The sequence below is a fragment of the Pseudopodoces humilis genome, chromosome 6 (assembly GCF_049639895.1).
Source record: "Pseudopodoces humilis isolate 2021_Gansu_Grassland_sample_001 chromosome 6, ASM4963989v1, whole genome shotgun sequence".
NCBI lineage: Eukaryota > Metazoa > Chordata > Aves > Passeriformes > Paridae > Pseudopodoces > Pseudopodoces humilis.
In genome coordinates this window covers 42,931,084-43,210,464 of record NC_142205.1, presented here as the reverse complement: position 1 = coordinate 43,210,464, position 279,381 = coordinate 42,931,084, and the positions used below count along the sequence as shown (strand labels likewise).

Here is a 279,381-nt window from a genome sequence, read left to right as displayed (position 1 = left end):
GAAATGCTGTTAAAGGAGGTCCAGGCACACGTGCATTGAAGACTACATGTGGTCCACAGGCTGTGAGCTGAAGTTTAGGAGTCCCCCTGGCTGTTTTTGTGCTAATGTTTGCTGGAAGTCTAAAGATGCCTGGACAATGTAGGCTGCAGGGAAACTGTGCTAACAAGCACATTATTTAAATTAAATGGAGACACAACAAACAGACATTACTGGTAGTTCCAATGATTTCAGGGAGTCTTCCTCAAAAGAGTTGAGTTTCATGAAGACCATGTGGCCATAATGTAGCCCACAGTCTTTCCTTGCTTACCACCGATTCTCTGACTGTCACAGCACTACAGCTGACGTGACTAAATTTCAGTGGTTTCCTTTACTTTTGCTCATTTTTTTGGTGAGGAAAAGCTGTAAAGTATCTTTTTGAAGGATAAAAATCAATGAATTTATTGATTTTTATATATTACCTAATGAATGAATGTATCAGTGAAGAAATAATAAATGTATATGCAGGTAGAAGCTGTGTATACAAAAATCTTGATATATGTGTATATTTGCCTATAAATCTTTCTAAAATCTATTTATTTCAATATTAGGGTGAAGTAGGAAAATAAGTGATGGTAGAAGCAAAATGTGAATCCTCACATTTTTTAAAGAGATTGATTTCTGGGTAGTGAATAAACATTTCCACTTTAAGGTGGATTAAATTAAATTATGAATTATAATTGTCTTCAAAATTGTATTTAACATAGAAGCATCCATTGATCTTTTATGCACAGAACATGATATCATGCATCTTATATATACACAATGTAATAAGTGTATTTAATTTATCAAGTTGTAGGATATCTAATCTCTGAAAACAGTTATATTTAACATTAATGGGTACTAGGACAGTTGCCCAGACTTATTTATAATATAGAAGGCAGATAAACTGTTATATATACACATAGTCCCATATTTTAAATTAGCTTTATATTCTTGAAAGCGTGTATTGATTCTTACAATTTAATTGCCAATAACAAAAAGACAGATTTAGAATTTAACTTGCTTATTTAACACACCCATGCACACAAAAAAGGGACAACACAAAACTCTTTTGATTCTGGGTCCTTGGATTTGGAAGAGCTTTATATAGACAAAGAAGGGAGTAACTCTAACGTGTATTTATGGTCTTCTCTAAGATGCCATATATGTTGCATTGTTTCCTGATGACGATAATGCATTGGTGCATTTCTGTGGGTAGCCTACAGTATTAATCTGAGAATATATATATATATTATGTTCAAGTTGCACAAAAACAGATGGTTCTGTGAAGACCTTTAAATGAAGCTCACTGATTCTATCATTCATTCATTCACTTGCTTCCTCCTTTTGATTTCCCCTGCTTATTTAGGGGAAAAGCCCTGTAGTTTTCAATACTCTAGACTGGTGTTACTAAGCTGTTTTGACTTCTACTTTGGAAGTCAGTTAACAGAAGTTTTAGCTAGATTTCTAATTTGGCCATTATAATTTGGTTTGGGTGAAGCTCTAAGTATGGGACTACACAGGGTGGGTACAGCAACTGTTGACTAATGTGAATAATTGTAGCTGAAGTCAACAGAACTACACCTTGCACTAGCTGAAGAGCTGACCCCTGAAGTCTAAAATATTAAAAAGTGCTTTACCTGGTCTTGTACTAATATTGTATAGAAACCTATCAAAATGTGGAAAATGTTGCAGGTTTCTACTCCCATTCCTTTTTATCTGTTTGTCTCTCATAGCCTGGAGTATTAAATTGCAGAATGAATGTCACAGTAGCCCAATTTAACTTCAGAACAAGGAAATATTTTGAATTCTGGAACTGCTCTTGGTCATGTGAGACAGTTGCAACAAGCAGTATCTCTTTAACATTTCAGTCAGTATCCTCATCACAGCTGTTGCAAGGTACAAAATACATTGCATCTAGGCTCTGCCACCTGTTGTAGACAATTTGGAATAGAGTAAGTCAGTGGAGCTTCAAGAACACATTTTGCCTTCTTTCAGTGATACTAGCTGCATTTCGTTTAGCAGCCACTTAAGTTTAAGCCCTGAAGTCTTTCCTTCATGCCCCTGTTTTGCGAGGTAGACCTGTGTTTTTGTAGCAATGGGACTAGGTTAGTAAATTGAAAAGTTGTAGGTGTTTTTCCCACAGTCCTTTGTCCCTTTTTCTTTCACAGTTGCATTAGGCCCAGCCCCAGATGAGCCTCTTTGTTTCTAAAGTAAAACTGAGCTTTGGCAGCATTCAAGCACCATCCCTAGTTTCACCTCTGCAAGCACTCTCCACTGGGAAATGGAGGGAAAAGGGCACTGATGATGACTGCTTTCTATTCAGCTCGGCTCATATAGGTGCAACAAGATAGATCTGTGTCACACAGAGAGAGCATGAGAAAATTACTGACGTACAATAATACTCACCTGAAAAAAATTCTTTCCTTGATATCCTTTCCTTTCTTCTGAAGGTCTTCTAAGTTATGGACAGCATTTTCAGAGAGTCCAGAACATCACAGAATCACAGATTATTCTGAGGTGGAAAGGACCCCCAAGGATTATCAAGTCCAACTTTTAAGTGAATGGCCCATGGAGGGATTGAGCCCACGGTCCTGGCATTTTTAGTGCAGGGCTAACCAGCTGAGCTTCTGCCTTCACTTCTCTTTGCAGACTTCTACTGTTTCTGAAATGCTGTGAGTTCTGACTCTTCAGAGAGCTGCCAAGTGGTTGCTAGAGGTCAGTGACTAAAGCTGTGGCCTGTTAGAGTAAGGCCATTTCAGCTGATGGCCCAACTTTGCCTTCTCCACCATGGTTAAGTTTTCGCCCACAAAGTAGTTCTAATCCATACTGGTTTGCTGAGTATCAAAGTACAAAAGATATTCAGAACATTAAATAGAAGCTGTACATTGATGGGCAGATTAGTAGACTGTCCCAGTACCCCTAACCTTTTGTCACTGAAACTTTTGTAGCCTGCAAATTGCCTCCAGCTCTTCCTTTTTTGCTGTCTTGCCATCTAGATTGGTTCTGAATTTTAATGTGTCTCCAGACCACTACCATGAGAATCAGACTTTTTTCATGTTGTTCAGAGAACTGAAACTCTTGTTCAAGTTCTCCTCTTTACTCACCTTGATTAATGAAATACTGTCTTCTCTGACCTCCTTGACTTCTTGGTCATAGTTTATTGGTGCTAGAGAAAACACAGCTACTAAAATCATCCTTCCCTCACATTTGGATCTATGGTGATGACAGTTTAAAAAAGTTGCAGTTCTCTTACCTATCTGATAGAAATCTGTTTTGTATGTATTGTGTGTCACCTCATCCCTTAAGTATTGCAGGAGACGAGGCAGGAAGATCAAGGACACGAAGACTTTCCCCTTCTCATCCTCTCCAGCTCCCCTTTCATTCTCATTGTATGTTACTCACCTCTGAGTCTGAGGGGACAGCTGTGACACTAAGTTCCAGCCTGTAAAAGTCAGTCTGGACTTAAAAATTTCTTATAACTTGTGTCAGTAGGTTACCTTTGTGGATTACAGGTGCTTGAGCAAGAGCCTGGATTAACTGCGTGGAGGAAGCATGCTTACCAACTCCCAAAAAGGAACAATCCTTCCTTCTTACTAAGAAGGTTTGTATGTAGTGTGGACTTTTAGGATCCACGTCAGCTTTTTGTTGCCTGTACATCCTGTCATTTACTGCAAAGCATTGAGGTGAGATTTACTGAACTAATTTAGGGAGACACCAGGCATCCATGAGATGACAACAATTTTAGTATCTACCCAGGTAGTCTGGATTTGATCTTGAAACCAACAAATTAAAAACTCGCTTGGTTGTATTTTCTCTTTTAAGAGCTAATATAATTTCAGGAGTGAGAGACATTTTTTAATTTGAAAGATAAATTTACTAATTTAAGGTTTGACCTTTATGCGCTTTGTACAATCAAAATCTTTTACATGATGAGCTTAAACAAATTCTAGTTGTTTGGTTTGGTGACTTTTTTCCTCAAAGTTATCATCAGTGTCCTAGCTGATTCTTAAGGGAACAACCTGAATGAAGCAAAATGCTACAGCTCTACATGCTAAAAAGACTAAAAATCAATCGTTAATGCCAAATCTAAGTCACAGAGTAAATAGCTCAGCTTTATAAGAATGCTTCCATAATCATTCATCATTTTCACACTCTTGCGCTTCGGTTGATGTTGAGCTGCATTCAAATTTTAATCAGAAAGAAATTGGTACAGAAAAAGTGATATGGACTGAAAAACCATCTCTCTACATTGGATTGTGCACCCTTTGTTCCCTACAAAGGGGACAATCTGTCTGTGCTCATGCTTTTATATCTACGGTAGTGTTACTGTTGACATGTACGTAGCCTTATAATTTATGGGGCGTATGTGTGGGAAGTTTTCCGGTAGGATCTGATTTATAAAGGTGACTTGATACTACTTCCTGCACCTTGGGACATCTTTGGCATAACAGGGAGTTTATTTGAGTGCACTGCACTCGATGTACGTATGCGTAGGTGAGCAGGAATGCAGGATCAGCAGGCAGCATCTGGGCAACTGAACCCTTCCCGTCTTGTTCTGGCAGACAAACGTACTGTAGATACTAGTTCAGAAACATCCATAAAATTATCCTCTAACACAAGATATCAGAGAAATTCAGAATTGTAGTAAAAATTTAAAAGCCGCACCTCTACCGTCACATACAGAAAGCAGGAGTGGAGGATATTTCTAGCCTTCCAGGTCTGTGCAGTAGCAAAATATTTATAAAATTAACTTCTGTGTGATCCCAAGAAGCTGATCATGCTCTAAATTATTGTTAGGACAAATAAAACCCCCTGATCCCTGCTAATCTGACTTGGAGAACAGATGTCCTCCTGATCCTAAATCGGATGAATAGCTTAATCCTTTGTGTGTGAGCAGGACACCATTCATCTGAGAATTTTGCATCACTAGAAACACAGCTGTAGTCTGTTTACATCCTGGTTTTTCTGTCATCCAATCTCCAGAAGCAAATGATAGACTAAGGAAGGAAAAGAAAATTCCTTTCTGGTCCACACAAGGACAAGAAACCATCCCTAAGTGTGGTACACACATCCAAAAATCCTATTCACTCTCAAAACTCTGCATATGCTTGAGGACTGGATTCCATAGAGACCACATTGCAGAATAAATTTTCTGGGTTTCGGTGTTCTCTCAGTTTAATTTACAGTCCTTTCTATAACTGGGTCTTGCTTCCCACATTTCTTACTCCCATGATCACATTTACAAGGCCTTTCCAGAATTTATTCTTGAATAAATAAAACTTCCACTTTCTAGTCCAGATTTGTTTATGACCAGTTTATTGCAACAGATGAATCTGCCAGAACAAATGCTGGAGAGCTTTTGAGCTGAGATGCTAGGAGACCAAAATGGGTCTTTTTCTGTAAGTGCTTCCATCCAAGCTAAATGCTTAGTTCAAATATGTAAAATTTTACAAATATCAGGGTCACTGTGATATCAAAACCTGAAATTTTGGGTGGGAAGATTTGGACTGCAGAGCAAAAGAGAGGGCTTGCAGATCCAACATATCTGTTCTTCCAGCTGTCACCAAGTGTGAGCTTCAGTAGTCTCTCTCACCTCGCTGTATTTTCCTCATTTTCATGTCATGACTATTTTATATAATGTCCTTAGATGATATCTGCTGGCAGATGCACTTATATTCTCTTCAACTGTTTTTAACTTTTTAAAATGTATTTATTAGTATTTCTCACTGTTGAAATAGCTCCTTTTGACCCTGAAATTGTCCACTCATTTTGATTAAACCCATGAGTCTAGAGAATTTGACAATTTAATTATTTTAAACGCAGCCTTATTGCCAAACAGGGTTTCCCTGAAGCCCTCACAGCTGTTGTTTTTAGAGGAAACCATTTTGGGTCTCGTACAGTAAACTGCATTCAGGTACTTTTCTTTAATGGGCAAGGCATTTAATAGTAATTGAAATGAACTAATTTAAATGACCCGCTAGTGAAAAACAAACATGAACTAAACCAGGTCTAAATAAAAACACATTCTTTGTTGTAATTGCTCTTTCAAAAAAATCTACAAATTGATCAAAGCCAGATGTATGAAAGCATATAAACTATACAGATCTATACAATCTGTAATTGCCACACTTGAAACGAGAATCTTGTATAATTTTGAATTTTTAATTTTTTTTCACACAGGATAAATATTATAACTCATGATCCAAATCCTTTATGTTTTCTCTAGAATACTTGAAGTGAAACAATGCATCTTTTACCACTAAAAACAGAATAAATGGGTCCCTGAAGGATTTATTTTAAGTCAGATGCATTTGTCATTCTATATTGATAATCTTTGCACTTCATTATCATATTCAACTCACCATTTATATGCAGATGACACAATCATTTATGGTAATAGATTATACTAGAAGAAAGCTTAATATTATCTTCAAGCTGATTTAAATGAGCTTTAAGATCATCTGGCACAATCTGAGTTACTATTAAATATTAATGAAACAAAGATCATATTATTTGGCTCAAAACAGAAGTTGGGTAAACTGAACAACTGACAATCAATGCGACCTTGGAGACAGTTAGCAAATGTCAATGGTGAAGAATATGGATACATCATTTTTCATCGTATGACTAAACTATTGATTAGAAGCTGTGAAGGTTTGAAAGAAAGCCAAGAATTTTATTTGGGCTCGGAAAATTTGTTGACTTAGGGGAAAAGATTTGTTTTCTTGCATTTTCAGTTTGTATTATGTACTTTGGGTTTTACTGATTGCTGTATGATGTTGTTAGGAAAGACAAAGCATTTTTAACTTGATTACCTAGAAAATTTTGCTGTGAATTATACATTTCATAAAAATCACTGTCTGTCATTTTAGCAAAAATTGGCAAAAAATAGAAAACTCTCAACGTTTCATTGGTATGTTATCCTTCTACTTTCTCCTCCCTCTTGTCCTCTACCTTCAGATAAATTACAATTTTCAGTCTTCCACATTTCCTGAGATATAAAAATTAATAAGAAAACTAGTATTTCTTCTTCTTCATCTGGAACCATACAGCTGTGAATTTGATAAAGCAAGTCAGGAGGCTCAGGTAGATGTTTTATTTGTATTTGTTTATTTTCACATAGGTAAAATCCTGATCCTGTGATGACTTGAGCATGCTCTGGCAGATGCCAATTGATTCATTGGCAGTTTATGTCAATTCCCAAGATGACAGATAAGGTCTTCTTTCCAGGAGATGTTCTCATTCTTAGAGATTCATGTTGATAATCCCACAGGAAAAAGTGAAAAAAACATGTCCCCTGTATTGTTCAGTGTATTAAAAATGCAGAGGATCTCCTGCATTTTGGTGCTGGCAATCCACCTCCTTTTTTATGTAGCAAGATGTGTAGCACTAATACATCCATTGTCCCAGAAATGCCAGCTCTTTTGACATTATAATGAATCCCATGGTAAGAGATATTGTTAGTTGTTAACCTCTTTCTGTGTTAGACATAATCAAGATCAATGTGGGTATGTTTTCCATTCAGGGCATCAACTATTTCCCCTTAGTATTTTGCTGGACTGTGCTGAATCAGCCTGGGCACAGTTTCCTTTGAGCATTTGCATTTAGGTTAGGGGTCACACCTTTTTTTGACCCTCATCTGGATCTTCACTAGTCTCTTGGTAAAGAGCTTTCACATAATGTCAGGAGATGGACACCTACTCTGACATTAATAAAATACTGAGGGAAAGAGGAGAATGCAGACATTTGGTTTATATACTTGGGAAGGAGGCAGCTTTAGAGGGGCAGAGCAGCTGGTGAACTGTAGGCCAGGTCATAAAGCTGAGTTAAAAAGAACAAGTGAGGACTAGAATGGTTTGATGGGTCTGGGTAGGACATTGTGGGAAAATTTGTGTATGTAGGAGGCAGAAGAGTCTAGACGAGTGGAAGGGTAGGTACCCTCTGGAAGCACAGAAATAATGGGTAAAGAGGAAAAACAGGAAGGGAAAACAGTGATGTAGAAGATTAGTGTTGGAAAAAATGAGGCATGCATAAGACAAGGTTTCTTGACAAGTATTACCAGAAATTCAAGTCTAAAGAAAGAACTTATTCAGTGATGAGTTGGGACAGTGAATGCCAAATAGGAGAGTCTAATGTCCATTTCATTATCTTACCTGGCCTGGGCAGGAGCTGCTGAAATTACAGATGAAAGAAAGAAGGGGAGACTGAAGAATTCGTATTTTCCCTGCCCCAGACATTTGAGAAAAGTTGCTGGGATCTCTGTCAGAGCAATTGCAGGGAGGAGATTTGTGATTTATTTATATATTTAAAGATATTTTTTAATTCAAAGTTAGTATGTCACATGATTCAAATACAGGTATCTTCCCTAGAATGTAATCAGGCAGACTTCTCTCAGAATAATCAGTAAATTGTTTTTAGAATTAGCTTTACAATGACTTTTAAAAACTAATTAATCAAGTTAATTATTTGGGTTTTGATTCGGCAACATGATTTTCCTTTTCCATCTAGGTGTCTCCTGGCAAGACACTTGAATCAATTTTCTTGTCCCTTTGTACTGCCAACTCTCTTTGAAGGAATGGGAGAATCTCAAGGAGTTATGCTCTGAAAGTCTCTAAAAATCTTGATCCACACTGTAGTCACATCAGGAGAAGACTCTTTTACACTTGTGCATGTTACCTAGTGATAATATAAGGTTCCTGGTGAATATAGATATTCTTCAGTGTGATTAATGTTTCCATTATCCCCTTGCTCTGTAGGTGAGAACCAGGCCTGTGCTGCAGTCATAGGTGCTTGGGTTTGCTGCCATGGGTTTGGTAACAAATGAGCTCTGACATTTATTGCTTGGGCTTCTCTTCACCATTGCTGCCAGATGGGTATGGTTCTTTCCACTGGAGAGTCATGGCACTGCTTTACAATCCTGGGCTTGTTCTGCATTCCCAGAGATGTCTTTTCCTTCAGCATGTGAAGCAGAGTCCCTTCTGTGGGCAGGTTTCCTGTCTTTCCCCTGTCTGAGAACAGAAGAACATCTATTTTTTTCGCTGAGGGGACTCTTCCCTTCCTGAGTCTCTGTTCTTAAAGAGATGTTCCCTCCACCTCCCAGTGAAATTGAGGTCACTTTCAACTTACTTTTTTCTTTTTTTTTTTTTTTTTTTGTCTGTCTGAGGAACCTTCCTCCATTATAGTTCAGTTAGAAATCCATTGAAATCCATTGGTCTATTAGCCAGTCAGCTGTGCTGTCCTATGCCATCTTTACTCCAGTTTCACTCTGTACTTCCCTACATCCATGTATTTGTTACCTGTATTCCAAACTTTCCTCTTTCCTACTTTTAATTATATATATATATTATATATTTTATATATTTTATATATTTTATATATATATATATATATATAATTTTTTTTTTGACTTCCCACTTCTTACACTTCTTAATTCTTCCCCAAATGTTGCACTTGATTTCCTCACAGGAAGTACTATGTCCAAAGCTTATTAAAGCATCTACTTGCTATTTACCTTCAGGGCTATTGCCTTAACTAGTCCTTGGAGCAGAAAAGAGCACCCTTCCCTGCATAGTCCAGCTCCTCACAGGGCAATTGTATGTCCTCCTTGCTTGTGTAAGTGGGAAGCCTCAGCTTCATCAGAAGAGGCAGCCCATGTCTGAGCAGAGAGAAAACAAAACCAGCAGTCTGCACCTCGGAACTCAGCCTGGCTCACCACTGAGAGAGAAGGTCATGAGATGGTATGAGATGGTATGAGAAGGAGATGGTCGCTCCACTGCCAACCTTTTAACCCTTCTGTTCTGGGCTCTTAGAGTAAATGTTGAATGCTTCACATGAACCTGGAAATCAAAGGAACTTTTGAGGGAGAGGGGAAGATAGAAAGAGAGTGAGTGGGCTTCTGGATAGAGTTTTGCTGGGGCTCACTTGTTTACTCAAGCTATACATTTTGACAGTGCCCTAGTGCTGCTTTCAGTCCTTTCTTACAGAGAAAATGGGAACCTTTTCAGACTGAGATGCTTAAAATAGGCTCCTAAGTCGATGCTTAGGCATATAAATAGAAGCAGTTCAATATTCAGCAATGCTGAGTGTTCTGGTGATGCCAGTAAGGAAGAAAATGCTTTCTGTACAGAAGTGCATTATTAGAAAATGTGGTGGTTCAAGAATTGCTATTTAGATACAACAAGCTACAATCGCAGTAATCTTTTTTTGGGTCAGTTGGGCTTGACTCATCTCTGGCCTCCATCTTTCATGTTTTTTATTCATGATATGATTTAAAAGTAGTGTCCGCTGCTATTGGATATTTATGTCCACTAATTGAATCTAATTTTATCTTGGGATTGGAATGAGAAAGTGAAGGTCTTTGCAAATTTCTTAGTATCACACTCTCTGTTGTGTGCTTTGTAGAGATGGAATATCTGCTGCCATACCACATGGATCCTGTGGTTGTCTTCAGCTCTCACGGAAGCTGGGATGCACAGGGTTCCTAGTTTTTACAACAGAAGAACCTGCAATCCTTTCTAAGAGAATGCAAGAGTGCAACAGAAATATAGGTGAAGTTATTGCAACCTTGGCCTGTGCATACCAGTATCTGCATCCAGAAGGACCTTTTGTTTATTTGTTTTTGATTTTCTCAGATGGATTCTAAGCAGACTTCACAGTAGAGCAGTTATCTTCTCCGATTTTCTGCTATCAGGAGATAGAAGAAAACATCACCTCTGTGAAGACTTTCTGTAGAAATTTTATGAAATGTGCAAGCTCACAGCAAGCTGCTGTGAGGAACCCTGTATTTTTACAGGTTCACTCCATGCAATAACATGGAAGGTGAATGGACCAGGATGCCAGATCTAAGCACTGATGAATGCAGTTAATGCACTCTCAGGTAGATCTAGTGTTATTGACATATATACTTGAGCACAGGTTTTGGCCCCAAAGTGTAGTCACTTGAGGAGTTTGCATTCTGGGAATGCTATAAAATGACTACTTTTTTTTTTAAGTTAATGCCACTGGAATTGTATCTATGAAATGCAGTAGGAAAATCAAACCACTCCACAGATGACTCTTTGTCCTATCTATGTGAAAGACAACATAGTAAAATGGATATATTCCATAACAGCAATTAAAAATATAGTGGGTTTTTTTTTGTTTCCCTTGGAAAATGAAAGCAACCTGAGGTTTGTGTTGGAAAGGATAAATCCTAAATTGTTTCCTTCTGAAATTCATGTTTGGCTCTTATTAATTTCTCTTTTAGGATCATGAAGATTATTTCCACTTGGTTTTCATTACTTCTTGGAATAGATAATTTCATAGTAAAGCATTCACACTCATATGCAGTTGAATCCATGAGGTTATTTGTATTGCTATGTCCTGCAGATTAGGGTCTTAAACCAGAATAGAACTGAATTAATCATCATTTTAAAAAATATGATTTTCATACATGTACCATATTCTTTAAGAGAAGAATATTTCATACTTTTCCTATTAATACAAAACTTTAGATAGGTATCAATCAGCTGGCTCATACTCAGGACCCGAGGTTATCTCTAAACCTAAAGGTAAAGATTCATACAAAACACAGTGTCACAAGAACCTCATTTCTTGTTCACATATTGTAAGCTGTAAATAGATTCAAATCCATGTAACATTAGAAATAACAGACAACAGTTCTCTCATATTTCCTTCATGGGTGTAAAAATGTTCTTACATGGTAGAATTCTGGCAGTATTTTGTGTTTAGAAGGGTATGGGTTGTTTGTTTCTTAAGTGTTTAATGGTAGGTTGAAGATAACTTTTCAGTGTTCTGAAATTTGAAAAAGTGACAAGGAAATAACCTTGAAAGTTCACAGGAGGCTATAAAGAAGATATAAAGACTATAAAATGTTATATTAAGATTTATAGTCATTTGCTGAAAGCATTTAAATATATTGACCCATGTGTTAGCATAGGCCTTTTATTATTAAGTGAATACATTTTTAATTTTAATTGCTTCTTTCCTGTAAGGGGGATTTTATAAACTTGAGCTAATAATTATTAACTTTCAAATCTAACATATGATGGGCAGCTGTGGTTAACTTAAATTTAGGTGAAAGAAAGGTAAAGCATCTGTGGTTCAAACAGGGACATTAAACAGATGATACTGATTTTATCAGTGTGTACAGGACTAAGCTGGTTTTTGTGAGTGACACCACACAGATTGCAAGGCAGGATCATGGGGAACCCAAAGCAAATATTTACATGACCAAGCTATTCAGGAATTGGCCAGCAGACCAACGGCCTCTATAAACATATTATTTGAAAAACATAAAGAGGACCATTGCAGGAGTGGTCAGATAGAGAAGTCCAGACCCCTGAACTCTGTTCTTGGCTCCTTACGTATTATTGAATGTCTTAGTGCTTTTCATTTCCATTTATGAAATGAGACTAATATTTATTTATTTTCAAACACTTTGAGATCCAAAAATTGCTTGATATTAATAAATTGTTTGCAAGCCAAGCTCTGGCAAATCCCCTTTGTACTTCTGGCATAGGAGTCCCTCTGGCAAGGACATGAGGTTGGGGTGACCTGGTGTACTGTGGTATTACTGAGGGAGCCCAGGGCTGCTGTGCAGCTGAAATGTGACCACGAGCACAGAGCCTTCAGGGCAGAGCAGCCGTGGGAAACATTTAACACCCCAGGGGCAGAGCCATCTGTGTGCCCCCACCACGGCTGTGGGCACCCTGCCCACCTGCTCTGCTCGGGAAAACGCACCTCCCCAGGCTAAGGGCTTGGAGAAGGTGAAAGGTGAGAAATGTGGCCATTAAATGAAGGTGAAATTCCAGTGACTGCCCAGGCAGACTCTTTTGGAAAAGGCCATGCTGCGTGCAGAGTTTGTTTGGAGCAGACTGGGCTGCAGCCAGTGTGAAAGTGAATGCCTGTCCCCACCGCTAGAGCTGTCTGCTCCTTTTGAGAAGCCTTGCATATCACCGGTGGCTAGAGATGCTGAATGGCTCCCCAAAATTGGGATTTGTATTTTTAATCCCGTCGTTCCTAGGTAAAATGTTAAGCTCTTTCTTGTTTGGCGGTTTCTTCACCTTTTTTGGGCCCTGTCAAGGGCCTTCTTTGTGCATATCACCCCTTAAAACCCACTGAGACTCTCAGGGGCCTTAACATCCCTTGTACCTTGAGAAAAAGTGTGCAGAGATTGTGACAGAAGGTCGTATTTCTCTTCATGAGGTCCTCTCCCCATCCCCTACATTTTCATGCTTCTGTGCTGCTTGGACTATGGCTGCTGTTGAGTACGAGCTCTCCTTTCCATTTCAGCATTTCAGAATTGCTCAGTGGAGGCAAAGCAACTCAAGGAGCCACAATTGCAGAACCTCTGACAAAAGGCATTATAGAAATGCAAAATCTGGTGCTGTTAATGTATTTGATATTAGTACTGTTCAAAGTCCCATGCTGATAAATTAGTTTATTTGAATTTTTCTTTCTCTTTTCCACAAAAATAAGACTACTCTGTATACTAGAAATATTGATTAAATTGAAAGTTAAATTACTTCTATTACATAGTCCCGTTTTCTAATTCAAAACCTTAAACAGTGATATTAGGATCATTCTAGAGTAACAGACCATTATGATGTCAAAGGGAACATTACTTTTCCTGGCTGTTTTTTAGTTGTGAAGAAAAACAGCAAGAACTTGTTTACATGCAAATGTCATCTGTATAAAAAGCAGGGAGATGCTCTAAAGAGAAGATATTATTACAAAGGCATAATTTTCCAGAGGCAGAAAAAACAGAGGAAGCATTTCATAGTCATCAGGAGTCTCTCCATAAATCTGTACCATCAGGCATGCTGTGAGGTTGGCGTGTATACCGGTCTAAAAAAAGCCTGAGACCCTCAGCCTGGAGACTAAGAAGAAGGGGAAATGCAAGCAATGTGTCAAAGAATTTGCAGTCTGTGCTGAGCAGAAACCAGATGTTTTTGTTAGTAATTATTATTATGATAATTCATTTAAGTAGGAATAAAATAGGGCATGATTGTTTACTGCAGCATGTTTTCCCCAGACAGTCTGGAAAATGAGAAAAAAATCTCAGAGGTTTTACTCCTGGTTAAATGAATAATTTTTTCATTTAACCAGGAATAAATATGACAACAAAAATAGTTTTCATACATATTGCCCAGTAGCTGTGAATAGACATCAGACAATTTTTTATTTGATGAAGTCACTAGAGGCTGTTGAAGAACGTTAGGGAAGGTCACTTTGAATTTTTTTTTTTTTTAACAGATTTTATCTCCTGCTGAAATGGCAGCTGAACAGTGGAATAACTGAAATACTGGCAAAAGATTAGGTAAGTCTAAGTGGAAATTTTAGATGAACATCATCTATTGGGAAGGGATAGTGCAGTGTGAGCCAGGCTTCTGTAGGTTTCTGTAGGATATCCATTGGATTTTGCCCTAGAATCTCTTACAAAAGTTGATTTCATATGTGTACTAAAGTTTAAAATAATTAAATCCTCCTCAGTTCCTGGTGTTCGATTAGGAGTAAGCAGAAAGTAATTTTTTTTTCCTACTGCTCACTCCCACAGCATATGAGTAGCTATCAGTGTTTTTTTAAATATAGATTAGAGGATAGTGTCAAGAAAGTGCTCAGCAAGTATAAATTGTGTTGATCTATTTAGTCTGAGAAGAGAGAGAATGGTTTTCAGCTGCTATCCTTTCTGCAAAGCATTAAGTTGGAAGCTTTGAGTGAGTTAAATAAGTCCTATAGAAAAATTAAAATCTAAACAGAGTCTGGAGGAGTTTAATTGAGCAAGTGCATTATTGGGAGTCTCTCTGACAGTGAGGGTTAATTTATCACAGCAAATCCAATCACTTTATAAAAAACCAGCGTGGGTTTCATTTACTTTGATGAGGTTTATTGCAAGATTCCAGAAAATCAATTTTACTGTGAGCCATATTAAACCCAGGGGAATAGAAACACTATATGTACTACACATAACTTCTTGTTATTGCTTACTGGATCACTGGGGAAATTATGCTTTTACCATGAAGAAGGGCTATGGCTACATTCATTGTCTTGGGTGACTCCCAGCCTGCCCATCACAGTAAAATAAAACAAAATGGTAGAGTTCAGAATCAGCAAGACTTAACATGTCTTCATATAGCCTGAGGTATGGAAAGTCTCAGCAATGATGACATGATTTTCCAAAGGACTTCAAATAACTGTTATGTTATGTGCTGTCGTTCTCCGCTGGCGCAAATGGGCGCTAAATGCAGGCAGAGCAGGGGCTGCTGCTGCTGGACCAATCCCAACTAATTCCTGCTCCCAGAACTTCTTGAGGTACAAAGGCAGCACTGACAAGCAGTTACTTGGAAATGCTGTTTGGGAGCTATGAAGAACATGTTAAGGAATTTCTATTGTGTGTTTACTCTTTCTGTCTTCCCATCTGATTTACATATTGGTTGAATTTTACATGAATTCAAAATGGTAGCAAAGTAATTTTGCATGAAAAGATTATGTTCCCTCTGGCAATAGCTGGGCAGAAGCTCATTTGGGGTTGCACTCAATAGATGTTTCCTGTTTCACATTTTTTTACACCCCAGTGAAGTCAAAACCTGTTTCGATTATTGATATTTCTTTTTCTCCTCATCTGGCCTCATGGATTACAACATACTAGTTACTTTGAAACTGGTATAGTCAAAATGGTGTTCTTTATGTAAGGAAACTTAGACTGCAAATAAATATACAGAAGTCATTTTCCATACAAAAAGGCATCAGAATTCAGCAAAGTGCCTTTCAAAATCAAATGCATGTAGCCTGCTTCATGAGGATTTTAATCCTTTCTTTTCCCCAGTGTTTGGGTCTGTTGTGCTGTGGCAGGGAAAAGCAGCTCTCTGTGGCCTCCATGGCTAATCAGTAGCTAAAGTGAAAGAGCAGAGCAACACTTACTTCAATAAGCAAGTATTCAATCATAGTAAGTTCAAAAAGAGTTAAGTATAAGTATTCAATACTTCCTACAATATCTGCAATCTGTATTTCATCTGTCTTTTCCATGTGAGTTTCATAAGACCTAAGATGAGATAGCTGAGAAGTTCTACATGTAGTTAAATGTCCTGTTTGATCTATTGTTTTAGAGAAAAGGAGAGCCTACCTCCCTTATCAACTTTTGACACTTTTTCCTTAAGATGTAACTCATGTTGTTGTTTGTAGCTTTATTTCCACATTTTATTTTGTAGTGTCCTGATCCAAAAGCTCTTGATTAGGCCAAACTCCCAGTGAAATGTGTTTGGTTTCTATTTATAGATGATTGTAAAAATATTGTAACAAAGGAAAATCAATCTCCCAGTATATTTATCTTAAAAGTCCCTCTAAATACTTTCTATCCAGATGTATTTACTTAGGTGTTCCCAAGGGAGTGTATATGTATATGTATATTTCAACATGTATATGTTGAAATAGCAATTAACAGACTGATTCACAGCAATATTGTCAGTAATCTTTTTGACTCTGTACATGGAAAAAAGTTACAGTTTTCCATTAAGTATTTCAAATAATTAATTTTTGGAAAGTGGAGCAAACAAATTCAGTAAAAGAAAATTTAACATGGACTCTCATGACCTTGTTTCCACTCTTTCCCTTCCCTGTCTGTTCTTTGTTGTATTTTTAAGTGTGAGCTCTGGAATTGTAGACCAGTTGGTTTTATTACACAACTGAGTAAAAATGTGAAAACAAACAAGACTGGTTAAAGAGGAAGGGGCACCTGCACTTATATTGTGGTATCCTTTTGAATCTAGTCACTGGGACTATTGGTGCAGAGTCACTGTCGGCAAGAAGGTGTGGATTTGCCAAGGGCACCCCTGCATTTGTGCTTGATTTCACAAATCCAGGGTTAAGTGCATGTCTTGTGTTCTGAACTGCAGAGTTCATTTTGCATTAGATTTAGCTCAAAGGGAATTCAGGATGAAATACCAGTACCTTTGGATACCCTTTCCACAACATGACTTCATGGGTTCTTCATAGCTGTGTTTGTTCTTTGTATACAGAGCATTTGAACAAGTAGGAAGCAGCCCAGAGTTGGTGAATACAGAAGATCCTTTCTGAATCTGAAGTTTGTCTATGCTCAGCTCAGATATATTTCTGAGAGTACAGTGTGTGGCTGGGGGAAAGTCAGCGTCTTCAGTAAATGAACAAAAGCTTGAGAATCTAACACCAAACACATTAGAGAAGATTTGGTATTGATATCCATATATATTTGTTTATTTGTAGTATCTGAAGACTAGTTTGTGTGCATGTGGATGTTTTCATACATCACACAAGAGAATACTAACAAATCTTTAGTTTTGGTCAAATATTTTGTTCTTTCCTTCATTCTTTTCTTTGTATCTGTGCACCAAGGAACGAAATCATGCTTCAGTAGCTAAACAAATTATGCAAAATTATACACCATGAATATTTTATACCCCAGAACCCTGAAGCAAGGACTTTCAATGGCTTTATGTCTGCAGCAACCTGTGTCGTACCCAGATGAATTCCACAACTGATAAGTCCCCTTCTTGCTAAAACTTTACTCAGGTCTTTATTTAATTATTTTTCTCTGCATTTGTCAGTGATTATTAATAGGAATGTCTCAAGGGTTTTATAGTATGTAAGAAAAAAGAAGTTACTGCTGTCAGCCTTCTTTCTACTACTGCATGAGGCTGGGAAGTTATTCCCCTTATAGTTCTTCATTTATTTAAAATTTCACATAGAGCAAGTAAAGTGACAAAAACAAGACTAAGTATAAAAAAACTAGCTAAACCATGCTTCACCTAATGCTGGACTGCACCTACTCTGATATATATTTTTTTAAATTTTTTTGGTACATGAAAGTGTATTTCCTTAGAAAAATATTTTCCTCTTTTACTGAAAAACTTTAATTGCAATTACAATTTAATGTTTTTTTAGGGCAGACAGCAGGTATTATACACTGGAAAATGAGAGCAATACATAGAAAACATTTTAAATTTTTCATTATTTAACCAGTTTTAATTAGCGATCCCATCCTGTTTCCATCTAATACTAAAGAGCTGGCATGTTGAGATCACATGTGTCTGCCCCTGAAGTGGATGGCAAAACAGAAATCTTGTAATTATAACTTAACAAGGATTCTTTGGCATTGCTTGCTGGTTCCTGGGATGCAGAGCCTGTGAGTTAATGCTGTAATTTAGATTACAAGTGGCACTGAAACAGGCGGGGTAGGTACATTTTAGTGTGCTCATAAATCTTCAGTGTGTGCCAATAACTAAATATCACGGGCAGATGCTGAGTGGGTTTGTAATTTTGGGGGGTAAACGGTGCTATTTACTGTTCTTTTGATACCACTAACTTTTTAGGAGCTGTGACTCGAATAAAGTCTCAACTAACTCATCCAAAGAATCTCCTCTCACTCTTGGAAATAGGTTTGGGGATAGTCTGCCTGTTTTCTGTCAATTTAATCCATTCCATGCATTTTGTTTATGCCATCGTTGTTCAAGATAAAGTGAATTTTTTTCAGTTAAAATAAAAACATTCACTGCCACAGGTAGTGCCACCAACATACTAAAATGTATTTGGGTTTATGTCATGCTTACTGCTGAAATATTTTAGTATTGATCTATTTGTCCTATTTTACAGTTAAAATTGAATGTGCCAATACAGACAAGACAGTTGATGAGAAAGGTGCCTGTTTTGAGAGATATAGTTATGTACCAGAACACTTTCTTGAGCTGGAGCTGTAGAGAGCAGGTGTGTGCTGAAATGTCTGTGGCTTATGCCTGTTCAGAGGGGTGTTCACTGCAGGGATGGTGCCAGTCAATAAGGGAACACTTCATGTCTCCACTACTCCTCGTTTTGCTCTCCTAATTTTGGCAGAATTTGTAAGGGTTTTTGCTCAAGTGAAATGTCTATTATTGTTACTGTCTGCTGGCCATGATGGATGGATTGCACTATTCCAAAATTAGTTAGCCAGTGTTACTAGGTAAACAATAAACAATGTGTACAAGTGTATGTTACTGCCTGACAGGTTGTGTACCTGTATCAGTACAGATTGTGTAGAAAGGAGGAAGAACATTGTTTTCTTCTTGCAAAACTAATCTAAATTTATAACAAAGTGTGTAGCTCAAGAGTAGTCTCTAAAAATGATCTTATTTCACATCTTTTTTTGTTCATTGTGGAGATGTTTTGGCTTGACTATTCAATGCTTCAGTGAAACATAAAAATTAGAATTTATATTGTTCATTATTTTTACAGCTCGGTGAAAAGTGCAAATAACATTCATAAGACATTGATGGCCAGATAAAATTGTAAAATATTACTGATGAATTAACCTGAGATACAGATTAGATGAATACAATGTTTCCATTTTACTACAGAATGTGAGTATAGACTAAGAAAACACAGTGCTAATATTACAATTTCCTGATGATTTTAGAGTATTTTACCATTCAAAAGGGTTTTTACACTGATATATGGAATGGTCACTAATGTCATAACTGATCCCATATACAGGATACAAAATCAGAGAAATATTACCTCTAGATTTATAGAGAATAAAAATCCTAATAAAGAAAAGTACTATTGAAACAATTCCAGAGATAGGACGTTTTCAGAGACAGAAATGAAACAAAATGTTTTGAAGAGAGCATCTCTGACTTAGCCTGGATTTAAAAACGTGTAAATATAGTGCATGTTTTTTACTTAAGTGAAAAATATTGAACATTTATTTGCTTCCTTGGAAAGGAAAATTGCAGTGCTCTGTCCACACATACTTCCAAAAGGATTACTTTTTTTTTTATATTAAATAAGTCTTTCAGAGGGGGGAAAAAATGTATGCAACTTTATTCAGAAGAATTTTACAACAGAAAAGTGAGATTTAACAGCTTTCAATAAAATAGCACACATGTTTGCTTTTTTGATGGGCTTTTTTAGTAACATTTAAGTGTGACCCAGTTGGAATAGCACACACAGCTGCAGGTAAATAATGCAAATTTTGACATTTGAGGTCCAATAAACTGAAGCTTTGTTAACTTTAAACCAAAACTCTAGTATTTTGTTGTGAGCAAGCAGTGGAATTAAGACTATGCACCGAGTCCTAAAGTAAGTCAAGTCAGGAGATGTTTGGTTTTGCTGAAGCCTGAGCATTTAAGTTAACTAACAGTTATTTTAATCTTCTTCTGAGGAGAAATGCAGTGCTCCTGAATTTTTCAACTTTTTCTTTCCTTCTGCCTTTCCCACACTAAGTATTTGGTATTTTGAACCTGAGATATTCAGATATTCAGAGGCATATAAAACAAATGGAAGTCCAACTCCCATTGGAATCCAGTGGAAGTTCAGTATGTTCCTCTTTTGAAAATTCCAACCTTACATGACCACAGTATCCTTTTTTTAAAATTTTTTTTCCAGTCTTACTGATTGTAACATAAAAACTTTAAGAAATACACAATCAGGGAGCGTAACTGAGATGAGGAGGAGTTTGGATATTTGAAGGAGGATGATTAAATGATTTGAATTAGGCTGTGAGATACATTCAGGCTGTGGGAGGACAAAATTTGGTAATAACATGTTGGCAGAACAGAGTAGTCTGAAGCTTGATTCTGATTTCTGTGATTGAACTTCATACCAGTGGGGGAAAAAACTTTAAAAATGCCTGTGAGGATGAGGGAGTAATGAATACCTGCTCAAGGAAGAGGATTTCAGTTTGTCACTGTCACTTTCCTTTTTGACTTCATATGAGAACAGGTGGGAAGATAGAAAGATTATAATCTAGATGGATTTAGTCACAGCTACAATATAGAGGTTCTTAAGAGAGAAGCTTGCTAAGATATGCTTGTGCTACAATTCTTCTATGTATTTGAAGGGAATTGATCAAATAAAATCCTTTTGGGTGTAGACCATTGCAGCTTGGGTACACTGATGAGTTAGCTCAAACCAAAATCAATGTATTCACTGATATTTATGCATTAATTACGTGTTCCAGTGTGCTCAAGCAGTTATTCCAAGATTCTTTCTTACTGTTCTTGAGATAGCAGGATGGATTTATTTTTAGATTGTATTCTTCATGTCAACTGAAATTTAAATGGCTTCAAACCACCCTTTCATCAAAATAAAAATTTGTGTATATGCATCTCTGAAATGTTAGATCTTCTCGTCTGAGGTGCTAATGTGTGATTCTTGGAAATGCATTTTCCAGCTCTAGGGACAGCACTAGAGTAAGGAATTTGAGATTTACTACTGGTACCACTTAACACTGATTCTGCATTTAAAACTGGCCTCCTTCAACATCTCAAGTTTAATATTCCTTTTATATGAGGTTTTCATTTGAAGTGAGAAATGAATAAAAAAATTAGTTACAGATGTGGAATGCTGAGAAAGGTTTCCTCTTTTACCTTTTTCTTCAGAAGCGCTAATAAGAGATTGTTGAAGAGAGTGTGAGGAAGCACAGCAGAGCTGGAGGCTCCCCTTGGCCAGGCAGATCTCCTGTTAGGAAGTTGCTGACCCATATGGTACACTTGGGATAGCTGAGTTTCCAGCACATGGATGTGTGGAGTTGCAGGAAGTGTCCAATTTCCAGTCTTTAAAGATGGGGCAACTCATAGAAATCTCTAGAACTGTGACTCCCCTTAGGTCATCTATTCACTGTATCAGCTTGCTATAGGAGGAAAGGTCTGAGCTAAAATTTACCTAGCTAAGAGACCACAGGATAAGGTGATTTCAGGTCATCTTAAAAGGCTTTCTGACTCTCCATCCTCCACAGAAATTCAGCTCTGCTACCAGGTTGAATATGTACTGGTTTTCAGCGCAGGAGAGTTGGCAGAATTGGAGTGGCTAATAAAGGATGTTTCAGTGGGATGAAGAAGTGGTACTCTGGGAATTCTTTTAAATTTGGAATCCAGTAATAAATTTACTATAGTGAGACTTTGCTGTCCCTTACATGACATGTTGAAGGACAAGGTGTGTCCAGAAAGGTAGAAGCACTTAATTTCATTTCCTAATGCACACATCTATTTGTAAATGGCAAAAGAATTTTGCCTTTGAGGCACAAAGCTTGTACAGAATGTAAATTAACTTCAAATTGAAATAATTCATGGTTCTGAGCAAAAATAACATAATGGTTGGTATAACCATGTTTATGAAATGCTAAACTTTAACACACAGCAATCAGCCAAAGCGATAAGGCAGTGTAAAAGACTGCACACTTAATAATTGTAAATGTTACATGAGTGCGAGTTGCTTGATTAAATTTATTAGAAATGTGTTACAAGCATTTTAAGAAATAAAGCATTTATCACAAAATGATGATTTCTTCACTTAAGCTCATTAGAAAATCACACATCAATTCATGCATAATTACAGGGGAATTTCTGCCACTCACTACAAATCATTACCACATTAACTAAAGTTGAGTTAATTTATCTGTGATTTGGAAAAGGTGGTATCTAAATAGAAAAATCAGCTTATGCAGGGGATGAAACTATCAACATCACCACAAAGGACTTAGCCTTCTCTTACTTCTTATACAAATACGCACCTTCTAAGTCTTTTATATGTAAACCTCGTACTTTTGAATGAGCTCTAAAGCTTTTCTTTCCATGTCAGAATCCCATATTATGTATCCAGTGCCAGGTACTTAATGAATCGTTGATAGTCAAGGCACGTTTGCTTGCGCCAGACGTACTCATTGTTTTTAATGATCATTGCAGTTTGAGATTGAATTGAAAGGGTTTGGGGGAGGCTGTGAGATGGGAAAGGAACAAGTTTTGCAGTGCTGGCAGGCTGGTCCCCCAGCAGCAGAGCTGCTTTCTGCCAACACCCACAGCATTTATGTTGCACTGTGTTTACATTCCCATGGTGTTTGCAGTGGACAATGCTCTCCTGTGGCCTGTTGTACCTCCTTTCTTTCCTAGGCAGAGCGTAGGAAATTTTAGGATGGTTGCAACTGGCAGTGTCCAAGCTCATGGTGTGGCTGGGTGATCCTTTTACACCTAGCTGGTGTGCTTTCTCTTTGTTGGCTCACAAGAACCCTTGTGAAGGAGTAACTTAGGCTCAGAATAATTACACTGCGTGCTCGTCTGTCGAAGAGGCATTTAGAAACAAAATCTTGGAACTCCGGAATGTACATTTAGAGAGAAACTGCTCTCTAACTTTGCAGCCTTTCACTATGTGATGCATGACTTAGTTTCAGCATTTCCCTATTCTGTATTCAAGTGCTGTATCATTCTTACTATTGGAAAGTATTTATGTTATTGAGTCTAATTAGAAGGGGGTTTTGTCTATTTTAATCTGGGACCTTTCAGTCACATTGGCACCTTGCAGGGAACACTGGGCTGTATATGGAGACATGAAGAAGAACAGATGCAGAATGGCTCAGGGAACTCAGATACTTTTGATATTGACTTTGCTGTCAGAAATAATGTACCTGGAAATACACGCTCAGTTTCGTAGTGAAGTACTTACACTTTGTTTTCAGCGGCCCTCCTGAGGTGTTCTTGTGTGCCCTTTGTTTGTGGTTCTTTGTATAAACTCAGGATCTGCAAGTTGAATGTTATGCTCCTCCTTCCACATTAGTACCTCACATTTATAGACTGAAGCATTGTTTCCTGTTTCTCTTTGAATTTATCTCCCTGGCAACATATAAGCCACTCGTGATTCTTTAGCTACTAACTTTTTACTCCATTTGTGGGCTCAAAGAGTTCTAAGGTCTGTTATTTTCTGAGTAAAATGTAATGTTGAATCGTGAATTTTAAGTTCATTATGTTTAGTGGCTTTAGTGTATTTTCATGTAATTTTTCACAGCCTTTAGTAAGGTAGAATGTGAAGGTTGTGTGAGTTGGCTGTGCCAATGAACTGGTTTGCAATTGCCAAGAAGGGTAGTCCTGCTCCCTCCTTTCTGCTTCCCATCTGACCCAATGTTGAGCTGACTTGGCATACAAAACTGACAGAGACAGGTTCACTTTTTTCAAAAAATAAGAGAGTTTCTTACCAGTGTTGCAAGTTGAAAATTACCTTGAGAAGTCCACCTACAGTGCCTTTGAAATAATAGGTTGTTCTGGTTGTATCTTTAAAAATGTAATGTATATAGTCACAATGTCTCTTGTGAATGTTTTAATTTTTTTTTTACTATTGTTCTTTTTTCTATTATTACAAATAATATTTTCACGTGAGAATGATGATTGCCATTCAAATGGATAATTGTCAGAAAAATGAATTTGACAATCTGAGACAGCTAATGCATTTTCACTTGTAAGTACTATAAGGTATCTATTTGTATCCTAAATTTATATGGAAAGAATTATATCTCAGTATCTCGTTAATACACACATTGCCTATCCATTTAAAAACAAAAGTTAGATACCGTCTTAATTTTTGCAGTTCTTACACTTCCAGTGAATTTTCTTTCTTTTATCTTAGAATAGTGATTTGTAACCAAATTCGTAATTTGATATACTGAATGAATCGTGTTCTTAATCTTATTGCGCACAGAATTCATGTTTAAGCTTTCATTGCTTCTAAATTTCAAGTTGGTTTTGATTCATCTTGAAGTGGGCACTGCATCCTAGGTAGGAGGCAGTATATTCAGTACAGAACACCAACTTTGCCAAAGGTTGAAGACATTGCAATGATAAAAAAGGAAAGGGGGGAGAAATCCAAAACAACAATCTGAGCAGCCATTCTACTGCGGTGACAGCAGCAGTTTAGTACATCGTATCAAAATGAATGGGCTTTGCATAATTGATTTCAACATACTAGTAGCCTGAGGTCTAAGCTGCTCTAACCCAGAACCTATTAGCCATGCTAGAAAGAAGGGAGAAAACTGCAATCTGCTACAGGGGAGGTAGAGAATAGCATTGCTGTTAGAGTAAAAGTATTAAAAGTAGGACAGAGCTACCAAGAGCTACCCCTTTTGTATATTTATTGGGTTATTCTGTTCATCTCATTCAAGTATCATAAAAAAAGCTATTTTAGAGTCCTTGTGCAATACCAAATACTGAGACTTAGAATCTTACTACTTAGTAGGTTTTATTACCTAATTTGAATGTCATGCCTGCACAAAGTGTAATAGCTGTGCTGTGAGATCTCTTGTAACTGGGAAGCATTTTAAATAAACTCAGCAAAAATAAGCAAGATGCTCTTTTGGGATCCACTTTACTTGCTTCTTGTTCCACATTACACACAAATGCTTGTTTTATTTAATAATGTTCTGCTCTGATGTGAATCAACAAGTGTGTTTCCTGGAGCTTCCTAAAGGGAAGAGGATTATGTGCATTACAGAAACACATATAACTATACTACGGGATGTAAAAACACTAATAGTTGGACGTAAAATTACTGTGTTGAACAAATGAGAATATGTAATTTTAATGTCCTGTTTTCTTGATGCATTGTGTAAGTATGGTACTGGATGCTGTCTGTTTTGCTTTGCCTCCTCCAGGTACGTACTTGTGAGTGTATGAATAGTCTGGATTCATGAAACAGACTCCTGAGAGTAGAGCGATTATACATTTGATAGAGGAAAAAAATAGATTAACTTTTCTGACTAGAATCAAAGGTGGGTGGGTGAGGTGAAGGACTGGAAAACAAGATTTGAATGAACTAATGTGTTCAGTGTCAGGATTCCCAGGCTATTAGACTTCTTTAGAAAACCATGACAAAGTTCTTCATTAGTGTTTGTTACGCTTCACCCAGCAATGTGAAATATTGACAGTGACTTCTTTAAACATGAGTATTCTGCATAGATCAGCATCAAGCACCTTAGTTATGCCCTTGCTCATATAAGGAGCTAAATGATATTAAGAAGAATATTGTACATTTATCAGTAGTGTAGTATTTATTCTGAGAGGATCCAGAGCTGTGATTGACTGAATGAGGTTCAGTACTCTATAATTAGGAGACTTTATAACCTATTTTTAAAAAGTTTAACGAAGGAAAGTTTGAGTAAAGAGAATTCTGTGTTACTGGAAATGTTTTATTCATTTATTTTTTTTATTTGCACTACTTTCACAGAACCTTCATAACCTTCACAGTACTGTAGAGATTGCTAAAACATCCTATATTGTTTGAACAGAAACTGTCTCAGAAAGATAATGAGGTGAATCTTCGGTAATTTTTGTTTGGTTTTAGGCTATTTAATCTTGTGACATCCTTTACAACAGAAAGTTATGAACAGGTTCTTGTGACCCATTCTAATGGATGCATTGATCTATACAACCTGTTTTAAAGTATCTTTTCTGTTCTGGCAAAGATACCAATTTGTTTCAGAGGTTGACTCATGATTTTTGAGATTTATGCTGACATTATTGAAGGAGGAAAATACTGGCCAGGTTGTAACATCTTTAACAATCTTTCAGTGCTATTCTTGAGAATATCTGGCAGAGCACATATGCAAAAAGTTGTGTGGCAGCTCAGCTTTGCCTTGCACCAAAAGTTTTACGGATTGTCAGGGGAAATCACCCTTAATAATAATAATAACAATAATAATATGAAGGTCCTGGAGGACTGGTTGGAAGCAGCAGCATTCCTGCTAACCTTTTTTTTGCTTGTTTGCAAAGAAACCTAAAAGATGGACCTTTTCACATTAAAAAAAGTACCAATAGAAATTTTGGGTTAATGTAACATGCCTTTTCCATCAAAGAAATCTTTATGGTGGATAACTTCACAATTCTAGTAAGTCTTGATGTGAATTCTTGCTCTGTGGAGACCTGGATGACAAAGATATGCATGTGACCTACACAGATAATTTCTTAAGTTGTTTTTACATTTTTCTCTGAAGTTCATACCTCAGAAGAGGAGATGGGCAAAATAATCAGGTTCAGCTTTGAAATGGACAAGTCATTTGTGCACTGTTTTAAGGACCATCAAATCACGCTAATGATATTAGTATGTGGTGAACCAAGAATCCTCAGAATGAATTGTCACAGGAACATTGAACAAGAAGAAAACAAACTCTAGTTTAGTTCCTTACTCTTTCAAATTGTTTCCTAAATTTGACCACATACAGATATCTTTACATGCTTTATCTTCTAAATAACCCTTTTCAATATTTTGAAGAAACCTGGGAGAAGAAATATAGAGAATCATTGGTAGGAATCACAGTCTGTGCCTTCTTGAAAAGCTAGTCACTGAATCTGTTTAAATACCTAGTGGGCTGGCCCGTTCCCCCAGCAGCCCAAAAGAGTGTTGACATAAACCGATGGCTGGATTTTCAAAGGTGAGGTTTGCAGTAGATGTAATAGTGGCAAAATCAATTAAAAAGATGAGTATGTATGTTCTAATTATGAGTGAAGATAGTGTTATCTGGTGCTTTTTGTTATAGAGACATGTCATGGATTAACCCCAGCCATCAACTAAGCCCCACGCAGCCGCTTGGAGAAAATCAGGAGGGAAAAAGCTAGAAAACTCATGGGTTTAGATAAAGACAGTGTTAATAGTGAAAGTAAATTCCACTGTGCTGCTTTCCAGCTGGGGTGGTGTTAATTTTCTTCACATTGGTTAGTACAGGGCTGTGTTTTGGCTTTGTGCTGAAAACAGAGTTGATAATACAGAGATGTTTTTGTTACTGCTGAGCAGAGCTTGCACAGAGTCAAGGCATTTTCTGCTTTCTGTACGGACATGTTGGTGACGAATTTGGGAGTGCATAGGAGGCTTGGAGGGTACACAGCAAGGAAAAGTGATCCAAACTGACCAAAGGGATATTCCAGCCCATGTGACATCATGACCAGTATGTAAAGTGGGGCAAAGAAGGAGGAAGCGGGAGACACATTTGGAGTGATTGCATTTATCTGCCCAAGTCACCATTATGTGTGAAGGAGCCCTGCTCTCATGGAGGTGAGCACCTGCCTACCTGCCCATGGGAAGTAGTGAATTTATTCCTTCTTTAGATTTGCTTGTGTGCATGACCTCATTTTAAATTGTATACAAATTTTTGAATTATAAGCATTTAGGATTAATTTCTTCAAGCCAAGCATCTGCCTCAGTTAGGTGGCTTTGTGGGAGAGTTTCAAGGAAGTTTGTCCATTTCTGAGAACAAGGTTAAGGAGTAAAGATGTTTTGCCTGTCTTGAAATTAATGCATACCTCTTATGCTTTTGAAGCCCTAGCCAGTTTTCAAGCAGAGACTTGATATTTGCCAGGGCATCCATCCAAATCTACATACAGCTATGTTAAGCTCTCCATTTTTGGTCAGTTTGTGAGCCTTTGAAAATCTAAGCTTGCCTGCACAGCAAGGCAGACTTGTCCGAACCTAATGGCTGAGTACAAGATTCATGGAAGAGTTAAGTTTTCTGACTTGCCTTCGGTTTGGGGAGCAGGGAAGAACATGTTTGAGTAGGAGCTGTAAGCCTCAGTACGTGTGTGCACATTGCTCTGGGGCTGTGAAGGTTCTCTGTCCACACGGTAAACTCTATCCCTTCAGGTGTTTTTTGTGCCTGCTCAGCTGAATACACTTAGAGCTTTGGGGTCTGAGTTGTTTGCTGTTTTTAATCTCTTCCCCATTTCGGCACTGTGCAGTGCAGGACTGATTTTCCCTTTGTGTTCTCAGAGCTTTTGCCATTGCAGCCTGAAGAAAAGCTGGCATGACTGCATGCAGAGTTGGAGGGGTTGGGTGCAGGAGCCCCAGGAGAGGTCTGGGGAACTGGGGAGAGCAAGAAGGGAGGGGTAGGAACTGGAAAGTGGAGGTAAAGTAGGTGGAAGAGAAAGTAGGGGAGGGTGATGCAGGAGGAAGGGGGACCAATGACTGGTGCATGGGAGAAGAGTTAGCAGGCAGGATGGGGACAAGCAGAGCTGAGATTGAAGCAAGGGTATTAGAGAGCAGGAACAAGCAAGATGGATGGAATACAAAAAGGGGCAGGCACTGACATGGGTGGGCATGAATGGAAATAGAGGGGAACAACAGGAATTGTGTCCTGGGATACATTTTTTTCTCAACAAGTAGAAATTACAGAATGAAAGAAAACCAAAGCTAACTTCAGTGACATCTCTCAAGTGCAGGTTAAATATTTGGTTTAATGATGTATTTGTAAATACATGGTTCTATTAGAATGTAGGATCTTTGGGGCTCTGATTTTGCTTGATTGTGATTGCTATAATATTGTGTATGCTTTTTGAACACTAATGTTTTATTCCATGAGAATAAATACACTATCATTAGCAGTTCCTAGTTACACCACAATATTACTGAATTTCTCTCCTATTCATTTTCTGGTATTTAGGTGTGAGGCTCTTTGAGTAGACCTGCAACAGTGGATTTTGAGAGGTGGTTTTATTTCTGCTAACCAAGGCATACATATATATCCAGATGGAGTCTCTTCATATTCCATGGTCAGCAAAAAAACTGTTCCATTAGTAATAAAGCATGCCTCTGCCGTGGGGCAGAGCTGAACTCAGAGGCAAGTTCATCCTCCACACCAGTGCCAGCATTATTAATTAGATACCTGCCATGTAGGGTTGTTTGGGGAGGGGAGTTTGAGTGAGTAGAAGGAAAAATCTTCCTTCTTGCTGAATACAAGGGTAGATTGTATACCCCTACCAGCTGGGCCTCCAGGATTTTATATGTTTTGTTCTGGAATCAAAATTTTCCTCTTAGCCATAGCTAACTCCCAGTAAATTCACCTTATCTCCACTTAATAAAGCAAGAGAGAACAAGCCTTGTGCCCTGAGAGTGATCTGATAAGGATTTGTTTAAAAGCTGTGCAACTGACATTCCCATCTCCCCTTCTTTGTTTTCCTGTGGTCACTCAGGATTTAACAACATTTCCTTTGGCAGCAGGTTGCCTGGGACTTGGAATACTGAATTTACATCTAAAGAAGCAAAAGATGATGGTGCAAATACAGCTTATAGTCTGTATCCCCACTTGGACAACTCTCCTTGGCTTTCTAATTAGTTTCTTATTGACCAATCTCATTCAGAAGGCAGAGAACCAGTCTACTTGAGGAATACCTGTGGTCTTCCATTGTCTTTGGCATAATACAAATGGAATTATTTTCCCAGAAAATAAAATTACTTGCAACCGACATAAATTAATTTTGCTAAGGATATCGGGGCTTATATTTCCCCAGATGTTGGATTACTTTTTTCTTCAGGATTGTTATGAATTAAAGAGAAAGATTCCTCATCATGGCTGCTGCCAGCATAACAGTGAGTTTATTAGATGCCATAGACAATTTTTAAGTAGAAGTAGTTGGTCTGTTTGTGTACTTGTATATATTAATATAAAATACAAATATTATTGGTTTCAGTATGCTTCCTTTGAGCTGTGTTGCTGTGAGCCACATCTCAGCTAAAGGCATCTCAGATGTGAAGGCAAAGTTCTGATTCTCTGCTCTGAGGATGAAGGTGAGGACAGGAATGCCATTGCCATTGCTGCTGTAGGGAGAGGAGAAGCACTGATGTGAGCAACCCTTCCTTTCCTCTCCAGATAACTGCTGCCTACATACTTGAGCTCTTTTCTTGCTCAGCAGGGCAGGAGTAGTTGCCGGCTTAGCTGTCCTTGCCAGACTTGAGGTGAAGTAGGATCTGGCCCCGTATTGCTACTCATATCCCAACAATATGATAACCTATACAGCTTGCTTTCCCGTGGGTTGAAACAGCCATCCATAAGCAAACTACAGTTTTTACAGGAAAAACAAGAATCTGTTGTAAAGCAATAGAAAATCAGAATAAGTGACCTGCAATTTTTAGTGTAGTGTTTTGGCTTAGTTTTGCCTCACATCTCTGAAGAATCTATCTAATGGAGTCTTTCCTTGTAGTAATAGTTCAGAACAACTAGCAATTGGTGAGTGGCAAATTGCTTTTTCCACCCAAATCTCCTCACTAAATGTTTGCTTCTTCCTGTTGTCTGTATGCTGTTCCAACAAGTAATAAATGTGGGCTCAGTAAACAATCATAGTCTGCTAGAGAGGGTGGTTTCCTTAGAAGCTGAGAAAAACTCCACATGGCTGAACTGATAGTTAAGCTTTGCTTCCAAATCTGTGTGCAAGATCCTGATTTTTCCAGGGTTCTGAGCAGACTTTGGTTCCTAGCAGTTTTGATACCCAGACCAGCTGGATGCATTCCTGAGTAGGACCTTACTGAACTTTCCTAGTTAATGGCATTACAGTTTTCAGAGCACACCTTACCTGCATATGTTCTTAGGGGTGCCTGTGTTGAATTTGGGAACTGAAAAAGGAAGTGATTTTATAGTTGGCTGTGGATTGTTTCCTCTAGGTGTGGAGGTAGAAGAAGAGCATGCAGCCCTGCTTACTTTGCATTTGTTTTTGACAAATTAAAAGAAGAAAATCTCTGAAGAAGCTGAAGTGAGGTAGGATATATATAATATTCAGTTACTGGGTAAATTCCTCTGAGAATTTCTTGAATATATACCCACCTGTCAATCTTTAACTCCAGATACTGATTGAGAGGACTACTAATTAAACAATGACTAGCCTTCCAAACTGCCCCTCTAGAGAGATTTCAAATCCAAAGCTCCTCAAAGAAAGCACCAATTTAATTTCCTTAACAAAAATGTTGCATAAAACTACCCTAAATCTCTGGTTTCAACTTCTTTATAAAATGTGGTTTATTTGAAAACAAGTTTTGGACAGAAGATGATACTGAGGATTACATAGTAGTCTGTTACTGATGCTACAGAATAATCTGTATAACGTCATAGAGCTTGCCTTTCCCAGACAATGATTAACATATTGAAATCAAGTTTATATGATCTAGCTTCCCCATATAATGGATGTGGCTTTGGAAAGAGCACTGATAAAAACTATGCATTAATTGAAATGGAAATTCTAAACCATCTTCAACAGAAGTTTAGATATAGGATTGTAAAATCACCTGATCCCTGTGGAGCTCAGTAGAATACAACCTGCCCATTATATATTTTAGTTCACCTGTTTCCTCCACAGATTTTGACACTATTAAAATGGCCATCTTTAGGGCTTTAGGGCTAAGTGCTAAAGATATTCTTACTTCAAATCCTGTTCAATCCTGCATTTTGAACGAGGAGATTATAGGAGGGATGGAGACCCTAACAAATTCTATACAAATCCTTCTCTAAGTAGGAAAATCATAAAAGAGGTGCCATGCTTAAGTACTACATTTACAGATAGTGATGGCTACCACATTTAAAGAAATTATTTTATAAGAACAGATAATACTAAGGGGTTATAAGTGATTAGTTGCAATAAGCTTGTAATTGACTAAACAAAAATATCTTCTGCTATGGTAGTTAACTAACTCTGAGTTCTGTTGCTAAATACTCGTGTTTCAGAAGGACTTTCTCCTGACCTGGGCAGCCACATTTCTGTAGTTGATGGTCTGCATTCAACATGACCTGCTGCTTTCCAGGTGCAAGGATTCCAGAATGCAGCTAAGAATCTCTTGGGGCAGTCATGGGTAAAACTGAGAGGTTTCTGCTCAGTGTTTTAAGAGTGGTTTAAGAGTATTGTAATAACCAATTGGAGCCTATAGAACTCATTCTCCTTAGATTTTCTAAGGATGTATGGAAAAAGGTGAACCAGGTATAAGCATGGGTGAATTAATTTCCCTTGCTCAGTAGGGATCCATGTTTCTGATGACCAGTTTTCTTTCCCACCTGGATAAAAGCAGGTGTTGGGGGAACAAGCTGTATCATCTCCTTCTATAACAAGATGAACAGGCCAGCACAGAGAACCCCATGCTTTTTGCCTCATTTACTCCTTTACTTTCCCTGGAGGAGAAAGGGAGCTGCCTCATCAAGAAATGCAGCCGAGGGAGTGGCATGCTCCCTCCTTTTCTTGTTCTGCTAAGGGGTGGTGGCTGGAAAAGCATGAGCTGAGCTATGAGGAAGGATCTATTGCTGGAAAGTGAAATATCAGTGCAGCACCACCTATTCCCCTATCCGTAGCAGTAGCAGTATCTGAATGTCTTGGGTGGCAACAGCAGTCCTGCCATTTCTTAGTGTGCTGAGCCAAGAGAAAACATTTTCGTGGGCAGCACTGAACATGTCTTATCAGTCAGAAGTATTTCAGACACATTCACAGTGAGTGTACCTGTGTTGTATCCGGTTGGATGGTCCTGTGAGGACTGGGCCTTCCTGAGTTCTGTATTTGGCACCCACTTTGTCCCTTGAGAGGCAGCAGGAGTTTTGGCAATCTACAAATCCCATCATACAACAGGAATGTCAGAGAGTTCTTAAGAAAACCCTGAAGACTGTAAGTATGTGTCTGATAGTGTATACAGAATAAGTGGAGCGGTGCAGAGAGACAGTGACATTTGCACAACATGTGGATGCACCTATGAAGTAGTCAAAGAACAGAATGCACCTGGCACTGTTGAGGATACCAAAAGTGCTGTCCCAGATTTACCCCCTGGCCCCAGACACTGCCACTGGCAAGTAGTCTATAGCTAGGCAACTGTTCTGGCTGCAAGGAAGGCCCTCCAGGCTTTTCTACAAACTCTGCCTACATATCTGACTCAGCTGAATAAAAAATTATTTTTTAATTTGTGTGCTGACATTGGATGTTGCTAAAATGGTCATAAAGGTGCTGAGCAGACAGTCTTGACACCAGCAGTACGTTGGGAAAGGACTGGATACGCTTTTCCGTCAAACACCCTTTTTTGACATTTTAGCAGAGAGTTTTATAAATAAGGACCTGAAAAATATTCCAGATTAGTGGTTATGTCCTATGTACAGAGACCATTTTTCTGTCCAAAATGGGATGGTGAGGTATCTCCAGGGTTTTTTTTTTTCTGTATCAGTTTGTTCCTGCACTGACAATTATGTAAGAGATGAACTTTCATGCTAAGGGAAAATTTGCTTGTAATTGCAAGTTCGATTTTCCTAATCAATTAACAGTTTTTGTGTACATTTTTTGATTAATTCCTATGGGAGATTTCTGTTGATAAGTGTTGGTAAGGACTTACCAACTATGCATTTTAGCTATTTCAGGATTGGTTTTGATAACTTTTGCTTACTTATTGCTAGCATTGTGTCTTATTTGGAAAGCTCTATCTAGCAAGGAAGCCCACGGGTAGTCTGGTAGATATTGTGTTTAAAGTAATGTTGCTAATGCAAAAATTGAAGGTGTTTTTATGTAGTTGCTATGGACTTACTGAGTCACTATGTACAGAGCTTGAACTTTTGCTGTCTTGAATGTTTTTTATGCCCTGTAAAGATGGCATTCTAACTGCTACCAAATCAGAGTGGAAGCATTTCACACTTGAGTTTGTTCAGGTGTGAAGCAGTGCTGGAGGGAGGGGACTCTGGAGGATATAGCCATCAAATTCAATCATTATCTCTGAGAAGAACAGACGCTGTAGTCTAGAGGCAGGCAGGAGTGTGAACTGATGTGGTGCTGCAAGTTCATCACAGTATGATGCTGATAATACTCAAAATCCTGACTTACAGACACGCTACTCCTCAAAGCTCCTGAACAGTGCAGTGCTGCTCAAACTGTGTGGTGGGGAAATGGCTTCAGGTGTAGGCAAGCATGCTCATACACTCAGGTCTCACACCTGCAGGTTTTTGAGTGTAGTCTCCTACAGAGAAAAAATTAGCCTGTTCACTAATTTCAGCACAAAGTACCAAACATTTCATAGCTATTAAAATCTTTGTAAAGTGTAGCTTTCTGGCTGTGTTCCAGCCTTTACTGGCAAACACTTCCTCTAGCTGTTTTCTAATGCACTTTTGCAAGAACTGGTGATACAAAATTTCAGTTTAAAGGAATATATGTTGTTGAGTTTTACACTTCTTTGCTATATATGTCAAAAACATGTGTAACAGCCTGGTTTAACTAGAAAGAGCTGGGGGATTAATCAAACAAAATAAAATATTTATTCTGATTGCTAAGTACTTTGGGCCAAAAAGAACTGAATGCTCTTACGTATTTTGTACAAAGTTAGGTGCTGTGTTACTGTGTAGGCAACCATTATGTACCCACCACAATAGCTTCCACAAACAGCCTTGGGGATTGCCACCATCTTTATTTAGGAGAAGAGAGTTGCAATGTGTTTTGTGGTTTTGTCTATAAATCCTGCAGAGATACTCTGGAAGGGTTTGAATGTGAGCAGGGTGTCACTTGTGATAGCAATCTATAGTGATGCTTATTTGGAGAAAATAAACTGAAGATGTGGCACAGGCTGCCTATGATACAACTAACTGCATCTTGATGCTGTCTTTCTCACAGAGACCACTGAGTCATATGGCAAACTGAAACTGAATTGTTACAGCTGTACAACATCATACAACCATAGAATGTCCTGAGTTGGAATGAATGCACAAGCATCATCAAAGTCCAACTCCTGGCCCTGCACAGGACAACTCCAATTATCACACCATTTTCCTGAGTGTTGCCCAAATGTTTCTTGAAGATGTGCTGTGACCAGTTCCCTGGGGAGCCTGTTCCAGTGCCCAAACACCCTCTCTGTGAAAAACCTTTCCCTAATATCCAACCTAAGTTTCCCTTGACACAACTTCAGGCCTTTCCTTTGGGTGCTGTCACTGGTCACCACAGATGAGAGAGATCATGCTTGCCACCTTGCTTCCCCTCACGAGGAAGCTGCAGACTGCCATGAGATCTCCCGTCAAGCTTCCTCTTCTCCAGGGACTGATAAAGAATATGAGCAAAATAATCATCCTAAGAAAATGGGAGCAGGAGTTCATCTTCCTGTTTTGCTGTGTTTTTCAGGGACTTTGTTAAATACAAGCTTACACTTTCAGGTGATGTGTGTCATCCTTTCTGAAAAATCAAGGCCTTGTAAACTTACCTCAGGTTAGACACCCCAAATGAACACTTTCAGATACCAATGTTCCTCTTATTTTTCAAGGCTGGGAGAGACTGGATATGGTCTTCCTTTACTTACAAAACTATCACATCAGTTTCCTTGGGCCTTTGCATTGATCAGAGATTTCTCATATATCTGTCTGTCCTGGATAGGTCATTTGCTTTCCCTAGTCTAATAACTCCTTTTTTTCTTCCTCTCTAAAGACCCCTGCCTGCCCAGAGACTTCTTTGCAGAATATAATTCTCCGTCCTTTTAATTCTAGATAAGCATATTGGGGAAAAAATGTCCAAAAGTAATACGGAATTATACAAGTTAGACAAAAGGTTTTGATTATGCTGGTCTATTTTCCTGTTTGGCAGAAATATGTTCTTGAAGTGAAGTGTTTCTCACAACATGGAGTGGTTTGGGGATTGTTATTTGTGCTTGGTACAACTATACACATGCAAAACTGCAATGCTAGAACTGTTCTCTAGTTAGCCGAGACTAATGTTATTAAAAGAAATGGTGGATAAAATAGGAAATGAAAATCCTGTTGCCAGGTCAACCACATTCCTTATTTGTAAGTATTAGTGTGCGTATGAGACGGATAATAAGTAGTGAGGACAGACAAGAGCTGAAAGCTCTTCATAGCACTGTGGGAGGGTAAGGTTGAAGAAAATAATGCCTCTAGCAACAATGACCTAAACCCTTCATTCTTTTATCTCTCTGTGTACATGTCAGTGAGAAAGAGGGAGAATTATTAGAAGGATCAAAAGGCAAAAATCTGTTTCTTAATTAACTGTATTTCAGTTTCCTGAGGGGACACACAATGTGTTTCTGTGTGTTTTCTCAGATTTCAATGGTGATGAGGGGCAGTGGATCAAAGATGTTGCCTCACTTAAATGGCCCTCAATTTCTTTGTGTTTACAGTAGGTGATTTGTTACCTTTCCAGGTTTTCACTTTATTCCTGTAAATGTTATTTTTAGGGTTTCATTACTAATCTTCTTGTGAAATCTACTTGCTATGAGAGAAAAATAAAAAGGAGGAAGAGATAAAATAAAAGGAGCTTCAGGGTGTTTTTGCTGATTGTATCATCAAGCAAAAATATTTGTTGTTATGATGAAAAAATGTAGTGGTCAGAATCTTTCCACTTGCTAGGCTGATTGAATGGAAGTCTAAAGAACAGTGATTCACTTGAGTGAGAAATAGTGATGTTTTAAGTAGAAGGTTTAATGCAAGTATGTTGCACCACTAAACTTCAAAGTGCTTATTTGGGGAATGTGCTCTGCATCTTACCGCCACTGACTTACAGAAAATTAGTATGATTCTGACTCTGGTCTCTTGTTCCCCATGTCCACAAGGGTTAGGAATTCTATGGTGGGAAAAATGTGCTCACACCTGAAACAGGCAATGCCTGTCTCTATTCAGCAGGTGGTTTTGCAACCTCCTGAGAGTTGTACAGATGGATCCCAAACACTGCAGTGATACAAAAATATAAGTGCTTCTTTTTTTTTTTAAAATTGTCTCTCTGGTTATCCAGCAGTTCTTATTCTAGTCTGTAGAGGACTACTAGGTGCTCAGACTTTAAGAAAATCTGAACGTGAAAGTACCTACATGCAGATGTAGGCATGCAGACACCCAGTTTTGAAAGTCTTGCCTAATGGGTGCAGTGTGGGTGGCCAAGAAGTTTTAATTGGATTCCTTGGAGCTGAGAGATGGAAGCATTGATATAAACCACTTATTTTCTAGCTGGAAACAATTTTATAAGAAGTGGCTAATAATTTCCTACTCCAGTGTGTTTCATTTTCCTTCCCTTGATTCAAAAGACATTCTTCATTTGACTGTGGAGAAATCAAACCTAAAGTATTGTTGTATCATGTATTACAGCTGCTTCCATATCATTTTCTTTTCTATTTGCCTAAGTCAGAACAGAACTGAAGTACTCTTCCTTCCAGAGAAGATTTCTATTTTGGTGAGGAGGAAAAGAAAACCAACAACTTGTGTCATAGGCTTAGAAACCTGTAGTTTCATCTTTACAAAATCATGTTGCAAAACAAAGGAAAAACAGTGGCTTCTGCAGAGATGGTACAAGAGAACCTGGGGGAACCCAGGGTATTTTATGATTTCTGAAATCTAAATTGCAGAGAAGGAGGAACATTTTCCTGGGCATGGAACCTCTGTCTTTTTTCCATTCAGCCAGCTCTGAATGTAGCAATGCAGTATTTGTCTTCTGTTTAGGATAAGCATGTGATTGGCATTAAGTGTTTAAGCGTGCGTCTTTCTTTTATCTCATACAAGTACTGTTTTCCCTCTTTCTGTTCGGCTAAATCATGTTGTGTATTTTATATAACCTAGAAGAGTCTCTGTGTTCTTAAACTTGTTATCTGCTCTCTCAGCATTTATTCATTTTTTTAGTTGCCTATGGATGTGGAAAGGTTAAGATACAGTAACTGGGCTCTCTGATGACAAAATTGTTCCTTGTAAAACTCCTGCTTGCATTTTGTCCTCCATTTGCCTTTTTGTTTTGTACACTTCAGCTTTAGGATAATCACATATTGTGTTACATAGAACTCTTCTGTTCTTCCACTGGTGCACACAGCATGTTCATGGAAACAAAATACTGATGTAGGCAAACTACAGCAGATACATTAACCCATAAAATATATGACATATTGTTATTAGCTGGAAAGTATTAGGTGATGTAAGTTACTCCACACAGGTGTCCTGAAATTATCCATATCCTCTTTACTGAGTTTGTTATAGCTGTGTGTGTACACAACAGAATGTTATTGATGAATCAAATTCTTTGTTTTGATACCCAGAAGTGTTGTTTGGGCTTTGATTTCCTTCCCTGTGTTCTGTCACACCCTATTATAAAGCTTTGGGTAAAGAATGTTCCTTGTAAGGCAACTTACTTCTGCAGACTGCATGTTTTTACTAATTATTTTCTATGTTCTCTGTTAGATGGATAATTTTCAGGTTGGTCTTACTCTTATGCAAAATTGTCTTGATAGATGAGTAGCTCAGAGCAACATCTGTAATTTATGGATATAGAAAATGTATGCAGTCTCTCACTGTCTTTACAGATGTGCTTTAGGGCAAGTGAAATGTTCAGATAATGGAAAGGGGGAGTGTTAATAAATCTCAGTCAGGAAGACAATATTTACTTCTTCTCTTTAAAATAAATTCAAAGCCTAACTCCAAACTACTTCTTTAAATATCATCGGTGCTCTTTTTCTTCATGCCATTGCTATTGTTGAATTCAATACAAGATAATGTGCTTGATGTGTAATTCAAAAATACAGGTAATTAGATTGGGATATTTGTTTTCCAAAACAGAACTGCTAGATCACTCAGACTCCATAAAAATGTAGACTAGTGCTTTTGATTAGTTTTTGGAGTCATTTAAGTTTCTATCGGTGTTTGTTTCAGAGAGTCTATTACCATATATTGGAAAATGACTGTTGCAGCATTAATAACATTATTGCAATCTGTAAGGACTGCAAAGGAAATGAATGACACAGAAATTGCTGCTTTGGAACAGACCAGTGATCTGTACAGTCTTGTATCTTGTCTCTGACAGTAACCAATACGTGATGATTCAGAGGTAGAAATACACACAGCCAATTGTGTTAGAGTGTACCACAGAGGGAAATTTCTTTCTGGCCCCAGATGGTGCTCATTTTATGCCTTAAAGCATGAGGATTGATAGCCATTGTAAATTTTACCTTAGTTAGTGTAACCAAATTGGATTGTTCCTTGTTGTCCATAACCTGCCCTTCACCTGGCCTTCAGAGAATTACAGTGCTCTTCCTTACTGCTGGATTCATAGCTTTTACCTTTGCTGCTTTACGCAGATGCAGCAATGCAACTCAAAGACTTGTGCCACCATTTTGCATGTCACACACATTGTATTTTTCATCAATAACAGGCTGGTTCAATGCTTTTAGTTAAACTAAAAGTATTACTTTCAGTGGGGCAGAGCAGATACTAGACTCATCCTGTGTCAATTGTTATTCTGAACATGGGACCCTTAGTCATGGAAGCAGTTGAAGATTATGCCTAGAACTGATGCTGTAACATTTCTGTGTCATTGCAGTGGCCTTGAAAGGATCAAAATTGGGTTTGGAGCATTACCACACCCTGCAAATCTTGACCTTAGCAGTCTCTGAAGACTTTTCACAGTGTTCTTTCACTTCCTACATTCCTACACTGGAGTGCAAGGTACTGTTAGAGAAGTGAATATTGTTCTGTTACTGTATGTATGTGACATTTAGACCAAAACTTACAAAAGTGCCCTGGGTTCAGCTGTAACAGAAGCAGAGACCAAGTTCTTTGTAGTAAGCTTTGGTACATTTCATTTGTTGTGCACCCATCTAATAAAACCCTGTAGTCTGAGAGGAGCTATCTGAGAGTCTGGTAAAATAGTTGTTGCAGACAAAAGCTGACCTCATTTTAGGTTGTCATTCATAATGCAAAACAGCAGAGGCCTTTGAAACTGCTTGCACTGATGTTGCTGCCCTTCAAGACCTTGGGTACAAGCTAGTTTGATGGAGAACAGCACTGCATGTCTTTCTGGTTTGTGCATTGCTTTTTAGCAAGTCCCTCCCTGCATCCAGAGTGTGAAGAATCTGCAACAGAACTTATGCAATTACTGTCCTTCTTGTCTTTGCCTCTGTGGGTGCAGATCAGTCTCTGACATCACGGATAATATTAAAAAAGCAGCAAGCAGTTATCACAGGAAGCAGATTTTGCTCAGCAGCTTGCAAACTTGTCATTAGGTCCTGCCTTTCTGCCTTCCAAATGCATGCTCCACTGTCATTTTGTTCCTTCTTGAGAAATAATTAAACAACTCAGGTCTCCTTGCCAAATGACCAGTCAAAGCCAGGGAATCTGGGTATCCTGAATGACAGTGGAGCTTCATAACAATCTTAGGAGAAAAAAAATTTATTTCTCACTGAAGGAAGGAGGTTCAGATTTGTTTTATACTCTTTCAGTATTACTGATTATGAATCTTCTGGAGGGATCATCTAGGTTTTAAATCAGCATGAAAAAATAACTGTTTTGTTGGTTGGTAAGTGGCAGTTGTCATGTGGCCAATCTCTGAACTTCAGCTGATCGAATCCAGCAGGAATTGTCCTTGAGTTGTCAGGCTTTATGAGCTGGCACATTGCCTCCTCCTTTACAGCAGATTCTAATTCTACCAGCACTGCAGCAGTTGAATACTCACTCAAAGTGATGACATTTTGTATGTTAGTAAGGAAGTCCTTCTTTGTCCTATGAAGGAAGGGGCTTGTGGTGGTGACACTGCTGCCTGAACTTTGGAAAAGGCTTCTGTCATCCTGGACTTCCGTTGTCAGGGCTGGTCCTCATGGACTTGCATGGTCATGTCCTGTCACTCCAACTTCCCATTCTGAACTGAGAAACAGGACTGTAGCCACTCAAGTGAAATTCCTTCCTAAGAAACTTTTAGGTTTTCTTCTCTAATACTCTCCTTTCTTCCAGCCCATATTGATTGGTTGGACAATGGGGCACCTCACTTGGAGCCATCTGGCTATGCAGCTGCAAATCTGGATACAGCAGTCTCTGCACTCAACAACTGCAGAGGCAGTGTTCATGTGCAGCCATGCTGTCTGACAATGGGAAATTAGTGGGGTTTTTTCAGAAGATAAATGAAGATTTTTATGCTAGCAGATGAAATGGAAAATTCTGCTGGCTTAATCTCAAATCCCAGATTTCCTTACTCTTGATCTTCCATATAGGTCCACAAAACATTTTTAAATATTAATTAGGTGTGATTCCAAGGCGCTGCAGTCAGTGGACTGTGTACTTTGGGGTAAAAAAAAAAAACAGTTTTGTGTGGTTTAAAGATGAGATGCAGAGACAAGCTTTAAAGACAAAAAATAAGAGGAAACCAGTTCTGTGGTTATTGATGTAGTAGAGTAACATTACATACGAGCAAGAAAAACACTTTCAAGCCTTCAGTGTGCAAATTGTTCACTGAGTAAATCCAATATTTCTGCAAAGCTCTTACTCTTCCACTTGCTCTGTGATACACTTTACCTTACTCTTAATTGCCTTATATTCCTCCTCATTTTAATTACCTTTTCCATGTTTGTTTACAAGTTGCAAAATTCAGAGATTCCCCAGGCCATAGTTTTAAGAAGAAAACATGTTTTTATATTGAATAATGTAGCATGATGAGGAGGGTAATGTGACTCCAGCATCTTCTTCAAACCTCTCAGTTCAGGTTTGTAGTAAGCCTTGGTACACTCTGGCTGGGCTTCTATAAAATGGGTGAATGACAAAAAAGGGTGTGTGGGGTGGTGGAACTCTTGTGGCGGGCATGTCCTGCAGTGGTATTTAGACAGCTGGAATAAGACATGCCTGCCTCTGCACCTGGTCGTGCCCTGTTCTTTTCACTTTGGCAGAGTACCACCTTGGGCTGTGGGAACTTCCAGCAGTCTTCAAGTCCAGTTCAAGGGACTAGGAAAAGTCTTCCAAATTGAGCTCCCCTCAGTAAATCCTGGTCTACTTTCAGGCAAATCAAGATGAACAAAGATCTTTCTTGCTTGGTCCCTCAGTGTGGTTGCTTTGACTCACTAGCCCACCCTTGTCACAGGGGCAAATTCTTGTCTCTGGTGTTGGGAAGTCTCCCTGTTCCAAATGACCTCAGGGTTCAGCTCTGCTCTGGAAGTGAGATGCTGCAATTCAGCTGTGTGATTGCATCTTTCAGCTGCCCGAAACAGTGGCCTCTTGACCCACCTGTTCAGCAGAGCTGCAGGAATCCCAGGGCAACAGCGGCTCCCACTGCATTTCAGAATGATGCAAACAATACCTGACTTTGCTAGCTTTAGAATAAGTGGTACCATGGCATAATCCCACTATTCAGGCAGGGCTTAGAAAGGGGGACTAGTGCAGGGGTGCTGAATGAGTTAACAAATGCTCATGGAATAGTTTTTCAGAATGAGGTGGGGAAATTCTCTAGGTAGGGTAAGAAAGTTGTTGTTTTGTGTCCCAGCCAAATGTCCCAGCCAAAGCTGTGAGAAAGAAAAGAATAATCTTTCTCTCACTAATGCATAGTAACCTCCCTTTGCAGGGATGGGGCTTGTGCAGTGGCAATGTCTAGTTGGTGTGGATTACTCAGGAGAGCGTGTATTGCGCAAGCATCAAATTTCAGCAGTGCTGGATTTTGTTTGGGATTTTTTTTCTGTGCAGCATAACAGCCATGTTAAATTGATTTGTGTGAGCCATGGAAGCTGTTCAATGAGAAGGAGGCCGATTGTTCATCAGTCTGTTCTTCTCCTGTCCCTGTGTGCATCCAGGGAATGTCAGACCTCCCGATAATCCCAGAAACATATTCTCGTGGTGTGGTATGATGTGTTTGATGCACAAAATGGTGTGCATTGTAATCTTCCTTATATGTGTACTCAAGAGGCCAAGCCTCATTTTTGTTTGGTTTGTCCCTGAATGCTGTTGAATGGACTTATTGTGCAAAATAAGCATGAGTGTCAATCTCTGGTTTTTCACCTCAGAAAATAATGGTACTTCCTTGAGGACAACTCCCTCAACTCTCAGGGCTGTAATACTGCTGAATGGGTAGGCCTGCAGAGGGTTTGGGGAGCAAGCTGCTCTGCATAGGTGAGATCATGATGTGAGGCCCAGACAAGCTGAACTAAACACAGCTTGGAATTTGCTGTCAGTGTTAAATGTCCTTCCTGGAAAACAGCTGACTTATTTTCTTTTCCTTCAAATTTTCTTCACCTTTTTTCAGTCCTATATGGCAAACCTACATCTGTGTGAGGTGCCAGACTAGCATCTGTACTAGCTGCCAGAAATTCCCCTCTAGGACAAATAGAGCAAACCCACCCATGCCCAGCACAGTCACTATTGTGCTGTTAGAGTCAGCCTAGATTTGATGCCAGTTGATAGTAAGAGGTGTTGTATGACTCCTAAATGTTTCTTGATAACACTGAGTAGAGGAGGGTCAGACATTTTACTGCTAATATTTAGTATTGACATTTGGACAACATGAAGCTACTTTCCTAAACAAAGTTAACTCAGAAAAATGGTTAATGTTAATGGACAAATATAAGTTAAGAATGTGATAATTTAGGAATTTGTTTGCTGTAAAGTTTATAAGCCAGACATCATAGCTAGACAGCATTGTGTGTTCTATGCTTAGTTAGCTGTATTTGTAGGGGAAGGTCTGTTACATCTGTTCTCAATAGTGCCTCGGATTTTTTTAGGAATAAGAACACTGTGGAAAAAACACCAACCTACTTCAGACATTAAACACAGAGGTAATTTGCTTCATTACCCTGGAATTCTAGAGAAGATCTGCATATCTTTTGATTCACTACTCTGTCTTTATTTATCAGTGTCGTTCCCTAAGACACACTGTCAGTATTCCTGTGAAAATGTCCTCTAATGCATTGGGAAGCATTAGCACCTACTAATCTCTTCTAAATTGCTCTTTTCTGCTTTTGATTGCTGAAATGTGATAAAGTAAATAAAATTGCAGGCTTTTCTTGCTTCTCTTGTGTTTCATGGATATTGTTATTATTTACTGTGTTTATAAATAAATGCAGGCCAGCACATTCACACACATACAATTGAAAGTGTCAGCTCCAGTCCCTTGCTGTCGCAAGCTATAACATATCAAGCACCACCATCAATGTAGTGACTGTTTTCTAATGGATAAGACACTTTGAACAGTTTCTTCTTTTGCTCTCTGTCACTGTAGCAGTGATTGGCTCTTCTGCAACCAAATTGTCCTAATATCTGGGAAACTGCTGCTAATATTCAGCCCAATGGCTAGTTCATACCATTTTTCACTCTTTCGTTAGCTTTTATTTTTTTCCCTTCAGATAACATCCCAGCTGTCTATTGGTCTAAACACCTCATCTTCAATCTCTTTCTCTTTTAAGATGTGCACTTCTGAATGGTTGTGCCAGCACTTTTCTGCCCTGTTCTGGTGTGTGAATCTGTGTCTTAAATGTTGAAGACATTATCATGTACAGTTTTTGAAAGAAAGCCCTTGTAAAATGGCATAAATACTTTTCTATCTACAGAAAATACCTTGATTGATGCCTCCTAGCATTACATTTGTCTCTTTCATAGCTGAATCTTACAGACCATTCATTCTCCACCTTAGTAATTTCTTATTGATGAGCTCTTGGCTTCTCACAGCAGTTTTTGCAGTTAGCTCCCAAGGGCAGAATCACAATATTTTTTTGTTTGTGCTTGACTCATGTCAAATTTCTATTGTTCCTGTCACCAAAGAAATCCATTCCTTTTGGGGTAGGTATTGCAATCCTCTTATATTGGCAATGACACTGCACATCACTGACTCTCATTAGCCCAGTTGTTCATGCCAGGGTTATTAAAGAAAACACTAAACTAGTTTATCCTTGAAAAACTCCAGTAGCCAAGCTCCCTGCTGTCTGAGATTCTTCACCTTAGTACTTATTGCTGCTGTTTTTCCTTTGCATAGCTGCCTACCCACTAGCTTTCTAAACTGACATATCGTTTCCACTGGAAATGCTTTACTCAAATCTACCTGTATAAGACTGACTGAATTTCTCTTGTCATTGTCTAAAATACAGATTATTTTACTTTGTCAATCTAGAGAACTCTTTAAATTTTAGCCGATTTTGCATTTAGTTCCGTGTCACTCATTACCCATCCTTTCAAGATTTGTTCCAAATTCTTCCATACTCCTGAGGTAAAACTTACAGGACTGTATCAATTAATATTATTTTCCTATTCTTAATGAAGGCATTACATATGCTGTTCTCCAGTCAAATGACATGACTTCTACCTGGATAGATTATTATAAAAATACTTCCTACAGTGCTATAGCAGACAATTATTTCTATGATGTATCATTATAATGGAGCTGTGAAAATGAAAGGTGTAGTTCTGTCTAGCTTTATTTTCTGAAAGAAACTTCTAATCGTGGTAAGGTGAGGGAGCTCAGTCGTGTGCAATATATGTGAGAAATTTTCTCCTGTTTATTTTTACTTAGCCTTTAGTCTTTTATAATGTATGCATGAGTTTTCATTTCACTGGCTGTTTACAAAAAACAGATCTTCTTGGAATAAGAATGGAAACAAAATGAATAATACAGTGGTTTCAGTGAAAAGAGAAAAAAGTCAAACATTGTCATTTTATACAAGAAAGGAAAATGACTTTGGTATCTCACTTCTCACCAGCTGAGTTGGTAATAGCAATTGAGAAGCACTGAAATAATGTTCTTAAAGGGCTGCTCTCATTTTGATAGGGCTGTTTTTATCTTGCACTTTAACAGTTTTTGAGCATTCATCAACTATCTTGATTGTGACTTGACATGGCAGTACATGTTATAACCATTTTATAGTATTTTATTAACATAGGGGGTATGATGATAAATTATGCCAGCTGTGTATTCATTCACAAATTGTGGTCAGCAGAATGTAGTCCCCATATCAATCTAATTTAATGATTTTGATGGGAATTCTATTTTTTTTCTTTTATGTTCTTCTTTATTGCTTGGTGATGAACCTAACTTAGAAAAGCAGAATGCCATCTTCTGAATTGAGATTAGGCACAGCATTTAGACAAGACCTGTTCTTTTTAAGAAAAACCTGTGAATTCTCTAATAAAATTCTCTAATAAGTGTTGGGGAGCACTGCATGACATTAATTTTTTCATAGTGCTGCTGCTTTGGTTTCCCATGGTATTAGGTAGGGAATTGATGCTCAGGAACAAACAAGGAACAGAGGAAGTGTAGTTCTGAGTCACTGGGAGTCCATCCGTGAAGGTGTTTAGTAATATGCTGACATCAGGGAAGTTACTGCCAGATGGTCCAACTATGGACCAAAGAATATTCTTTGGTTTCAGTCCATCTTCCATTTTAGTTTTCATTTTGCTGCATATGGATTTCTCAGATCATGGGGTATGTTTAAGAGGCAGTCAGACTTATTTCAGCTGAACTGTGTATGTGGATTATAGTAAGCAAAATTTGGCCCATTTTGTTTCAACTTATTGTGTCTTGTAGAACTGTCCTTCAGCCAGAAAATTTCCACATTTAAAAAATGTCCAGGTCAGCCTTTGCATGTTTTTTTCCTTTTTCAGAGCTTTGAAGAAGGGTAGGAAAAGAAAATCTAAGTATGGTTATCATCAAAATTACATTGTGTGATTGACTCTGTAATAACAAACATTTCTAACAGAAACACATAAACTTTGTGTAGAAGTTCAGTGAAAAAATATGATTTGTAATAACTTCTAGGACCCCAATTTTGCATTGATAGCAAATTAAAAATAGAAGAAAAAAGTTTCTTGGCTTTGTTGCTAGCTAACAATGCAGAATTCATACACATATTTAATACATTTTTAAATAGAAGGGACAGTTTGATAAATATGTGGCCCAGTATTGCAATCACACACAGAATGGACAGCTGTACTATCATTTTCCCATCAGTAATGCAGGGTTTGCATTCATATCAGACACTAATGTAAATGTCTTTACATTTTCCCTTTGCTTACATATAAAATTATTTAGGTAATGGATTATTTATTGCACTATGGCTTGTGGCTGTGCAGCTTATTTAATTTCATACCTTGCCTACCATTTTCTGTAGTAGGTATGAAGATCATATAGTGTAGAAAGCTGTCATTTAATACAATTTTTGAAGCTTTGACAAGGTGTTTTGTCTTTCCCCATCTCAGTTTAAATATTTGCATGGCTTTGCAGCTAAGTGTTGATGTGAACATGCAGTTTCTCATCTGTTGGGTCTTGTACCTGATGAAGAAGAGAATTAAAAAACAATGTAAAACATTTTAAAAATTATTTTTAAAAGATTTTTGAAATATTTCTAATTCTCTGAATGCAGCCCCCAAATACTGATGATTTTATTGCCCCTCAGAGGTGACCAGTCAATACCTGTTTCTTGGCTGGATCTCATGCTTCATTTATGGATAATCACAATACTATTATCTAATAATAAGCAAAATGGAGATGAAATGTCTGTAGACCTTGCAGCCTTTGTGTAAACCTTTGGAAAAATTTTAATGTACAAGGAAAGGTTAGCACTGAGTACTCCAAAAATGTACTGTACTCTTGCAGACTGGCAAGTACCTAGCGGTCTAGGTAATGTCATAATGTGATGTTGAATTTTCCTTGCTTGTCTTGGGACCAAAAAGCTGACAATGGGTTGTAATTCCTTTTTGAACTATAATATATTGTTACTAAAATCTGCTAAGTATAATTGAGCTTTGTTGAATGCAGAGTTAACTTACCCTCCTATATTAATCTTTCTCTGCAGGTGTTTTTTCATATTAGTTACAGGACAGTCAGATTTTTCTAAATGACCTGACATAAGATCATAGATTTCATTCAGACTCAATTTTCAAATCTCAATTTTTCTTAAAAGCAAACAAACAAACAAAAACCTCCAACCAACCAAAAACCCTCAAAATTCCAGGTGTACTTTCAAAACACTCAGGAGAGTTGGTTTCATGTCTGCTTAGCCTTTTAAAGGCAGTGTGGCAAGTTGTCCTTTTCCCCAAATCCCAGCTTCTTTGGTTCTGCACCTGCTGGTTGGCAGCTGAAACTTATGCTTTTCTGACTTGTGACACCTCAGGAGCCTGAATTCCCAGAATCTCAGTGCTGCAGTTCCCACACTTCTCAGCTATGGAGTAGTCTAGCAGCATTGATTTACTTGAAAGGAAATCCTGAAAATCCTGTTTGGTAGGAAACACAGATAATTTAAATTTTTATTTCTTTAGGGAACAACTGTTCCCTAGGTATCTTCTAAAGGTTGGTACTGTTTGTGTAGTAGACACATGAGAATTGCTGCCCAGCTATGCTCTGAAGTCCTATAGATGACTTTTGGAAATCCCATGCTGAAATCTCAATTTTGTATAGGTGGATTTCTCCGGCTGCATTCAAAAAGGATCAAAAGCAGGAAGCAGTTATTGCCAAGTTTTCTGTGGCAAGGAGAAAATCATGTATTGATGAGCTAAATTTGAACTTTTGCTTCATTTTACCATTTGTGATCATTATTATTGCCTACACTAGAATAATTCTCAGTTTGGCCAATGCTGCAGCTATTACATTCCATCTGTTGGAGAGATGCAAATATAAATAGGCAGAAAAATACCATCCCAGCTTAATCCATGTATTCTGGCAACAAGGCAAAAATTGCCACTTTTCAGTATAAGAAACTTTACTTGGAAAAAAATGTTCTCTCTCTCTGCTTATCTTGGGTGACTTCATGTCTACTCATAGTACATCTGTTCAGTGCTTCAGAAGAAGCAAGGGTGATGGGTGGTGCAGTTCAGAGAAGGCCCTTGTGCCTGCTGATGCATGAGGTGTATCAAACAAGCCTCCACTGATTTTACTAATGCAGTGGTGCAAGCAGTGGGAACTGCCTAAGGCCCTTTCTGTTCCTTTGGAGTAATGGTAACATTTGGTGGGGTAATGGCAGCAGTGGTACTATTGATGCAGTAGCAAAAAAACAGGGGGGAGATGACAGCCAGATAAGGTTGCTGCTTACTAAGTAAAATGGGGAAAGACAGCATGTGCCTTGTGTACTGTTTTTCCAGTTTGCTAACTGCAGTACTTCAAGCCTCGTGGCCATGTGAATAAAATGGTAGCATCAATTTGAAGTATGTTTTAGAAAATACACCTTCAATGTTCATCATAAATGCTGAGGGGACAAGTTCCACATCGCTTCACTTCCATGCGTCCCTCCTTCTTTCACTGTTCTTGCTAACAAATTCTCTAATTCCTCTGCTCTCCCTCACTGAGCAAGGTATCACACTTCCATTGTTTCTTCTATGCCTTTCTGAGAAGGACATTGTATTCTCTTCCTACAGCTGTTGGTGATGTGCCTTAAATCTTCTTTACAATGTTGCTCTACCTGTTGGAAAGCAAAGCATTGGCTGCGCATATAACGCAGCCTTGTTTGAAGTGGTAATTAAATAAGAAGCAGTATATTGGAAGGCAAGGTTGCCAAGTGCCTAGGAAGGGAGTGGAAATTTTAATACATTTGTGGTCTTCTCCCACCTTTCTCGTAGGAAAGTAGAAGGCATGGGTAATCTACCATTTGGAAAGATGTTCTAAACAAAGCGTTGGTTTAAAGTGAAGCTCCTGTTTGCAGGCTTTTGCAAAATTAAAACCCTCAAAAGCTGCTCTCACATCAGTTTCCAGTGAAGCTCATATTGGATTATTTCTGGTTTCCAGTTTTTTTGACAGCTCATCACCAGTCCCGCCTCCACCTCACACAATTTTAAGATCCTGTTCAATAAGCAGAACAAGTATAAACATGGTTCTGTGCTCCAGTTATCCTGGCCCAGGGTGGGGGAAGAGAGGAGGAAAGGTGTAGAGAAAACTTGGAAAGGCAAAGCAGCATGTTCAGTGGGGAGTTTTAACAGGACAGATCACATTTTCCTTTAAATTTCAAGTGTTGTCCTGACTTTGAAATTCTTTACTCTCTTGTCTCTTCTGGCTAGCCCTAGGTCTTTTCATTTTTCTCTTCCTAGCCTACGTTCCACTCCCTCCACAAGCACTGCTGACTCTGCTCCTTCCTGTTTCTCCCTTGCCTACGCTCTCCGAGTATCATTGGCTCCATGCCTCACTCAGCCAGGATAGTGTCATGAATACTGCATACTGTTCAAATGTGCATGTCTGATGTGCAAAGTTCTAAATTAAATGCTTCTGTAGATAGAAACTGTGGGGGGAATATCACAAATCAGAGTCAAGAAAATTGCTGTGTTTTCTAGAGAGAGAAAACACATTGAAAATAGTCATTTGTAAATGACACATATGCCTAGTGAGTGAATCATATGCAGTGTTCTAAAAACCAGGATTTATCATAAAAATCGTTTAAAAATAGGGACCTCAAGTTTGTGTTTAATCCCTATCTCCAGGGCAGTTCAGCTGTACCTCAAACATTGCTACTAATGTTTATCTAACCTTTTCAGAGGGATTTCTGTTATGATAATTAAGCAAGCGTATTAAATTTACTGGTGGTTTGTTTTATCCCCAAACAGAGAAGATACTTTATTTCTTCCTCTTTGCAGCAGCACCTCATATACATGTTATATATATATATATATATATATATTAACTGAGTTTTCAGTATCTCTCTTTCTCAGATGGAGCATCTCTCATTCTTTCAGCATTTACTCAAAGAGTCTTTTATCCAGACATTGCTCATCCTTGTTTTCTAAATCTAAGTGGCGTACAGTCAGTGGATTTTTTGAAATGTAGAATACTAAACTGAACAAACTACTTTGGGAGAGGTTTGTTAGCTCTTAATGTTGTAATGTTTAGGAGGTTTATTTTCTTGTCCTACAGTGTGAGAGTGTTAATTGATATTTGATTTCTGAGCCATTCTAACCCTCCAAGTTGTCTTCTGTCTCCTGACTGGTCATCCAGTATTTGTGCAGTTGATTGTTGTGACCTTCAGCTCACTGACAAGTGAAGTACAGCACTTAGTGTTTGTCTTTACTGAGGCCCTCCTATTTATTTCAGACCACTTTCCCATTTTCTTACATTTGTTTGGGATTTTTTTACCTGATCTCCATCAGGTTTTGCCCTTTTCAACTTTCCTTGTCTGTACACACAGCAAGTGTATTACATCACCCAAGGCATTAGTGAAATGACTGCTCCCTGTGAGTTTTAGCAAGACAATGAGTGATTATCCTTCAAATGCAGTTTTCGAACTAGGAATGTGAATGCTTTATGTTACTCACATTTTCTTTGCTTCACTATGGGAGGGCTGCATGACATAGGTCAGGGCGCTATTGATAGGTTCTAATAATGCCACAGGAGTATGGATTGTTGTCATTTGTGTTGACTGCTACTGATCATCTTGCTATCTTCTCCATGTTAGTATAATAACAAATCTCTGTTGTCCTCTATCCTTGCCAGCAATTAGAGTTAGGTGCCCTGAAATCTGAATCTCTGGGTTCTCCTTTTCCTACATTGTGTATCTGCCTTTTCCCAGTCTCTAAGTATCTCTCTTCCAAAAGTTCTTGATGACTTTTCTTGGAAATTTATCTACAAGGGTGTTGTCATTGCTTATATCAGGCTGACACTTCTTACTTATGCTTTCTTGTAATTGCTTGCTCTTAGGTGTCAGATACTGTACAAGAAATTGTCAGCTTTTCAATTAATAGATGGTTTTTAATTACTGTTACTGCCCCCTCATATTTAGCAAAGCTGCTCTTTAATAGCGTTCCGAGAAGAGACTGTTGTTTTTTTCATATGTTTGTGGTGTGCCTTTTCTATTTCATCCTGGAGACTTGGGGCTGGGTTCAGACTTAACCTCAATGTCTCAGTGTCTTTGGCTGTCAGGAGATGTGATCTTCAGTCAGAATAAGGCAAGGGCATTTAAACTGTCCTAAGGTAAATCATCCTAACTGTGCCCCAGGCCACATTTAGGAGGTGAAGCCATCTTTGCTTTTTGCCCTTCAAGGCAAGCTCAGCAGATATCTGGCTCATCTGGGAAATGAGCTCACTGAGTTTACATGAAATACTTCATTCACTTAACTTTTCTCCCCTTTGAATGTAGCACTTCTTTACAGTGCCTTTTACAAAGTTATCTTTCTTCCCTTTCACCACACATTACGGGTGAAAATCTTGCCTGACTGAAATCAGTATAAGGTTCGGTTAGGCCAGAAATTTGAGCCTAGAATTTAAAGTACAATCATACTGTGCAAGCCTTAAGTATTTTTCTCATTTTACTAAGCTCACTTGTTCTCTCTAATGACTCTTCAGGCAAAACTAAGTAAAGAATAAGGAAAGCAGTGTGTATAATCTTGATTTTGCACAGACAAAACCAATGTTACAAGCTAATTTTTATATTTTCGGAACAAGGCCAAGTTCTCTGCAACTATTTCATTACATGTTAAATAAATCTGGATAAAGAATGGATCTGTGTCTCAGCGAACAATCTCAGGAAATATGAATTGAATTGATGACCTTGACACTGGTATAACCTTCTCATGTTTTCTCTTTTCCATCTATAAAATGAGCATAATGATACTGACATTTCTTTAAAGCCTTTGGAGATCTTTGGCTGAGAATTTTTGGCTATATTCTGTAAGTGACACTTCTTTCCAGAAAGCCTTTCAAGCTTCTATTAAATATATATATATATATATTTAGCTTTTTATGCTGGCACTTGCAGACTTCAATGTTGCTAGAGCTGTGAGACTTTCCCAAAAATGAGTCATGAGAAACGGGCTTTTTCTTTTGCAGCCCTTGCTCTTGCAGCTGAGCTAGAGAAGACTGGTATTTTTGCTTTGCAGCAGAAACACACACCAGTTTTGATGCTTGCAGGGAACAAGTGCGACAGTTCTCTTGCAGTTGGAAAGGGAAGCCTGTATAGGACTCTCCTCTTAGATCGTTTTTCTTTTTGGAGTCCCAGTAGAGAGCTAAGTGTCTTTTGGAATATATTTAAATTAATGAAGGGATTAAAGGATGTGGGTGCTTAAAAATAGCACAGAGCTGTTCTTAATGACATAGAATAATGGTTCAGAAGGGAGCAGCTCTGACTACACCATTACGTAAGAAACAAGGAGAAAAGAAATCAAGTTTGCTTGAAGACCCAAAGTCCTGGATTTGTAGGAGAGGAAGATAAAGAATCTGAGAGATCTTGTTACATTGTGGCAGTTTCTGGTAGATTATGAAAGTGAAGATTTTCTAATTATCAGGAGGCTGTAGGAGGGGGGGAGGTTGGGTGGTATTTTGTTTGTTAAACAGCTGAGGATTTCAAATGAGAGAAGTAACTGTTACATAATATTTAGCACAGAAACATCCCAAGGTTTCTGTGAGAATTCCCTTGGCATGGAGTCAAGCAGGGATAAAGCACTTAATGTTTCTATGTTTCTTAAAATGACTTTTTCAACACACTGAATGGTTCTGGTATCTCAGGGGAACAGTCTAGGCCAGACTTGACAGTGGAGTTGCATCATGGGCTGCTGTCCCAGCGGAGATGGGAATAAGCAGACAACTTCCATTAGAGACCACCGCTGAGATTACAGCAGCTTGTCGGAAGTGCTGTTTGCATTCCAAAGAGTAATTGCACATCACTAGAACATGTCCCTCTCCATCACATGGTAGGAAAAAGTCGATATTGGCTTGGCAGGGAAAGGGAAGGGAATTGTTTGCTGCAAGTAGGAAAAGCTTAAGGCCCATATTTCTATTCCATGGCGTATTCTCTCTCCATCCTTGCGGAAGCCTTGAAGAGCTTGTACACTTCTGTTCTCAATGATTTACAACCTTTTATGTTTTACAAGTTTTGAATTCAGACTGCTATTCTTGTTTTGGGTTTGGTTTTTTGTGTGTGTGTGTTTTGGTTTTTTGGGGTTTATTTGTTTGGTTTTGTTTGTTTTGGTTTTTGGGGTTTTTTTGTTTGGTTGGTTGGATTTTTGTTTGGTTTTTTTTGGTTTTGTGGTTTTTTGGTTTGGATTATTTTTGTTTGTTTGTTTTGGTTTTTTTTTAGTGTACTTTCAAGCCAAGGTTCTCCAAAATTCAGCTGCTTGCTTGGGTGAAACCATTCCACTGCCTATTAAATTTTGCTGTGAAGCAACTTTTCCCCAACAATCTGATTTTTCTTGATTTCCTCCTGTAAATATTTTAACCAAGATTTCCTAGTTTCATATCTTCAAATATAAGTAGATTGGTTTTTTGTAAGCTGTTCTTATGTCTTCTTCATTTTAGGTCTGTTGGACTCTTTGGATGTCTGCCCTGTGAATCCTTTTATTTATTTTCCCACATTAAGGTGATTGGCACTGAATGTGTAGTCCTAAAATGATCCTTTCCTATGTACGTCTTCTGCTTATGCCTCTGCTTGTGCAGCCTAATCTTTCATTTGGTAATTTGTTGCCAAAGTGTTTGTCAAATTTGTTTTACAAATACCTTTTGCAGGTCATTGCTGAAAGTTTTCTGCCTTACTCTGGTGCCAAAATGCAAGTTAGCTAATTTAAGCTCTTGAAACACATTAGCATATGTGATAGAAATCATAGAAATGATTGAAAAGCTTATTGGGTAGTGGAAAGCTTTCAGGTTAACTGTTTTGCATTCAAAGGTGATTGCAAGGAAAGGAAGGTGGGAAGAGTATCTGGATAATCTCTGTACCTAAGGAATACCTATTGTAGCTGTGACTGCTGTAATGGGCCTTGAGGCCACTGGCAGTTGGCATCTTTCAGCTCCTCTGCCTTGCCCTGGAGGGCTGGACCTCCATGAAGCAGCTACAAGATGAGTAGTAGTAGAGTGCAAAAGCTATTTTAAAGCTGCAGCTGCCTTTTCCACCCCATCTTTGCCAAGTACTTTGTGGTGAGAGCTAATGATGAGCATTGCTGCCTCCCTGAGTGCTCCCCCTTAGGGGGGCACAGGTCTCAGCTCAATAGCAGCTCACACCCCCTTTGTAACTGCAGGAGCACTGCTCATCTTCATTGCAGCTGGTGTTCACTTGGCTGCTTCTGTACAAGGGTGAATGATCCTGCACAATACAATATATCTCTTTTCTTAATAGCTTTCTCATACATTTGCTTATGGTTTTCAAGTTGTATCTTCTTTATAGCTGTAGTTGAGACTGCTGCCTTCCCTAAGTGCTGGTGTGGGATTTGCTTTACTCTAAGGCATTAGGGTTATTTTGCCAGTCTGTGTTTCCTTAGCCTATTCCTCAAGGCATTTTCCAGTAAGAACAGTAGTGAGATAAAATATAAAGGGGACTTACAAGAAAGATTGAGAGAGGCTTTTTACTAAGGTTTGTAGTGACAAGGAGAAATGGTTTTAAAGTAAAAAAGAGTAGAATTAGATATGACATAAAGAAGAAATTTTTTTATGATTGGAGTGGCCAGACACTGAAACAGGTTGCCCAGTGAAGTTGTGGATGTAGCTTTGTTGGAAATGTTCAAAGTCAGGTTGGATGGGGTTTTGAGCAACCTGATTTAATGAAAGATACCCCTGCCTATCACAGGGGTGTTGGACAAGATTAAATTTAAAGGTCCTTTCCAACCCAAATCATTTCATGATTCAGTCCTGAAAATAATTTGGCCTATTTGACAGGTATCTGGATGTTGAGAATCATGTCTGTTCTTTCTTCAGTGGTGTAATGTTTAATGTCCTGCTGAAGTTATCTGAATTCAGTTCTTTTTTTTTCTCAGCCCAGCAAGACCTGGGATAAAACTGTTTTCTTCCTGGGTACTAATGCTTGATTCAGCTGTACAGGTTCTCACTGCCTCTTTTGTCAGCCTAGGAGGATGCATATGGGAAGTACTTGTTGCACCTTGGCTTTTTGTCATATGCTTGTGTTCAAATGCTTTGTGCTGTGTTTGCTTAGCTAGAAGAAGAAAGAATTTAAATTCCAAGCCATTGGACAGAGTGTGTTCCTCTATCCAAACTTCCTTTTACCAAGCTGCATTTCTCTCCTTGATGGCATATTGATTTACCTTACTCAGTTGAGTAAGGTCCAGATTTCTGCCCAATTATGTGTCTCAATGTCTTTCAGTTTCACATCTTAAGCAGAGCTCAGATGTTCCTCCATGCTGGGATCAAGTTCTGTAATTGCAGGTTCTTGCTCTGCATTTCCTTTGGGCTCATAATGAGCACACATGGGGCAGCTACACCTGGAGGTGAAACAAGAGTGGTCCACGGCAGATGTTTGAACACCTTCTGAGCAGCATGTGGGGCTTCTGCTCCTCCAGCAGCCTCCTGCTTTTCCCTGCAGCATCATGGCAATGAGCAGGGCTGAGCACAGAGGTGGATTTGAAAGTTTAGTTTATGGATGCTTGATTTTTCTCCTCTGCAGCAGGTGGTGTTGAGGGTGCACAGCCTATGGTGTCTTGAGTATAGGTGTCTCTGAAGTGTTCTTTCTTTCCCTACCAGCAGCACATAGCTGAGGGTTCAGTGTGTGTTAATTGCCTAGACATGAACAATTAACTTGGGCCAAAACATCTGATTGCTTCTCTAAGGAAAGCAGTCCAGTCTGGTCCAGTGTTACATCCCAGCTGTTTGCTGGGATGGTTAACCTGGTCAGAGGATGTGGCTTATAAGCTGACCTGACTGATCCCTGTTACCAGAGGGGTTTAATCATCTAAATGAGGTCTGGGTGTCAGGTGAGGATGGGAATAAGTGAGACAGGAGATGTGGGAATGGCAGGAGTTGAGATGAGTGCAGCACCTCTGCTTTCCCTGACATTTTTTGAGATACCAGCCTGACTCAGTGTCTCCTGAGGTTTTAGCATCTCATCAGGATGCTGGGAGAGGCAGCTCTGACTTGCTCATGGCCACTTGCTCCTGGCCACTTGCTTCCCCTGTGCTGGCAGCAAACTGACCCCCTTGAGCCAGCTCAGCTCCCTAAACCTCCTGAAAATTAACTGTTTTTAAATGTGAGTTCTCCAGCTGTCTCAGCAGATCAACTCACCACTGGAGCCAGTTCCACAGGGCAGCAGGGAGTCTCTTGCAGGAGCAAGGCTCAGACTGACCACTGTCCTGTGAAGCAATTGCCTTCCCTAGCTCCTTCCCTCAGGCTGAGGTTTGGTACTTGACCATTGCCTTTAGACTGCTTCTAAACCTAAGAAAACAATAATTCACTGATTTAACTGCACCTGGTGTAGAGAAAGCTCCAGCAGATTATTACAAAAGCTGCTTTGACATTCCTGCTATGTTTCTGACAGAAGAGTTACTGTATTTTTAAGAAGCACCTTAGCATGCACACGGCTGTATAATTTACAAATTGCATATATCTAGCCCAGAACACTGCTTTTTTTTTTTTTTTTTGTTCAGACACAGTGATGCATTTTTTTACTACTTTGTTAGAGTATGAATTTTCAGTCTGAAAAATAATGTCATTATCCCAATTTCCATTGCCAGAGGTTGGTCATACAGCAGAAGTCAATGCTGCAGTTCATACCAACAATTCAGCTTTTATGCAATAATAATTAAAATAAAAAATTTGTATTTATTTACTGGCCAATTATCCAATTTTTTAAGATTGGTCTTCACTGAAAGATAAAATGAAGAGAAATGCAAAAGTAAAATTAGGTCATTAATGTACTCTTTGCTTCTAGCTTTCACTTCATTTGATTGTAAATTGTTTGCAGTAAAATTGCAAATTAGTAGCTTGGATAAAGTACTGTGAATTCCTTCAACATCAGATTTAAATGAGGAAGAATTGGGCCTCTAACCTTCATGGAGTATAACTGTAGCTGGATGCATTCCTAGGGGCTTATTATCCATTCCTCCATATTATTTGCTTGAACTCTCAATTGCTCACTGTTCAATGCACATTGGGATGCTGGGAAATGCCTAAGAAGATGTGAGGTGGAAACCTTGGCAGTGGGATGCTCTTGCTACCAAACACAGGCGTCAGAGGATGTGCCACATCCCACAGCAGGCTTCCAAACAGGAATGGCTCTCAGAAAACCACATTGCTTTCCAAGAGTAGTGCAAAATTTATATCCTGAGCTGGCAGGGGTTACACTGAAAAGAGGTTTTCCACGTTTTGTAAGAAGAGCAGGTTGGAAAGGAAAAAATACCTCATGAACTTCACAGTTAGTTGTCTCCAGCCTCTTAGCAAGTACAGGAGAAGAGTCCTAAAATGTAGGCAAGGTAAATTTCAGTTTAGCATGAGATATTACTACTTCATCTATTTTATGACTAGGGTAATTTTTTCCTGTTTTTCACACAGCTACTCATTGCCTGTGAAGCAATGTCTTTTGTTTCACCTTTACTGCTTTTACCAAAAGCCAAAGTGATAAGAAGAAGAATGTTTATGGGCAATATCCTGAATTTTTAGAGAACAGCCATGGAGAGAGAGAGAGATTGAGATCCTTTTATAGAGAGGGTCTGTTGGGTGAATGGTGGCTGTGGCCAGCCTGGAGGGAAAGGTTAGTGGCTGGAGGGCCATCTGTGTGTGCTCCTGCTGGCCAGGTGTTTGGGAACAGGATGCTTCTGTGATGCAGAAAATTTAAGCTCTGGTTTGTGTGCATAAATAACTGGACTCAGATACTAATTAGAGATAATTTGTCTGGAAAGTCAAAGATTAAAGGAACTCTTGTTTTGCTGTCACAACAATTTTGTCTGCAATGTGCTGTCTGATAAATCAGATTGCATAATGGGGGTGTCACGGGGATTTTTGGATTTTCCAAGAGCAAATCAGAATATGCTAATATTAGACCCAAGGATTTTTTTTCTTCTCTGGTGCACTCATTGTGTCCATGGGAGAGCTTCTGCAGCCTTTCCTGCCTTTGCCTGCTATGTGGTGGCTCCCATTAGCTGTGCAAGGTACTCGTCTGGTTGTCAGTGGGAAAGGCTTCTGCACCTCAGGCATTCAAGATACAATGTTTGTCACGTGTCCTGCTTTTTGAACTTTGAACCACTGTCTAACTCTAACTTATTTTTTCTGATCCAGTGATCCTTCAGCCTGGAGAGGATGAGCAGTAACACTCATCTGTTGTCAGCCTGGTTCAAGCCATGGGGGAAGCACAGTGGTTGCTGTTCTGCTCTGTTTGTAAAACAACAAGCAAGAGCAAAATGCTTGGATAGAACAAGCAAAAATAAAAAAAGAAACAGACAACTGTGTAGCAAATCGTATTTACCCTTCCCACTGAGTCAATGAAGCCATACACTCTGCGAGTATGATATACACAGTTTGGGCTGTGTAGTGAGCAGGAATACATTTACAGGGGGAGGAGGTTACCTGTGATTATTAACAGTATTGTTAAAGCAAAATGAAACACAGAGATAAATGATTCAGGGATCTGGGGTTGAGTTTCGTTGGTTTGGGTTGTTGTTGTTGTGTGGGTTTTAGCTGGTTGGTTTTGCTGCTTTTTGTTCTGTAAAGATGAGGATGTCTTATCCATGATTTTGTTACTCTGGACATTGTGTCCTTCTTAATAGCTGCTTATCCTTTTGAGTTATGTTGGTTTAAGACAATGCAGAAGCCAAGTCTCAGATAATTGCTGGATGTCTGGGGCTTTTTCCAGTGGGATATACTGTGTCACTAGAACAGTAAAATCCCAGCAGCACCAGGATATTGTACCTGGTCCACAGTCACATCCTACGCTGGCTCCGGAGCTTTTATTGCTTACGCTGTCAGTTCATATTAAGAATTAGTGAGCAATGTGCACTAGATTGTTTTAGAAATGGTTTCTATATTATTCCTAACATCCCCTGACAGACCATGGTATCCCAGCTGTGTTGTGTTGGTAGTACTGGAAGGAATATCCGCCACCGTTGTGGAGTTTGGAGTTTGTTTGCGGCCTCAAATTCTTATTTATTATATGGAGCTTTATAAAAAGGGGAACTCTCAGGATGATCAGTTTCTGTCCAGAGGTGAATCTTCTAAAAGTTTGTTAACAGAAGTGACTTGCAAATAGTGCACAGATTTAGAAAATCATGTATTACCTACATTTCATAATAAGGAGCCTTTTCAAAATTACTTTTACGCACTAGATTTCCTTAGGATCAAGAAAACATAATTTTAAAATAAAATATTATATTTTGTCTGCAGAAGAGGGAATGCTTGATGAGTATTGAATTAGACAATTCTTGTTGCTCAGCTGTTTGTGAAATTGGTGGTAGACCAGTCTGTCTCATGCTTTAAGAGAGCATGATCCTACTGTTGGACCATTTGAATTATTTATGGACCGTGGACAGACAAACATTAGATGCAGAAAAATAAATTATTTTTTCTGGGTGCTCTATATTTGCTTCTTGTCTGTCTTGTATCTCCTGAATATCTTGTATGTACAGAGAGGTGTGAAAAAGACTCCAGCTCGCCAACTCAGATCTTGGAATGAGGGAAGAGAGGAGAGCTGTCTCTGACAGTTCAAAGCAGAGATGTTCATGAATGGAGAAAGATGAGGAAGATAAAAAATCTGGAAAATAGGGACATGAATGGTAAAACATGAAAAGAAAAACATAGGGAACAGGACAAAGGAGGAAAGGAAACATAAGGAAATTGAAGTGCGACTGTCAAAAAAAAGAGAAAATAAGAGGTGTAAATAGCAGAAAACAGAAAAATTACGTAGTTGTCAAGCCTTTTTTTAAATATGTAAAGCTCAGAGTATTCCAAGATGAGAATGTGTATATATAGAAATGAATATGTAGTTTGAGCCTTTTTAAATTTAGGCTGAAGTCTTGAATTTTTTAAATCAAATTGGAGACTTATGGGCTTTGTGGAGCCATATCCCATTTACAAGATGAACACATTAGTGGTATGTCGCACAAAGCATTCCTCCTCCTCCTTATTGCTCCTCTGCTCCAGGTTGCCCCTATTGTGCCATATGGCCAACAGTGATAAAAAGTGAGGCTTCAAGAGCTGATTCTGCTCAGAAGTGACTGCCCATAAGCAGGTGAATCCACACACCAGTTTCTGGGTTTGAAATCTAAAGCTGTGTGTGAGACTGAAGGATGGATACAAGGAACATCATGTTACTGTGTTGTTTTGCATGAAATTGGAGTATTTGAATTGTTGCACTAGTCAGCAGAATCATAAAGAGCATCCAGTGTGTGCTAAGTGGGCAATAGAAACACCAACAGAAAAATGTTTCTATAAAACTTGTTTATTTGGGAAAATGTGGATGTTAGTTAATTGAAACGTTCACTTCTGTCTATTGAGAACTGACAGGAGGAATACCAAAAAGCAGCAAACTGTCTGAAGAAACAGTTTTTGAGCCCTGTCTAATCTGGAGTTTTTGAGTTCTTCCTTACTCCAAACTATAATGTGAACATTTAAAATCAGCTCTGAAATGTATCAGGAAACTTAAAATGGCAGTTTGAAAAGAGAGGGGAATGTAGCCGTCAAATTTTCTGTATATCAGGCTAAAGGAAATAAGTTTTATAATCTTTGTATATCTGTAAAGCTGTGGTACTGCTAGAGATTTCATTTCAAACTAAGGAGCTCAAAATGAAATTTCAGTTTAGGAAGAGCAGTACTGCTCAGTTTACCAGTGATATTTACAGGCATAATCTGAATCCTTCTGTCCCTTAGAAATCATCAATCCTCTTGAAGGTGTGAGTATGTTCTCGCACTGTCAGATTTGAATATTTAATCTAGAGAATGAACTTGAGTTTAAATGCAACTCCTTTGGCAATGGAAATTGCCTTTGAAGTTTTTGGATCTTCTACATTCCATGTTTCCTGTTTTAAATTAAAAGAACAAAGCGCTCTCAAATAACGCACTGCAAGCATCCTGCGAAACCTGCATCTCAGACATGAGGAGCCAGACACAAAGGAGGAGGTCTGGGGGCATTCCATTCATCTTCCCATCAAATAATCTGCCCCAGGTAAGAGCAGTTCAGGTGAGGCAGAGCAAACAGGGTTGGTCGTATCCTCAATTACAGGGCAGCCCAACTAACGGCTTCATTAAAAATCTTACTCCTGTGCTTTGTTGGTGACAACAATGAAATAGCCCACAGTAGGTGTTGTAGGATGTAAAATTATGATCTCTTGGAAAGCCTCCCCAGTCCACCCTGCCCCTCAAAAGCCCCAAAGTGTTGTGATCTGCCCTTCTCTGAATTCCATAGGTCACTTCTGATCCTGCTTAGATAGACCTTCCATATTTTCTCACCATCTTTAGACCATGACCTCTCCCAGCTTCCAGGAGGCAACACTTATGATCCTGCTTCAACTGTAATGTGCCTATTTTTCAGGCATGCCTGGAAAACTAAGGAGTTGAGATCAACTTGAAATTTGCCTAATTGTACCAGGTTTAGAACAGTTTTTTCAGCCTAGACTCAGGCTGGGGATCATTTTAGCGACACTGATGATGAATCTCTCACTCTGGGATGAATGATGTCTTCTCATCTCCATGCACTACACCTTGGAGCATTCAGTGTTAGACTTGAGGTTGTGCTGCTCCTGTGCATTAAGTGTCAAAATGTACAGGGTAGATTCCAGCAGCACAGAGGACAAGAAGCTCAGCTTAACTTTCACCAAAAGTATTGCTACTACCTAAGTTTGGACAAAATCAGCTTGTCAGCAGAGATCATGGAGTCGAGGCTGTGTCCAAGTGAGTCAGAGGTGAGGACAAAGGAGAGCTGAGGAATGAATGCCTTTGGCCAAGACTCAGTCTGTAATTTAGAACCACTGCTGAATTGGCAACCGCTCTGATTAATGATTTCTGCCATCTCTAGTTCTTGGGGAGATTCTGTCCTAGCTCAGTTATGATTTTATAGGACTCTCCTGTCCCAGCTGGGCTAAAGCAATGCAGCGTACATGGGCACAAAGCCATTGGTTCTTAGGCAACTGCAGTCTCACAGAATGCTGCAGCATTCCCCCTCAGCAGCTCGTGCTCCTGGTAGCACAATGCACCATTTCTTCACCCTGAAGTACCGCTGCAGCTGCTGGGCCAGTGGGCAACTTGAACAGGGAGCAAGAGCCTGGACTGGCTGCTGACTTTTTGGTGATAACTGGTTTGTCAAACTCTCTGTCTCAGAAAGAACCTGGAACAGCTTTTATGTAAAAACGTCTGTTGTATTTATAAACCTGCACTAATGCTTGAAGAGGTGTTTGAAAAATTGTATACGCCATTTTTAGATGAAGTTTGGAAATCCTGGTGTTTATCAAATAGTCCATATACTTCGTGTATAATCATAAACAACATGTATCATCATAAAAGGCTAATCATCATTCCACAGCATGTGTACCTTTGCACAGTGACAGGGATCAAGATTCAGTGGTTCAAAGGCTTGGATATTACCCTTTAAGTAATAGTTTATCAGAGTGACCATTCATTACTGGCAAGTTTTTCTTTATTATTATTACTATTATAATTATTTGTCTCCTCTGTACAATGGCACAACTTCACTGTTTCTTTTTCTGAATGATCAGGTGTTGATTTACTGGTAGAAGATTTTGACCAGACTGATTGTAAGAGATTTGTGTTTCTTTTTACTGGATTCCATAATCTGATCATAAGAACCTCTCCATAGGAGTGCTGAAAGAGTTGAAGCCATCAGAGCTTTTTGCTTTGGAAAAGTCTTTTAAGTGATATCAGGTGGATTTTGGATGGGAGCTGGTTCTGATTACAAGTGAGGAGCCAGGGGTGCTGTGGGAGAGGATCTGTTGATGATTATGTCCACACCAGCAATTAGTGCAGTGCAGCAGGAGCAGGACAGTGATGCTAATTACAAAAAGCTGGTCCAGAGGACCTAATGTCCATATGAATATATTTTTGAGGTGTTGGACTATTTCTGGTCTGGTCCCACATGTTCCTCCAGTGGCTTGAGTGCCTGGAGTGTGCTTCTGGAGAGCTGCTCCAGATTTAGTTACACCCTGAAGGAATCCTGTTAGTGGTCTCCAAGGCAGCACAGTGTTCTATTGGGAAAGCTGCTGATCTGAACTGCAAATTGGTGTAGGCACAGCTGTTAAATGTCTGGTCCTATCTCTTGAATAAGTAAATTGAGACCACAGGCTCTTGGAGGAAGAGACAATACTAATTCTGACTTACTGTTGGATAAAATCAAGGTCCATTAAAAGGTCCATTTTATTACATTAAAAAAAATCTTAATGTTGTTGACTTGGTTTCACATACAGGAGAAAATAATGAAGCTCTTTCTAGGGCTAAAGCTAAAAGAAGGGGAATCAGCATGAAAAGAAGAGAGTAGAAATGCCAGAAACACCACTGCAGTTATCTCTCTAGGATAGCTGCAGTATTTTGACATAGCCCATGATGACTAAGCCACTGGATTCAAGATGCGCCTGTGTATTGAGAGCATAAAGATGTTAGTCTTATTCAAGTATTCTTAAATGTTTTTATTTAAAAAAAACTCCAAACATTCCACCCACCTTAAAATCAAAATCTAATTACGTGAATGAAGATGTTTCCTAAGCAGTCTCACTTGGAGCATGTACTGGCAAAGAAGAAGAAGAGCTCATATTTTGAGTTATATTATGGTGAGTACATCAACAAAAGGGGGGTGGTAAAGAGAAACTGCTCCGTTTCTTACATGTAATATGTTTACTACAGGCCCATCTTTGAAATCCTGTCACTTAAATCACAAAATTTCTGCTTATTGAGCTGTGTTGTTCAGATAGCTCATAAGCAACTCCTACAAACCTAAACACACTTGACAAAATTAGAACTCTTTAAAGCGCTAACACAATTAACTTTGTAAAGTTGTTTTATTGAATGGGAAAAGCTTTTCTAAAAAAAATTTTAAGGTACTGTGTTGTTTTTTTGTATTTACTGTGACAATCATATCTTGACTTTGCAGCCAATAGTTTGTTTGAACCTAAATCTGCAATGAAGGAATCTGAAAATATGGTTTGCTTAACAAGTTCAAGTTACTCTCTATTAGTTTGAACATTTAGATACTGCTGGAACTACACTGTCAAGAGGAAAACTTCTCAATTCTGGTTAAGCACATTTTTCTCCTGGTCATATTGGCTTTTTAAAATGTACTTGAACTGACTGTACACCTTGATTTGTTAGTTTCCCTCTTCTGTCAGTTCACTTTTTCACCCAGATTTGTATTCCTGCCCTCCAGCACAACGTTACTCAGAAACCTCTCATCCTCCTGCGCCATCAGGCCAACGCCTTTGCTCTTTGAAAACATTTTGTTGCAATTTCTACAAATCATGGAAGAAAATTACATAATCTTAAAAGCTATTGCTCTGCTCGCTGCATTAAATATTCATATTTCTACCCTTCTATTTCCATCCCCTCTCACAAGTACTTCAGCCCACGCTGGCGCACCTTCTGCCATCGGGGGGCTCAGTGTCCTGGCCTGCACTCCAGCAGAACCATGCAACGTCCTGGTCTTTCACTGCCATTTTAGGAAAGGATTAACTCCTTAATTGTTTTTGCATAAATAAGAGACAATCACAGCTTTCAATACTGTCAGTGCTTGCTGCAAGCTTTTTTTCCTTAAGCACCAACCCAAGGAACAGATTTTTACAATTTGGAGCTGCTCAGTCAGTTCGGATGGCTTTTTAATGTCTAGAGGCCAGATGGAGCATGATCCTTCACCATTGCATGTTTTGCATAATGTAGGGATTGGAATTAAATTTTGTTTGCACATAGTCAGAGATGTGTAAGTATATAAACATTTTTCCTTTCCATCCATGCATTTTCTCTTCTACTGTTTTGGTTTTTTTTTTAATGACAGCTTTCTACAGGGGAAAACTGTCACAAACAAGCAAATGCTATGCCCTGAAACAAAAGCTTACACAGAAGAAAACAATGATTTTGGTCAAGGAGATTTGAAACAGAACCTGACACTCGACAGCAAAGTTTCTGAGACAGATGACTTACCTTGGTTTCAGGGCTCTGATAAAACTGCTGTTGGACTGATGTGGAATGATGTTATTTTACTATTCTGAAGATTTATTTCAGGCTCTCCTACAATCCCAACTTTGATTTTAGTTGTATTTATGAATTTATTCTTTGCTGTCAACTGCAATCAACTGATTGAAATCCATAAATAATAAACATCAGGTTTCAATTTAAGATGCAGTAACGAGATGCTATCGGAAGAACTTTTACGTACTTTAGCAGCTTTTTATAGCTGCCTCCCCCCCAGAGCAAGGTCCTGACACGTTCTTCGTGAGAAGGAGCGAATGTCTTTCCCTCATGTTTGTCAAGACCCACGTGACAAATCCTACAGGGCAACTGAAGGAGAGGACACTCACACACCTGTTTGTGGAAGGGTTATATAAAAAGTCCCAAGACATATTTTAGCATCTACCAGTAAGATGAGCAACTTGACCTGCTTTACCCCTCACAGGATACATAATATTAAATTAACAACTAGAAAATAAAAAATAAAAAAAAAGACATACTAACATGAAAAAACACATTTTATTGCACTTAAGTTATAAGAAAATAAAATTTCTAGGTGAATCAAACCATAGACACAATCCCTTTAAAGGTTGTTTTCCTCCATCATGTCAGGTTGTTACATAACTAAAATTAACCAACTGGAATCTGATTGTTTTAAATCAGACTATAAATAAAACAAAAACAAAAACAAAAAAGGAGGAAAAAAGATCGCCTAGGATACAGTGTTAAACCACTTTCACAGTTCAGCTTGAGTTGTGGCTCTTGGAGAATGAGGCAAACCATTTGACTCTTTCTTTTCTCATTTTGTTTGCATGTGACATCTTTACAAAAACGTAAGTTTTTGCTCTGTCAGTTCCTCCCAGCAATAACTGTAACAGTTGTTTTTTTCTCAAATACTGTAAAACACTAAGACTGACCAGCAACTTTATTTTAATTTTTGTATTTTATAATATTTTTTAAAAATTTTGTCAGTTTTTTTTTTTTTAATGTATGTTCATTCCATTCACCACAGCCCTCACAAAGAAAAATTTCCCCACAGAACAGGCTGCAATAGCTTTGTTCCAAGGAATGTGTTTTAATTTTTGCCCAGAAAAAAGAAAATAAGCTTTGCACACACACTCAATTCTTTATTTGCAGGCAAACTTCACTCTTAATTGTCTGAAACTCTTCCACTCTCAGCCTCTTAGAGGCACAGTTGGCTCAAGTTTCAGTGGCAAAAAGTCTTTTTCTGTAACCAAACTAGAGCAAATTTGGAATTCAGTCTGGGACTAAAACGTCACAGCAGAAAAAAAAATAAAAAAAAATAATTTGCTTTTCTTTCTTTCATTTAGCAGCATAAATAAGTTTGGCCACTGGGAATACAGTACAGGGGTGGGACAACAATCCCGTAATTGAAGACCTACTTCTAGCACCAGCATTGCGAATTAAATCCATCAGAGGACTCTCAAAACCCAGGACAACTTGCCACCTCAGAGCAACTTATGCGTTGAAGAGTGTAGATGGAAGCAACAGTAAATAGATTAAACAGAGGCTAATACTGTGATTGACATTGGCAATGGTTGGCAAAAAAAAAAAATAAAATAAAAAAAAAGAGGAATAAAGAAAAAAAAGAAAAAGCTCTGATAAAACTGTACAAAACGATTCACAGTAATATTTTAGCTTTTCCACACCAGGAATGGACTCTTTGTTTTTGTTTTTGTTTGTTTTTCTCATTGCAGATGCTCTCTAGTTTTTGAAAGTCAACCAGTGACTGCTTGTGGAGGTTGGAAGGGACCTTGGAGGGAGTCCGGTCCAACCCCCTGCTCGGAGCAGGGCTAAGGGACAGCGCGTTGCTCGGAGGGGCTGCCGGGACCCAGGGTGACCCAGGGGTGCACGAGCAGGCTCGCCTGTGCAGCTTATTTAAAGATCTTTGTGGTAAAATAACTTGCTAACAAGAACTGTAACTTTTTTTTGTTTGTTTTTTTTTTTCCCCACTCCAAATTGTTCAAGGAGCATTTGGAGGAAAGTAAATAAATTAATTGCACCTGGTTTCATTTCAAAATTGGATTTTTGCAAAGCTGCCCCGGTCAAAAGTGTAGCCTTTTTATGTGACGAGACAGCAAAAGCCTCTCTTGTCAGTTATAGTTTGTCATCTTTGTCTTCTCCTTCGTAGTCTGTAGGTCTTTAGGATCTGTTGCCCCAAGGCAACATCCTGCACCACCAAGGACAAGGGATTTTTTCCTTTTTCTTTTTTTTCTTTTTTCTTTTTTTTTTTCAGGGGGGAGGGAAAGGAGAACATCGTCTACACGTTTGGACAAATTCATCTTTCTGCCCTTCACTTCATATCGACGTCAAAGTCCAACACCAGCAGCTTTGTTTCCTCAGTCCCGTTGCGGCTCCCAACTGCACACACCAGCTTTGTGTTAGAAGCTCTGATTCGCCACACGACGCCTCCACTTCCCCCACTCTCCAATGTGACTAGATTTCGGATAAATTCACCCGTTTTCAAGTCCCAAAGTTTTACAGTCCCATCATCTGAGCTGGTAATTACAAAGTTCTTGTTGAACTGTAAACAGGTCACAGCACTCTGATGCTTGTTGGGACCTGCAAGAGTAAACAAAAACATTTCTATCTGTAATTAATTAGAAAGCAATGTCAGGCAGTGCTGCATCTAGAATAAACACCTTGCTATTTGCATACAGCTCTTTCCATCTATTAGAACTACTAGAGAACTATCTGTTATAACTCCTGGGTTTGTACATTTAAAGGTGGAGAAGCCTTGCCATGCTTTCAAAAAGTGAAGGCAGGTATAAAAAAATTCCCCAGTATTTTCTTCTTTGTTTCAGTGATCTCGTTGTGCTGTATGTCAGCAGCTGGGCAAACGTGCACTTGGACATCCATGAAAATGAACTTAACCATCCACAATGAGGTGACTGCTGTGAGAGTTTGTCTCCAAGCCCCTTTGAAGTGTTCTTACGAGATGCTCCATCAGGAAATACTGACAGCTATATGCTGACATATAAATATATATGTTAAAGCAGCAGAGTTTGCTTTACAGGGAAATTTAATTTTCTGCTCTAGCCAGCACTGCTGCATATGATATATGAAAATGATGCAAGACCTTTTTTGTGCGGAGAAACACGACCATGTGTTTGTGTGCATGATGCCTGAGTGGCAAATGTCAACATGGAGGAAAAAAAAAAAAAATCTTTCTTCTCACTGAAATAAAGAAAATATCTTCCACTTGCATCTCCTGATTTATTGTAACAGACAGTGTACTTTGCCTCCTGATCCAATTAAACTGTAGGCTTTGAAACATTCAAGTGACCCCTAAATAAATACATTGACTGTCTATTTTGAGATGCAATTTCCTACATATTTCTGTGGCTTATTAGGCTAATATACCCATAGCAAATTGCTATCAGTCCAGACCATCTGCCTTTCATAATAGGCAAGTGATTTGAATAGATTAGATTAAATACATTTTGTTCTTCTACTTCAGAAAAAGATCATACAGCTGTCATCACAAAAATATTTAAGTTTTAAGTGGTCAGTGCTTGTTTCTTTGTACATAATTATTTTAAAGTTTTTTTATGTGTAGAATCTGCAGCACAGATCACTGTAGGCTGCTTGATGTACATGAAGGTAGTTTAAACTTACCTTGCAATGTCTGTAAACATTGTCCTGTTTTAATGTCCCAGATTTTGACTGTAGAATCAGCATTCCCAGACACAAGTATATTGTCCTTGAGTTCCATTCCACTTGTGAGTGACTGGTGGCCTGTTAGAGTGTGAATGCAGTTGCCTGTCTCCACATCCCAAACTCGGATGGAAGTGTCAAGAGATCCACTCACCACATGGATACCATCAAACTACAAGAAAGGTAAATCTATTACAAACAATTACATCAGGACCTGACAAAGAAGGCTATTAAGCATTTAATTCACTAAATGCAAGATTAGATACTATATATATTCAGAAACTGCAGTACAAAGTAAGAACTCAGTAGAGATGGCCATGTTTGATACCACAGCAGGTGCTTCATGGTCAGTGCAATTTTCTGTTGAAGACCTGTGGGCTCTTGAGGGACATGGTTTGAAAAGAGGCTCTGAGCCACTGAAAACATCTCCTTTAAACACAGCAGATTCTGACTACCCTGCAGTGTGCAACAGTAAGAGAAAGTATTTTTCCTACATGAGATGTTAAAAGGCCAATCTTGCTTTTTTACAAGTCGGAGGGACTTTAAGCAGGAGAAGGGCAACAACATTTTTCCAGAATCATCTACACAAAAGTCACAACATAAGAAAATGGAAGGAAATGTAATCTAAAAATGTGGAATTTAGCTATTTTGTACAGTACCTAATTGTGTACACTAAGGAAGTGCAATTTTCCAGTCATTGTAGGAAAAGCATACAGGCTAAGATATGAGATTTTTTTGACCAAGAGGACTGACTATGTAGAGAACAGAAAGGTGGAAGATAACTTGAGCTATAGTGACAATGACATAAGAGTCCAGAATTTTCAAAGAAGGGGAAAAGCAGTAGAATAAAACATGTGGGCTTCAAGAAGGAATACTTAAAAAACCCGAGACTTCCTTCCCATGAGGATTTTATGGATCTATTCTCTGAGGGGACGAAGAGTTCAGGATAGTTGACACTTTCTAAAAGACACAAACTATCCTGTGTGAAAGAAAGACAGGAAGTACTGTAAATTACTGAGACCCACTTGGCTAAACCACAAGGAATTGTACAAAAAGTAGAAACTAGATCAATAGATGTGTATAAAAGAGCACACTGGGACAAAACCAGAAAGGCAGGGCAACACAAGATAAAACTAGCAAAAGCCATTTCACTATTGTGTAAAAAAGTTCCAACCAAAAACATAACAAAACAAACACAAAAAAAAAACCACACCAAGAAGAAGGCCAAAAGCCACTCATTTATCCTCAGTGGGAAGGAAACACTGATTGAGGCCAGCTATTTAACTTCTTTTTGTCTCAGTCCTCAGCCATGTGAGCGTAGGCTCACATCACTAATGCCAATGACAAACAAGTACAAGCTTTTGCTAGAATGGGGGAACAAAATCACATAAGGCAAGCTGTTTTAAGACAGTCTCAGGGACATCTGCTGCTATCTTTGAGAACCTATGGAAGACAGAGAAGTTTCAGATGGCAAATACAATTCCTCCCTTATTGAAGGAGATGATGGGATAGGGGAATTATGGATCAATTAGCCTAAATTCAATATCCACAAGGAACTTTAAAGCCCTTAATACTGTGATAAGTAGCAGCAAACACGGATTTGTGGGAAAAAGCGAATGTCTTGGTTGTATTTTTTCAAAGAGGGAGACAAATTTGAGGCAGGGATACTACTACGTTGTTCAGAGTACTATTTGAGATACCAGAAGGAGTTTCAGAGAGGTCCAGCATTTACTATTTTCGTTAGGATTTGAGTGACATTTGAAACAGTAGAACTGACCAAAGGCAAAGAGTGTAGAAGTCAAGTGAAAAGTGTGAAGATCTGAACTTGGCAGGGATTGAATGAAGGTACAGCTGCAGCCTGGGAGAAGGAAGGCTGGACAGGAATCTTGTTATATTTAAGGCAATCTGACACACTACTTGCCCATGTGGACTGACTGGTACCTGATAAGGCAAGGAACAAACCCAGTTAAGGAAACTTGACTATCTGGGGCTGCTGCTTCTTATAAGACCCGTAGAAAATGAGTATCTTAGATCTCTGCAGTCAGACATGGTTGGGCATGGCACCCAGATTCAAAAGAATGGAGAGTGACTGGCACACAGACTGCTTATCTGCACTGCACTCCTGGTGAAAATACACTAAAAAAGACCCTCTGCTATCTGAATGGAAGGCAAAAAAAAAAATAGTTTTTCACTTCTAGCAAGCATTGATAAGACTTTGACTGGACCCTGTTTTGGGTCCCCTGCTTTCAAAAGAGGGTGGGACATAATCTGACTTCAGATAAAAAGACAAGGAGTGCCAAGTAGCCCAACAGACTCAGGAACATTAGAGAATATTTTTCTATCCTAAAAAGAACTAAACCTGATTGATGTAACAAATCTTGAATTATTTTCCCCCTTTCCCACAAGCTAATTGTATTCCCTGTTCAGAAGGTATTCAGAAAGAAAGTTTAAGGCTGGGCATCAAGAGAAATTGATGGTGCTGCAATAAAACAAACAAACTCACTGGACCAGTGAGTTATTCATGAACCTTGAGAATCTGTGGGTTATTGCAAAGTCAGGTAAGAAAGTGTAAGAAAACTCAGCACAGTTAGAGGTCTTCAACTTCTGCATAAGGATCTCTGGAAAATATTAGGTCTACACATGGGGAAATATGGGGAACCTGCCATGGAGGACTGGCTTATTCCATCTGATTATTGTATTTATGGGAGTTCTGCTGTTTGGGACTACTTCAGGTTGAAGGGCAGGAGCCACCAGGCAATTTTAGAGAATCTTTCCGTTCCAAATGCGTAAGCACCTGTAGCCTCCAACTTGCCATGCCCAACCCCCTTCCCATTTGTTTCAGAACATATCAATTGTGCAACACAACCCAGTTATTTGATCCATTATTACTACAGTATCAGAGCAAGACATAAATATTCGTAAGCCAAAACAGGAGCCAGTGGTGAAGATAAGGTAGAATAACATCTGTTCCCAAACTGCCCCACATGAAATAAATTCTCAGAACATTTTTGAGGTAGGTAGGTAGTACAGCATTTTTAACTTGCTTGCTGCTTATCTAGAGAACACTCCTCAGCATATGAATGTAAGAAAAGGGCTGGAGTTTTTGATAAATTTTGCTACATATTTTTGGGAAAGGAAACCAATTAGGAACTTTGTTCATATTTAATGTATTATAGGGAGATATGAAATACTTTATGAAAAATGTCTCTACCACTGAGCTTCACTTTCTGAGTCACAAACCAGAGCAGTTACATGCTGAAAGCCATTTCCCAATTTTGAACTGTCTTTGTTGATTTCTTTTTCAAGTCCTGCCAGATTGTGGTGTGAACAGGCACAAGCATGAAATTAATTTCTTTTGCCTTTCAATGCCTGGAAGTTATGCTTTGACTCTATGAATGAACAAGATGATGTTTTGGGTTAGTAAAGGTAAGAAGACCCAAGACATGAGGTCTGTGTGCATATCTTTGCCAGCTTTGTGGGTAACTGGTGGGCAAAAGAGAGATGCCACAAAGCAGCACCATGATAACCTGCACCTACATTAACATGGTGCTGGTAAAAAAGCCTCACACTTGTATATCTGGCCTGTACTCAGAGAAGAGGAAGTAGAAGGCTAGAGATTTACATAGGATCATTAAAAGTTTAGGTTCAGCCTTACTGTGAATTATAGTTTAGAATGGGAAGATGGGACTAAAAAATGAGGATAAACAGATCTCCATAAATCAGAACATTAATCCAATAGGGTTTTTGGCACATCGTCAATTGCTCTATCCTCTGATTTATTTAAAACAGTAAGTTTGGAATTCCTTGAGGAAAGCAAAAAACATAGCTCCAAAATACATGCAAGATTTGCAAAAAAAAATATCTCAACCAAACAACCCTTCAATCCACAAAACAACTTGCTGGTATAGAGATTTGGGCTTTATTGTACCGAGTCCTTTAAAAAAAATGCTACTCTAAAAAATGTTTCAGTTTCTAAATTAAGACAACATATAACTAGTGTAACAAAATGAAAGAGGGGTTTATCACAGATGCCTCTGTATTCTTGTGGTCTGTATAATTCTGTACTAGGTACCCACAACTTAATAAACAAGATGAAATAAACTGACTTTAAATCTTACTTAAGGAAACTAAAGCAGCAGATAAAAATCACATACCTGTAACGAGTAGACTCTGTTAGTATGCCCTTGCAGTGTGTGCAGACAAGTCTCTGTCTCTGGATCCCACACTTTGACCATAAAATCATATGCACCACTTACAACCCTTCTGCCATCATATTGAACGCACCGAACTGCGGCGACGTGGCCCATCAGAACGTGTAAACACTGGCCCGTCTCTATGTCCCAGACTCGCAGCGTAGCGTCTCGAGACCCACTGACCACCCTGCAGCAACGAGAAAACCCCTCCTGTACTTAGCATGGGACCTAAAAGTACTGCAGCAGTCAAACTTGGCTACAAACGGGATCTGAGTTTTAATTTGGGACATTAAATAGAGCTGGTGCACCAGCCAGCGAAGTTCTGGCTTGGTGTGACATTTTCATGGGGTCTCAAATGACTGGAGTGTTCTTCTCCCTTGCTATACTCACCTCCTCAGGATCTGTCTATTTGATGTAACTAGCAAACAGTATTTAAAAAAGCACTTCATTCCTGAACAGCAAAACAATTCCATGAGAAATTCTGTGGACTGTTGTATCTACCCATGAAAGCTTATGAGCGTGGTGAGTTATGGACATTCTGTTTTAATAACTGAGTTGACTAATTATAACAAATAAACAAAGATCTTTAGAAATTTCACTTTTAGTAAAGTAACAGTTATTCTGCTTGATTTTTTTTCAGTTTATATTTCTATAAGGTTTTTTAGGCAATAACAGAAATGAGATGGAATGAACATTAATGAAATTTATATAGAAAAACCTCATTATTCTTCAAAAGAGAAGAAATGCAACCAACAATCTCTCTGTCAACAGCTCCATACCACAGCCAAGTAACAGAGCTCTGCCAATGTTTGTTGAATCAAGACATGGTTTACAATTTTGCAAAAATTATGTTATAATCAGTTAAAATTTACATAAAACACTGCAGTGACAATACTTAAAAGGTTATTTGTTAAAATGAGTAAAACTTTGTAGCATTGACAAAAGAAGAAATTATTCAGTGTGGGAGACTGGATCATGGTCTAACAAAGAATTAGCTTTGAAATTATGCAGACTTTTTGAAGTATGTGACTCAATTTTCGATTCTTCATTTAGTACTCTTAGGCTTCTGCTCCTATTAATCATCTCCTCCAACACGGTGCTGGTTTATGTTTTGCCTGGTTTGTGTTTCACTCGGTGCTGGATGAGGTCCCCAAGTTTCAGGAGCACTTTCTGTGAGCACAAAGGGTAGAAATGGCAGGCCAGGCTGTGGCTGTAGCTCTGCACAAAGCCTCACCTTTTCTCGTGGAGATGCATGCAGCGCACGGTGGAGGTGTGTCCGTACAAGGTGTGGATGCATTCCCCGGTCTCAGCATTCCAGACTTTCAACGTTCTGTCTGTAGAGCCACTGATGATGATGTTGTCCCTCATCTGTGATGACCACACTCCACCTGTGTGCCCAACCAGTGTTCTCAAACACTGAAAAGAAACATTTTCCTTAGTTAACCTTTTGACACCAGGGAATGGAAACCTTAAGAAAAAGCAATCTTGGAGGTAAGAGTCAGCTCTCATAGCAAGAGCCAGAAGACCCCTGGAGACTTCTTTCTGATTGAACAAAAGAATTCCCCTTTTTAAAAAATACTCATCAAATTTCTCTTTCAATTGTTGGTACTTTAAGGAATTTTTCTTGTAATCTTTCCCTTGACAAACTAAGCTGTCTTTCCAAATTTCTCAATACAAGGACATGTTTTGCAGCCTTGAGTCATTTTCCTGGCATTTTTCTGAGTCACTGCAGGATTTCCAATAGCTTTTTGAAGTGTGTTAGAAGTGGAGAGAGCACACACTTGGTAGTTTTACCACCAATCTATAAACCATATATTTTTGTTGTGTTTTTCTGTTTGCTTATCCAAGAAACAATGCACTCTGTAAAGCACAGCTACAGCATCACTCCTGCAGAACCGTGTTTCAGACCTTTTTCAGACTTTACTGTTGCCCAGGAGAGAATCCCACACTACATAAGCACAGCCTCCCTTCTCTGATCCCAAATGGATGACATGATTTCTCACCATGTACAGACAGTGTTTGCTCACACCTTCTTCTATAAAACCCCTGTCAGCCCGGAACAATGGCTTGTCTCTGTTTCCCAGCCTGTTTTCCCTACAAGTAATGACTATATATGCTTTCCCACCAGGCAGCAATAAATGCTAATTAGCACAGACAAGGAAAGATCCTTGCAAGACTCCTCTAGAAAGATACTCCATGAAGATTCTGCATTTACTTTAACAACATGATCTCTATAATTACCTATTTTCTAACCCATTTAAACATGTGCCATGTTGATTTTTGCATTATTCTATTTTCTTCAGTTCTGTCGTGGGGATAGAGCCTTTCAGTGCACACAGGCATCTACTTCTGCACTATTATCAGTCAAACCTGTAACTGCATGAGAAAAGAGGTCAAGGCAGTTTGAGGATCTCTTTTTCTGTAATCTAATGCTAAGTGGCATTAATTGCCATGGCCTTCCTTTAACTGTTAGTTGACTCCTCTTGACGCAGTCCAATATTTTTTATCTGAGACAGTGTATCCTAAATACCCAGTCTTTCAGTTTGTTCCATTTAAACATTGATGCATTTTGGCTTTCTAACTGTCCTGTCCTGGATCTTCTTCTTGTGATCATACCTTTTGAAAATGCACTAATTTTAAGCCAAAGGTTACTTCAGAGGAAAAGAAAAATCAAATACAGATTATCTAGATCAACTCTAATAACAAAAACCATAACTTTGGTAGTTAGCATGAATTTCAGCTAAAATGTTCTGTTATCACTGCATGCTGTATTTCCATCACATGAATTTCTTCCAAAGTATTTTTTTCTGCATCAGTGACAGTATAGTAATTCTTGTTGTTAATATCCTGTTCTTTCTAGCATCTTTGAAAATTGTTTGCTTTTTTGTTCTACATAGATTTCCTGTTCTTTAACAATTTTTTAACAGGTCTTTTGCAATTACTGGCATCTGGCTTAATTCACTGCTATCAAATCCATCTTTTTCACTTCATAGCTGATGTTCATTTCTACAGTTTGCTTTTTTTTCTTATTTCATCCAATGTGCTCATATTTTAAGAAATCATCCTGTTAAAGCAGTAAGAACACAGAATCCTTATTTTGGGCTTTGCATCTGTCAAGGGAATTATTTAGTCATGTTCATTTGCACAAACCAACCTTTAGGGTTTCTTTATTTTATTAATTCTTCAGCCTCAGTAAGCATAAGGGCTGATACAGCACGCTTCCATCTTTCAGACACGATTTCTGGCTCTCTTAAAGGTTTGGGGTAAATGGCCACTAGGATTTGTAATTACTTTCAAAAAATTACTGAACAGCAATTGTTGAGTCATGCCACTGTGCTTAATTTGATATATTTAAGGGAACGTTTTGCTTTTGGGAGCGTGGTATGTACAAAGAAAGTATTTTCATTTGTGTTTAAGTTGCCCTTTTCAATTAAAATAGATGTAAATTTCATTATGGGATCCTTCATTAGACAGTTTGTTGTAGGGAAGCCAACAGCAGCAGGGTGAGGCTGCCTATAGCTCTTAATTTTATTCTTGCCCACAGTAGGATTAACAATCCCTTCAAGGATCTTCTGGGCATGCAATGACAAATGCTGAATACATTCAGCTTCCACATTATGAAGTGGATACCTTTTACATCTTAAACATGTTATCCTCAGCAGCTGTCCTGTTGTTATCTATACCATTAAAATCAAGCTAAGTGCACACAATACCAGTCTAGAAGTACTGTTTCCCCAAGGCCTTTTCTACATCCTTGGTCGGTCAGTCACCTCAAAAAAAAAACCTGTGGGCTGAGCAGCTGTGATGTTCTAACATGACTGAAATGCTCAGTACTGTCTTTTTGATTGCACATATTGTTTTGCTCCTCTAAGCCAGAATTAAATTATTGAAGCTTATTAAATTCCTGCCTGAGCTGGATCTAATTTAATAGGAAATATTTAAACCTAAAGCAAGTTATTTTTTTTTTTTTCTTGTGGCTCAGCGATATAGTGGCTTGGAAAGAAAAACAAACTCTGTATTTGAAATCTGAGCCAGTAAAATGAACACTCCATTGCAAAAACTTGAAAACAATAGAAAGAACGCTAGAAGACAAGTGAGAAAGGGAGATCCAGAGGGGTAAATGCAGCCTAAGTTAAGCTTTAAGGAAGATAATGTTTCTGTCCAAATTCTTTAGAATCCATGTCACAAACGACTCCACAAGAATAGCAGAATTGCCAAGAGAACAGGGATATATGCCAGTGGTAACATGAGCAGCATTGCAATTTCACATCAAGGTGACTTTTTTGAACTGGAGCAGTTTCTTTGTGGGAAAAGGCAACCCACATGTTTATCCGGTACAACCTCCGATTCCTGCCCCAGAGGTACCAAAGGCCACCCTGCAGTGTGGTCTGATGGCACAGCAGCATTTCTGCTGTGCCACTGCTCTACCTGTGGCTCATTTCCCAAGGAATCCAGCAGAGCAGCCACCTTACCTTGCCTGTCACTGCTGACCACACTTTGAGCGTGTTGTCGTCGGAGCCGCTCACGATCCGGTTCCCACAGAACTGCAGGCATGTGATCACATGGTCATCGTGGCCCTTGAGCACCTGGCAACCAAAAAACACAAAAGCAATGGTCACAATTTAATGCAGGAGATTAGAGAGAAGCAGGAGAAACGAAGTGCTCTTCTGATTCATAAATTACAAAATGCTAGAGTTGCTTCAGTAATAATAAGGCTCCTTAATCCCGTGTGTCAAGTCTAATTTACCGCCAGCTGGGACCAAAGAAGGTGTTTCCCTCCTTCCATGGAGTGATGCAGCATTGCTTAGCAGGAACACTACAGTTACTGCAAGCCTCCTAAAAGTACCAGGAAAAATCACTAACAAAAGCTGAATTAGTAACCGAACACTGCTCTATTCCTCTGCAGTTATTCCATCTCTTTATTTTTCAGTTGAGTTACTGTTACCTTTTGTTTCAATCTTGACTAAAAAGGATGGGCTGATTATTTGCTGAGTATTGCATTCCAGTGGTCAAGGCTGACCACATCTATTTTTTTCCCCTTACCAGCCAAGCATTGTATTGTGTTAAATGCCAAGCAGCACCAAAGAAAAAAAATAGAAAACCATCAATTCAGATAAATACAAACAAAAGCAACAATTTCATGTGCTGGGAATGTGGACTGGAATGCTGCTTTATAGAGGTGGGATTTTCAATGCTTGATTTTGGAAAAACTGTAATTCTGTATATCTTATTGCAATACGGCAAAAAAAAATCCTTAGTAGAATACATAGGAAGAAGAATTTTTTATTTAAAATATCCAAACATTTTTCAAGATGTTCATTGAAATGAAATGGCATTTAGATAATGCCAGAGGCTGTAATTTTAATAATAATTCCAAGATAACTTGATGTGGCATATCAAGGCAAGAAACACAGAACTGTTGCCAGAGATGTACATAAGTCACGGCCCAATAAACAGTAGGATATAGCCATAGCTTTTCCATGGGAATTCTTTTATTCTTATTTAATGTCGTTATTTTTATTAAGAAAACAGGTAAATGGCCTTAAAATCTTAAAAAGCCATGAATGTGGGTTTTCTTCACATTTTTGGCTGCTTGTTCATTATCAGGTTTGATTAGAGAGTTGCTCTTTTATTTACAAAAGGTTTGAAATATTGCTTCATATCAGAAAGGATGTAATGATAAATATCAGTGTCATGAAAACAATTTTAACATTTAGAAAACCCCACTAAAATCTTAACACAGAATAAAGTTTTGTCTTGTGCTGCTTAGTTTAGAAGAATATATTTAAAAATAAAGCATGAATTGATCACAGAACAGTTGTAGAGTATTTTTATGTTGCAACATGACCCAGCTCTACCAATACATACATATACACTGACACATGTACAATATATGTGTCTGTATGTTTAAATATAAGAATTTCCAATCAAGTTTTCATGATTACCTGTCTCAAAGAGACTGGCTTATTTATTAGAATTCACAAAATTATACGGAAATTCTTAGAAGAGCAGTGAAAGGATTCTGCAGTATGAAGCATAACACACTGCCAAAATGGTGGTTGGAATATAATTTAAAGCCAGGGTAAGCTAAAGCACAAAGTATTTCTTTCTGTAGCAATTCACTGCTTTTTGTGCATGGATAGTCTTGTTTGTCCAAAGGAAAGAACCCGAGCCACGAGCTGATCCTGCTTTGTTCACGGCCCCGTGCACAGAGCTCAGAACCTCACCTTGGGCGATTTCAGTTCTCCCCGCCGCCAGTTGGTATCAATCCTGTGCTGTCTGATGTAGGCGCTTTTCCACGGACTGTGTATAAAGCCTGGTTTTATTACTTTCCTCCTCTTGATATGTAATGGTTCATCAATCCCTAAAATGGAATTTTAAAAAAGGGGGGGACGGGAAGAGATGAGGCCACCCCACAGGAAACACCTTCCCCCCCAAACCTTTACTGTGACCCCTGACATTAAAATATGGCAGAAATGTAACAACCTCCTGCATGCCAACATTTCCGTGTCAGTGAAACCACCCTGCTCCTCAGAGATTTATTCTCTGTCTGTCCTTGTCAGTTCAGCATAATCATTACCATAATCACAACTGAAAATGCTCTAGTTCATCATTCCTTGCTGGCAACCTCCAAGCTTGGGTTTGGGTCTCCCTTTCTGAGGCAATGCAGCAGAACATTGCTTTTTACAAACAGGTATTGTCCAAAACACCTCCTTAACCACTTATATGCTTATTCTGGAACAGTTCAAGAAGTCAACCTTTCTGTCCATGGTTCTCCACTCTGGTCACCTATCTTCATTACCTTTAAGCTCATTGTGACTCCTGGTATTAGTGAGCTTTTAATTACTTTCTTGATCTGAAAGGCTGAGTGCTTTTGGCATTGTCCTCTCTTGGCTGGAATTTAAGTATAGCTATGCCCTTTCTGACTTGAAATTAAGCAGTAGTTCTTTGTTTTAGCCTTGCTACTACAGATACAGCTCTTTTTGCAATTCTCTCACCCTGCTCTCTTTTCTATGCAGCTCCTCTCTCCACTGCATTTCATTACGGGCAGGAGTCTTGTCTCTTGCCAGTATGTGGATTTCACTCTTCTGCCTTTAGCCCCATCTCTGCCTGCAATATTGAATTAGGGGCTCCTTCATGTTACTGAGCAGCTCACTGAGGCTAAAGCAGGCTGCAATACTGGCCTGATTGACTGTGCTCTCCTGCCTGGATGTATTTATTCTTACTTGTAAGCTCACAAACGTAAGCTCATTCAACCTCCTCGTTTTTTCTCACTCTGTCCTTTTAATACATTTTCACTGAAATTTTTAAGAGGAGAATCTTTAGAGAAGATTTTGGAGGTCAGGCACTTGCTTTCCATCACAAAAGAAAACAAATTAGTTTAGGTGTCCTCACAAATAGCCACCTATAATTGACATTGTTATGTTTTTTGAAGCCTTTGCATCAACGCCTCACAAGTCCTTGTCTCTCTACTCCAAGGCAGTCTGGACAGGTCCTGTGTCCAAGATGAGACTGCTCTGGAATCACATGTATGTGCTCTTCTACCCCGCCCCCCCAGCCCAAACAGACTTGTTCCTATAATTCTCCTAAAATTTATAATTCTCCTAAAAAATAAAAGTTTACATTCTCCGTGTGCACAAATACATGACTACTTTCATGGGAGCCTTTTTTTTGCCCATTGGTATCAGTGCTGGAGCACCGTATCCTCTTGGACTGGCATGAGTAGGACAATATCCATGTGGCTAATGGACTGTGTGTCCCTCTCCAGGCAAACCTTTTAGCACCTTCTCCCAATACCATGTGCCATCTCTGCCTTAATTACCCTACAAGTGACGTGAAATTACAGCAGCCCTTCTACGAACCACTGCAACAGTTTTCCCCCCATGTTACTGCCAGGCTATACTCTATCATTTTTACACCTCAGCTGTTATTTCTTTGGGTTGCATTTTGAATAAATGTAATCCTCAAAAAGCAAACCCAACTGTATCCTAAAAACATGCAACTGGTATACTTTATAAATAAGATATTCAAGCCTAAACTCTAGTATTCCATGGATTATTTCTATTTCCTGCTTTCAACAGAGATACATACCGTGTAGCTCAAAGCATAACTAGCACTAAGTCTAAAGTCACACAAATTGTCTTCATAAAACTTTAAGCTTATTATGCAAATGAACTGCACTTTTTATGATGGCAACACTTAGACCATTATATCCATCCTTTTGCTCAGCCTTACCCTCCTCTTTGCATTTCTCTCTCCAGAGAAGATTATCTTCAGCCAGAATTCTCCAGTAACGACATGTCTGGGCTGCCTGCAGAAGGTCCCTGGGTTCCAGGAATGACAGCACATACAGTGCCAGCTGTAAAAAATAAGAAGAAAGTGTATCTTCTGCACTGCTTTTGAAGAGAAAAGTGAAATAACTCCATTTACTATCACACATCAGGGGCTGAAATACAGAAAATTGGAACGATAAATTATTAAACAATCTCTGAAACTCAACAGACTCCAGTTTATTCCTGTGGGCATGTGGAAATATAACAATCATCATAAGTAACTAAATCCTTACAGATCATATCACAAAACGATTCTCGCATTTGCAAGAAAATAGATGTCAGTTGAAATAATTATTACATTTTTTAAAAAAAGTAAGCCACATTACTTTGAATCATTAGAAGAATTATTGCCAAAGTAATTATGTCTATGTTATTTTAGCTAACAATTGCACCAAGAGTTATTTTGAGCATTGAACTAAGAAGCACAGCGCTCACCACGTGAGCAAATAGGGATGTACACTGTGATAACGTCACCCAGAAAGCCCAAACACAGAACAAGCAAATGCTACATTCTCCAGAGCTCAGAACCACTCTGCAGCTGAAGGAAAGGCAGTGTAAGTATTGCTCATTTTCTGATGAGAATTCAAACACCCTCCTGGGTGTTACAAGGAGCTTTATGGATTGGGATGCAGTAGGATCAAGACATGTGACTTTAGTACAGCTTGTTATCGAAACCACAGGGCAAATCCTAATGAGCACCAGAAAGTGAATAGAAGATGGGCTTTTCCACATGACAAATCTCAAGTTTATTGGGAAAAATTCAGACCTTGTCTGACTGATCTAAGCCATATAGTGACCATGGTAAAGCCCCCAAAATCTCCACATCTCCATGAAGCCTTAAACAGAGGCATATAAATCACAATCCAAAACACAAGGACAGCTATCATTAAGGGTGTGATGACCAAGTGTGGCTTTTCTACTTGACAGCAACAATGCAACTCCCTAGTCATGGAAAATAAGTGTAAGATGCAAGAAAGTCACAGGAAATGCACAGAGTCCCTAAAAACTCTGCAGAAAGAACAATATCGATAAACATTAATGCAGAGAACTACTAATATGCTGACACAGTGAGGTCTTTGTCAGTAATTAATAGGATGCAGAAGCTGTCAAGGAAATCAGATCACCCACTTTTACTTCTGTTTGCCATGTATTTTGTTTAGGATTTGCCATTTAATTTTTAGCTGAAGTTATGAGATAGGTAGACTAGATAGAATAGATAGATAGACAGACAGATAGATAGATAGACAGCTATAAACAGAATCTGCCCTTTAAAACAGCAAAGACTGACATTTACTAAGGAAGTCATAACTGCAGGCTGTTGACCTCAGCAGATTTTTGACTTTTATTTTGTAAGAAACAAAATGTTTCTAGTAATCTAGACAAGGCAGTGACCGAGCAGGAAATAAAAATTCAGCACATCACAACTGTTTGAATTTTGGTTGCACACACATATTGTTTGCAAGTCATCACTTGCAGCTCATGGGGAGCACACAGGATTCCACATCTGAGGAGGTGCCTTAAATGCTGTGTCAGATCCTGTAGGCACTCCAGGCCACAAATCTGAAGAACCACTTTCTCTCCTTACTCAGGGAGTCAGCATTTGGGATCTGGTGTAAAGTTCTCTACTGGAGGAGCTGTACTTGTTCTTTTAGACTTTCTGTCTTCATTCCTGGTACATGAAATTATTGAAGAAGTGTTGTTTCCTAACACACATCACATAGACCTGCGTGTGACAAAACTCAAACATGATACAGACCCTTTCCATTTTCTGCTGAATATTCCTCAGTTGACAGCAGTTTGTATAAATATTACTTGTCCTATCTATACAGACAGACATTTGCTAAGCTGGTGTTAATTAAACCAATGAGCCAACTGATTCTAAACCAGGTTAAATATGGGTAACATTTATTTTAGACTACATTTATCTAAACAGTCATCAATGGTCAACACAGCCCACAGCTGACTTTAGGATTAGCAGTGGATAAAAGATGACATCCCTTTGTCTCAGCTCATGCATCTAGTTATAAGAAAATTTCAGGTAGCAAAGATCTGACCTTCAACTGAACTGGATTTAGGACTACTCTCTGTTGAAGTGTTAATAATACCCAACAGTAAGCAATCCCTTGCCTTTTTCTTCACTTACACACACAGAACCAACAACATTTCTATGGCTGATTCCAGCAAAACTCTTTATTTATTGGTTTCTCGACCCGATTTTCATAAATAAGTAATTTGAATAATTATTTTGAAAGTCTCAGCCAGCAAATGAGAGTATTTATTTCATATTAACTGTTTGACTGCCATTTTCTCAGGAGGAAAACAAACATTTCCATGGTTATTTGGCTTTTAAGTTACTGTCTTTGCATTGCGGACAATGGTTTTGAAGCAAAGCCCTCCTGTCCACATCATCTTCCTGCTCTGGTTTGGTAATAAAATCAGTGCATTGCATCCAACAGCACTGGAGATAACCACAGACATTAATGCAGAGCGACAGCCCAAGGGAGCGTGCTTTCACAGGATGCTGGCTTCGCTGGGGAAGCCTCTTCATGGAATTACTGACCCCAACAACTCGCTCGTGCCCCCACAGCTCAGAGCGTCGCCCCCCACTGCAGCCAGCGCTCGGCAGCTGGGGACAGCCCTGCTGAGGACATCTGGGTGAGGGAACAGCACAGGAGGTGGTGGAGTCAGCTCAATGGCTTTTTTTAACTCGGGTAATTTTGGTGACAGTGACTCGGGGTTAGGAAGAAAAAATTATCCAAGCCAACTTCACTGGTGAAGTCAGCCTGTCATGAAGCTACACATTACAATATTCTGGTTTCAAGAGGCAGGAAACCCACTAGAAATAAATAAATTAAACATTAGTAGTTTACAGGGGAGTGAAGAAACCTAGGTGAGGAAGTTTTGCTGCTAAGTACTGTATTTTTTCTGTGGAGAAATTGTGAAAACTGAAATTATAATATGATCTTTAGTTACATGGTAACTAGATCACTGGCTGCACTTCAATGAGTATTGCCACCAAATCATGCAAAGAGAACTGATCTCTTGAGTTACCAATTCTCTGTTAAATTTCCAGACTGAATAGATGCAGAAGTGGCATCTATCTGTCTCTTCAAAATATAAAGTCTCTTCTATCTCTTCAAAATATAAAGTCTTGTTGCCTTCTTCTGCCTCTGATGTTTTGGGCAGCTTTTCTAGAAATATGGCAAACATGCAAAGGTGCTGCAGAACTGTTCTCCTCTCCCAATGTCCTCTCCACTCCCTGAGAAGGCTGCTGCAGGAATTACTCCTCTAAATAGTAATCTCAAGTCCTGTGTACTAAGTTAATACTTGCTGCATAAATTGATTCCAACCCTTGCAAATGCCAGGCAGCAAGGGAAGGCTGTGACACTTCCAGACTTGTGAAGATATGACAGTGTAGTAAAAGAAAGAAGGCTTTTGTACATGCAAGTATTCAAAAATAGGATATATGCCAGAAAAGAGTGTCAAAGAACAGAGACATGAAACAGTCTCCAGGTAATAAAATCATGTCAAACATAGCAACCAAATACAAACACCAGAATAACTTAAAAGAATTTGCTTTGCAAAGTGTTAGGAACTGAGACTTAACTCCCTAAAATCAATCAAGGTGAGAAGTACTATTTAAAAGTCAACTAAAATACATTTATTCAATAACTGCAGCAAATTGGGTTTATAACCTTGCATATCCACCCTCATGTTCTAGTTGTGATGACATCACAAATTACTCTTGTGTGGACGGCATTTAGTTACACACACCGAAATCTAAATCTCAGTTTCTCTTTAACTGGATACAACATGATCTGATTTTCAGTGATGGATTTACTGTAAGATGTCTGCTTAATTACAGTTTGGCTTAATCCTTAGTAAGAAGTGCTTTTCTGGGTTTGCTTTTGGTTTATTTCGTAGAGATTTTAGGGTTTCATTTGTCTAAAGTAAAATCAAAAAATAACATTAACAAAACACTCACCACTTACAGCATTAAAAATAATGCTTACACTCACAGGATAATGTGCAGAGAGGTCTTACATCCAGAGGAACTTTTTTGTGTGTGTGTGTGCCCTAACAGAATTAGTTCCCAAAAAAAAGCACTATTGGCCCAATTAAGATAGATATTTTTAGAGCTATTGGGATTTTGTTTAAAGGGGTCATCTGTATTTCCAAGTATCTAAATGCTATTAAGAGATAGAGATCTATCAACCTAAAATTACAGTAGCCATGCTATGGCAGTGTTCCAAACTGTGAACCTCTAACATGAGTTTACATCACCATGTTGGCAAAATTAGCACAGAAGTTTTCTAAAGATGGCAGCCAATGCACTTCACAATCCAATATTATCCCATAATTCTCACCTCTTTTGGGAGCAAGGAAATGAAGTCTCTTTGAAACTGGGGCTCTATCACTTGCATCATGTGTTTTACTTGTGTTGGTTCACAACTATCAATGAGTTCATCTAAAGCAAGTAACTTCTCTGGTCCGCTCCAGCTCTGCAAGGGAAGAAGAAAAAGAAGCAGTGAGCTTTGTTTAACAAGCTGCTTTGGTTTATATCAGTAAGTGCCACTGCTGTGCCAATAAGGCAAAATTAAGTTTCCCCATCAAACTATATACAAGCATATAAAAAGCCAGGAGATAAATGCTCATGCTAATGACACAAAAATGAGGAGTTAATCAACACAAAATATTCAAAATTACTACACTAATTCATAAGCTAAGAAAGGATTTGTTATACACACACATACGGATTGGCAATTAAATAGATAATAATATTTAGTAATAATAATTGAATTAATTAAGCTTCTTTTGAAATTGATGAAATCTACACACATGCTACAGACAACTGAGGGGTTGCAACAGAATGAACTCCCTTTCTTTATTGTGCATTCAAGTGAGATGACAGCTTTTAACCTCCATGTTTCAGCTGGTAGACCAAAAATCTTGAAATAAGAGGAGAGTAAAGAACTTTCTTGAAAAGTACATTAGCTTACTGTCTGCTCATTACTACAGTGTGTCCCTAAGTGCCAATGTTGTAATTTCAGAATCCTGGCTATAAACCAATGCATATTTTGTAAGTATCAATTTACACTTGAATAAACAGGGAATTTTGATTGGTAATTTTCTTACTCCACATTTTTACTAATGGGTGCTATAAGATTTGAAGATTTTAATAAGGCACTCAATTGGGAGCACAGCAGATTAGGAGCATCATTTGTAGGGGAAAAAATTAGTAACTTAATATACAGAGAACCTAAAAATCATGTCTGAAACTCATCTGTGCTCATCAAAGAGCTTTGATTCATTATGTGAAAACAATATAAAGAAAAAAAAGTTTACAGGAAAAAACAACAGCTACTGCTAGCTGATTTAGCAACAGAATTAGAGCACAAATAAAGCCTTAGAGAGAAAATGAGACATCACAGTTTTTGAGAGCAGATTCACATTCCTATTCTCAAATGTCTTCTAGAGTGACATTTACAAGTAAATTAGAACATACAAATGATATTACAGTTACGATAAGAGGCTAACTGAAACTTAAAAAAAAGGGCAAGATACCTTACAATTTAGATTTCTATATTAATCTGCCATGTGTCTCAGGACTTTTACTACTCATGCTGTAAATTTCTGTTCCCTGGATTTGACTCTGACAATTCACTCTAGTCTCCAGAATGCTACAATGTTTGTGTACTGCGCAGTTTCTGCAGAACAATAAGGCAAGTGAAGAAGAAGGTGGAATTTCTGAAAGTGAAAGCAAAGCAGATAAATACCCAGCTTTACTCGATGTAGAAAGATCACCATATTGTATAATTTCTCCCTAATTAAAACATCAAAATATTTTAAATGTCAGTAGAAGTGTCATTTACCCAAACAATGGCCCAGGGGACTTTCAGGTGACCCGAGTCCCTTAGGGCAGTGGAGGTGGCTCTATTATGGAGCGAGCACTCTCTGGCACTGCCGTGGGAGCAGCCGTGCACAGCAGCTGCCTCACCCCACTGCCATGCCCTTGCCCTGCAGCAAATGTGTGCCGGGTACTACCCTAATGGAGGAGGAAGTTCCTGACCTGCGCCTTTCCACACACTCTGGGCAACTGGTAAAATAGTTTAAGCTGGTAAGAAAACATTCCCCATCCACCTGTGTGTATGCAGTGTCACCGTGGGAGATGAGGGTTTCCACATCTCCTACCCAATACCTCAGAATATTACAAAGAAACAAGATTGTCTCAGCCAAAGTTGCAGCAGTGCTGTTATAAACAGCTTTTATTGTAAATTTCTTTCAATAGAAACATTTGCATCACAGAGCAGTTCTCCATAAATCATGCACTGAAGAACTGTTTATCTCACCAACTTTCCAACTGCTGTTTGTTTCATTAACCCACAGCTTAGCTGTGTAATGTTAGGTACAAACATTTGCAGTCTTTAATTTCATCTGTCAGCCATGTTTGAATTTAGGAGAATTAAAAAGGGGGAAAGTAATACTTGTGCTACTTCCTTGTAACATAAGATTCCAAGGTCAGTCTTCCCCTAATTTATAAGCAGCTACATTTACTAAATTAGAACAACTCCACCTGAAGAGCACTGTTTGCTGCTGTGGCAAATGTTGCTAGCAGTTCCCAATGTGTTATTGATTACTAATGTCACTGTATGCTATCTTAATCGGTAACTCTCTTACACTTAGTTGGCTTTTAAAACTTAATACAGATCCAGACGGAAAAGGGAAAAGATTCAAGAATGGGAAAGAGTTGCTAATGACTAAAAGCAGAACCCTCTTTTATCTGTCCATCATCATTAGGGGATGGGTACAGGCAGCTTCCTACAGATCTTAAGCAATCAATTGCTACAAAATGTTGTCTCTAAGACATTGTCCCCTCAGTCTTTTACTTAAACAAATAAACCTCCAGCTACAGCTGGTAAGGGGTCTCTGAGGGAAATGTGTGGCATGGAAAACTGGGAGGAAGCCTTGCCAGATGAACACAACTGTTTGCATTAATGAAGACGAGACTAGTATCAGTTTCTGGGCCTTGTAGCTTGATCCATTTGCAAGAAAACTGCATGTAGCTCATTAGGCAGGAAGGATAAGGGGTAACTTTGTGACTTTGATGACAAACAACAGTGAACAAATGTTGCAAAAGAGAAAGAAAAAGTAACTGTGTGCCAAACAGTTTGCAAAGTTTCAAATCTTGTTGATGACCAGAGACTTTTGAGAAAGGTGGCGTGGAGACCAGACACCTTGGATTTCCACCAGGATTTCTTCCCTTTCAAATTGAGGATCCTTGTAAAGAATATACTTTATCTTTAAAATACTTTTGATTAATTGTCTTCCTTTGCTTTCCTTTCAGTCTTCAAAACTGAAGTTTAATGTAAAATTAAACTAAAGCTTTTATTATGGGCAGAGGTTTCCTTAGAAAAGGTAACTCCAGGATTCATTCACACAGCCTTTGGGAAGCCAGCAGGGCTCACTGATACTGCTCTTTGAATGACTTCAGAAACCTAAAGAAACATATCCCCTCTTTCCTCCCATATTTCAGGATTTGTCAGCCAAAGCCTTTTGTCTGTTCATACCATTTCCTCATCCAGTAAAGCAGCTGCTGCAACAATGGCAGTACCTAACTGAAAACCATCCCCTCTTTTCCTCCTTCACTACTCTGGGTAAATGTCTCCCCTTGCTTACTATCAATATAAACCACATTTTTGCTGCTTCTACAACTTCCACCCCATACCTTCTGTCTGACCTGCCACCTGTTTTTTTATCATCATCTGTTTCTGCACCTCTCCTCTTCCATTACCTGCACTCTTCTATTGCTCAGCTCTCATCTGCTACCTTCAATTTGTACAATTACAGCTTGTAGCAATTATATCCTTTTGCTATAATAGGTATGTTAAAGACAATCTATTTTAAAGAGTTTAACTTCAGGGTGCTGTTCTCCTTTACTAAGTTCTGTTAATGGCGGTCTGTCATTACTGAGACCTGCAGAAGGGCTCTTCTTGGAGCCTGTTTCTGTCCAGCTCTTGGATCAGTTATCGAAAATCCTGCCATCCCCCAACTTGAGGGTATCTCAGTCTGGATAAAGATAGCATGTAAGCCCTGAAAGAAACACCATCTACAGCTGTAGAGCTGAGCAGCAAGTAGTTTGTCACACCAGGAGGGACTTGGGAGCAGCCAGTGCTGAAGTCCCCTCATTGGCCCAGAGTCCCAGTCGCCAGTCTGGTCCCCGGGGCCGAACATTTGCAGCACATATGATGGGCCTTGTCTAGAGGAGATGTGACTGGCTCGGACCCTACATCCCTGCTAGAGGTTGGATAAGGTAGACTTTCTCCTGAAACCAGTTGAATTTGTATGTAACAGAACTGTCGCGAGAGCCAAACCAAAGGGAAATAAGCAGGGACGGGCTGGAGACCGGCTCTAAGTCTGCAGGACTCCTCTGAAATGAAACATTAATGGTACCAAGAGGGGCACAAAGCTGTAGTGCAGATCCCTCCAGAGCTGCATGTAGGGGTTACACAGAAACTCCAAGCTTTGACCTCGTCCCACCACAAGGCACAGAGCAGAAAATGCTGCAATGCTGGTTATGGTACAATCTTTACTGCCTGCTTCTCATAAGAGGTGGACTACTCAATTTTACATGTACTCATTCCTGAACATCTTTGGAATGGAGAATGGTAAGCAATTTGAATTTAGGTGACTAAGCAAACTATTTATGTTAAAAAAAAAAAAAAAAAAAAAAAAAAAAGAAGAAAGGGAACGGTGCTCTTGTCAGCCAGATACAGCAAAAGCATTTTGGACACTCTAAACTGCTGTGAAAAAAAAATGCTTCCAGTTGTAGGTAAAGTGATAGCATTCACTAGTTATTCAATGTGATTACCTGTATTAGTAGGTATGGAACAATTTTTCAAAATCAATTTTCCATAAAAATGCCATTTTTTAATAAATTACTTAAATTAAAAAATCCAACGCCCTAAGTATATGAAGTAGAAAGAATGGAGAGCTCAGTAATTTTTAAAGCAAATACCAACTCTGACTGAACTTAGCATCCAGCTGACTTTGTTACCTTATGGCAAACAATTTGGTGACTTAAAACTTCTTGTAAAGGAAGAAATTATGTAAAGACACACTTGGGCACTGGGTTTTAAAAACCCTTAAGAGTGGATTTTAAAAAGACCTGAAGAGCCACTGCAAACCAGAAAAAAATAAATAGGCCTTTAAAAAATTAAGTCATTTGAATCTAATAGAATGGCTTTCTATTCTTCTTTCCAGACTCCATTGAAATCCATATACAACTTTATTTTTAAAGGGAAAGTGCAACTACACAACTGTTTCTCCCTTTAGCATTATTTTGTTATTTTCAAATAAAAGGCTTAGATCAACCATAAAATGTAAGAACAGGAAGTACATATAAAAAGTAAATTTAAAAAAGCCCTTAGAGGCCATCTTAAGTTTTCTTAACATTTGCAGAGTGTTCTTGATTTTATCTGAAAAGATAACACAGGAGAAGAACTGAAGGCAAATGTACAGGTGACAATCCTCAAAAGAGCTAAGTATCACTGTCAGCTTCTGTGCCAAAGAACAGTTTTACCTGAAACAGTACATATGTCCCCCTAATATGCCTCCAGAAATTTAGCTTTAAAATTAACTGGAAATATAATTTCAAATAAAATAAGAGCACTGTTAAGCTGGACTAGCAAGTACACAGTAGATGAAGAAAGCTCTCCCATTCCTGTTTCTCTAGAGGCAAAACTTTGTATTGCAAGAATGATGCTACATGTGCCATTTAATCCTGCCCTTTGGGCAGAGCTACCTCCCCTACGAATGTGCTTTTATCATTCAGCTGTTTAAGACTTGCCCCTTTCATGAAACTCATGTGAAAAATAAGCACATAGAAAATGAGGAGGCAAGCAGATATAACACTGAGATAGAGCTCCGTGGCTCTGAAAGCTTTTCATTCAAAAGTAAGGGACTCCCTTTTGTGAATACAATAAAAACTACCAGTGACAGATGTGATCAATAAGTGCTGCTCAATGATCTCCACTTAGGAGAGAGAGGCCTCTCTCTCTCTCTCTCAATAGTATAGATCAACATTTAGGCATTTAATACTGCAACTAAGTATTTTGACAAGTTGAAAGTATCTAAATATAGATGTATTAAAACATGTTTTCTGCATTACACACTGTACACATTTGTCTACATAGGCAAAATTTCATGAGTTTACAGACTGCTTATCCAAACAGCCAATAGCCTTGCTCCTACTGTCATGGGTGTCTGCACCACTCAAACACTTCAGCCTTTCCTAATCTTTTTCAAAAATATGTAACTATCACTAACTATCAGTCTTACATAAAGAGATGTTACATTTTGTCAGTAACAAAGTAGCTTTTGTTAGTACAAATGTTTTAACAAAATGTTAAAATACAATGTAGTATTACATTTCCATATATATATATATGTAGTACCGTTCAAATATGATTCTCAGGGGTTAAAAAGACATATTTCTATGAACAGTCTCAAAAAAGATACACCACAGTAATTAAATGTGAATATTTTTAAGAAATTGAATGATGTGTACAAGAATCTTAATTTCAAGCTTCCACTGGTTTGAGTAGATCATAAATGTGTAAAAATGAAGAGGAAAGAGGTTCTACATTATTATTTTAATGTTCAGAACTGACAGTGATTGAGATCAATGGTATTATGTGGCAGCATGAATCAAGCCAAAAGCACACTTCTGCCTGCAAAATTGTATGATAGATACCTGTATCTACAATATTGTTCTTTTATCTTTGCCTGTTACAGTAATTGAAACAATGCCTGTATTTGTTAGTTGCTCCTTTTGAAAATGCTTTTAGAAGGAACAGTTTATTAATCAAGATAGAAAGACATAATATTTCCATTTTTCAAATCAATGACTAAGACTCATCCCTGCTTCTTAAAAATACAGAGCAAGATGTTAAGAGCTCCATGGTACAGGTTGTGGACCAGTAGCAGAAGCCCGCCCCAAACTTTGCTTGTATTAACATACACAAAATTGGCTCAGGTGCTCCGTAACTGGTGTCCAGGCAGATTTCAGTTTCAACCTGTGCAAGTGGTCCATAGCATTGTCCTTCACATCTCTTTTGTCCAGATAAGTAAGTTTTAGGCATAGCTGAAGGCATTTTAAAAGACCCAAAAACCCTCTCTCCCTTCCTTCCCTCCCTCCCTTCAGCTGTGTACACATGTGCTGGCTGACATGCTCAGTACACAGAGATCAGTAAAAATACACACTGCGTTTCCTTTTAATCTATTTTTGATAAACTTTTCTTTCTATTCTTAGAAGACAGCAGACTTGTGATGAATCTAGTGCTCTAACAGCACTGAAGCAAACTATGCACCAAAGCTTGCTAGTCTCAAGCGAAAATAGCTTCAGGCCGTGCAGGTAGCCCTTACATGTTGGACAGACTTTGCAGAAAATGTGAAAGCATTAAATGGGAAGGATTATGTTATTAAGAAACCAGTTAAAGCTGTTATTTTTTGCTGAAATAGGGAACAAATATTCCTTAAAGTTGATGCCCATTTGTTATTGCAGGAGAACACAAAATCAATGGCAGAGACATTCTGGGATGTATAAGGAGGACCAACTCTACTGAAGCACTCCCTTCCATAAACCATGGAGGCAGAGTTGCTTCAGATGCTTATTTCTGCAGGCATGGTTACCTGAAACATTTTCAGCCATTCCTGGAGGCCCGACGGTGGCTGCACGGATGTAATGCGGCGCCGCTGCTGCCCCTGGCCGTTGGCTGCCCGCAGGTCCCCAAACGTCGTCGGTGTGGCAGAACATGGCACCAGCCCCGTGGTACTGCCATACAAATGAAAAGTGACAGCCATATGTAAAACACAGAGGAAAAATTCACAAGAGAACCAAAAATCCAGTACATAATTATTGCAACAATTGCAACTATTACTTCAACTCTTTAGCTTCGCGCGAAAGCATTAAGGTGAAGAATTTTTCTGCTGGTCAGTCAAGAGGTCAGACTCCCACTTGGATAAATCTGCCTGCTTCTACCACTGCAGTGCTAGCCCTCTATCTGTGGGAGAAATAGGGATCACATTTCAAGGCTGAAAAATTATCACTCTGTTAACTGGCCTGAAAGTTGTGTGTAAAGATACAGGTTTACACATTCCTTGCCGAAGTATTTCCTTTCCTTCTGGGCTACGCTGCTGCCTTCTGACTGGGGATGTAGGAAGCCAGATCTCAGAGTTCCACCTGTATGTGAAATGTGCTAGCACTGCTTCATCTCCAAACAGAAAGGAAAAAAAAAAAGTACCTATTTTTAGGTTTTAATATATTTTGTTGACAAAGAGCTAGTAACATCAAGCAGTTCTAGTGGCTTAGTGGTCTGGAATTGGGCTTTGAAACACTCTACACAGTCTTTTAAAGTTAGTGTGTTGATGGAATGACACAGGAATTAAGGGGGGGGGGGGTGTAAAGTGAAAAGGAGCCAAAGGTGCTCTCTGAATCACAGTTTGATTTTTTCACTCTGACATGTTAAAAACCAGCTCATTCATATGGAATGGAGCTTTTAAAAGAGCTGGGATTAAGCTACTATTGTGGAAGTCTAAAGAAATACAGCTGACTGTGTTTTCTGGTTTGGGTTTTTTTTTGTTTGGTTTGGTTGTTGTTTTTTTCAATTTTGGGTTTGGGGTTTTTTTGTTTTGTTGTTTTGTTGTTTTTTTTTTACATAATGTAAAGTACTTAGTCCACAGAATATCAAAGCTCTATTCCCTAGCAGGAAACATGGAACCCCAGCAGTATTTGCACAAGCATCAACACTTTAAATACAGTGTGAGACTCCAAAAAACTCTCTGCTTTTTTGTAGGATAAACCCAGCTTTTTAGTAGGCATGAGCTTAGAGGGTTTACTGATTTTTCAGTGGCTACAGGAATAGCTTTAAATGATGCAGGGCAAGTTCATTTTAATATTTACCTCATTATGCTCTACAAATATTTCACTCTACTCTTCCTTATTCTGAAGGACAATCATAGCATGTCCTAACATTTACCCAAACTGGTCAAGAAAAGTAAAGATTGGTTTGAGCAGGCCTATTTTTAACTGTTCATTTTGCTGAGTAATAACAGAAACTGAAGCTGGTACGAAAATACTGTTTCAGAGATGAAGGATCCTCTTAATGGCATTTGTTTACTGACTTTATCTGTTATATGCAAACAAAGTTCATCAGCTGGTCAATTTTAGAGTGCCTGATCCCAGGGAAAATGGAAACAAGCAGGCACAAGAACCGCATCATTTGCCTACATAATATTTAGATAAAACCAAATCAAAGAGCTTAAAAGAGGAGGATCAAATGTTATTTAAGGATTCTTTTATGCCAATAGCTACTCAAAATCCAAGCAATGTCAGTTAAAAATATTTTTAAAATAAAAATGTGATTTTACAGCTTAGTCATTTCTAATCACCTGCATAGAGATTCAGCACAAGGCCTATCATTCAAGGTCCAAAATAAGGCACTTGAAATTAGCTTCTATTGGTTCTGAGCAGTATGTAGCCTTGAACTTGCCCCAGTAGAACAGTTACACTTTACTTTCTTCTGCTGTAAACTGGCTCTCAGTCAAAAACAGTTACTCAAAACAGGATCTAAAAGGTTCTTTCCTTTGACCTGAGATTAAACCACAAGATATTTGTTCGTGCTTCATTTTTCCTCTAGGTTTTCATTCCCCTGAAACAACGAGTCAGGTCTCTGTGGAAGTTTGACAAATCCAGCAGTTCCTCTGAATCTGACAGACACACTCGATAAAAAAGCATACTTCCTTTGTTGCTGAACTGTTTAGTCTTCTGGGAGTGCAGAGAACTCCCAGGGTGTCACCTGAAGAAATTGTGTCCAACAAGAGTCCTTCCATTAGACTGACTCAGAAATCAGAAGATACCACCTGCAGGCTTGGGGGGATGTGGAAGCTGCAACAAGTGCCTCTCAGCAACAACACATCACCTCCTCTACTCTGCTGCAGCATTTACACATCTGAAAAGCAACCCTAGGACCTGCTGCCTAACTTTTTACTCATCACATAATAAAATTCTTAAAGGAAGAGAAATAAACTACTGTGCAAGAGCCATCAGTGACTGAACACTACTGTAGTGTGTTCAAAAGAAATGTAATTTCCAGAGAGCCTTGGGAGGCAAATGCAACACTCATGGGAGGGACGATGCTTATAGTGGGGGAAAAACGTAAAACAGTGTAAATTCAAACAGGATTGGAAGCAGTGTGACATCCAAGCACAATTGTTATGGCAACTACATAGTAAGAATACACTTGTAAGGCGTGCACCAACAGCCCTGCCCTGCTACTGCTGCTGATGGTTAGGAGTGCTTTACCCCACGAAGCACCTGACAGGAACAGCAGCAGGTATTTGTGCTTCCCGGTACCACACAGGAGTAGCAAGGAAGTGGACCAGAACCCACAATACTTTCACGTTGTGGACAGCAAGTATGTGTGTGTTCCTGTCAAGATCAGATGGTCTGCTCTGCCTACATGAATTTCCATTCTCTCATTCCTGTTACCATAGCAAAGTGATACATTTGATCACAGTTTTAATAGTCTTAGGGTTTATCGTTATGTCCCTTTTTAAAATCTGATTGACTTTATTTCCAAGAAAGCTCCAGCCCTCAAAAAGTCTCTTAAGTAAATGGGCATGCTATATTTAGAATGAAACACAAACCTCATCTGAAGAAATGCAAGTCTGGCTATTTCATTAAAGCTCATCTTCAGTTCACATAATTTAAATCAGCAAAGCAATATACAAATGCTGATACCACCTCTCCTTTGCTTTACAGTGTTTTAACATTAAGAGGAGCTTAATTAATCAGGCTCAGCAATTGGAAAGACAGGATATACGCAGGAATCAGGATCCAGTGATCTGTCATTGCATTTAATTACCTTGTGTATTCTGAGACTTTGCAGGGTTTCTTTCCCAGAGAGAAAGAACGGACCTCGGAGCCATGGTCCAACTTTCTCTTCATCTGCAAGGTGAGGGAAAAAGAGTAACAACACGGATTTAGTTACACAACCAACCTTACTTATGTGTACTTCTGTAAAATTAACACATTTTTACCTTCTACTTTTATACCAAATTTCAAAAAGTTGACACGCATAAAATTACTTAATGCAATGTTTTATTTTCTAAATTCAACAATATTTCATACATGTTTTATAGGGTGCATGTATATATTATTGCTCTTTTAGGGTCCAAAATCTATTAGAATTACATTATTTTAATTCCCAAATTGTGAAAAAGTGTGCAGAACTGTGTTAGTTTATTTTGTGTTGGTTTATTCGCTAAACTGTTCTTTCGCTGTCCTCCCAGAAGAGGAGGGAAGAAACTAAACCAAAGCCCTGGATTCTTTGTGTTCAGGTTCATTGCTTAGTCTCTCATTGAAATGGTTAAATTTAAGTAGCCTGTCTGCATTATAAACCATATTTATTTCATGCCTTAAAAAAAATTTAAAAAAAAATTTTAAATTACTGTATCTTTTCTTCTTTTACTTTTATTTTAAAGCTGTACATTGAAAATATTTATAAAACTGCAGTAAAACTGACAGATTAACCAGTATTTTTTTTCAAGAGGGGTAAGGATGAAAAACGCTACACCCCAGTCTCAAATGTCACCCGCAATTAGATATGATCAAAACCAAATAATGAGCAGGGCAGCTGCTAAAAGGGGAAGCCAGACTGCAAAAATTACCAAAGAGATGGAAACCAATGAAAGCCATATTTATCCAGGCAGACAAATAGAGATTACTTTCTACATATTTGGGTAATCTTTAACCACAGACTTTTGGACTAAATGAGACATACATGTGCCAAACGCAACTTCTGAGTTTTTGTTGGTATTCTTTTTTTATTTTGAGATGTGATACACCACAGCAGTTTAGCCAGCTGAAGAATGTTTACTGCTGTTTACAAGTGTGAGCTGCAAAATACATAAACTACTTGTATTATGTTTCAGACTCTAGTACAACCATTTGCTTCCTTTTTCTAAAAAATTTTGTGTTTAAGATGCAGTTTAAAAGTTGGCATCTTTCTTACACAACTTTGATTTGATCTTTTTAAATGTTGTATTATAACATAGTTATTTAACCATTTATTGAATCAGTCTACCTACCTAAAACAAAACACCCCAAACCAAGCAGGATTCTCTAAAGCTTAGGGTCCACCGACTTCTGTTGTGATTTTGGTTATTTATACTTTTAAAATACCCTTATGGCTTTAGCTAAGAACAGCCAATGAAGATCTCGTGTTCTGCTTTATTAGTGCTCACACAGGAAAGCTAAGGCTTGTTTTTACAGGAACAGCTACAACACAACCAGAAGAGCTTGCCTTGTAGCTGTGTTTTCTTGCCCATGCCTCACATGGGACACTCCACAGCATTTCACCAGACAAGCACTGAGCCAGAACAGCCCTGCATGCTGCCGAATCACCAGCCTCACCCTCGCTGCTTCCCCACGCCCCAGGAAGACCAGCCCCCCCCTGCTCCCCCCCAAAAAACCAGTTGCAAGGATCACTGAAAAATAATGGATACCATCTTTTATTGCTGGGCTAGGTGGGTGAGCCATCAAAATTATCGGAAGCGTAAGTCAGATGTTTGAGAACGAATTTCAGTATTTGATGATAGACTTTTCAGAAAGGATTTTTCCTGTTCAAGGAACATTTTTATTTCCAGCTTGCCTTTCTGAGAGGTTATTATCATCGTATTCCTCTTCTGCTTCTCATAAGAGGGAGATGCAGTTTTGCAAAAGCACATCTTAAAAATGAAAAGTAGAAAGCCTACAGCCAAATAATCGGCTCTGGTGACTTATTCTTTTGCGTTAGCGAAGAAAACAACATGCATTATGTTGCCTTATCGTGATTTCACCTGTTTCTTTTGGCTGAGTTTTTTTCAGACATTTTAGGCAACTTTCACATGAGGTCCACCACGCAGACTGACTTTCAGTATCTCAGAAGGTGCTAAGTAAATAGACGGTCAAAAATACCGTTTACCATATGAAGAAGATAAAACTTTCTCTACAGCACAGAGGTCTAGTGACAAGATTCACACATCGGTAAGGTCTCCGTGTAACCAAAACACAGAAACCGTCGAGCAAACATCCCTCTCAACATTTAATCTGTCGCTAGGAAAACACAACTCCTTCAGACAACGTTTATTCATCAAACTAACCGAGACTGCAGTATACCAAAAAAATTTAAAAGAGATATATATATATATATATATATATTTAAAAAAAAAAAAAAATGAAAAGAAGGGGCAGCAAACTGCATTCCGCATCGCCGCCCGCCACCAAGCGCTGGCAGCGCTCCCCGGCAGCGCACTGACTGCAGCTACGGCCGGGCGGCAGCCCCCGCCGCCGGCACGTCTGCGCCCGCGGACCGCCGCCGCCGCGGAGAACGCGCGGCCCCCGCCCGCCCCTCCCCGCGCCCCCGCCCTCCGCGGCCGCGCACCCACGGGGAGGGGACGGGGCGGCCACTCACTTTGTAGAAGATCATCTTGAGGGTGCCGTAGAAGCCCATGGTGTCGGCGCGCTTCCCCTTGCGCGGCGGCGGCGGCGGCGCCCCGCGGGCCCGGCGGCCGGGCAGGCGCTGGCAGTACAGCCCCTTCTCCGGCAGGTAGGTCACCGCCTCCCGCGCCGACATGCTCGGGCACGGCGGGCGGCGGCGGCGGCGGCGCTGCTCGGCCCGGCTGGCCCGGCCCTGCCCTGCCCTGCCTGCGCGGAGCGCGGCTCCCCCTGCCCGCCGCCCGCCTCCGCCCGCCCCCCGCGCCCGCCCCGTCCCTCCCTCCCCGCCCGCCTCCGCAGCGGCGGCGCGGCACTGCGGGATGCGCGGCCGGGAGGGACCCGCGGGCCCCGCCGCCGGGAACCCGCCCCCACCCCGCGCAGAGAACGAGGTGGGGGGGAGGGGAAATTAAAAAAAAAAAAAACCAGCCCCAGCGCTGAGTGGGTTTGGGGCTATTTCCCCTTTCACCTTCCCTGCCTCCCCCCTCCCGCCCCCTTCTCCCGCACCGCCTCCGAGGCAGGGGCTGCCCCCAGCCCTCGCTCTGTTCCCTCAGTGCCACTCACTCCGCGGTTTTCCAAGCGGGTGCAAAACAAGCTCATTTCCACTAATTATAATTATACCACCGCCCTCGGCGGGCCTGGCTGGACTCGTCCATGACTGCATTCCGTGGACAGACGCAAATTAGTCCTTCAAAAGTGCGGGTAATTTTAGAATAATTTGAAATGCACTACAGTTTTGCCAGGGAAAAAGATGCTGAAATACCCTCTATTGGCTAAACAATAGAATAAACGGCTTTTGAAGGTTTAGGAGTTGAAAGAGCCGAACCTAGCAATTATGTAATATACATTAAAATCCTAATCCAGAGCAGAGCCGCGGCGGAGCTGTCAGAGGCAGGAGCGGGGTTTCCCCAGCAGGGAGGCAGGCAGCTTTCCCCGCGCACCTGGAGCAGCCTGCGCGCACACACGCTCCCCTCTCCCGCACAAGGTAGCTCTTGGGCGGCAACAAGCCATCTTAGCTCGGGCTTCAAATCCTACGCAGGATTCTCACCTGAATTTCAGCGAAAGCATAAGGGAAACCCTTGGTAATTACTTGCTAAAGAACGCTCCTTTTTTGGTCATTGTTCACATCAACAAATCTGTCCAGTTCACCCTTACGGCTCGATTCAAGGGCATTGAAGTTCCTGACATATGGCTGGGCTCTCCGACAGATACCTGGAACCGGCACAGCAGCTGGGCAGCTTGATTTTTCTTTAGTTTCTATACGGAGAACTCAAGAGACTTCAGCTTCAGAAATTTTTCTTTTTTTTCTCCCTCCTGCAAAGTTTTCTGCCCAAGTTCAGAAAGAGTGTACCCTGAACATGATCTGAAGCTGCAGCATTCCCCTATAATTTTCCCCAGGTGCAGTGGAAACTGAAGATGCTCAGCAGCCCTCTGGACAGATACACTCAAACAGAAGGAAGCATGTAGCTTCCTACTGACCTGAGCCAGCGCCTTCCTACTTACCTGAGGGGAAACCATCTTCTTTATCACCCAAAGCAGTGCAAAAAAGGTTCTACCTTTATAGAACACGCATCTAAAGGAGTGGAAGCACTTTCTGTAAAAAAACATTAGCTTCCTCATTAGTACTTTAAAAAATCTCATATGTATTATTACTTAGCAATAGCTAAGTGTGGCAGGTGCTAGCACACCCAGCTAAGGTGAAATCACTACCCCCACAGCACAGAGATTCTGCCTCTGTCTGATGTGTCTCCCATCCAGCACTGAGTCCTCACAGTGTTTTTCATCTCCCAGTGAAAATGGTTCTGCCCGTCAAATCTTGGCATTTATGCCATTATCCATTAAACTGCAGTGCTGTATATTTTATGAGAACAAAATGGTCTTGAGTTGACTTCATACCTCAGATATGAACAGAGCTGTACATATCCCGGGAGACTATCACTTCTTCCCTTTGCTAGCACATCACATGCAAAGGGGAAGGGAAAAAAAACCCACAGGCTGCATATACACATTAAATGATCACAGGAAGCAAATTAATACTCAAATCATCAGAGTAAGAAAGAATTTGAACATTATCACTGTGAGGACTTGGAAGTACTTTATATATGCACTTGCCTAATGCCCTGTGATGCTTGCAGCTGTCTCTGCCCCTTCTCCCACCAGTGAATGCACTCGATGCAGAGAGGGGATGATGGCTACTCTTGCTCCAGCGCAGAAGCAGGAACAGGCAGGAAATCCCCAGGGATTAGCCTCTCCACCAGCCCAAAGGCAAGTGTAATCTGACAGCATGGCTAGATTTATCTTTTGAACAAAATTTGCTTCGGAATTAAGCAGTCAATGAGTTGAATAATAATTAGAAATTACTATTTTCCTCTCTTCTGGAGTACTACTATTGCAGATTACTTCTCTTTTGATCATGATTGGCAGATATTCTCTCATGGTAAAAAACCCCACTGACTTAACTACTAATCACTTTGCCACAGTCAGGACCCATGTAATAACCCCAACAATCATTTGCTAATGGTAGAAAACTTGGTATGTCAGGTACTTATTCTGCACAAAAGGTTTGGGTTTTTTCCTAATTTTAGATACAGATACCACAGACAGTCATGTCATTTGAACAATGACCATCTCTCATCTAGCAATCTGCCTTTCTCAGAGCAAAACCCAAAAATTGCACATGGTTATGGCTCTGCCTCTCACCTTTTTATATTTTTCTCTGTAGTAGTCCCAATTTTGATTCTCTACAAATAAAGAAACATTCCCATTTCTCAAACTAAGTTTGATTGGCTCTGGGTAATTGCAAAATTACTCTGGTTGGACGTCTGCTCTTCCCCAAAATGCCTAACCATAGCTTAAGGCTTTCCCTAGTTATTGGAGAAGAATGTGCTCCACCAAAGGCTGAGGGCACCTACTGTTAGACTCCCACTTCTAAATTCCTGTCTAGAACGCATTTTCTCAGTCTCCCTTGACTTTGAGAATCACCCTGTTCTCAGAAAAAAATTGTGTAATGAATGCACCACACTCTCCCTAGTAGGAAATTAATTAATTAATGTTTTGCAAATGTAATGTGGAACTGCCTAACCTGAGAAGATTGCAGTCACACAGCTTCACTCTGTGCCTTCTGGGAAAATACCAAGGTGGAGGAATAGGACCCCAACCCTGCAGGTGCTTTTGAAACCCTGACAGCAAGTAGCAAAGAAGATGCATTCACTTACATCTCTACCAACATTTGAAATAATATTTACTACAGTAACTTTACACACCAAGAATACTTAATGGTATAAAGCAAACATTCATCACAAATTAAGGTACACTGAGGAAGACTACAGTTTAAAGCAATGCAAAGAGAAAAATCAAGTTACCATGTTTCTTTCCCTGTCTGGTATATATTTCATTTCAAAGGTTGGTCTTACTTTGTTTAAGCTGACAATAAATTTTCAAGTTCTTAAAACCACAAATAACATACAATTCCTGACATTTAGAAAAATGTCTACACCAAAATTACATAGTTTTCAGTGGACACAAGTCCAATCTTATTTCCCGTCAGTACTGCCAGCTCTTAATTAAAAAAAATTCACAGCATCCAATTCTTTTCCTGTTGGCAACATTTCTAGCACCTTTACCAGTTTGTCATGTGGCATGCTGTAATTAAGACCGTCTATTACTTCTAATGAAAGACTAGAATGAATTACAGAAATCACCCGCAGAGCTATATAATCCCCAGAAGAACGGAGATTACAGTGCAACAGACCAAAGAAACAACATTTTTTGTTGGGTGTTTTTGTTGTTTTTTTTTAGTTGGAGAAACATTTTTGAGTGGAGAGACCACAGGACAGTCTGGCTGTGGTAATGGCCAGTCAGCATTTTGAAAAAAAACACTGGCACTTAAACCAGGGAATGCAAAAACCATAATTGGCATTTCACATACACACATATGTGTGTCGGGAGCATAATGTGTGCAGGAGGAACTGCGGAGCAATATGGTTTGGTATCTCCATTAATATTGGTAAATGCATCATTCAAGACAGTGCCAGAAGGGATTCTGTGTACTCTGCACATTTAGCAGACGCTTAGCAGACTGACTCCTTTAGAAACATTTCAGAGGGATTTTTGTGTGTTGTCTAATAGGATTGCGGGGTTTTTTTCTATCCAGGAAATCAAACATCCTAATCGGGAGGGGCCAAATCCTTAGCTGTGCAAGATTTACCCTGGACACAGTGAAGATGACCTGAGAAGAGCGGTCATGCTTAGTTGTTTTCCCTTTTCTCAAATTTGGACCCACTTAGGCTTTAAACACTCCCCTTCTGCTTGGTAATATAGTTTGGGCAGCTGCAGCAGCCAGCACTTTGTCTTCTATATTCGACCTATTCATCCAACTACATACTTCATTTAATTTGCCAAATGCTCCCATTCAGGCAAGAATCTGGCCCCACAGAGAGATACTTCTGCCATCTGCTTTAGACACTTAACTACAGCTTAGCTTAGGACACCTACATTTAAAAGCCTAAGTTCCCATTCACTCAATGAGAAAGGCACATGCTAGAGGCCAACATGTGTAAGGTCTCAGAAAAGGAGAAAAATATTCCACAGGATAGCAAGTGTTTAACATGTTTCAAAGTAATTCAGGGTGGGCCTTTCCACTACAAAAAGGCACTGCTATTGTTGTCAGATATTTTTCTTTTTGAACTCTTATGAAATTAAACAAGTGAGCCACTAGGATCATAGAAATCCTGTGTTCTCACAGTTTCTCCCAGTTCAGTTTGGGCTAGGCATCAGCATTACAGGCTACAGATCTGAGATTTATTAGTGTGCATCCCAGTTGCTGAGCTGGAAGTATTTTATGGGTAAATTCCAGATCTGTGGGCAGGGTGAGACAAAGGTTTAGCACACTCACCAGTTAAAGAAAATGGGTATTTGACTGAGGAAGCTCAAGGGTACAGTGTAGGATACACCTATCACACAGGTGTAACTGTGTAGAAGATACCATTAGTACTGATGCTGAAATGAATTTAGGTGCACCAGTTTGTGACCAACAGCTGCTACATTACAGCTATGAGAGAAGAACAAAAGCAACTTGGCTCCCTGGAAACAGTTCAGATAGAAGAATTTCTGCTCAATTTATTTATAATGTGTGCAGCAAGCTTAGAAAGGTTCACTCCTGCATGTTTGCCTCAACACAGAGGAAGAAATTTACACTTATGATCGTGTGTAGTTCAAGTGTAGCACAAGCAATTCTGGACACTGCAATGTGCACTGATCAGCAGCTTAATGATAAATGATGTATTTTTAGAAGACTGATGAACTTAAGGTTTGGGAGGAAGTAGTGAAAGCAACAGTAACTCTATTATGGGAGGAAGGACACAGAGAGGCATTACATTAAGTTGCATGAAGCCTTCCAAAGCTCACTTAAGTGGAGTGGAGAATACGTATTATGAAGTATGATAGGTAATACAGAACTGTTTCACTAACTGCATAATGCTTCTTGGCAAAGCATTTTGAAGACTGCTTTCAAAATGAAATTCCCCACACATGATTATCCATGATTTCCATGCAAAGTAAGGTACTGTAGTCAAACAATATTGTAAAAAGACTTTAAGCTTTGTTTCTGCAGGGAAGGAAATGTCATCGGTAGCAACTGAAAAAAATCAATTAATATTTCTTTATAAATCCTGATCCTATTAGAATAGTGTGAACTTTGATTACAAATAACATTTTAAAGGTATATATCTATAGCAGAGATTTCCCATAAACCACTTCCTTAAAATACTTGCCTTTAAAAAAATAGAATTCTAAATAGATTGTGATAGAATTCAAAAGGTGTGCTAGTTAATGGCTATAAAAAATAGCTTTGAAAAGGATTTAAACATGAAGTGTATATAACAGATTTCAGCACTGGATGCTTATAATAAACTTCAAATTATGTTTTAAGAGCAGGGAGATTTCACAGACAGGCTTAATGTAATACAGCATCACTGTGTCTCCAGCAGAGCAGATCTCCCCTCTGAAGGTCATACATCCTGTCCTCTTTGCTGGTTCCCTGTAGCTGGGCACAGAACTTGCAGCATATGCTTCGATGCTTAGGTTATTTTAAAGGAGTACAGCCAAAGCTGTCATACACCCATTAATGGAAGGAACAGATCCATGCATGGTGATAACACCAGCTTAAAGATGTCCCGGTCTCACCTGCTCATTTCCGTCCCCAAATGGCTCTTGCCCTTATTTCTGCAGGAACAAACATCTGTAGAAACACCCTGTAAACCAGATTCATTAACTGATGCGTGGTGAAGAGAGATGGGTTTAAGTTTTTACCCTTGAGGTTTTCTTTCTTCTTTCTTCTTTCTTTTTGAACTAGTTGCTAGTTTAAATTTCCACCATACTTTCACAAACAACTGAGCCAGCAGAAGCAAATGAGCAATTCACAGGCAGGGCACAAACTCCTTGAGCCAGCTACACCACTGAGAAAAAGGTATGAGGAACTATGACCCGAGTGTCCCATGCAGAGAGGATAAGCCTATTATTTACACCTAGAGGCATCACTTTCTCAGCTATAGCTTCATGTGCATTTAAGCCAGCACAGCCACTGGGAAGAAGAAAAAACCAAACAGTTCCTGCATTTGTGCTGCCCTTGGCTATTCATTTCTATGCTTGCATCACCTTCTCAGGTGCCACCACAGCCTTCGTTGTATGGCTCTGTGGTCAACTATAGTGGCAACTGACCTCAGGTCACCTTTTTGCTAGGCTATTTTCCAGCCAGGTCAGATTCCTCATCTCCCTCACTGCACAGCCACACACACAAATCCGTGCCTGCATGGCAAGAGGTACAGCCCACTCTCTCCTTTTTAACCTCCCCAGGCCCCAAGAAAAGCTACCTTACCTTGAATCCTTACAAAACTACAGCCCTAGGTGAAAAAGGCAAAGAACTGCAGGGTTTGGGCTTTGTCCTCTCAACCCAGAGGACTGTATTATCACCAGAACAACTTATTTGCATTGAAAAATATACTTCAGTCTGTGATAAATGGAAATGGACACTCAAATATTTACCACAAAACAAGCACAACAAGGTGAACTACAGGCAGGGGGTGTAATGCCAACCTTCTTTAAAACATGTCATGTTGCAACACCAGGAAGCTTGTCTCATTAGAACTCTATATTATTTCACTGAATAAAAATAACAAAACCAGAACATTTTTCTTCCCAAAGCATTTTTCTTCTTGTTAAAGAAAAAGATAAATTAAAATAAAATATCAGTGCAGCTAAGCTTCCTGTTGCTTTTAATTCCCTGTGACAGTAACCACATGCAAGTTTCCTACACAGAAATATATGGTTTGTTTTAAAACTAGCAGTATTAGCATATAATAAACATTTTTTTCATAGTGCATATTCATAAGGAGCAGAGTTAAGGTTAATAATGCAACCTGCACTTTCACATCCTTCACTGCTTTCTGTGCAACAAGAACATTATTAGTTGCTTTTTTGAGTTTTGTTTTTACACAGTATTGTAAGATTATTCATTTTTCAAAGGAAAAGGTATTACATATAATACATCTTGCAAAACATTCTCTAAGGGCAGCAGCTCTTCATAAGAACTGCATCTCCATTCATTGTGCTCCTATTAAAGTTAACTGTAATCTATTTATTATATCATTAAACTTAATATATTGTAAGATGAATACTATTTATAGATGCAGTAATAGCTGTGCTAATCACTCAAGTTCACATTGAACCAGTCTGTGCTTCTGAGTCACAGCAGCAGTTGCTTCAGAGACCAAAGGACATTCCTAAATTTCCTGGAGCGATGACCTTGCCTGTTACACACAGTACAAGCCTGAGTGGCCCCGCAGAGCAGTCCCTGCAAGCCGTGGCTCCCACACCTGCACCGTGGAGGAAACTGGCACCACACATCCCATCTGCTTTCCTCCCTTGGCCCACTCTTCTCCCAGATATCTGTACATACCGCTGAAGTCAAGGGCAGCAGCTGCCACACCACAGCAGCAACCAGTACCACCTGGGCACAGGGTGTTCTGCTGGCACAATATGAAGATAGCAGTCACTGCCTGGGGTCATTTTAAATTAATTTTACCTTATATTCCTACTACAGTCGTTTCACAGATTCTGCATGTGACAATAGTCCATAAAGTTAGAAAACCATGCACTACAGACTGTTCTTAGGCACACAAAGCACAAGCCCTTCTTGCTGATCAAAGCATGACAGACACAATACCCAAAAAATTAATAGGGATCAGGGGATCAGTTCCCTTTTTTCAAGATTTCAACCAGAGAGCTGAGTTGTTTTGTTTATATTGACAAGAATGTTTCCAAATTGGAGAAGTGTGCATTTCTGCTTTTGAACACCAATGTTCAAACTGTTTTCACTCAAATATAAGTAGGTTAGCAAATCACCTTTGTACAGAAAAAGAAATGTATGTTTGGACTTGGAAGGCTTTCCAAAAATGTCTGTCCTTTACACTGAATACAAATGGAGGACTGGTATCTACTGCTGTTTTCTGTTTCTTTTTTTTTTTTTCTTTTTTTTTTTTTTTTTTTTAGAAATAGCTTAATTTTAATTGCCAAGAGAAGTGCTTGTTTATCTGGCATAATCTATACAAATTTATTTACAAAATAGTTTCTGTTGTCATTTGTGGTACATGAGAATGAGAAGGGGTTAGTTGTGAGTCTTTAGGCTACAGACAGCAGAAGAATTCCTGGAATTACAGATTAAACCAGAAGGATTTAGGAGGAATGTAAAGAAAAAACTATTAAAAACATCAAATCTCTTTTCCTACCTGTTTTACCTAAAGGGGGTATAAAGGTTACAAAACCAAGCATTCAAAAGAATTTGAAATGACAGGAATAAGATGCTTTTGCTCCAAAAAGCTGCTTAACAAGACAGCCTGTGCATGGTACATACTAAATAAGAGAGATTCTGTGGAAACAAACAGTGTCTGAGGTTGTGATTTATTATACATTGTTCTCCACCTGTGCACATGCATCAAGTTTGCAAAGGCAAACATTCCAATGTTTTAGGCATGGCATCCCGGCATCCATTTTATAGCAGCAAGGGAATTCACCCATCATGTGGCAACGCATTGACTCCCTGTCCAGTGTGCCAGTGACATGGAACGCAGCCTGAGCCCCCCGCGATGCCCCACCACTGTGGGTAACCAGCAGTGAGGAACACAGCAGGATGCACCTTTGGTGCAAAAGCCCTAGAGGAAGGTGAAACATGACGTGCCAGGGCAGTTTGCTGGTAACAGAAGTGTAGGGTCCTTTAGTCTCAGCTTTGGAGGCGATTGTTCTGTTGAATGTGTATGAATTTCCTGGGCTCTCTCCATCTTTTCCTCCTCCTTGTTTCTCTGTAAGCACCATCCCCATTGTCCTCCATTCTCTTGCCCTGTGCTTCCTGTATCAATCTTCTGGCCCAGTATTTCCCCAGTAGTTTCCTCCCTCCTGCCCTCTCCACAGCACCAAAGTCTAACAAGACTTATTGTCCCACCTTATAAATCCTTTCCTTTTCCATCCTCAACCATGTTTTGTCCCTCCCTGGAATTCAGGGGAAGCATTTTTCCCATACAATGTTCAAGCATGTACAAGGCAGGGGACATCTGGACTGCAGGACACAGAGTCACAGAGTCATATAAAGGCCAGGGTTGGAAGGGACCTTCAGGTTCATTTAGTTCCAACATCTCCCACCGTGGGGAGGGATGCCACCCATTCGATCAGGTTGCTCAGGGCCTCATCCAACTTGGCCTTGAACAATTTCAGGGATGGGGCATCCATAACTTCTCTGGAAGTGACTCCCTAGCCTCTGGGTAAAGAATTTCTTCCAAACATCTAACCTAAATCTCTCCTCTTTCAGTTTAACACTGTTCCCCTTTGTCCTGTTACTACCTGCTCATATAAAAAGTGAGTCCCATATTTTTATATGCCTTCTTGAGGAACTGAAAGGCTACAGTGAAGTCTCCCTGGAGCCTTCTCATCTCCAGGCTGAACAACCCCAGCTCTCTCAGCCTGTCTTCACAGAAGTGCTTCGGCCCCCTGATCATCTTCTTCATGGTGTCCTCTGGACTTTCTCCAACATGTCCATGTCTTTCTTGTGCTTTTCCAGAGCTGAACGCAGCACTGCAAGTGGAGTAGAGAGGCAGAATCCCCTCCTCACCCTGCTGCCCACGGGGCTTTTGATGCAGTCCAGGACACGGCTGGCCTTCTGGGATGCAAGCATGTTGCTGGCTCACATCCAGCTTTCTGTCCACCATGTCCTCCTCTGTAGGGCTGCTCTCAATGAGGTCTCCCAGTCTGTACTCATGTCTGCATTGCCTTGACTCAGATGCAGCACCTTGCACTTGGACTCCCAGCCTTGAGAGGTTCTAATCGGTCCACTTCCTAACTTTGCCCAGGTCCCTCTGGATGGAGGATCCCATCCTTCTGTTATGTCAACTGAGTTGCCAGCTCTGGTCAGCTCCTCTGTACCTAATGTCAGTTTCCCTGGGGATCTCATCCACTAATTCTTTAAAGGACTTAAAGTTCACTTTTCTGGAGCTCACAGTCCTGACTTTGCTCTTTGTCAGGCCCATGTTCCTCAAGATCAGAAACTCAGTCAGGGCATGGTGGCTACAGCCTAGGCTGTCTCCAGTCTTGACCTGTCTAATGAGCTCCTTCACAGTGGTGAGCCCCAGGTCCAGTAATGCTTCTTTGCTTTGTCTAATACATGCACCAGCAAGTTATCTAGAGGATATTTGATGTTTCCTTTGCCATTCTTGCCCACATCTGCAGAGCAGCAGGAAGCCACCGCTGCAGGGAAGATTCAGTTCTGCCTACACTGCTACAGAATGCTCGGTGAGTCCTGGGTCAGTCAGGTCAGTCTGATCAGCACCAACACCTGGTAGGACACAGACTCCTTGCAGCCCAGAGTGTCTCTGGTACAGGGAAATGGTCACTTTCCCATGACAGACACTCTGCCCTAGCATTAAGTGGCAGTGGTGGTTATAAAAGGGAAAATTGCACATTCTACCTGCTTCCTTTTCTCACCCAACCCACGCCTACGGTAGAGCACAGAGAAGGGGATTTACTCTTTTGCCATGAACCCTCATGATTTATTGCCATGACAACTCTCCCCTCTCCAGAGGCCTGGGGGAGCCCTGTGAGCTGGTTTCTCCTGAGTGCATTCTTCCTGCAGTGGAGGATGGTTGCCAAACCTTTGCAGAGCAGAAAGGAATGCCAGGCATCCCGGAGTCACACCAGATGCTTTGAAGGCTTGCTAACCCACTGTCATTAACCTTATGCTGTGCAATTGCATGTCAAAATGGGCTACAGGCAGAGCAAGCAGGCCTGCAAACCTGCCCCATCTAAAAACATTCCTCCCCAGACAGGTGCTTCCAGTCTAGAAACCACACAGTTATGCTTGCCTGCCTCTACAAGAGACACAGCACTGCACAACTTCATGTAACTAATCCCTCATCCAGATGAGAGGGATGGCAATTGCTAATTAATTTTTTTTAAAACTGGATTTAGCTTTGCCAACACAATTCTTTGTAACAGATGTTTCATAGAATTCAAGAAGTACGAAATAGGTGGCACATTTCAGTGTTTCAGAGATATTTTCAAAGAGTGCTACCCATACAAAACCTAAGAACTACAGCATAAAGAAAGAAAATTACCATACCTGTCCACTGTTATGTCTAAGCTTCTTTTGGGAAAGCATTTTGTTCAATAAAAGCTTATGCTTCCTTTATAAAGCTGTAACATTTCTACTTGAATTAAAGAAACTACAAGTCAAAAACTCCTGTTTCTACCCTCAAGGAAAACTGCATGTTGCAAACTTCTCATAACTTCAGACTTCACATATTTAACCATTTCTCTAAAAACTTCTGTAAACTTGCCAGATCAGTGTAATGGAACTGATGTGCTCCCTAAACCAATCCATTCACTGTGGGTTAAACAGCAAGACAGTTAACTAAACTCCTGGGTTTTGAAGCTTACAATTTTTTTATTTATAGACAGGATGGAGTAAATTAAAGATTTCAAATTTTTTTTGTTTGCTGTTCCATTCACTTGTAACCACCAAATTAGATGGCAACCATGGTTTTGAAGTTCGTAAGTTTATGGAGACTCAGTATTTCAATTATTTAAGGAAATATAAAATCCAATTATTTAAGGAAATGCCGTCCATCTAATGTTACTGATTTACCAATTAAATGCTACAAAGTAAAATGCCAAGGAATCGTCCATGTCACCAATGTGGTTGGCTGCACAGGGAAGTATCTTAAAACTATTTTAAAATTGAGAGGAAATAAATACAGAATATTGCAAACTGTTATCTGAAATTAGTACACTAGACTAGAGATTTAAGATTCTGTAATAAAGCCTGTGCAAATATATGTCCTAGTTCCTATTCCTTTTATTTTGCTGAAAGCAACTACTAAAGCTTGTTATTAGCTATAACATTGCTTGAGCAATGCCAGCAATGTTCTGACAAATCTCTAGGGATTTTTTTACCCACTTTCCCTTTATTATCATACTCCATCTCTAATATTCAATCAGTGCCAAACTGGTTTATGTATGCCAATCTTTCTCACAGAAATGGAAAAATATCCTGCTGTATGTCATAGGCCTGCTGATGTGACAGGGAGAGACTGAATGGAAGTAGGAAAGGGAAGCAGGAGGGAGGCGGATGAGAGCACCAGCCTGCAGTCTGGTATTTAGCAGAAGTCTCATTTTTTTGCTCAGAAAGCTGGCAAAAAATCAAAGTGCAGACTAGCATTAGTTAGGTCCCTTTTAATTTAACCTTCGACACAAGCTTCACACATCACGTGGACTCTTCCCTTTAGTCTAATTTCAGATGCAGAACATACTTGTGCCTTGAAAACTGTCCAGACCTGATTTAAAAACCCCCATTCTACTACCTACCTTCAACAAAACACGCTATGAGCCACTGACCAGATCACTCGCTGATGAACCTAAATTTCAATTTCTATGCAGTTATTTAAACACAGCCCAGTTGTTAGCTGAATTTCCCCTCTGGGACAAGATTGTACAATGTTCACTTTTGTCCCTTGTAAAATCATAGACAATGTTTAGGAATATTTGATTAAAAATAAAATTCTGGGAAGAACTCATTTGCTGCTTGTGTAAATATAGTTCCTCATTAAAATTTGATAACAACAGTCTTAATGGAATACTACAACCTCATTCATGCTTTTGAATAAAGTGATTTAAATTGGCATGAACACAGTTTAAACACACTTCTTCCCAGCTAACTGTTGGCAGCTTTTTAACAGCCTGCAGGGACAGGTATGACTCATGCCTGCTCTTTAAAAACTTTTTTTAAAATGCAGATTTTTTCCACTGGTCTATTGTGCTTTACAAGTAAACTGAAAGAGACTAAAATTAGAAGGCAGACCACTATCACCAGAGGGATTAGGAACTCCTACATTACGCCGAATCCAAAAGCTGAATTGGTTGACCTCTACTAGGGACTCTTTTATTTCGGTTCCTACTAGATTTCTGGCAAACTTTATCCAATGTCCCTCCTGGTTACAAATAATTTTAATTCCCTATGTTTAGGAACAGCAGGTGGTCTCCAGATTCACATGCAACACTGCACTGAGCAGCCCTCATCCTCTGCTATGCAAGACTGAAAAAAATGAAGGTGTTCCCCCTAAGTAAGTCAGCATGAGAATGCTACAGTCGTATGGCAAAGCTCTTGGGGTTTTCCAAAAAACTGCAGCAACAGTCTTCTCAAGTGCCTTATGCACAACATGCTAATATTTACTGATTCTGATTAATACACAGAAAGTTTGGTGGACAGCTAGTTTAAGAAGGGAATCCAACAGCCTCAAGTTTAGACTGAGCAATCAACCTGTCAAGGAAAAGACAGCAGAAGATACTAACCTTCCCTGTAATTCAGGCATTTTAGGTAGTGCAGACTACTGGGTTAAAAGCTAAAACAATAAGGTACATTTCAACTTAAGATAGGGATGTCAGCCTCCTTATCAGCACAGTCCTTCAAAGAGTCCTCTGAAATTCACTTCCTTTGAGACAGACAAGCCTCACATCTGTAGCAAGATGTGTGGGCTACTCAGTCCTGAAGAGCACAATAGGTGCTCTCAGGGTAGTATCCTCTTAACCAGAAAACCTGAACAAGCTTTGTGCTTCTTTATGCAAAATACCTGGGGAAAAAAATGTTAAGTACTTAATTTGCCATATCACAGAGGAAAGTTAAATGTGACTCAGCGGGTGTACATACTGAGAAGCAAGAACACTCACACTAACTGGGATTTGTTCACTTTCCTGTTCATGATAGCTGGTTACATTACCATATTATGTGCATCTACTTTAGGAATGGTGGGCTTTTGCTTTTACAGCTGGCAGTTTTGTGTGGCTCTCCAAAAGGATATAGAAATGTGACTAGTAAGCTGGGTTAGCTGCTCAGTATTGCAGGCTAAATGGGGAAAAGGAGAAAGAGGAAGACTCAGTCAGAGCCTGCACTGATCTAAAGCATGGGTCAATAGTGCCAAGACCCAGAAAACGCAATTCATTTCCCATTTCCAACTTCCAGGGGACATCTATTACAATCTAAAAGGTATCTGTTGTGAAGAGCTGTGATACTAACACTGTTTTCTAAGCAGAGGCAGTGTATGCTGAGGTTAAAGAGACTGCTGTACCAAAAGAAATCATCTCAGAATTTAAAAAAAAGGTGTGAAAAACAATCATAATGCCCCCTTCACCTCCACAGAAACTATACCTTTTTGTTGCAATAGGAAGTGGAACTCTTAACTTAAAAATTTAGCAGATATCCAAGTATGCGAATGGGGATGGATACCAGGCTAAGGAGCAGTCAAGGCTGTGAAAACAACCAGCAAACCAGATTCAACCCTCTTGATCTTTTGGAAGGGTATTTTCTATATCTGCAACTGGCAGTTAACATTTTTCTGGTTTTATATCTACCTAAATATATAAATAAGCAATCAAAGTGTCTTCAGCTCCTGAGGAGAATTTGCGCTCAAGGGTATGTGACATCTAGAGAGATCCCAAGGAATGGTTCATATACCCTTCATCTTTTCTCACTACTGAGGTACTGACTTAGCCCTCAGTGAAACAGAATGTGTAACCGGTCTCCAAATAAGATTCCACCATGCAAACCAACCTGCTGATGGTATCAACAAGAGAGTCAAAGGCTACTGCAGGTTTGTCCAGCCTATTATCATATAGGCTGATATTGCATATCCTGCTTCCATTATCTAAGAAAAGTTTGAGCAATAACACCCAGATCTGGATAAATCTGCTCCTGCCCAACCAAAACCTCAGTCTAAAAGAAATTATCAGCTGACATCTTCCAGACAACACAAGAATTTCAGGAAGGCAAATTAACTATTTTATGCCCCTGACAAGTCTTTCTAAACCTTCCAGCAGTTCTTCCAACATTTCATTTCCCTGAAACAAAACCACAGTTCTCAGAAATATTCTGGAAGAACATACAACTAAGAAAAAATTTCCCAGTGCTCAGATGTTAAGCCTCCCTCCCCACAGCATTAGTGTCTTCAAAATGTCTTTAAATGAAAGGGAAAAGAGGAGTAGGTTGCAGTAATTTCCAAATAATGCAGTTATACTACCTTTTATCTGTATGGATGCCATGGTGGAATTGCACTATTCCTTTAGGGGCCTTTGGGAATGAGGTGAGAATATTATCTTGATCTGCATTAAACCAGTAACTGAATTGAGTATATTTGCTTCTTCATGTTAAGCTAATTTCAAGAAGCTCCTAATTTGTTAGCACTTTTCAGAGTGATCTTGAAGCTGGAAAGGAAGGGAACAGACAGTTCAATGTCTATAACAAAGGTTTGTCAAATAACATCAATATTCCTCATAATAAACTTGCCCTTTCAAAGATCTGCTTAGAGACACGGTAAAGACCCCAGCTCAAAGGGACCAAATGGGCCGAGGGGCTCACAAGCTGAGGGCTTAACCTAGAGGTGAAACAGACTAAAAACCTGGCTAGGAATCAAGACTGCTTCTTCACATTGCCATTCCCACCTTTTGGTTGGAAACAAGCTCGGAGGCCATGGCTGGGAGCACCAAGTGTGCAAGCACACACTCTCTCCACATGAGTGCCTCTATGCAGAGCAGAGAGGGTGACTTTAGACAACATCAGTAGAAAACTGCAGTTGACAAGGAAATACATCTTTAGGAAGTGGAGGATACTGTGCTTTTACCAGTTCAAATCCCATTTCCAAATATATGTGAAGATGACTACTGACAACCATACATGCTTTACATCAAGAACAGTTCTAGATCAGAGTCCTGTCTGCTCCAGAAGCATTCCTCATGCCTACTGCCATCTCGTCCTAAGGAAATGCCCACACTTCTCTACAGACATTCTTCACTGTAAGACAGCATACCTTTCATAAGCAAACTTGTCAAAACCAGCTCTCATAATGGCAAGCCATGGGCACATTCTCTGCTGGATATAGCTGTACCAGAAGAAACTACTCTCCTCAACAGATTTCAGTCAGTGAGCTAAACTGGCTTATACAACTATATATAGTAGTAGATCTTTGGCAATAAATGCATGTTTTTCTCCTTAAACAGGCTAAGAAGTGATGACATGAGCAGCTTAAGTGGCAGATCTTAAACAGCAGAAGACTGCTGGCAGGATGCATGACAAATACCTGCAAGTAGCCCAAAGGGTGGCAGTTTATCCAGCCAACTTAGCTGAGCTGGGAAATGACATGTTCACAGTACCAACTGGTCACAATCACAGAAGCCAAAATACACTGGATTCCCTATCGGTAGGATAAGTGCGCTGAATTCACTGGGGCCTCATGGTACTGCCAGGATTGGACCCAACATCTTAAAAGCCCGTATTACCGCTGCTTTAAACATTAAAAGCAATGAGTAAAATCCATTTTAATGGATTTTAGTCCCAAATTGAAATCCAGTACCTGCAAAGAGTGGTAAGCCATCACAGATGACAATACCCCCCTCAAAGAAAACCCCAAAACATTTTGACAAGGCGTAATCTGTTTACAGAAGTTGAGACCATCTACTAACAGACCTGAAGGACACCTTTAAAGCCTGTATCTGCAAGCTCTTTAAGAAATCCACTCATGCACAGAAATCTGCAATATGAAAAAATCCTGGGAGGGAAAGTTCAAATATGCAAAAAAGTACAAAGTCAGACAGTACAAAGAGTTTACAACTTTCTCTGTGGCTTTTTTTTAAACTTCTGTTTGAATACCTGATTTTTCTTTCCTTTTTTTCTGCCCACTGGTAAATAAACAGAACAGGCAATTTCTTTCCCACCTATTTCAGCAAAGTCATAATAGTAAATTATTTTTTTGTTTGTTGCAGCAGTGGCAAGAGGCGAAAAGTTATTACTTAGTGAACCTAGTGGATTTATTTAATAATTCTTTTATCAGTAAAACCATGTTTTTTCTTTAAACATGATAGACTTCTCTTCAGATTAGAAAGTTTCTCCTCATAAACAATTTTCCTTCCATTTTACCTGAGTTTCTTGTGCCAAGATGTTTGAAAAAGGCAACTTACACAAATATTTATATGTAAAATTCTCATGAGAGGAACTATAAAAGTAACTTTACCAATGAAACTGACTTTCTTTATAATCAGAGTCCAGAATCAAATGCTAGTATTTAAAACATATATAAGAATTTTACCACAGAGAAATATAACACAACATCTACATCAACTGTCAGAGACAGTTAAATTTTCTTGTATGTTTGGAAAAGAAATCAAAAGAAAACAGTAGGAAAATATATCAGCTTTGCTTTTGAGAGTTGAGAGTAAAGAATTGCTATATTTTTGTTAACCCTTGTCATATCAGAATTCAGCCATTATAATTTATGTCCTTTTAGAGTTCCAAAAATGAATGGGAACCTTACTCTCAGAACACCACAAGCCATAAAGACAACACAACAAAAAACTGAGAATGTGATGGAACAAGTAATGAGAGTGTAAATCTGAAGTTCAGTGCTTCTCTCCATTATCAGTGCATGGTAATTTTATGCTATTTTCTGCTGAGGTTCCTTTGAACAGAGCACTGAAGAGTGATTACATGTCCAAACTTTAATAAAATGTCAAAATCCACTGCTTCATTGTATCTGCAATCGTGATGGATTCCTCCTACACATGGGATAAGAAAGGATAGAGTTTTGTATTCATGGTGCTCCAAGCACTACGTTTTAAGTTGAGGCTTGATGTAAATCCATTATTTGCCAACCAGAAAGTCATTACTATAACCCCACATTTTCATTAAAAAGGCATTTTTGCTCTTAAAAATATGGCTTCAGATCTTGAATATACTTCTAGAGAATAAAGATTTTTAAAACCTTAGTGAGTCTCACCACCAAACAAGTCTATGGCCAACATCATGTGTTACCACTATGAGGGGGACAGTAGACTGGGTTCAACTCTGCTTAAACTGAAATAGAAGAAAATACCTCCCCCTCGGGAAAAAAAGCTGCAGAATCTCTGGTTTGGCCTCAAAACTTCTACCCTTTACAGACCAAAGCTCACGCCTCCAAGCTCTGAGGTCTATTCAACACCAATGATAAAAACAGCCATATGCGACTGGGGTGGTCCTGCTTCCACCTTCCTGCCTCAGGTGGTGCTGTCAATGCCAGATGGAAAGTACAGCCAAACAGACCTGGCATCAAAGACACATTCATCCTGTTCTCTGGAACTCCCATCATGTTGAAGTTCCTATAGTCAAGGTTAACTATATCCTAACCTGCAGGCTAAAATTCCCCCACTTATTTTTCATAGCACAGCTACCTTCAGACAAAACAGAGTCAAACTTTTAATATTGATTTCTCTCTGTATTTTGGATGCATTTCCTCTTTTTACAATGAGGCCACATGTGAAAACTTGTTACTCAAAAGAGGTTCCTTTTTTACTCATTCTACTGCCTACAGATGGTGCCAAAAGTAGTTCTTCCTATCTGCTGTAGAAAAAAGAATCACTCTTTGAATTTCAACAACCAAAAGCATTGTAAAGATTGCATACAACCTATGTAGAGGGAACACACTAAGGAGAAAAAAACTGTCAAGAATGCACAGTGAAACGCTGACAGTCAATCCAATGGTATTTAGTCAATACAATAAAAATAAAAGTGCACTTTTGCACAGTGCAGAGCTGAATAGCAAATCTTACCACAACCTTCTTGCCAGGAGATTTAGCTCTCCTCTGAGCTGGGCTTCGATGCGTCAGAGAGGAAAGGATAATTCTTGTATTTTCTTTGGAAACAATGCAATAGTGATTGTGAGACACACTTGTCTGAATTAGATGTATAATAACAAGTCTCATAAGAGACACTCTGAACTTCTAAAGCTTGCCTGGCAGTGATAGGAGCTATTAAGGGGTCTGCTTTAATGGATAAGAAACATGACAACTCCCACAGAGAATCAACTGGTGCTGTGCTGGAAGGACTGAAAATGCAGTCCTACTATTGCACTGGTCCTCACAGAGGTAAAAAAACCCACACGGTTCACATTAAGATCTCCAAAAGTGTCCTTCCTGATTTTTGTTGAGAAATACATGAGTGATGAATTTTGACTTTTTACATCCCTTTTGAAAAAACTTACTGCAATTAAATTGAGCATTTTTTTGCTTTCCCCAAGTGTAGGTAAAAGAGCATTTGCAGGTCCAAATGTTAATCATCATTTTGAATCTCATGGTATGGAAAAGAACCTTGAAATAACAAATCTGATTGGTGAGGCAGAATCATGAAGCTAACTCACCACCATCTTCATCAGCCTGAATAGAAGCTGTGTTAGTCCAGTTCTGAAAAATGACATATTGCATCTAGATTACAGCCAGCTTTGTGAGTCATTCTCTCTTAAATCCCGACAAGTAGGGAGACATAATCATCATCATCATCATCATCATCATCATCTTATTGGTGCCCCTTGCCCATTCCCTCAACATAAAAAGGTTGACCAGCAGCCTATTGAGGGATTACCAGGGAGGATGGGTACCCACAGACCAGGTGTCACCCCAGAATTCAATTTCTGCCTGGTAAACCATGCTGTCTGATGTACATTTCTCATCTGACTTAGAGCGTACTCTGCAATAGGAAATTTCTGTCACCAAGAGGAAGGTGACTTTCAGTCTTGGAAATAGCTGAACCCATGACAGCTATTATAAGTTCCTCATCAGATGATGTTTTCAGCTAACCAGAATAAATCTATTAGCCACAGTTTCAAGGCCTCAGTGTCTCCCTGCGTTGCAGCCAATGGAGGCTGTACTCTCTCTCTTCCTGGTACACAGTGCCCAAACTCACATGGACCAGAATAAGTGCTTTCTATTATTCACAGCTGACATCCATCATAATAATTTGTCTGTTTCACAAATGGGGGATATCTTTGTATTTCTCATATTGTCTTCAGAGGGGATAGGGTATTTGTTTCTTTGCAATTCCTATTTTGAATTAAGACCATTTTCAATTCTTTTTTTGACATTATTCTCAGAGAACAACTCATTCCCCGTGGTTTTCTCTTTTAGTGTAGGCCTTCAGGCTGACTTCTTTGACACTGTATATCCACCCCACTTACTAGAAAACATGGTATGCTGAAAAAAATGCATCCATTTGCTTCAGTTTTCCATTCATACATGTCCAAAACTAATGTGAATCAGGACTTCTTCCCTCCCAAAACCAAATGCAGGATGCAGCAACAGAAGTGACTTCAACAGTCACTAGTCATACAAACAGTAAGAGAACAGTAGATGGGTTGGGATTAAGATAAAAGACTTCCTGAAGAGACTTCATAGCAACATGCTGCATAATTCCATTCTGAACTTTTACCTAAGATCCTTTGTAACCTGAACATACTTCCAGGGATCACTGAAGATCTGAAGCAAGATAAAAACACAGCACTTATGACTTCTGCACAGCTTTACATAATATATTTACAGGATAACATCCATGAACTTTACTTAAACCAACTTACATTTGGTGACTCAATGAGTGAAATTGAAGAGAGAGGCACCAATGTAAAACTAGAAAAGGGCATACGTCAGCGAAGAGCATTGCTGCAAGGCTGGTGAATAAAAGCCACTACCCACCTTCCTTCAGGACTTTTCTGCTGTTGCAGGTATATCTTGCCTTATGGTATTTCCACCTGCCATACACCTTGTTATGCTTGTGTTTTAACAGTACACATGAAGGGCCAACACCACAACAATTTCCTAATTATTTTAATTTGCCTCATTTTTGGGGAAGGTTTCCTAATTAATATTAAACATCAAAAATGTTTCCTCTTGAAGTTTCACTGAGCTCTTGAGTTTAAAGTACAGCTGTTAAAACAGGCTCCAGGGATACAGGATTGATGTCTCCTTTTTTTCTTTTTTTTTTTTTTTAACTGGATAACTTCACTGGTTTGGATGATTTGTCCAAAACTCAACACTGAAGGCTTGTCAGCAAAGTCCTACAAAGCAGAAATATTCCCAACAGAAAAATTGAGCTAAAAGCCTGTCTTTTACCAGGGAAGCAGAAAATCTTTTCACAAAAGCAAAAAACTTCAAGAGGACATTCTCTGTTGTCAGTAACTGACAATTAGGTTTTGCCCACGGGTTGCAAACACAATGAAGCATCCAGTACAGGGGATCCAGGACCCCATCATGACAAAGACAGAACCACAATGTCTCTGAACACTGTGAAGTTTCAGTAATTTCCATTCTTTCTCTGAAAACTGTGTTTGATGTGTTCTCATTGCCTGTCAGTTGCTTCAGATGTTGATTGCTCATTACACTGATTTCTCCACTGTTTCCAGTTCACTGAAGGTTTTATCATGAACTTTCCTGAAACAAATCAGTATAAAATATCTTTAGCAGGATGAGGTTTTGGATGGAGCTTAGTTCTATTTCATCCACAGTGGTGTCTGCTTTCCGTCTGCTTATTAGGCAAATTTCTTGTAGCTTTTACTGCATCTGTTACCTTATGGGCACTTTAGATTCTACCACAAACTTTATCACAAAACTCACGTGTAGACAGCGTAACAGGCAAAGACAGAGAGCTGGAGATCTCTGAGTCCATTCAAACCTGTGCATCTGTTCCAAGCACCAAACGTTTATTAGCCTCTAGGTAACACATTTTTTCATGCATTATTTTTTAAATAATGTGGAAAATACAAACAGTGCACCTATAAAAATTACAATGAAAGGAATTCTGTACATTTTCCAAAATATTTAAGGTAGAAACATACAAAAGGTTTTCAGAGGTAGCTCTCAGACTTTAAAATGTCATTTGCTTTTCACAAATCCCAGTCTTTTGAGATTCCCTACCACAAAGATGAATCATAGATCTGGGAGATTCTAACTTGTACCACGAATTCAATAACTTTGTATTTAATATGAAAAACTTATCTATGCACTCTGACTTCTTTTACAGCAAAAGCTTAATTATTTACCATCCAAATACTCCCACTGAAGTAGTTTGACACGTGAACTTAGTTCAAATTAATGTTGAAGTTGCATGATACTTAAAACTATCCAGACTTAGATGATAAAGTTCCGTGTTACCACCTATCCACAGACTCAAAAGTACCTAGCGCTTTCTTCTATGGAAGAACAAACTGCCTCATTAATTTACAGTCGTCTGTCTGAATTATATACTCACACAGCCTTTTGTTCATCTCTACTCATCAAATCACCTCACAGGAAACCTAAACTGAAGCCACAGGGTTGGGCACAGCACTGAGTGGGGTCCTTACTTGCAGAACTGCCCATTTGTCACCACGCAGCATTTGTACCATGGTTCCCCCATGTTTAGCTATGCCAACAGAAGATGCTGCTGTCCCCACTGCAGAACCAAAGGAACAATAAATACACTTTATGTGAAATTAGCTGGGTTAGTGCAAATCAACCATTTAAATTGGCTAAGCTTTTCTGGCTGATTGCTCCACAGCCAGTGTGGGAGCTCTGCTGGTTCCAGTGAAGCCATAATTACCACCAAAGGGGCAATAGGAACCTGCCTGGGGGAGATGAAGGTTTCCAGTAGCATGGATTTTAGCCAAGCAAGCGTCTGTCTACAACCTCCAGCATGTGATTTTTAATCAAAGTAGTGATACTAGCACAGGCAGTTGCAGGAGGGCCTTTAGAGTGACAGCAGCTCTTACATCTGCTCTTCATGCACCACAGACACATGTTCATTTGGCCAGTTAAAGACGTTTAACCTCTGGGCATTCCACCACCTTTCTGCAAGAGGTTACTGACCTTAGAGCTCTGCTGTTCTTTCATCTCTCTTATGCAAAACATTTTCCAGGTAGCTTAAATCACTTTTGATAGCCTTTTAAACTTAACTAACTTTGCCTAAAGCAAGTTAGATCATTTACGGGATCTATTTGCCAGCAAAGCTGAAGGAAGGAAATAACTTCTAGCAGACTACTAGACAGTACTGGAAAAAGAGGGAGAAAGCAGGAAGGTGGGCTGGAGGCAGAGATGTGCAAATAAAGCCTTCAGGAAACACAGCTGGATTCAGAAGAAGGCAGCTGTTCATAACCTCTTCTTGTACTTTTGTATAACTGCATATGAAGACAGATGTGTGAAAGCAAAGTGCTGGAGTTTATAAATTTGGGAGGGAGCGAAACTACCCCTGCTGTAGCAGCTATCACAACAGGGTCTTACTTTGGCCATTACTTTATGTTTTCTGTACTTCAATCCACATCAAAAACTAAAAAAAAAAAATCTAATAGATTATATTTGATTTAAAGAGCTTGAACAAGTTGCAGTTAGTGAATTCCCCGCTTTGCTCTTGACAAACACAGAGTGAATGTGCTTCAGATGTGGAAGCTAACCAGTGAACTGTATTTCACTTGCAACTCAAAACTCATATAAAGCTGTGCTTAAATCTTCAATGTCCTCAATGTCATTTTGAATGCGACCACTAACTCATTAAAACAGAACTCTTCATATCACATTTTCCAAGAGTTACACTATAGAGAAGCAATGGAATTTTGCAGCTGAACAGCACCATTCTTTAAAATCTCTTGATGTTTTGTAACTATTCTTGAAATAAAACTCTGGTCAATAGTTAAGTAGGTGAAAAGCATCTCAATTTCTTCTCTCAAGAACATAAAAATGTGGTCTAAATTGTACATACATCTGTTAACTGGTCTGGAATAAGAGCTCATCTTGCTACTGCCAGGAACTGGCTTTACACACTGCAGCTGTTTGCTGTACTGCAGGACCAACATCTACAGATACAGCACACCTCTTTATTGTCAATAAAGGAACACTTATGGGTAGTGGCAGAATCTTTCACTATCCCAAATAATACAGCTGGGATGGGGGAAGGGGAGGAGACCAAAATATTGTGCTGATAAGGTTACAGGTATACATGGTGTGGTATTCTAGGTATACATGAGACTTGCTGGTTCCCACCGAGCAGAAAGGGCAGTGTTGGTAACGAAGGAGGAGTTTGTCTCCAACGGGAAATAAAGAAGTAAAACAAGGGGAAAGAACCCCAAGATTATAGCATCCCATGAAATCAATAGCTCTATTGACTCTATGGTTTTATTGTCCCAGGCTCAATGCTTTGGAAAGCATTCTGTAGCTTTTCCTGGAGGATTAGGACCGAGACAGAGACTGCGTGGGCACTCTGAGAAATGTTAACCCACCGGTGTTTCCATCCTTCATCAGCTGTCAGAGCACTCCATCTGTGTAAGGTGACTGCTTAGTCACCCCTGGGCATCCCAAGGGGCTCAGAGTAATGCCAAAATGCACCAAATTCCAGAAGGAAGCCAGGAATTTGATGATCCTGTTACAAGGGCCATGCACTAGACCCACACAGAGCTGTGCTAGCACATGCCGATTACCTTGTATTTCAGACAGTAAATGATTAACTTACATGTCTAAATGCAGAACACCTGTTCCCAGCTTGCACTTAGCTTCATAATTTCCTGCTTCCATTGCAGGCCTGGAAGAGCAGTCCCAGGGCCCTAAAGCTTGTTCTCCCTTCTCAGCTACAGCAATAGAGCCAGTAGAAGATGTACAGACTCTAGACACAAACTTTGTTCAATTATCTCTTCAGATCACCTCAGCCAGTACAGTGCTACTCATTCTGCTAGCAAGAGAATAAATTTCCATGTGTTTGTAAAGGGTTGGCTTCTGGCAAAGGTTTATATAATTGTACATAATGCAAAGTTCAGTCACAACATCAAAAGGAAAATTATTTTTCCTTCCATGAGGTCTGAGATTTTACCGTTTGTTGACTCATTTGTTTTGGCAACAGCCCTGATAATGAACACAGTATATACAATCCTATGTTTTTTTTAAAAAACCCACAAACCAAATCAGGAGATGCTGAAGGAAATGAACTGTAAAGTGGGGGCAGCAGGATAGTATCTAATATTTTTGCAAACAATCCATTTGTCACTTTCATGGACCTGGGTTAATTAATATTCTATAAAGGTCTTCCAAAAGCTGAATACCTCTCAAGCTCTGAATTCATGGGGCTGACCTTAGACTTTCTCAGAATGATTTTTAATGCAGTCTGTTATCAGCAAAACCCGTTTAAACACATGCCCCATCTGCCAGTACCCCATTTGCAAAAGAGCTTCTTATACTTGCAGACAGTAAAGCTTCTGCCTGCTTTCCTCTCTCCTCTAAATACCAGCTGTATGGTAATGAGCACAAACAGCTGAAAAATACTGCACAGTAACAAAGCTGGTACGAAGCGGGCAGAACAACGCATCCACTCAATGAGGCAGTTGTAGCATGAATTTAGCAGATTAGCTATTGAACAGAGGTGGGGGGAGGTTTGGAAAAAATGTAAAGGGTCTACACAGATAGCAAGAAAATGAAAAGAGACCAAAGGGGCACAGTACCAAAGAAAAGCCCAAATTCTAAAGTACTTTTGTTGAAAGTGCATGAACCAATTCTTCAAATTTTCTAAGGCTTACTCGTCCTGTACTAATGATATGCCAAATGCTATTCTGATCATTTGCAAGTTCAGTTAGTTTTTAAAGGAGGCAACTTGTTAATGAAAGTTTTCCATTCATTAACAAATCTCTTCATTGGCTGGGGGTGGGGGAAGTCCTTAAACACAGGAACACGCTCTCCTACTTCAGTCTCTGGTACTTTCAGCATGTGTGACCAACAAGAAACATATTATCTATTAACTTTTTGCATAATAGCCCTCTCAGTCTATCCATTTTTTAAAGACATTTTTTAAATGCCGACAACATTCACGCTACCCTCCAGACACTGACAAGCTTTTTAAGCACTGAGCATAGAAGACACTTGCTTTTAAGAAAATTTGTGTGTAACTGCATTCTGCTGACATGCATACAAGGCACACAGTTGAGTATTTGTTTATACAACTAGCTAATTTGATATACACTGTTTGCATAAAGTCTTAAAACAGCACATGCACTTTTGCACTTGAAATTACACACATCTATCTACTGGCAGATGTGAAGGATGCAGGCAGTTTTGATACATAAAGCTGATGTGAAAATACAGGACTTTTTTTCTTGTTTGCAATTTCCCAACAGTATCTAGCGTGTTACTGCTGCTTTTGAAGAATTGGAGCCTAACACTTTTGAAGGAAAACGTGGGAAAAGATGGTGTATTGACACTGTCCAAGCACGTGCTCTATCAAAAGTTTGATGCATAGTGTTTGGGGGTTTTAAATTCCTAATTAAAAAGCCTTACTGTTACAATCTCTCAACATCCTAACAATTTGTCTTCAGCGAAAAGTCTAGTAAGATGTTTTCAAAGATTCATCCACTAAGACATACTGGAATAAAAATACTATATTGTTTATAAAAGTAATGAAGAGTGAAATCTTCTATCTGGGCAAAAAAAGTATACTTATTTCACACTGAAGCTCCTAAGAAAGCAAACAACCTTTCAAAAGTTAAACAGAACAAATCATCTATGTTACTGGCTTCTTTTCACTGGTGATCACAGAACAAACAAAAACAAGAAGAGAAAGCAATTTTCTCAGGGCATGAAAGAGCTTGTCATGCAGCTATACAATGGTACTCACATATATTTTTATTGCTTATATCTATCATAACCTTGTAATAAATAGAAGAAAAAAACCCCACTATTGAAATTCACTGGAAGTCCCTACCTAATTTCAAATTTTAATGTAAGTCAAATCTATTGAATTTAGGTTAAAGAACATGTACTTTGATCTTTCCTGGAGAATTCTAGCACACATTAAAAATATTTTTCATCTTTTAAGCACCTTAAAGAACTCATAAAAACCTGATCAAAAGAAAAAACAGGTAACAGACATATTCAACAGAGATGAATAAAACGCTAGCTAATGATTAATTAATCATAAATGATTTACTGGCTGAAAAAGTGTCCATATTCATTTTATATACTTATTATTAGTCATTATAATTATCAGTGATTCCCATAATTTTCCATACTTAAAACTTAGCACAAATACCACTCAGTTCTTATTTTAATTCTGCTCTCTGAATTGTTTAATATGCACCAGGATGAAAGCTGTTAGCTTAAAAACGCTAAGCAAATTAAAGAGGTTTAGTATGAGAGAAGGTACAATACTTGATCCAACGCAGAAATTAACTGCCAGAATTACTTTTGTTCTTTCCAGAGACATCTATTTCTTTAGCTCACAGCACTCCAGGAGGAAAGAATATGATACTACAGAAGGGCTATTTGCTGTGTCACTAACCCAGGTATGCCTTGGTATCTTCAAAGGAGCCTGAGCTGCTCAGTATCATTATTTAAGCTTTTCAGACTGTGGTCCTGGGGTACTAAAGCAGCACCAATGAACAAGGAAAACCTCACTTATTCTAGAAGATTTAAACTGGAACTGTGAAAGATTTTTTTTTTTCATGTTTCAGATAAAATTTTCTAAAACTCTGTATTTTATGACTTAGAAACAAAACTAAACATTAACAGAAACAAACCTGAAGTTGTCTATGAAACCAAACAACCTAAGAGAAAATATTCAAAAACATGGAAGATAAAGTTTGTCACTGAAACTGGCACTGAAACTACAGTCATTCATTTTTAAAGTTTAGCCTCAAAATCTTCATTATTCTAGCATTTGGACAGAACACCAACTACAACAACCAAAATCCAGAAGACTGGAGTGAATGCTGGCTCTGTTGAGAAAACAGTGACATGAGAAATAATCACAGATTCACAGAATGGTTTGAGGTGGAAAGGACTTCAAAGATCATCTGGTTCCAGCACCCTTGCCACAGACAGGGTGCCACCCACTGGATCAGGTTGCTCAAAGCCCTATCCAGACCGGCCTGGAATACTTCTCAGGATGGTGCCTTCAAAACTCCTTTGGAAAACCTACTTCAATGTCCCACCACCCTCACAGTGAAGAATTTCTTCTTTTTATCTTTTCTTCCTTGTATCTGAGGATTGTACCTCTACTCATTGTTGCAGAGAATACATCCCAAGATTAGGACCCTTCTCTTTGCAATGGTGGTTTCAAGGACAGAATTCCTCCTTTGGATACCCTTATTCTATTGGGTAAAAAAATATCAGGCATCCTCAATATTTCAGTTCTGCAGGATGTCAATTAATTAATATAGAATGTGCCATTCACGAGGAGTAAGTACTTCAAATATACTTTAGCACTCAAAGTGAAAAAACCAACCAAAAATCACGTCCAAGTTGCTTTGTTGATACCCTTTTATATTTCAAGTCTAGCTGCGATTTGCCAGCACCTGTCCATAATCTTCATGTGCTTTTACCATGTGGAAGCCTTTAAACACTAACAGTGTTAAAAAAAATACTGAATAGCATCTACATTCATGAGTATAAACAGTGTCAAGGAGAAAACAGTGACTCATTTTAAATGTTCTTAACTGTATTGACATTTCTAGCACATTTCTTTAACTTAAAAGAATTATTATACTTTCTTACAAGAAATGTACATGCACACAACTGATAAAATAATCACATTTTAAACATGATTTTCCACAAAAGATTGAAAAGATGAACACAGAAGAAAATTTATCAACAGCACTACACTGCCCCTTCACGTCCACTACAGAAACAACACCACAAGCTGCATGATGTAAAAAAAAAATGTAAAAAAAAAATCACTGAATATTAACAGCAATTATGTTAAACTACACATTTCCTATATTTTTCTATAGTATAGCCCCTTTCTCCCCCAATAAAAATATACATACAAAATCAAACTCTAACTCTAGTGGGAAAACCACCTGTTTTCCCCTTGATATGCAGACTCAGAACTTCCCACTTTAAAAAGGTATAAATTTTCCACCTTGATTATACAGTGGATGAGAATTGATGAACAAAATCAATTCAGATAACATTTCTCTGGAAAGAAAAAAACATACTAAAATGGATATACTTAGACATGACACAAAGTTTTATCTGAGAATGGAACAACAAAGCTTTTACCAGAATCAACTCTTAATGGCATGAGAAATTATTTATGAGTATCTAAGCTACTTCATACATCTTATAAATTCCCTTAACTTTTTAAATAATACAGTTTTTTCCCCCCAAGCATCCTGTTTCTTCTAATTTAAAATTCAATTGCTATTTTGCTTGTCATTTAATGCTAAATATGTTGTTCTGATAGATGTATGGGTTTTTATTTTTGGTAATATTAGCTAGAATGTCAGTCAGGAACTTCTGATTGAATAAAAAAAGGTGTCCCATATCTCCATGAGGCAAATCTCTCAGTGTATCATTAGCACATGCATTCTGAAACCTCTCTCAAGCCAAGACAAGAACTTGTTGTTCCTCCTACAGTATGACAAATTAGCATAAATGAAGTACAAGATGACAAGGACCTTACTCAACACCACTATGATCCAAAATTATATTTTTCACTATTAAGGAAAAAGGGTACACAATGAGACCACAAACCAAACCATTACATTTCAGAGGCCAAATATATTTTTTCTTAAAGAAGCAGAATGGTAAAATTGGCAATTTAAAAAAAAATTATGCTCAAATTACTTTTTGTGCCAAAAATGTTCATATGGTACATATAATCAGCAATCAGAACTCTTTAGTTTATAAAATACCCAAAATGTATTCTGTCCATTACATTGGTATGGTAACTAAATAAACAATATATCAGCAGAGTTCTTACTTCTACGTGCCCTTTATTAAATCCATGGGACATTTTAGACCATGCTTTAGTTCACAAGAACATCACAAATGTTTCTCTGGGTGAGGCTAAGAAATCCTCCTAGCTTAACAGAGTCTGATCATAATTTAATTTTCTCATGGACTAAACCCATGTTGACCAGGCTATTCAAGTTACCTGCACACAAGCAAAACCTTTTCAAGAAGGAAGAGAAAAATTAAGTTGGCCTATCAATAGCTGTGAAAAAGGGTGTAAAGCATTTCTCTGAATTATGTGTTTTGGAAATTTATGCAGAGAAATTTCAAACCTGCATAAATTCAAAATGCAGCAATTTGCATGCTTCAAATAATGGTGAGAATGATGCTTAAAGATGATTTCCTGTTTTTTGAACTTACAGCATCCCCCATCAGATTTTACTACATTATTATTGCTGTGTCTTTGTGAGTTTACACATATACCATGCAGCTTTAAAAGGACTTCTTACACCGCTTTTTAACCAAGGTCAGAGTACGGCATCCCCTTGCTAACAAACTGCTGCAATAAGTAGTTTCTAATTAAAAAAAGATGATAAATAATGGGACGCTAGGTATAGCAAAAAACATTTTCCCATAGCCATAAAGATAATATCCAAAGAATTCTCTAGTAACAGTGGGGAAACAAAATTCAAGCTTTCTCTTCTGACTACATGCAAGTAGAAACAAGGGGACTTAAAAGACAAGTTTGAAGTTGCTTAATAATAAATCTTGAAAAGTAGTTACTACAGTTAGTGACAGTATCTAGGCCATTATGTATTTTATGTATTTAATTTTCTCCTCTGGTTACAATTTTTTTACACAAGTGTCTCTCACCACAGCATCTTTCCCTTAAAACACATTCTGAGCTATGAAGTAAAGCTGGATTTCAAGAGAACCACCATGACCTCTTCATGGGTTTCTCCCTCCATGAAAGAGGCTGTGACAAGCAATTTCAGTATTGGGTTAATGGAAAGTTTTTTGATTAAGAACAGGGATTGTATTTCTATCCTACTAATGGCACCTAGAGGTTGGACCTCTCTAAGTGCAAATAATCCAGCTTTGACTCTGCAAGCAAGGCATAAAACAAGATTCAAAAAAGGCACCGTGGCATAGTTTGCCTGTCCAACACTTGGTGTCAGGTTTTCTGTATAAGAAATGAATGCATTCTCAAGTCATGATATATTCTTTTTCAAGAATGTATTCCTGTTGGAGAGACTTCACTGTGTAATGCACAATGTCACTTTTAAAACTGATGTAAAGTTCTTGTCAACTGGGACTATCACCCTGGGAGTACTAAAAACTCTGATACCTTCTACCACTATGAAGATATTCTATTCTGCTGACATGCATATACAGAAACAGACACATTTTTAGCAGTACAGCTCCGGTTGCTTGGTGCTATAGCAACTCATTTTTCTGTTCCACCTTTTGTCAGTCTCATTTTCTGTATATCTCATGTCATTTGTAGCTAACCAAGCAATGCTGCATCTACAGCACAAGCCTGGGACCGGAGTCACACTGCATGGCTTCCTCCACCCTGTGATAACTACAACATTGCTAAACAGCCTCTGAAATTTGAAGCATCGCCAGAGAACCAGAAAATGCCATTTCCTTCAAGCAACCACTGTAAAGAAACTCAATCACTGCACTAAGACCACAGAAGTGCAGCTCAGATTGCATCTGTAGAAGTCGAATCTCTCCAATTATTTAGAGTAATCTATCAAATGCTGCTGACCATTTTAAATTTTACTTTCAGGTGAGAGTCAGATTTAGAGACTTCTGTATTTTTATGAATATAAACATGGCTGTAAATTGAAGCAAAAATGTTCTTTTTCATAAATGAAGAAAGAAAACACATTTTACACTTTAAATGTAGTGGCGATCTCTCATCTGTTTTTGTCTTGATGCTAGACACATTCTGGACCAGGGATGAGTCTGAACATCCCACATGTCCAGTTCTTGAAACAGCCTGTATTACCTCAGAGACCTCCAACTTCTAACTTGCTGCAATCAGACACGTGGCCAGCATTCAACACTAGTATTTTTTCCATTTCAGTTTAACAGAAAAAATCCAGTCCTGTTTTCCAAGTCAAACAAGGAAAGACAGGGTTTCTTAGCAGCAGCTGTTGCCAAGTTTGGAGACTATGACAGCAGCCCTAAAGTGAAAGAAACAGGGAAAAGAAGGGCATAAGGCAAAATTACCTTAATTTCTGGATTTGTTTATGAAGCTACTGTTGACAATTATATCTTGGTTCTTGTCTCCCCTCTTGCGCATACACAACAGAAAATGCACACAGAAGATAAGCTGGGAGAATTTTTTATTTCATCATGTTCAAGCCAAGCTTTTTGCCATTTAGTATTTTTCCTATTAAAAATGCGCTCTTTATAAAAAAAAAAAACAAAACTGATTACTTTAAAGCCAGAAGATAATACCAATAGAAATAAAAAATAATATTAAAAAAAAAAACTTAAGGTCTTTTCTTTTGGATAATAGTAGCAAATTTACCAAACTGTCTATTTGTGAAAACTGCTAATGAAGGCACACCTAAAAGAGGCCAGATAAAACCTTTGTGTTTGATATGGTTTTTGATATGTCTGTGACAGATACACCTAATCCAGGACAGAGTCTTATGAAGCAGCACTGATGCTACTTATTGGCAAGAAGCTAGAAGGAAATCTTGAAACTCTCCCTGAAAGAAGAGCATCTGTATCTGTGTATGTATTCTGAGGACTATTATTAAGTAGTATTAGATAACGAGATGCTGTAACTCCACAGTTCTGAATGGAAGAAGAAAGGAAACAATTGCCTACCAGCTATAATATTGTGTGCCACAGAATGAAAATTATACATTGTATTTTGTATTTTAAAAATAGACCTTGAAGTTCACAAACACTGTCAAAGGAATTCAGAAGTTCAGAAAGGTTTTTAGCATATTTCTTAGTAGCAACTGACATTCTTTTAGAAATACAAAGATGGTTGCATATATTAGGTATTTAATAGGGCAACATCTTTGCAATCCATGTCATTACATACTTTGGAATGCCATATCCAATATTTGGCACACTGATCCTTCAAAAACAACATATGTTTTATGTCCTCTCTACCGGAATACTCTCCTAGTAAGCTTAAAAAGAAAAAGAAAAAAAAAAAGGCAATTCGTTAGGTTTTTAACAGTTTAGTCTCAAGACACCAAATTCATTCCCCATATGTTCACACACCATCAAAACATGAACTATTTCTCAAAACCCTGTACAGAAGTTAAAACTCTTAGTAAAGAGAGATCAAAAGATGGACAAAAAAAGTGTGTGTCCCATGTTGCCTCACAGCAAGGAACTGCTTGCATGAAAATGAACAATAGGTGTCTTGACTTCATGGTTGTGAAAAAAGAAGAAAAACTCTAAGATACAGGCAATCTGAAATTAAAATGGAAAATAGTTTAAACTACATTCAAAACTACTACATAATGTACTTTATTTTTCAATAATTGTCATATGTTTCACTCTGCTGAGGTTTAATTTGTGTCAATATAAGTACCTTTGTAATAAGGATTCTATTTACCTTCTTCTGAATACATTAATATACAAATATTGTACATTATGCACACAGTTGTTACACTAGGTGAAAAAAAAGACACTTCTGTGTTTATATCACAAAGATTAGTTACTTCAGAGAGACGACAGTTCAATTTAAAGGTTTTTTGCACACTAACATTGTTCATGCTTAAGTGATGCAAATTTGAATTACAAATCTTAAAATCACCAAGAAAATACAAGGCCTGAGGGCCAATTACTGAATTACATGTTTCAATTTTTCTATCAACATACATACACAAAAGACAGAATATGCTGAGAGCAAAGAAATACAGCTGTTTCTTGAAAGATTAGTTTATTAGACTTGAAGCACCTATTATGACTGGGTAACTATGTATAACCTCGGGGGGGCATAAATTGTCTACTGAAATCCAAAGAATAAGCTGAAAATTTTAGCAATTATGAATTCGTACGGTCTGCGTGTCCACTGCAAGGGGCTGCCAATGCTACTTGTTTCTATAAATCAGGCCCCACAAGGCAGCAAGACACTCCAGAGGTGCAAATTATGGGGTTTAATATTTTTACACTTCAATGACTAGTGAGAATTCTTACTGCACGTTTCCCTTTGTATCAGGAAGAGAGGAAGAAAAAAACCAGGGCAGGGGGCATGAAGGTTTGCACACCCACCTCTCCTCATTGCCATGTTTTCAGGAATTAAGTAATTCCCCGAGGATGTCTTGGACGTCTTGAAGCATTTACTTTCTCCACACACCAGAAAGAACAGGTCACTTCTGATATGAGCTCTTCCTAAATCAAGAAAAGCAAGGCTGTACCTGCTAAACACGGCCATAAATGGACAGATATGCAGTATTTATGGACATTTAAAACATTCACTTGTGTGCTCAAATTAAAATGGGCCAGTACTTCAGAACAGGAAACTATTTCCTCTTCACCCACTCAGAAGTTTGGATGCCTTCCCAGAAATCTCAAGACTGGCACAGGGCTTAGTGCTGCGCCTGCAAGACAGCTGCATCTGGATACAACCCTTCATGGGAATGCACAAGACAAACCAAGGAAGACAGGTTGAGCAGATGTAATTAACGGAGGTGGTGCCAGAAAGTGATCCATGCTAACCAGATGCTCCAAAGAAATTCCTCTCAGTAAGGCAGCACAAGAAGCAGGCCTTTTGGAAAGCTGCTTGAGCAGTGCCAACAGATCTCACGGACACCCACGACCACTCACACAGCTCAGAACCAAGCGGCTCGAGCTGCCTCTTCTTCTTCTGGGAGAGAATGGCTACAACTCAAGCCATTTTCAAAACATGAAGTTTTTCCCCATGATGACCAGCTCTTTATGCAACAAGAAAAGGGGAAAGAAGCTAAAGGAAATTGACATACAGCAAATTAATCTGACAATTAAATGGAATAATCCCAACAAAATTGTTACAAACATTCTCTAACCCGTACGGGAGCAACATGGTGTGTCTTAAAAAAAATCAAGAAACAAACCCCCAAAATGAATCTACTTTTGCAATTTTAATCCATGTAATATTCATACTAATTAGGCACTGACCAAATTAGCTACTGCTATTCTAACCCATTTTCTTTCTAAAGTGAAGAAGCACTGCTATGTATGTGCCCTTAATAGATCTGGATATTAATTGCAATTAGTGTCAAATTTTCACAGTGCAAAGTGACCTCAACACATAACGACATTTCAAACATGATGAGAAAACGAACCATTTCTATGAGAAGCAATTTTATACCATTAGATGAATCTCAGTCAGAAATAGCACAGACACCACAGATCCTGCCATAGGTTAAAGGGATGATGCGGTCTCGTTTCTATAATTTGTATTATTAGGTTTTTTGTCTGTTACCTATTTCCTGCATCACTGTGAACGGAAACTGCAAATAAGCAGCGAGCATACATGTCTAATAAATTAAATGAACAGAAGCTTATTATTGTTTAAAACAAAAGCATTCCTCCCAAAGGAGAAAGGTGCATAAGCATCTATCCTGAATGCTATTCAAGAGAAGAGTAGTACCAACTATGAGAGTTTATCATCTACCTGGAGATAATAAAACAAGGATAGGCAGTGGAAATTGATTAGTATATAGTATTTTAATACTGAATTTATTATACTTTAAGCTAAACACATGTATTTTGAAAATCAAGTGATAGATGTAAAAATTGTAAATTTTTTTTTAGCTTGATGGCTTATCTGGTTCTCTTAGGAAATACAGCCAGTTACAGATAATTCTTTGTTTTCTTAAAGGTGGTGCATGGGCAGAAAGGACTTCTCAGAACTGTTTGCAGGACAAGCAGAGGGGCAAAGGACAGGAACACTGTGGGTGTAAAGAGACAGGAAAGAAAAGAGAGATGATCTATAAAAACTATGTGGACAGAATAGGCACTAGACAGTAGAGGACCTGTTCAACAGCTTGGTATGTAGACAGGATTTGGAGAAAGGAAGGCAAAAGAAGGGAAAACTTCAAGGCCGTGAAGAAATTAATGGTAAGAATTCGGTCTGAAATTTCACTAACAATGTACCATAGGAGAAATGCAAGACGGAATGTAGCAATGCTGTAAATATGTTAAAATTGCAAACATTCTTGCCAGCTGTTGCTGTTATCATGAGAAGTAATCTTGTGTTAGGGTTTATAAATAGCAGCATGCTTTGGAAGAGACTGCCTTTTGTGCTTACAGAACACTGCACCATGCAGATTGTCTTAGAGAAACAAAGTCTTAACTGTTTAAATATAGTGGTATTAGTAGAGTACCTAAATACAGGTTAAACAGGAAAAAAATATGGCACTGAAAATACACCAAATATACCCCTGTGTCACTTTCTATGCTGTTCTTTTTCAATTTTCAGAAAGTAAAATGCTGTTGGGAGAGTATCCTTAGAAAGGCACGAGTATGGAATCACCTATAAGGAAAGATCCCACATGATACCATCTAGGATCAGCATGCTGCAACTGCTTACCGTCATTGTACACTAGCTACATTATAAACTTAAAAATGCAATTCTAGAAATTCCACAGGAAGTTATGTATATTAAAACATCTGGTCTCAAATTTCCTTGTGTTTACATATTACAGATTCCTAAAATAAACTTTTTACCTACCTGCATCTTCTACAGACGAGTTGCCTATTTTCCACAATTTACAAATAAAACTATTTACTACCTTGTATATGCAAAGTCATGCACCACATACAAACTTATTAAACAATCAGAAATAATGAGCCATCTGAAATAGACAGGAGAGAAAGAAGCATTTTTCACCATACAAAGCATAAAATTTTACTATCTTTGCTACATTATTATACTATTTCCTGCAGAAAAAAAAGTTTCCCTGGCTAATAAAGAAGTTGAATACATTAGCATTTACCAAAGTCTTATGAGTGGCTTTGATACGACATAAACTAAACTGGTTTAAGGAAGTACTGCTAAACATAGATAATTCATAAGGGAAGAACATATACAGAAGAATGTGTTTAGACTTCCAGCATCATTTTTGTATTTTGACTTATTTTCCTCCTTGCTTTATCAGTTAGTTTAGGGTCAGCAGAATTTTGGTTGTCCTTCAGTATATTAGAATATGATCTACAAAACAAATGAAAAACACCACACACAAATGTAACTTGCCTATTCCACATGTTACAGTAGCAGCAGAATTATTAAAAACAGGTTTACTGTATTGCCTTTTGCACAGCATCAATATTTTCATATGACATATATAACAAGCACTTCTTTCACATGCATAAATGTTTGCAGTGTATCAAAAATGCACTACTAAATTTGTAATTATCATCTGATTTTTAAAGAAAAATCATTACCCTACTCCATAGACTGTATTTTCAGTATTAAAATCATTTCCATGTGAGAGGCAAGTAACTAGAGATGTTTGTCTGAAATGTGATCAAACTACACATGACCCACACAAATGCAACCGTCTCAAACCTCTTACCAAGAAACTTTGCAGTCAAACTGGTTACTCAAAACATGTTTTAAGGAACACAACAAATTAAAGGTACAGGCTTCCTTGACTAAAAATAAATAAATAAAGGGAAAAGTAATGTCAATTCCAGTGATTTTTTTTTTTTGCCTTTTCAAAAAAAATGAGTAACATTATAAAATACCTGAGCAGCATTTAGAAAGACACTGCTGTTGTTCCTATGCAAAACTGTATTTTCAAACATGGTAAGTAAGTTTTCCAGAAAAGAGGCCGACTTTGAACGAAAGATGAATATCAATGAGAAGCTGTAGGAGAGAAAGCAGAATTACCAGTCCAAAACTAGATGAAAGGAGAGTGAGACAGAGCAGAGAAGAACCACAGACAGAGTTTGAAAGAAAAACACAGGTCGGGCAGTCAATCTAGGAATGAGATGGGACTGTTGCTCTGAGGAGTGGAGCTATTCAAACTGGCAAAATCATCACTCACTGACAGAAAGAACCATCACGTAAGGAACGACAGCCAATCTGTTGTGGCAAGTGGCAGAGATCCAAGAGCAAGATGCTATGGCTACAACCCTACTTATGACTTGTCCGAGTGTCATTCTAGTTCAGTTCGACTTCCACTCAAAATCTGGGGAATACCGGAACAAAATTGCCAGTTAAAATTAATTTGCCCTCTTTGTGTTTCTGTACTAAGGATAGTCATGACACAGCAGAGCAGTATTTTTATCACAAAGGATTCTCCCCCCATACCTGAAAAAGATCTGTTCAGGAAATTAAAGCGCCTTCATTTGCTGCAGAAGGACAAAAAGTGTTTACCTAGTGATAGAAAGGACTGCAAAAAGAGAATAGGGAGATTCATAGTTAAAGCAATTAGGTTTCAAAGCAATACATTAAGTATTTAATTACACATTTCATGAGTTCCCCTCTGGCATGATCAATCAGCAAAGAGGCAGCTGGGTCAGTTTATGGCATCATTGTTGTCTCCCATTCCCTCTTCTGATGCATGCTATAACCTCCACGGTTTGAGACAACAAAACAGATGGACTTTAAGCAGGTAAAGACCTTTCACAAAGTCAACCCAGCATGTTTGAATAGCTCAAAGAGCGTGACAATAAAGGCTTCTAAAGACATCTAAACAATTGGGCACAAGAGAGTAAAATCATCCAGGAAACCTTTCTTCTGACACCTCCTGCAGGGAAGGGACTGACTGCAAAATCATCATAACATACTTTTAACATCTGCACCCCTCAAGTCTGTATCAGACAGCACTGCTCACTGCAATAGGAAATTGAAGTTTTAAATGCATCAAAACCACTAAGAAAAACATTTTAGCTAGTATTAAATATAAATGACTTTCCGATTACTGCTTTTATCTTAGCCAGAAATAGGTAGAACAATTTAAATAATAGTGTTTCTCAAAGAGCCAGTATGGTAACAGAGGATCCCTGAATATTCTGAAAAAGCAATCTTTGGGAGTGCTTTGACATGTGTTGCAGTGCAGGTTTGAAAACAAACACTCCCACCCCCAACCAAACAACAACAAAAACTCAAGCAAGTTGTCCAACTATTTTTGACCCACTACAACAGGCTGGACTAGATATACACAGGTTAGCTAGCAATTTTATTTTTTCCAGGGGATATAGGGAACAGCTGTTTGAACAGACAACTGAGTGCTTCCTCCTGCAAACAGCTATCTTAAGCCTCTCCAGCAGCCCAGAGAAGGGCAGGGCTAGAGAGAAGCTTATTTCTGCCCATATCTCATTCTACAAAGCCATAAACACTGGCTACACCTGACACCGTATGCACCATGTGCATCTGTATGTGCAGTTTAAAAGATGGATTTCAGTAAGGCTTGGCAGAATTCTTGCAAGCATTGCCTGGGAGACCACAGGACACTTCAGCTGAGCCAGGTTGAATCACCCCACCTTGAGCTGACCAGAAAATTGAGTGTCTGTACACTTCTTTCCACTTTCTGTGAAACCTGTACTATTCCCTCTCAAATACAGTACAGAGTAAGTTTGTTTGCAAACAAAATGAGAGAACTGCACAGAGAAGCTAAAAAAGTGCAGATAAAATAATTTTTAGACTTTCGCTGTTCCATATTGATAAAATAAGTGACATATTGCTTTATCCTCAAGGCTACCAATTCACACAGAAAAAACATTTATTTCCCATGTGAGAGTAGATGAAAGGCATGAGAAAAGCAGATTCAGAGTGGAGACACTGCATATATGTAAAAAAGAAAAGAAAAAAAAAAGAAGATGAAGTTCATTATCCAAGACTATTTATCTTCTAAAGGCATGACCCTCTAGGCAGAATGTTACAGAAGACTTAGTCTTCCTCATTTCTGTAACTATTCAGTATTCCTTTCTTTCCACTCAAAACCATCTTCCTTTTCAGTTGACTTCCTTCTACTAAAATTTTGAATTAACTTCTGTTTCATTCCAAAGATTTTCCAAAACTGAAACATCAAAAATAATAGAAACAAGAGAAAAACTCCACTACAAATTATGAATTTAACAATGAAAAGTAGGAGATAGGCTTTACTGTGAATATTTGGAAACCCAAAGCAATAGACACACCCCTTCATGAAAAATAAGCAGAGGTCAAGAACAAATTTCCTTTCCTGTTAAGTATCAACTGATCAGTCCATGATCTGTGCCCCTCTGACAAAGTTTCTGACAAAATCAAGAGAAATTTAAGTAAAGGCTAAACTAGCTTTGAAAGAAAGATATTTCTGACAGCCATTCAAAGAGATATCGTAACACCAGAGGTCATAATGCAAGTTCTCTGCCACAAAGCCCAGAAACAAAAAATTTTCTTGTAGACAAGAAAAGCATTTGGGAGTCTTCTGATTTGTCTAGTGACAGACTCTGAAGACTACTTTTAGTTTTACATTAGAAAACTGTACACATATACATATATATACGAGCACACACATGCACATTTTCACATTTTTTTTCTTCATGCTCTTCTGTCAGTCTCTTCTTACCAAATGGTGAGAAATTCCAAGGGTAATTACTTATTTTTTGTTTAAGGGACAAATAGATTAGTTCTTTTTTACATTATTCAGAAACTGATACGAAGTCATCTGCAGTAGAGGGAAGTATACATGGGAGAACATATACTTTCAGAGAAAGCTAAACAGTTTTTTATCCATTAAGTAACTTCTTACTGTCATCCATTAAATCAAGAGCTATATTCAAGAAAGAAATAAGATTTATTGTAGAAAAATTCAGGAAAATTTCCTTGAAAAACTGAATGGACGGACTACTTGATGGAACTGCTGGCACAAACATTTACAGAGATTTGACTGCCAGTGAAAAGAGTGCTTTGGTTGTTCTAAAACAGAAATTAAGGCATAAAGAAACAAGTCCAAATAAATGAAGCTGTTCATGCAAAAGCCACATCACTATTTTAAATACACTACTAGCATACCTGTCAACCAGAGGAAGGAAAAGGAACTGGAGTCTCATTCCAAGTGCTCTACTGTAGTAATAAATGTGTAAGACCAGTGGATGCTCTTTTATATGAAGAGCACAGGCTGGTGAAAAGTAATGCTTCAAATGCTTTACCTTGTGTTCACTTCACAAATCCATCCTACAGAGAGAAGTATTTCATTGATGAACTAAGCTGATGAATTGCCAAAATTTGGTTGGATGTATTTTAAAGGTGAAGCATACACACATACAGGAAAACTATTCTCACAAAATCAAAGTATAACAGAATCTTTGGTGTTCCTGAGATTACAGGCACTGAAAATGGATACATTTATTACCTTGATTTTTCCAGCTTTGAATACCACAGGGTGCACACTGAAACCCCTGCTTTATAACAATTCAGTGCTACTTTAATCCACTTGAAATGAAGGAACGCTGCAAGTGAACAAGTCACTCTCACAAATTCTCCAGCTTATTAGCACTTCTTAAATACATACATTCAATGTGATAAAATTGTTATACATCAAACTTCAAGAGGATATTTCAAGACAATTCAAGAGAAATTTCAGGGGAAAAAACCTTGGAAAACTAAAGAGGGAAGAAACCTATTTGTTAAACACAGCTTTTCAAAGAGTTGAGAATTAAAATACTTTAGAAGAAAAAATACTTCTGTTAACGGTTTAAGAGCATTACAAAGGAAAAATCACATACTTAATTAAGATTTTTTTTGTCAACTGGAAGTATTTACCATGGCAAACAAAATGCAGCACTTGATTTTGGAACATGTGTGACTTACGTGACTATGCTGTAAGTATGTTCAATGATCAGCTGCAGTTACATCGCACTGAAGAGCCACATGATACCTGATACTCCAAGTGTGTAGCAGCTAAAAGCTTTTCACTGCTTCTTCACTTTATACTGCAAAATCTACTCCAGAGCCTATGAAAGATGTGTCAAAGGCTAAAGAAGACCACAACTATGTCTGCATTTGGTGACAGTGCATCAGTGTTTTCCTTGACAACTTTGTAGGAATACATAGGTTTACTGCGTAACTACAGTACTTTCATAGCTGTGCACTAAAGTTATTCTCAAGTGCTACACAAAGAATGCTAAGTAATACTATTTTTAACTGGATTCAGATTAGTGGTATTGCAGACAAGTGTTTTAACTACTTGAGCAAACTGACAAAATGCAAAAGGGCAAACTGCTAAGTCTTGTGACCATTTATAGTGCACTTCTTGATAGAAGCTCAGCACAACCAATGCAGAAGATGCAGAAGCTCTGAACTGTCAGCTCTCATAACGGAAGTATTTTTACTCTCAAGGATCACAGAACACATTTTAAAGATGTTTTGTTAGGTCAATGTACAATTAAGGAGGGGAAGAAATGGGTTCAGACAAGGAGAAGGTCAATATTAAAGTCAGGTCAATGTCTGAATGGCCCAATCGTACACATGCCCAAAGAAAGGTGGCATTGATATATTACCAAGTCAATAACCTGGAAGAAAATGGTAGCTCCTGTTCTAAAGCACATCAAACTTAGCTCTGAAAATGAATTACTAAATAATTCAATGCATTATTTATTATATGAAAAGTAGAATTTTTAAAAAATAAAACTAGAAGTTGCATGAAGTAAAGACTTTGTGTCAAGACTCCAGTTTGCATTTAAATACTTGTTTGGTTGTTGTCACGTTTAATAAAAGAATAAATCTAGAAAACAGAGGTATTGGCTCTCTCATCTGTTGATTTGAAGAATTAGATTGGGTTGTACAACTGGATTTTTTCAACACACGGATCTTGTATGCAACCCCTGTGCGTTAGCATGGAAGGAGCCCAATATGGTAATCACTGGGAGTTACGTGCAGGCTTTGAGCGTTGCAAGGCATGGGACTAAAGGTGGAGCTCTCATCTTTTCACCATCAGCAGCCATCATACTGAGAATTATTAGTTTCAGAATACAAGATAAATAGATTGATGATAGCTTAGCTGGTAAAACATACACTTACAGCATTTCTAAATTCTCTCTTTAGTCCTAATGCTAAAAGAAAAGCAGATGCTGAACAGCTTTCTAAACCCTCCTAGACCTAAAACATTAAACTGACTGATTGAACAGGGTGTAGGACAGAACAAATGAGATAATTCTGGTCATTTTGGAACAGTGCAAAATCTTGAGGAAACTGTTTTAGATTCTGTTTGGGTTGTTCTGGGGTTTTTTTGTATCTGTGACAAGTTAATGAATGATCATATTTCTCATTACAGAAAATACACACATTAGCATTAAAGTTCCAACAGTAAACCATACTTAATAGCCTCATAAAGACTTGTGAAGTATATCTACTAAACTTACCTTCTACACCGTATACTATACCTTTTCCAAGACAAAATAACTAAAACTATCCAAACATATTCAAAATACCTATTTTCAAACAGTTCCCAAATCATACAAAAAAATTAAAACACTCTATTAAAATACAGAAACTTACTTTATCACTTTTAATATTATAAAATGTTCCTATTCCATGTTCAACAAACACAGATGCACAATACCTAATTTCAGAAAAAATACATTTCTGAAATATACATGATGTAATATTCAATAGTTGTGTGGATATACACATATATGTGTTCTAAATTTTGCATTGCTGCAGACTGACATTAGGTCACTGCCTTCCATGTATGCTATGTACCTTTTAAGTATAAGAAACATTCTAAGATATTCCAGACAACACAGTACAAAACAATCAAACCTTCCAGGGTGATCTTGTCAAAATTAAATTTAGTCTGTGATACTAAGTTTGCTGAAAAGTCGTAAGTTGAAAGAAAGCCAGCATATTTACAAAAGGTGAGCTAGATTTTAAAACTTGCATCAATAAACTGAAAGAGTACATATTCAGCAGCAAGAGGAAACTCATATAACGTATTTTAAGAGCCACTTAATTTATACAGTTCCTGAAGCTGTAGTATAAGACCCGTGATAGTTTGTCAGGCTAGGATTGTCTATATATAAACTATATCGCAACCTCCACATAGTAACACGCTATTTTTATTTTATGTAACAGCAAAAAATGTTATCTCCCTTACTGAGTTACAAAAGTATTAAAATCGTATTTCAAGAATTCTTACTAAAAATGTTTAAATATTAATTAGTTTAACATTTCTAAATTCTCTATTTAAATACCCAACAAGTTGCATATGCCACTACAATTCAAAACTGAGTTCAATGAATTATACCCCAAACTATCTTCATGACTTAAAAGACTGAATAACAGCAAAATACACATTTATGAGTGCACCTATTTTGTACAGCACTTGTTTTCACTTACACGGTTTACAGCTATAAAGGGTTCACTGACATGTTCCTTTAAATGAGTAATAGCCAAGACAACACGTACAGATTTTAATTAAATTAAAGCACAAGAATTGATAAAATAAATTACCAAAGAGCTCCTCTATGGCACCCTGAGTGAATAGATAACAGATGTAAGTACTTCCTCATGGAATGAGTGCACCATGACAAAGCACTGAGCTCCAAGCCAAGTGATGAAAATCCAGGTTTTAAAGACTTTTACACTTACCCGCCTACGGCAGAAGGGCAAGCCCTGTGCAATGATGCTGATGCTAAATATCTTCATCACAGTTTGGTGTGGTAGAGGTTCTTTGGCACTTTTAAGATCAACAGGAACCAAGCCATGGCTGATGGCAGTTTTCCCAGGTTTGGACATTTTATTGTTCTTACTTTGTCAAGTCCACTAACACTGTAAGAACATTGCTAAAAACTTTAAAGTTGCATGATTTTTTTTTTTTATTTTTTCTTTTTTTAAAGTTTCAGACTGGTGAATCAGCTCCCCACAGCCTGCTGCCTTTGTCTTTCAACCTTCTCCTGCCAAGTGTCCTGACCTGTCTGCTGCTCAGTGAAGTGCAAGCTATCCTAGTATAGACAGGAATTAAAGCACCAAGGGGCAGGCAGACTGCTCCTGTCAGTCAAACAGCTGGTGGACCTCCCCTGCAATGTCAGAAGAGCCCTTCTCCAAAAAGGGATCTGCAGATTGAAAAAGAAGAAAATCATGACTGCCTGGAGTTTTAATAGGTACAGTCACTTATGCCTGTACTTTAAAGGAAGAATTTTTTTTTAATTTTGTTATGTTTTTAACAAATTTGTATTACGCTTTCAGAAGGAGAATCCAAGGAGATTGCAACCTTCAGAGGGTAACAGTGTTGCTGCAGGAACAATTCTATCACTTCCTGAGCAGATTTCCTCTGGACTGCCAATAGAATTAAATGAAAAACTGATCTGGACTTTGCTGTTCCTCAACAACAGACTCTAAAAACATAATATATTGTCCAAAAGTTAAAAAAGGAAATAAAAATGGATTTTAAAAAATTGAAAAAAAAAAAAAATCTCTGAAAAATTGGTACAAAACTAGCTCATTTAATAAAAGCAGATGCTACATTGTGATTTTTAATTCCTTCCTCCTGGCCTTCCTTACTTATATACAGGTGCTCCAGTTGCAGCTCTTCCTCTCTCCCTGCCACCATAGGACAAGCAACGTCTGGGTGGCTTTAGCTCTAAGGATGCAAAGGTACAGAGTAGATTTCCCTCTTCTGGCTAACGCATTTCCCATCACTTTGGGTACCAGTTTACTCAGGCCTATCCATCACACCAGTGGAAAGTAGGTCTCTGCCTCCAAGAACACAGCATCTCTTGAAGGATGTGGGGAGAGGTCTGCTTGCCCTTAGCAACAAACCCCAGGACCATTTTTCAGGAAAAAAGGTCCTACTCCACTGAACAAAGCCACAAAGCATTGTCTATTACTCAGATTTTCCATAGTTTACTTCCATTTTGAAAAATTTCTCGATCAAATTAACTTTCCTAAAATGTCTCCATATGTTCCCACAATCCCCTTCCGGTGCCTATACTTGGACATCTTTCTTAAAAACATATTCATATTTTGAAAACCTTTTTGAGCAAAACTAAGAAGCAAGAAACAAAAGCCTGTGAAAATGTCTTACGAAACTGCCGATAAGAGATACAGAAAACCATCAAAGCTCTTGTATGAACTGAGTCAGTACAGTCCAAAACACAGTGAATAAATGACCATTAAGAAATCTTACAAGTCTCTTTATGCACAAACCAGCAAAAATAATTAACTGTGTAATTATGTGAGGGCAAAAGAGGGAGTGAAGTAATGCTTTAATGCTTGGAGCACAACAATGTAACTTGACAAAAGACAGCATTAAAATATAACTGTATTAGCATTTCCACTTAGCCTTTTGTTTCCCCTTCAAAAAGCCAAGCTGTAAGTATGTCTCATTTGCATATAGAAGGCCTCCCTGACCAAACATTTGCATGTGGAAAGTTTTTTATGGAAAAAAAAGAGAAAAAATAAAATAAATAAATAAATCCCTAACATTTCATTGAGAGTATTAACACATTACAGTAAGCACCTACTAACAACACAATATTTTTCTCAGACAAACAAGATAATCCTTATTTCTTTACAGATGTTACATATTGAAAAGCTGTAACAGAATGCTGGGTAGCACAGTGTTTTCTTGCACAGATGGCTGGTTTTTTTTCTTTTCTACCATCCCATTCAGATGTTATTCGAAAGAACATTTAGACATACATTTTCATCTAAAATAAATATTTCCTGTGTTATACTTCCTGCTAAACTTCCTGTTCCAAGGAACAGTTTATTTATATTTTTATAGCTTTATTACCCTGTACACAACAGTAATGACATTACTTTATATCTTCATTCTGAATTATTTTATATTTTATACAAATACTAGGCTTTCACTTGACTGGAATGCTTCAGAATAAGTGTCTTGGAATCTCGGTTTTATTCAAGTAAGAAAATTTCATTGAAGTACTCCAAAGAGGGAAAAGAGCAACTTTTTGTTTTTACTTTAAATAACTAAAGTGAAGAACAAAACCAAAAGCTCAAAAGAGATCAACTCACATGCCCTATTGATGTATCATTCAAAAAGAAGCAACAGATCAGTTTTCCATTTTTGACGAACTAGTCACTATCTCAGTTGTTCCAACTAAGTTTACCAAAATGTAATATATAATGTAATTATATAGACATAATTTGAGATCAGATCAGGATCAGATACAACATTCTGTACAAAGCAAACCTTACTTTTTCCTTTAATAAATACTCAATATTTCATTTAGTTGCATATAGAACTATCTGTATGCACTAAGAGCTGCTAAACTAAACTCAGTTTTAAGAGTATTTCATTGCACAATTGCTGAAAGAATTTGATGTGTGCCAGACCACCAGCTGTTATTAGTTGATAAAAGAGCCTAGCATCTTACTACATTACAGGCTTACTTCCCCCCTGTTTTTAAAAAATATTAGGTCAGAACATGAGCAAAACAGGAACATAACTTGGCCCATTTACAGATTTACATACAATCGGGGTGTAAGGAAGATGCAAGTATAGCATTCTCCAAGCACTGCTCAGCAAGCCAGTTCCAGTCACAGGTTATTCTCACACCTCTGAAAACATTAAACTCGGGATTGTCAGCCCTTCTTCTTTTGTGGTTTGAGATAAAAGTCCTAGAGGTACCTTGTTTTTTTCCCCAGGAACTTCCAAACTGTTCTAGAGTAATTCCACAGGGACACACTTCTAGCTGGAAAAAAGGGATCATGTTCATAATTAGCGTAGTCCCCTTTTAGCAGACAATGCCACGGCAAAATAAGGCACTTTTTTTGTCCAGTGTGAAATTACAGAACTAGATTTCATACTTTACCATAGCAATAAGAAAAAACTTTCGTTTTCACCTGTGTCTATATTCCTCTGCTTTTTTATCACTGTATCCAAGAAAAAAAAAAAAAAACCAAAAACTTTCATTAGCAAATGAGATCTTGTCGCAATTTTACTTCCACTTGCCATCACCCTAGGCTTTTAGTCTTGTATTTGCTACACATTGCTGACTATAAGTATGGTTGCCTTACAGTAATGTTTAAAGATCCCAGGCTAATGCTAGTTAGTTATAAACTTTTAGTAAGCGTAAGTCCTTAGCCAGAAAATAAAACATAGCCTAATTTAAACAGTATGAAAGAAGACAGAAACAGTGAAGACTATCTCAGAAGTGTCAGAAATACATTGGATGTAGTCGATATCACTTATTTTTGTATTTTTATATTACATATATATTATAAATATAATTCTAATTTAAGCTTCAAATGTAAAGCTTCAACAGCCACCCTGTTGCTCCTATCTTTAAAAGTGTATACTTTTGCATTATATGGGATGAGAACATGTATAAACCTGACAAATGTGAAATTATGAAAATTTGAGCTTTAATGCTTTGTAATACATTTTTCTAACATTCTGTTTCTAAATATAGTTGGGCTGATTTCCAATGGTGCTCTTTTTAAGTGCCTGCCCGTCCTTTTAATCACAAGATCACATTTGAAATGAAATCACATAAAAGTGCTTAAAAAAATAGTATTTTTAAACTCAAGTTAAGGCTGTCATGGACTTCCAACTGTAAACATAAGAACCCAGAAGACTCCTGTTTCTTTTTGGCCAGTCCTGTGAACAGATGCCTGTAAAATGAAAGCATCTACAAAGCAGCAATAGTCTTTATACCTTCCAGTCAGAGTAATTCAAAGTCAGCTTTTTAGGAGCTCTTTACCAGGAAGCAAACATTACAAAATTAACTAGCTCATTCAGTATACTGAATTCAGGAAGGCCATAATTTTAAGACATGGATCTATGAAATTATCCCAATACCAAAAAACAGTTCATGCAAACTTCCTAGAGTTTTCTTCTAAAGTTTTTTTACATATTAACATTACTGGGAAAAAAAGCCAAACAAAATCACTACATTTCAATATGGTGATGGAACAGTACAAGACCTAGAGAGACCTAAATGAAGTATTTGCAAGGACAGAAACCAAAATGCAGATAGCAGAACCCCAGACAGGTTCTCCACAGCTCTTAACATCGGTGAACAGCTGCCCTCAAATGGATAAAGCAGAGAAGTGCAACATTACAAAAGTCATCTCGAATTAATCGTAGTAACATAATAAACTTTTGAATATATTGGATAATTTATTTCCTAAAAATATCTCTAGTAAACTCTGCATAGCTGTAGCATACAGAATGTGCTATAATTTACATTACACATAAGCCTTATTATTTGATACTCATGCTGGTCCCTGCCCAGGTCTAGAAAGACCAAGAACCACTTTGTCAACAAAGCCTATATGAATGATACTATTAACAACTTGTCCAGCGACTCTGGTCCCAAGATTATTTATGTGAGGGATTTCTAACACCAGTATACAAGTAGTTTTCAAATGACAGATTGCATGTTAGCCTGCTTTGTACAGGTTAACAAATAAATTGTATAGATAAAAGGCACTGCTGAACAGAAGTTAACTGCATTAACTATTAACTAACTGTATTAACTAACTGTAATTAACTAACTAACTGTATTACTGGTGCTGGATAGAAAAAAACCGTATTGCTCTAAAATGACTCTGTTGTGTCCAAGTTTACCCAATACAAAAATCTGCACATACAAGAAAACATAATGAAGACTTCTGAAGAGGCTATGAAGGAGATCAATGGGGAGGACAATTTTGATCTTACAAGATCAAAATGTCCTAAAAAGTGTACACTTGAATAGTATGAAAAAGGGACAAAACAATTAGTAAAACACGCACACTGATGGCTTTCTCCGTAGTCCATAAAAAAACCTGAAGCATAGACCTGCTGTAATACAAGCAACAGAAAGAACAAAGTCTGGCTCCAGGTTAGATTACCAGACAAATTCAAACTGCACTTGAATTATACTGTATTTTCTCCAGGGCCTTATGGTCCCAGAGTGTCAGGGGACCTACATGGAAGCATCTTTCTGAACAGTCCAGCCATAGCATGGCCCTTTATTTCAGGCTTTCATGTTACTATGAGTGTTGACTGATAAATGGCTTCTATGGTGTAAAGGAAAGAATAAATGTTGACCAAACCTGTATACATGATCCCAGCAAAACCCAATTCCACAAGGATTCAAAGATGCCTAAACAGGTGATGGTCACCTTGTAGACTTCCTCCTCAGCAGTCTCTCCCTACCTACCTACCCTCTATTTATCTTGCAAACTTGTGTAATCTTAATCTCTCTTTTTGCCAAATCATGTGAAAATTAGCCAAGAGATGCATAAACTCTGGAAAGGATGAGAGACAATGACACATGAAAGTCTCAACTGCACAAGCCTTGTTTTCTTTGGCAACAAAGCTTAAGAACACAGTGAAGAAGAATCCAGATTTTCTTAACTTGGATTAACTCAGATGATAATTCCTGGTTATAATTATGGCTCTGAAATCATATCAAGGCATGGTCATTATAAACTACTGTGCCTAATACAAAAAGAGCTACCTTACAATTTTTGCTGTGAAAGAGCAAGAAGGAGCTACGCCTTTTATAACTGTTGGTAGAAGGTGGTACAGCTTGTATAACACTCCTATATTGAAAAAAAAAAGAATATAAAGTTTCAAAAAAATATAGATAAGGATGATAAAGGTAAAGCTGCTGTCTGGCAAAAGACTTCACACTACACAAGACAGCATTCCCCGAAGTCCACTAGTAGAGGCCAATGAAGATGAAATATCAAGTATATCAGCAAAGAGGAGATCATCAGATAAACATATCTACTACATACTTTTCATGCCTATGTGCATGCTCACAACTGTTTAAGCACCCTGGCATTTAAGTGTGAGAGCACAGAGAAATAAAATGAGACTTAAATTTGACCTACTGAATTTAAATACTTGTGTATGGGAAGCCCAGCAGTGAGCCAGATTAACCAATAGCAAGGATTTACTACTCTCAGTTTCTAATTGCAACCACCAGTTCAAGTGAGTTTGAATGTCACTCTGTAAAAAAATAAAATCTTTACTAGATCTGTTCAATCCCACAGCTGATCCTCTTTAGAGCTGAAAGGAAACAAAAACGTCCAATGGAGACTCCAGAAGCAAAAAGGAGAAGATTAGTACTTCCCCCCTTCTATCTTTGGCCAGTTTTTCCCCACTCTTCAATAAACTAGCAGTAAAATTTATTAGGCTTGTGAGCTCTGAAATAACTCCAGTAAGTAGGAGACCTGAAAATTCTCAGCTTTTGCAGTTGTTAAGTCATTTTTCCACTAGATTAGCAACTGTAAGCAGCTCACAAAGCAGCCAGATGCATGAAGAGACAAACAGTGTTTAGAAGTGGAGAACAGTCAAGACCTCACCTTTGGGCAAGAATGAGCTATTAGAATGAGCCTCTCTATGTCTGTGGATCCCTTAGCATGTGATACTGGTCCCAAACAGATGACAGCTTCCCAGGCATCTCAACAAGTGTAGGATTCCATCTCAAAAGAAAGTGGGGGGGAACATGCAGGTACATGCAGCTATAGGCAGGGGATGTGCCCTCAATCATGACAGTACTATCACCACAGAGCACATTTGCATCCACACAAGGTGATTTTTTACAAGGTCTCATGAAGTGTTTATGAAAACAACATAGACTGTCTAGTAAAATACATATTGACAAGATTATATAGTACCAATACTAATACTAGTATCATAACATTAAAAAAATACTTGACCATGAGCATCTAAAAAAAAAATAATGCCTACCTTACATAACCATTTGAAACTGGAGGCCTCTATTTTCTGGCCTTACTCTACAAGTCCCCTAACTTTATCACTGTATTTACCATATTATGGTGTCTTGTTGTCATTGTCACTTTATTTCAAATTATCTCTAAAGCATGCATCTTCATTTCTCCAGTAAATATTTCAGAAAACATTCCAGGTATGCAATAGAAATCCAGCTGCATCATCTTGTATTTTATAAATATTCCAGAAATGTCTGCCCAGTTCTCATTGACTATAAAATGACTTGTTGGATAAGCAAGTTTAACTCTTTAGTCTAGTCAGTGTTGCAACAGCTGTTAAAAAGAATTTCTCCAGCTGCTCTGCAGAAATTTATTTGCTGACCACTTATTTATGCTGGTTCTGCACCTTTAAATAAAGCTGAGACAAGTATTAAGAACTGCAACAGGTAGAGAAGTCATACAATATTTAACACTGGATTAAAATGCAAGTCAAATTCCCAGCTGAGGATAAGCTGGGGAAAGGGAAAGCAGGTATTTTTTTAGTAAGGAGGCTGCTTTTATGAAAAGGGAAGATAAGAAATTGAAAAATTATTTTCCCTACTGCAAAACTCAGCTTTTCTTATCACTGTATCATCCTTCCATGTAAAATGCAACACTTTAAATGAGAAATTCTCTACTTACATACCTACACCCACAAAAATGCACAAAGCAGTACCAAAATACTTAAAACATGTTTATCACTTTCTGAATGATGTACAAAAAGCACGGACAAAAATGAGGTTTGGACTTAGATCTTTCTTTCAACATATTAAATGGGAACAAGGAAAATCCCCAAAATATCAAAAAGGCATTAAAAGTATTTTTGCCACCTTACACACTTAAACATTCTTTTTTCTTCTGTAGCAGAATTCTGCTCCTACACTGTTTATCCAGCATTAAAAAAAATCCTGACAACACCCCACAGATTAACTACATTGACAACAGCCAAAATAAAAGGCTGAACAGTGCAAAGTATTATAGTTTGTATGTTTGAAACAAAATGGTTTTCAAGGCCTCTTTTGATTCGAGACTCTTTTTCTTACCAGTACTGTAAAATACACATAAACCTAACAAATGCAACAACTGATTGTTACAATGGCATTCATTTGATAGCAGCAAATTAAGCTACATAATCCTTTTCAGCTGGTAACAGCATACTGCAAAGGGGTGTGAGGCTATTTATAAAGCTCAAGATATGTGAAGTAAAGAATGCTTAGAGCACAGAAAAAAGCAGGTAGTATGTGGAAGGGCTGGCATTCTTGATTGGTATGGTTGACCGAATCCAGCTTTGAGCTCACTGGCATTCTGATACTAAACCCTGCCAAGAAAGACATGCAGCGCACCAGCACCAAGTTCTGACTGGCACAGTGTGGGAAGAGTCTGTCAGCAGCCTGTCCTCCAAAACAAATACATGGGAATACCTGCACACACAGTGTGCAGCACACTTGCTCCAGGGCACAGAATATTAGTGGTTTACATCACAGCAAAAAATTGTGTAGAAGGGTAGGGGCCTCTGAGTACCAAGAGGAAGTGTCCTCGCTTTGGATTAAGCCCAGTTTAAATGCTGAGGGACAACATTATTACATTTGGCAAGAACAACAGATGCATATGGAATAACTTTTGGTCTGATTTCTTCCATTTAGCTGTGTCACTTCTACTTTATTTTGTTTTTACACATCCATTTTAATTAAATCAATTATTTTCTGCATGTTTAGATACAAGGTATCACAACTGAAGGAATTATGACATTGGCAAAAATAGCGTTTATTATCTGTTGTATTTTAATTTTTCTTAAAAAATTAAAATTAAGTAATTAATTTAAAAATTTAAAATTAACTCAATCTATTTGGGCCAATAATGACCCTAGTAGCTGCCATCCTTAAGGGACACTCCATGAGTTAAATGAGAAGAACAAAGGGTCTCCTGTCCCCTTTGAAACATTGACTTGGTAAGAATGAGATTTGCACTTACAGGAAATGTTGCTAATACTTTACTTGAAAGCAGTGATGACTTCTGATGATGAATAAGGTGGAATTTATCCCTGCTGGCAATCTGTGGTGGCGATAAGTACATTCTCCACTTCACAGAGAGGCCAGAGATTGAAAAAACATATTAAAATTTTATAAGTATTAACTGAATAATATGTCATGACACAGCAGGAAAGTATACCAGTATCTTCCAAGACAGAATGACACAATATTACTAAAATTCACAATTCACTCCTTTCATATTATGCAATATATGGTCAGATAGTAAAGTCAGTAGAAAATATCACCTTTTAGTAGGAACAAAGATTAAAAAAAAGCAAGGTTTTACAAAGAAAGAGTTAGTTTGGACCACCTTGATTTGGGATAGAAATCTCTGTACTTCCTTATTAATTGTGTTCTTCTCAGATCCTCTCCTTCTTCCCAATTCTTGTTACAAACTAAAGAAACAAAATTTGAAATTATCATGAAGAATAAAAAGGAGAAATAAGACAGAAGATGGCAAACAGCAATGCTTTCCACTTGTATTTCACTGATTATTATCAAGATATCTATCTATCCACAAGAATTCATTATTTTCTCCTTTAAAATCTCATTACCACTTAACTATATGTAATATTACATCAAAAGTTGTACCAAACAGAGTCAAGGAACATGAAGTTTTTTTAACATAAAACACATTTTATAATAATTTGGTGAATTCCTGAACTTGTTTGGCATGGAGAAAATGGGCAGAAGTCTCACAAATTTTGCATGAAGTTTAGACACCATCTTCATTAATGACACCATGGAAAAAAGGAAGATGATGCTTGTGGCAAAAAGAACAATTAATAGAAACACCTGTTGCAGGTTTTACAGGGATTTTTATAATGGAAACTTAACCAATAAACCAAACTGTAGAACATTCACATAAACAAAATAAAACAGGTCATCAATAAGTCTACACAAAATGCAGAGCATGTCATTACTACACAAGCATAACTGCATGCACTGATCAGACACCGTGCACTAGCAAAGAAGAACAGTTCATGTGTCAAAAATCATCCTTTGTGAGTGGACATTAGATGCTGTCTGTTCAAACATTTGCTGAGACAGCTTGGAAATTTTGTTTTTAAGCATTCTGCCTGTTCAGAAATCATTAAACTAGAAGAGAGATTGACATTGTCTAGTTTCTCTCCTTCTACTCAAATATTTATAAAGGTATGCAAATTCCTCCACTGGGCACAGTTTACTGCATAGCCACATGTTCTGCAGATAATTAAAAGTCTCCCCCAGAATTAAAGGATATACTGCGATCTGCAAAATAGCTCTGAGTGAGAAACATATCAGGAAAACATGTTAGTGCTGCAGCAGGTGTTAAACTTACTTTTGGTCTTCAGATAATTTCTAGTCCTCCAGCTCCCTAAGCTAATTTCAGATCCCATGATTTTGTAAGTATAAACATCAGCAAATCCTAATGGAAGAAGTTTACTAATCATAACTTGCATTTTTTTAACATACACTTCAAAATCATAGCTAAAGGAATATTTAGCAGCCATTTGGGAAAGGATGTGTCAACAAAACCAAAAACTAACCAGCAAAAGTTTTACTTTCTCCACACTTTGATTCATCATTTGCATCAAGTTTTATAACTAGTAATACCAACTTCAGTTAAGCTTCAAAAGGAGAAGTAGCTTAAAACAGACAGGGCAACATCACCCACTGATAAAGGCTCAAGAAAATACAGCTGTAGCACTACAGACTGGAAACACTTGGGCTAATGATCACATCAGGCAATAGCATGTGCCACATAGTCAAGAACTACAAAAGGAACAAATGGCATATTTAAGTGGGGCAGAGCTCCCAAATGTGTTTGTTAGGCAAGTCACATATCTCAACAGTGAGTATACTGAAAGGATTCTGAAGCACATTTGCATGATTTCTACTTCATAATATTGATGTCATATAATTGGTCACCCCCCCTTGCTCAAGGTGGCCAGCAACTTTCCTACTTCAGGAAACTGAAAAACCAACCAACATAGCTACAAAAGGATTACACATATCCTCAGGAGAACATACTGGACATGTCTGGTAAGAGCCCCCAGGAGGTGGAATGTGCATGCTCTGATGGAGGCTTCACTACAAAGAAAGGGCAATTGTGTATTGACAGATGCCTCTACAGAGAAAACTGGTACAATCCAAAGTTCTGTACATTTATTTTCCAGTATGGCTAGTTAAGGCAAATCCCTTGCCTGGAGTTTAGAGACTGACCTCAATTACTGGCATAGAAGTAGAAAATTGCTTGTGTCTGACTCAGCTAGGATTTCAGTCTAGTAAGCAATTGCTGTAATGAGAAACTAAATCAGCACTACCTCTTCCCACATTTAAAAAAAAAAAAAGCAAAAAAAGCACAACTTTCTGCAGTGAAGGGAGAAGAGAAAATCAATTAAAATCTATTTGTAAAATAGAATTTTGTAGTCCAAACTATGGTCCAAACTGTGAGAATCAATGTTTTCTGTTAAACTACCTTTCTTCCTTCCCAGGCACTAATATTCTTGATTTTACTCTCTATACAGAATTACTTATCTTTAATTGTTGTAATATTTGTAAAAATCATACTGAAAAGTGGTAAGACATCCTACATAAAGGAAAAAACCCTAGAATTTTTTATAAATTCCTTTAACTTGACTGTGACATGTTAACATAACAGTCAAATTTAATTACTAAGTATTTCAAGAACTTTGCATGAGAAAGCTGAACTAGACAGCAAAGTTCTTAGATAAGCCACAAACTCTATTAGTAATAATCACATTTCTACAGAGCCCACATATCTATTAGCAAATTTCAAGATCCACTTACAGGGTAGGAAAACTCAGCAGAGCAGCAGTTATGTAACACGTTAGTTTTATGTACAAGTGAAGCTGTAGGAAAATTCAACTTATAAAATGCAAAAGTATAGCTAAGCCCCTACAAGCCTTGAGCAGCAAATGAAATCATAAATTAACACAGCCAACTAAAAGCACAGGAAGTAAAAAGTACTTTTCAAACAAAACACTGGTATTTGCAGAAAAGCATGCTGCAGATTAGTAAAGCTGGAGAAGTAACTTGCTATCTAAAGGGATACAAACAATCTGCATTCCTTCCATGGATGCTTTAATATTTAACAAACTACATCTAATGACAGTTGTGTAACCTTTTCAAATGATTCTGCATGCTTGGAATGATTAGCACTAAACTGTGGGGTATATAAATGAGAGAGAAACCAAAGGTTAGAAGTGTTGATTTATATTAATCTCCAAGTATGAATATTTCTAAAGTTATTACCGCCCAGTACAAAAAACAAGGCTCCATATAAGAAAAGTAAAAAAAGATTTATTCTAAAACAACAAAACTTCCTTGAAAAGAACTGAACTGTCATGGTAATGCAGAAGTAATTCTGATTGGCAGTTATGAATCACAGAATCATTGGAAGGGACCTCTGTAGATCATCCAGTCCAATCCTCTGCTAAAGCAGGTTCACCTGGAACAGAGATTGCACAGGATCGTGTCCAGGCAAGTTTTGAGTATTTCCATAGAGGACATTCCACAGGCTCCCTGGACAGCCTGTTCCAGTGTGTCACCCGCAAAGGAAAGCTTTTCCTCATTCTTCCTATGTTTTTGTTTGTGCTCATTGCCCCTTATCCTGTCACTGGGCACCACTGAAGATTCTGGCCCCAATATCTGAATATCTGCCCTTAAAGCATTTGTATGACTTGACAAGGTCCCCCTCAATTAAAAAACAGAATCATAGGAAGAAGAGGAAAAAAAAAAACTCTGTCAAGCCTCTTTTGTTGCCTATTTTTAACAATCAGTGCAATTTTTATGTGTAGCCTTTCTGACACAGCTTTGGGCAAGTTATTACTAAGTTTAAAACCCTTGAAAGCATTAACTGGAAGGCATGAAGAATCTACATACCTTGCATGTGATCCTTGCAAAAAAAAAGAGGTAAAAAATTAACTTCTTTTTGTAGTATGAATTTTTTCTCTTTCTCCTGTGTACTCAGAGCATAGAACTATACATTGCATTCTCATCACACAAGCCATCTGAAAATAAATTAAATACTTGTTCTTTTAAAGGAAATATTCCTACATCATTTCCTATACTGAAAACATATTTCTTGACAAATAAAAAACACTGAGTCTTTCTGTTCCAGTTACATTTATTCCCTACACTTAAAAAACATGCTTCAGGCTTTTAGCTGCAGGAGCAAGGAAAACCTTTGCAAAGGAACACCGCACAAGTCTGCATGGAGCTGCAGCAAAGCAATAGCAGCCCCCTCTGCTGCTCAGAGAAGGAGAAAAATTATTAACACACACAAACCACCCTCCATATGCAACTTTTGCCTAATTCCATGTACTGTCTGCACACACACACAAAAATCTGCTCCCAGGAATCAGCATTTCTGTAATCACCTTTGATTCACTCCTATTCCCACATCTTGCTTTTAGTCTGTCAAGGATTCTGACAATTACTGCAGACTTTCACACAGTCCTTTTCACTTCACATTTGCACAAAGTGCAGAGTGCAATCTTAGGTTTCCCAAGTTTAAAAAGTTAATGCTGTACTTCCACACAAAGTCAAAACCCCCTGAAAAAATACATCCTTCTTATCTCTGCGCCTCTACATACAAGCTCAGACCAGACATCTTGCAGCAAAAAACCTCCTTTTATTGAAGAGCTGAAAGCTCTGTGAGCAGGGCTTTAGATTTGTTTCAGCACTGAAGAGATGGGTATTTAAGCTCCAGGGAACAGGTTTTCCTGTGGTACATCCTCTTCCAGCTCCACCCAAGTCAATCCAGCTTATCTGTTGTATCTTCCCTCCCTCCACTCTCCCATGTCACTAAACAATCAAGAAGAGGCACTCCTGAACAGCTCCGTTGCTTACCCACGCTCTCTCCTGTGACTTACAGCCAAATGGATAGTATGGTATAAAGTATGGAAGAGGATGCTGCAATCAAAGTACATTGGTATTACATGAAAATTAAACTGCTTCTCAGCTTTTACCACTGCTGTTTGTAATATGTGTTATATATTAAATGCATCCATTAAAAAAAATCTTATTACCTTTAGCAATGAAGCAAATGCTAAAATATGACAACTTCTGAAAGGGTATCAAAGTGTTTTTTGTGGTTGTGGATGCAACTATACAATAATTTTTCATCTTCATTTTAGCTAATCTATTTCCTGTTTCCTTGGAAGCTCTGCTAACCAACAAAACAATCACAACCCACAATTTTGCAACAAGCAAACCTGCATCTGAAGTGGAGACTAATTAGTGAAGTTATTGGAGGGGTCTGCATGCCTGACCCCTTATAAGAAGTCACCATCACAATCCAAATAGTTAACACAGAAGTAACATTTCACATTGATATAGCTTAATTTGCTAAGTTTTATAACAGCCTCAATAGAAGAAAAGGAAATAAATGTTTAAGTAAGTGGGGGTTGTTGATAAGATTCTTGTTTAACAGTGCCTGTTGTCCAGAAGGATAAAGCATCTCACATAAATGGGCTCAAACACTCTTTCAGAAATCCCTCCAGACTAAAGTGTTTCAGAAATCCAGAGCAGACAAAAGTGTTTTCTGAAACCCCAAGCAAGAAAAATGGCTACACACCAGCTCACGATCTTCCTGCTCCACCTGCACACTTGGATTTTAAAATTCAGGTCCTTACATAATGCATTTCACACCTGTTAGTCTGATATCAAGTAGCTATTTTGCCCACACCATAGAAATTTAGGACAATATTTGTTGGAAATAATGCAGGTAATACTTTTCATGAATTTATATGTTTAATTTTTTTTAAGTGGTTATTTCCTAACTGAGGTGGCTTCAACATTAGAGACATTTAATATTAAAAGTATTATGTAATGTTGAACTTTAGATAAATAAAAAGCAATTGAACAAAGTTAAATTTGTAGGAACTTGCATACAAGTGATCATGACTTATTTTCCCCATAAAATCAATTCCCTGTCAAACCCAAACCAGAGGTGAATGAACTTGTAAATTACTGTAGCTGTTTTGAAACAATTTCTAAAACAATCAAGAGGCCAATGCTTCTCTAAATATGAAAAGCTTGCAGCAGTTCAAGAAAAACAACTAATCTTAATGGGAACCAAAAATATCAATTAAAACCAAAATATTTAAGTATATTGAAGTCATTAATATTTAAAAACTATGAAACTGGGAGTTACAGGAACAGTTATGGAAACAAAGACAAAAAAACTGCAACAAGTTAAAGACTGTATGTATTACGATCAAAATATTTTTAAGAATTAGAACAGTCAAAGTATTTCAGAAATACCAAATAAACCTAATGATTTAATGGAAAAAAACTTGGAAAAGCAAACAGCCTACAACCTAGATAACCCTGTGGTGAAACCCAGGTGTCAGTACCAGAGAAAATAATACACTAGTTGACATAAAATAGGATTATAGCTTTGATGACATTTACTTCCATAAAATCATGCTGGTATCACCTGTGTCATAAACACCAATTTTGATAAGAATAAAATATTGCTGGCATGATACAGCTGCCAGTACTACAATTTCTAGAGTATGAGCACAGGTAGACAAAAAATTTAATTCTCAAGTAAGCAAGAATGATAATTTACATGAGCTATTTCACAGTGACAGCAACTGCCAGTAATACATTCTTGTCCTTGCATTTCAACAGAATCCCACATGCAGAGGGATAAGAGCATTTAAGTGCAGTTGCTATTAAATAGGGGATATAAGAGCATTTGTTTGCTTATGTTGTGGTTAATTGCTACCAAACAGAACTCAACAAATACAAAGTCATCCCAGAGCACTGGAAATGGATGCCACAAATGCAATGCAATCAGTGAAGAATCAGCATCAAGAACATGTTCTTGTCAGACTGTTATATATATATTTACTTAGCCCCCTTGTGCTATTTAGTATTCTTAAAACAGATATGACAACATTTGACAAGACACAGATCAACTGGAGTAAAAATTAACAAACAGTAAAAAGGATCTGACATGTGAGAAAACTCCAGCCACTTTAATACAACTGAGCATCAGTTCTGTAGGTACAAAGGACACAGGCCAACCTTACAGAACAGAAAGCTCTCTGAAAAAGGCTTGCATCATACTATACAAATCAGTCAAACATGAAATCCCAATGCATGGAGTTATTTGATATATAAATAGGTAAATACATTGCATAAAAAAATTTAACTGCCCTTGGCACAGCTGCTACTGAGTTTAAATTGCAGTTCTGATATCATTTAGGTTGGAAAAGGTCTCATAAGATCATCAAGTCCAACCATTAAGCTAACACTACCACAAGTCAAACACTAAACCATGTCCCTAAGTGCTACATCTACATGTCTTAAATACCGCCAAGGATGGTAACTCAACCACCTCCCAGAGGAGCCCATTCCAGTGTTTGACAACCCTTTCCCAGATGGAGTGTATCCTAATATCCAATCTAAATCTCCCTTAGTGAAACTTTAGGCCAATTCCTCTTGTTACCTGGGAGAAGAGGCCAACCCTCACCTGCCACAACCTACTTTCAGGTATTTGTAGAGACTGATAAGGTCTCTCCTGAGCCTCCTCTGGGATAAACAGCCCCAGCGCCCTCAGCTGCTCCTCACAGGACTCATGCTCCAGACCCTTCACTAATATCATTGCCCTTCTCTGGACTCTCTCCAGTGCCTCAATGTCCGTCCTGAGGGTCCCAGAACTGAACACAGGATTTGAGGGGTGGCCTCATCAGTGCCAAGAACAGGAGGATGATCCTGCTCCTGCTGGCCACACCATTGCTGACACTGGCCGGGATGCCATTGGCCTTCTTGGCCACCTGGGCAGAGCTGGCTCATGTTCAGCTGCTCTCCAGCAACACCCCCAGCTCCTTTTCTGCTGGGCAGCTTTCCAGCCACTCTGCCCAAGCCTGTAGCAGTGTCTGTGGCTGATGTGAGCCAAGAGCAGGATCTGGCATTTGGCCTTGTTGAGCCTCATACAACTGGTCTTGACCCATCATCAATCCAGACTGTCCAGCCCTCTGTGGAGCCTTCCTACCCTCCAGATCAACACTTCCAACCAACTTGACGTCACCTGCAAACTGACTGAGGGTGCATTCAGTCCCCTCATCCAGATTGTTGATCAAGATATAGAGAAATCTGTGATTCAAGACAAATGTTCCAACGCCAGAGTGCTCAGAGAAGTATCATAACAAGAACAAAAAATAGAAAAACATGCCAAACGGACACATTGTCCTTATTATTTACATTTAAGAGATCTTTCAGGGAAGAACTTGATTGCTTAACATATGGGGAGAAAAAAAACATATTTCTTAAACAGCTCTTCAGTACAACATGAATATAAAACAAAACTGTAATAGTCAGAAAAAGTCAGACAACAGGAAGAAGGCAGAGTAAAAGTGGAGATATTTAAACACTGATGATAACTAACAAACTATTAAACTAGGCTTGAGAGAGATTTGCCTTGATGCACATTTTCCTGTTTTCAAACAGTGCCATTTTTCTAAAAATAAGCTTTAGTTTGCACAAAAGTCAATACAAAGCAGCCTAATATTTTATGCAGGAAATCATGAAATAACACAAGGATCTTTCTGGATTCCTGTGTGGTGTTGGTGAATGCAATGAAGTCTCTCTTGAACCTTCATGGCCTTCTCATTTCAAGTGCCCGTGCCCTTTACTCATAACATTTTCACAACATTATGGCAGCAATTATATCAGTTATTTGCACAGAGCAGTAGTATGAGGCAAATATTTTATATATTTTATATATTTTTATATCTACGATATAAACATATAAAACATGAGTATCTGTAAAAATTATTTTTATATAAATATAGTGGGTTTATGCCTCTGGTGATGTTTATCAGGTAGAACACAGCATGCTTGCTGCTACTAAGGTGACAGGCAGGAAACCCAAGCAGCTTACTGTGTGTGGTGTTATAGGGGAAATATGACATTTCCTTCCTTAGCCACACAGGATTCTGCAGGTCAACAAACAAACAAAAAAAAAAGGCAGATCAGAGAAAAACTTTATTCAGTAGTTTATGGGGAAAGGAAGAAAAAGTAGAAGGATAAAGAACAGAGATAAAAACCTAAGATGAGCTGCACAACACCTACAATAGTAGCAGTTGCTATTTTGTTCAGACTCACTATTACCTCCTAGTGTTTGGTAGTGGTGAAAGTGTTCTGCCCATATGCACAAGCAGAACAAACTGTTGCATCAGGAATGCTCCTGAGGAGCCAGGTTTACATCTGACACACAAACATGAGGTAGGGCATTCAGCCATCACTGCCTTAGAATGGTGGCACAAAGCAAGTTTCACGGAGTTGCAGCACACAGCAAGGTAATTCAGCCAGAGTTATGAGAACTGCAATCGCTACAAACACTGAGAAACATGTCTGAAAAGCTAAAAATAAGTCCACCAGGTTCAAGTCTCCTAGGATGACTTTGTTCTCAACAGGTAGAAGCAGAAATCACTTGTAAATATAGCTGATGACACTCCCTTTACTTCTCAAGAACAGTGTACTAATTAGTCATGCTTATTTTTACTCTGGTAATTCATTCATGCTCTCACAGATGTATTTCCACAACACTTTGTAACAAAGAACGTGTTCCTCTGGTTAAATATCGGTTTATTAATTAATTGGTAACATTAATGTTGCATGCTGTTGGTTCTAATGTGTAACCATCGTGCTGAGCAGTGCCAGCTCAAGCAGCTTTCTAACCTGTGCTGATACTTAAGGTACACAGTTGAAACTTCCTAAAACAAAGCTGCACCATGAAAAAATTCCCAAATACGGTTTGCTACCTGGCTGCCCAACAATTCTTGCAGAAGCACAGCCTGGGGACAGAGCACAGACAAAAATGGCCAGCCCGGCATCAAATATACAGAGCAACTGTGAGACCACACATAAATTTTGCACCTGTACAAAGATCTTTCAGACATCTTCCTTCAGGCTAAGCTGGCTTGTTTCAGTTTATGTGAAATATGCCTCAAGAAAAGGAAGAAAAAGCTACAGTCATTATTGAAGTCTACAAAAAAGCTTCAGAAATGGCCACCACTGAAAATTATGCTCTGCTCTGTTTTTACATAATTTGAGTACAGTTACTTACAAAGCACTTCAACAAGTTTCCAATTCAGAGACTTAAAAACACAGTTTTGAGTATAAGAACTTCCTACATGAAATATTGTCCATACTGGCTGCAAGTTGTTATATGATACTCAGTAAAGCATACTATATCCAGGAAAACCAATGCATTGAAATAAAACCAAGGATTTCAGTTGAAAATCCAATTCAGTTCTATGAAATATGACATCATTTCACTCCGAGTTAGAAAGCATATACTTCAGTACCTTGAAGAGTAGAATTGTAAATATAAAATTACATAAAAGACTCATGTGAACACATTACAACTTTCCAAAAATCAAAGATGTTGGCTGAGATACTTCCAACATGGAAGTGCATGTACTGTTGTTATGAACAAAAATGTTGTTGCAGATTCCAGAAGCAAATGTTCACCCTATTTACTTGTTCAGGTGCATCTTCAATATTGATTATCCATCTCTATAAATTTATGTTCATACTCAACCTGTTAAATTATATTAACTGACTTTTTTGTGGTTTGTTTTATTTTATATCAGGTTTTAAGTATTTTTTTGAAGTAAAATTTAAAAGTTTGAGGAGTTTTTTGATTTTTTTTTTTTTAAAAGGTGAGAGGAGGCTAGGTGTTCTATTAACAATTAATTAGTAAGAAAAATAAATTAGTTCATAGACTTAGGAAGAGCATTCTTCCAGAAGAGCACTGGCCTGCTCCTCTTTCTTACTAGTAAATACCACTGCATTCATTATTTTGCTGCTCCTAAGAGTTAATAGAATTCTTCCTGCCCAAAGAATGTGGAATATAACGAACTACAAATGTACACTGCAGCCAATAACTCAATAACTTCTTTTAAATCTAAAATGTTAGGTGATATAAACAGAAATAAAAGTATGAAGATTAATTTCCAGATTCTTATTGCAAATCTGAAGTTTTCAACAAGCAGCACACAGTTTCAAGGTCCTAACAAGCAGGATACCATAAGACATTATGTAATGACTTCCTAACTGAATGACTGGCTATCACACTTTTTTAAACTTCTATTTTGTCAAGGAACTCAGCAGGCCAGAAGGAAGAACTTCATGTTTCTTTAACAGTCCACCCTATTTTTTCATTACAATGTTTGCACCTAAATGAAGCAGATCTTGTCTGAGAACACAACACATGTAAGATTGCTTACCTTCCCTTCTAGCCCCCTTGGAGAAGAAAAATATCATAAAAAATACCAGGAGGGTCTTTCGTAAAAATATTTATAAAGAAACATCTTGGTATTTTGACCATAGTCATCAGAATGCTATTCCTTAAAATATATAGGGGTATTTGTTCATGTCAAATGCATGCAAATATTTCTATTATTAACATCTAAAACAGCATAGTTTTTGTGAACTACATAAATTCTTCACTGTAAACTCTTTAGGGAATAAAATCTTTGCTTCATTGTAAAAGTTTAGTTTATGCTAAATATGCCATTTTTTTTCCAAAATCCCAAGTTAATGAAGATTAAGAGCACAAAAAATGTAGCTTCTCACCTTTGTCTTCATGTAGAATGGCGATGACTGGTGAATGGGCAAGTCCATGAGGCTATTGGAATTTGTGACACTATTACTGTTAGCATGTTCATCTTCTCTGCTGCTGTCATCAGACTGATCAAAATCATCACTGTCCTGGTCCATTTCCTCCTCCTCTTCCACCTCCTCCTCTTGATCACCAGCATGTTCATCGTCATCTTCCTCTTGGTTACAAGTGGAATCTTCATCCACTGTAATAAGTCTATTATTATTTTCTTCTAACTGCTCCTGCTGAGACTCATGCCTGTCATCAAATCCAGATTCTTCTCCTCCTATCTCCCCATTCCTCCCAATGTGCTGCTCCTCTTGTTGTCGTCTTTGCTGCTGCTCCTCCTCTTCTACGACCCGATTCATCTGCTCCTCATCTACTTGGCTTGAGGAAGCATTACCTCGAAGAGATCCACCAGTTCGTCGCCTCTTGCTGCCCACAGAGAGCAGTTCCTGATTCATTTCCAAAAGCCAGCTTGCTACTTCTTGGACCTTGGCTAGGCTATCTGAAGATGCAAATGCTTTCACATTCTAAGGAGATAAAGAGAAAGTGGAAAATTAATAAAGTTACATTTTTTAATTAGATAAAGCAGTAAAAACCTATTTCATGCCAACTAAAAACTTCCAGGAAACAAGGAATAATTTCTACTTGACACACAACTAGAAAAACCAAGAAAAACCTACAGACAACTTTCTAGCAAGAGAATTGCTTATCCTGTCAAGCAGTCTGATCATAGTCTCTTTAAGCGCCAGATTCTGCAAAATTCCAAAGAACTTGTTGCCTTTCTAGAGAATACAAAAGAACTATTCACATTCATGTTAACAGAAGATACTTGCAAAAAATTGCACACAGATCATTTCAAATGGTATTTATTTTCCTTCTCATTTGATTACAGACTTTGTATATTATTTAAAAAAAAAAAAACCACAAAAAAACCCCTGCTTTTGGTCTTATGCATTAAGAGCAGCATATTTTCAGATATAACTGAAAGCTTAATTTCTTGTTACTCTAATTTTCTTTTAGATTAATAAAAAGAACACCCATTAAAGAATACAGCCTTATCACTATCAAGTCTTAAGTTGGCCAGAGAGATGCCCAGTCGTCAAAAGCAGACATGACCAGGCAACCTGTGTGGCCCAGAAATGGCCACACACCTGAAAAAACCTGAACTGCACACCTGAAAAAAAAAAAAGACTGTTAGTAGTAAAGTTCTCCAAAGTCTAAGAAGCTACAATTGTTAAATGAGTCTCTGAGAGGTTAAAAAGGCCAAAATTAGGTGCATTTTAATAGAAACTGAAAAATTCTAATGCAATTTCAAAATTATTCATGCATTCAGCTACCCATGTGCCTCCAAGCAATAAATAAGAACATGGAGCTATAACACAGACTAATTCATTATTAAATTTGGTATCGGATTTCCAGCTATATGAGGCTGGCACATCCAGACTGGTTTCCCTAGATTCAAGCAATGTGTTGAGTAGATGAAATCAGACACATCTCAACAAGTAGTCAGATTCACAGGCTATGAAAGCAGTTCATGAAAATGTGTGCAGAGAGAGATCAGCTTTGTCATTGTGTACGAGTCCTCAGGAGCCCACAGCCCACCCCACAAACTCTGCAGGCCACACTGTGACAGAGAGATTCAGAAAGCACAACACCACAAATACTGGATGGGAATATAACTTCTGAGTCTCCTTGGAGTAGGAGCAGTAAAGGATGTTTCCATGAGTACTTCAGCACAGGATGATAATCTTTGAACCTTCCCCACCACTGCTTCCTTTTTCTTAAGTCACCTATCTCTTATAGTTTTTTGTTGTTTTTTGGTTTTTTTAAAAACAAAAAACCTAAGGTCTTGTATGATGAAGAAGGAACAGATAAGCCCTAACTTTGCTCCATGGCATTTGCAAAAACATTTACCTCATTGGTTAGTAGGGAACAAAGTACTAGAAACCATAGCTCCACTGTAATTCTCAGTGTTGTACCATAAAAGGCACAAAAACACATTTATAGGTGTTTTTCCACTCTTTCTCTGAGAAAGATTCATAGCTGGGATTCTGCACTTCTCTGCACCTTTCTGCCTCAGGGCAACTCTACTTACATCCCAAAGACGGGGTTCTCGAATTTCCATGCATCTACCCAGGTGATGATTCCTCCAAATAAAACCTTTTAAGATCAGTCACTGAAACACGTGTTCAAAGAAAACATCCATTAAGTTCCAGTCAGTGAATGAGAAGCTAACACTACAAGACAATTAAGTGCCACAAATTCAATGGAAGGAAGAAGACACTGTGCTGACTTCTTGATTTTTCCATGGAAAAAAAGCTTTAGGACACTTGGGTGCATGTGACCCAAACCAGAAGCTAGTGTCTGTGTTGTTATATTCAAGTGGTAGCAAAAGCAGATGTGTTTGTTTTTCTGTGTACAGTAAGGAGCACTTAAGAAAGATGCCATGAAGACTGTGCTCTAAGAGAAATGTTTTCATTTAACATCTTCCCCCAAAGCTCAGAAACCTCAGCATGTGGGAGTGACATTTAATAACATTTCATCAAAAGTCAAATTTAGTTCCATATATCATCTGATGGTAATACACTTACATATCAGGCTTGTTACATAGCTTCGGCATTATGAATGAAATAATATTACACCTTATTTTCTCAGCTTGGAAATTTGAAGCACTAAATCATGTAAAAATCAGTAGGAAAAAAAAAAAAAGTAGAAATCAGTAGGGAAATAAGAAAAGCTGAAAAAGCTGAACAAGAAGTTTACATCTTTTCAATCTAGAAATTACAATTTCCACCACAAATGTTTCTCTAAGTAGCCATGAGTGTAGCTTAAAAGTTTAATTGCATTTTTTCAGTATCAGCAGCATTATATATGCAATTACTGGTTTAGTATGTACTTGATAAAACTGCAAATGCTGCATTTGTTTCAATAATTTAATACATACTTCCAATTTGTATCTGTAAGCAACCAACATAAAAGGTCAGCTGTGAAACATTAAAGTAATCAAATGCAAGAATATGGTAAATGTTTAGGTGACAAAAATATCTCTGTTGTTCCTGTTATTATACCTAAATGAAATTAGCCAATTAAAAATGTACATAAGTACTAGTATATATTTTTAATCTTTCCTACATTTTTGAGTGACCATCAGTTTATGAAATTAGCTTCAGTCATTAGTGGTTTCCATTTTACTCTGCATTTGCATGAATAAACTCAACTTGTTTTTTCAAGAAGCCTGTAAAATGCATTATCAAAATTTAATTACAAGCCGTGCTACATCAGAAATCATCAGTATGCAGAGAGGTGATGCATTTGCTAAAGAACAGATGGATGTACATTATCTGAGAGATTTGAAACATTAAAGCTGCCTTCTGTCATGTAAGTACTTTCAGAATTAACTACTGTCAGCTAATACACAAGATACAATAATTTCCATATATAAGGCAGATAAAGAAAAAGAAAGAATTATTATTTTGCAGGAAGAAGTGTATTTAGAAATCAACTTCCAGAGAACTGAAATAATGTGTTTTCAGCTACTACAGTGTCTCTTTCATTTATACAGTCAGAGACCAAAAATTACTCAAATCAACTAAAAACCCGAAGAAACACTGAGGAAAGCTGTTGTTTTTCCTACCTGCCTAGGTCTACAAAGATTTTTTTTTCAGAAAGACACCAAAACATAGAAATGCAGCTGGCAAAACTTTGCATAAACATGAAAAACTCATTAAGCTTGGCCAATGAACTAACTTGGCAATTCCCAGGTAAGTTTCTTAACACTTGCATTTTATGGGAAAACAAAGTGCAAGAAACCCCTAAGGAAAATTGAAGTCTCCAGACTGATCCAACAGAGCCGATGAAAGCATCCCACACGTCTACTGAAGACTGCATGCAGCCCCCACCTCTGCTGAAGATTAAATGCTGTTTAAGCATAATTCTTCAGCTTAATCCATTACATTTTCACAGAAGATAAATTATAAAAATAAGTATGAACAACAGTTTCTCAAAGCAAGAAATGCCAAGCAATGCTAGACAATTAAAAGGAAAACTGCTCAGGGTTATCTGCCACAACAGGTTGTATTCTGTACTGTGAGGATGACCACTTCATTTCCTGCTTTATTGCTGAAATATCTCTATCCTGCTAATACAGATAAAAAGTCGTTAAGTATTTTTAACCTATGAACCCCTATAACTATGGGAAAATGAAATTTCTGTCAGTACTGCTTGTTTTTATTTTTCCATTTTTATCACTTGAAACTGTAAAGAAAAAAGGAAATGAGATAGTTGTAGAGAGGTGGAAATTGGGGAGTGGTGGGAGTCTGTTTTTTAACAAAATACAGCAGATTGTGAAAAAGTTTTAAAGAATTAACTTGGAAATTAATGTATTAGACTGACCTGTATCGTGTATCATGACAGCATTTAGTGAAAAGACAGTATAGCTACAGACACAACATGGTTTATGGTCAGTGGATGCTCCTACAACAAATCTCTTGAGATTACAGATTTAGTGGACAAAAACAACTGAAATAACACAAAATCTTCTGTAGACATTTGACTAAATCTTAACACTGGAACATATCTGAGCTTTTTACTGCATTATTTAACTGTGCAATACTGAATTGAGGTAAACAAAAAGCAAAATAGGGACATCCCAACCAAGCAAAGGATCTCCTAAGATTTTAGCATCCAAATCTACCTTCTGAAAAACAAAGGATAAGACCCTTCTAAGCACACAGTGCCCAAGAACAGCACTGGGGCATTGGTGCCCACAAGTGAGCAGCGCAGCGCTGTCGGGGCAGAGATGCAAAGCTGACACACAGCGCCCACAGATACCAGCTCTGGGGAGAGAAAGTGATTTATTTCCAGATCTCCCCAAACCCATTCTCCCCCCAAGCCTAAAATGACCCTAAAATGACAGTTGCAGCATACCTTCTGCTTTAGTTTCACCCAGAAGGTGTTCTGGGACACCTCTGAGCTTCAACTCATTCTACTGGGGAGCAGATGTGGACAATCAGGAATTAGGCTTTAAAAGGTGCACTTGATCCAAGCCCAAACTACCACACAAAGTGCAAGTACACCTAACAAGCAAGCCCATCTAAGGCCTGCTAAGCCCATTTGAAAAAACATGCACGAAAAGGGGATTTAAATGCAGCATCAAGCAGGTATAAATAAATAACAGAGTTAACACTGAGACTGTGAACCATGTTTTACCAAAGAGAAATATGTATTTGAGTTACGGCCATGATAGCTAATGTAAAACACTATGAGCAAGACACATACATGATGTCTTTAAGAAAATACTTAATATATTGGTCTGATTACTGGCTACACAGTTTGTATATGGGAAGGATTTTGAATAATAGCCGAGTAACAAACCAAAGCAGCCAACATGCAATAACTGAAATATGAAACTCAAATGAAGAATCTACCACCTTCTTTTATAGGTTGTGGTAGTGGACAATTATTCTCATGCAAGGACCTGATGAAGGACCTTTATCTGGCTCCAGATAAAGCCAAAAATTTAAAGAAAGCTATGAGCTTTAAATGAAAGCTACAGAATATTTTTGCTACTCTATAAAGGACAGCAAACATGATCATATTAATGGAGTCACAAAACTGTGTTGACTACATTGCACAGATGAAGGAAATAAAAAACCTTCTGTATTTCATCAGCACACATGTTGATTAAAGCAAGACTGAAAGAGAGATTACAAAATTTTCAGTAGCTTTTCTTTAAAATAAAATATATCATTAACAATGTAATTCATTCTACAAGAACACAGGCTTTTTCTAAGAATGATAAACTATTTCTTCCAAACATATACACACCTCAAATCTCTCAGTCAACTCCATTATTTACAGCTCCAAACTTCAGAACAAAATAGAAGCAAAAAAGATTCTCTGCTCCTCCTTTACTATTAACGTCCCAGCAAAGCTCTGACAATACTTAATAGAGCAGCACATGCAATGTTTTAGTTGTATTAGAAATTATCCTGCTCTTTTTTCATGATCTCAATATACTTTAACGATCAATTAATGTAGTTTTATTCAGCGCAAAGTGGTCCTCTAATTACTTACTTATGTCAAACATAAATTTGACAGCAAACAAAAAAATAGATTCAGTAGTCATTAAATTTTAAAAATACCACAATTAAAATTTCCTGTTTAAATTTAATTATGTCCAGCTGTATTTATTCTTCTTTTGCAGCCAGTTTTAATTATCTCCCTCTCTACTGAAATTCAGGCCCAACTTTCCATCTACCTGCTGAAGCTTTTCACCGAGTCCTGGTGTCCTGACCTCTCCTGAATGTTTCTGAACAAAGACACTTCCAGGTTTCCTACCACACATGGTCTACTCTAAGATGTCTCTGCCTCTTGTTCACCTGCTTCTATTTAACCCCACAATCCTATTTCAAGAGACTTTATCTCTTCTCTCCCTATTTCACCATCCAACTTAACCTTTTCCTCCTAGGACTGCCTCTGAACATGGCTCCCTCTCTAATCCCAGGCCTCTGTTTCCCAATCCCCTTTAGTGTCCAGTGCTACTTTACAGTCTCAGACACTTTGCTTTGTTCTGATCCATTCCCCACAGAAAACAAAGGGATTTATTTAAAAGAGAGACAATATCTGATAATATATAGGTAGTGAGAGCATGACAGAGACACCTCCCTTGCTATCAGAAACCATTAAAAAGAAAACTGCTTTAACTCTGGGAATGAAAGACCTATCACATAATCCTACCCTCTTCTGGCACAAATACATAAAGTATTTAACACAGGATAAAATATGAAATAGCATACAAAACCCACCTGAGAATGAGACTACAGAAGGAAGTTTAGAAAATGAGTAAGTGCTACAAGAATTAACTTTAGGCTAAGTGGTTTGAAAAAGAAATATCAGAGGTAGAAGAGAGATGAATAGACCTTTCATAAGCAAGAGTTTTAGCAGGCACATACTTTAGATTATGATAAAGTATGTGTGATCATACAACCACCTACAAGATTCAGGCACACACAAACTCAGAACCTGGATGTATTATAGCTGATACGGATTCCACAGATTCTCTTTGCAATAGCAAGAGGAGCATCAAACCTTAATGCTTTAAACCAAAGGCCTTTCCTTCCCTTTGTGCATTCTCAAAACAAGGGCTGCTCTGGCTAAAAGAGGGGATAATCTGAGTTGAAGTCATAAGGGCTTTTACTGCTCCAGCACAAAGAATCATGCTATAAAATGTATTAATAGAGACTTGATGTCCAAATTAAAGCAATCACCATATAAGAGGAAGAGAGAAACTGTTTTTTTTTTCTTTCTACAAACATTTGTTTGTAAGTAATTCATGAGTTTAATTCATGTATTTGAAGTGTTTCAAAACATGCCTGCATTTTCCTTGTTTCAAAAAGAGTATCATAGCAAATAACCAGAGAATAATGTCTTATAGAAGATAGAAGTTCTGCTTTTACCTTGAAATTTGATTTGACACATGAGAAAATGAGAATTACTGTATAATGCTGTGGCAAGGATGGGGTGGAGATAAGAGGAAAATGTGAAAGTGACCCGTGAGGAAATTGCTGAAAGCCTCCATCATACAGTAACAAGAAAACTGCATTGAAAAACCACACAAAAAAAAAAAAAAAAAAAAAAATTAAAAGGAAGAAGTCCTTTTCCTCAAAGCTGTATCTCAACTGACAAGTTATTAACACGCCAGTAAAGTGTTATTGTAGAAGTGGGGAACTCAGGTCACTTTTTCAGGAACACTGGTCATACTTCTTAGTTCCCTGAAAGAAAAGATTAACAGCAAAAGTACAAAATTTACTCTTTAATTTTAATTTTGCATTCTTATGTTTTCATCAAGAATGGTGAATGGATATAATGTAGAATAAATTCACATTCCATGGAAGATATCATGGGAGGCAACAATCCACAGTAGGAGGAGATCTGTATTATCACTAATCTTACTGTGTTCATATAAATAATTACGTTATTTTTAGTATTTATATTCATAATGACTGCTATGCAGAAGATGGCTGGTTGTCTTTTCACAAAAAGACTCTTTAAAGAAGAAGGATTAAGCTATAAATTTGACAAGTTAACTGTCATGTGGAACTAATGAAAGTTCTCTCCCCTTTTCCTCAGAAAAGGAAAAGCAGAAAAAAAAGCCTTGAGTTATTTAAAGGGTGCCAATTTTTTCAGCAACTATTAAAAACAAAATAGGCAAATCCTCCATATAATCCTGCATGCTGCCACTCAACATCAAGCAGTGATTATTTTTCCATTGAAAGGACTTCTGAGGTATAAAAGCTAAGAATACAATTTTCAATTGCACTGTCTTAACCTTTCCACTTTGATAAGTGTACCATTACATAGGTTCTTATATTAACATTTTTACCTCTCCAAATGAAAAGTTCTTATCTTGAATAACTAATGAATACCTGCTTATTGTTTTCCCCATTAATTAGATTACTCCAAGAAGCCTACAGTACTACTGCTAGAGATATAGAATAAGTATCCTTGTTTGCTCAATCTAGAACAGCAAGTTAATATTTCAGCCTCGTGTAAACTACGTTTTCTGTGCATACTAACAAGGAAGTTTCTTGCCAAAAGCAAACATTAGATCATACTTAAAACAACATAAACAGAGTATCTTGAGCTACATTACTTGTATGAAGCATGTGGGCTGAAGAACTCTCAGTTTAGAAAACTAGGCAAGCAGTTTCTTATATGCCTTTCAAATTCAAAGGTGCTGTTGTATACCTACTTGGCAAGGGCTAGAGGTGTACCAACAGAATCATTCAAACTCTTCCATGATAGATACATGTGCAATAAAGAATTTCTCTACAAAAAAGAATCACAAATCCTCTTACAGTCCAAAAGGCATCTAAGTATTCCTTAAAACTTAACAGGTTTGGATAATTTTGGTTTTGAATTCAACCTTCTCTTCAAAAAGTAAGTGAAGTTTGTGGGTCTGTGGAAGTTGTGGGGGCTTTCCAAAGCTGGCCCTGACATCTCCACAGTACTACTATGCATTTTGTTCTATTTTCAAATGTCCTCTGTCCTGACTAGACCATCAATATTCCCTGTAAGAGGAGTCCTTGGGGTCAGTTTTAGAGCATCATCAACACTGCATACAAGGACCTCCACAGCTGCCCAGACCAAAAAACTGCTTAGGATAGTTTTATACTGCTCAAGGCCTTTCATCCATAGGAGAAGAGTCTGAGGAGCAATGAGGATGACACTCTGGCTTTCCAGCAGAGAACTTCGAGTAAGCTGTGCTGGAGCATTACTGTTACTGTCTTATGGAAAAACTGCTGAGTTAACACCCATTAAGCCATAGGTGCCAACACATGGAACCAGAAATCTCAACCATGAAGTCTAGGACTATCATTCAGTAACATTTATTTTATGTAAACAGACAATGTGATTATTATGCAGAAACAATTCCATTCTTCCCAACTGTCGAGGTGAACAAGGATTTTATCTTATAGATGTGAAGCAAGATCCAATCACTAAATGCTGAAATGAGAAAAATACAAATGGAATTAACTATGAGGATAATTACTCACTGTAATAGCTCACTAGGAAGATAGTAAATTCCTCATCACTTTACTTCTTAAATTAGAAATATACTCCATCTTAGTTTAACATTCAACAACTGCAGAACATGAAGCACAAGTGCAGCTACCAGGGCATGGTGAGCTGCCTGCCTCTCCCTGGGAAGATACACTGCTCCCACAGTGACACAGAGACAAATTATAACCAAACTGCTGATTAAAAACCCTACCTACTTTCAGTACAGACTTATTTCACAACTACTTAGACTTAACACAAAGGCTAGTGTTACATGGCCAAAACAGCCTAAACATTAATTTTTCTTCAGCATCCATAACATTGATGGGCCCTGGGGCTGGGATGCATTTCCAGTGGGAAAACCTTAGCAGCACGTTATGCTGAGCCACTTTACATATCCATTCACACAGACTGTTACCTCGTCTGGTGCTGCTTTGCAAAGTTGCATCCTAAGAGCAATACATGAATAACTTCCAAGCAGAGCTGCTCATTATTAATGCAAACTATTCTGAAGGCAAAAGCAAAACAGCATTTGGCAGCAAGACCACTGCCATTAAGACGTTTGCCTGCAAACCTCAAAATGATTTCTGAAGTACCCAACTGACTTCTCTGTCTCAGTTTCTTTCCTGTCCACTAATCATAAAAGTAATTTTGGGTACATTTCCTGAAATTATAGGTTTTGCTAATAGTGAGTTGCAATTTTACCAGATGGCTGGTGTCAGCTTCTGGCAAAATGGTAACATGATTTCTTGGACAAACACTACAACTCAAATGTTGCTGAAATGCAGCACAAACAAGCAGACACACAGAAGAGCAGAGACATCAAAAGAAAAAAAAAAGTGATTAAGAACACAGGGCAGAAAAGATGGACCAAAAAAGGTCATCTTTAACTGAAGTGGGCTAACAGACCTTGAGAACAAATAGCAGCTAAATTTAGTCAAATTTAAAATTAATGTAGTTATATGTAAACAAGAGGAAGGGCAGGAAATTAACAACAAGTACCAAATTGTCCCCTACCTCAGAGCTGTTTGAGAAAAGAGTCCTCTAATATGGAACAACAACACACCAACAAATGGGAATACATATACCCTTTACACTGAAAAGCATTCTAGCAGTTAAAAAAGAAGATGGCAGCAGAATTTAAGCTGAGAAAAGTGAGAATCAAGAGCTGTGACTACTATTAAAGAACATTTTTCTCTGAGTGATTAAAAACAGTTGAAGTAAATATCCCTTTTTCAAGCAGCTCTTATACCACTTCTAATAAGCAAGAATAATCAACTCCCTCAACTCCCAAGAAGCTTCAATACACAGAACAATTTTCGAGCCTCTTAATAATGACCAATGATTAAAGGAGACGCAATGCAGGTTATGCCATGAGAAGTCCAATCTCACTATTTTGTTCAGTTGCAGGCTTCTGCATCAAACTAACCTCCTAGAAATCACTATAAGGTTATGGTAAAAATTAAGAATTTATCTACTAATACTAAATAGCCTTCCCTTCTTTTGAACTTTACACATGTTGAATTACTATAAGCAAGATGATGAAAGAAAGACCCAAGTCTTTCCAAGTTATCAACAACAAATTTTACCTCAAGATCCATAATTGACAATGCTTATTCCAGGCTACTGCCCAAAATTTTATTTTAATTTCTTGTTTCAATTGCCTATTCTTTAAAACAAGTCTGAAGGACAAGGCCAGCAGTATCCTGGGTGCATTAGGAAAAGCACTGCCAGCAGGGGAAGGGAGGTGAACCTGCCCCTCTGCTCAGCCCTGGTGAGGCACATCTGGAGTGCTGTGTCCAGTTCTGGGCTCCTCAGGACAAGAGAGACATGGAGCTCCCAGAGCAGGTCCAGTGGAGAGTAACAAAGAATATGAAGAGACTGGAGCATGTCTCTTAGCAGGTAAGGCTGAGAGACCTTAGCCTGTTCAGCCTCGAGAAGACTGAGAAGGGACCTTATCAATGTCTGTCAGTATCTGCAGGGAGGGTGCCAGGAGGATGGAGTCAGGCTCTGCTCAGTGATGCCAAGCAGTAGGACAGGAGGCAGTGGGCAGAACCTGATGTACAGGAAGTTCTACCTGAACATGAGGAGGAACTTCTTTACTGTGCAGGTGACCATGCAAAATGCATGGGAATGGATGGCCCAGAGAGGTTGTGGAGTCTCCTTCACTGGAGATATTCAAGAGCCCTCTGGACACAATCCTGTGCCAGGTGCTCTGGGATGGCCCTGCTTGAGCAGGGAGGTTGGACCAGATGACCTGCTGTGTTCTGTTCAAATCTGACCCATTCTCTGATTCAGCTATCATGTAGTCCTACATGCTAAGAAAAAAAAAAAAGAAGAAAAAAAAAAAGTAATTCTATCAACACTGTTAAAGCAGATTGGAGCAAAAGGCTGTAACATAAGATAGACAAAGGCATTTCTTATTTGTATTTAATTCACCAGTTATAACCCAAATTTGTGAGATAAGGTAGCTGGGGTCAGACTGGGATAGATAAGATGCAAGCAACACAAGATATAAAGACTGGTGTATTTTACCATTTTGGTGGGAAAAACTACAGCTCAGCCTTATTCCTCAGAACTTATTCCTGTGAGGTTGCTCTGAAAGAACAAGGAGCAATATATATTTTATGAAGAAACCCTATGTGTCCGCAGTCCCAATTCACATCTTATAAAATGTTCAGCTGTGAACATTATATCAGATTTCAGCAGTATCCACCAAGCATTCTGAACGCTATACTTCCAAAGATGAACTCCAAATTACGTACTTTCTTCCAGAGCTAGTCAATGAACATGTTAAATGCCTTTGCATCAATATCTGATAAGGAATATTCTTTGATCTGAACTTCTCTACTTTTAATACAAGCAAAAAATACTAAGAGAAACATATAGGCAGCATTTACCAGACTTGCTGATATCTGCTAATACACTGGTTTATCTGCATTTTCAAGATCTTCATCAGTAGAAAGACATAAGTAAAACAAGGTCACAAACTACCAGAACATGGGGAGGGGAGGGGAAGGGAAGGGGAGGGGAAGGGAGGGGATTTAAAATTCCATACCAATTACAGTCTCTACATGATATTAAAAAAACAGTAAATGCCTTCTTATTAACCTCACATCTCCAGAACACTGCCTAGCACACACTGGTTCCTAAGTGTTATGTTCTCTGTGTCACAGAGAAGCTTTATGGCACTAGATTTAAAATCTGACCTTGCAGAACAAGGCACTTGCTGACAAACAGCATGAGTAAGTGCCAGGTTTGAAGGAAGATGATATCCCAGCCTGTCTAAAAGAATTTGGCCCTGGCCCAAACAGACTCTTAGGAGGCTCCACTGGAGAAATGGAAATGGTTGCGATTATTGTTATTGATTTAATGCCCTTAAAATGGCTCTCTGAGAATCTTATATCAGTAACTGATTAAGCAGTATGATTCAGCAGCAGGGCATCTGCTAACAACCTACAGAAACATAAGATTTCTTTGCTCAAAACTATTTCTGGGACCAGGAAAGCAAGTTTCTGTATTTGCATGACCAGTTGTAGATAAGAATGTAAGTGACCTACAATATTTATATCAGGCAGGCATTCAAACTTTCTTTCCAATTCTGTTAAGCCATCAACTCTAATATCCCCAGTTTCTCCTCCACAACTGTTTCCTAGTAGGAAAAGGGATGTGACTACAAGCAGTAAAGAGAGCCATGTTCAGTGCAGTAAAGTACTGACCATGTACACAATTAACAAATAAATGATGTACCTGAACTACCAAATGAAAGAGATACTGATGCAGACACATACTATCTTAAAATTAGAAATCGGGATCATAATTTGAGTGGATGAAAAACAGGTTATAGATTCTTTTCAGTGATTAATGTCATTTAAGATGCTGTTACTGCTCTGCCACAGGATATTTTCAGTGGAGCTTCACCAAAATCAACGGTCCCCCCCTTACCCACTCCAGAAAAAAAATGCTCAAATCACTTTTATCTCACCAGCTTCCTCTAATGTATATGGTGTTGCTGGCACTGGGGTAAGAATGACAGATATGAACTGTTTGAACGACAGCAGATCTTACACCTTTCCAGCAAAGACAGGTAATGATTAGGGACCAATGAACATCTTTCACCACTGCAAAATAAACATCTACCCATAAACTTGAAGCTGTACTCTTCAGTAAAAGCAAGGCACGTGTACTGCTAGCATTATGGATCTAAACTTGACTACTGTCAGGAGTCTCACCAACCCACCAGTTCACCACAGCTGGCATCATTTCTCATGCCTATGTAAAAAGAGGCATGCAGAGCTAAGACAGTTTCTTTCCAACAATGAACCCACCACACAACAGCAGCTGCAAAGAGGAACAGCCCCTCCACATCACTGCCTTGATCCACCTTTACTATAGACTAATCTATGTTCCTGATTTTTCAAGACTCCTGTAGGTGAGGAGCCGTCTCTATGTTTCCCAGACAGTGCTAAAACAGCATCAGCTGTACTGATCAAACACCGACCCATCCATACCTGGTGCCTGCCCTGGCTGCTGCATCAGGTGTACTGTGTTTCACAAAGGTCATTTGCCATACCACATAGCTGCCTTGTGGATATTGGAGACCAGCATACTTTGGAAGCAAGTAGATACTTGCTCAGGTCCTAGTGAAGTACCTATATTCAGAAGGAGAAATTTGCTAGATTGCTGGTAATAGGTGGAAATCCAAAGCAGCTGAGATGGTACAGTCTGTGAGACAAAAGGGTTTGTCTCCTAAGTGCCACAAGAACCCGCAACACAACAGGCAAGGGAAAAGTCAAATCCTGTTGACAACAAAGAGCTCTGGATCCACTGAACACACACAAAGCACATTGTTGGGTTGATTGCTTATTTTCTAACCAAGAAAAGCTGTTAAAAAACAAAACTTGTAAAATAACTGATTTAATACAAAATTTGAGGCCATTATCCAATTCAGAATGTTGTTTTATCACTGCTATGTAAGTGTGGAACAATCCAGCTGCAAACAGTTGCATTCCACTCCAACTGTTTCTACTGATAGAACGCCAAATTGGATGACTTTTTGAATAATACATTGGTTGTTGATAGCAATAGCACCATTGAAAAAAACAGGGCATTGAGATTTGTTCTTACTGGAAAACCACCTGACTGATTAGGTTATGGCCTATGACATAGCTTGAAGCCTGCAAAATGTACCTTACAGTAACATTCTCACTGAAGCAGCCCAAAAAGGCTTTTAGTAACTGTAAGGCTCTCTCACTAAATAGCTTAATTTTCAAAAGATCTAGTCCTCCACTGAGGAAAACAATATAGTACAGGCAATGTAAGTACTCAAAAGTACTTCAAGTTGAGTAAGTACTCAAAGTTGACTAAGAACTCAACTCAAAGAAGTAGGCAATTCAAGCTGTCCCACACAGCCTTCACGTCAGCGTATTTTAATTTTCCTTAAAATCTACACATGGGCTTCCATGTTCTCAGATGCATGGATGATTAACAAATGGTACCACTCAATCCAAAGTTCAGAAGTCACTTTTTAGTCACCAAGATGTAGGAGTCAGCTACTTGCTCAGTTGAAACAATGATTAGCTATGAAGTATAAAACGTTACGAAAAATAGAGCTGAACTTTTTAAGGTATTTACATTTCCATTCCAATCATCTCAACACCTGGGAAATATCTAGCACACCAGTTTTCTGTTTTTCTTCAGTAATAATCCTGGAAAGAAACTAGGCTCGAAGAAATGCTTTCATTTCCTGGTGAATTCCTCATAGATTTTTATCAAAGCCTAGCAAGAATGTATTTTCTACTTGTAATAGTGCAGAGTTTATGTACTGAAATCCATTCCAACAGAGCACATAGCCATTCTCAAAGGTATTGCAATCAACATGGAGTAACAGCACCAGTGAGGTCTACAGATCTGCACTTCCTCCTCAGACATTAGTGAGATCAAGTGTCTTTCCAAGATATCTCATCATCATAGATGGGCATTGACCTGAAACCCCTGAGCTCTTCTAAGCACTTCTGGTATATTTTTTCAATATGTTAAACAACTACATTGACATTGAAAGTACCAACTGCTTCAGGAACACAGCTGTTCTCAGCAGCAGCTCCTGCACTCAGTGTTCACTTCTCTGTTGAAGAACTGACCATTTTTAAATTACTGATCTGCTTTAATTTATTGTGGTTCTTCTTGGAACTTCTGGCCCAAAGCCACTTTTCACAGACTGCCCAATTAGTCTTGCATTCCTTGATTTTTGAGTCTCAGGGGTAGGGGGAAAGAGCAAAGAAAGCCTGCTGCACATCTGGCTTGGAGTTTAAACTATCACAGAGAGCAACATCTGCCACTCCCAGCTTCAGGGCTCACCAGAAAATAAAATCTGAAATAAACAGATTTGGACCTGTTTTAAAGGACTTGTTACAAGTGGACAGGAGGTGACTTAAAAATCTGATCCCAACTCCATTCAGTCACAGGTGATAAACTTACAAGCCAGAAAACATTCCAGAGACTTCTTCTGAGTCCTAACATCTGGAAAATGTTCGGCTCATGGTAGCAGGACAGTAGCCTGGCCTAGGTCTTTTTCTCACCAGTGAAGGAATAGAGATTGGATTATGAGCGCTCCATCATCTATACCCTAGCATGGAAACATTAAGCAGCTCAGATGCAGGAACCAGCCATCAGTGACAAATGGTTGACTTAGTACAGATCACATTACCAACCTCAAAAAAGCATGATATTTCTATGAGCTTGCGTAGAAATTCTCTTAGTTATGCAACAGAGAAAAGTGGAAGAAAGCTTCAGCACACTTTCTAGTAGGACTTTTTTAAAATATAAAAAATCAATTTCAGAAGTATGACAACAGTTTTTTAACAGATATTTTTGAAAAACCATTTAGTTGGTCTTTCTCCTTTGTAGTTGTGTGCATACAGTTCCAGTGGAAACTGAAATATTAGTTGACCTTTTATACTTAGAGATATACGAGGACTAAAACCAGCATCATAGGGAAACCCTAGATCATTGAATTAGATAAAATTGCAACAAAGCAGTCATATACTAAGTTTAAAATAGGTAAGGACTAGCAGCTAATAGAAAAAAAAGCACTCAGCGAGCACCCCAGCATGCTTATTCTGCACAAGATTTATTTTGCTTTCAAAGCACACTTCCTGACACATTAAAATAAGCTATTTAAAGGGACTTCTGGAAAGAATAGGAGTGTAGAGATACATGCATACACTCTTCCTGAGGCACAGGCTCAGCCTCCCACACCCAACCTGCTTATCCTTGCATCCAACCAGATCTCCTGCCGTACCTGCGCACATAAGCATCACTAATCCGCTTCAGTCAGAATGAGCCAGGTTAGCTTACAAGTTTAAAGTCTCAGTTAAGCAGATTCATTTTGCCTGAAATAGATTAGGAAGCACTCACAAGAACAGTTCCACGCACAGATTTAGAGGTGAACAATCTACTTCAGGGGCACAGGGCTGGCAGCATGCAGCCATAACCTGCAGTCAACCCAGCTGAATCTGAACTCAATGCTCACTATGGCCCAGTCACATTCACCTGGGAAAGCAGCAAGAGCTCAATTCAGATCCATGCTCTGTTCTGTTCCACAGTTTCCCCATTCTGGTAAGACCCACCAAAAGTCAGCCAAGGATCCCAATCATAGTTTTAGAAAACAGCTAGCATCTACCGCCTACAAAGTTTTAGTCATAACACGCATCTCAGAAGTTCTAAGTACCTTACAAGTGATACATAGACATGAACTGCTAGCACTTCCCTTATTTAATCAGAGAACAAGCTGTAAATGCAATTAAAATGTTTAATATTTTCCAAGCAACAAAATTAATTTGTTGTTATTTTTTTCATTATAAACATAAGAGGAAAAAAGTACTGGTCAGTTGGAATTGCCAGAAAGATCCTATCTCACTACTACAATTCATGGGCTTCCTGCTTCTTTAGCAGTCACTTTCATAAGTGAACACCCTAAGAAAGCTCATGAGGACAGATAATTTCAAAGGAGAAGAAAAAAAAGTTCATGTCTATATGCAGATGACAAATTTATCACAGAATTTACTACTTGGACAGAGTGCTTTGCTCCCAACTTTACTCTCAATTCTAAAACAGGATTTTGGTGGTGGGGGGGTTTTTTAAATTTCTTTAAGTTGTTCAAATAACCTCAGAAATTCAACAAAATATGAGACAAGTCTGCAAATACCTTTTCTTATGCTTTCAGTGTATCACCAATCCCATCCTCAGTGGGTTCAAGGAGATGTGCCATGCAAGGGCAAATGCATTCCACAACTGGAACTATAAAAAAGGGTCTGTCTAAAGGTAAATGTTTTGATGGCATTTCTACCACTACGTTGCGTTCACATCTGCCTGCTTCTGTTCTGCTGCCACTTCTTGTTACTCACGTGTCCAAGAAGGTTTGAGTGAAAACCTTTTGCTCTAGCATCTTTTGTCCACAAGAAGAAAGCAAAGCAATCAGGGTGAGCCCAAGATGCAGACATGTAGACAGGAGAGCTCCACTGTTCAGGCTTATGACAAAACTTAGACAAGGAATGGAATGTCATCAAAAACGTTCCTACCTTTTTAATTGTTTGGGGATTTTGGTGTTTATCTTTTAGTTTGTTTTCTTGGACTTGGTTTGTTTTTGTTATTTTTTAGCAGATCTTAAATGCATGGAAGCGTTAAGAAAGTAGAAGAATTAGGAAATTTTATCTATAAAATACAATGCTATTGTTCAGGAGTACATGCTGCTCTTACCAAATCCTCATTAATAAGCAGCAAAAGATCACAGCTGGAACAGATGAAAAGCTGAACGTAGAAACAGCTACAGACTTCTAATATTTGCAGATGTGGTAATGAAATAGAAGAAATAAAATGCCAACTAAATCTCTTGCGTTCTGGTAGCAGCAGTGCCATACACTATCTCAAGAGTGACTTGGAATCATGCAGCTATTGACACAAAAGCCTCAAAAATCAACCCTTGCAGATAATGTGTTCATTTGTGTTTTATAAAATACTTATAAAAGTTTACAAGATGCAATGAGAGTCCAAAATACCTGGAGAGAAGTTTCTTTGTTTTGAAAAGCATCTGCAGCTGGATTTGAGCATTCCATTATTTGCTTCTGCAATGACCACATGCTCAGTGACTGTATGCTTTAGTAGTAATGAACAACAGCAGGGATAGTGAAAGATGATAAGGAAGTAGTCTGTAAAAGCTCCACCTTACCTCTTAAAAGAAATCCTGAAGAAAGAATGACATATCTTTCCAAGTGCTAACATATCCAAAAATAGCCTGTAGGAAATGATTCTACTCCTGCTTGTTCACATATTACCTCTGTCCTTTTTCACTATACTTTTGCCATGACTGAAATGCAGAGTGCTGCTCCACCTCAGTGCATTTCTGAAAGTCTATTCAAGTCTTTTGGATCTGCAGAAGTAAAACATCCCCAGATTTATTATTTTTTTTAATATGCACATTATCATCTCCAAATTAGCCACCAGGAACCTTCATACCCAGTACATAAACATGAAATCCAAAAGCAGGTGTTTTTGTTTGTCCTTCACAGGGAAAGTCCTTTCTCTATGTACATGTTTGACAAATATCAACCAGGATCACTCACTATCAGTACATGTGTTCCTTTCCAGAAGGAATGAGCCAAGTGGCTCTGGTACAGTGGAGTGCATTGTTTATACTGTATAAAGATCAGTATTTGCTCAACAGAATTAACAAATCTCAGACCAAGGACAGAAGATATTAATTTAGCTGCTTGCAATGGGATTTATATGCTGCTTTTTAGTTCACCCACTACTGTTTTAGAAAATTAGAAGCAGCAACAGAGGAAAGTGGGAGTAGATGAGATCACAGAAAAATTGTGTTTTGAAAAGAAATTGCAAGGTGAAGTTAGAAGCTGTGTATCATAACAGAAAATATTCCAGGTGCATGTGGTACTGTAAAACTAGAAATGAACTAAGCATAAGGGGATAAAGAAAGGGAAAAATGTGAAGCATAGAATAAATTATACACTGTAAGGTCTTAGAGGAATTATAGATAATTCATTACTAGATACAGAGTAAACAGGATCAGATCTGTTCAGTGCCTGTAGGCAAGAAAGTGCATTATTGATTTACCGTATTATGCAAGGCTTGGAGAAAGACGACGACTCAGGAGTAAGTGTTCCAGCATATCAATTTTTATATTTAGCAACAGCTGAAACAAGCAGAAATGGACACTTCATAACATTAGTACTTGCTTGTTTATTTTATGCTTCAAGATAAATTGTCTTTGTGCACCAAGAAGAGGAAAACTGTCATAAAGGCCAAGAACTCAATTCCTTAATTTAATAATATTTAAAGCTTCTCTAACAATAGAGATGGAGTCCAACCAGCATTGTCCTTGCAGCATACCATCAGTATTGTTAGGACAAGAAATACATGAAGGAAACTAACAAGTAAGATGTAAACCAGTCAGCCAGTGAAGTTCACTAACCAGACTAACTTACATCTAAAGTAGCTGGAGAGTTTACAAGGATATATTTTCAAAAGGTGTTCATCTCTCTAAACCCCTTTTATTTCACATACCCAACACAGGCTGATGTAAATCTGTATATGATCCTGAAATGTACTGGTTGCTAGAGGCCAACTCAAGTTTCACATCATGGGAAAGTTGCAGAAGTCTATTTACCTTTGTATAGGACCCTTTGCCAAGTTATTTAGAGCTGACACAACAGATCAGCAATAGAATCCAAGGAGACTTATTGATGAAATAAATGAGTAAAAGCAAATTGAAATGTAGAAGATTACAAACAACATGCACTCTCATTGTGACTAGCAGCCAAAAAGACATTACCTTTGTACAGCAATTTTATAGATTTAAAAAAACAGAAAATACCAAAATAATGTCTTTTTTATTCTAACTGAAAAAAAAATGCAAAGACTGTACTACAATCCTTGCATGAAAATGAAATAAAATGTTCTATCAGCGACAGATTTTGCCTGATACCAGAAGCTGTTTGTCAGCCATCAATACAATCACTAATATAAACAAAATAAAGAGAAATGTCTTCACATCTGAACACCACTTGTCTATATTTTTAGTCATAGAAAGTTTTAAATGTGGAAAACAGTGAACTCGTGGTTGTAGGAATGTCAGTCCTGCCATTGTGATAGATGGCCTGTTAAGATACAATATCTACTGTATACTTACACATTTAAAAAGTAGTCTAAATTTAAACAGCAGTAGTATCTGCCTTCCTCAGCATCAAGGATATCTTAACTGGCCATTTGAGAACTGGCTTATTAAAACCAAAAATGTAATTGCATACAAAGAACATGAGTAAATGTACAAAATCTGGAGGCTTATGAATAGAAGTGGCTAAATAAAAGTGCTAAAATACCAGTGTGTCCTTACTGTTCCCTCCTCAAAAAACTATGCCAACTACAACTGCAAGTGAAGTTTGACACCATCTGCCACCTAATTACATCTTATATAATATATGTCATCAGGACATTTACCATAGCCATCCCTCTGCAAGTGATGGCACAAAATTTCAGTTGTCAGCCCCTGACATTTTCCTGCTTCTGGAGCCATTCCCAATCACCTGTAAGCCTACATGTACTAATACAAGATCTTTTCAGACTATGGATAAAATAAATTGGTAACAGTTAGAGAGCCAAAGAATTACCCTCACTTCTTTATTTCTCAGCTCTTCCCACAAGCAGGTACTGGTAGTATGCACTATTTTTCATAATTCCTACACTTAGAATCTCAGTTCAGAGAATCAAAGGTCAGCTATGCACATTGGAATAGCATCCATTTCACTGAGTATGTGGAAATCTAGCACACACCCGAAATTTTGGAAGTGTGATTTCTACATGAGATGAGAAGCCGATTAAGAGATGGTTCCTTAAAGTTACAAGAGTCTGATGCCACTGGATTTTAGCACTTCTGCAACTCACTATTCCACAGCCACTCTGTGAACTAGCTGTAATGCAACAACCAAGGTCCAAGATTTATCTTCCTGTACTTACAGCAATCAAACCTCCTGCTATAAAATTAGCTAATATGTCTAATATATTAATACACATTTTATATCTTTGCTCTCTCAGAACAAGATTCATGGCTGGTTTTCCCTTGGTGGTAGTGGTGGCACAGTTTTATTTGGGGATGCTTTTAGATGCCAAGGGATCAAAAAGGATCTGAAACATTCCACAATCCAAGTGATTGTTGCTACCTTTGTGGGGTCACTGAGTCAATGCAACAGCTCAGAACCATTAAACATAGTTTCCAACAAAACCCACTGTACTTCTTTGCCTACACTTTTCTACAGATAGAAGGCTGCTATTTTACTTTAGTCACAAAATTAAAGGTCCACAAGAAACTTGAAAGTGAAGAACTACCAGGGATGGAAGAATAATTATTGTAACCATACTAGCAAGACAGAATAGTGATAAGATTTATGTTATCACTTGCATGAAACAGCTTTGAGGAAGACTTTGACACTGAAAGACATAAAAGTTCATTATGTTCATCATAAAGAAAGATGTGTCTTCTGTAAGTTTGCCCCCAGTGGAAGGTATGGTCACCAGATGGCCAGAAACATCTCAGTCTGGAAAGGATTAACTCCACATTTCTAGTAAGAATCAACCTGGAAAGTGATATTTTTTTGTCTCCACAGACTAATAATTATCCTTACTGCAGTTTTATTGTTTTCTTTTGGAACTCAAAGCATTTAGAAATTCCACAAAGATAAAGTACAGCAAATACATGTTACCTACTCATTCTTCTGATGAAACGTGCAAAATGTTAACCAAGATATAATATCATAATCAACCTATGTATAGGCTTCAATACACCCATCTGATTCTAAGAAATTTTTTAAGAGAAATTTAAAAGGCACTGTGTATGTACACATAAGTGAGATTAAAAAATCTTGGTTACAGCAATGAAACAAAGAACTTCTCAAACCAATAAACATGCAAAACCTCATCAGTTTGTAACTGGCAGTTGTTGCTGCTTTCCTGAGCTCCCAAACAAAAATTGACACCAGATCAACTGAAAATAAATATATAGACACATATAGATAATGAAATAGATAAATACATAAAATTGAGGATCAAACAAGCATAAGCAGCAGGTAGAATCTATCCATATTATTCAATTGAATTAGGCTAAGTGGTTTGCTAGTTCATATTTTGTTTCAAATTCAGCTGGCTCATCACACTTATTATGAGGCTCTGCACTACCTTAGCAATGTGCATGATCTCCACACTTTAACATCTTGAGTTGCTCATGATATGAAAGGGATCCTTTTAAGTAGAAAAAATAATTAATGAGCAATCTTCCATCAGTGAATTACCACTCAGAATTAGGAGTTGTTGCTATACCTTTAAGATAAATAAATTACAGAACTCCTTTCCCAGCTCCTGCACTTATCCTTCAGTCCATGTTGTCTAGCTGTTTCCTTTCTACCTCAATTTATGCCACTTAACCAAAACCTGCTCAAGAAAAATATTTTGTTGTCACTGCAGATACTGTGAGAAATAGCTGTAGCTGTGGGTGGAAAGCAGATGGAAAATGCTTTGGTATACATTAGTTATGACATGTTCAGGAAGTCTCTTCTACTCTTCATCCTGAATTGTGAGTATGGGCATAGGCATTTAGAGGAAGGAAAGGTGTAATCTGCATCCTCTGGGGAGACTGGGGGCAGGGAGAGGCACAAACTGACTATTACCGACAACTATGCATCTGGGAGGCAGCACAGTAGGAAATGGAAAGCAAACAATGGAAGTGACCAGGCAAGCAGATGGAGCCAAAAAGCTTGGGGGAAAAAAAATAATCAAGTGACAGCTGCATTAGTTGGCACACAGCTCCCGACGGTTGGCAAAGACACTGCACATGTACTTGTGAAGATGTGGCACAAAAGAAACTGAAGCAATAAGGTCCGAGAGGCTACAGAGACCATTTTGTTAAATGTGTTAAAAAGGTAGGAAACAGTTGTGATTTTTATCCCAAGCACAGATGAGAGAAGTTCAGCAAGTCACTATCTTCCTTATTTATGTGCTTTATTTCTCCAGTTACATGAAACGGGGATCACATTTTTAAGGTACTTGGAATACCCCTACAAATGTTTTGCCATCTTGCAGCCACTTTTCTCACAAAGAAAATATGTGAAGAAAATGTGACCTAGTGGGAAAACTGCTGAATACATTCTGAGGAGATATAGTTTCCATGCTCAGATTTGCCAGGGGCCTGAAGAAAAACCTTTATCCTTTTCACTTTCAGAGTCTGTTATCCCATTTATGAAGTGATGTTTATTACATACACTTCCCTGGAAAAGGGCTTTGAATAGTGAAAGGTAAATAAAGTACAAAAAATCTCATTACTTCATCAGCCCAACTTCTTCCTGCATATTCATTACAACAGTCTCACACTTCAATTTTGCCCTCACAGTGCAGCAACATGCCCACAGAATGTAAATAAGGCGTATTTATACATGTTTTCCAGGTTGCTTGATGCAAAGGTATGTATGTAAATTCCATAAACTTAACCGTGACAGCAAGTTCCTGTGAAATCCAGACTTTTATCTGTAGCAATGTAGCGCAGCTGTGCTTTGAACTCTGACAACTCTGACTCTTTAAATTTACTCGTTTTTCGAAGCATTATGTCTCTTCCTTCCTCTTTTCACTTTTTGTACTCATCAACAGTTGAATGTGCTGGTTATATGTTTGTTTTTCCTCTAGCATTTTCCCATCCCAGGAAGGCCTGATGACCAGGCTGACACCTATCAATGAACCACAAAGAAAGCAAACCCCAAAATGTCATAAGGTCTCTATGTCAGGCTCAGTTAGATGAGAAATGAATAAAGACACACATGTGCATTATCAGAGCAAAATCTGATGAGGGAGATTTAACCCAGCACTTCTTTCTCCTCACTACAGCATTCTAAGACAACAGGATGGAATAACAGAAGAGATGATTGCTCTAGGATATCAGCTCCTATGGAAAACTGTATTTTAGTCCTGCTTATAGTTGTTAATTTTTGAGAGAGAAAATTTGGAAATAACACAGGGAGCAGATTCTGGTGCTTGGACATCTCTTCCCCGAACTCAGGGCAAAGAATACTAAGCCTGAAAAATCATATTCCTTTTGCCTTTCTCTCCTCCTTATTCTTAATCACACAGTGGCCTGAACACCACAACAGATATGGAAGATGCCCCTACCCAAACAATTTCTCAGGACTCTTCTCAAAAAGGGAGAGATGAGCACTTCCATCCTTGCAGGAACAAGTAGGAACTGAACCCAGCTCTAAGTTCTCAAGCCATTCTCTTTCCCACAAAGGGTAGGCACTCTCACTACCACCATTAGGGAAAAACCAAATTAATCCTGCTCATTTAGGCTCCCATCATTAGGGAATAGCTCTGTGCTCTGGAGTGTGAGCCAGCATACAACAGCATCAGTCCGTAGTAGGAGACGCATTCTTTTACAGTATCTGCTTTATGTTTTGTTTTAAAATAAGAAGAAAATATCACTGCACACGTTTCTTTCTCATGTGGGATCTAACATTTGGTAAGCATACAAGCAGAACACCAGTGAGAGAGCCATCCTTCATTCTTGCTAGGTCCTTTGCTCAGAGCAACTGCAGGCTTGGGAGAAGGGGAAGAGAAGGCAAAGAGGCAGGCAGGTTCAAGAACTGCTGTAGATACCTTAGAGATGCCCAGAGGAAGAGAGCATTGAATTCTGCTGCTTTTTAGATACTGAATGGCAGTACCTCAAGTAATGAAAGAAGCCTTAAAAAATAATTTTAAAACAGTAATTGCAAGCACACATAGTGAGTCTGGGTGTAAAAGAGAAGGTTGTAACCTTTCATTAACTCAGATTCATCTGAATATAGTGAACCCTTACTGACTCACCCTGAAGGCTAAGATCTTACCATGCTTTTCCTCAAAGCAATTTTTTATTGTCAGCACTAAGTTGCTGATAAAAATGAGAGATTTCACATGTAAGTGCTGACACAACCCTAACTACAGAGTTCTGTACAGCATCCCAGGATAGCTGTAATTAAAAAGACAGCCTACATCAAGTAAAAAGCTTTACCACAAACCTTTTTAGTGGATCAATACAATATCATCAGTGACATCTCAACAGGGATGATAAAGGAAAAATAGGCTTCTTATGGAATTAAGAAAAATTATATGTATTTATTTAAAAAAGAAATCTTTTGAACTCTGTGGACAAGTAGTTGTTAAACTGACAGTCTAATTCTAATATTTAATACACAGAGCATAACATACCCATGTGTGAGATGTTTGTCTCTCCATCTTGCACTATAGTATAATTATTTAAGGTAACAGATACAACACCACTAAAACTAGACTAAAAACAGTACTGAGGAAACAATTGTTTAAAAGCTTCAGAACAGAAGCTTTAACAAAATGTATGAGAAACAAAGTCTTTGCAACTCCTTTACCAAAACAATGAGCAAACCACAGCATTCAGCTTATAAGGATGCAAGATATTTTCAGGCTACTGAAAGTGTTGCAAGAATGGCCAGAACAGCTCATACTTCGTGAATTTTATTTTTGCTGTGTCCCTGAAAACCATCTCCCAAGAAGTTCTAAGTCACAGCACAAAGTCACAAAAAATAAAGAAAAACAAATATTCCTTAGAATTAACTAATTAATTTTAACACTCCTTAGGAAAACAAATATTCACAGGAACCAGAAGGTAAGAAGTTTCTTGGAGTGCCTTTCAAAGCAGCCAAGCCAAGCACATAAATTCAGTTTTGGTCCAGTGATATTACTGCTCAAGAACCTGAAGGTCTCCGTTGCTGTGATGACATTTCCCTCTCCAGGGCTCATTGCTGTCTTGTGGAAGTTAATGAGTAAAATGCAACCTTGGGGGAGGGAACTGGGGGGAGAGTTGCTAAGATTTTATATGAAAAGTTGGCTTGATTAAAATTGATAATATTTAATTTGAACCCCAGAATCTCATAGTCTTTGATACTATTGATAGGATTCTGTGTACTGTAGCACTTGCAATAGCATTTCTAAGAAAGCAATCATACTCAAATCAAAACTTGTAATGTCGGCCTGTTGGGATGAAGAAAAACTCTACCATTCTGGTAAACCATCCCAATTATGACTTTTGGGAAATCTCATTTGTTTCTGAAATTGATCTTTTTTTCTAAATTCTGCTTCGAGCAAGAGGACGTTGCAATGGTTTTGTTGTCTCTTACATTACTGTTCTTCTGATAATGACAATATTGATGCCAGTAATAGCATTTTACCACAAAATGCTACTGTTTGCTACATTGTCATCATTTTTCCTGTTTTGCCAACAATAGGAAAAAATTATGTGCTGCTCTTAAGGGGAAAAAAAAAAAAAAAAGAAAAAAGGAAAAGAAAGGAATCACTTTAGCTTGATAATAACCCAGAAAAATCAAAACAGTATTATAGAATCTTTAAAGAGTGAATAGATGACTATGTAACAAGTGCTGGATTAGGGCTTTGTGGGCAGAACAGTCTGAATCAAAAGAATGAGCAGCACAATTTAGTTTTGAACGCTGAATACTATTACTCTTGGGGTTAAAGCATGGGTACATTCCTGTGCTGTGCTATGCAGATGATCAGACCATAGAATAACAGAGATAACCACTTAAAAATCTGTATGTCCTTTTTCCCCTGGCTCAGTTCCTCGATATAGTCTGTCATCTCCCACACACAGAAGGCTTCCTACCTCTTGGTTCTATGTTCTTACCACCATCTCCACATTCAAAGACCACCAAGGAAGGTTCTTTGCCCAACTGTTCAGAAGAAGTCTGTTGCAATTTAAATTTATTCTTTGGAGTATTCACAGGCCATTTTACCATCTCCACCCTTCTCATTACAGCAAGACTTCTTTCTTGAACATGTAACATAACATACCTTCAGTCTCTCCCCCTTAGGCCCGCAAGACTCCTTCACTGTTAAGCTGCTGGCAGAGAGAACAGCTCACCTGTGCTGAGAATGACCAGTTTAAAACAAACAAAAAACCATGCCATAAATCATCATTCATTCATACAAATCACAGGCCATCATACTTTGAAATTCAGTGTTCTCTCTCCAGTCGTAATTACACTAACCTCTTAACACATAAAGCAGCTGTAAGATGGCACAACCAAATAAGCTGCAAAAAAGACGTATCTGCTTGCCTAGTTGAAATACTTTGTGACTTGTTCCTTGCTTTTGCTGTGCCATACATAAAAGAGGAAAAGTATCTCCACAAAAAAAAGGGACTTTGAGTCTTCAGCATCTGTACAATACATCTAAAGATGAAAATGTATTTACAAGAGGAATTAACTTTAAATTTACTAAAGGATTTGACCTAAAAAGACCTAACTGTTCTTTTTTTTATTGGATATATCTAGATTTATATTTTCTTTTCATTCTACCAAAAGAATATTTTGATTATTATGTTAGGGATTTTTTAAACATTATTCTTAGCAGAGCTAAATTTAGCCATGTGGGAGTTACCAGGTTCCCTTTAGACACATTAGAACTAAAATGCAGAATTATGATCACAAATTACATTTCTTAGAGAATGAAGCCTGACATTCAGATCTCATAATAAATTTCTAATGATACCAATTTGGAGGGCAGCATGAAACAAACAAGAAAACAGAAATCCCAACTATAACACTTGTTCATGTGTATAAATACACACACACTTTATGTTATCTGCAGAAGTAAAACGAAATCTGTGATTAGCAGCTATGCAGGAGTCATACATACAAAGATAATAAAAAAAGTGACTTACAGCAAGGTTCTCCACTTTCCAATAAAACACCTGACTCTTTCTAGTTCCTTATAACTTACTGCTTCTACCTTTATTATCCAGTCTGTATCTCAGTCTTCATTCAGCTTCATGCAGTACTCCTATTTTTTAATATTCCTTCTCCACTATTGGTACTTTTCCAGTTTAAGATGAGAGCTTTATAATGCAAGAATACAGACATCTACACTCTTATAAAAATAGGCATGTACTCTTATAAATAAGCATGTGTGAGAAATTTTTAAGTGCAAGGTATATCATGCATCGATTTTCACAGTCCCATTATTTTATTCTGGACCTAATTCAAGTTAGGTTTAGGTAAGATCCTAAAACAATCTGCTGTTGCTGGCGACCTAGTATTTGTTCCTTCTGAAATCACCTGGAGTGGAAGAGGGGAAGCTATTAATCAATCTGGTCAATTCCTCATCAAGTAATCAGATGCAGAAGCCCTCAACTGATCTGGAAGGTCAGGCAGACTGAGAAAACCAGTTTAGAAGAACCTTATCTTTTGTCTGTAGCTACACAGGCGTTCAAAAATAGCAAAACTTTTTCACTACATTTTTGGAAGGAGGTCAGTAAATAAAAGTATGGAGTTTCTTCTATTGTGAATGCTTGTTACTAATCAGTAACAGTTCTGGATTACACAGAAGTTGGTATGGTTACGCAGAACAGCACAAGCACACAAAAACTTAGTGCTATGTATTTCAGGAAAATCCAATTAAACTGCTGAAAAACCTTCCAGGAGAAATCATTTTGTCAACTATGTCTCTGGGAAACACCTCCAAGATTTCCATTAAAACAGGTAAAAAGTAAGAAGCATCAATTTTTATAAAATTGATATAATTCTCTCAATTTTTATTCTTTTTTTTTGGCTGATTGGTTTTGGGTTTTTTTCAATAAAGTCGTCTAATTTGTTAGAAGATTCCTTTTGCAGACACTTTGGGACACACTTTAAACATACAACATTTTACGTCTACCACATCATCTCACTAAGCGGAATGCACAATTAAACCAATTTCGGTAAATGTTGAGACCTAATTACCAAGGTCAATTTTCAACATGAAGTGTACCATTTACAATACAGCTTCTTTGTGATTTTAATATACCATCTTACTATAATATTTACCTTGATGTTTCACATGCTCAAAGTCTCAATCTTACGACAATTTCTTTAGAAAGCAAATCCAGCTCAGGGCTAGTGTAGTGGCTACCACTACAAATATCTTCTGGCTGAACAACAAGGCAGAAATACTAATTTTAAATCTGGCAAAGTGCTGGCTTTTGTTATTTAAGCACCAGAGTACCAGGAGGTGCCAGGAGCCAAAACAACACTACTGCTGCACATAAGGACCAGCTGCCCCATCTGCCCCAGATGCGACTATGGGGTGGGAGCTGGGAGGCAACACAGGGGACACAGTGGGTGGCCACGGGCAGGCACACCTTCAACTGTGTTACCCAAGGGTCAGCAACACCTGCCAGAGGCATTTTGGTGAGTCTCCAGTTGAACCCTCAAATACTAAATGCTAAATACAACTACAACACTTCTGATACTACTGTTCAATTAGCTCAGCAACTCCTTCTGCTCCACTAGTGGAACAGTACCTGCATCACATATTTATTCACTGCCATTTCAGAAATGTATCACTCCCCAAAGAAAAGCCCTTTTCTCTTCCCTGCCCTAGTTACAGTTTCACACAGTTGTATGTTTTCAAGTGCAAGTTTGCACACAAAACACTATTTTACAAAAAGAGCTTATTTTCTGCCTTCTCTGAAAAATGGAATTCTTTTCAACTACTCTTGTCACTGACTCACAAAGATTTCTCTCTTGAACTTCAGAACTCAATCCACTTACTATTTATCATCAAGTTGATAATTCAAAACGCAGCAGATCACATCAACTTTCTTGCAAATACTTCTATGGTACACAACATTATGGTCATAAAATTTCCATGTAGTATAAATTAACCTTGAAAAAGATGTATAAAAATAAAAGCAAAGTAAAAGCTATATATTTAAGCTTATTTTTCTCATCAAGTTAACTTCTTTAAATGGAAGTGATTTTTTATTATTCTCTCCCTTAAACTAATAGCTGTGTTTCCCACTGCCTGTTAAGACTATTTAAAACAAGTCGCTGAAACACTGTGAGAATGTTGCCTTTACATCTACCTTTTTAAAAGTCAAATCACTGAACTCAATAATCACTAAGTAGATCCTGCAACCCGAGCTCACTGATGTGCTACCCCTAACACCATCAACACCTTTGAACACTACCCCTCCTCAGGTTCAAAAAACACGCTTGGGCTCATTCTGCTACTCCAACACAATGACCAGTTCTTTCTGACTGAAAAAACATCTTGTACTCTGGAGAAATAGGAATCCGGGTGTGCAAGGATAGGAATTACATGTGTAAGCTGCTGAGATAGAAATCCATTTCTGCAGAGGGACTCATGCTTATTTCACAATGTTAGAAAAGAAAACCAAACCAAAAAAAACCCCAAAAAACTAGAAATACAAACCCAGATCAAACAGCCAAGAAAAATATGAATGTCAAGCCATACACAACAGAAGCAAGCATGGGAATAGTAGAATATTCTCCTTATAAATAAATAGATGTAATAAATAAATGAGTGAGAATCAATTTTCTTTTAGTTACCATCATTGAGGTATAAATGGAAAACAAAATTAAAATCAACTGGTTTAAATCACATGTTTCTTGCTCACCGTTTTTTATGAAAGTGGAATTGGCTGAAGGAGCTCTCCAGTTTAGTTTAATTATAATCAGGTTCAACAATTTCTAATCCAGCCACCTTGACTTACTTCAGGCCACTGAAATCACTGCATATCCAATCAGGTGAGAAATTGTTATGTGTTTGATCCTACCTATTAGTTATTCAACCTCTTATTGTACACTGCATAGTGATGTCCTTCAGCCAAAGCAAGTGTCCTCCTCTATAGGTTAGCTTACTGAAGTTGTGTTTTGACTGTTTCTTACTTTGAGGACCATGTGACACTTTTCTACTTCATGATGTAGTATTTTCCCTATCAGTTTTCACTCCAAAATGGGAAAAACAGCAATGAAAAGCCATTTAATACCTCAATAGGGTTTTTTTGTATTTAAGTTTTCATTATTATATGATAAGGCAAATAAGAGTGAACTCAAAAGCGCATGTTTATTCTTTCACAATAATGGATAAAGACTTAGGACTTTTTTGAAAGTGAAAAGAACTAGATACAAACTGTTAGTCATCACTGTAGCACGCTTTGTACTTATATTACACTCCAATTAATCTGCAAGGGAATGGTGTACTATGTATCTTAAAAGCTCTTAGTGTTTAGCAACATTTTATCAGCCTAAAACAGATTGATTCAAAAAGTAGATCCAATTAAGCTCCCCAATTTAATTCACTGGATCACAGCTTCTAATGGCTTTTTCTACAGTAAAATCCATATTCTGATATGGAATGGGATTTGTTTAGTTCAATTTGGTTTGTTTTCAAATTAGAGCCAGATTTCTACTTCCAAAGCATAACATTTAACAGAAAAAAAACCCTCCAACATTTAATAGCAACCCATAAAGAACTGTTCTACTCTCCTCTAGGCACGAACTTGGACTACGTTTAGCACGGACCAAACTCTCAGGGAATGCATAAAGCAAATGTGTTAATGTATTCTAAGTGGCCATCAGGAAAGGGGATAGACTGACAAATGAGATGTTACATCTTTGAGCATCTAGCAGTTTCAGAGCAACTCGAGGCTGCAATCAAAACATCCATTAGAGTGCTCCACGTTTCAGAACAAGCAAGCAAGTGGTTGTCAGTGCATCCAGTAAATCACCTGATCCTATTACAAAATCAATTACTGCAGCACATTTCTATTGCTACACAACCTGATAATGGCAAAATGATATTGGACAGCTACTCAAGGTCAAGAAAACTGTCAAAAATATCTAAAATTTGTCTTTTTATCATGTAAATCCAAATTATACAGCTTCCTTTTAATGGTATAGTTAAAATTAAAAATATAATTACCTTCTTCGGCTGATTGAGACATTCAATGGATAGTCTCTGCAACTGCTCTGATGTATGACTGCAAGACAGAAGATTGGAGCAGCAGGTCGAACAGCCCAGCCTCTTCATTAAAGAAGAAATAATGCTGCAGCCACAGCCACACATTGACTTGCTCATCAGACGAGTTTATTCGTAAAGAAATTAGGACCAGTACTGTCCCATAAACACTCAAAATTGGCCAGCTGCCTCATTCTGCAGCTCCCTGGCTGAAATTAAGACTGCTAAACAGAGAAGGAAGAAAAAAAAAGGAAAAGGGAAAAAAAAAAATGTTTCTCAAAAAAAAGTCAGCCAGTCTCATCAGCAAGTAATACCTCGCATTTAAAAAACGGGTGCGTTTTTGTCTCTGCTCCTCTTCACAAAGTAAGCTGCTTCAAAAAGACAGACAGCTGTCTAACAGAGGAGCAAATTCAGGGATGGCAATCTCTCAAAACTGCTTGCTGACTACTTCTTCTCTGGCTGTTGTCACTTGCAGTGTGTTTCGCCCTCCCCAGCAGCGCAGCCTATCCAGCCTGGGCCGCGGCCAGAGGAGGCTGTGCCAGCCCAGAGCTGCGCGCCCCACCCTGCACAGCCCCACGCGCTCGCCCACGGACCCGCCACGGCACACAGCAGGTGCCTACCTGCCTGCACACCTTGGGGGCTGCCAACCTGCTGAAACACCTCTGCTGGAAAAGGACCTTCCAGTTACATGGGGGGATGCTGACGTTTGACTGCTGCACTCTCAGACTGACTACCTGAAGTGTCTGGGCAATGGGGAAAAAAATCTTCTTGCAAAGTCAGAATGAATGAGAAAAATGCTATCCAGGTCTACCAGACCCTGAAATAAGAATGGCTGCTACAAAGCCACAAGAGTGAGAACAACGTCAGGAAAAGCCACAAATTTGAACCCAGGAAGAAAGAAGCATGAAAGGATTTGTAGTAGAATGTCCAAAGGTACCACAACCAAATCTCAAAGCAAGTTAGAGGCAGACCGTGCAAGCAGCTTTAACAAAGTCTTCAAGGAGCTCTTTGCTCTGAGAAAAACAAAAAATGCAAAACTAATTCAAATGAGCAGTGAGACAAACATGTCTCCTAACCTCTAAAAATAAGTATACTCTGCTCAAAATACAACACTGAATACCCTCCCCAATTTAACACACAAAATAACTTACTGCTGGAAACATTTTCTTGTTTACAAGAGATAATGATTCAGTAACTATATACTTTTGCCTTTTCATAGGAAAAAAATATGCAAATAATATTATAAAAAGATAATTTTAATTGGTTTAAGATGGTATGGTATGCAATACTATTCCTGAAAGTGGAAGATCTCACATTAACACAACTGCTTAACCTGATTACAGGATAATCTGACTTGAAATAATTGTCACATTTATAGAGCTATCAGTGCTTGTTCAACAGCACCCTTTTTAGCAAAAGGTTAAGAAAAATACAAGTGATGTGAAAGCAGCTGAAAAAAACTTCTTGTTTTCACAATGCACTGAAACCTTAATTTCTCTCCTGCTCTCTCCCCTCCCCTTTATTCTCTCTCTCTTCCTCCCTCCCTTTCCTTGGTTTAAAGCTGAACTGAGCCTCTCCCTTCACCTTGCTCTGCCCTTTTTATATTTATGTTCCTATTAAATCGATTTCCAGTAGTATCTATATACAAGCATGCACAACAAATTGAATGGTAAAAAAAAAATCTTCCATAGATAAAGACTACAGATGCAAACAAGCAAAATAATGCAGTAACCTTTTACTCGCCTGCTGGAGGTACTGTCTGCTGCATAGAATTTTAAATCCTCATCTGCAGATGCAATTGAGCTGGCATTGCCAAGGACTTTGCTCTTCCCGAGCTGATTCTACATGGCTATTCATCGAAAGAGCACATCATATAGAACATTTAAAGTAGGATCTGATGAAATCACTTAAATGTCTTGAAAGGAGCCAACTTCCAAGAAAAGCAGCTATAGCTCTGACCAGCCACATTTCAGAAATATCACAGACACATTACTGAAGAAAGTCTTATTGCTGATGCATGCTTGCCAGCAATGTGCAGGATGTGGAAGCAGAGAGAGCTAATGAAAAAAATTAATACACAGATTTAAAGTGCAAGGATCATGCTCCAATGCTCAACATTTCACATGTCCTGCATACCACAAAGATCTCTTTACAGAAGCATCTATTGTTTATAGGGCTAAGAAAATGTTGAAAGCAGCCCCCATATTCCCTTGCTTTAAATCCTGGTCTCTCAGTAGACTACAGATCAGTTTTAACACAAGTGTTCCTGCTGTACCTGTATTTCTGATATACAGACTAGCTTTTTCCCTTTGGCAGCTTGTAGTTAAGGATTACACAGACATACTTCTTAACAAGAAACAGACTAAAGGAAAGCATCAATATTTGGGATAATGGTTTCAAGTCTAATAGGGTTAGGAAATACAAGGGTACTTCACTAGAATCTGTATTACTCTGTGTAGAGACGAAGCGGCAGCAGTGCAGCCTGCTATTTATTATTTATGAATCCTTCCCCTCCTCAAGTCAGCTTCCTTAATGTACTATTGATCCCCTGGTGCATGCAGATAGAACCAGTGACTGACAGCCATGGCTTCACAGAAGAAGTATCTGCAACATAAATTAATACTTTTAAGAATATCAAAGTAATTTTATGGGGGGACAAGGGGACTGGAAAGGGTGCTTTCTATCTATGGACAGCAGAATTGAAGTCCTAGTCATAGTGACATAGTTAATGGAAGAATAAACTTTTTCCCCTCTCCAAAAACATCCTATAGTGCCACTTAAAGCATGAAGATAGATTTGCTCAAACTTTACATTGGTGTTACCACTATATTTTATTTATATTATTTTTCTTGTGCCTGGTCAACAAAACTTTCAATAAAACTTTATTCCCTATGCTTTACCTGAAATTAAAATTGCTTGCTATGAATCTTTTTCTTACATCCCTGTTTCTAACTATAGTAATAAATGTATCATGCTCTCCATGATACTCATTGACAGGACAGAGTCATGACCACAAAATCCTTAGAACTGTGGTTACCTTTCAGAATACCAGCAATTTTCATCGTTGTCTTAGCTCTCATGACTTCCAGAAACCTGATCAAGTCCAAACTTCAAAACAGAGCAGGGTTGCTTATGGTTTTAAAGAAACATTTATCATGCTAATAAATCTTTCCTGCAATATTCTTCATCACAAGCAACAGACTGTTTCTCTTTAAAAAAAATATAAAAATGCAAAGGAGATATGATTTTATGCTAAGCTAAGGCTAGGCTGTCCTGTATGCAAAATCTCAATAGGCAAGCCGCCAGACATGCTCTTAAGCACCAATGAATATCACTTGGACACAGAGTGGAAAAGATAGTAGACTATGAAAAGTGTGAGTACCAACTAAAAAATAAGTGCAGACTAGATATACGTATAGAAACAATATATAAATTATGAAATATAGTTAGTGAACAAGTAATCAAACAAATATAGCTTTGAACTGGTGGAAAGTAGCCTTTGATTAGTAGTAAACAATTAGGATAAAATCACTATACTATACTTGTATCACCCTATACAAGACACTGTAAAGTTTAAACATCTAAACTTATTGCAAAGTTCTCAACATACAACACACCTGATACACAGTAAGATGCTCAAGCTGAAAAAAGACAACAGGTTCAGTTGTTACATATTTAGAAAAAAGCAAGAGAATGCAAGAGAAGCTAAAACTTCAATGGGTTAAGTAGGATGGAAGATACTTTTCACAACAGCTGAATGAGTTTTAAGGCAACTCTCCAAAAGATAGTTGGAAGCATCAGAGACCCTGGAGCTTGCCACACAACCTGGCCAGCTCCCCTGTTCTGTCTGCTAAAAGTTCCATTGCCTTGGAAAATAAATCCAAGATGCACAGCAACCCCCTTTTCAATACCTGGCCAAGAAAAGGGTTGGCTGTATGCTTCCTTCAAATGAATGGGTCCTCTCAAAGTTATGCCCAAATTGTTGCTTAAAAAATAAAATTTTTAAAAATGCTGTTTTCAATACATATCTAGCTTTTAATACAGTCAGAATATATTTGTTTGTGCACAGCAAAAAATTACCACAAGATCAGAATGTAGGCTTCTTGAAAGGGAGATGACAGCAATCTGAATGAAGTTTTACAAATCTAGTTAAGATAATAGAAGAACTTGTAGCTCTATAAACTCAACCTAAGTCATATTTTTCTTCATAATCCAAAAGCTGCTTTGTTGGTACATATAAAAGAACTAAGATTCCTTTCATACACCAGTACAATAGGTATATAGGTAAAAGATAAAATAGCTTCTAATTGAAGGTTTGCTCCTGGTAATAAAAACTTTGAAATCCTACATTGGGAGAAGCAACGAATTGCTTTAAAAATTACATCATCTGCTGAGCTCTCAAGATTTCAACTTAAAGATCTGAAAATGGTCTTTGGGTATTTAAGTTCTCATGTCAGAGATAATAAAACAAACAGAAATTTAAAAAACACCATCACAACAGACAAGTACACTGCCCCTGCTACAGACAGATTTCAAAGCAGCTATAGGAAAGATATAAGAAGGCATGTCCAATTTCACCCAAGACACAATGTAACAGAAGTGGTGGTTTTCAGCTTCATCTGCTTTTCTCATGGCCTCTTCCTCCTTTTTGGTGTGGGCAGATGAATGGGTAATCAAACTCAGATTCATTCTTTCGTTTCTTGCAAGAGAGGAATCACAAAAAAAAAAAAACAAACCAAACCAAACAAAACAAAAAAACCCCAAAACAATAAAAGCACTGAAAAAGACAACTCTTTGTTCCAGAACTGCAATTTGTACAAGCTTATGCAGGACAAACACTGGCTGCGCCTGCTATGGCCCCCATCTCACACCTGACCTCCTTTGTTGATGACAAGTTTTCTAACAGTCTTTCCCATTCCATGTGTTCAGCTGCTTTTATTGTGGGCAAGCAAGGAAACAAGCAAGAGAAAAACCCAAAACCAAAGTAAAACACACAACATCACCAAAATTTTTTTGACTTTGACTGAGTGATTCCTCCAGCCCCTGGTCTTGCCTCTCTAGCTAACTTCCCTAACTTTGCTTTCCAGAGGAATTATATTCACCTTTTCATCTGGTCTGACTACCTATGTAAAAAAAATTACACCCCTTTAGAAATTCACAGCACCTGCAAAAGCATGAGAAAGTCCTTTCTACCATCTTCCATTGTCTCTATGTGAGACAATAAAAGGTTTAGCTCACACAGTGAGTACAGTCTAATGAGGGCAATCAGTGCAGGGCTTGTGAGGACGTCTCCTGAGAGAGCATGAGATGAACCAGTGGCAGATTTCTGAATGCCTTTTCTAGTGGGCTTAAGAACAACAGAATTCATAATTTGGCTTGGGAGCTAAAATCACTTAGCTGGAGTGGTGCTGCTGACAAACATGTGGTTCCTGGCACTAGATAGGAAGCCTACACTTGAGTCATGAACACAGGCAGCAGCAACCCCTCGCACCCAATTAGGTATGGAGCTCTTACAGCTAAATACATCTGTACAGGAGGTGTTCCTCTCCTCTAGAATGGACTTACAGCTTTACTGAGCAATCACTACTTTCCCTTCTCCTCTTGCCACTCTCATAAAATCTACATGTAAAAGATAGTTTTCTACACAGCACTGGAAAAAGCTGGAGATTATAAACTAATTGAATACAAAAACTCAGCAGTGCTTCTGGTAAAAAATAAATTCATAGTACCATATACTACATGCACATATTCAGTATATTGAAAATATTAGATCGTAAGTATTAAAAGTCATTGAACTTATCCCAACATGCCTATTTTTAACTGATGGTGATTTCCTCCTTTAGTGTTTTGGGAAAGAGCTTGGGATAAACATTTATCTGACTTCCAGATTGCAACCCAGTGTTGAAATAGTTAATATTTTCCTCAGAGGTAACCCTCAGGGCAAGCACTGAATGTTTCTTTCCTTCAGAGCTCTTGTTTCAGGCTAGCTGCTTATTTAAGAAAGAAACACTATCAATTTATGCTTGGTACTTGTTTTTTAAGGTGACTTACTTATGAGAGTTACCCCTTTTCAAGCAATGGCAGTGAAACAAAATCCCACAATACTGCAAAAGAAAACTGACATCTTATAGAAAGAGGGATGCTGCTACAACACCTTAGCCTGCAATAAATATCAAGAGGAAGCAAGTAGCTTGCCATCTGACTGCAAATTTCAGAGCCACCCTTTTCCATCACTACTGATGGAAACAAGGAGAACAACCAGTTTCTCAATACAGACACACTGCCACCTCTGTCAGGATGGTAAGTTTTTCTCAAACAGCAGGCAACTCCTGCTACACCCCTGGAAGAGAATGCTGTTGGTCTGGTGAGGCTGAAATATGAATCTTAAATGGTTGTTTTCTAACCCTTCACGTAGCATTACCAGAAGTAATATTGTCCAGACTTTGCATCTGACCCTTGGTCCCTTTGTTTCCCTGGGGCAAATGGGGAGGGATGAGAAGTAACAGGGACATAATGTTATGTGTCACAAAAGCCTGATGTTTACAGAATATCAGCAGACTGACTCCACTGCCTCTTCACAGGCGGGTCATGCTAAGTGACAAGGAAGGTGCGACCACACTCCTTCCCTGTTACTGGAAAAAATACCACATCATCCAGCAAGGTGTATTTCTAGGAAGAACAGGCAAAACACAAGAAGTGATCTGTGGCAAAACAGTCAACCATTTGATACAGCATGTCAAATTACACAATAAATCAAGACTTGTAATTCTTTTTGTTCACTGTAATTTCAAGCAATAGTCAGAATGACCAGATTCTTCTAAAAATGCAACTTACTCTCATTCATAATCTAGGTCTTCATAGAGCTGCAGATAGAGGTTAGCTTTATGAAACTCAGTTTTCCAGGAACATTTTTTGAAAATGCCAAAACAAGCAAAAAATAACACACCAAAAGCAAGAGAGATGGAAATTATCAGGGTATGAAAGACAGCAGACCTTCACTTTTTGGTTAAAAAGTAGGAATACTTCAAGTAGGAAACCTTACAAGTCAATTTCAAAGTTCAAGAGAGGAGGACAAGAGCCTAACAAGGATCAGTGTTTCCACTATATCTCACATTTAATCAAGAGCCACAACAAGAACAATGAAGCTATTCTAATCCTCTATTCTCTACAGGCTGCATGAAACTTGGATTGGCCTTTATTATGCTTGAAACATAAAAAACCTCAGAGAAGACTGGCTACTTCAAATAAAAGCTAACAACATTAACGTAACCATTATCAAATAACAGATATTTTTTTCCCCATTTCTCAATTCTAGCCTCACCTGCAGGCTTACAGTAAGTGCAGTTACATTTACAATAGATATTGCCTTTTGCAATACTCTGTCTGAAGTCCTTATTCACTGCCAAGTGCATCTGCATTAACCCTTTGGAAGTCATGGTCCAGATCTTCCCCTACAGCTTTACCCATAAGCAGTTAATACAATCTGTATGAGTGAGTCACATGGGAAAATGCTAGCTTAACATCAGTAGGTTATGAAAGCTTAAAAAACTACTTTTACTTTAGATTCAAGTTCATCACAACACAATTTTGTTCTATGCCCTTGTCAGCTTTCTCAATAGGAGAAGCGGGCTGCATGTAACAGCAGAAAGCATTAACAGATGTTGCTGCAAGAGGGAAGAAAAAAACACTTTGCCTGCTCACTTTTTTCATATGAGATCATCAATCTGGTAATCCTTGAAGGGGATGTCCTCCAGCTAAAGACAAAGTTAGGGTAATCCAAAGCTATCAGTCAGAGAAAGTGGGCATTTTGCAAACTGTACTTCTTAGAGAATACACCACATTTTAACAAAATGAATTTCATCTCTAAAAGTGAAATATATTAAAATACAAAGTACAATTTAACTCAAGATAAACAGAAATTACACTCTTTCATCAGCCTCCTAACAAACAAATCTGCATACATTTAGATGCAGTACAGAATTTTTTCACAAAAATACAGTATATAGTATACTCATTCTTCAACTCGGGTTGAGTAATGAGGAACAACCTACAAGGACATTCCATATTTATGATTGCTATATACTGAATCTCTTCATATACCTTCTACTACTTTCATCCATGCCAAAAACAGAGAGTGATTCAAGAAAGGTCTGAGAAAATAGTTAACCTTTCCTAAACCATCAAATGTATTTATCAATTTATTCGCAGGACCCAAGAAAAAGGACAGTTAGCTTCTCCCTACCTCTGTATGCCATGCCATCTATCTTCTACGCAGAAAAATCAAGGTATTATCATGCATGAGCTTAACAGACAACACAAGCAACAACAGCAGTACAGATGCTTTAGTAAGAGCCTTTAGTGTGTGCCACAACACAAAACTGAAGAAATCTCTATTCCCTAATGACAGTAGCTAAACACACACCAGCACGGGACCATTAACTTCAAATACAGACACATCTTGAATTTTACTGAACTAGAGCAGCCCAGTGTCACTGCTCATGGCAGGGAAGTTCACCTGAGGCTGCTGCAGGCTGACGGGCAGTGGCAGCAGAACCACTTATACTACCTTCAAAAACATACTTCATTCCCCTCTCAAGTGTTTCCATCCCCAGGTCACCCTTGGCCTTGTGCTGGCACAAGAATCTGTGTAGATTGCACAAGCATTTTAGATGTTATTGAGATAATCAATTTTATTTTGCAACAGTTCCGAAATCTAGATCACTGCACAGATGCTCCAAAACATCTACAAGTCAAAAGTCAGAAGCTGATCAGCAGAATTTATTTCAGTATCACTGCCGACTTTAATGTGCTTAAAAACCATTGCCTAACACTAGTTTCAATCTTAGAAAGTTTGTTGCTCATGCCAGGTTACAGTCATTGATTCCTCATTTCAAACCTCTTTCCCTCCCATACAGAGGTATGACGGGAACACAGAAGTATAATTGTTCCTTTAGTTAGACAGAGAAAAATAAGAAAATTAGATGAGTGTGCTATGGTGCACATGACTTCATCACACAAAACACAGGGGGATGGTGACAGGAAGGGTAGAATACAGGCAGGGGAGGAGGTTGGCGATATTGTTGTTTGAGACAGCAGGTTTACCACAGGAAATCAACCAAATCCATGGATGGATACTACACTGATAAAATAACTTGTTGCTCTGTTCCTCACTTCCTTGTCAATAAAACTGGACTAATGTTTACTATGCTTAGGGCACTTGGGTAAATTAAGGAAGTTAAAGACTAAGTTATTTACTTGCTATATTATTAAAGAGCGGATAGAAAAGTCAGGATACAATTCTTCTTGAAGACAGGACAAGAAAAAGACAGCTAACACTAGCTGCAGCTTTTCTTCCTTTTCCTGTGACCAAAGTATAGAAGTAGTTGTTAAGGGGTTTGACATGCTGCAGACAGCTTGCCAGGGAAAAGAAAACTCAAAAACTGTGAAGTCACAGCAATAAGCATTCCAAACCCTGCTCAGAGGAAGCTTGAGCTGGATGTGATCTGATGTGCTATGTAAAGCACTCCAGGCTTTAATTTAATTTAATTGTCTACAGCTGCCATTGCATTAGAGCAGCAAATGGACCCACCATCACAGGGGAAAGAAGAGAACTGACTGAGAACAAGCACACTAGTGATACAGAACAATCAATCATCAATGTAACATCCTAAACAGACTTCATTCCACACTACCAAAATCAGGTTTTACTTCTAAATTACTACCGGTTCTTTGGTTTTAAGGCTCTTTATTTTCTTGTATGTTAACAAAATTTAATTAATATCAAGATGTGAAATTAAGTAGTGAGGTTCCCTGTGCACATATTGGGAGCCCTGTTTTACATATAGGCATTCCTGCAACCACTTAGCAATAAGCAGCTAGAGCAGATGAAGTAAGCCATACAAAGTCATGAAAGGTTTAATAACTTAAAAGTAACTGAAAGCAGAAATCTTGCAAAATTCACATCTGATTACATGCCTTTCAACAGTTTGTATTCTTGTATTTAAGCCAAAGTATTCAATTTCTCTACAGTTCTGAAAATCTTTGGTCCCAGGACATCCAATTTACAAGTCATCTTTAGAATACGTGACTAATTGGTTTTCAAACTTCAAGAACTACTTTCTCCCTAAAGCAAGATCAAGACACTTCACTGGGATATATTTTGTATCAATGCATCCCAGGCAACCCATCCCCAGTTCAGTTTCTTAAACGTGATACTGAAGGACATAAAACCTACAGGATAGCACTAGATCTTGTTAGACCAGCTGATGTTTTATTGCTGGTTTATTTTTCATTGTTTGGGGATTCACTTTTTTTCCTCTTTTAGTTAGCTGGCAGTGGGTGAAAAGGTGACAATAATACCAAGACCTTTTAGGATATAAAAAAAGTCAATTGTCATTCATTTATGTAGTCACCATTGAAACCAAACCTCATTTCATTTCATTTGTTGTAGCACTATACATAGAGTGCTTAAGGATACAGTCACGGTGAAGTCACAGTTTACTCATGCTGGTTTTTTTTGTCTGCCATAACCTAACTAAATCAACTTCAAGTAAATTAAATGCTTTATTTAATTAAATCAGTGTAACCAATTTACCATTTTCTATTTACACCTAGGAATTCATACACTTGAAAATTCCACTCCCTCCCTTTTTGTTAGCTGGTCTAATAAGGGATATTACTCTTCTTTCCTCTCCTGCCCCTCACTGCACAAGCCTGGTTTTACTCTCATTCTTCTATCCCATCACAGCAGCAATGCTGTTATGATTTGCTGCACCCATTCCTCAGGATGGCTAGTACACCCTGTCTCATGCATTCCACAGCAGAAAAATTTCAAGTAATCCCAAAACTCTTAGGCAGTAAACTTTCAAACCGGCATGAGAAAAATTAGATACAATCTGGGCACAAATATTGCATTTCTCAGTGACTAAAACAGAAATTAACAAGATACCAGGAAAAGTTCTCTCACATGGTTTCTTGGAACTTTTTAAATTATATGCCTTGGAGCCTTCTAATTGAGGTATCTTCAGTGTTTCAGTTTTACAAAAGTATAACTTCCAAATTTCATTAGCTAGGAATGATTTTGTCAAAACACACAAATACCATTATCTGCTAATGTTGTTTCACATGGACACCAGTGATACAACCGGGAGCATGTGAGGAGTATGAAGGATTACAGAGCCTTACAGAGAGTGACAGTAAGGAACTCTGCAGCACAGGTAGATTTTTTATAATCAATCCTCCCACTCAAATGGAGTTGAAAGGGCCAGTTGAACCTGGAAAATCACAAAATGGTTGCAGGACTGGTACCACCACCAGGACTCAGCTACCTGGACCGTGGGACTTGCTTTGAGAAACCTGGTTCTACCAGGGACTGATGTGGTCCATCTGTCAGAGAAGGGGAACTGTCTTGAGTCACAGCCTCACCAAGCCAGGGAAGAGGGCTTTAAACATGCTGGGGGTGAGGAACTTCAATTTATCCCACTCATACCAGTTTGATGTAAGTGCCAGCAAAAGAAGCCCAGAGCCTGGAGCAGGACCACAGGTCAGAGGGCACCTGAAGAGCACCACAAGGCAGTTCCAGCCACTTCAGCCAGTAAGTTGGCTTCATCGTGGGCCCAAGTGAAATGCCTCTGTGCAAACGCAGGCATGGGGAATAAACAAAAAGAGTTAGCTGTGATCTTACTGGCACCATGTAGATGTGGTGGGATGGCTACTATGACTGGAGTGTTGGAATGGAAGGATACAGGCTCTTTAGGAAGGACAAGGAGGGGTGTTACCCTCCATGTTAGCAGCCAACTGGAGTGCATGGAGGCCTGCCTGTGGATGGATGAGGAGTTAATCAAGAGCTTATGTGGGTCAGGACTAAAGGGAGGGCAGGAACAGGTGCAAAGCACAATATCCTTGTCTCAAGACTGGAGAAATATTGATTTGACAGGTGGACTGTTCAGTGGGTAAGGAATTGTCTGGATGGTTGCACTCAAAGAGATGTGGTGAACAGCTCAACATCTAAGTGTAGACCACTGATCAGTGGTCTGCTTCAGGGACCAGCACTGTTTCACAGCTTTGTTGGTGACCTGGACAGCGGGACTGAGTGCTCCCTCAGCAAGTTCACTGACAACACCAACCTGTGTGCTGTGGTCAACACATTGCCACTCCAGAGGGATCTAGACAGGCTTGAGAGGTGGGGGCCATCCAAACCTCAAAGTTCAACAAATGCCAAGCGCAAGGTCCTGCACCTGGGTGAAGGCAACCCCGAGCACCAATACAGGCTGGGCAGAGAATGGATTAAGAGCAGCCCTGAGAAGAAAGACGTGGGGGTATTGGTTGAGGAGAAGCTCAGCATGACTCATCAATGTGCACCTGGCAGCCCAGAAAACTGACTGTATTCTAGGCTGCATCACAAGCAGCGTGGGCTGCAGGGCAAGGGAAGGGATTCTGCGCCTCTGCCCTTGTGAGAATCACCTGGAGTGCTGCATGCAGCTCTGGAGTCCCCAAGTTAACAGAATTATGGACCTATTAGAACAGGGTCAGTGGTGATCCAGAAAGATGATCAGAGGGCTGAAGCACCTCTCCTATCAGGACACGCTAAGAGAGCTGAAGTTGCTCAGCCTGGAAAAAATGAGGACTCTGAGGAGGCCCTATTGCATCCTTTCAGCACCTAAAGGGGGCCTTCAAGAAAGCTGGACATTAAAAAGGGACTTTTTATGAGGGCATGTAAAGATAAGACAAGGAAGAATGGCTCCAAACTGAAGAAGAATACATTAAGATTAGATATTAGGAAAAATTATTTACTGTAAGTGTTGTGAGGCACTGGGACAGGCCACCCAGAGAAGCTGCAGATGCCCCATTCCGGGAAGTGAAGCTGAGGCTGGATGAGGGTTTGAGCAATCTGGCACAGTGGAAGATTTCCTGCCCACAGCTGGGGGGAGTCAAAACTAGATAATTTTAAGGCCCCTTCCAATGTAAACTATTCCAGGATTCTGTGATGAAAGACACTGAATATTAGCCTCCCTAGCTAAGTAGCAGAATCAATGGAACATGTTAGATAAGGTGAAGTTTTTAGGCACTTTCCATGATATCTGAAATGTATATTTTCTCAGCTTGCCACTGAGTTTATATTACTAGCCACTAGTTTTTCTACACAAATTTTTAATGCAAAGTTTGCAATTTGTGTGCAATGTAAATCAGTCACATATTGAACCCATTAGCCAAAATATTGTAACACTGAGGAGCAGAAAACATTGTATAATCACATCTAGGTATAAATGATGTCCGTAACTATGCCAAACCATCCTCCTCACACTTTTTAATTGCAAGTTTTTATTTTTATTTTAGCATTTCCTGAGGTTCAAAAGTTCACACAAATTTAAGGAAGCATTTCCCTTAAATTTTTCCCATAAGAATAATTTTCTATTGAAGTTTATATTCAGCTAAAGATTTCATCATCTTACAGTAGCAGGCAAATCAGCATATACTTCACAACTTCAGTTAAAGAGACAACTGCAAGTATGTTATTAAATATTCATAATTTTGTGCAACTGAATTATAAAAGTGGCTTTCTGATCCAAACTAAATTGGTGCTTGTTTACCTTGAAAATACCTGGCTGTAAGTTGCAACAGTTGAGGAACTGCTTCATAAGCAGCTCAGTCCCCAGCACAGACAGAGGTGTTCTGTTGTATCATTACCTCTCACTCAGTTAAGACCGCTCCAGCAGACTCAGGCTGAGCTTAGTCCTTGAACTATCCTGGAAAAGTTTTCTTTTTGTCATTCCTGCAAGCAGACAGCAGTGGCCACCATCAAAACAGCCAGGTTGTTTTGTGTCGGGGCAATTACAGATGCTCTTCAGCTTTACCTCACTGGAGGCAAGTCACCCCCCCAAAGGCCATTTAAGGAAAAAAGACTACAAGCAGCAACACTTTCTTCACAAGCATTAAAAACAAAGGGCTGGCTATAATTTTAAATCACTAGCTGTGGTGTTCTTTTCCAAAAAGACTTTGACAGCTGAAGAGTATTTTGCATGATGTTCAGCTCTGGAACAAAGTGGAGTAATATGGATGAAGAACCCCCCTGGATATGTACTTGTGCATTTGCAAAGAAAAAAAGGAAAAAAGTACATGAAGTTACTAATTTCTGTTGTTTGAAGTGTTAAGTTAAAGACAAGAATTCTAAATTCAATTTGCAACTGGTATCTAATTAATTTGCTAAAAAACACTCAGATCTTTCTGTGCATAATAGTTAAGTGAAAGCACAGTTTCATTTAATTACTCAGAATGCATCTAGCTCAAGATCTAAACAATAGAAAACATTATACAAAAAGATAAAATACTTTTTTAAATGGAGTTTCAAAGAGGATGCAGAAAACTAAAAAAAAAAACCCCAACCACAACACTGATTAATCAGCACTTACTACAACTACTTAAACATCAACAAAAAAACTGACTGTCCCAGAAGATTCTATTCTTAAAAAAAAAACCAAAACCAAAAAGCTGTTTCTTTTTCCAGAGAATACTGAGTGAAGAAAAAATCCAGGTATTAAGTTTTTAAGTTTGTAGAAGAAAGCTACTTCTCAAGATAAAACCAAAGACAACTGGCAACTTGCTGGGCAACTTCACCTTTGAACCTTTTTAATTAAACATGTCAAAACATCAAAAATTGATTTTTATGAAAACTCTTTTGGAAATAATTAAAGCATTGTTTTAAGCTACCTTCCTTTTACTGCAAAGTATTATTGCTGACAAAGTTAACAATGAACACAATTCACAAACCAAATAACATAAGCACACAAAAGGTCCAAACAAGGATCAGTCTTGATGGACAGATGAAAGCATGGAGGCTGCCAGGAGGGGATGGTATTCCCAAAGTGAGTGTGACCCTTGGCCAAACCCATCAAGAGCAGCTCCCTTTTTAAAGCTCATTCATTAACTTCCAAAGGCTAATGATTCTGGTGACTTCCAGGAAGGCAGCTAAGAGCTTTGCCAGTCTGGTCACCGCTGGCTGGCAGTTGAAGTAAAGGATGGGAGGTGTCTGTGCTCCCTTCCACAGCTTGGATCTCCTGTGGGAACAAAATTCAAAGTCTTGGAGTTCAATCTGCTTCGTATTAGGTAGCACAGACCAAATAAGAACTTGCATAGATTCTAAAATATGAAAGACTAGTTTTAACAGTGGAGAGAACAAAGAGTATTTACCCATAATTATACCCTACTCCACCCTTGGCTTCACTGAAGACAAACTTCTCTCCAGATACCAAAAATTCCAAATAAGTTTCCTTGTGAAAGCTACAACTCCTGTGAAGACAAGCATCCTCCTACACTAATTTATACCAGACAGAACTGCTTATACTGTACCAGTGCTCAAATTTATAAGCTTCTAGGTCCAACGTATTAATTTTCATGTCTTAAAATGAATAGCCTAGAAATATTTTCAGGTACCTTCATGTGTTATGGGGCTTTTACTGTCATAGAAAAGTAACAAAGATATTTTTTCTCTGCATAACTGACAATCTACCCTGCAGAGAGCCTCTGGCAGACTCTTCTTGGAGACAGATAGTGATAGGACAAAGGCTACAAATGCAAGTTTCAAGAACAGAAATTCTGACTGTGTGTTCTGAAAAAAAAAATCTTACATCACAGCCAAATATTGAAGCAGGCTTTCTAGAGAAGCTATGGAATACCTGTCATTGGAGATAATAAAATCTTATCCTGGATAGCAACACTGAGCAACTTGATCTAAGCTGGTCCTGCTTTGAGTGGGAGTCTGGACTAGATGACCTCCAAAGTCCCTTCTAATCTAAATCGTCTTATGGCACCATGAAAAAAAATCGCCTTATGACTCCATGAAACTGAAAGGACTGGGGGGGCAGGGGGATGTGATGGTGGTGGTGTGTCAACTGTACCACACTGTAGAGCTATACATTAATATACATATACCACCATACAGAAAGTTGTTTGATTTTTGCCTGTAAAAAAAGCATTGCAGAAATAATTAGTAATTTTTAAGACAGTCTACTCTGTCTCCCCAGTGTTCTTCTGTTCCATCTTCTAATACTCAAAATTTCCAATGACAGTAGTCAATACCATCTTATTAGCAAAAATTTCAATCTTGACCTTCTTATAAAAGAGTCACCATTTGCTTTTACAACAGAAGACTGAGATCTTTTTTAAATCTTACCAAATGAACTGTACTCAATATTTTAACAATTTACAGATGATTGCCAAAAGAGGGAAAAGCCATAAGAATTCATAAAAAGTACAAGCAGTGTTTTTTGGAGGCAATGGAAGTGAAGACAGGCAACCATGCAGAGATGAGGCCACTAGGTACACACTCAGGGCTAGAAGGCTTTTCCTTCTGCAGCTGTGCAAATGAACTGAAGCAGAACCCAGCACTCCACCCAAAGCAGAGAGACAGGGAAACACAGGGTATTGTTTGGTGCTCAGTTACACTGATAGGAGTTCAATAGCAGCTGATCTGCTGTTCTTTGACTGCATTGTATTAGTCCTTTAGCACTGAAGCTCTGGCCCCTACTACTGACCAGAGAGCCAGGTTTTCAATCTTCTCAGAAAAAGAAAAAAAGATTAGACTAGTTTAGACTTAAGGGATTCTCAGGAGGTCCCTAATCCAACCTTCTGTTTAAATGATGGTTCAATACTGAATTCAGATCAAGTTGCTCAGGGTTTTGGCCAGTCAAGTCTTGAAAACCTCCAAGAACCTCGTGGAAAGTGTGCACTTTGCAGTGCAAATCTGTTGTTGTATATAAAAGCTTACCAATTAAGGATGTAAGAGAAATAGAATACTCTAAGCAGAACAGAATTCAATAAATGTAAATGCCTGTGCAATTAGAAATGGAAAGAAGTCTAGTAACTGATTTTTGAAAATCCTGTCCAGTTTTTAACAATGAAGTGTTATATATTCACATTGTGTGAACACACAGAGGTTTTATATATACAAAAACAGCACAGAAAATATTTCAATATGGACTGGCATAGAGCCAAATACGATTTGTGCCAACAGTCATGCTATCTCCTCCACTACCTCCTGGAAGCATCTCCTAAACACTTTTGAAATGGCTTGTTGTACAAGAATAAAATTCAGCATGCAGCAATAGTCTGAGACTGATACAGCAAGAGCAAAACTGCATTTATAAAGGCCTGATAAAAGGACACTGCAGCAATCATGATGCCAGATGATGAGAGTTTAACTATGTGCACAGAATATGAATCTCATGTTTTCTGCAGGAAGAATGAAGGTGGTTTCATGTGTAAAACAACAGCAGCAGTTCTGTCCTTTGTGGAGACACACCGTTTCTAAAACCTTTATTGAGTGAGACAGCATGAAGCGATGCTGCATGGGGGACCACACCTATGTTTCTGGCAGCTTTTCTGTCCAGAAGGCTGCTATAAATACTCAGCCTGTTCCTTATTATAGATCCCACTGTTCAGACACAAAAAGACTCCTTCCCACCTCTGCAAAAATGCTGTGGGGTGGTGATTGTCAGGACTGCCGCACCAGCAAGCAGAAGCAGAGAAGGACCTGCCACTGGGAGGAGCTGTAGCCATACACGATTTTAAATCCTTGCCCTCCACTCAAGACTGAGAACCTGCCAGGAGTTACCATTCCTGCAAACCAGGTTCTGCCAGCAAGGCAGAGGCTGCTTGCTACAATACACCAAACCGACTGAACAAGCACAGAGAAGTAATTCTGTCTTCTACAAAACAGAGGTCAGACTTCCACACATTAAAACAGTCCACCATTTGTGATCTTCTCTAGGTTAGTCCACAGTCTTGTTTGAAGCTACACTGTCTGAACTAGTGTAGAGAAACAAGTAATCCAAGTATAAAAAAGGAACCAGCTTCCCTGAATCTACAAGTGTGAAAATCAGTTTCTCCATAATACTGCTTTCAACAATAGAAGAAGTATAGAAAACTAAAAAGTAAATTTAAAATCCTATTGATGTTTCTCCCTTTGACCACACCTTCACAAATCAGCCAAGAGAAACACTTCAGTATTCACCACATTATCTGTGAATATAGGGAACAACAATGGCCAGACCCCTGGAATGGCAGCTTACAACAAAAGACTGAAAAAAATGGAGTTTAGTTAGAAGCAGTGCTTTCCTTCCTTTTCTTTGTTTGTTTTGTTTTTTGGTGACTGCATCTAGCACAGCATAGGAAAACTGGCAAGGTTCAGCAAGACTCCTTTCACAGCACACCCTGAGGGCACAGACACCTGTCCCCTGCTGCTTTTACCCCCTCAGCCTTGGTAGCAGGAGTGTTCCCAATCCCTACAGGATGGATAAGGACAGGCCTCAGCCATGCATGGTCCTCCTGGCATCATGGTCTCTCTTTGGCAAGATGTAAGTTACCCTCAGGGCATTGTATCACCCAGCAGAGCCATTAACTGCCACTGGTAATGGCTTTAGATGCAGCTGTCTCACCACTGGATGCTCACATCCATCACCCCTGGCAATGCTACAGAGCCACTCTGACTTCTTGACACAATGACAAAAGTGAGGAAAGGAAAACACCACTCTTTTAAAAGCAAAAAGCATGTGTGTATGGAGGAAAAAACCTAATTACTACTTGTCCTGTCTACAGCAAATAGAGAGCTAAAAATGGAACAGAGTTTAAAAAAAAGTGATGCTGAGAAGAAGGGGACAAAAACATAGGGTAAGTCTATAGATCACAAAGTGACAGAAGAAACTGGCTATAAAAAGCATGGACTTTCCTTCACTGGCAGCTTAAAAAGAGATCGAAACACTCCTTTGGATCACAACAGTCCCAAGCAGCACTACAGGCTGGGGTAAGAGTGGCTGAAAAGCTGTCCAGCAGAAAAGAACCTGGGGTGCTGGTCAACAGCAGCTGAACAGAAGCCAGCTGTGCCCAGGTGGCCAAGAAGGCAAATGGCATCCTGGCCTGTGTCAGCAATGGTGTGGCCAGCAGGAGCAGGGCAGCGACTGTCACCTCTATTCGACACAGGTGAGGCCTCATCTTGATTCCTGTGTTCAGTTCTGGGCCCCTCACTACAAGAAGGACATTGAGGTGCTGGAGCGTGTCCAGAGAAGGGCAACGGAGCAGGGGAAGAGCCTGGAACACAAGTCCTCTGAGAAGCAGCTGAAGGAACTGGGGGTGTTTAACCAGGAGAAAAGGAGGCTCAGTAGGGAACTCACTGCTTTCTACAAGTACCTGAAAGGAGGTTGTAGCAAAGTGGGGGTCAGTCTCTTCTGCCAAGTAACAAGAATTAGGACAAGAGAAATTGGCCACAAGTTGCAACAGGGGAGGTTTAGATAGGATATTAGGATAAATTTCTTCCCTGAAAGGGTGGTCAGGCATTGGAATAGGTGGGTGGTAGAACAGGGAAGCAGTGGCATCTGTGGAAATGTTCAAAAGGTGGATGTGGCACTTGGGGACACAGTTTAGTGGTGAATAAGGCAGTGCTGAATTAATGGTTGGACTGGATCTTGGAGGTCTTTTCCAACCTTAGTGATTCTATGAGTCTGAGAGATGCTGGTCTGGATTTTTGTCTTGAAGAAGTCTGCCCCTAATTTCTCTTAATGAGCACATGTGGTAAGATAACAGGAATTTCTAGTGACATTTTATTCAGGACAGACTGCCACATCCTAATCAGCATTTCACTAAATACAGGAGAGGCTTTAGCAGCACAGCTGATAGTGCTCTCTAGTGGAGATAAAGGAGGAAATGCTGCAGACTTCATAGCCATTGTGGCTTCCTTAAACAGAAAATAAACTCATTTTAACTGTGTCTTAATCACAATTCTCTGTAAACATAAATACTGCTATTCCAAGCTGAAGAGGCAAAATAGAGCGAGTCCCTTCAGAACATAGATTTCCTAAATAGCAACAAAAGATAAAGTGGGTTTTTTCCCTTCTTATCGACTTACTTCACTATGGGCATATGCCAGAAGACAACATCATTATGCAATATTTAAAGTGTGCTTTATTTTCCATATCCAAAACCAATATACTACAGGTGACTACTGCAAAGCTTAAGGTAAATGTAAGAAGTGGAGCCCCTCTAGTGTATACTCCTCTATTAATAACATCACAGTTGACATAGAAAATTTGGCAATAAAGTTTGCCTATCAGGAGTGAAGGAAGCTAAAAATCTTGCTAACAACTCTGACCAACACCTGCATTTTTGAGTGCAACACTTTGTAGACAAAACAAAAGGGTATCCTTACCACACTGCCACAGACATAAACTCTCAGCTGCGTATTTCTGAGATCTTCAAAATCTTCATGGTATGCCAAAATTATTTTCTCAACAGTACAGTGGCACATCAAAAGAGGAAGTGAACAAACTGCTTTAGGCTGTCAAGACGACCTTGGATTCAGAGCTAAATCCTTGAGTTATTGGTACTGCCTCTTCCTTTTTGTAGTGAAGGAGGAAACGAGACTAGTATATAGCTCGTGTGTGATGAGTGAAATTTTGGATCAAAGCAGATAATTATCAGAGCTGGTAACAGGAGAATAGAGTAGGAATGTTGATATGCTCTTTTCTGATTTTATATACTGCAATATTACTTCTATCTGTGCAGCCCTTAAACTTTCAAATCAAAACTTAGAGGACATTTTCAGTGCAATCTGAATTTAATCTTCATGGTTATATAAAATCAATTCTACTAAACAAAACTGAACAAAAGTCAGCAACTGCTGGACAAGGAGGAAATTATTTTAGCAATTTAGCAGTAACATGAAGAAACCAAATGGGTGCCATAGCATACATACAAAGCTACAGCGAGAAAAAATTCAGGTTTAGAAAGGTGCAAGAATTTAATCTATGGTCACTGTGAAAGATTAAAAGTTATTTGTGCATTTTCATCTGTCTACACAGACAATTATAAAGTGGTAAGGCAATGAATTAAGTGATGATTTAATAGATCTATGAATGCCTGTGTAGGCTTACAATGCGGATGCAATTAGGATAGCTTTGGTGGAAACATTAAGCAACAAAACAGCCTACACATTAATTCATGTATTCTCCCAGTTTTCTTTCAGAAAGCTTCAACAGCACCCCTGAGGTGCCTTTTTAATCTGAGAGAAGGAAGAAGAAATTTTATACAACCTTACACCAATCAAGAAATACAAAACATTACTAGGCCATTAATGGAGTACTTAATACTGATTTTTTGGTCCCATCAAGGGCTCATTCTCCTAGAACATGTCTGAAACTACCCTCAATGATGTCTTGTTTGTAGAGGATTTTCATTTTTCTTTAAGTTTTCTATAAACATTGGAATACCCAGCTTTTCAGGATGCAACAGCTCCCATGAGTAATTCATGATAATCCCAAATGGTTCCAACACCATAAATCAAGCTACTCACACAATAATTCTGGTTTGTAATTGGAAGAGAGAGTAAACAAAAACAGCGAGGCATTTTTTTCAAGGATGATTTCAGAGACACAAGCTCACCTGTCCTGGTAGAGATAATCAACATTATCTTCTCTCAGACTAAAGAAAAACTACTGCATAGGGAAATGTTTATTACTGACCTTGTACATCAGTCCTTTAATGGCTTACAAGCTATTAAATTAACATAAAGTTAGACAAACTTATCCTCCATTATTGTTCTAAGGCCATACTCTCCATGCCTCTTTTCAGATCAGGATTTACAAAGAAAACTCACAGAACAACACAGATGTAAATATATGCAGAAAGGCTGCTAAATTTACAGCAATGGGAATCTGCAATGCCAGAAGAGGTAAGGTGCCAAGTGTTCTATTGAAACAGCTGAAGAACAACCAATCAGTCCCCGATACTAAGGAGGGTTTGCAATTTTATTTTCTGCTTGGTTTAGTTTGCATAAGATTAAAGAGCGGTGTGTCAAAGCAAATCCTAACAGTCCCCTAAGGTCTTTCAAATTCTTTGAACAATCTAATTTTAGGACCAGGTATGGAAAATTAGAGATTCTGTTTATTTGCCTTGTACCAGCAGCCAGAATAAATTTGGCCAGAATGACTTTCTCTTTCTAGCAACTATAATATCACTGAAGTATATAAATATCAAGAAATTCCTCAGCATGGTCTCGGATAAGGGTTTTTACCAAAGGCATTTAACATTTTTTCTCTATTCATATAGATGTGTCAGGTGAAAAAATTGTGAGAGAGGCAAATAGAATAAGCACGCTGGTCTACAGCATACCTGTCATTCTATTGTACACCCAGAATCCAGTGAACTCCTTGGAAGCAGTTGGTCCATTCATATAAACATATGAAAAAATTTTAAAAAAAATTTTAAAAAATATATATATACATTTCTCACATATGTAAACTCAGCTGATTCAGGTCTTCATCATTTTAAGAATTTATTGCCACAAGGTGCAGGACAAACAGACAGTTCTTGAGACAATCTTGAAACTACTCTCGTGAAGAACATGTCTCAGGTTCTCAGTAACTTGCATACAGACACCCAGCATTTTGTATCATACTCTAGTAAATGGAGATATTCAGATTAACAGATAAATCTGTGTCTGCATTCAGATTCATATCCAGTATTGTTAATCCATCCTCCAAGATCTTTCAGTTCTCTGGCCATCTAAATATTTTCATGATATTAGTATTTAAACAGGAAAATAAATATTGTATTTATTACATCCTATTTTAACTGGTTAACACTCAATTCTTTATAGTCCATGCCAACAATTAACAATAGTTCAAGTTCAGGTATTATCAGTTTAATACTAAACTCCAATCTCACAAAAAATAACTAAAAAAAAAGAAGGAAAAAAAATTAATTACTTTAAGTGTTAGCAAAGCCAGTAAGTCTAAACTAAAAAAAGGCAACTCTGAAGATACCAGGCGCCTTTTAAAATAAGAATTTTATCCGTAACTTTATCCATTTCCCACAATCAAGACTTTATTATCATTTCTAGCTTAGTTATCAACTCAAGTTTGGCCCATGACATAACATTCTAACTACTGAGAAAGAATAATGGAAGCATTTATTAAGAAAGGAAGGGCTGCTTGCTTTATACTTCCCATTTGTTTGCTAACAAAACATTCTGCCTGACTTTATAAAATAGCAGCAGTCAGAATGAACAAACAGAAAAGAATTCAAACTTAAATGGGATACAGTACTCTCCCCCAGTAAGCACCACTTCAACAGCAAAGCATAAAAAGGGTAAAAAATGAAACTGACTCGAAATTGACCAATCTTGTTTAAAAAAAATACTTTTTTGCTAAGATTTCTTTGCTAAAAGAATTCTATTTTTACAATCTGATTAATATTTCCTTCCAAAAATCTGGACATGCTTTATACCAGTTCCCAAAATTGAAATTAAGGAAAAAAGCTAATCTTGTCTAATGGCATACTGCATGCTAGACCCTCCTGCTGCCTGCTGTTTAATTTAGCATGACAGTTTTCAAAGAGCTACAAACTCTGAAGAAACAATTCATCAACCAGCTGACAAGCACCAGAAGCAGGTTCAGGTGCTCCAGACACCAGCGTCCACCAAGACCTGCAGCTCTGCTTCTGCTCACGTTCAGGGACTGTAATTCTACCCACACAGAGCAGAAGGATCCCGTTCCTTCATGCAGTGGTAACAGGAGCATCTGTAACAGGTACTATTTTTAGAACAGCTAAGAGGAATGAGGAGCTGGAGACCAGGGTACTGATCAGCCCACTGGCTGCTGCTGCTCCATCTGAGCCAGGGGATGTGCCAGGCTGCCCCTGCCCTTTGCTACTGCCTACAACATGGACTCCACCGAGAAAAACATGCTAGAGCCATTTTTTCACATCTCCTCAACTTGCTTCAAGATCTCCTGGACACTCCCGACGGTTATTTGCACATTTCCAGTCCCAGGCAGCCGATGTTTTGTGGGTTACACTGGTGCTGTCTGCAGGCTTCTCTTTGCAGCCCACAGGCTGGAGTATCTTGTAGAAAGCTCAAGGCTTTGATTGCATCACATGATGGCAGGTGCCAAAACCAAAATTTAGCCCTCTACATCACACACACACTCTTAATCCTGTTCAAAACTTCAAAACTTTATTCCAATTATTTTGACCCACAGGAAGATATGTGTATCTGAGTACCAAATGATTTCCAGGTTTTTGTATCTTTTAAGAGCTCAGTATCATTATTCTTATCTAAACTGTACACTGGAAATTGGAGTAAAGCACTAGTTCATTAAATGATAATTTTAGCATGAGAAATTTTCAAGCATTAAAAAATTAGAGTATCTTCTTGGCTGTTTTGTGAAATTCATTTCAGACACAGGAATTGAGAAACATTTTAAGATAAAGCATGAATGGGCCATCTTACAGATACAGATAAGGCACATCCCATATTCAAAAGAAGAGAGGAAGGTCCTCCATCTCCTCTCAGAAAATCAAGCATTTTGGTAAAGTTTTTACAGAGTACCATGAAGCTTTAATGTGTATGTGTCAAACACTAAGAAAGGAAAACATAGAGCCATTCAAGACCCCCATCTTATTTTTAGCTTAACTGTTGCCCATAGGGCACTATAGAGACATTTATTTTCTTCTCTCTGCCTTCAACCCCTCAAATAAATCCACTTTATTGGATTATGGATTAATGCAGCAACTATAGCAGTAAGCTGTTTCCATGAGAGTGAGAAAACATAAGATGTGTACCACTAAGCAGAGTAACATCTCACTTGGAACTTCTGGGTCTGTCTTGGATATTGCATTCATTACATGAGAACAATATTTGTTTTATTAAGTATATTTTGAACAACATCTAGCACCTACTAGAACAGTCCCACAAACACTTTATTAATATAACTACTTCTTTCCTTACAGCATCTAATGTCCAGTAAATCTACTAGCAAATAATTTTAAGCCACTGCTCCCATTAAACAATTAATAGTTATATGTATATTGAATATATTAATCGAATATTATTACATAAATTACAGGCTGCCCTTTCAATGCAGAATGGTGAACTACAGATGCTGATTCTTTTCCACAAAGAACTAAAACTGTACTATTATACTGACATCACAAACTGTGCTTCCCTGAAGCAAACACTCAGAACAGCTTTTACCCAAAGATCTCAAAATATTTGACAGATGTGTACTCTCATTTTATAGAGTATGATGCATAAAATGGAATAGTATGCTCTTGAATAAAAGCATTTCAGACAAAGTCAGTGGCAGAAGCTAGGAATAGAAACCCCAGTTCTTCCAACTATCACACCACTGCTCTGTCTGCATTTCCACCTCCAAAAGACTGATGAAAATGGCAGCTACATGAGTTAAAAATAACTTCTGATTAGCAAGGCAAAAGCCCTATGAAAACCAAATAAGCCAGAGACTCACTCGAGGCTGAACTAGAACCTAAACTGGGGAAACTGAACATTGTAAGGCCAGGTTAATGTTTTGCTCAAATTAAGTGAAACTGTTTTCTAAGACAACAATTTTGGTCCAGTAAAGTGTTAAAGGCTCTCACCTATAAAGTTTCTTCTATTACTCAAACTGATATAGCTGAACAGACTAGGCACAGAAAACCTCCAGATTCTAAAAGGACAGAGAACAGCCTTTAGAACAACTTCAAGTTGAGAATACGAGTTCTGATTTCATCTGGGCTATGCTAATTAATGTGAAGAGACTGTAAACTTGTGAAATGGAGATTTTTCTAGGAAAATAGCCAAAGTTAAAAAGCACTTGTCATTTAAGAAGGGAAGAATAGACAATTACAATTTACATGTGATATACTGAAGATTTAAAGGAATGGGAAATTTAATGAAATTTCATAAAACCCCTTTCTTGAGGCCACAGTAGTCTACATAAACCCATACTTAAAAACACAGACTTATCTTCTGAATGTTCCTTTAGGCCCACCTTGGTTAAACTCCAACTACCCATCTTCTCTAGATACCTTGCTTGCCTGAAAGAATAGAGTGGTTAGGTCTTTTCTCATTTCTACATGTGTGTTCATTTGGGTGCTTAAGAGTTATTTGTTTTCCCTCCCTTTACTCCCATAACAACATCTGGTGACCAATATTGAATATATTTCATTCTGGTGTGTGACTATGAAAGACCCACAGAATCTGCTGGTTTTGCTGGAGAGGAGAACAAATATTTACCATAGGAAGGTGAAGATTCATTGGCAATCTTTGCATTCTTTGCTCTGCAAGGTCTGATACTTATTTGATGCAAATTCACCTTAAAAAAGTTTGGCTCTGATCATGGTAGTGGATTAAGGAAAAGTGTTGAAATTTCTTCCACATACCATTTCCCTCTATAGCTGGTAATGTTCAATAACTTTCTATATAGACTCCAAGCCACAATACTAAGCTGCTATAGGGATTTTTCTTGCTGTATTATAGCCAATTCATACTTGATAGTCAAAAATTTTACTGTTTCTCTTGAGGAATAGTGTTCTGAGGTATATGCTTTCAAAGATGAACATCAAATGCACTCTCCTTACTGCAGATGCAGTGATACCTAAGGGCTATACAGTACACATTTAATTGTATGTCACAGATGGCTGCTGGTTTTAAAACAAACAGATGTTTGTTGTATCTTCTTTCTTCAATATATGCAGTCTGTGAGCTGCCAGTCGATATTGAGATGGATGTTTAGGAAGCTGATATTGATGAAGAAATGTATAATGAAAAAGCTAACTGCAGCACAGTTCTAGACAGCTAAAACGCTTCAATTTGTTTTAATGCTTTACCTTTACTTAAGCTATCTTTCCAATGAAAACTGCACCAGAATTGCCAGTTTTCTTTTACACATACAGCTGGCATCACTTGCTATCACATACTCTAGTTACAGATGGGTGCGCAGTCATAACATCAACACAGCCTCAAAACCAGTTCCCCAGCAATGGGCATTTAAAAAACAAGTTTCCACAGAGTAGTACAAAGGGTTAAAACGTATTATTTGAAGCTCCACAACAATTCCAACTTCAATTCCATCAGACATAAGGATACTTTAGACAAAAAGATATTCACAAATACGAATTGTGTTTAGTCAACTGCCGCCATGCTGACTATTCCTACAGTGACATTTATAGTTACTGCTGTACTGTCCAAATCCTTGGATACCTTAACTGATTCTAAACACTACTGAGGACATAAGTCACCCTTAAAATTTGCACATTGGGAAACTGAGATACAGACCCATCGGCAAGTACAGAATTGCTGAGGAACATATTTGAGTAGCTGTCAGAAGGGGGTGCTAACACGACCTCTGAAGGGGCAAACTCCCTTAAAAATCACGGCTGACTCAACTAATTTTTAAGCTCACAAAGGAAAACCGAGTATTTTGAGGAGGTACAAAGCTACTTCAACAACATTAAAATGTAAAACAAGGGTGGGAGGGCAGAACTGGACAAGCAAAGGGGTAGAGGAAAAAAACTGCAGCCAAAAGGAGATAGAGAGATAGCACCGAGACTGTGCTAGGGTGCAAAACAAACCTCAAGCACATGCTGAAAGACCAGAGAGAAAGAGGAAAGGGAAGGCAGTAGCCAGAAGAGACAGACAAGAGGAAACTGCGTACAGTGCCAATCAAATATCCTAGCCAGCTACTCATAGGAAGGGGAAATGAAAAAATGTGCATTTTTCTGCTCTAAGTTTCCTCCATGCAAATTTTACATTAATAACATTTTGATGCTATAAGATTCAGAAGAACACTAAAGAAAGTCCAAAGGTACTTCCTTTAAATAGGACTGATGAGCTATAGCTGTTAACCAGAGCATGATGGCAACCCAGGTCCCCTCTGACCAGGATCAGCAACGCAGTCTGAACACATATTCAGTGTGGCTGTTTCTCCTCGACATGCTCTTACACACAAGCTCACACAATCTCACTTCTGATCTCAGAAACAAGTTTATAGCAACAACCATCTCAAAAATGGAACCTAGATAAACTTATGCATGGGCAGTTTCACTGCTTCTCATAGCTTTCCCCGAATTGTTGCAGGGAAAACTTGTTTTTCTTGAGGAATTAGGGGCATATTAGGGTACAAAACTGCTCCATGAGAATAAAAGTAATTCAAAGTCTTTATTTGTATTACAAATAGTTACCACTAGAAACTAGATCCAACACCATAACCACCAAACATACAATACAATACCTACAACAAAAGTCAAGAGTGTAACTAAAATGTATATTCCAGCAGCTGCTCTCACCAAACAACACATACAAATCTGCATACTAGAAACCAGCCAGCTACAGAACATCCATGCTGCACTGTACTGCCCCATCCCTAATAAAAATGTATTTACAGAGAATGATAAATTGGTTTCATACAGTGCTTTCATTAGAGAGAAAGTCCCTAATCCTTTTAATCATGATTATAACTTCATGTGTTATATAATGTAAATGCATTTGGCAAATCTATCTGAATCCCCCACTTCTAGTGCAACACTATTATTCCATTTACAGGAAGATGCTCATTTTTAACAAACAATATGAAAAGTTTTTAAAGCAACCTGGTAACTACAAAAATGATGGCAATGTCATCCCACCTGATATAGCAACCTTTCATTACACAGATATCAACTTTGACAGGTGATTATTATCATTAACAAAAGTCTACAGCATCTAAAATGTTTCTTCTGTGTATTAAGCATACAGCCAGAAGGAAAAAAAAAAAAAGCTATTTGCTCATTTTAATTCTTAGGAAGTAATTCAAGAAATAAAATAAGGTCACTTAATTCAGATACAGGCTATGGCTAAGTTATGTGCATTATTCACTTAATAAAACAATAAGCAAGTCAGACAATCAATAGTAAAACCAGAAATTTTTTGAAGACTAATACACTTTCCATTCAGAAGTGAATGAATGCCTGCTTAATATGTTTCCTTACAGCTATGACATAAATACCTTCTTTCTTTACACACAGGTTCCATGAAAAACAGCCTTCAGAAAATCAGTCCTGCCTTTTCTTATTTCAGGTGGTTCCCCACACTGAGCCACCTAGTAAGAAAAGCAGCGGAGGTACATGGTCTCCTGACTTCTACGTTGCTGAACTCAAGACAGAACATTGCACTGCTCTTTTCCCTGCACACTTTCCTTCTTCACAAAAAACTTTTTATTGTGCTTTAACAGAAGGTCAATGGCTATCACTTCTCTACTCCAGCACAATGGTGAATTGAAACAAGAACCCATAGCTGTTTAGACCGACAAAGCAACCAGTATGTCTAAGCCAATAAAGCGATTTGTTCATTAAAGCTACTAATAAAGCAACCTTTTGTTAGTCTATGAAACATCAGAAACCTCATAGAATGCATTTAACTATGCTTTCTTAAAAATCACCAACTCAAAAGTTCTAAAATCTGTTAACTTCTCCACTTCCTTAAACTGATAGAAAAATAACTTTGTGTTGACTTTTCAAAACACAGCAGGTGTGACACAAAGTTTCCTGCCTATTCATCATCAGAAGTGTTTAGGGCTTTTGGTTAAGAGATCCCCCTGATAAAAGCTTAAATTCATCACATTAATGCATTATGTAAAGCTTCCTATGCAACACTGACAACCTGTACTAGTGACCACCATGACTATATACAACAAGAACAAAAATCACTCAATGGGCACACTCAGTTTAGCCCCAAAGATTCATTTGGATTTGACAAACAAAAATGAGAAGAGCTGTAGCGAGCAAAGATCAAAAATACTGTTAGCACTTGTGGGCTTTCAATTAAACTGAAACAAAGTCTGAACCTGAGCCCACAGCACTCAGTGCTGCTGTCTGGAGGGAGTTTGTAACTATTCTCAATAACCAGCACTAACATGAAAATGACCACAAACTTCCTCCGAACAACATCAGTATTTTTACCTTGACTTTAGCTGCACAATACCAGCAATCCTTGAAAGCATTAAAATGAAGTCTTCTCCCTTACAATTTCTAGACTTGCTTCATCAACAGGTAGCTCCATTTTTATGCGATTAGAGACTGGGCCACCAAAAAAGGAAACAACAAAAAGCCATTTTCCATCAAATTACAATCAGCTAGACAAAAAAGGCCAGGCAGGTATTTCCTCTAAACTTCTATGTTTAGAACCTGTAAAAGACCATTTTACTTGCAGCAGTATACAAGTATTGAAACTGCATAATGTGTTAACACACAAAAGTTATGGGGAAAGTATATGTACTCTTACTTGCCTTTAACAGTGAAACACCTGTTTTCTAGAAGCAATCTGAAGTCATTCTTTTGCTGCCATTTCTCATCTGCACCTTATCGTCAAGCACACTGCAACTACTGGATTTTTTAATATGCACAACAAGCCAAGCGGAAAAAAAGCAAGTTTCATCCTTATTACTGCAACTTCTCCACAACAAGATTCCCATTTGTTACACTGGATATAGCATTTGAATTCTCAGTGAAAGTTCTTGTAACTGAATGACAGTAAAATATTTGTCCCTACTCAGAGATATGTACAATCAGCCAAAGTTCTATCCTTTGCTATTCAGAAAAAAATAATCTTTATTTATAAAATAAACAAGTCTGCTATCTAGGACAGAGATAGCATCCCTCCCTCTACACTGTGACTCTCACTATCAAGCCATGAGATTATATCCTCCTTCTGGAATTAAGAGCTTATTCTAACAATAACACTTCAATAGCATGTGAAACTTTTCAATTAAACAGTTGTCAAGCAGCCTGATAAGGCACAGAAAAACAGCTGATAGCTGAAACGAGTCATACAACAAGTTTTGCAGACTTCCTAGTTCCTGCCAAACAAATAGTTAACCAGTGAGTAGTCAAGAGGCAAACAAATGACCATTAAAATTCATAGCAAAAAGAGACAGTTCATTTTATTTAATTATAAAATTTTGACCATCTTTTAAGGTTTTCACTTAAAGCTTTTTTGGACTTCGGAGCCTTTTGTCTACTATTGCACCACTGGCATGTGCTAGCAAAGAAAACAGCAGGACAGTAACTATTGCAAAGACACTGATTCTAAAGAGTTACACAATGCTTTTCTTGCATTCTCTTTGAGAGAGAATACACTTGGCTTTCAAACAGCAATTAAAAATAATTTAGACATAACATTTCCCTATTTAAGTCCTGAAGTCACACCGTGAATTCTCCCTGCCCATATCTGATCAGGTCTTCCAACAATTCTACACTCTAATATTCATTTAGGCTGAGAAGATTCATACAAGAATCAATCAAGAACACAATACACTGTGATATTTGTGATCAACCGCACTTTTCAGTTTACTTAGCTTCCAAAATTAATCCTCTCCTTCAGTTCAATTCTACTCCTCTCACAGTACAAAGGCAGTGGAATTTATGCTCCTAAACGACTTAAGCAGACTTGAAAAGTCCCACTCTTCAGAGATTAACTTCTTGCTCTTACAAGTAAATAAACAGAAGCTTAGACTAATGATTTTTTTATCAATGGAAAACTGACAATTAGTTCTTTTCTGAGACAACAAAAGTACATGACTAAGAAGTTTGACAAATTTACATTTGTAGCTACTGATGCAGCAAACATGAGGCAAGTGCATAGCTTTCTACAGGTATCCTTATGGCCAAATCTAAGTGTATACTCCAGTGACTGCGGGATGAGACCTAGATTTCATTTATCTTCACCCGTATTCCAGAAGAGCTAATATGATAGCCCAGCACTAGTGGCAACAGAAAATTAACCATTAGTTAAAATCCTTAACAAGTATCTTTAGATTTCTCCTCCACGATAGCAATCAATTTAACACTAAAAAAAAAAAAAAATCTGCAACAAAATTTTAACAGCCTATGATGATTATATAAATAATTTAGATAACTTAAAAAATAACTAATAATTTAAACAAATGCCTTCAACACTTTAACACTCAAGATGTAGCTTGCAGAACCCTTCTATATATTTGTATAAAAAATACAGACTTTAAATGGATACATTTATAGGAGTGTTTAAGAAATAGACTCTATAGTCTATTCTTACAGATTCCTATTTCTAAACACAATCTATTTGTGTAGATCTACAAATCACCCAGTTAAATAAAGGCTTTAAAGGCAGACAGAGAACCAATAAGGACTAAATTTACTTTTCTTCACAAAAGTACTCACATGGGATGCTAATAAAATGGAAGTTCACAATGCACTCTTAACATCACGGACCAAAAAAAAATTTCAATTACAACAGCTGAATTTTTGTTTGCTCTGCCTGGCTGCAACAGTTGTAATGCTAACATGGGAAACTTGCTATTTATCATTTCAGATAGATCCTAGTGTTTCTTTATTTTTTTTCTTGATTCATATTTTTTTCATGATTCATCAATAGAGTAAAACTTCAGAGTTGCTAATCTGATGTTCTAACCACATTAAAAGATGACCACAGGAACAACTATATAGGAATTGCCATTTCCTGGAGACACAAATGAGAATTCCTCATCCTTACTTGAGTACTCACCATTTTCACAGGGTCAAGCAATTCTTCAGCAGACATGCCCCCAGTATAGCCTCCACTTCAGATGCAGTTGCCAATCATATGTTTGATTTCAGTCATGAAACATCAGTAAGCACTGGTACCCAAACAGCACCTCTACATTTCTACAAGAAAAATCACGTAGTGAAGGAACATCTGTTGTCTTACAGGTGAGCTCTTACAGCAAAAAGTGCTTAATATAGAAGAACTAGGACCTGAAAAAATGGTCTCTTTAGAAACAGAGATTCCCATTTTAAGGGACTATGCCAGAGGCAAGTGCCATGAAAGGCAAAGAATAGTGGTTGCTCATTGCCCCCTGCAACACAAACACAAGGCAGCAGCTAATGAAGCGAGGAGAAACCACCTTCAAAATATGAGTGAACTCTTCAGGCAACAGCCAGCAGATCTGTGGGATTTGTTGCAAAAAGATGCAATGGAGATGAAAAATTTACAAGGGCTCAAGAAGAAATTGTACAAGTTCTCAGAAGAGAAATAATTCAAGAATTTCTGAACAAACAGAAACAACCTCTGGCTCAGACATTCCATAACTGGAGAGCAAGCATAAAATGAAAAGCATCTAAAATTTATCTTGTTCTCAATGTTCCCCATGCATCCACTTACACAATTTTTTGAGATGGGTCATGTGAAGAATTAGGGAACTTCTGGGTTCCTGGAGAAGATTTTCTCTCTTATGGCTATCAGACACAGAATACTAGGCTAGGAAGAGCACATTCCAGTATGATCCAGTGGGCCAATTCTTCTAGAATACATTTTAAGCTATTTATTAAACACAATTTAAAACAGAACATTTCAATTAAAATAGAAAAGAAGTATTTTAACTTTTGGACACCTCTCCCGAAATTGCCATCTTGATAAAAGATATTACACTCAAATGTTTTAATGAGCTTGACCTTTCATTCAAAATATTAGTTACAAAATTAGATCTCTACTGGAATAACACTACTAATTATTCTCCACTAAAACAGATACAGCAGTTTCATGGCTTTGCCTCCTAGACAATGTGTCTGTGCAAGCGTTTACCGGGCAACAGAAACTAAACTACTAAACTGCCATTTTTTTCCAGAGAAAAGCTAAATGACTCACTTTGGGTTTATCTGCAGGTTGTTTTCCTTCCTGAAAACAAACAAACAAAAAAAAAAAAAATAGATGGAAGAATATGTCACAGGCATCAGCCTGTTCACTAATTAGGGAAACCTCTATAGCCTGTTTGTTCCCTCTCCACTGCACATCTCACAGTGTTTCTGCCATCTGAAACGACGATCTCCTAGACACTGCATTCAAAGTGTAAGAAAGACTCCTTGAGCACACAAGTTTCTCAGCTGCCACCACTCCACTACACAATTTGGGGGAATAGAACAGAGCTAACAAACTTAAACCATCAATACCATGGAGAAAACATGGTACTTTTGCATTTTCTCATTTTATTAGCAGAAATCAGAACTGAGTGATTCCACAGGAACAAGAGAAAAAATATTTATAAATAATAAAAAATTACATTAACCTCCTACTAAATGTACCTAGTATTACCATGTGAGAAAACACAATACTTACCTACATTTGAAAGAGCCAGTAAATATGATTTAATGCGTTACAAACAAATAAGCGACTTATGCATAGCAAGCTAGCTGAAACAATTGTTTGGAGAATACAATTGTAAAATATATGCAGGTTGATACCACAGAATTTACACAGCATGGTTTCTGGAAAGGAAACCATGTTTTTTTAGGCTAGTAGAATTTTATAATAACAACAGTGAACTAGGGAGAAATTGCTGCAAGAAAGGCTTTCAAAAAGCCTCCCTCAAAGTCTCAAGAGGCCATTAAGTAAAATTAATATTGGTATTAGGGGAAAACATTTGTTTTTAGATGTCAGCAGTAAAACATCAAAAGAAAAAGCAGTAAGTGGTCTGTTAATTTGCAGAAAAGGGTTAACATCAGAAGGCCACAGCTCTGTACTAGAGCTGCAACACATATTCCCTAATGGTCCAGAAAGCAAAAAGTGGCAAAACTCATTCACATAAAAGCTATTAAGGTTAAGATAAGAGAAGGAACCTTAAGAATTTCATGTAGTCTAACCAAGTTAGATAAAATGGGAAGTACATGACAAAGAAAACAATCAACAAGGTATTGTGTGTCCAGGTGAATATTTTACTCACCAACTCCCTGAATCTTAACAAAAAATTCAGAAAGAAACATGTTGGCTCCTGATAGTCCACAGAAGAATAATAAGTAAAAGAAAAAAAGAGGATGTGCATTAAGTATTTCAAATAATATTATAATTGGTACATTACAAATTCAATACAGTATTTTAAATAGGCTCTTTGAAAATATATGCCTATATATATGCCTATATATATATACACACACATAATAATATATGCCTATAAATATATGTGAATATACACCATAAGGCACGCATAAAAAATGGTTCAAAATGTAATTAAATTAAAAGTTAAAAAGGGTGAAATTTAGTAGCAGGCATCTTAAAAGGGAAGCCAAAAACCATCAGAAAGTTCGGGTATGTTGACTGTAACTGAGAGACGCAGAAGAATATAAAGAAAAAGGTATAGAAAAAAAACACTAAGAACTTTTGAGTTTAACTGGATTTTTACAACAAAAATAATATATTCAACTAAACTGGGGTTAAAGCATCACAAATAACATAAAGAAGAACTGAACTACTTGAAGCTTTAAAAATGAAACTTTTCAGTGCCACAATATATCTTTGTGAAAAGTGATTCTGAAAAGAAAGATACACACACCTTATAATGAAATCTTACTGCTTTTCTGGAGATGGCAACTGATAGGCAGAGAGAATAGAACAAAAGTTAAACTCTCGGCTCCACAATCAATAGAATTCTTGACTGTAATTTATTTTTCCTCCCTTTGGCAGCAGCCACCAAGCAGAGCTCTGCAACCATCACAGCACATGCAGCCTCTACTCCAGCATGCAGGTAGGTTATATGGACAGTGGTGTAATAGTCAGGCTGCAGGATCTGACATATTGTGATAAGGGAGGTCACAGGAGATAACAGGACAGTAATCAGGACTGTTACTGCAATGATGGGAAACAGCAGCAGACAGAGGATACAAATCCACAGGAAACTAGGTTTTGTTAGCTCTGCTGCTCACAGAACAATTTGTTTCCCTTGTGTTTTACAGATTTGAATACTAATATTTCTGTACATTGCAGCTTTGATCACTGTGTTAAATGTAGCTGTAGTGAATAAAAGGATTAGTTTGTCCAGATTGGCATGCTTATGACTGTGATACGAAGAGAACTTGAGGGGAAAACCTTTGAAGATCAAGCACATGCTCTATTTTAAAGGCTGCATTGGCAGTAGTAGCTGAAGGTGGTTTATATGCATATAGTTTACAGCATGATACATATAACAATACTTCTGTAGTTTAGTATAAGGATTGTAAACACTTTCAGATGTTTCACTTAAATTTGCCTTGCTGTTAAAAGGGTGAATACCACTCTCTCCTTCCTGAAAAGGCTAAGAAGTCAGGCAAGAGTAGCACTCATGTTGGCCCACAAGCAGCTGGATTTCAGAAGTGGACAGCACAACTACAAAAGCAAAGGGACGGGGGAACAAGATCAGCCCTTTTGGCTATAGCACATACTCCACACTGTCTCAGCAGATCATCAAACCCCAACCATGAGGTTTCAGGGCACAGTTAAGCTGATCTAGTGGCCAGCCAGTGCCCAAAGGATTCACTGCCAGCTGTGCGTCCCCTGTGCCAGCTTTAACGCACATTCCGAGTCACACTGAGCCAACTCAATTTGCTTTTTAGTTCCCTTCTCACTTAAATTCAGGGAACTAGAATGATAGAAAACCAATAGCACAAAATTGACAAAAAATTAGATTAAGCCAATAGCTAGTACAGGAAGAGATATGGGTAGGAGAAGCTGTTGGGAGCCATTCCTTTCAGTAGCAACTAAGCAGGTCAAATAAAATATGAAATGACAACCCCATAAAGGACAAGTGAATATAACATTTCAACTTTTGTGATGCTTGAAATAGTTTTATGAAGGAAGGGTAAAACGTTTAACGATAAGTTTCTCCTTTTAATCTTTACTAGGTTATGCCTAACCTACGCAATCAATTTTGTTCCCACCACACTGCAGTGTAGACAAACAATAGGAATGAGAAGGACCAAAAACGTTAACATTTCTTTTGTGCCACTAAACAAGCTTTTGTTTTTCCAGTCATTCCCAGCACCCTTTTGAAAGGTTCCCACAGCCCGTGTAAACAACCACAAGCTGAGAGAGATGACTGTACATACCCCCTACATAGGCAGGCAGCAACCACAGCATGCAGCTCCCCTCACTAGACAGCCACACACCCACCCCATGACAGGGGACACCACCCACCTCTACTCTTCAAACAAAACTCCTGCCTGTGCTCCTGAGTCACACTGAGTGTTACCTACTGCTCCCACCAGGCCAAATGTCACTAATGGCAGAGCTGAAGTTTGATCCTCAGTTATTTCATATCTGCCCACTTCTTTTCTGTAGTAATCAGGAATTATTTGATTCCAAAATAGTTAAGCCTAACAGTGTTCAAAGCACAAATAACAATAAGATTCACCATGGCAATAAGCTATAAAGCTGGGAATACAATACACAACCTGAAATCATGGAATCAGAGAATGGTTTGGGTTGGAAGGGACCTTAAAGGTCACGTAACTCCAACCCTTTTGCTATGGGCAGGGACATCTTTCCCTATACCAGATTTTTCAAAGCCCTATTCAGCCTGTCCTTGAAGATGAAATGAAAATACAGGATGTCCTGGAAACAAACTAAATGTAACTGTGTATGTCAAAGTTGTTTTGCTACAGCAAGCCATGTGTAAGAACTGCTCTAGCTGTAGTGCACTCAGCTATGTAAAACTTTCAAATTTAGGTTAAACATCTGGACAACCTTAAGAACCAGCCATTATGGAGATTATCGGGGTATTAACATGAACACTTCTATATTAAAATATTTCAAAATGTAAAGTTCAGCTACCTGTGTATTAGAGCCCACCTAAGATATTATTAGTAGGACCTCTTTCGCACATATAATCACTCCCCTGAAGACACATAACATCAGAACACAGTTAGCATTACTACTGTCTCACTAAGGGGCTACCAAAGCCCGCATGCTACTCCTGACATGTTCCATGAACATCAAGTGGCTATTCAGGGCCATGTATCACACAGTTGGTAGAGTGGAGCAAGTGCAGGGCAGCACAAAGTCCAGCAAGCTCGGAGCCAAGCAGTGACCAGGTCTAGCTCCTACCCAGACCACCAACAGCACGGCCAAAATCCACCTGCTGCCACAGATAACACAGCAAACACACCATGAAAGCAGAGGGATACAACTGCCCCCTTCCACCAGAGGCTTGTCATAAGGGTTGTGTGTGCCCTATCTTGGCTGCACAGACAAGTTTAAATATGGGCCAGGTGGGGGAAGCATAGCAGGTTTGACCACTATCTCCCTCCCCCTCAACTCTTGCAGCAAATAGCAAGTTGGGAGAAAAGCAATCCCCAAACACAGTGCCCCAAACAAATCGATTACTTCAAACTCATTCTTGCTGAAAGATCAAATAGGGACTGCTATTTAGGCATGTGGAGAAAGGAACAGTGTCAAAAGTTTCCAGGCAAAAAAAAAAAAAAAAAAGGAAAGAAAAGAAAAAGATAAAACCACTGAAAACCACAGCAACTGTCACTATGTACTCTGTAGTAAAGAAAAAAAGAGTTACCTGTCATTGCAGTGATCCACCCACTCAGAGAAATGGCACAGATCTGCAGACATACTCATCAGCTCTGGCAACAGCAGATGAAACTGCCACAGCAGAACTCAGAAACAAACGTTAAAAATAACTTAGACAAGGGTATCTCCAGGATCACAGTTTCAGGGCCCTTTTCTGCTGTGCTAGATCATCTCTTGCTCAGAGTATCACTGCATGAATTAAAACAAAATGACAAGATATAAGCAGCAGGAGAAGTAGACATTCCTGACAAACTGCAGGTTTACTGGACCAAGCTCAGGGCCACAAGTAACAAAGCTTAGCAAAGACATAGACAATGGTGAAACAAAGGTGAAGACATCCTGTTTTCAACAGATTCAGCACTATGCCAAGCTGTGTGGGGTCACACTTGCCACAAAAGATGAGTAACACTTCCTCAGAGGTCTGAATCCATAGCTGTAGTTTTGGTTATCATTATTTAATGGTTACGGCCTTGAACACTACAGAAAATACTCTCTAGTATATTCTAAAGCCTTATTAGGCAATGAAGAAGTCAACAAAAGTAATGTACCCACTACTGTCAGGTCTAGCAAAGAAATGCTAGATTTTGCAGCTACTGCAATAGCTAGTGAGCAACTTCTCAAGCATGAAGTATGCTACAATGCTGAAAAGGCTTGCACTTGCCAGGGATCACACTGAGCAGCTTACCCTCCTAAAAAGGGAACTTGGGGAAAAGCTTGAAACCTTTTCTTCTCCATTGGCTTATGATGCTTTGGGCTTGTTAGTCATTTAGTAAGACAAGTAGCTTGTCCTGAAGTAGCCTGTTCAGTTCTGAATTCCCTGTGACTATTATCATTCCTGCAGATATATATGGACACACATTCTATCTTATAAAGCACATCACATATTTTACATAAAGACAGTAATAACCTTTCCACACGCAATTTTGCAATACAGCAAACTAACTCCCTATAAGCATAGGCAGGTCCTGCATGCTGCAGCAGATCTAAATGTAAAGTTTTACCTTTAAGAAAACATGGTAGACTTTATCCTGAAAAGCACATGCTCCAAAAGTATCCACCAGCATCTATGAGAACACAGAGCTAATGTGTGCAGTAAGGACATTATGACGGTCAAAGAGGGCAGAGTTTAAGTAGATACTGTCAACAACACACACCCAGGGTTTGCAGCTCCTGTCCTGAAATACACAGCAGTTGCCACAACCTACAAGAACACAAAGCCACAGCTGAAAAACTCTGAGTCTGCATGACCAAATTAAGGAATACATCAATCTATCAAAAGGACCCACCAAAACTTCATGTGCAATCGAGTCTCCACCACCACCCTTAAGTTCTTTGATAAATCCACCAAGGAAACACACAGGGGAAGTCTCTGGAAACCTGTATCTTGTAAAGGTCAACTCCCACATTCCAAGCCATCCAGAGCAACATTTCTTAAGGATGAAGTGCTGAAGAGGGAGAACAACAAGCTCTGACATTGGACCAAGAAATCGAGGAACACGAGAATCACTGAACATATGAACAAGTACAACGATTATCCCAGAATCAGTTCAGATATTTTATTTTCAGAGAGAGGCCCATGTGTAAAGAGGGAGAATTGGAAGGGGAAAGATTTAATTTATTATTATAACCTAGGATACTGAAGTGGCAACACTCATTGATTGAGGTTTATGGAGAGCTTAATGGGAAATTATTGCAACTCTATTGCAACCCTCCTCTAACCTCCCACACAGCACAGCTCCAGCCTCACAAGGTCCGGTCTCACCACAGCACACACATGCCTCTCAGCTCCACCCTAGGGCAGCCCTCCTGCCTCGGTAAGCAGGCAGAACTTGTGCTTAGAAAGTGTTCAGCAGTCTGCCCTGCCCTCCTGAGCACACCTCATCTCAGCCTCCCCATGCTGAAGAATTCATAGACTTCCCAGTGCTGCTCCTCCAGAGAAGTATCAGGCAGGTCACGCCATCCGCATCACTGAAAGGTTTTCAAGCAAAAAAGCATTGCAAAACATTCACATTTTGAATAACAACTTTGAATAGTCAACCTTTCAACAGGAAGCATTACTTAACCCTAACTACCTCAGAGCTGTCCCTCGGCTGTAAGCAGCCCCCCAGTCTCAGGTCACAAGATAAACTAGACTCACCTAGGCCAGCTTAGCCAGGCACTACCCGTAACAGGCTTATCCTATGATGGAGCTGCTTAGAAAGCACACTGACCAAGCAATTTCAATAAACCCATTCCTTTCCTCTCCACATCCCAATGACCCCTGCCCACAAAACATCTAAGGTACATCAATATGCTAATCAGTTTCATAACAATGTATTTGGGTTACAAAAATCCAAATATCACTCAACTTTTATGAAAGTATTAAAGGGAAGCTGGTTTTGTTTTTTTTCAATATAAGATGAGGTAAATGGCATTGCAAAATGTATCATACTGGTATAACTCTAAATTACAGCTAAAACTGAAAACAGCACATACTTTTTTGTTTGGTTGGGTTTTTTTCTTTGTTTTATATCTTAATTAAAACATGCCACACTTCTCTATTTTAAGGCCATATTTGTGTTTGGTCAGAAAACTAGACAAATTCTACTAGTTCATAATGCAACAGCCACCACCAATCATGTTGAAGGGATTTGGATTGGGAAAAAAGAGCTGTTTGAGAGCAAATCTTGCTGTTACAGCTACCTGCAAGCACACAGCTGCTGACACCATCACATCAGAAGTGTGCCACCAAAACAGCACGCACCAGCACTTCATCCTCCAGCACAAAGCAAAGCCAACTGTCTCAGCTCAAGACTCAGGCAAAGCTTATGTGAACTAAGCAAGCTAGTTTTGGACAATATTTCACACAACCTCCTCTTAACCAGCTGTGGGTGTTGTATCCTCTAGCTGATGGTAACATCTTCAATTGCCCCAGCAAATGGGAAAAGATGTCTGCTGGTAGATTAGGCATGATATTATAGAAAAAAATGCATTGTTTCACCCTTGTAAAAATAACTGCAATTGTTTCAGAGAACATTGAGAAAACAAAATAGAGAAGAGCTACTGAATTACACAGATTTGTCTATTTTTTGCCATAGTGAGCAGGAACAAAACTGAGTGCAGTAATTCCTTTTACTCTGACATTCATTACTTTTGAAGTACTTGACCTTACAGACATAAATTATGTCCACACTACTGACAAAAATCCTAGCAGGTACCATTTGAAAATACATGACTGCAGTGTATGCATTGATACAGCACAAACACTGGAGTAGCTAACCAAAACCACTGGTGCAAAGACCCAGGCAGGATTCACAACATTGCAGCAGTTTAATTACCCCCATTCCCCTCTTCCTGCCCAAGAAATGTCCCCTCACAAGTGAGCCACAATGCCTCTCATATTATTACAACCAAAAAACATCTTGCATGTGCAAAGCTCTCAAAGAAGAAAAGCAAATGTATAGTTTAACATTTAAGTAAGAGTCTAATCAAGCTGTTATATTTATTGATTGATTTTGGCTGAACAGAGAAGGGAGCCAAAAATTGATTACTTTATTATTTCACCAATAATCTTTACAAAGTGAAAGATGGAAAACCACCTTTCATTTTATACTAAATACAAAACTGTGACAGATAAGGAATGGACAGGGAATTAGTATTCTTCCTCTCTCCTAACATAGGAATAAGAAGGTACCCAATACGCCTGACAACACGTTTATTCAAAACCAGCCACTTCAAAAGAAGGACTTACCCATTCCTCCCTTAAAGCCACCAAACATGTAGCTTGTTCACCCAAGAGGAAGCCACTAAGGGTTGCCAAACGCACAGAAATGACACAGCCCTCAAGTACACATTGATAGCAACCAGAAGGGTGTTCTGGGACAGGGACCTGTAAGCATCTAGTGCTGCCTGCATTCTTCCACAGGCACCCTCTGCTGACCACTGAGAGATGGAGGAGATTGAGCTAGACTGTCCTTGTTTGATTTAGCCAGAAGAGCCTGTGTAATAACCATGTACCACCACAAAGCAAGACCAAGATGTTTGCTGACAATAAGTCAGTTTCCAATCTTACATGGGTCTAGGTCTTCATCAGACAAATATGTAAAATCTTTGTAGCCTTTGCTGTCACAAAAGACTATACTACTATCCACAGCAGTGATCCCTGCAAAACAGTCTATCCAGTGAATACATGAAGCATTTCAGTACTGAACCATCCATGGCTTTCCACAAATTCAGTAAAGCACAGTACTTTGTCATGGAAGAGCATTTTCATGAGTAATTACACACAATGTTTATCGTGTCTTTCTAGAATTGCCTGACATACACAGTCCATATACGACAAGGCTGAAGCAGCTCTGCAGATAAGGTCTTTATGCTACTTTTATTTCAAGTGTAATGTACATATAGACATTGCATGTGCTCTTCACAGAAAGATTCAGAAGATTAAACATGTTCATTAAACACCATCCAAATTTTAAAAATTCTGTTTACTTTAAAGAGACAGAAGAGTAGCATTCCTCTCTGTTTAATAACATTGCCTGGCCTAAACCATTAACGCCGTTCCTTTCTTTTACTGGTTCAGAGACAACAAATTCCACTGAAGTAACGAACAAAACTTTTGCTCGCGTCCGTACATAATAAGGGGAAGTAAAGTTAATTTGTCAGTCTAAGTCTAAAGATAAAAAGGATTTCTTTCCCTAAACTAGAAAGTTATTTCTTGTAAAAGCTTTTCTAACAGTTAATGGAAATGCAAATCACATATCTTCTGATAAAAATTTATGTTTCCAAAGAGACACTGTTATATTAGTAAATTATTCAGCCTGAACAAAGGACCTACACTGATTAGATATAAACTGCAGTAGGAGGAAAAATCTAAACCTTGAAAAAAAAATTAAAACCATAAAGTGATATATCTTTTTGAGATATTTATGAACCTGAAACACCAACAAGAATGCACAATTACCATTGAGAGACAGAAACAGGCTGCTGTTAAAAATTGGATGATGATGGAGAAAGGGCAGATTTAAGTTTGGGGCTAGGAAGTTCCTTAAAGCAAGTGTAATCACCACATGAAAAAAGGACATAGTGTCATTTTGCCCCTGTAGATATTAATACAGCATAGAATTGACCATCTCCTTAATACTGTGGCTTGAAGAGAACGTAACTTCCTTTCCTAACTACTGAGTTCTGTGATTGAGGAAAACTAGGAGTGAACCAAATGCAGAGTTCAACTTCTTTACAGCCCTTTTTAAACCAGCAGCAATGACAGAAAGCTTAAGATATGGAGATACTTCAAACTAAAGAAAATTAATCTTTTTATCTTCAGCAAACTGGGTCTCAAAATGAAACTGTGAAAGATCAGGTGCCCTGCCTACCTTAAAATTCCAGTCAATGTCTAGGTCTTCCCCTGAGCTTTCAGAGGCTATCTCCTCAGTGGAAAGGACAAGTATACAGCTGGGAAACAGGCAGTAAGTGCTCTCAAAAGTGTAGCACAAACTGAAGCACAGAGCAAGCATGCGTAGCTGGAATGCTGGAGTAGGGCCTTCTGTTCACACCCATGTATTCCAGAGCTTCAGCAACTGTGTACATTTCTGCTACGCTTTGTTTTCCTCTGCTTTCAATTGCATCTGGTAAAGAAAGCGCAGGAGAGCAGGCGCCTAGCAACTGGCCCACAGGATGTTCACAAGCTGTACACTCTCCTTTTAATGAAAAGCCTGACAAAACCTACAACCTTCCCCTTCAAAGTCTTTCTAGACTCCTTCCAGGAAGATGTGGAGAGGGCTCATGCAGACAACAGTTTCCACTCAAGAGTTACAATTTCTGGATCTCTGTCTCAACACTGTCTCATCAAATAAACGACATTCAACCTACTCTCTTCATTTTTCAGTACATCCTCCTCATATGTTACAAATTGCTGTATAAATTTTAACACCCGAATAGTACAATTTAACACTAGCAGACACAATTGTTTCTTCCCGACAAAGTACTGAGGTGCCGTTTTCTTCAGTAAAGAGGAAAGTTAAGATACTCTATTAAAACACTTCAAGTTTTGATACAGTTTTTGCTCAGCAGGAAATTATGCACGGGGCGGAAATGCTGAAAAGCAAAGCAGAACAGAACCCAAGCAAACACAGTCCCGTTCCCCAACGAGACCCTTCTTTCCCCAGTCCCGGAGTAAGGGCAAGAGCACTTTCGTGCCTCGCAAAGCAGCAACTACTCCAAAAAACAGGAAGAGCCAACTCCTGGCTTTTAAAACACATTCAAAATACTTCACATGGAAAATAAGCAACTCCTCAATAATGTTTTTCCGCGACAAGACCTGCTTTTTCCACCTAAATGTTACGTAAATGAGCGGGCAGGAGGCAGCCGCGGGGTCTGTTAGGAGCCACTCAACCTACAGAGAAAAGAAGGAAAACGGGGGAGCGGGGTGGTGGATGTTTGAAACCCTCGGGTCTCAGGGCACCGCGGCCGTGCGCTCCACTCCCAACCTTGCACAACTTTCCGCCGCGGCAGTTCCGCTCGGCTCCCCGGGCGGGGACGGGACGGAGGGGTCCGAACCCTCCGTCCGCCCGCTCGGCGCCTTTGTTCGCGGGGGCCGCCGCTCCCGGCACAAAGCGGGCGGCAGAACTTGCGGAGGAGACCTCGGCCCTCCCCGGGGGCCGTGGCGGAGCACCCCGGCCCCGTCTCGGCGGCGGGCGGGAGCGGCGCGTGGACCGCGGGGCAGCAGACCGTGCGCGGCCGGCAACGTGAGCCGCATGGGGAACCGCGGGGGGCGGCGGCGCCCCCCCCCCCCCGGCCCCCCGCCCGCACCGCCGGCAGCCCCGGGGCACCCAGCCCCTTCCCAAGGCGGCTCCTCCCGCTCGCACTCACTTTTCGGGACGGGCTCCGCTGGGCTCTTCCTCCGCTCGCGGCGCGCGCGCCTTCCCGCCGGCGGGGCGATGCGGGCGGCGGGGCGGAGCCCCCCTGCCCCGGCGGGAGGGGGGCCGCTGCCCCCCCCGCCCCGGGGCTGCCGCCGGGGGCTGGGTGGTTTCAAAGGGGCAGGCGGGTCCAGCCCCCCCCCCCGCCCCCGGGCGGGCTGCGGACTGGTGGCCCTCGAGGAATCGCCCCCGGCTGCGGCTGTCCCGGCGGCGGATCAGGTGCGCCGCCGCGTCCTCTCACATGGAGCCACCGCCTCGCCGCCCCTCGGCGCCCCCCGGGCCGGTCCCCGCACCGCCACCGGCCGGGAGGCGAGTGGCTCGGGCCGCGGCCCCCGCCCCGCTCTCCCTCTCATGCACTGCGGGCGCCGTCGGGCCCCGGCTCCAGCGGCGGGGGGGCCGTCAGGGCCCCAGCTGGGCGGCGCGGCGGGGCAGCCGGGCGGCGGGGCTCGGCGCCGCGGCCGCTCCGCTCTGCGGCATGTGGGGGGAGCGGCGGCGCGGGGCGCTGGGCGGCGGGGCGGGGCCGGGCTGGGGACGCGGGGCGCGGGGGGGGGAGCGGCGGCAGCAGCGCCCCGGGATCCGCTCGCTTCCTGCGGCGCCGGGAGGGGGCGGGGAGGGCGGGCGGGAGAGGGAGCGAGCGCGGCGGCGGCGCGGGCGGATGACAGCGGTAACCCGGCAACGGGGCCCGCCCCGCCCCGGTGCTGGCGCGGAGCGATGATGCCGAGGGCGGGCGAGGTGGAGCCGCGCAGGTCCCGCCGCGGCCGCGCGGTTCAGCCCGGGACAAGGGGGCGGCCCCGCAGCCGCCCCGCCTTTTCCCGCCTTGGGAACGGCCGCGGCCGCTCCGTGCGTCCGGGAGCCGACGGTGGGAAGTGCTGGTCACCCTCCGTGCTTCCAGAAACCGGGGCTCACCTGGCCCTAGCAGCACTAGGTGCCGCTAACCCAGTAATGGGAGTGATGGCTTCCCTGTCCTTGCAGTCCTAAGGCTAAACCAAGGTTATTTACAAGAACGTCTAACAGAATCACAGAATCAATTCGGTTGGAAAAAGACCCCTGGGTTCATCGAGTACAGCCTATGACCAAACACCACCGTGGTCATCTAGACCATAGCGCTGAGTGCCACATCCTGTCGTTCTTTGAACACCTCCAGGGATCTCCCTGGGCATCCCCTTCCAAACTACCCTTTCTGTGAAGAAATTCCTGCTACCTAAATGTCCAACCTAAATGTCTCCTGGTGCAGCTTAAGACTGTCCTCTTGCCCTGTTGCTGCTTGCCTGGAAGAAGAGACTGACCCTCACCTGGATATCCCCTCCTTTCATACGGTTTTTGAGTGATGTGGTCACCACAAGCCTTCTTTGGTCCAAACTAAACAACCACTCAGCCACTCATTACAGGACTTGTGTTCCAGTTTATTGCAGAGTTGTGGCTATCACATGAGAGCTCCGCTAGGCCTCCTTTGGTTTGTGATGGTGACTGTATAGTGCTGTTCAACAAACAACAAGGTAAAAACTGAAAATTGTCCATCAAGTGTGTGGGATGGCTGAACATGGCACTCAGCCTGGCCACTGAGAAAAGCTTAGGCCTCTTGAAAAAGAAAAAAAAAAAGCAATATTTGACTCTGTTGCCATCATAAAACATACACAACAAGAGCAAAATTAAGGTTACTCGTGTGCCTTAGGTCTGGCATTTCCTTCCTTTTCCAAAAAAAAGATCGTGGCTGATCTTTGCCATGTCAGGATATGCCCAGGCAGACATTGGCTGCTCTGCCCAGACTTCATGCCAGCATCAGGCCATGGGATGTCTGACTGCACTAAAAGCCTTCCAGTTGCCTGCTAGCTTTTTTCTCGTCTGCTGTACAGTTATAATTCTGCCTCTTATTCTCCATCATCTTCTCTTGGTCTTTCTTTACCCTTTGCTGTTACTTCGTTTAACTGATTTTTCTTTTCCCGTGTATTAAAAACAGATGCCTGAGCTCACCTGATTCTCCAAACCTCTCACGTGTCCCCACTGGGACAATGCAGCAGAGAAGCACTCTCACTCTTGAGAGCTACAGGCACCTTCCTCACCAGCTGAACTTCCACACATCCATTCCGGCCTAGCTTATGCTTATTTTAACAAATTGGCAAGGGGTGCTTTTGCAGACAGAAGCCTCCTTCACTAGTGAGCCCTGCTTCCCCACAGAACATCACTCACCTTTTCCACAGAATGACAAAGCTGTCCTGCAATAAGTATATAGGTAAATATATAATCAGGTAGTTGAACTTTTTATTCCTGGAGCAAGCAGGAATTAAATTTGCATTAATAATGTTTTCATTTTGGCAAGGTTTTTTCCCCACAAGTTTATAAAAACACATGCTTTTTTTCGCCCTCTACAAAGGAAAGAGCAATGCTAAAACTTTTATATCTGCAGCATGGATCTCTGTCCCATGAGCTAAGAGAACACAAATCTCTCCTCAGACTCTGTCCATGTCAAGGGGTTACTGATTCCTATTTCTTGGATCTATTGCTTATTCCACTGTCTTTCTGTTAATTGTAGTGTTCTCTCTCTGCCAATTGAATAATAAATTTGCACGTAGGTCAGACATAACTGGGACACTAATACTGAGTACACATTACTTAGGAGTGAAGGAAAAAGTTGGCTGTCTAATCACTGTAGATCACTGACAATGGCAGATGCATCACTCAAGAAACAGAAAATCACTGCTCTGCCAGTACTAATGATAGTGCTCAGACTGGCTGAGGATTAAATGAAAATGTTACGATTATTTTATTAGTCACAGATTAAAATGGTTCAGCGTGTAGTCTTTAATGGAAATGTGGTCATGACTGACTATACTTCAAACAGTAGGGATAAAAATAGGAATTGTACTGCAGATCAATGCATTGGCAGAACTAATCACACTGTCATATGCCAGACTTGAATGCCACCACACAGACAGTTTCAATAAAAGTGATTTTAAAAATAACACACAGAACAATTTTAAGTGGAACTGTATTGTTTTCAACATACAATCCAGTGAGAATGCAAAAACCTTGCCAGAGGTTATTACTGTGCATGAAATCGTGACAGAGGAAGAGAAACACTGGGGCTTTTAAGCACTCTGCCTAGGGGCTGAAGGGATACTTGCTGTCTGTCTGGATGCATTTTCTTCCCGTGGTGTTTTTAATCTTGATGGACTACCACTCGTACCAGGGGTTGGTATTAAGCTTAATGGCAAGACTGCGATCTATCAACAACCTTGGTAACTGAAGAGATTCCACGCTAAAAGGCATAGAAAATTAGATGATGATTTGAAAATGAGAGTTAGCCAGGAGAGAGAGGGCACATGCATGTGTAACAAATCTGCTATAAAATTGTTATTATAGAGGAAAGCTGACCCTGGATCATACTATGTCATCTTTAAAATGCTATAAATAATAAGGGGAAATAATCAAATGAAAGGAGTGTATTCAAATATTAAACCACCATTTTAAAAATCTGCTTAATTTGCCCATATTTCTGCTTTTATCAGGCACCTAGGATAAATTTTGTAAGCTGTTTGCAGATAAAGGGAAGAATAAAGGATTTCTTTGTGTAGGAAAACATGGACCCAAGTTATGGTAATGCTGAAGGAAGTCTTCTGTACAAGGTTTAGTCCATTTTGACTAATGCAGTTTAAATTTAAATCCTTAGTTTTTAGAAATTATTTTCCCCAGTTGTTTACAGGTAGATATATCCTAATGGCTGGCAGTGCTGTGCATCCCACTGCCTGCAGGAATGAGGATGGAAACTGAGCTCTGCCTCGGGCAGATGCTCCAGCTTCTCTAACCTGCCCATACCTGAGGCTGCATGTGTCAGGGTTTGGGATGGGAGAGGCATGCATCCCATGTAATGGGGTCATCAGCGGTGTGCACATGTGCGGGTCCTAGACTGGGGAAGGTTTCTGAGGCAGAGTTGGTGCCTGAGAAACAGACCCTTTAGCAGGACTCCGTGAGGAGGGAGTTACACTGGATACAATGTCCTGGCTTTAGCAGCATAGTGCTTAAGCGTGTTTTGGTTTCCCCTTGCCAAACACAGACCAGAGGTGTAGGGAAGCTGTGCTGTTGCACTGCTGGTGTAGGAGGAGCAGGGGACACTGGATCACCAGCTGTCATAATCACAGCTTGTTCTGCTGGGTGAGCAAAAAATCTCAAGAGCAGACAAAAGGTAGCAAAAGGGGCAAGATAGGCAAACCACAAGGGAGTAGAGCCACACTTTTTGTTGTTAGTGAAATACAGATTGATTCATCTGACTCAAACCCCACCCTTTGAGCTGCAGTGCTTAGGCTACACAGGGGCTGTCAAAACCTTATTCAAAGCTAAATCTACCGATTCAGACTGCCTGCTGCCACTTCCTAAACGGTATGAAACATCCTCTCTCTCTGCTTCAAGTAAGGCTATGACAGACTTGAGGTAAAGAAGCAAAGAGCTCCTCTTTTTTTATAGGCAATCTTCTGAGCAAAGACACGGTTAGTTCTACCTTTAATTCACTACAAATGAAACTGCTGTCCTGGCTGACCTTGGGAAGGCCATTTTAAGTACCCTGCATGATGGAACTGAAACTGCCTCCTTCCCAGCAGACAGGCATTTGATTTGTCTCTCTTTTCTTGCTGTTCTTTTCAAGAATGTTTTTAGAGTCACTGGTAAGGCATAATTCACATTTCTCCCATGGTATTACTGAGTACTGTAAAGTTCTGTGCAAGCACATTTCACCAGACTTAGACAATAAAATCAAGGTTGTGGATAGAACCTATTGCATTCAAACAAAACAGAGAGGATACAACAGAAGTAATAACAAGAAAACAAGAATGAAAATTCTCTTTCATCTTAATTCCTGTAGGGAACAGGTCATCATGGACATACTGAGCTCAAGCGGAGTTATAATGTAAATATTCTCTTCAATAAAATGAACAGATAAAGAAAAAAAAGAGCTATACAAGACGTCATTTTCAAGAGGTATAAAGGTCTAACACTTCTCAACTGTAGATAAAAAGCCTGGAAAAGAGACAAAATTTCTAAATAGATAAGGCAAATTTCCATGGGTGCAGTCAAAGAACTGGACCCTGTTTCCCAAGCCTCATTCTCATTTGGGAGACAAAGAGAGTAAATTTACTGCAACAAATATTGATGGAAGTTTAGCCAGACATAACTACAGCAGTCCCTGGATCTGACTGCATGTAAAGATAAAGGACAATGCTGTGGCAGCATCAGCTCAGTTGATAGCACAGATGATCTCATCAACAGGAAATTTTAATCTCAACCCCTAGGTCTTGGTAACAACACCATCCCTTGCTATGGACATTTACATGTAAGTTTCATGGCAATACTATCATATCAGAGGGAATTTGTGAATTCTTACCCTGACTCAGGAAAAAGGCCTCATTTTTGATACTTACAGGCATGATACAATGCAAGACCTTTGGGCTTTTTCTTCCCTTATTCTATTGCTCCATTTCAGCTCGTTCTGTTATAGGCAGTGTAATGGTTTTAGTAGAAGTAACATATAAAAGAAAAAACAGTACAATCAGTGAGAACACTGGCAAAAGACCATCTATACAAATTTACTAGTTTCAGTGATACAGTAAATTACCTTTGTATGTCTGGCTGTAGCTTAAAGCAAATATAACTAGAATTAAAACAGCTCTGGCCTAGGTGTTCCACATACTGATAGATTAATTTTCTTTTAATGCAAGAGTGCTGCTGATGTTTTTCTTTTTGCACTGAATGCAAAATTGTACTTCTAAAGGACATGACTTTAAGCAAAAACATGGGGTTTGGTGAAATGTTTGGAAGCGAACCCCAGTTATATCTGAACTGTGCAAGAGTGCAGGCTCAGATCTCTAGTCTTAAAAACCTTACAGGCAGGTATTTCAGTCCATTTCTAACACCCATGATAATGCACTCAAGTGAATCATTTTCTGAATGTTCTCCAAATCCACACCAATACACAGTTTGTCAGGTCCATCAAGGCGGTGATTACACTGGGACTAAGCCAGCACAAGAGCTAGAATTAATTGTACCCTGGCAAAATCAGGGCAGACACAGCAAGGGTAGTGCAGATCAGTGTATTGGCAAAACTCTATTGGGCAGCTTGCCTGCCCATTAAGCCTTGCCTGCCTCACAAGCTTTGTCAGTCTCTTGCTGCTATTGGACTTGAAATTCATTGTAATAAAAAGAGAGCTCAGATATCTAAGACTTGCTAATTGTCTCATAAAGGCAAGACAAGTTAAAAATTCACACAGGAAAGCATGTAGTCTGTGCCTCTGGCAAGTACTAGTTTACAAAACATCAGTCTATTTATAGTATTTGTCTAAGTGTGCTTGAAGTTGAAAGTGTTAGCAACTTTCTTCTACAATCTATATTTAGCCATGGTAGCCTGACTGTCATGGTAAGCAAAGAAGGTTTGGTGGGAGCAAATCCTAATAAGGTATTCCCCGGTATTGAAAATAACTGAGTCACAGCTGCAATATTTAAACTATTTATAATTCCATTTAACAACAGTTCATAGGAAAACACTGTGAAAACCTGGTGGTAACATCACTGTTTTCTGCTACGGATTGATCTGAGTGCTGAATGTCCCCGCACCATAGCAAAGCCCTTTTTTTTCCCCAGAACTTTAATTAAATTCTTGTTTGTGTCTTCAGAGGTAGTTCTACAAATTTTAAGAATAATTTCTTGACATAAATCTGAATACCTATATTTCACATTTATTTCAAATACTATCTGGCACTGTCCTGCTTGTCAGTATAATTTTTTGTTCAGCCACCTTCCTTTGGCCATCAACAACTCCCCCCTCCCCACCAATGGCTGCAGTTCATAAAACAATTTTTCAGGAAAATAGTTTCTGCAAAACGGTTTGCACAAGTAGAAAAAAGACAGTCTTAGGGATAAAAAGACATTGGACTCATATTCGGCTAAATCACTGGATATATTCAGCTAAATCTGTGAATACTTACTAACTGTAACAGGTGGCAATAAAGTCTCATCAATTAAAGTTTTTGGAGCCATTCGTACTTTTGATTGTGGTTATGTGTCTGTAAAATGGGGGACACTGATGTTTAAGCCCACTGCCACCTGGTCCCCAAACTAATAATGTCAGTGTAATGGGGTTAAAGGAACTTTCCCAAATCCTACCTGAGACAGACAGCTCTCAATTTATCTGAATTACGCTATTAGTACTGCCCCAGAGTGGCAACAGTACCTCATCACATTCTAGGCTTTGAGTCTTTCCTGATATTACATTTCACAACCAAAAACACTGGCAAATTGATATAGGCCTAGAATTTTATTTTCAGTACTTTTTATGTTCTCCAGATAGTAACATGTTTCCTGTATTATTTTCTTTTCCTTGGGAGTTCATTCTTGTTTCTCCCATATCCAGGTAAATTAAACTCTCCTGTGACTGCAGAAAATACAGTCAGTTTCTGTAGTTGTAATGCTCCTAAATAAACTGACTTTAACTACTTATATTTGAATAATGATATTTTAATTACACATATAAATACAGAAAGGGAGAAAAAGCATAAAAGCAACTTTCAAAGTACTTGGCTGTGTACTAGAAAAATCAAGATGTAGCTGTTATACAGAATTGTACAACAGAATCAGAAAGCTATACAAATTTGGCAATCCATATGAAAAAGGAATAATCTTCCTCACTTCATGGTGTATTCCAAAATAATCACACACAGAATTCACAGAATGACTAGGTTGGAAGAGACCTCCAAGATCATTGAGTCCAACCCAGCCCTAACAGCACAACTAAACCATGGCACCAAGTGCCACATCCAGTCTTTTTTAAACACATCCAGGGATGGTGACTCCACCACCTCCCCAGACAAACCATTCCAGTACTTTATCACCCTTCCTGTAAAAAACTTTCTCCTAATATCCAACCTATATTTCCCTTTGTGCAGCTTGAGACTGTGTCCTCTCATTCTGTGAGTTGCTGCCTGGTGAAAGAGACCGACCCCCACCTGACTACAGCCACCTTTCAGGGAGTTGTAGAGAGTGATAAGGTCACCTCTGAGTCTCCTTTACTCCAGACTAAACAACGCCAGCTCCCTCAGCTGTTCCTCACAGGGCTTGTGTTCCAAGCTTCTCACCAGCCTGATTGCCTCCTCTGAATGTGCTCAAGTGTCACAACATCATTCCTGAACTGAGGGGCCAGAACTGGACACAGCACTCCAGGTGTGTCCTCACCAGTGCCCAGTACAGGGGAAGAATGACCTCCCTGTTCCTGCTGGCCACACTATTCCTGATCCAGGCCAGGATGCTGTTGGCCTTTTTGCACACTGCTGGCTCATGTTCAGCCGGCTGTCATGAGCACCCCCGGGTCCCTTTCTGCCTGGGCACTGTCCACCCACACTGTTCCTAGACTACAACGCTGCAGGGGGTTATTGTGACCAAAATGCAGGACTTGGCACTTGGACTTAATAAACTTCATCCCATTGGACTCTGCCCATCCATCCAGTTGTTCCAGATCTCTTTGCAGAGCCCTCCTACCTTCCAACAGATCAACACACACTCCCAGCTTAGTGTGGTCTGCAAATTTACTAATTAAACACTCAGTACACTCATCCATCTTGCCAATAAATATATTGAAAAGAACTGGCTCCTAAGGAGCACCACTGGTGATTGGCTGCCAGCTGGATGCAGCACTGTTCACAACCACTCTCTGGGCCTGGCCATCCAGCCAGTTCTTAACCCAGTGCTCCTGTCCAAGCTGAGGGCTGCCAGATTTTCCAGGAGTGTGCTGTGGGAGACAGTGTCAAAGGCTGTGGGCACACAATTTGTGGTGATTGGGAATGGTGCTGTGGCCAAGTCTCATCCCTAATGGGCTACAACTGTGTAGGACCGGCAGACAGTATTGAAGGCATAGAAACATGGAATGCTGATGTATATTGACCAATCACAAAAGGGCAGAGCGAGGTGTGGTGCATGTAAGGGTATGAAATGAAGGGTATAAAAGGTTGTACAGAAAAACAATAAAGTGCTGATACTTGGAACCTTCTTTGGCGTCAGTCGTACCTCTGCCATCAAAAGGCCTTGCTGAAGTCCAAATAGACAACATCCACAGCCCTTCCTGCAGCCACCAGGCCACTCTCCGGGTCATAAAAAGAGACCAGGTTGGTCAAACAAGACCTGTCCCTCCTAAACCCATGCTGGCTGGGTCTGATAACCTTGGCCATCCTGTGTGTGCTGTGTGATGACACTCAGTATAAACTGTTCCATTTCCTTACCTGGTACTGAGGTCAGGTTGACTGGCCTATAATTACCAGGATCCTCCTTCCCACCCTTTTTGTGAATGGGTGTCACATTGGCCAGCTTCCAGTCATCTGGAACCTCCCCAGTGAGCCAGCACTGTTGATAAATGATGGAGAGCAGCTTTGCAAGCTCATCTGCCAACTCCTTCATCATCCTGGGATGGATCCCATCTGAGTGCATAGATTTATGAACATCCAAGCTTAGCAGTTCTCTGACTGCCTCCTCCTGGATAACAGGGGGACCATTCTGCTCCCTGACACCATCTACCAAAAACCCAGGAGGACACTTAACTTGAGGACAAGCTGTTTTCCAACTAAAGACTAAGGCAAAGGAGGCATTAAGCACCTCTGCCTTCTCCTCATCTGCAGTTACAAGTTACCTCCTGCATCCAAAAAGGAACAAAGGTTGGTCTTCACCTTCCTTTTACCATTAATATATTTGTAAAAACATTTTTTATTATCCTTTACAAAAGTTGCCAAATTAAGTTTGAACTGAGCTTTGGCCTCCCTAATTTTTTTCCTACATGCCCTAGCAACACCCTTAAATACTTCCTGAAAGACCTGATCCTCCTTCCAAAGATGATATGCCCTCTTTTTATTCCTAAGTTCCTTCGAAACCTCATTGCCCATCCAGGCTGGACGTTTGCCTCGCCGACTCATCTTTTGGCACACAGGCACAGTCTGTTCCTGTGCCCTCAAGATCTGTCTTGAAGCTTGCTCACCTTTCTTGGACTCCTTTGTTTTTAAAGGCTGCTTCCAAAGGAGCTCTCTGAATAAGTCTCCTAAATAGGCCAAAGTTTGTTCTCTTGGAAGTTTAATGTAAAAGTCTTATTGATGTTCTTCCTGACATCACCAAATATTGATAACTCTGTAATTTCACTATCACTATGCCCCAAGCAGCCTTCAAGCACCACATCTCCCTCCAGCCCATCTCTATTTGTAAACAACAGATCTAACATATAACATATATTAACATCTAATCCTTGGTGGATTCACCCATCAGCTGCAACAAAAAGTTGTCCTCCACGTACTCTAAAAATTTCCTAGACTGCCTCTTTTCTGCTGTATTAAGTTCCCAGCAGATGTCTGGTATGTTGAAGTCGCCTACAAGAACAAAGGCTGGTCATCCTGAAATATTCTCCAGCTGCTTATAGAATAAGTTGTCCACCACTTCTTCCTGGCAGACTCCCAGTAGGATGTCAGCCTTGTTGGCCTTACCCTGAATTCTTACCCATAGGCATTCAACTTCATCGTCATTAGTTTCAATACCCATGACATCAAAGGCATCCCTAATATAAAGGGGCACCCTTCCCCTTTCCTGTCTCTTCTGAAGAGCTTGTAGCCAGCCAGTACAGCGCTCCAGCTATGTGAGTCATCCCACCACGTTTCCGTGATGGTGACTACATCATAGCTTTGGTGTTGCACCTTGGCTTCCAGCTCCTCTCGTTTGTTACCCATGCTGCATGCATTGGTGTACGTGCACCTCAGCTGGGCTACTGATTTCACCCCTAACTCAAGTTTATCACCCTTGGGCCTGCTTCCAGAGAACCCAGTCTTCCCTTCCCCCCTTGAACCTAGTTTAAAGTCCTCTCAGTGGGTTCCACCAGTTCATAAGCTAAAATCCTTCTGCCCTTAACAGAGAGATGGAGCCATCCAGTTCCAGCAGGCCAGGTGCCATAAAATTTGCCCCATGATCAAAGAACCCAAAATTCTGCTGATGACACCAACTCTTGAGCCACTTGTTGATAATGTAGGCTCTCCTATTCCTTTCAATGTTTTTCTCTGCCATCAAAGAGGCTGAGCAGAACACTACCTGTGCTCCTGCCCTATGAAACACTTGACCCAGTGCCCTGAAATCCCTTCTAATTGTCCTGACACTCCTCTTTTCAATCTCATCACTGCCAGCCTGGAGCAGTGGATAATAATCAGAAGGCTGAATCAGCCCAGGCAGTCTCTCGGTAATATCCCGTACCCAGGTCCCAGGGAGGCACAGACCTCTCTGTGGGATGGGTCCTGTCAACATATGGGGCCCTCTGTTCCCCTCAGGAGGGAGTCACCCACTACAACTACCCTTCTTTGCCTTTTTAATGTCAGAGGTGGTGATCCATCCTACAGATGAAGCATAATTGGGAGGCCCAATGGGCAGACCATTTTCTTTTATGTCATCTGGCTCGCCCTCTAAATCCAGGGCCTCATACCTGTTCTGAAGTGGCACCTGGGTAGGTGATGGGGGTCAGGAGGAATTTTTATTCCCTTCCTGAGTAAGGATCCATTTCCACTCCCCTTCATCCACCAGGTGTCCTCCTATTGCCTGACAGTGGGAGGCATGGGAGTCCTCTGGCTCCTGGTGGGCCTCCCTCAAGGATGGAAGGGTGGAACTCCACCAATCTATTTCCCTTTTGCTTTCCCTAATACTCCTTAGTCTTTCAACCTCCTCCCTAAGCTCAGCCACCAGCAAAAGGTGGTTCACACTGCAGGCAGGCTTCTTCTGCAATGTCCCTGGTACCACTGATAAGCTCAAACACACTGCACAGGACTGGGTCTGGACAGACAGATCCTTTTTGGAAGGTACTACCTGGCTACATACACTTTTACTAATTGAAGTTTTTGATCATGTAAAAACCATTACTAACTAAAAAAAAACAAAAACCAACCATCCAACAGAAACAGCAAACGAAAGACCTCACTAGCAGGAGAAAACCTGCAACTCTGCCTGCACCAGCTTGCCACACCACGGCCCTGTTTGCCCGCTCTGGGTCGCCACGCTCCCTGGAGCCCCTTTTAATCAGCCCGCCACTCGCTGGAGGAGAACCCCGCCCTGTGCCTGTTGGCTAACTATAACTAATGATAGTTTTAGCTATCCAGTCATCCTGCTACCCTTTTGTATTTAGTTTCAGCTAGGGCCATAAGGAAAATGGAAAGATAGAAAGGTTTAACATTTCATACTAGCTTGGTGCTCTTTGGGATATTTTTTCAACAAATTTGGAACAATTTAACAGAAAACGATTAGATTTTATAATAAAGAGTGGATTCTGCACGGCAGGGTTAAAGCCCAGTGCTACACTCTCAGGCATCCTCTTTTACCTGAAAAATGTTTTTTCTCATCAGATAAAACCATATCACATTAAATTAAATGGCAACCAAACACATCAGGAAATAGAAATATTAAGCATGTAAGGAATGCTAAAGTTTGAAAGTATCTGCATCCAAGAGCCAAACTTCACAGTGAGAATTCCCAAACTTTCATTTCAAAGGCACAACCGACAGACATTACCCACGGAACCAAACAGACAGCTGTGGGTTTGTTCTACAAAACATAGCTCTGCTGTGGGCAGGTGACACAAAATTTTCCAGAAGAGAATAGTGTAGAGAGCCGAATAGGCTCCTAGGGATGACTCTGGTTTGAGGGAGAGAAAAAATGATACCACAAATTTGTGTTGAATACTGTATTTTTCCCCTGAAAAAGGAAACCCTGAAGAGAGGGGGTGTTACTGCCCTGACAATTGCTGTGATGAGTGATCTCTTTGGATTATTATGTTCCATCTCACATATACAAGCTAGCAGTGCAGTATAAAGCCTCTTTCCAAAAGGGAAAAACTAGAGATCTCCAAATATGACTGGGAAAGAATTTTGAAATTAAAAAAAAACCAAAAAACCAACCAAAAAATCCAAAACAAAACAAAACAAAAAAATGAGAGAGAGAAAACACAAAACCATATTTTTTATTCCCTAGTGCTTTGCAAGAGTTATTCTGAAGGCCGGTAGCACTTTCAGAGGTGATGGTTCTATGAAGGCTGTATTATGCAATGTAAAATGCTTTAAAAGTTTTGATTATAGAAACCAGACTGAAAGCAATTTCTTATCAGAAGTAAAAAGTAGTCTCAGATGCCTGAGAGGGAAAGCCAAAGGCAATGCCATGATGTTCAGAAGCAGTCCAAATAAGTCTCCAAAAATGTAAAGGGTTCTTATACAGTTGGACCCTCTTACTGACCCTGTTACTATAAATGCCAATTATTTTTTATTTTTGAAATGTGTTTATGGGAATCAAACTATTAGTCTGAGTATCCTCAAATATGGATCTCATTAGCAAGGTGTTACCATGGCTCTCTTGACTAGTAGCTGGTAGTCCTTTGGGTAATATTAACAGCTGCAATCAGAGGCTGTTAACTATTACCCAGATTAAATAGCTTGTCATTCAGATTTATGTAATCTGAGGGGAGGAAATAAGGATTAATTCCCTTCTAGCATTCACAGGTCAAATATTTATTGTCGCTTGGCAAGTATAATGGGCTTGAACCACGTCATAAGCCTGAACAAAGGCAAGATAACATAATATCTCTTCTGTAGCTCTGCTCAGTTCAGGTTCTTCACTGTTTCTATTAAGCAAAGCAATGAACCTACACATGTTATTTTGTAGAATTACCCTTTAGCAGAAGCACTACTAGAAAACAACAAAAATTCCTCAGCCAGAACATCTTTTCAATTGTCATCTTCACTGATGCTCAAAAGGCTACTGTCACACAATAATACCTCTAAATCAGCAAGAAACTTCAAGAGCCTTGTTATTTGTAGGGGAAAAAAGGCCTGGAGTTATAATACTCAGCCGGTTGCATGAATATTAATTGTGCTGAGTGCCTCAACGTAGACAGTTCTCAAACTTTGCAAGTGCTGTTTGGTGTTGTGCTCATCAGTTCTCCTGGGAGTGTGTCTCAGTGACACAGAACTGAAAACACTTGCTACAGCTCAGGAAAAGCTCCTACTAGTTCCTGACACTGCTTGCAGCTCCTCTATGCAATTTTAGCAGTAGAGTTTGCAGTGGACAGGAGTAGGAAAAAACACGAACTCATACATACAAGGCTGTAGAGGAAAAGCAGCATGCTAAGGCTCAGCAGACAGCATCGCTGCTTTCCTTTGGGAGCCCAGGCTGCAGCAGGAGCCTTTCCTTCAGCCTCTGATTTGGTGTGTTAATGATGCTGTACACAAAGCATGATGATCCCTAGTAACTGCTGCTAGACAGGCATGGCTTTCTGGATTCTTGTTAATGCTGATACCAATAAAAAACCCCTATCACTTCACTGTCTGATCAGCTAGGCTAGACAATTTGAATAGGCAAAATCAGTTTCAGGGGTTTGGCTTTTCACTCAAGGATAGAGGAGTAGTAAAAAATGCTTTGAGATCTCAGACTCTGTTAGGGACTTCTTTATGAAAGGTCGTGTCTATATTAGTTTTGCCCCCTGACTTGGCAGCAGAAACACAGGCTGGGCTTTCCCCCGTGCAATCGCAGAGGACAGGGCACTGAGTGTTGTGCTGCTGTTTTGGAGTTTGCCAGCCCTGGGGGCCCCTCTCACCTCCTGCTGCACAGCCCTGTCCCCACCCTCACTGCGATAGCAGCATTTTGTACAGCCTTAATAAAAACCAGATCAGAAATAACCCTTTCTTAGGAGGTTTGTTTTGGAGCTCAGTCAGCTAACTGCTCCTTTTTCTTCTCTGATGTGGTGATGCTGGGGGCTGGTGCACCAAGCCCACCTGAGAACCAGTGACCACGGAAGCAGGAGCTTGCCAAACCCAGCCTGTAGTCAAACCTAGTGTGGGGCAGGTTGTGCTTCATTCCCAAAAGCTTCATTTGGTTCTTTAGAAGGTTGTTAAAGCAAACAACACAGAGTTTTCCAAGCTGTTGGCAGAAGTCACATTGACCTTACTAGGGCTAGGACTTTACCCATTTAAATAAAAAGGCAATCCAATATGTCATGCAGTGTCATCATCAACTTACCCATCCCACAGCTGCCACCAAGCCTTCCAAGCTGGATATACCCTGATCTTCTAATGGAGAAGCTGCAAGACCATACATTTCTTAACTTTAATGTTCCCACAAGAAGGAAACTGTGAAACTCCTATTGGTCACTTGGATTTTAAGCACTTGATATTCAGGGCTGAGTCTCTGGCTGGAGCAGAGGGAAGCTTGTGCCATGAAATTCAAGTCTGTTCCATGTCCTTTGGATCTGAGATTTAGTTTCACCTCTGCTTTTCTTTCAGTGTTCGTATTCCATACACATTTTTTTGGTTATACTTCCAGGAAAGTAACTGAATATCTTCTGATAAATGCTGAATTACATACTTACACCTGTGTTTGTGCTTATTTCAGAGATCTGCAGCTGTAGTTCCTAAAAGCTCAACTACATCAACAGAATTGCAGGTGCAGCTCTGATCCCTGAAGGTATTTACCAAGACGGGGGAGAGATTTATAACTCTGACTTCAATGGTGCTACACTGATTTACGTCAGCCAAGGAGCCTCTGTGTGCTTTTCAGAGTTATCTGCTTGACAACTTGTCCATCTTCTCATGTGACTCAGCTGTTTTCTGTTCTTGGGCTCTAACCTTCTGCACATTAGTGGGTGTCATGGTAACTAAGGAGCAACCACACGTAGCAGGCTAGCAAAAAAACCCAGAACTGCTGAAGGTTAAAAAGTAAGTGGAAGAAATATTTCACTTATGTAAAAAAAGAAAACAAACCTCCCCCCATCCCCAAACACAAAAGACACTCCAAACTGAACTTTGTGTGTTTTTCTGGTAAAGTAACCCAGTGGCAATAAATGAATAGCACAGCTGGAACACCTTACAGCAATGTGATGGTTCAGTTAGGCATGTTGGCAAGCAGCAGGCTATGGGTTCAAATTTGGGCAGTTCTTTTGTCTACACAGGAAGGAGGCTGAAGACAGAAAACTCTGGAAATGTTTAGGTTCATGTTTTGACAGGTGTCTCTGGCCAGAGAAGTAAAGATGAAACTTACCTTTGCACAGCTAGGAAGTGGATAAAATCTTTTTACAGCACTTGTAACAGGAATGTAGAAAGTGCAGTGGGATCTGCTGTGAGTTTGAGAAGAAGCTCTAGGGTGGGATGTGCTCTAGGAAGACCCATCAGGGGGCTGGGTGGAGGTTGGTGATGGGGGGTGCCTCAGCAAAGAGGTCCACTGTGATCTTTAATGCAGTGTGATATGTGCTGAGGGATCCTAAGTCTCAAAAACACTAATTTTAAAGAAGCCCTGTCTTGCAATTCAAATACTCTTAATTTTCTGACTTCTAGATAGTATAAAGGTGAGTGGAGGTCAGGGAATGAGTCTGGCCTATAACTTCCAGATCTTGGACTTTCATCTGTGCTGACATCCTCTGGTCATACCCATGTCTTTGAAAAACAGTTTTTCCAAGTGCATAGAAGATGGTATCTTAATAACTGCAGGATCTTAGGGATGTTACAAACTCTTCTAACCATGTCTCAGCAAATAAATGTCTCTACTTTTGCCAGCTGATTGTAATTCTGAGTTCCTAGGTCATGGAGGGAGAGTGAAGTTTCTTCAGAAGTTTTAGAATAACAAATGTATCCTGTAGGTTACTTATTTTTTTTATTCAAAATGTTTCTTACTTCTGCTTTGCATTAGTCTAGCTCCAGCTTTCATCCATTGCATATTTCAATATTGACTATAGATTCAGTATATAATGCTCTATGGTGAAAATCTTCCAGTGTTGAGACATATAAAATGCTACAATTTCAACTGGAATGTTTCACATGACAAGGCAATATATGAAAAATAGAACTGTTTTTTCATATATAAATGTTCTTCACTAAGGCACATTTGTATTTGGAGAATTGCATGCTTTGTTTAAGGCATCTGTCTGAAAATATCTTCTAATGGCATCCAATCAAGGCACTCTAGAGCTCTAGGCAGATTCAATGCTGAAAGAACATTTACAGGGGTGAGGAGCCTGAAGAGCTTTTTGCAGGTGCTGTAATCAGAAGCCCTTTTCTCTTTCTGCGTTAGTCACTTTCAGACTGAACAACTTGAAATCACTGTGTTGTTCTGGTTTTTTTCACAATAAAATTAGCAACTGCTCTGCTTACTTTCTATCAGTCACTAGAAACAACATGCCTGTATATAAAGGAAGCTATCATGATGTGTAGATGTCATCTAATTTTGGTGCCTTTTTATGGAATAAGAATTTATTGAGACAGCAGTTGGATTCTTTGGCTCTTGCTTTTCCTCTCCCTCTTCTCCTGGGCTGTTACACCAGGGTCTTTCTTTCACACTGCCTCTTGGATGTGAACTCAGCCAGCCTTGTCTTCCCACCTATCCCCATCCCAGAATTTCCCTTGGGTTAACTGCCAACTGTTTTCAACAGTACAGGTGGACACATTTGCCTCTTTTTATAGCACGTTGGTTTAGGCATGATCTTGGGATAGAAAATGTGTAGGTTTAACTGGAAAAGAGTAACAACCCTGTTTGTTTTATCTTAAAACTAATAATGAATACAGGCCTAACCGTGCTCATGCAATCTGTATACAAAGATCTTCTCCCCCCATCTTCTTATAGGCATCCTGTGGCTCTGTCCTTCTGCTGGTGCTGCAAATTTGAAATGTTCTCTCTGCCACTCTTAGCTGCTCTGCTCAGGCTGAATCCTGTCAGTAACTCCCAGCACTGACAGATGAGGTGCTGAAGCTGTTGGGCTGGGTGAGAGGAGGTGTGCAGCCATACTCTGGAAACTCTGACCACCCAACCTGGCTGCCCAGGAGGGAAGGGATGCAGCTGGAAAATCACCACCCTGTGGTGATCTATGGGAGGTGACCCTGCCTTGGGGAAGGGGGTGGTATAATGCCTCAATTGCCTTTGTCTTAGAAAAAATGACAAATTAAGTTCACAACTGGGTAGTGATTTCAGTAATCCTTTGTATGGGTGGAGTGACAGAGCTTTAAGACATTTTTGTTTCTTCCCAGTTCAGACCTAGGAGGAGGAAAACCCAGCCCCAGTATAACCTGGCACAGACTCCATCCTGCTCTCAATTATCCCCTGCTGCCAGAAGAGACAGCCAAAGCTCCCTGCTGCAGCCCTGTGCCACTCCCTATGGATAATCTGGTTGCAGAGTGAGGTGAAAGGGGAAGAAAAACAGAGCAGCAAATTATGCCAGGAGGAAAGCTTTGTTATATTTATAAGACAGCCGGGTTAGGAGCCAGGGAGTGAGATGCTCACGTAGTAATGGAAAAAATTCTATAAATGTAGTTTAGAATGGATGGGAGGATGCAAGCAATTAATTTGTTTTATTATTTTTAATTTCAGCTTTATATTCAAGTGTAAAATATTTTATATGCACAAATGCAAGAACATGCAGACTGAAAGTAAAAACAATATATGTGAATTTTCATATTACTCTGGAAGAGGTTGGAGGTTTACTGCTGGAAAATCACTAGGGGAAGAGATTTTTTTGAAGCAAAAAGATGCAGGCCATGTCTCTCTAGGATCAAGGACTGTGTTAAGACAGCAGGCTGAGAAACATCAGGAAAATAAATAAGGCACAGAATCGCATGCAAGGAAACGGCAAACAAAACCATAAATTTGTGGTCCAAAGTAAGACAAGGGTAATGAGACTAGCAGCTACTGGGAATAAAATTCTTATGTGTGTGGATGAGGTCAAAACTCTAAAAGGGATTTCTAGAAGAGAGGAAGAAATCATTAGGCTTCTGTACATGGAATTTTTAATAGACTGAGAGGGGGGGAAAACCATATAGATACTGGGTAGGGCAAAGAGCTAAAGACTATAAAATTACAAACTGCTTTGAATCAGCACTCCAATGTAATGTGGGAAAGACCCTAATAATAGAAGTGGAGATGTCTGACCAGTGTGTCTCCTGTGGGGCCAAACTCCTCACTGCTCCATGCCTTTGTGAGGTTTAATGAATGGGGGCAGGCAGAGATGGGATGCAGTGAGCCGGGCAGGGACTGTGCCAAGGCTTGCTTGTCAAGTCCTATTTGCCACAGAGCTGCAGGGTTGGAGCTTGAGGGGGTCTGGGACTGACTGGGGTGTGGAGGCACTTGCCAAAGCCCCCTGGGCTGGTAAACCCTTGTACCAGCCTGCCTGGGCATGAGGAAGGGGCGAGATGGCTGCTTGCTAGGGCACTCCTGCTTGCTTGGGGTTGCATCAGGGAACAAATTGTCTCCAGAGCTGGCATAGCTGAATTGTCAAGTGTCGCTTGTTTTTAAGCAAGTTTTGGTTGATTTGGTTATTTTTGATTGGGTTTTTTTGGTCTGGGTTTTTGGGTTTTTTTGGCTTCGGTTTCCCAGAGCTGCACTAGTGTAGTTGACTTTCCCAGTTGATAGTTACTGATATGGGGATGGGAGGAAAATGAAGCACGGAGGCTACAGGAAAATTTGTTTTCAGGAGAACAATAATGCCATATATCAACAAAATGTTTTGTTCTGTCACTTGGTAGCTCATCGGCCATGAGGCACCTTCTTGGGATTTTTGTACACTGAGGGCAATGGCTTGTCTACACCTGAGTTAGTAGAAGATGAAAAAGGTCTTCATGATTCTTGTATGATAGTCATAGAAAGAGTCCTATAGAGATGTATGGTAGCTGGATTGAGGCCAAAGCCATCACATGCCTCTTTGTAGTAGCTGCATAAACAGAGGATGAGTAGATAATTTCCCGCTCTCTTCTGCTCTTGTCTAAGATCTGTCTTGTCATAGATAATTATAAATCAAAAATAATGAACTTCCCCTTTAATGCATTTGAAGCTTTGGCATGAAGTGGTGTAAACAAGTTCTGAAGTCTAGTATATGGGAGCATTAAACCTAATTATTAATAGATAAATAACTCTTCATCAAAAACTGAGGGAGGATTTTGGGGCTGGTAGCATTTTATGGTAAAATGTATATCCATAAACAGTAATAACTTGAGGATCCTGTGACTAATCTTGTGTTCACAGAATAGATGCACTCTGTGTGTAAATAAATAAAACAGAGAGGAGCTAGTTTAGTGTGCTGCCTGCCTGGACCTAGGAGTCCTCCCCCAGTCCTCAGCTCTTCCCGTGCTCCTGGAATGCACAAGGATAATACTTCGATTCATGCCTCCTTCTGGTTTGTGCTTTCAGTTCAGTGATTTGGCTCAAGTGAGGTAACACAAGGATCTGGCCTTTTTAGACTATGGTCTTTTATGAGTGGACAAGCTCTGCTCTTATATTTTTGAGTTTTCCTACAAAGCTGTTAACAACACTGAACACTGGAAAGAATTATCTATGGTTAAATTAAGTGTTAGCAGTACAGTTAACCTTAGTATTTTAATTTCAACAAAGAGGCCTTTCATTGTTCATGTGTTTTCTAAAAATAAATCTCTTCCATGAATCCAGCAAATGCATGGCTGTACAAATCCTTGTTTTTCCTCTAGGGTTATAAACTCCTTATTATACATCCACTTAATAATTTCTCCTTCATTACCTCTTTTCTCTGCATACTCTGCTCACAGTTCCCCAGGCAGTGAAGTTCATTGCACCAATACCATTGCTATCGTAGCATTGACATACAAACCCTGGATGAGCCGCCTTCAGAAGGTTTTCCACTTCAGTATTCTATGAGTCCTGTTTTCCCTCTGAGTAAAGATGGACCTCTTTGATAAGTCTGGCTGTATAGTGACTGAGAGAAACAAGGCTCCTTATATAAACCTGTTCCTGGAAGTTGCTCTGTGATTGCTTCGGCTTTAACTTCCTATATGAACATCCTACAGCCTAGTGGATAAGAAGTGTTTCTTTTCCCCAAAGAAAATGCTTGTATTTATGCCAGGCAGCAAAAGGTTTGTATCTATTTGTTCTTTATTAAACTGTCCCTATTTTGCTATAAAATCTTATTAGGAATTATTTCAGTTAATATTTTGGGAAAGTAGATGCTGCAGTTAAAGAATCAGGCCCAGCCTTGCAGTCTGTACTGAAGTACTGCTTGAGAAAAACGATCAAAATACAAACCGTGTTTTTCCTTTTCATTGAAAACTGTAATTTTCAATGGGCTGCGAGGTGCCCCAGCCGCGGGCTCCTTCTGTCGGTCACACGAGTCACGCTCCGGTGCAGGAGCTGCATTTCTGCGCTGCAGCTCAGGGCTGCCTCCTGCGGGGGCACTCACTGCGGCGCTTCGCACCGGCGCTGGATGCATGGAGGCAGAGCAAAGTGGGTGCCCTGAGCCGGGCCACTGCTGGGAGAGACCCCAGCAAACCAAAAATGCTCCTTTACTGAGAGCCGGGCACCCAAAATAGCTCCTTTTCTGAGAGCTGGGCGAGATTCTGGCCACTGTCTGGAAACACGCTGCTTTGGTGCATAATTCACCTGCTTATAATGGTTTACTGGAATTGTGAGATCCTACCCAACATGTGGCCAGAGAACTGATCCCCAGTACAAAACCAGACCTGGAGCAACCTCATTGGAAGGGAATGGGAGTCTGCAGCCGGCACTGCCCTTTGCTGTGGTGTCAGACCACACTGCTGCTATTTTCTTGTCACCGATATTCACAGAAAGTACAACTTTAACCATTCTTAAGGCCAAAACAAAGAGTAAGTGCTTGGGATGTGTTACCAGGTATGTTGCTGATGATGCTGGTGCAGGATGTGTCCTTTGCTCACCCCCCAAACCCCCTGCCAAGCCAGCTCTCCCACGACCCCTTCCAGCCTTCTTTTAGTGCACATTTGAGGAGCCCCTGGGCTGTGGGTCAGCATGATGCTACCAGGAGGGGCACAGTGGGGCAGGAGCGAGTGCCCAGGGACAGGAGAGTGATTGTGTTGCTCCCCAGGGTGTCACAACACTTTCTGGGACATCGTAGTCGAGTCCTTTTTTGCACCTCCCTTGAGAATTAGACAAGCATTGCCCCAAAATGCAGATTTCTAGGTCTGCGCCTTAGACAAGTGTCTTGCTGATGTGCTGTCTAGGAAACAGGGAGAAACAGAAGGAGGTGACTAGCTTCTGCCTGGTCATTGCTGTGGTGCTCTCATACTGAGGTTGTTTAAGAACATTAAGAGCATTAAATAGAATAAACACTGTCTCAAGCTTTCTGGATACTCCCAGGCCATTTTACACCTCTCTAACTAAATTGTTGCAAAAATAGATGAAAGTAATGCTTTACTTTATTAATCTTTTCTAAAGCTCTAGTTGGAAATACATCTCTCTTTTTCATCTTTTTTTTTTTTTCTTCCTTTTCTCTTAAATCTACTGAAAATTACTTTATCAGGTCTATCAACTTGGAGACTCCCATTTTAGTGTTTTAACTGAAATAACCTGAGAAATGACTGATCATTAAAGAAATATGACAACAGTCACCCAAGGAAAAAATCATGAGATAAATTCACTACTTTCCCTGGAGCCAGAATTGATCTATTCATATAAACAATCTGAAATATCCCAACAAAAATATAATGAAATATAAAGCAGCAGCTCTTTTTTTTTTTTTTTTTGGCTTTGCCTGAATTTTAGAGAGCTGATGAGAGTAAGATATCTATGTACCATACACAACTGTGCACATCTTCTCAGGCCTGAGTAATCGTGACATCAATTCACAACAAGTAATTAGCATCCACAGACTTGAGTGGATTAGCAGGAGTATGGAAAAAACAGAACCTGTAGACACTAAAAACTTTATTAGAACAAGTTGTTTAAAATTTCAAACTCTGATATACAATTAAGTAATATTGTGCCTTTCAAATATTTACATTACAAAATAATTTGGAACAGCTATTTGATAAAACAGTTGAATATACAGCAGTCTCACATCAGAAAGGTAACAAAAGCTCAATTTAGGGTCCCCCAATGAGTTTAGCATTACAAAAAAGTTATTTTTTAATCTCAGAGCAAGAGTTATCTATGAATCTATAACTTATGTTATCTTGAAACTAAAAGAATCTTCATTTTTGCTGAGGTTAATGTTAGGGTTATCTGCTTTACAAGTGCATAAGCAACCTTATGTTTGTAACTTTCTGGAAGAGTTATTTCTATTTTGTTAAGATATTGATTTTTAGCATATCTAGGAGAGGTGTTGGTTCTTAAATACCCTTCTTATTACCTATGTATTTCTCAAATAAATCATCCTTTTGATTTGTAGCTTTTCTGCAGGACAAGAAGGCCTCATGCTGTAAATTAGATGTCAAATTGTCTTGAAGTCCTGGATAACTACTGAAATTATTGAAGAAAACGGAAGAAGAGGTAGCAGTTCCTTAGGGATCATCAGGTTTGTGAAACATTTTAGAACAATATGCAGTGGGAGACACTTCCTGTTTCCATGCTTTTTTTCATTTTCTACTGAGGGATGATAACTTGAGTTATCAACTGATAATTGATAACATCTATGAGTAGCTACTCGCAAGGTGATGGTGAGGTGGGTTTGCTTAGATCAGGCTAACGATGAGGATATCACCACAGAGGCTTAAATGCTCTGTAGGGCATGGTGATAAAATATTTTTTAGAGTTTGCTGCTATCTTATCTGTTGCCTGGTTGTTCTCCTTTTTATTTTGTGGGTTAGAGGACCCGACTGTGTGAATGATTTAGGGAAAATGAAGGTGCACCAACAGAAGGTGTACAGTTAATAGTCATGAACTGGAATATTATAATGTTTTGGCTGTAGTAATGCAGGCATAAAATGGTCTAAATCCCCTGTAATTCAATCCACCCACAAAATTAAAATACTGAGGCAAAACTGTGAGAAAGGAAATGACCAGGAACTGATGAAAAGTGTAAAACAGGAGAGCAAGGGGCATGCGGACAAGAAGAAGAGGGAAATACCAAATGGGATGAGGGAGGAGAGGGGCCAAAGCAGTGCCCGTGGTGGTGAAGCTGCATCCCTGAACTCTGTGTGCACAAAAAGACTTGTCTGTGAGTGAGTGAGCAGGCACTGGGCAGTGGCCATGGCCAATGCAGCCCTCAGTGTGAAAGTTACGATCAAAGAGAGAGACCAGCGGGCTGAAACAGAGCTGGGCTGAAGAATCAGATAAATGAGTGAACCCCTCCATAGTTTAGGGCTAGGGGAAGAATAACAATAATGTATAAATGTTCAGGGGAAAGAGAAATAATAAAAATTATATTTGTCTAGTAGGGAGGGAGGGAATCTTTTAGAAATATCCATAACTATACTGAAATGCAAATTACTTGACCCTTGGTCTGTTTCACAGAAGGAGGACAGGACCTGATGATATTTGGTGAGATTTGATGGAATGGTACATTTTTTCAGTAGTAACGCAACTTAATATAAGTTTGCACTTTTAAAAATCAGTAGATAGAGAAAATTTCTGTCAGAATTGGTTAAGGATGTGCCCAAAGCCTTGTTTTGTATTTTTAAATACAAAATAAGAAAAAAAATCCTGAGGGAAAAGTTTTAAGAAAAGTTCCTAAAGAGGCAAAGAAATTCTCTAGCATGCCAGAATTTAGAGAGGGTAAGTGACATGAATATTTATAAACCTCTAACCTAGGCATTAGTTCTGGAAAAAATGGATTTTAAAGCTTTATATGGAGATTGATCAGTCATGAACACTGGAATAAGAATTAATGCTTAATGACATAAATTTACAGAAAATACATTCTCTCAAGGTAAACTTGACAAAATATATAAATTAAACCTATTCTCTGAGAAACTTATTTGGAACCGTGCAGCCTTTTATCTGGCAGAAGTACTGTCCAGAATTAACATTAACCCCAAACCATCAGCATGCACAACATAGGCTCTTTTCAAATGCCACAGCAAACTGAGTCACTATTATCAATGTGTGGCTCAGACAGGGTGATGGATCATCAGTGTGCCAGAACTGAGTTAAGCCATACAATGTCACCCTCGGGAGCTGGTTAATTTTCAAAAGCAAAAAAAAATGAAATATGAAAGGCAAGGCCTCCATGTCCAGCTGTGCTTCAACTCTCTCCAGGGAGAAGGCAGCAGCTGTTGGACACGGAGCTGTGTGGACTGGAGCATGATGTGGTGAGAGTCACTGCTGGACACTGGTGCCCTGAACTGCTGGGTCCCACTGACTGCACTCCAACCACACAGCTGGTAATGGTCTTAAAATACAGCTTTTTATCTTGTACCATTAGAAAAAAACCCTCAGTATCTCTGTTTTGGGCATCTTCAGGTTACTGCTTTACAAATTGCAGGAAACCTGAGCAAAACATCTTTGTCTGTTAGAAAGAAGTAGCTAGCAAAACTGCTACTGGAAAATACCTACTCCAATATTTCAAAATTTTCTAAATTTCAGTCTTCCACTTTTTCTTCCCCTTGCGACTGCATTCTTTTAAACCAATATTCTACGTGATGGCTTTACTGCTAGGAAATAGTGGAAGTGTTTAAAAAAGAAGTTGTGAAAGATGAACTCAAAACACTTCTTTCAAAGTTAAAAATCATCCAAACAGGGAAAATTTATTTACCATCGCTCACTTACTAAATCCAATATTTGCAATAAATTGTTTTGAAACAGTGAAGAAATCTTTTATTCTTTGAGGAAATTACAAATCAAGTCAAATTCAGTAATGAATTAATATGGTTAGCTCTAAACATTTTTTTCCTTCTGTATTTCGACATGTCTTGAATTATTCACAAACCATCCTCTGTCAGCGATACTTAGATGCCATCACAGAGGCTTGGGGCATTTGCTTTCTCTTTTTAATCAAGCTATGCATGGTAACTTATTAGTGCATTATTTGCAGGCAAAGCAAAACTGATCATATTAAACATGTACTGAGTGGGAAGGCATTACATACTCTATTTAAATAGAATATGAGGATAGGTAAGATATAAGATACGGTAGGATATGAATCTGCTATTTTAAATAAGGTACAAGAAGCTTTGCCCAGACAAGGATCCACTTTTATGTGTGTTACATATTTAAGGTACTAATCCCTAGGAGACATGGTAGCTAAAATCAATGGACACAGTCAAAACATTCATATTTCCACCTTGAGGTATCCCAGGAGTCTGATTTTTTTTCATTGTAAGTAAGGGTGACCAGGCACACTCCGAAGTCCATATCCTTTAGATACTGCAGGCTCAGTATTTAAAAACAGAAGCAGCAGAAAACCTCCTGTATCCGAAAACCTTGACCAAGTAGTTAGGCATAACACATACTTATCTAAATCTGCATTTAATGTGAGTACTGAATTGCTTAATTTTTCAACCTCACTCATTTTTTTAAAAAAGCAATGTTTTAAAGTTGAATATTCCTGAAGTAGGTGGCTGGAGAGCAGCCCTGGGCAGGGAGAAGAGTTACATGGGGAGAGTTAGCCCAGGGTGCTCATCCGTGGAACTGAAAGGCATTCTCAAAATAATACTTTTCACCACTACAACGCCTTTAATCTGAAAACCAAAAGCACTCTGCAGAGTCTGTGCCCTCGCTGGGCTGCAGTCACCTCTGGCTATTCCTTTGAGAGGCTTTTCAGCTGCTGTCTGTCCTCGGAGCTGGTCTGTCAGTCCTAGCCTGGTACTCCCCAACAGCAGGCCTGTGCAAATCAGTGCACTGTTCAGAAATAAGCAAATTGAGAAATAAACTTTGCATAGGCATGAGCTTCATCTCCATCAAACCAGGGTGGTCCAAAATTATGGACACTGAAACAAATACCCACAAAAGCAAACCAGAACAAAGAAACCCACCAAACCCGGAACAGAATTTGTTTTAAGTGCAGCACAATACACAACTGCAGAACTAGACAGAAACATGGACTACTTTGAGAACTTTTAGCAGGGGTGAAAAAGAGGTTTGTCTTGATTTGTGGTGAAGCTCATTGCAAAAACAATTTTAATCAGTCCTTAATCTTGCTGCAGTACTTTGCTTTTTGTCTTTTTTTTTCTCCTTTTTCTTTTCTTCTTTTCCTTTGGTGATGTTTCCTTTCTGAAGACCATATAAAGCAGGACACAAGAAATGCATTTGCTTCTCTGGCCTTTTGAGATGAATTATATTTAAATCCAGTTCTTCCAGTATCTGGGGGATGATGAACTTGTGTGCTGCATCCCTTTAGTCAGTTCTTTGCTGTCCTGAGGACTTCATGATTCACCATCACTGTGTAGAGATGGAAAAGAAAAAAACACTGTCACACTGTTAGTTGTCTCAGCAGGAAATAACATGCAAGAGTATCTGCAGAGTTCATGAGAATGTGTTACCAGAAAATAAATCTGTCACCTGTGCAATGGATGAACTGACACTGGCAGTGAGGGCTGCTCTGATTCCTGATGGTTCATGTCTGCCCAGCACAGCCTTTCATCTGCTCCTGGCTCTCTTTCTGCAGCTGAGGATAACTTTGGAATTTTTGGTTTATGTCTGACCTCATAACAGGTGCATTTTCTCTTTGTCCCACTGGTTTCTGCCCAAGTGGCTCATTCCCTAGCACTGTCTTAATAATGTTTGGCTCATGCCAATGTTAAAAAATGTGACATCTTCTATCAGCTGATTTGAATTCAGTCAGCAGGGATAACAGCAGGGTTTTAAATCACCTCTGAAGCTTAAAGAGCCATTCATAACCTTAATATTTTACAGGTTTTCTTAAGTCTCTTGCCAAATTGAGACCCATTTTGGGAATGCAGTACTTCTTACCATCCATTGACTTACCATCCACCCAAAACATTTCTCCATAAGAAGGAGTCATCCTTTTTCAGACAGAAAGACTAGGAGGGTGCCCAGCAGCACCCAAGACAAACCAAACCTCCCAGGTGATAAAGCACAGGTGGATTGCTTGTACTCCACCCCCTACCATGGCCCATGCTGTGAAGGGGGCAGGCTGCACTTATTTTTCTGGGTCAGTAAAGGTCCCTGGAGCAGAGATAGGTCTCTACCCCCTTGTGCTCCACAGATCATCAGCCTTTGCCTGCTGGCCCTGCACACACTGCCTGCTCCTTCCTGCATGCACAGGATGGGAGCCCTGGCCCAGGGTAGCTGAGGGGGTTTTTCAGTTTTGTGCTCAGGCACAACCAGGATTCCAGCAGTAGGTTTCAAAGGCAAGAGGTTAAGGCAGGAGGTTTTAATTCAAATACACATATTTTGAAAAGTGAACATAAATGTTAAAAATGTGTATACACTTAGGTTTGTAACTTATACTATATACCATAAGTATATAATAATAGAATACTATAATATAATAGTATAATATAATATATACTATAACCTATAGGTTTGTAACAGCCTTCAAGGCCAGGGTGGGTGACCTCCACCTATCAGGGATCCCAGGTTGTCATATCTTGCCTCCTGTGCATAAATGTGCAGCCTTGATGCCCACGAGTACAAATTTTGCCATAATAATGGTTTTGGTTTTTTATTTCTAAGTCTTTCACTTTCCCTGCTCGAAAGAGCTGCTGAACACATCTATTTATGTGTACGTAGTTCTCTTTCTGACATTATTTATTCATCTAAGAATTTGGTTGGGAAAAGCAGCAGATCTTGGACTGATAAGTTTCAATTGCAAATAAACAGGAAGCAATTTTTTGTTTGTTTACTCAGAAATTCCACCACTTCAAATATTTTTTCACATTGAAATGAAGCATATTTCAAAATTTCACGTGAAATTAAATTTGAAGAAGTAGTCTTGGGGTAAGGAAAACATTCAACATAGAAATATTTTACTGCCACACAGTTCTGTTCTTCAAGCTTTCAAAAATTTTTATATTAAAAATTCACTTACTCTGAAGAGTAGTTTTGGGACAACCTTCATTCTGAAAATTTCAAAGTGTCTTTATTGAAATGTTTTGTCTTGTATGTTTTCAAAATTATATCAGAATCATTCATAGTTCAATACATTTTTGTCTTGATGAAGTCTCCCTCAGCATCTTTGTGAAGCAAGAAAACACCACCTCTGTTCAGTGTGGCCTCGAGATGTTTCCCATACTAAAATACCGATAAAATCTAAAAAATAAATTGCCCTAATTTTAGAAGAATTTTGCCCAAACAAAGCAGTCTTTCAGAATCTCAAATTGAATCTAATATTCCTGCACTTTTTGTTCAACTAATATCCCTTGTCTAAGCAACTCTGAATGTTTTAGAGATAAATCTCCTATTTTTACTTGCATTTGTTTGCCTTTCTACAATTTAGGGGCATAACTTTTTCTAATCTAGTCTGATTCTAAGATACCATTCACAAGAAAATCTGCTTAAATAATGTGCATGCCTTTGCTCTGACTGAAGTATACTTATCGGAAGAGGGTTGCTTTTTTGTAAGGCTTAAGCCTCACTTTAGTGCTATGAAATAACTCTGTTTTACAGATGGGGAGCTTGAGGTAGGGTGTAGCCCAAAGATGCCTTTTGATAGCCAGGAGCAAAACCTCCTTCTTGTGATGAGGTTAATGCAAATCCAGTACAAAAACATTCCTTTAGCAAGGATGGTAAAACGACAGCTCAAGCTGGTAGGCCATGATGATTTTTGTTTTTTTCCCTTAAGATGAATTGTTAAAGATTTGGAAAGTATACTTGATGCTGAGGATGGTGTTGTGCTTAAAAAGCCTTCTACAGTATAACTTCTGCTGGTGTTAACTTATGGCTGAAGCATCCTTTGTCCTATACTCCCTGGTATAGGGAGTGGTATGCTCAGCAAATCTGCTTTGAGAGAACTGCTGTGCAGCTGCCTCTCCTTAACAATTTTCCCCCCTCTGAGTTATCATTTAGCAGCAGGAAGGGAAGACACAGATGGCTAACAAATCCAGGATCTTTTCCAGTTGCTAAGGGTAAAATTAATGTGCTTGCTTGCATCTGGAACCTAGCATCTAAGCCTTTTTTTTTTTAAACAAAACTGAACTAAAACAACAACAATGATTTCACTTGCAAGAGGTGTAAAAAGAAACCTTTTATGTACAAGTGGCTGTAGTGGACAAGCCTCGTCCAAAGGTTCCTCTGAAACTGCAGCTTTGGAGCAACTGAGCTGAAACCTCTGCAGCAGTGGTGATTTAACATCCCTATTTCACTCCTAAGCAAGGAAATTCAGAAAAGAGGATTGGAATATTATGACAGTCCACAGTGAGAGGTACAATTCTGCCAGAGAGGCATGTTCAGTGGAATTATCCAATGCCATGGGAAGCAGAAGACCTAGGTCCTCTCCCTGCTCCTGGCCTTGCCTGACTGCATCACTGCTTCCACTGCACCAGGGATTTCTTGGCACACAGGATGTCTTGTTTATCATAATCTGGCACAGAGAAGCTGCTTTGCCCACTCCTCAAAATGCAGCTGCAACACAAGGGTGCAGGCAAGGGCAATGTGCAGCCTCTTGTTTCCAGCTGGAAACAAGAACCAGAATTTTTAATTAGGGAAAATTGCAAGGGGTTTAGGAGTTCTAGCCAAAATCCTGAGGAAACCAACCAGAAAGATTTTAAGCTTACAAGCTGTCAGGATTCCAGTTTTGCATCCCACTGGGATCTCTGCTTGGACTATCAACTAGTGCCAGCTCTGGGGGAGTGCTGCAAGGGGGCACCGGGAAGATCCTTCGTGCCTCTCATTCTCATTTTTTTCTTGGAGTCAGACAAGTCCCTGTCTGTCAGGTCACAGCTCCAGCCAAAACCTCTGGCAGTGTTCCCCAAGAACCTATAGGCACCAGGTGGCAGAGGGGAGCTGGGTGCCTTTGGTGAAGAGTGCCAGGGAAACTATACTGAATGCTTGTATTAACACCTTGGGAAACTGTGATTAAAGACTGATCAGTGAGTGAAACTCCATCTGTGCCATCTGGTTGTCTGTCTTGCACCATTTTACAACTGTAAGATTATTTAGCAGTGCAGTTTACAGGAAGAGACCTTTTCAGAAATAAGGGTGTCAAGCCTTTAAGTTGAAGTCAAAGTTTCTAAATGTAAAAATTTTAAAACTTAAATGGACCAAAGAATAATTCTATAATTACATAAAAAAAATCCAGATTATTTTAGTATTATATAGTATTTTATAGTATTGTATATTTAGTATGTATTATATATATTGCTATATATATTATATAGTATATTATATAGTATTATATATTTAGTATTTTGTATTATTTGAAGAAATATATTGACTGTATTTCTTCAAATGATATAATGAATTAAAGTACCTTGGGTTGGCGATTGATTCTTTTTCTTCTTCTCTTACAGTAGGCAAACATTCACAGTCACCTGGAAAAGGTAAGAAACAAGACTGCAGTTACTCTTGGCAGTTGTTCTATATTTATTTCAAAAGCACATCAACTTTTATCAAGCAGTCACTCTAGAATACAGATCTGCAGGTGCACTTCTGCACCCTTTTATCTGCATGGTCCCCATAGCATAAATCTTACACATCTTTCCCTTTGATAGGTGTTGCCACCATTTATTTATTATATATATGTTAGTTCTTTATGTACACCTATACAGATAAGCTGCTTTTGAGGACTGTCTCCACACACACACACACACACACACACACACACATACACACACACACAAAAGAAAGTGTGTAAAACATTTGCTCCCTTCTCACCAGGAAATTTTAAAAATATATTTTACACCACTTTTTTCCCACGTAGTACACTTAATTCCTCTCTTTCACTACTGCCACTTAGCACATGTTTTCTACAAGAGCTTACAGACCGCGAAGGTCAAAACCCCATCATGCGGAGCACTGTGCTAAGGCAAAGAAATGCTCCAAAGAGCTTTATGTCCTGAAAAACAAAGCATGCCCAGTAGGTCAGGCAAATGAGCCTTTTGGATAGAAGGCAAGGGACCAGGAATGAAAAAAAAATCAGTGTTTCAGCATTTCCTAGCCAGTGGAAAGTTGCTCATGGTTCAAAATTAGGCCTTGGTTAACTCATGGCTTACCAAAGACCCACATTTTTTGAGGACACCCTGGAAGGACAATGCAGACCCCCAAGACATTTTGACTGGAAATTCACCTGGGAGAAAAATGGAGGGAAAAATGCAAGGTACTTATAAGTAACTGAGAAAGCAGCTGAAGATGCTGCTGCTGGTAGTTACTGCATGTTCTAATTGCTCCATGGGCTGATAGCATTGCAAGGGAGGGGAAGGGTATATTCATAGGTTCCTGGTGGCAATTTTAAATAAATGGTGGTCTCAACTATGAGCAAATGCCTATTTCTTCTACAATACCTCAATGTAGAGCTCAAAAGTGTAGAAATTCTGGAGACTGAAAGGACTAGATGCTTCAGAGAAGCTAGTAAATAGCATTAAAATGTGAATTTAAAAATATAAATAGCATTCACAGCTATAAGTGTGTTTAATAGAAATGTCTACTGGAAACTGAAAACATTTATGAGATTCTATCACATATTAAAAATAAACTCCCACACAAACTAAAATACTCCTCTGAAAAAAATCTACCTCTGACATTTGTTCAGTTATTTTAGTAGGAGGGAGTCAAGAGCACAACTAAAAATGTTGTAGGAAAAGCAGTGATACACATACAAAACACCTTCCTATGCATGGGATCTACGTCAGCAGGCAAGAGAGGGAGGATGGAGTAGAGGGGTTACCATGTACCATTTTTGTTCATGCTGTTCATCCATTTATCAAGCTCCTCCATTTCTATCTCCATAACAGAAGGTGTGTCTTCTTCAAAAATAGGACTTGAGAGAAGAGGGGGGGGGGGGAAAAAAGCATTACACAAAATGCTTAATTCAAACAACTTACAATGTAGTGATTTTGTATGACTCCACTATAAATCCAGACACATGTATTAACTCTGGAAAGCCATCCTAGCCCAGTAATCTGAAGAGAGATCAGCCCAATGGGTGTGAACCAAGGGGCCACAAAGAGAAACGAGGGAGCGGTACCAAGCTGCCAGTCCTGGGCAGAAGTAGGGCCAGCTGAGACATAACACGCAGAGGGACTCAGATTGTGCAGCCAGAGACATGCCAGGGCATAGGATCACTGCAGATTCTTGAAAACTGTCCCTGTTGTAAATAGAAAACTAAAAAAAAAAATAGGATAGTTTGTCCCTGCCCTCCTGGAACACGTGACAGAAGTACCACTGTTCCAGTGTTAAAAGCTGAAGGCCTAAAGTTTCATCGTAGCTATGACTGACATTTGCAGTGACTTCAAAAGGAAAGGTCACGAGAGCTGCATTTATTTAAATGCCTTTGCTTAGCTTCCTTTTGCTTATCATTCCTGCAGTCATATGGTAGAAAATCTATTTTTAGCAAAAAAAAATTGTTTTTTCACTTGTAGAGCCAATTCATGAACTTTCAGCATTGATTAGCAAGATGGAGGTAATAGAAAACAATAAAAATTATGACTCTCATAAGAGCCACACAGCTTCTGTCTTGTTTTGCAAGCATCTAAGGCACTGTTCCTGTGGCAGCCAGGCAAGCCTTTGTGCCTCATCTCTGAGTAAGAAGATAAACTTGAAAAACAGGGGAGCAAGACACAGAGCTTATTCTGAATAGCAAAAGCCTGTGATGAGCCTGGGAACCGATCCCCTTTGCTCATGGGGCACCTTGTACCTCTTGTGGCTGATGGAGCAGGAGGTGCCTAAGAGCAGGCTCAGCAAGGGCTGTGGGTGTCTGTGGGGCAGCCCTTGCCTCAGTCACCACTAACTCTTGTTCTCCTGCTCTAGTCTTACACTTCAGCCACAACCTGAAGTCACACTTTATCCACCCATTCAGATTGCTGGTTCAATTGATGGCAGAAAGTAATGATGTTTAGTGTACAGCTGAATTAAAAGAGGCAACAAAGGAGACAAAGGTTAGAGTAAAAAAACCTTTTTTTAAAGGAATGATATTCATAAAGTTTACCTTTTTACGTTTTCGCTTCCCAGCTCATCTGAAAAAGAAGAAAGTTGGTGTTCATATTTCTGCATATTTACCCATTTTATTCACAGGGTCCAGACAGCATGCAAGCCTTGAATAAGGCCAAGTAAAACAGATTGCATTTTCAAAAGGCATAAAAACTAAATTACAGATGAAAGACAAAACATTTTCTCCTGTTTGCAATTTTTAGAGGAACCCATTACTTCAAACCTAAAAGCATCTCATTATTAGCTCAGCCATGCTGGGAGGAAGCCCAGTGTTGGTGTTGCAGTGGGCAGGACAGGGCAGATGCACACTTCCTTCAGCAAAACAGATGTGCTGAGGGAAACGGTATCCTGAAAAGGAGCCACTTCTGCATAAAAATTGTTTACTGGAAGCACTGGGACATTTTGCTACAGATTACACTCGGGTAATTCAGCTCTGTCTGGAGACTCTGGGAGTCACTCATGGGGAGAAGGGCGGGGGGCAGTTGGACTGCATGGCAGATTAGATCTCACTTAGGCAAATGAAGCTGAACTAGCCAGATGTCAAAAGGGATCCAATCTACTTATGACTCCAAGACAAAGTAAAAATTGGCGGGGGGAATGGTGTCACAGACATAATTCTGGTAAATATCTTCACCTCCAGGAATCAAGTGACTGAAAAACCTTTATCAAAAGGTTTTATTTTATTAAAAATAAATCACTTTATTTTTAATTCATTGTTGGCAGTGGGTGATACGTCCCAGTTGTTCCAGCACACTCACAGACTGCAGAGCCACCCCAGAACCACAGAGCCATCTGCTCCAGCCTTGAGGATGCTCAAAATCCCAGGCTGTCACAGGGCATGAGGTCCTAGGATTGTGTTCTAAAAGGCACCACATTTCCTAACCCTCTGAAGAGTATACCTGCATTTCAATCATCCAGAAACAGGCAGGCAACTGGGTGCCTGGTTGCAAATTCATAGTTTGTTAGAGGGAAACCCAGTGATCAGGCAAATGCAACCTAAAAATGCCCTGAAAACTTGATTTAAAATCTGTTGAATGTATTGCACTGTCTGCAGGCTGATGAGCTGACAGCTGCACTCTGACCATGTAAAGACTCTGGCACGACCATCTCAGAATTTCACTTACCAACTATGTGGTTTTAATATGACACCTCAGTTTGCTCTCCTGCTGCTTGACACTCCAAGTTACCAATTCCTTTGTTAACAGATCACAGCACCTTCCTGAAGCATTGCTCACCCTACTGCAGTACCCAGGCAGTCTGACCTATCTCATTTGCTGTGATGTCTTCATAACAGCCTCCACCCCATGGAATCTGGATTCCTTAAAACTGTTCCTTAAAATTATTTTTCTTGTGCTTATTTCAGTGAAGCTCCAAGCAGCTTTACCTTGTTGGCACTCTGGGCAGTAGAAGCATTAATTTCACCCTGCCTGAAGTTGTTGAGCATAAAGACAGAACACGCATTTGCAGCCATGGCTGCATCCCTGAGCATTCTCAGCATTTCCAGGAGCCAGAGATTGGTGCCAGGGCTTCCATGGGTGTGGCAGCATGAGCAGGATGTGCCAAGGGGCAGAAGTAGCTTCTGCCCAAGGAGAGGTGTGTGACCAGGTACTGCTGGCTGGGGAGGATCCCTCTCTTACTTGTCAAACATGCAACTACAAGCAGAGAAGGGCATCCTAAGTGTGGCATCCCATGCCTCAAAATAATGTTCTGTTAATGTTGAACACATCCTAGAAACAGCCTTTTGATTCGCAAGAAGACAAATTTACCTTGCTTGGACTTTTTCCTTTTATGATGCATTATAAAAAACGTGATCAACAAAATCACCAGTACCAGCAGCGCCACAGGGACAGCATATATCAATATAGACTGTTCTGCTGCATCTAGGCTGTCCTCATCATTCACAGCATTCAGTTCAGTACTTGGAGAACTCTGTGTTTCAGAGCTGCTTTCAATGGTGCTTTCAGTTACAAGTACTGGCTCATCCACAGTTGAAGGACCCGAAGCAGGAAGATGTGTTGCTGTAAAAGTGGGTAATATCATCGATCCATCTCCTGATCCATCAAATGCAGGGTCTGTCAAATACATGAAGACAACATTTTAAGGGTTTCATTAGTATTATCAGTGAGTCAAAGTGTACAGCTGTAGTATTTACTTCCCATTTGATATCTAAAAAAAACAACAGCAGATGCCCCATACAAACAGATTGGAAGTCATTGGCATTGGATGTAAAAGTAGATCTCAACTTTGTCACATAATCTTACCAGTCATGACCATGTTCTTCAGCTGACTTTTACTGGGACACGTCAGCATGTGTCATCTGTCTGCACACAGCTGCCTTGCACAAACAGACTTCTTTTCCTGCAGGTTGGCATCCGGTCTTGCTCACATGCAAAATTATTCTGCTTCTCAACAAACCACACCAGCCTGTTTTGCTTTACAGTCTTGGCCCATATGCCCCCCTCCGCCCCACCCTTACCCAAGGAGTTAGGTACTGCCTTCAGGTAGACCATTATCCCTGGTTCACCAATGCCTTTGGCTCACCTATCTCCCTGTTTCTGTGCCTTTCTCAAATTTGTCAAATTTATCTCACTGTGGAAAACAGAATTGGTTAAAGTAAGTCTGAAGGATGCAAAAGCTGCTGACTTCCACTTCTGCATGGACTAGAAGAGGTGGTAGTAACACGGGGAGCTTGCTGCATACAATTAACTGTTCTTCTGACTGATTCTTCAGGCTGGCTGAAGGAGTGTATAGCAAAGCATCAGTGCTGGACATTCCCCATAAGTGCTAAGACTGGGGGTTTTGAACTTTTGATCTCAGTTCTAGTTTAATTTATCACGTATTGTGCGAGAAAAGTGGCTAAAATTGGCTGTGTCAGTAATAGTGAAAGAGGTGCTTTTTTTTTTGCATGTTTAGGTTAGAGTCTCTATAGAGTCTCTATTCTATACTGATGCCAAAAATCCTGTTGTAGCCAGAGGAGCAAGTATCAGTCTTTAGATAAATTACAACAGCAAAGCCTTCAATAATTTTCTTG

General features: G+C 39.1%; 2 protein-coding genes across 6 annotated transcripts in view; both read right to left on the bottom strand.

The window, feature by feature from the left end:
- Positions 1 to 66,523: 66,523 nt before the first annotated feature.
- Positions 66,524 to 257,727, bottom strand: FBXW7 (F-box and WD repeat domain containing 7). Of its 3 annotated transcripts, none has more exons than XM_088056922.1 (12): positions 257,631 to 257,727; positions 165,089 to 165,646; positions 97,152 to 97,234; positions 93,919 to 94,060; positions 86,595 to 86,729; positions 82,130 to 82,253; positions 80,122 to 80,258; positions 78,367 to 78,480; positions 75,129 to 75,310; positions 73,856 to 74,081; positions 69,663 to 69,873; positions 66,524 to 68,606 (listed from the first exon to the last, which is right to left on the bottom strand). In XM_088056922.1, the coding sequence occupies exons 1-12, from the start codon at positions 257,706 to 257,708 to the stop codon at positions 68,338 to 68,340; spliced, it is 2,259 nt and encodes a 752-aa protein (XP_087913048.1). In that variant the 5' UTR covers positions 257,709 to 257,727; the 3' UTR covers positions 66,524 to 68,337. The 3 variants fall into 3 exon arrangements, with proteins under 3 accessions (XP_087913048.1, XP_005517612.1, XP_005517613.1); XM_005517555.3 differs by lacking the exon at positions 257,631 to 257,727 and adding an exon at positions 242,539 to 242,655; XM_005517556.3 differs by lacking the exons at positions 165,089 to 165,646; positions 257,631 to 257,727 and adding an exon at positions 144,369 to 144,678.
- A 10,300-nt stretch (positions 257,728 to 268,027) lies between these two features.
- Positions 268,028 to 279,381, bottom strand: part of TMEM154 (transmembrane protein 154) — an 18,306-nt gene continuing 6,952 nt past the window's right edge. For all 3 annotated transcript variants that reach the window (XM_014258528.2, XM_088057046.1, XM_088057045.1), the window contains exons 2-6: positions 278,117 to 278,422; positions 276,349 to 276,376; positions 275,096 to 275,181; positions 273,676 to 273,736; positions 268,028 to 269,684 (exon numbers count right to left, since the gene is read on the bottom strand). In XM_014258528.2, coding sequence (XP_014114003.2) covers positions 269,669 to 269,684; positions 273,676 to 273,736; positions 275,096 to 275,181; positions 276,349 to 276,376; positions 278,117 to 278,422 — 497 coding nt within the window. In that variant the 3' untranslated portion in view covers positions 268,028 to 269,668. The remainder of the gene's footprint in view (positions 269,685 to 273,675; positions 273,737 to 275,095; positions 275,182 to 276,348; positions 276,377 to 278,116; positions 278,423 to 279,381) is intronic.

Coding starts and splice junctions, on each gene's coding strand:
- FBXW7 (XM_088056922.1), bottom strand. CDS start 257,708: ATGTATGGTCTTGCAGCTTCTCCATTAGAAGATCAGGGTATATCCAGC. Junction 165,647..257,630: donor TGGTGGCAGCTGTGGGATGG/GTAAGTTGATGA, acceptor TTATCTCCTTAG/AATGTGAAAGCATTTGCATC. Junction 82,254..86,594: donor TTTCCTTGCTCCCAAAAGAG/GTGAGAATTATG, acceptor TATTTTTTACAG/CTGGCACTGTATGTGCTGTC.